The sequence below is a fragment of the Mus musculus genome, chromosome 9 (genome assembly GCF_000001635.26).
Source record: "Mus musculus strain C57BL/6J chromosome 9, GRCm38.p6 C57BL/6J".
In the NCBI taxonomy this organism is placed as follows: domain Eukaryota; kingdom Metazoa; phylum Chordata; class Mammalia; order Rodentia; family Muridae; genus Mus; species Mus musculus.
Genome location: NC_000075.6, coordinates 56,916,207 through 57,174,178, shown reverse-complemented (window position 1 = coordinate 57,174,178; position 257,972 = coordinate 56,916,207). Strand labels below are relative to the sequence as shown.

Here is a 257,972-nt window from a genome sequence, read left to right as displayed (position 1 = left end):
AATTTGAAAAAGAACAAGGCGGGGCATATGGAAGGGTTTGGAGGGAGAAATGGTACAATTATAATATAATCTCAAAAATTAAAAAACCCTCAATTTTAGAAAGCAAAGAAAAAAGACTCCCTAATTTACTTTGTGAAGCTACTATGGCTGCTATACTGAAGACAGTACAGTGAGTTTACAAAATACTGACGGGGCCATTCAGCTGTTCCCTAACCTTTACAGATACTGCGCCCTCCCTACCTCTGGCCTAAGAACAGGGACAGACCTCATTCCTGTGGAGATGCTCCGCCCCTAGTCACACTGTGATTCTTAGGGCTACCTGTGGAACCTCTGCTTCACAGGGAGCTATGTGGACGCTCACTCATGGTGAAGAGACAAAAGAAAGGTCCCTACTGTTCATGCAAGATTGCCCACTGATGCACTGAGAGAAACTGCTCTGTAAAGAAAATATGTGAAGGCCAAAAGCAAGAAAAATTTCAAAAGCAGCTCCTGAAGTGGAAATTTCTGATTTCTTTAGAGACTCGATTGTGTCATGTGGAACTGTCGTAGGAGAGGATGTTTTTGCTGAAGCAGACACATGGGAGGATGCTTTACTGAGAGGAGACTTGTGATGTTTTTCTGGAAGCTGCCTAGAAAAGGGCATGTGATGTTTTGCTAGAGCGGATGCTTGAGAGAGCACGTGATGTTTAGATAGGGTATGAATATAACCCAACAGACAGTGGGTGACACTGTAGCATTGGTTCGCCTTGCCACTCTGCTGGTCATCATTGGGCTTTGCTGACACTGATCTTTGCTGATAACACTTTGTCATTTGTTGTGACTTCATAGAAATGCCACCAAAGAATTTCTGGTGGTAGTCTGTGGACTTGGGCCATTGGCAGAGCCTCATGTTTTTTTTCTGGATTGAACTGCAGTTGCTGATTTGTGAATGGTGTTTGTGAGTGGATCAAGCTGCCACTGCTGATTCGTGTGAACTGAACTGCTGGTATCCTGACAATGCAGATTGGATTTACTCCAGACATCTATTTCTAAACAGGCCACATCTTCCTTTTTTTCTATCAACATTTCATTTCTACCTCTGGTAGATGGTGGGCTAGGAGGGTGGTTAAAGCATTTAAGAACCCTCATTAAAAGTGGGTTTTGAGGGGGCTGGTGAGATGGCTCAGTGGGTAAGAGCACCCGACTGCTCTTCTGAAGGTCCAGAGTTCAAATCCCAGCAACCACATGGTGGTTCACAACCATCTGTAAGGAGTGTCTGAAGACAGCTACAGTGTACTTACATATAATAAATAAATAAATAAATAAATAAATAAATAAATAAATAAATAAATAAATAAATAAAAGTGGGTTTTGAAAAAGCCTACAAGCTCCTCCAAAATGAGTTTTCCTATGTGAGATGCTTTATAACAAAGACATTGTGATGAATTTGCTTGCCTTTCATGGAAAATGTTAACTAAATCTTACAGTTATCCTTTCTGTTTTGGATTATGAATTTCCTTCAGATTTCTACTATATAGTAGTACACAAGCAAAGAAAAGGTAGCAGACTGTCTGGTCATGGTGGCATTGTGAGCAGAGCCCATTCCCCAATCCCTGAACTCGCCTGCTGGTGCATAGCAGGTGTCTCCCTTAATCCAGACTGCAGCATTTAAATAGAGCCCAACTATGTCTTTTGTGGTGGCACAAACCTGTGATCCCAGCACTCAGGATCAAGAATGTATTTGTATACATGTGTCTCTGAGAACGTGTGCACATGGAGGAGACCAGAAGAGGGTGTCACATCTCCTGGGGCAGTTTTTATAGACAGTTGTGAGCAAGCTGAAGTGAGTGGTAGGAGCTGAACTCTGCCCCTGCAAGGGTGGCAAGAGTTCTTAATATCTGAGCCATCTCCCAGTCTGGGAATACTTGCTTTTAACATTTACATATATGAATACAAATAATTGAATGAGTGTGGCTATAGGCTGCAAATTATAAAATAAATATGGGAGATGGAAAGAGTGTGTTGGATAATGGGGGCAGGGATAGTAGAACACATGTGACATGAGAGCAGAAAGGAGGCAATCAAGGTGGCAAGGGACCAGGAGAGGCAAGAGACAGGGGGAAGCAAGGGATGGGGGTCGGGAGGGGGGGGAGGCAAGGGATAGGGAGAGGCAAGGGACGGGGGGAGGCAAGGGACAGGGGGAGGCAAGAAGATGAGGGGAAAGAGGGCAGGGTGAAGTATTGATAACGATAAACTATGTTTGAAAATACCATAAGAAAATTTGCTTGCTATATGAAAACAATAAAAATTTTAAAACACACAAGGAAGCTTGGCATGTTGGTGCACACATTTGATCAGTGTTGGGAGGCAGAGACAGGTGAATCTCTGTGAGTTTGAGGACAGCCTGACCTACATAGTGAGTTCCAGGACAGCCAAGGCTACATAGTGAGACCCTGTCTCAAAAAACTAACCAACCAATCAACCAAACAGATGCTGGGGAAGTAGTCCTGTAGGTAAGAGCCCTTGCTGATTTCAAATCCCCTGGATCAACATAAAAACATACACATCCCTGTATGTTGTGTGACAGTGTTCCCGGGAAGACATGGAGAAACATCTACCAACCCCAGATTGGGAATTGTGAAAGATCAAAGTAGTCACAATGAACTGATTTGGTCTTTGTTCAGTGACATGGGGAGAGAGAGAGAGAGAGAGAGAGAGAGAGAGAGAGAGAGAGAGAGAGAAACAGACAGACAGACAGACTAGGAGACCAGAAGACAAGGGAACAGATAAGATTGGGATCAGAAAGTCTTGCACAAGCTACGTCTCATGCCAAGAAAGGTTACTCAGAAATACTGCATCTTATATACTATTTCCAGAGGAGAAATGGAGACTTCCACAAAGTCAGCAGAAACTAGGCATGCATGCGTGTGTGTGTGTGTGTGTGTGTGTGTGTGTGTGTGTGTGTGTTCATACACATTTTTAAAAAATCTTTCAAAAGATATGATGGAAGCCGGGCGTGGTGGCACATGCCTTCAATCCCAGCACTCGGGAGGCAGAGGCAGGCGGATTTCTGAGTTCGAGGCCAGCCTGGTCTACAAAGTGAGTGCCAGGACACCCAGGGCTATACAGAGAAACCCTGTTTCCAAAAAAAAAAAAAAAAAAACAACAACAACAACAACAAAGATGTGATGGTTTGTATATCCTTAGCCCAGGGAGTGGCACTATTAGGAGGTGTGGCCTTGTTGGATTAGGTGTGTCACCATGGGCATAGGCTTTAATACCCTCATCCTAGCTGTCTGGGATATAATATAGTGGCCTTCATATTAAGATGTAGAACTCTCAGCTCCTCCTGCATCATGATTGCCTGGACGCTGCCATGCTCCAGCTTTGATACTGGACTGAACCTCTGAACCTGTAAGCCAGCCCCAATTGAATGCTGTCCTTATAAGACTTGCCTTGGTCATGGTGTCTCTTCACAGCCGTAAAACCCTAAGACAAAAGAAATAGTTAATATTTCTCTTTCTCTCTCCCTTTCTCTGTCCCCCTCCCTCCTTCCCTCCTTCCTACAGGTCTCTTGCATATATATTATAGCTTCTGGTTTTGTGTTTTTATGGGATTTCTGAGTCACCAAACAAGATTGGTCCCTGGGTCTTTATCTGTTTCTTGTGGCTTTTCTTGGGCTCTTTCTCTATGTTTGTGTGTTTTGTCCTATACTGATGAGTTTGTTTTTTCTTTTCTTTTTTAAAATTCATTTATTTATTCACTTTACAATCGAAAGATATTAAGAGACAAGGTCTTTACTGTGCTTGGTTAGAGTTACCCAAAGATATTTTATATGACTTGAGGCTATTGTGAAAGGTATTGTTTCCCTGATTTCTCAATTCGTTTGTCATTTTTATAAAGGATGGTTACTGATTTCTGTGAGTTAATTTTGTAGTCTGATAATTTGTTGAAAGTTTTTACCAGCTATAGGAGTTTTGTGGTGAAACAGTCACTTATGTATATTCCCATACCATCTGCAAATAAAGATACTTTGACTTCTTCCCTTCCAAAAAGAAAAAAAGGAAAAAAAAAGAAAAAAAAATAGTTATGTCAACAGGATTCCCTTAGGCCAATAATTTCCCTGGCCATAGGATTTGGCCTTGTTTACAATACAGTTATGAATTCTATCCTGTGAAGCAAGCCTTATATCCAATCAAGAGAGTAGCTGGCTATTCTCATAAGCAGTCTTGCCACTATTGTACTCGTAGGTAAAGCCTTGCCTGGTACTTTAGAGTTTTAACATGCAAGGTGTATTGCCTAGTTTATGTCAACTTTACACAGCTGAGTTATCTCAGTTGAGAAAATGCCTCCATAAGTTCTGGCTGTAAGGCTGTGGGGCTGTAGGGCCTGACCCATTATAGGTGGTGCCATCCCTGGGCTGGTGGTCCTGGAATTTATAAGAAAGCAGGCTGAGCCTCTGCATCAGCTCCTGCCTGCAGCTTCCAGCCCTGCTTGATTTCCTTCCTGACTTCCTAATGATGACTACAACGTGGAAGTGTGAGGCAAATGAGCGATTTTCTTCCCAACTTTCTTTTGGGTTGGTTCCTCACAGCAATAGAAACCCTAACTAGGACACTATGGTGGTTCAGTACACTTGGCCCATGGGATGTGCTACTATTAGGAGGTTTGGCCTTGTTGGAGTAGGTGTGGCCTTGTTGGAGTGGGTGTGGCCTTGTTGGAGTAGGTGTGGCCTTGTTGTGTATCACTGTGGGGGTGGGCTTTGAGGTCCTATGCTCAAGCATCACCTAGTGTGGAAGAGGAGACCTTTCTCCTGGCTGCCTGTGGAAGACAATCTTCATTTGGCTGCCTTGAGATCAAGGTGTAGAACTCTTGGCTCCTCCAAGACCATGTCTGCCTGCATGCTGCCATGCTTCCTACCAAGATGATAAGTGGACTAAACCTCTGAAACTGTAAGCCAAACCAATTAAATGTTTTTCTTTCTAAGAGTTGCCTTGGGCATGGTGTTTCATCACAGCAATAGAAACCCTAACTGGGACATGGAGTCCAGCACTATGTAAGACCACTGAAGTTCTTTCTCCCCAGCAGCCTACATGGCACCATTATCATTTCCTGGTCAGACAAGGTTGGTTTCTCTGTGTCCCGTATCCAAAGCAAGTAGTGTCTTCATCAACAATGTCTTACCATCTGGATATGGTATGCAACCAAGAGTAATAGCCATAGCTTGTGTTGTTTGAGGATTCTTTGGGGCCTTCTTGATCAATAACTCATAGGAAGGTATTATCTCATGCCTGCCACTGAAATTTTTATTCAATCACCTGTGTCCTCTGGAAGCAGCATAGTTTACCAGTGTGGGGTATCTCTGTTTACTCTTTCATTGTTATACAATACCCAGTTTAAAATTTAGTGAAGTTTCATAAGGCTTCTTCACAAAGCCTTAGAATGTGAGGGCCAGAAGGCAGGGAGGAGGGCTGTAAGATATCATCTCCTGAGTAAGATCCAACCATTGCAACACAAACTCATAGCAGCTGCTGATGTCTGCACAGGGTCTACAGAAGGTCGCGCCCATCAGCAGCCAAGCATGAATGGAGGGTGGGGTCACTGCTCCACTATTTCATACAGATAGACGCAGGGAGAGAGCGAGTCACTGCCTTCAGTCACATGCTCCCTGATGTGTCACCGGGCTCCAGTGGGTAGTTCAAATTCAATTGTCACACACATGGCCATGGTTAAAATAGTGGTGGTGCACACCTTTAATCCCAGCACTTGGGAGGCAGAGGCAGGTGGATTTCTGAGTTGGAGGCCAGCCTGGTCTACAGAGTGAGTTCCAGGACATCCAGGGAAACACAGAGAAACCCTGTCTCAAAAAAAAGTCCTCACATGTGTACCACTTTTCTAAGAGTGGGAAAACAATGATATGTTTTTATGAAGAGATCCATCTTAGTGTTCAACTGCTGTGAAGACACACCATGACCATAGCAAACTATTATAAGAGAACACATTTAGTTGGGTCTTGGTTACAGTTTCAGAGATTTAGTCTATTACTATTATGGCAGGAAGCATGGCTGCATGCAGGTAGTCGCTGGAGCAGGGGTTGAAAACTACATCCACATCTGTAGGCAGAGAAGAAAAAGATACTAGGCCTGGCTTGGGCTTCTGAAACCTCAATGCCCACCCCCAATGACACACTTTCCCCAACAAATCTCCTAATCCTTTCACATAGTGCCACTCAGCCAAATTGCAGTTTGATATCACAGGGTAAACAGAGGCAGGCATCAAGGGTAGTATTGGTGATCCAGACCAAAAGCTGATGGCTTCTGGCAATTTTCAGGGGTGAAAGAAAGTTAGTTACTTGGGTCCTTTTCTCTTCAACTCAGGCTTCTCACTGGAGGCTTGGAGTTCCTTAATTCTTCATCAGCCAGAGAGAAAAGAGAAGAGAAGAGGAGAGGAGAGGAGAAGAAGGGGAGGGGAGGGGAGGGGAGGGGAATGAGAGAGAGAGAAGAAGGAAGGCAGACATGCACACATAGTCAACATGTATATTGGATGAAGCTGAAGAAGGCTGCACAACCACTTTCTTGTTGTTCTTAATTTTTATACTTTCTCAGGATAGTTGATCACATGGTTTTCTAAGCATTTTTACATTCCAGAAGTTCACAGTAAGTTTAGGGCAATAGTTCATGTCATAGATCAATAAGACTTAAAGAATTACAGCAGAATTGTTTACATATCTTCCCACTAGGACTAATACCCAACTAAATGTTCATTATCTATTACCAGCTCCATAGGTTCATTATAAGTTGAAAGCAATAATTTTTGTCATAAATTAGCATGATTTTGTCAGGAGATAAACCATCTGCCTTGTCTCTTATTATTTTGAAGTCTTGTACAGATAGACTAGTCAGTCTATCATTTATTTTCTGTCCTTGTAGCTAAAATAAATTGTCCATTCTCAGTTTATGACCTTTAGTTACCAGATAGCGGCTTCATTCCTAACCCAAAGGGAATGTTTTCCATGACTGTAAATCTGTTCCAAGCCTGCTTCCTTTTCCTTGTGCAATTCGCCTGTGATTCATGAGGGCTTACAGAACTCTGTTTACAACTTTTATTCTATAGGGGGTTTGGGATTACTAGCATCAATTTAGGAATTCTATAAAATTTGTTATTAGGAATTGTGAAATCATCAATTCATCTATACAGCTTTACTATATGAAAATATATCTTCATTTTGATTCTGCAGAAAATCTGCCCAATAGGGTAGGCTGATGCCCAGGCCATGGAATAGTGGCAGGAAATGCATATCAACAGCAAGAAGCAATTCTGGGACAAAGTCTCTGAGGACCCTGCATCTGAGAGTGCTCCCATCACAGCCATGCAAAGTGATGAGCCACCTCCAGAAAACTCACTTGCTTGCCATAGCCTTTCCTGGATGGCTTCTGACACCATTCCCTGGTGAGCAAGCACTCATGTCTATGAGCCTACTAGGGACATCCTCTTTCAAACCACTACATTCCACTGCCTGGCTCCCTTAGGCCTATAGTCATAGCATAATACAAAATAGATTTAGTCCAATTTTAAAAGTTCTCATGGTCTATAACTGTCTCCACACCGTTTAGAAATCCAAAGTTCAAAGTCTTTTCTGAGACTCAAGGCAGTCTCTTAACTGTAATCCCCTGTAAAAAGCAAAAGCAAAAGCAAAAAGCAAGCCACAGTCTTCCAACCTATAAAGGCACAGAATACACATTACCATTCCAAAAGGGAAGAAGTGGAGTACAGTGAGGAAATACTGGACCAAAGAAAGACTGGAAATCACCTCGGCTAACTCCAAACTCTGCATCTCAATGTCTGATGTCAAAGCACTCTTTAGATTCCAACTTCTTTCAGCCTTGTTGACTGCAACACACTTCACTCTTTTGTGCTGGATCCACACCCTGTTGGCAGCTCTCCCTTGCAATGACTGTGGCATTGCCAACACTTGGGGTCTCCAACATAACCCAAGCTTCACTTTCGCAGCTTCATGCAAAGGCCACTCTGATTCTCCATGCAGGGACACCCCGAGTACCATCTGGCTGCAGTTTTCCTTAACCTTAGAGGGGGACTCCACACTGATCTGATTTTTAGTGCTCTTGACTTTCAAGACCTTGTGGTCAAAGAGGCCAAATTCTTCCGCTTGCTGAGGGTGGGACACAGCCTCCTCATTTCCTTTTTTTTTTTTTTTGGTTTTTCAAGACAGGGTTTCTCTGTTTAGCCCTGGCTGTCCTGGAACTCACTTTGTAGACCAGGCTGGCCTCGAACTCAGAAATCCGCCTGCCTCTGTCTCCCAAGTGCTGGGATTAAAGGCATGCGCCACCACTACCCAGCAACAAATTTACAGATGCTTGGAGATGCTGGGATTGAACCCAGGACCTCACACATGGGAAGAGTGTGCGCTCTACCACTGGGCTAGATCCCCCAGACCAATACATTTTATTAAGCTTTCTCTTTTCTCAGGTTTTCTTCACTGCTTAATTTAATTAACTAAAAGCTTGTCTTTGGCTTCTTTTCACAGGTTGGGTGAGGTCTTGCCCTGAGGTTACCATACCCTTTATTCCATTTAGCATCAGGCTTTCTTTAGGCATTTTTATCTCCTCAAGACTATACTTAGCTTCATTGCACTTTCTGGTGCTCTTATTCTCCTCAAATTCTACAGTTTGTATTTTCCTTCATCAGTTTGATCATTAAAGATCTGACTAGGAACAGCCACTAATAGCTATACAACACAGTCATTCCTGGGCTGTCTTGAAATTTCTGCCAACACAATTAGCAGAACTCTTTCATTTATGGCAAAAAAAAAAAAAAAAAAGGCCACATCTTTGCTAAAATACCACAGTGGTCGATATACATTTAAATAGTAGTCTACTTATCCTCTCAAACCTCCTGAGTTGGGCTCCCGCATTCCCCATGGCCCTCAGCACCCAATGTCTTCCATGCTCCTACTAAAATGGCCCATTAAGCCCCACTTAAAACATTCAGCTGCTGGGGCTGAATGGCAATGGAGAATGCTGAATGCTGTGGAGAACAGATATATGCACTACTGAAAAGGTTTTTATCAAAATTCCTAAGCTGTATTATTAGCTTAACCATTATTTGTTAATAAAACTGGGGCCACCACTTTGACACTCTGCTTGTCCCAATCTGAGGGGAGATTAGCCTTTCCTGCCTGGCCTCTCCCTGTCTTTGTCCTTCCCAGCCCATTCCCCTTTCCTTTCTTCCCATTTATACTGTTTATTTTTGAATTATTTTCCTGGGTGGGGGGAGGTGACTAGGGGGAGATGGTTCTGGTTTGTTTGTTCTTCTGAGGTAGGGTCTCCCTATGTAACAGAGGCTGTTATTAACTGCAACTCTCCTGCCCCAGTCTCCTTATTCCAGGGATCACAGAATGCCACCAAGGCCTTCATCTATTTCCCTTTTTAACACACCCGAGACCCAAGTGTGACCATCCCTCTCTAAGTCACATCTTCCTGTGTAAGACCCCCTTTCGGGGACCCCCACTCTAGTCTCAGGAGTGAGAGAGCACCCAAAAAAACACGAGGACCCATCTTGCTGTAATTACATGAGGTCGTTTAATGATGGAGCTCCGGACCGACATGCATCCCACACAGGAGATAACGGATGTCGGCCACGAGGCTCGAAAGCTAGGGGTTTTTATGGGGTGAGGGGCTTAGGGGTGTGGAATTCAGCATAGCGACATACTAGACACACTATTGGCTTATTCAAACATTAACAGAAAGATTACATGTCAGCAAAAGGGCATCAGGACTTTGTTCCTGTGGGCTGGGGGCTTATCTTGTTCACATAGCAACCAGTTGATGTATGACTTTACCCAGCGTCAAGGGGCAGTAGACAGAGGGGAGGTTCTGGCCAGGTGGTGTTGACCCAGACAAGATAGCCCTGCTTGTCCTTGTATTTTTTCATTTTTACAGTCAAGCTGTTCTTAGGAATGTATTAACAGCAGCCCTGTCTGTTCTGCTTTGTTCTCGGCCCCAGGCGGCGGGCTCATAGACAACTCTTTTACATGAATCACAAGTTACAAAATCTCATTTTCCTTCACCTGCACCATTCCTTTCTGCCCAGCTGGCATGAGCTTTGCCAGGCCTGCAGCCCCTACCGAGCCTATATAGCACCCTACCCAAAGCATCTTCCTCCTCTTGGTTCAAGAAGTACCCTTGGGCCTGACTCAGACCATGGTCCACCCTGGGCAGAGGAATCTGTGTGGCAGATGGGCAGGGGCTCCAGGCCACAGGACAGCACAGGCTTCAGTGTCTCTGAGCACATCAGGCCCATCAACGTGCTCACATCAGCACATTGTGGCTTCAGTGTCCAGCCAGGCTCATGGCATGGCCAGGCAGAGACCCAAGTGCTCACAAATCTGCCTATCCCAGTCTTGGCTGTGGCTTGGCCTGTAGACGCCTGCAGCCACATAAACTGGGTTCCTGAATGGGAGGCTGGAGCTCTAAAAGTGGGAACCGGGAGAGAAGTAAAGAGACCAAGACAAATTTTCTGATCATGGCCCAATGTTTACTAGCAGTCTGTGCTTATAAAGGGGGGAAGCCCATCTCCCGCAGTGCCAGGCTTTTTCTTCTTCTTCTTTTTTTTTTTTCCCCCACACCAGGCTTCTTGATGCTTTGTTGCTAAGTGGTTAGCACTAGTCTGTCAGAGCTGTTAGCATTAGGTCACTAATTCCACAGGTTGTCAGCTATCTCAGGACTATCTCAGGAAGACAGGTTCAGCCTCTCAGCAGTAGCAGGCGTCTTGAAGAGCAGTGGCAGGTGACAGAACAATAGAACCATCTAGGTGGGAAGGCTTCACCCCAGGTGGTCTTATTCTCAGTGGCTGCAAGGTCTGAGCCAGCTTGCTCAAGGCTTGGGGAGGCTACTTTGGCCCATGAAAACTGAATCTAAGGATGAAAGGTAGAAAGGGTGTTGTCCCCAGCCTCCCTGGCTGGAGTCAATGAGGAGGGGGTCCAGGGACCTAGGAGTGGGTGTGGAACTTTTCACAAGATCCTTAGGACTTGCCAGCGTTCCCAGGACTGAACAACAACAGGAACTCTGCACAGGGAAGACATATCAGGGTGAGAAAGACAGTCCCATGCATAGATGTCACTGTGTCCTCTAACAGGTGCTTCCTACAGCCTGTGAAAGCAGTTCCTGAGTTCTTCAATCCTTAGTTTGCAGTCCCCAGGACCAGCCTTCAGACTTGCCTAGCCTCAGAAAAGGAAACTTTTGGTCTTGAGAGGCAGAGCAGGGCCAGCCAGGCAAGGCTGTACCAAATGGGCAACATCTTGACCCTCTGCAAGAAGTGGGTGGTATGACTCAGAGGAGGGCATCTCAGCACCCACAGGGACCCCAGAGCAAGCTGGATAAGAGAGAACGGGAGATATCTAGGGAGAATTTGTCTTCCCACCTATCCTACTTGCAACCACGTGACAGGGAAGAAACAGTGAGGCTGGGCAGTACCTCAGCCTCTTTCTGCCATCTGGTGGCAACAAGGCAGAGAGACATGAGCATGTGACAAATGGGGGAAAGGCAGCCATTGCTATCATCATGGATGAGTCCGGTTTGGCCACCAAGTGACCCTATCCCACACCAGTCTGAGGGAGACATCCATTGTACCCCCAAAGCTCCTGGTCCTGCCTCTGTCACCTCTCCCTGGACAAGGTTTCAACCACCCTCTACAAGCTAGATCCCTAAGTCACCAAGCTGCAGAAACAGAAGGACTGTGTAAGGCCCACAGTAACAAGGGACACCCTCATACTGCAGAGACCCACTCTCCATGATGCAGTAAGCCTGACCCACACAGGGGAGCAGAAGAGGGAAGGGATCTGGGCTTTGGGTAAGTAGGCATGGATAGAAGAATCCAGAGTAAGGGGCAGCTGAGACCCTCATTCCAACCTTTAATCTACAGAGGACCACAAAGAGTTAAAATCTCCCACAAAGAACATGCAGGAGGGAGGTAAAAGCTGGAGCCTGGTGCCAACCAGGAAGCCTTGCTGCCCAGGAAGAGATATCACAGTACTGACAACTTTCCAGATCATCTTGCAGGAGAGACTGGGGCAGAGACAATGATGGGTCAGTGACAGGTGGGACCATACCTTGACCCAGACTGCTCAGCCATGCTACTTCTTATCCTCTGTTTAAACCAAATTTTCTGATAGTATCCTAAAGATAGGCCTGGAGGAGCCACTGAAGCCTTTCAATGTGGCCACGTGGAATAACTCTCTTGTCTCCACTTTTCATTAGTACCTTTAGTTGTACCTAAAGTACCTGTATCTTTAGTTGGTGTTTTGGACACCAATAGCCAAGCCTGTCTTGGTGGGGCTTCCAAAGCCCAGTCAATTACTCTAAAAATTCTGGTAACATCAGACACCTTTTAGAGGTTTGGAACAAGATGCCGTAAAAGCTGACAGAGTGTAAGATGCCTAAAGGAGACAGACCTGAAGTGAAGGCGAGATGCCAGGCTGACATCTCCCCCCTCCCCCGAGTTATCTTGTGGGCTCAGTGAGCCAATGTAGGAGCAGTTTCTCAATGCCTGCTTTATGGTCATGGACAAGAAAGTTCCACTTTTCAGACAGGGCCTTGTGTAGTCCAGAGTGACCTTCAACTCTCAGACATCCTGCACCCCCCCTCCCTGTCCTCCCCCTCCTCCTCCTTCCAGCAGCCAAGAGCTGGGACTACAGGTGTGCACTACCAAAATGCTTGTCTAGGCCAGCTTAAACATTCTCATCTGAGCAAATAGCACAGTAGTGCTTGGGGGTGGGGGTCAGGTGGGCGGGACTCACTCTCATGTGCCTCGGATTGAAGCAAGGGTGGTAATAGAGCCATAGCTGTACTATCATGCCTGACTGGGCCTGGCACTAGTGGGGTTAGAGGAACATGCTCCTCATCTTGATCAGTTCCTTTCTATCCAATGCTTCATCCTTAGGCTCCCAGGCTCCCTTTGAGGGATGCTACGTGGGAGCAAGTGAGCTGTCAAGAGCCCAGGACCCAGCAGTTCGGGTCATTCCCTCCTCCCATTGCGAGCAGCCCTCCCATACCCAAGTAATTCCAGCCTAATGCTGAATGTGCCCCAGCATCTTAAACAAAGGCTTGGGCTGGGAGAATCTTTACCCAGACACCCAGAAAATCTATTAAAAGGCCCTGCCATCCCCAGTAGGATGTAAAGGTAAAACCCTACTGGTCAAACGATCAATTTGTAGTTCCTGAGGATGTTCCAGGGGTTCCAGGCCATGAGGACTGACTCCTTCCTTATGGGCTGGCTGTGGACCCTACCTCCTGTTTCCCTAATAACACCAGAAAGGTAAGCAGCAGCTCTGCTATTCATCGGGACTTAAATTGCTATATAGGAGTTGGAGAGATGGCTCAAGGGTTAAGGTTAAAACACCTTAGTTTTCCAGAGGATCCAAGTTCACTTCTCAGCTACCCCATCAGTTGGCTCACACACACCTCTAATTCCAGTTTGAGACTCTGAGGGCTACTGCATGCACGTGGGACACATAAGCTCACACAGGAAATGCACATATATAAATAAGAGAAATAATTATTATTTTAAGTTTAAAAATAATGTCTGGTGCTAGCAAAACTGAAAGGAATTTTTCCTGGTTACATAAAATATTATGGCCATTTGTGCTAAACACCCAAAAGTCCTATCACAAAAGTGAAGTCAAATGCACAGCCATAGCACAATAGAGCTGGCTGGCCCTGGTGGCAGGGGCATAGGAAAGTTGGCCCTGCCAATCATCTGCTGTAAAGTAGTCTGGGGTGGGGAGTTGGGGGTGGAGGACAAGGGGCCATGCTCCCTCACCCTTGCCACCTGAAGCAGTTGGGAGAGCTGACCCTGAGTTCCTAAGAGTGAGTGAGCTGGCCCTGCCCCTTACTGGCTACAGCACTCAGGGGAGCTGTCTGCACCTTACCTGGGCAGCACAGTGGAGCTGGTTGTAGAACCATGGGGTGGATGAGCTGGCCCCATGAGAGCAGGAGAGCTGACCCTGCCTCCTTCTAATGGAAGAATTGGATGTCCTATCGGGACCAGTGCTGGAGAACTTGCTTTGGTGGTGCTGATGGGGCAGATCTGGTGGGCTGACCAGCTCAGCTATCACCCAGGCCCAGATCCTGGTCTGTGAATTGACCCACCCCAAAATCTGTATCATCTGCGAAGGATTGAGATGTGTGAAGGCCAGTCCTGCTGTTGCAGGGTCTCCATAACACAAAACAACAACGGGGTAACTGGGAGGAGTTCCGATGAGAACCCAATATTGATGGTGTCGCAGAAGCCAGAGATCTTGAACCAGACCAATGACTCATTGCAATGAACATTTGCAAGTGAAGGTGTGTGGACAGAGGGATAGACTGTGGGACACACTGTGACACACTACAGCTTCCAAGTTGAACTTTTTCTTTCTTTCTTTCTTTCTTTCTTTCTTTCTTTCTTTCTTTCTTTCTTTCTTTCTTTTTTTTTGGGGGGGGGGTGTTTGTTTGTTTTTTTTTTCAAGACAGGATTTCTCTGTGTAGCCCTGGCTGTCCTGGAACTCACTTTGTAGATCAGGCTGGCATCGAACTCAGAAATCACCCTGCCTTTGCCTCCCAAGTGCTGGGATTAAAGGTGTGTGTCACCACCGCCTGGCCAAGTTGAACTTTTTCTGTGCTTGGTTGTTGTTGTTGTTGTTGGTAGTGGTGGTGTGTGTGTGCTTGTATGTGTATGTGTGGTTGTGCTTGTGTTTTATTTGGGGAAGAAGGGTGGATATGAGGGAAGTGGAGTGCATGATGTGAAACTCCAAGAATCAATAAGGAGTTTTAAAAAACAGCCAGACTTGAAGGAGATATGAGGAGGGAGGGTACTAGTAACATTCTGGGTTTGTTTGTTTTAATCTGGTTACTGGTTATGTTTACACGGGGGTGAGGGGTACAGTTTATGAAGATTCTTTTAGCTTCACCCTTACATATAATTTCCTGCACGTGCATCATATTTTTAATAGTGTCTTATTTATGTTCATTAATATATTTTTGTTTTAGTGTATAGGTGGGTGATTTGGGGTGTGTGTGTGTGTGTGTGTGTGTGTGTGAATGCCCCTGTGTGCACATGGCAGTCAGAGGTCAACATCATTTGCTAAGTGTCTTCGAGCTCCACTCCCCCACCCCTACCTGTCCAACCCGGGCCTCTTACTGTACTAGGAGCCCACAGATTAGTTTGACTAAGAGGCTGGTGAGCTCTGGGGATCCACCTATCTCTATTTACACCCCCTAGTCCAGAGTTTTACATGGGTGCTAGGCACCTGAAAGGTTTAGTGTGTGTGTGTGTGTGTGTGTGTGTGTGTGTGTGTGTGTGTGTGTGTGCTGCAAGCGTGGCCATACTTGTGTCGAGAACGATTTTTGTGAGTTGGCGCTCTCCTTCCACCTTTATACAAGGTTCCGGGGTTCGAACTTGGGTGGTACTCTAAGCCATCTGGGCAGTTTTAGGTTTGGAGTCTCACTCTGTAGTCCAGGCTGTCTTAAACTTCTGATCCTTTTGCCTCACAGCCTCTCAAGTGTTGTTATTTCAGATGCGTGCCCTCACGCCCTAGGCAGTCAGTAAGATTTTCATTAAAAAATATTTTGTCATAGTCCATAGTTTTTTATAACGGTATTGCTTAAGAAGGAAACCGTGGAACCCACTTCAATACTCGTGGATCATGGGATCCTCCCTCCAAGTAATTAATGGAATTATTTCCACCCATCCCCTTCTGTTTAGATAATCCCGGTGAAACGCTAGAGGCTGCTTGTTCCTGGAGGAATATGCATTCTCAATTGGTTACATTAACGGTCCGCCCTCCCTGTACCAGTAGGTGTCATGTGATCACAGAGTCAGCTGACCTGAGTCAAGCCGGAAGAAGCTCTGGATTGGATCTCCTGACATCATGGTGAGGGATTGGGAAAGATGGGAAGTTGGGTATCGGGCGACAAAGGGGTTCGGTGGTTCTAGGAGCTTAAGGAGACAATCTTCACTGGCGCCTGCCTGGGCGCGGCGGAACGTCGGAGTCTGCAGGCGCAGCCGCGTTTCCTCGCGTCCATCCCTGGGCCGGAGGGTCCCACCTCCCGGATTCTCAGACTCTCCACGGCCCCCAAGGGACCTCCCTGGGTCACCCACTTCCCTGACTGTCGGGTCACAGGACGAAAACATGCTTAGGACTGGTTAGGAAGCCTCTCCTCGCTTTCCTGAGCGAAGGAGTGGTTTTGGGATTGGGTTAAGCTTTCTGATTCATAATCCATTCATTCAGGAGATGCGTGTTGAGTGTCCAGCCCATACAGGCATCGGGATTCGAGCTGCAGAAGGGGAGGGCAAGTCAGAAGCAAGAATTGGCAGCCGTAGGTCTTTCTCCAACTGCAGAGGCTTTCCTGAACCGTGAGCGCAGTGTTAGGACTCTTGAAGATGCAACTCGGTGAAGGGTAATTTGTGTTACCCGGATGAGAAGCGGAGGCAGAGAAAGAATAGCCTCAGACAAGAAACAGCCGTGCAGTCTCTGAATGAGCCAGGCTCCTTGAGAGTGCCACATCCTGTCGCGCTAGAGCTTGGTGAAGATCAAGCGAGACAAGCAAAGATTAAGTCTCACTGGGACTTGGATCACTATTATCAAAATAGCGAGCATTCCCTCTGGCTGCCCAAAGTGCTTTGTTAACTAGGAGATTATGGGAAGTGGAATCTGGTGCTGTAGCTCGGTGGTAGATGTGCCCGAGGCCCTGACTTTGAGCCCCAGCACTGCCAACAAGCCTGGAAAAACCTAGGACCAGGAAGGGCCCAGCAAAGGTGAAGGCAGAAGTGGGGCTGGGGTAACAAGGAGAATCGGGCAAGTTGTTGTGGCTGGAGCATGGTAGACACTTAAGGAAAATTGCCACGGATGCAGAGAGTAAAAGTCAGAACGAGGTCAGGTGGCAGTGTGGGCAGAGTATTCACAACAGTCTGGACATAGGGGACAACAGGTGACCAGACAGTACTCATTCCTGGCCACACCTCAGCCCAACCGCCAGCCTGCCTTCCCACGTTACTCTCTTGCAGAGGTTCCGGTTCTGTGGCGATCTGGACTGTCCCGACTGGGTCCTGGCAGAGATCAGCACACTGGCCAAAATTGTTAAGTGCACTGGTTTACTTAGGGTTGGGAGGAGAGAGGCTCAGGGTGGAAGGAGGAGATTGGGACTGGGAGCTGGAAGCGGGCTGGGGTGGTGAAGGAGTCTCCCTGAGGATGGGGCCTCATGCTCTGTTACCTTGGTCACGTGGCTGGCCCTCCTTCAGCCAGTCCCCTAGCAGTGAGGGGTAAGGTTGGTCAGTCTGGCTGAGACAGGGACATCCTTTTCAGTCCTCTGTGAAGCTGCGACTGCTGTGTAGCCAGGTGCTAAAGGAGCTTCTGGGTCAGGGGATTGATGTGAGTACTGGGGCAGGGGATTGATGTGAGTACAGGAACTGATACCACTGTCCGAGAAACTTAGGGGGCCCAGGGCAGTCTGTTCTTCAGCCTCCCCGCCCCTTGGCTATCCCCTTCCTTCTTTCTAGCCCCAGCCCATTCTTAGCACAGGATCTGGGCCAGGGGCAGGGGGCTGGTGGCAGGACTCTGGTACCCACTTAGGACCGCCTTTTCCCATAGTATGAGAAGATCTTGAAGCTTACTGCTGATGCCAAGTTTGGTGAGTACCCCGAACCGGGCACCACAGCCTTCCTTCCGTGATCCTTCCGCTTCAGATGGGAAGAGTCATATTGACAGCCCTGTCCACACCCTCTGCCACTATTTGCTGGTCCCACAGCAATGCATGCATGGGGTTCAGGAGATTTGGGACCCAAAGCTGGAGATGAGGGCAGGGAGGTGGCTGGGGCCCTGGTGGCATCCCCTGCGTCCCCTGTGGGTCTCTAGAGTCTGGAGACGTGAAGGCCACGGTCGCGGTGCTGAGTTTCATCCTGTCCAGTGCAGCCAAGCATAGTGTCGACAGTGATTCCTTGTCCAGTGAGCTGCAGCAGCTGGGGCTGCCCAAAGGTACAGTGCAAACAGGCAGGAGGGAAACCTATGGGTAGGGGTTCCTGGAAAATACACTGAGACCTTCTTGGCCCTGAGATGGTCCCAGTCCTCTGTGGGCCCTGCAGCCTGAGACCCACCCCTTAAGCCCAGTGCCAGTCTCCACCCGCCACCTCAGCAGAGCCCCCTCAGAGCTCCGTCTGCCTGCAGAGCATGCCACCAGCCTGTGCCGCTGTTACGAAGAGAAGCAGAGCCCCCTGCAGGAGCACCTTCGGGCCTGTAGCCTACGTGGTGAGTGTGCTCTAGACGGAGCATGCACAAGCCAAACGCCATTGCTCCTGGGGAAGCCGGAACCACAATTACACACAGAGCAGCTGAGGGGTTTAGATCTGGCTGAGGATCTCATGACTATGGCCCGAGCTTTCTTTTCTCTGAGATTCATGGTATATAGTCTCATGCCTGCCTTACAACGGGCCTGGCTTGGAGGGCAGGAGCTTTGTAGGTCACACAACCTTGAAGGGTTATGAGCTGAGCCCAATTGTGGACCGAGATGGAGAACTTTGTGACTTTCCTGGTGGCTAACTGCCGAACTTCTTGCCTGCAGTGAACAGGCTGGCCAGCGTGGGCTGGCGGGTAGACTACACCCTGAGCTCCAGCCTGCTTCATTCTGTGGAGGAGCCCATGGTACATCTGCAGCTACAGGTTGTGCCTGCTCCAGGTACCCAGGCCCAACCTGTTTCCATGTCCCTCTCGGCAGACAAGTTCCAGGTTCTCCTGGCAGGTAAGGTTGGACCTGCAGAGGTTGGGGCCCCTCCTGGGTCTGGCTGACTTGGAACTGGCTATAAAAACCAGGCTGGCCTCAGACTTGCCTCTGCTCCTTACCACTCTCCTTCACCCTCCTGTCCCCTGCAGAACTGAAGCAAGCCCAGACCATGATGACTGCTTTGGGCTGAGAAGAGTGTTCCCAGCCTCTGTGAGGCCTCTCTGCCTGCACTGAGTGGCTGCCCTCCACACGCCTCTTACTAGGGTGGCCCTGGCCTCTTAGTCCTGGTTAGGGCTACTGGGGATCGTCCCCAAAATTGCCTTCTTTCTTTTGAAAGAAAGTACTTGCCAACCATTTTTATAGGCAAGAAGAATAAACAAGTGTACAGCAATGTGTATGGGTCTTGCTTGCTTTTGTTGGTGATGTTGTTGTTTGAGACAGGAGTCCAGATGCCAGGTTGGACTTGAACTTGGTATCCAGTTGAAATGTTAACCCTCCCGCCTTTACATCTTGAGTTCTGAGATTACAGGCATGCACCACTGAGTTGGTTAGGGTTTCCATTGCTGTGAAGAGACACCATGACCATGGGAGCTCTTATAAAGGACAACATAATTGGGACTGGCTTACAGTTTCAGAGATTCAGTCCATTATCATCATGGTGGGAAGCATGGCAGTGTGCAAGCAGTCATGGTCCTGGAGAAGCCAAGAGTTCTACCTGTTGATGCACAGGCAGCAGAAAGAGACCATGTGTCACACTAGGCACAATTTGAGCATATCAGATCTTAAAGCCCGCCCTGCAGTGACACACTTCCTCCAGCAAGGCCACACCTCCTAATAGTGCCACTCCATATGGGCCAAGCATTCAAACAAATGAGTCTGAGGGAGGGGGTCATACCTATTCAATCCACTACAAACACCATGCCTCATTTATATGGTGCTGAGAACAAGCCCAGGACTCCATGCATGTCAGGCAAGCTCTTTACCAACTGAGCTACAGCCACAGCCCAGGAGAGAGAGCAGGGAACATTATGACCAGCATGCCATACCTCTTACTTGCTCAACACTAAGACGGAGGACCAGAAGGAACAGTGTCTATAGCTAGGAGAGCTGGGATGCTAGCTCTGTCTTGTGATCCTCTTGGCTCTGCTCTTTCTTGGCAGTCCTTGTCTGTAGGCTTGCAGGAAGCAAGTGACACTGATGCCTGTGCCTCCTAAGGCAGAGAAAAGAAAGCTTTTCCTTGCTATCCTTGCTGGGAAGAGAAGGGTCCAGGCCTGAACTCCTCATTAGCAACAGGTTAGGTGCTGCAAACTGAATATTCACATTCCTCAACCTGCTGTGAACAGACACCATGAACAAGGCAACTCTTCTTTTTTTTTAAGTATTTTTTAAAAATATTTTTTATTACATATTTTCCTCAATTACATTTCCAATGCTATCCCAAAAGTCCCCCATGCCCCCCCCCACTTCCCTACCCACCCATTCCCATTTTTTTTTGGCCCTGGCATTCCCCTGTACTGGGGCATATACAGTTTGCGTGTCCAATGGGCCTCTCTTTCCAGTGATGGCCGACTAGGCCATCTTTTGATACGTATGCAGCTAGAGTCAAGAGCTCTAGGGTACTGGTTAGTTCATAATGTTGTTCCACCTATAGGGTTGCAGATCCCTTTAGCTCCTTGGGTACTTTCTCTAGCTCCTCCATTGGGGGCCCTGTGATCCATCCAATAGCTGACTGTGAGCATCCACTTCTGTGTTTGCTAGGCCCCACAAGGCAACTCTTATAAGGACAACATTTAATTGGGGCTGGCTTACAGGTTCAGAGGTTCAGTCCATTATCATCAAGGTGGGAACATGGCGACATCCAGGCAGACATGGTTAAGGAGGAGCTGAGAGTTCTACATCTTCATCAGAAGGCTGCTAACAGAATACTGGCTTCCAGGCAGTTAGGATGAGGGTCTCAAAGCCCACACCCACAGTGACACACCTACTCCAATAGGGCCACACCTTTTAATAGTGCCATTCCCAGGGCTGAACATATACAAAGCATAACACCAACACATCTGGAAGCTGCCCCTCTGTACATACACCTAGGAGGACCATGTACAGAGAATAGGTGGCTGCTTCCAAGCCAGGAAACCCCCTCCCAGGGAACTGACCCTGCCTGCACCTGCATGTTTGACCCCCTGAACTCCAGAATTGAGAAATGTGTCTATTGAGTCTGGTGTTTTGTTGCAGCAGCCTAAACAAAGACCTGTAGTCTCCCAAGATGGGAGTTAGACTAGCCAGTTGCTCCTTGCAAAAAGGCTCACTGTAGAGTCAGGGCAGGGAAAACCTGGAACATCTCACTGTGTGAGGAAGCTGTCCAAAGAAGCCAACCAATCTCACTACCCAAAGGGAGATCATTTGAGCATCAGAATAAGCTAGGGACTGAGGCAGGCGGTTGTCCCTCACACCTGTAACCCTAACAATATTCAGGAGCCTGACTGGTGTATTACCAGTCAGGCTATAGAGTGAGTCATTGTCTTGAAGGAAAGAGAGAGAGAGAGAGAGAGAGAGAGAACAGGACAGGACGCCCAGGCTGACTTCATTTAATCCTTTGGCTCAGGGTCCAGATTGGAATTATAGGCAGAAATCACCATGCCTAGTGCCACTCTGAATTTCTGTAGGGTAAGAATTGCATTTCTACGTTTCGGAAGCCCTGCTGCTGAATGCTCTTCCAATAGCTGCATGTGGGGTAAGTACTACAGTGATGTTTGCTTTTGTTCCTTTTTTGAGCTAGGGCTCACTGTGTAATTCCAGCACCTGGAACTGGTCATAAAGGCCTCAATTGCTTCTGCTTCTCAGCACTCCCAGCTGCAATGCTTTTAAAGGTGTTGGATGCAGCAGGATGCAGCAGGGTGCAGCAGGGTGCAGCAGCGAGCCCACTTCACTTTAATACTCCAAACTGTGGTCGGGGGTTTCAGGACTTCAAGGTCATCCACGGCAATATTCCGGCCTGACTGTGTGACGTGAGACACCATCTTTAATTAATTAAATTGGTTACTTAATTAAATTAATTAACTAATTAACGAATTAATTAAAAACCTGGGCCTGTAGAGAATGCTGAGCGGTTAGCACCGGCTGCTCTGTGAGAGGACCCACGCTCCATTCCCAGCTCCTCCATGGCAGCTCCCAGCTGTCTGTCACTCCAGTTCCTGGAGATCCCGTGTCTTCCCTAGGCCAGAACTATATGCACATGGTGCACACATATACATGCAAGTTCAACACTCATACACATGAAAGAATTGTTAGGAAGGAAAACTGTTTACAAATTCCTAAGTTCAAAAGGACAAGGAGGAAAAAGCACCCTTAAAGCATACCTATGCAGTTTGTCACTATTGGACACAGTCGCTGCACCAAAATCAGTCTAAAAACTGGTTAAAAGCACCAGGTATGGTGGCGCAGGCCTTTAAACCCAGCACCTGTTTGCTAACACACTTTTTTTTTTTTTTTTTTAAGTAGAGACAGTATCTCTGCAGGCTGATTTTCTAACCACAAAGTAACATAACATACAGCATTTCTATCAAAGATGCTACAAATCAAGAAAGCAGACATGGGGGCCAAAAGGATGGTTAAGAGTACTGACTGAGCTGGGCGTGGTGGCGCACGCCTTTAATCCCAGCACTCAGGAGGCAGAGGCAGGCGGATTTCTGCGTTCAAGGCCAGCCCTGTCTACAAAGTGAGTTCCAGGACAGCCAGGGCTATACAGAGAAACCCTGTCTCAAACCCCCCCTCCCCAAAAAAAAGAAAGATCTTGGGGCTGGTGAGATGGCTCAGCAGTTAAGAGCACTGACTACTCTTCCAGAGGTCCTGAGTTCAAATTCCAGCAACCACATGGTGGCTCACAAGTATCTGTAATGAGATCTGATGCCCTCTTCTGGTGTGTCTGAAGACAGCTACAGTGTACATGTATAAATAAAAATAAATATATAATACTTTAAAAAAAACATAGTCAGCATGGGTGGATTACACCTTTAATCTCAGCTCTCTGGAAGTAGAGGCAGGAAGGTCAACCTGATCTACATAATGAGTTCCAGGACAGCCAGGGCTACATAAAGAGGGAATTGCTATCCACCCCCACCCTCCATCAAAACAAAAACAAAGTCATAGTCAGTAAGGTGAAACTCATTTTTACAGAAATTGCAAATAGTTGCTATATAAGTATTAATAGAATACAGCCTGACACAGTGGTGCACACCTGTAATCCCAGCACCTGGGAAATGAAGGCAGAGGATTAGGGTCCAAGTTCAGCTTTGCTATACAAGCAAGTAAGATACAGGAGACATCAAAAAAAGGAGTAGGAAGAGGGATAGGAGGAGAAGGAGGTCAATATTCCACAATTGCTAAGTAGATCTCAAGTGGGGAGCTAGGCCACTGGTACAAACCTACCATCCCAGCTGCCCCAGAGGCTGAAACAGGATTTTGGGCATGGTCATAGGGTCTTCCTGGGGAGGCTTCTTAGTGAACTCACTAAGCAGCATTTGCCCAAAATGGCTACACCCTCCAGAACAAAGGAGAAAAGGCTAAAGGGCTCTGATTTCTCATTTAACCTCTCTGTAGCCTTGTGGCTCACATCCCTAATCTCAGTACTTGAGAGGCTGAGACAGGAGGATGGCAGTTTTCACAGCTTACTAAAACTGTTGTCTTAAAATAAATCTTTTTTAAAAAGGTTGGTGATAGAGCTCAGAGGTAGAGAGTTTGCCCAGAATTCACAATGCCCTGGGTTCAATCCTCGGCCACAAATAAACAAAAAATGTTGATTGTGGCAAATCATCAAAGGTTAGAAACCTTTGGATGAAGTGTTGATTAGGGGGTCCCGTGAGATGGCTCAGTGGGTCACTGTCCCCAAGCCTGGTGACCTGAGTTTAATCTCTGAGGTCTGCATAGTGAAAGGAAGAATGAACTCCGGAAAATTGTCACCTGACCTTCACAGATACACACTCCAGGGCACATGTGAACCCCACCCCCACATGGTAAAAAGCAACATTAAAATGTTAAGCTGGGAAGCCGGGGAGCAGCGGTGCACACCTGTAGTCTCAGCACTCGGGAGACAGAGGCAGGCAGATCTCTATGAGTTGAGGCCAGCCTGGTCTACAGAGAAAGTTCCAGAACAGCCAGGGCAAGGGCAGAGAAACCCTGTCTGAAAAACCCAAAGAAAAAGGGGGAAAAGCTGAAGCAGAGACAGGTGGATCTCTGTGAGTTCAAAGCCAGCTTGATCTACAGAGCCAGTTCCCAGGAAAGCCAGGGCTACATAGAGAGTCCCTGCATTTTAAAAAAAGATTTTAAATGTTGATGTGAAAGTGGATATTTGCATGGTGGTTGAGAAACAATCACAGGTACATACCCAGATGTCCTCCAGGCGTAAACTGCATAAACAAAGTGGCTTCTGTACAGGAGAGAATATTTGAATTTCACGAAGAATGAGCTACTGAGAATAACTACACGGGCAAATTAGGGAGCAGAAGATAAAATATACTCCCTGATTTGTGACAAGAACAGTTAACACGGGCCAGCAAGATGGCTCAGGGGTAGAGGCGTTTGCTTTCTGAGGTGGGAAACCCATGTTATAGCCAGCATCTAGAACCTCAAAACTCCTCTTAAATGGAGAGGGAGATGGGAGGTGCAGGCGGGAGAGCTGTTCAGAAGCTCTGGGGCCAGCCAGCCTGGAGTGCAGTACAGCAGCATAAACAAGAGAGGCCTGCTTCAACTGGCCAGAGAGACCTGACTCCGACTTCCGCATGTGCACTGTGGTACATGAATACCTCCCACACACACACACACATCATATACACAGCACAACGACAATAAAAAAGAATCCAACAGAGAGTTTGCTGTACAACAGTGTTAGCTACAGACCGCATGCTGCACTTGCTCATCTTAGGCAACTGGAACTTTATTCCTACTATCAACCTCTCCTCCCCTACCCCATCTTCAACAATCTTTCTCCTCACTCTGTGTGTCTGATTAATGTGGACTTCTCACATAAATGGAATCTCAGTGTTTGTCCTTCTGTAACTGACCTACCTACCACCTAGCATAATATCCTCAAAATCACCTATGCTGCTACCTGTGGCAGGCAGTGTATAATATTCCACTCTGCTTATATTCCACACGCTGTGTTTCTTAAGACATTTTTATCATCTCCCTCCCCACCCCATGTGTGTGCGAGCTTGCTAGTTCATGCTTGAACACGTGAGTACAGCCGCCTGATGAGACGGGAAGCCTGTGGAGGCCATTCTCATTCAAACCACGACAGTGGCCCTTTCCTATCATCCCAGTTCTTACTGAGGAGGCTGAAGAGAAGATCAGGGGAAGCTGGGAACCAGTCTGAGGCCCAGGACAATGAGGAATACATAGCAAGACCCTCTCTTTAACCGTCCTCTCCTAAAAAATATAAGAAATGAGTAAATGGGTGACTGGAGGAACAAGAGAAATAAGTGTGTAAAAGGGTGAGTCTCCGCTGTTGGTCAGCACAACGCACCTGCAGAGGCTTTCTTTCTCTTTTATACGTTTTAATAATGCTGCTTCCATCTCCCAGGGACGTTTGAGGCTTAGCCTCACCAATGTTTCTCTCCTCTTGTTCTCCCCTAGCCTACCCATCACCACTCACCCCTGCGGCAGCCACACAGGCCTTCCTCAGCTTCTGTTCCTGAACTTTGAATCGATCCCTTGTGCCTGGCAAAAGGTATCTTGCCGACACTTTTTTTTTTTTTTTTTTTGCCTGAGGTTGTGACAGTCAAACCAAGCTTTTGTGCCTAACTCCTGACTTTACCTAGTGCTGCCCCAGATATAAGCCCCTGTGGTATTGCCGGATGCACTCCCCCCTCTCGGCCCCCTAGCTCCCGCAGGCCGTGATAAAGTTGTTTATATGTTACATCTGACTGCTCATTGACACGGCCATCTTGGGTCCCCAGGGATTGTTTATCTTGCACCTGTGTATGCCTCGCATACAGCTGCTTGTGGCTCTACACAGCGCCGTTTCCGGCTGCTGGCGTCAATCCTGGCCAGGCTAACTGGTGACTTCAACTGCAGACGCAGCTGCGACTCCGGGCACCAGTTCGGAACAAGGCTCTGCTCACAGTTCTTTCGTCACCTCCGGGTTACGCGACTGCTCCAAAGCTTGCCCAACACCCGGGATTCTCATAAATAAGGAACTCCATTCCATACTGCGCCGCCTGCCTGAGAAAACTACATTTCCCAGCAGGTACCAGAGTGTCTCTAGCCTTTCCCAGCGTGCTCTGAAGTTCGGCAGACTGCTGGGATTAACCCCTTACTGGCTGCTGCCTCAGGTTGAGCAGTAACCAGAGCAGGTATTCATTCAACTTTAATGGGGGCGATTCGGGGTCTCAGTAAAGGTGAAGATCTAAAGGATCTGGGAGCCCGGGAAAGACAGAGAAACCAAAATTTTGTTGGGTGTGTGCGCTATCTCACACCTCGCAAAACTAGGACTCTGAAGGTTTTCCGCAAACCGAACCCTTTTTGGTGCCAAGCCCCCAACGCGTCTACTTTAAAACCGCCCGTCTTCCCTACCTACCTTCTCCTCAGATCTTGCTAGTAGCAAAGCGCGAGGTGAGGGATAGAGGAGGGTGGTGAGGACAAAGAACGAGAGCCCTGTCCTTCCTGGCACCCCAGGGATCCATGAGAACAGGGCTGTGCACAGATTGGAGCTTACCCTTCTCCTACTTCTGCCTCCTGTCCTGACAAGAAGGCAGCCGGGAGAAAGCCTCTCTCTTCTGCCTGGGTGACCATGGCAGGCTAGGTCAATCCCATTGGTCCAGCGCACATTTGAGTTTCTACCTCCATGGATGTAGACAGATTCAGGGCCTGATTGAGCTGTAGTGGATGAGTGACCCGAGCTTTGCCTTGGGTGCCGTGAGGTGCTAGAACAGATGCTGAGTAGCTTTGAACTTTGGGAGCTCCTAAGTTAAGATGTGGATTAGGGAGAGAGAAGGCCTCCTTCAAACTTCCTACTGTGTGTGGGATGGGAGGCAGCAGGGGCAAAGGCCAGGAGTTGGGGAGGAACAGGTTTGTAAGTGGGTAGGAGGGATTGGGGGACACAAGGTAATAGGCTCCAGCAAGAATCTGAACTGTATTCTAAAGCGAGGTGTGGAGGCCATGGAAGGAAAGCACCAGTGAGCAAGACAGCCATGTGCCTCCCAGCTTCAGCTTCCTGGTACCCAGTACCTTGGATGGGTGGCCAGGCCACCATTTCTTTGCCTATCCTATATGGCGCTATGCCTCTCTGTGTCTCTGACTTTTCCTCTGTACAAACTTGGTAATAATTCCTACTGAACAAGACATTTCTGGCACGACCTGTTGTCCTCTTCCTACTACAGGGCCCAGCCATTCCTCCTTCAGAATGCCAGAGGGCCCAGAGCTGCACCTGGCCAGCCACTTTGTGAATGAGACATGTAAGGGGCTGGTATTTGGTGGGTGTGTGGAGAAGTCCTCTGTCAGCCGGAACCCGGAGGTGCCCTTTGAGAGCAGTGCCTACCACATCTCAGCTTTAGCCCGAGGCAAGGAGCTGCGCTTGACATTGAGCCCCCTGCCTGGGTCCCAGCCCCCTCAGAAGCCACTGTCCCTTGTCTTCCGCTTTGGGATGTCAGGATCCTTCCAGCTGGTACCCGCAGAGGCACTGCCCCGCCACGCCCATCTACGTTTTTACACAGCCCCACCTGCTCCCCGGCTTGCCCTTTGCTTCGTAGACATCCGTCGCTTTGGCCACTGGGATCCTGGGGGTGAATGGCAACCAGGCCGTGGACCCTGTGTCTTGCTGGAGTATGAACGGTTCAGGTAGGCCTGGGTATGTGGAGCACTAGACCAATAAGAAACAAATCCCAGCCCTCTACTAAGCCTCAGTCCCTCATCTATCGAGATGGTGTCTATGAGAGGGCAGCCCAAAGGAGGGAGACCAGCCGGAGGTCTGAGGATACAGAAACAGCATCAGGCTTTTGTAGTACTTAAGAAACAAGCTTGCACAGTGGGGAGAGGATAGCCTAGTGATTGAGTTTCTGAGTCAAGTTTTGGTTCTCTGTTCTGACTGCTTACCTGTCTATGTCCTGGGGCTTCCTCTGTGACCGTCCCTGTCATCAGAACCTGCCTCTAAAGAGGCAATAAGGGTCTCTGCTGTGAGACAGGCTCTGTAGGGGACAGCAGTGGGCAAAGCAAACTTTCACCACATTGATGACGTGCGGGTAAGATGGGGCCAGGAGACTTTGGCCAAAGGTGGGGATCTCAGGAGGCATGGCCATTCTAGGGAAGTGACCTTCAAGCTGGGGTTTGGCTGATGGAGACTGGGAAGCTGTTTAAATCTTGGAGGAAAGCCTTGCTGGCAAGAACTTGAGGGGTGTAAGCCTGGAGAGGACCTGGCCCGTTCTCATTTTCCTCCCTGGAAATAGATGATGTGCTTCTGCGGAGCCCTACACTTGGTCACATCTCTGGTGTCACAGAATAGCCCTGGGTTATTGTTGCTTGGTCTTTTCTGGGAAGTTGGGGACCAAAGGCTGCTTGGCTGCTGGTCCTGTTAAGTCTCTTGATAGACCTCAAAGCTGTTTGCAGTCCACCGGCTGGGTGCCTTGGGGATGGAGGGCAGAACCACACTGGAGCATCTACTTTTTTTTTTTTTTAATCCTCATCACACTCATCCCGCCACCTTCTGGTCCTTCACACTTTGGGGTCAGGGGGCTGAGACTGGACTTCACTCTATTCCAGGATTTGCTACATCCTCATGGCAGTGGGATTACTGTCTCAGCCTTCCCAGTGTTAGGATTACAGGTGTGCTGCCACGCCTTGGCACATCACACCAGGCCTGTGTGTGTGTGTTTGTGTGTATGTACACATGTGCACACACGCGCGCGCGCGCGCGCGCGCACACACACAGGGCCTTTTTATGTAGCCCTGCCTGGCCCCAAACTCGCCTCTCTTCTTGTCTCAGCCTCCCAAGTGTTAGGATTTACAGGTGAGAATCACCATGCCTGGCTGAAAAATAAACTTAATCCTAGATTTTTTTTTCCCATTTAACAAATAGAAAAACTGAGGCTCCAGCTGCCCAAATAGTACGGAGACCAGAGGGAGCTGGAATGGTTTGTCCTTGCACTCAGGATCAGACTCCCCAGCTCTTCTTCCCAATCCTGGGATGTAGGATGGGTCTCATGCATCCAGCCTGTGTCCCTGCAGAGAGAACGTACTTCGGAACCTATCAGACAAAGCCTTTGACCGGCCCATCTGTGAGGCCTTGTTGGACCAGAGGTTCTTCAATGGCATTGGCAACTATCTGCGGGCAGAGATCCTGTACCGGTCAGCAGACAGGCTCTGGGTACAATGGCTGGGGTGGGACATGGGTGACCACATCCACTACTTAGCATGGGCCCTCCCCACCACTCCAGGCTGAAGATCCCTCCTTTTGAGAAGGCTCGTACAGTTCTAGAGGCCCTGCAACAGTGCCGGCCGGTGAGGACAGTGAGCAAGCATGTGTGTGCTGGCTCTCCTGCTAGAGTGGGTGGCAAGGGTGTGGGTAGAGTCAGTTGTGTCTGCCTTAGCCCACCATGTGTGTGGAGTGGGTGTAAACCACACTAAAGGTCTTGCCAAGCTTATAGAAGTCCATTGTGTGTGAGTACCCTGTGTTGACACCTTGTTTCTGCCCATACCCACCTTTAGAGCCCAGAGCTGACCCTGAGCCAGAAGATCAAGGCCAAACTACAGAACCCAGACCTGCTGGAACTGTGTCACTTGGTGCCCAAGGAAGTGGTTCAGCTGGGTGAGGCCTGGGGAGGTCAAGATGGCCGGCGGCCTCTACCTTAGCCTCTGTAAGGTGCTGGACAGCTGTCCTGGCTCAAGGGATGGGAGTTTGTTCAACAGACCAGGTCTCTTGGCAAGTTTCCACTTTCTACCAGCCTTCTATGCAGCAGGTGGGGTAGAGATTTGGCCTTGCTGATGGAGAGGCCAGGACCCAGAGCGGGGGAACACAGGCCTAGTCACAGTGAGAGGAGGCAGTGTGGCCTGGATCAGGTTGAACCAGGCTCACTGTTCCTCCCACCCCACACGACCCTCTCACCTCTGACCAGTTCCTCTGTCCCTCAGGGGGCAAAGGCTATGGGCCAGAGCGTGGAGAGGAGGATTTTGCTGCCTTTCGAGCCTGGCTTCGGTGCTATGGTGTGCCAGGCATGAGCTCCCTGCGAGACCGGCATGGCCGTACCATCTGGTTCCAGGTTCGAGCCCTATACTCATATTGGCGAATGGAGACCCCAGGGAAGCTGGTGGGATAACAAGGTAGAAGCTAGAGGTCTGAGTCACGGAGAGATAAGTAAGGATATGGCCTTGCCACTCCAAGTAAAACTGCCCCTTCATCAAACCAGGTTGACTCCAGAGTTGTCTCCATTCCATTTCAGGGTGATCCCGGACCCTTGGCACCCAAAGGTAAGTAGCTCATAATGTAAGAAATAAAGAGCCAAAAACCCCCATGGCTTTGGATACCCATCCTCCCACCCCTCTCCAGCCTTGGAATCACACTGCAGTAAGAGTCTAGAGAGGGGCTGAAGCCCTTGAGCTCTCTAGCTCCAATAGAACATTCTACAGGGGGCAGATCCCAAAAAAAGAAGTCACAGGAGACACAGCTGGGGGCTGAGGACAGGAAAGAGGTATGGCTGCCACACCTGCCTCTGCACTTGCACTGGCCAGGCCAATCATGGGAGGGTTGGGGCCCAGTGGGTAATGTCAGCAGTCGGCCCTAGCGAACATGTAAACTGCTAGAAGAAAATTCAGTAAGGACCATTTCTACCCAGGACCTTCCACTTTCAAGCAAGTCCGTTTCCAGGATGCGGAGGGCCAGGAAGCACCCTCCTAAGAGAATAGCTCAACAGTCTGAAGGGGCCGGCCTCCAACAAAACCAGGAAACCCCTACAGCTCCTGAGAAAGGGAAGAGGAGGGGGCAACGGGCGAGCACAGGTGAGCATCCTTCTTGAGCCGGGAAGAGGGACCCCTGGGAGTGGCTCTCGAGGGAGGACGGGAGATAGTGCAGGGTCAACAGGGGGAGGACACACAGTCACTGCCTCCCTTGCTCTCCACACAGGCCACCGCAGACGCCCAAAGACTATACCTGACACCCGACCCAGGGAGGCTGGGGAGAGTTCAGCTTCATAGATGGAGGTCTCCTTCCCTGATGACTTGCTGTGAATCCTGGGGCATGTCTGAATCCCTAAAAGCAGTATTTGTAGGGCTGCATGCCCTAGGCCCCGTGACTTTTCCTGCATAACTGTTTTTTGGGGGCAGGGCTTTGTATGTCCTATCCTTGAACCCATGTGGATCTGAAGATGACATTGAACTCCCGTTTGGTCTTTCTGCTCCATGTCCATGGTTGCCGGGGTTACAGGTGTGAGCCAAGCTGCCACACTCCACTCACTGATTTGCTGTTGTCTACTTTTTCAAAACAAGGGTTTCTCTGTGTAGCCCTGGCTGTCCTGGAACTCACTCTGTAGACCAAGCTGGCCTCAAATTCAGAGATCTGCCTGCTTCTGCCTCCCAAAGTGTTGGAAATGTAAGCCATCTTCAACATTTTTTAAATCCAAAGTGAAAACCATTATTAAACTAATAAATTTGAACTTCTTGGTACTTCTTGGGCAGGCTACCTATATAAGGTATGAGAAAGCCAGGTTGGAAAGGCTGGCTGCATGGCTCCACCTATTTATATATTTAATTCCTTGTCTCCCCTCCCTTCCCCCAACCCCCCACATATACACTCAAGGCCATGACTATCAGAGGACATTCTGCCTCTGCAGACCTGGGCCCAGGCAGTCCCAAGGTGTCATCCATAGCTCTTCCCATCCAGGAGGCATCAGGGCCTATGGTTGGCTGTTCTCCCAGCTTAGCTCCAGGAGGCATCAGGGTCTATGGCTGGCTGTTCTCCCAGTTTAACACTTGCCCACAGCTTCCCTCCCAGTTGAGGGGGGAGGAGTGAGATGATATGGGGGTCAGAGGAGGCAGGCTCCAGGCCTCCTGTCCAGCCATCATCTCCCTGCTGACTTTTTATCTCAAAGTCCCTTGGCTTATGGTCACCCGAGGTCTCCAGTATCTGAGATGGAAGCCAGACCCTGCACACACCGGTAACCTTAGGTCTTGCCCCTGGAAATACTCTCCCTCCTTACAGCCCGTGCAGAGCAGCCTTATGAGAAACAGCAAGGCACCATTATAGTGCTGCTAATCTAAGCTTTTATTGCACAAGATGCTTCGGGCTAGGGAGGTGGAAATGAGGAACTCCCAAAGCTATCCAGTCAAGACTCAGTTTGGTGGAGACTGAAGCACAAGCAATAGGGATCTCACTTGGAAGGGAGAAAAAGTGAGCTTCAGACGGTTGTCCTGGAGGGAAAGGTGACCAGTGGGGTCTCGCTGCTCCAGGAGGTCACAACTAGATGGAGAACAGGAGAGGCCATGAGGACCGACAAGGGCAGGACTCCCACCTCTACCTCTACCGAGTCTCCACTCACAGGGTGGCCTCCTGAACAGGCAACGACGTGTGCAGCCAGCAGTCCACATGGCTGCCATGAGCCTCGTACAGCCTTAGAACCAGTGTGCGGTGCTGATGGCACCTCTCAGCCTGGTGGAGGAAGGCAGGACAGTGGGCAGGGCCAAGAACTTGTGCACCCCAGGAGCCTCCCCAGTCTATTCTCCCCAGTCTATTCTCCCTTGCCTGCTTGATGGTCTCCAGCACTACTGCTGGTGAAGACACAGAAAAGGCACTCCAGGTGGTGTCAGGGGCCGGGCCTGGAGCCGGCAGTGCCAGCAGGGGAAAGTTGAGGTTGTAGGCAGCATGGATGACACCAGCTTCTTGGAAGGAGCCTGGGGTATGACCAGAAAGAAACACATGTGGACAGTGGGAGCTCCCTGCGGTGCCTCTGGAGGGGACTGGGGCTGGGCTGCCTCCATTTACCCCGATGCCTCGGTTTACCCCTTACCTCAGGAAAGGGCACAGAGGTGGTCAAGAGCCACAGAGGGGCCCTGCTACGCTGGTACATACCCTTGTGTGGCATCAAAGCGTAAGTGAATTCATGGCGCCCCATGTCAGCAGTAGCGTCTGGAGCCTTGGGTGCACGCAACCTGGAGTGGGTGGGAGAGATGAGGGGCTGGAGTTCCAGCACAGGAAGCTCCCACAAACCCCAGCCAGTCCTGAACCCAGCGGGCACTGCACTCACAGTGAGAGGCTGAGGACGTTGCCTCGTACTGATGCTCCATACTTGCAGTTGTTGAGCAGGGCCAGCCCAAAGTCACACTCGGACAGATCTATCCAGCGGTGAGCCCACACCTGAAGGGCAGATCCAAGGCCTATGGGTGGCTGCATCCCAGAGCCCCTTTCAGTTGGGCGACAGTAAGTTCTAGAGCCCATGGTTGCATCCTAGCTGCCACTCAAGGAAGCTTGGGGCATGCCATCCCACCTGTCTGCCTGCTTCCTCATCTGTGAAATGGTAACAGTGGCTATATAGTACCAAACCAAAGTAAAGCAGGTAGCAAATGCCTGGCCCATGTTAGAGAGCACAGGTGTCAGTCATTGTTTCCCTCTTGTCCTCAACCCACAGTCTCTCCCCAGACAGGGAGAGTACAAGTCCCACCCAGTCCTCATGTCAGACCTCGTAGCGAGCCCAGTCCCAAGAGGTGTTGTTGTGCGTCGGCCTCTGGAGGTGCCCAAACTGGATCTCATAGGTAGCCTGGGGGCTCCGTATTCTAGCAGGGAACTCCACCTTCAGGAACTTGTGGGCCTCGTGCCAGTGCACCTGAAATGGGGGGCAGAGGGTGGGCATAAGAGAATGACCTCAGGCCTCCTCACCAGCCATACCCGGAAAAGATGGCCACTACCCTGCCATTTCTACCTCAGTGTGGAAGCGGACATAGGGGCAGCCAACATCTAGCACAACCTCCTGGCTGAGCCGGCTGTTGGGGCTGATCTGGAGCAGGAACCAGGCACTGCCCCGGAGGCCACCTTCAGTGCCCACTGCCAGGGTCCCTGCCTGGCCCAGCACAGGCTTCCTGTGGGATGAAGGCGAGTGGCACTAAGCCAGAGAAGCGTGCATACACAGCCACCCTCAGGTCCTGCCCAAGAAGTACCGTGTCTCTAGATGGTAATCCATGACATCCCATGCATCCCAGTACAATGGCACATCATCAAACAACACAAACTGGTTCCCCAGGGCTCCCTCAGCAATGGCTTCCCTGGAAGGACATAGGGATTGGTGGTCTCTCCAGCTATAATTGGTGGGGACAGGTTAAATAGGGCCAAGGGTCAGGGTGCTGCTAGCCCAGCCTACCCTGCTCCATGTGTGGGTTCCAGTCTAGAGGTACTTGTAGACTACTTGGATAGTGTAGTGGCCAGGGAACAGTGGGAAGATGGTATAGTTTGGGATGAACTAGCCAGGCATGGGATTAAGAACAGTGAAGGGTTAGCACCTGCCAGAAGCCACCAGGACCAGGGAGGTAAGACAGCCAGTTGGATCCAGTCTCACCCGGATGATGCCGTTGTCCAAAGTCACAGAACCGTCAGTCTTGGAGGGGAGGGTCCTTGAGCCGAGTGAGTAGTGTTCCCCACCCCCCCCCCCCAGCCCAACCCAACCCTCCTAAAGCTGTGCATTGCCCCAGCCCCTGGCTCCAGACCAAGGAGAACCCCAGTCTAGGCCCCACCCCATTGGGAGCTGCTAGGACTTACCTCCTGCATCACAAACACAGGCTGCTGGGGGAGGAGGGGCTGCAGTGAAGTAGGGGTGGGAGCAGGAGCGTAGCCAATACTTGGCACTGTCACCAGGGCTGGGGACAAGGCCTAGGCATCAGTGTAGCCTCTCTGAAGGTCTAGACACCTTGCTCAGGTTAAGGATAGGCTGGATGGGATAGTACACGGCTACTTCTCTCCAGATTGGGATACCCCAAGGTAAAGATTCCCTGGGGAGTATCCTTGTCATGCTGTCTAGCCTTCGATTTTCCTGCTGCAAGACCAGCTTCCCCCTGTCAGCTCATACCTAGGCTGTGAGCCCCACAAGGCTTGGGCAGTGCCAACACTTCAGTGCGCTTCCAGGGCAGTGTGTTGATAATGAGGAGGCCCTTGGGACCTGGCTCCCCGGCACACAAGGCTGCGGCTGCAGCACTGAGCAGTGGGTTGCCATGAGAACGGATGTCTGAAGAGAGATGGGTTTGGCCATGGGTGAGCATCGGGTCCGTCCCGCTTAGCCCTGAGAGCAGAAGGACTGGTACGAAGGTTGGCCTCACCTTCATAGTAGTTCATGGCATCTTCTGCCACCAGCTGAATGCAGCTTCCAGTCACCACATCATGGAACTGGTTGAGGAGCAGGAGCCTACAGGGACCAAAGGCAGAGAGACAGGGAAGGCTGGGAGAGGCAGGCTATGGCAGGGCTAGAAGTCAGGTGACCAGCAGGAAGGGGTACCTGACTGACCTCCAGAGGTGCTGCAGCTGGGCTGCCGGGTATAGGAACTGGGCACTTCGGGCTAGGGCCAGGCTGCTGAGCACCTCCACGTCATGAAGAATCTGCTCACATTCTCTGTTCCCCTTCTTGAGCTGTGCCCAGGGAGGGAGGGTCACCTTAAATTCTGATGTGACCCAGGACACCGTCCAAAGCTCTCTCTTGCTCAGAACCCTTGACAGCCTCCCAAGGCCTCTCATAGAAAACTTACCTCAAGTGACCTCCCACCCAAACCCTCCTCCTCTGGAAAGGCTCTGTCCCACCCGCTGTCTGTGTTCGGGATTAACCCAGCTCTGGTGCCTCTTTTCCAAGCCTCTACTTGGAGAAACAGCCCACTGAGCTCTAGCCCTGCCCCTCCCCAACCCTTTCCCCACAGCCCGATGCATATCAGGTATTGACTAGGCTGGTAGCCTGGCCCTGACCTGGGCATGCGTAGTGTAGGTGCCATTGTGCAGTTCCAGGAAGAGTTCTCCAACCCATGTGCACAGCTGTCCTGAGTCTCTCTCCAGTGCCGTGAAGAGCTGGCCAGGAGAAGATAGCTGCACCCTGAGGAAGACCACAAGCCTGGGCTCCCAGCTGAGAGTCCTATAGTTTGTCCTTTGACTACAGTGCAGGCCAGAGGCCCCAACAAAGAAACCACTCCCTAGCCAATTCCCTAAATATAGAGCTGCACTCTGTTGGCCTCAAGCCTCTTGCTACCTCAGAATTTCCCTGCACCATATCCTCAAGGTAGAAGTTTGGAAGATGATGGGTCAGGATTGAGAGATACAAGGTCCAGTGGAGGAGTTAAATTTCATATATAAACAAAGGGCAGGCTCAAGGCAAGGGCTCGAGGGCAGAGCTACATGAAAATGGCTGATGATGGCTCAGGCCTGACCTGGGCAGCCCATCAGTGTTGCTCAGCCGCTTCAATCGGTCCAACATGGTCTGTGTGGGGCCACCTCCCCCATCCCCGAAGCCGAAGAGGAAGCCACTGTGGTTGGTCCGCCCCTTGTCCCGGTTGTTGGTCACAGTCTTCAGCACCTAGATGGGTAGGGACATGTCAGCCTAGGACAAGATACCCAGCCCTCTCTGAAAAGCCCAGCATCCCGTGTCCCCTCACCTCCTCCACACTGCCCTGCATTCCATATGAGTCTCCAGGTGGGAAGTGGACCAGCACTCGGGAGCCATCCAGCCCCTCCCAGAAAAAGGTATGGTGCTGCAGGCAGAGAAGGGCAGGGCAGAGGCTAGAGACAGGCCTGAGGCGATGTCGATCCACATCCATGGTAGCTGTGACCCAGGCACAGGCCTACCACACTCTGGAAAGGGTTGAGTGGGCCAAGTGGGATCCAGACCCTGACCCCTGGGGCTTGCTTACTGGAAAGGAGTTGACCAAGTTCCAGCTCAGTTTCTGGGTCAGGAAGCGCTTGATGCCACAGCCTTGCATGATCTGGGGGAGCTGTGCTGAGTAGCCAAACGTGTCTGGCAGCCAGAACTGCGGGGATAAGGCTCTCAGCTCTCAGTGGAGCTGCCTCAGCCAAGTCCCCGTGTCCCCTGGGGATAGTCTGCGGTGCCAGCTCCCAGACTACCTCAGAGCACATCTTCCCAAACTCTTGCAGAAAGAAGTTCTGGCCCTGCAGGAACTGCCTCACCATGGCCTCTCCACTGGGAAGGTTCCCATCCTGTTGGGGTCGGGGGATGGGGGGACAGAACAGCAAGACAGTTGGAGTTAGCACCAGACTAGACACGGGTAGGACCCTGGGCCAACTTCACTTTGTTGTAGAAGTGCAATGGGTGCACTAACACAGGGTTATAACCCCAGGAAGAGGCTGTCTTGCTCATTTCAGGCTCAACTGACTAGCTGCTGGAAGATAGTACCAGGGATGGGCACTTACCATTTCTACCCAGGTGCCCCCCACAGGCACAAACTGTCCTCGGCAGGCAAACTCCTGGAGCCGGGCATGCAGACCAGGGTACTGGCTCTTGACCCATTCAAGTTGTTGTGCCTGTGGGGAACATGGGGTGGGAGTTGGGCCAGGAGTAAAAAGGACACTACTCACAGTCAAGCATCCGGTGGCCCTGCGGGTAGCTAAAGGTAAGGGACACTCTTGGTCTTTTAGGTCCCCGCTTCGGGCCCATCTGCTTCACACAGCTGCCCTCTGACCTGAGAGCAGGCAAAGATGAAGTCTGTGTTCTGCTCCATGAGCGTCACAGCTGTCGACCAGCTCCGGGCACATTTCCTCACAGTCTCCTTGAAGGGCCAAAGCCAGGCTGGGGGTGGGGGACAGAGTGAGGAGATAAAAAGGTTCCTGCTCTTTGGAGATCAGCAGCCCTCCCCTGTACCCAAACCATGACAGACCCAGCCTAAGGCTCCAGTGGGTCAGCCCAGCCCTCTTCCTATCTAGGTCTACCCTGCAGACCTATGTGGTGCCCCTATTGTGCTGTTACTTCATGTCCCTCCTGCAAGATAGGAGGAGCGGGTTGGGCAGGAAGGACTGAGACCAACTGCCAGGACACAGGTACCAGGTCCTGGACGAGCCTTACATTAAGGCTCAGATTCCCCAGAGACAAAGGTACTAGAACGAGGCATAGCGTGGGCTTATCTGGGCAAGTTGTATGACCTCCAGTTGCTCCTGACCTCTAGGCCTCAGGTCCAACTTCATCAGCCCTTGTTCCATGGTCAGAAACCTTAGCTGCATCTGAATCAGTACAGCAAGGAGCTGGCTAAAAAACACACATTTCGAGGTGCAGCGGCTCACACCTGTAATCCAGCATTCAGGAAGCTGAATTGGAGGACTGCTATCAGTGCAAAACCTACCAGTGCTACATAGATAGCAAAGGCCTGGACTCAGGCACAGTAACAATGAGCAAACAAAGAACTGAAAACTCTCAAGGATCCTACAAACTCGGCCTCAAAGCTGAACACCTGACCTGGTCCCTGTGCTTGGGGGTCCCTGTGTCATCATCACGTAAATCAAATGTCACTTTGCTAGGAAATCTCAGACTCCCTAACCTAGCTGGGTGAAATACCTCTTCTGGCTCCAGGTCTCATATACAGCATCACCACACCTGGTCACTCTGCAGTAACCAGTCTCCACAATGCTACGTATCCAGTATCTGCCACAGGGCCTCGTGAGCTATCAGCTTTTGTTGGAAGAATAAGCAAGCCACAGCCAACGGAGCCCATGATCTAATGTCCCTGATTTATTTTACACAAGTGGAAAAATAAGGTCCAGAAGGCCAAAGATTACCAATGATCATATCGCAGGTTTCAGCCACACTCAAGGCTTTAAGGGCACCTGGCACCCTAACGAACAATGGTGCCTTACCTGTATCAATGTGACAGTGTCCCATGGCATGGATGGTATGCTGGCTTTCACCTCCATGTTGGCCAAAGAACTTGGAGGCCAGGGCTTTGGCTGCTGGGTAAGTCTCAGGCTGAGCAGGGTCACATATGTTCACCATCTGGTTGGCTGTGTGCAGGGCCTGGAAGCTGCGCTGGCTGTCCTCCCCGAGGCCCTGCATCAGGGTTCTGTACTTTAAAAGACTCCTCAAGCACTACTATAGCAAGGCTCTAGCTGGTCTCTCAAGGGTTCTCAGCAAAGCTCCCCACTTTTAACCCTTTACTCCTGTTGGTGCCCCAACTCAAACAATGTGCCTGGAGTAGGGATCTGGATGGGGGTGGGGCTCCAGTACCTTGGCCACACCCAGCAACAGCTCCAGGTCCACCAGGAGACTGTGGACATCCCGGTGGAACACAGCCAGTTTAGCCTGGCTCAGCTGGAACATCTTCTCTGGGTCAGGGGCTGCGATCATGCTTCCCTTCCCGGCCCCCAGAAGCCCATTGCAGGCTACTTCCACATAGAGAGTCAAGCTATAAATATAGAGAGGCAGTCTCAGGCCAGTGAACTGGCAGAAGATGCTGGGAGCTTGACAAGAGTGCAAGTAGCAGGCATTCAGTTGCCCCCCCCCCCCCATTTACGCCTAGGACCCACTTCCCAGAGGAACCCATGGGATGTCAGGTTTAGGTGTGGGAGGATCATGGTAGAAATACCAGTTCAAACCTATGTCCTGCAGAGGAGTGTTCTGCTATGGCTAAATTTGGATTCCTATGAGCTATACTGCTATTTAGCTTCATATTTCCAAGGCTGTCTGTACAAAGTACTCTTGGCCTTAAAGCCTTTGCTGCACAGCAAACATGTTTGGCTCTTCCAAGGCTGACTTTCAGTCCCAAGCTCCACTAGCTAACATAGTACACCAGTTCCTGGAGGCAGCACCTGGGCAGCAGGTTCCTCTGCTGGAGCTAAACTCAGCATCACTAAAGGGTAGCCTTTCTGACTCCAGCCCTCCTAGTCTGGCAATGGAGTCCTCAGTCTGTTCTTCCAGAATCTTCAGCAGTTTCATAATTTTATGACTATTTCCGTCTGCCCTTCAAGGCCACCTTACCATATTCACAGTGTTGGAGGAATCTGAAACAATATACAGTTAACACTGGGCAGTGGTGGCAGAGGCCTTTTTAATCCTAACACTTGAGAGGCAGGACAGAGGCAGATGGATCTATGAAGTCTGAGGCTCTGGTCTACAGAGTGAGTTCCAGGACATCCAGGGCTATACAGAGAAACCTTGTCTCAAAAAAACTAAACCAAGCCAAAGAAAACAAACAAACAAACAAACAAAAATGCACAGTTAAATATACACTGCAATAATCATGCATGGTAGCACCCAACTTTAATCCCAGCACTTGGGAGGAAGCAAGTAGATCTATGTGAGTTCAAGGCCAACATGGTCTACATAGTGAGTTCTAGGACAGCCAGGGATATAGAATGGGATCCTGTTTCAAACAAAACAAAACAACAAATAAATAACAACAAACAGCCAAACCCAATATCTTAGCTTTTCATGGTATAGAAAACATGCTCCCTCAATATGAAATAATGGAATGTAAAAGGTAGGGTGTAAAATATCAGAGAAATAACTTTCATCTAGTAAAAGGTGCTTCTGCTCAAAGACATTTTGAGATTATGAAGACGGAGATGATAAGAATGGTCATCCCTGCCGGGCGGTGGTGGCACACACCTTTAATCCCAGCACTTGGGAGGCAGAGGCAGGCGGATTTCTGAGTTCGAGGCCAGCCTGGTCTACAAAGTGAGTTCCAGGACAGCCAGGGCACCAGGGCTACACAGAGAAACCCTGTCTCCAAACACCAAAAAAAAAAAAAAAAAAAAAAAAAAAAAAAAAAAAAAAAGATGGTCATCCCTGGTAGAAGGATAATAGGAGTAATTAATTTCCCCATGTTCTTTTATATTTACCACGAGAAAGGAGATATTAAGATTTCACTTATGTGAACACATCTGTGTAAGCGGATGCTTACCTCCGAGGGTCTGATGCTCGCAGCCTCTCGCTCAGGACATAACTGGTCTTTTCGCCTTCTTTGGTCAAACCCTGGTAGAGAAAAGAGAAGACCGGGCTTGAGGCCATTAGAAAATTCGAAGGTCGAGTAAAGCCAATGAGGGCCAGGCTCTGCCATCCAGCTGCCCTGCCCTGAATCACCGATACCAGGAAAGGCTAGGATAAAGTAATCAGGGAACCTTGGTAGCAAGTGTTCCACCCATCGGTGACCAGCACGCAGTTTATGTTTGCTAGCAGTGGTGAAGGGACTCTGGGGAGCTGGAGCTCGGCAAGCACGGCTATGGCAGGCCTTGCCCTTCTTCCCACTTCCTTCTGCCTTGTAAAACTGCTAGATTACATCCCTAAAGCTAGCCACCAAGGTCTATTCTCTTATTTGGGATTAGACCACCTCATCCCAACATAGGCTTTCTTCTTGTAGCTTTATAGACTGCCATTTTCTTAGACCTTTGTCTTCTGGGACAAACACCTCTTTCCCTTCTCCCTTGTCCTCGGTCTCCTGTCTTTGTCTCTTATTCTCTGCCCTCTGAAACAAATCAATTTCATTTGTGCAAAGAACCTGAATTGGGGTGTCTTGGGTTAACTTCAAGGTCCCTACAGATGGTCTTATGGGAAGGATCTTGGGCAGGGATTAGGAGGCCTGGTTGGTAGCTTTTCTTTCTTAAGATTTATTTATTTAATGTATGTATTGGTACACTGTATGCTGTCTTCAGACACACCAGAATAGAGCATCAGATCCCATTACAGATGGCTGTAAGTCACATGTGGTTGCTGGGAATTTGAACTCAGGACCTCTGGAAGAGCAGTCAGTGCTCTTAGCAGTCAGTCCACTGAGCCATCTCTCCAACCCCCTCTGGTAGCCTTTTTACCCATGAATATATAAAAGAAAACCCCATGGAGTGAGGCAGATATATTAATACAGGTCTATAATTCTAGCTACTTGGGAGGTCCATGGTAGAGAATAACAAGATCAAGGCTACTATCAGGGATCATTCAGCAAGACCCTTTCTCGAATTAAACGGGAGGTGGGAGATGGATTAGCTCAGTGGTGAGAACATTTGTCTAGAATTTGTGGTGGTTCTGGGTTATATTAATTAAAAAAGAAGCCCAAGGAGTTTGAGATAGATTGGTTCATCCTCAGTGTTCAGTTAGGTGGGTGCCATCGAAGAGAAGAAAGTTGGATAGGGCTCTGACTTCTTTTTTTTGTTTTGTTTTGTTTGTTTGTTTTTTTTTTGTTGTTTTTTTGTTTTTTCGAGACAGGGTTTCTCTGTATAGCCCTGGTTGTCCTGGTGCTCACTTTGTAGACCAGGCTGGCCTCGAACTCAGAAATCCACCTGCCTCTGCCTCCCGAGTGCTGGGATTAAAGGCGTGCAGCACCACGCCCGGCTAGGGCTCTGACTTCTTTTAGGACCCAGTTACTGGACTTTGAAACGGAAGCTGCATGGACCAACAAAGAAATGTCTTAGTTTTTTAAAATCTATAATGGATATAAAGTGTCATCACATAGCATTACAAAGATTAAACCTGGTATGACATTTAACATTTAACATCTGGGGAATGTGAAGTGCAGTTAAAAGAAATTCATTATTCATGGGAAGATAACTTAATACCTTACTTTATATCATTTTAGAATGATTTGAAGTTTCCCCCAATACATATGTACTATACACAATAAAACTAGCTTATGAAAACTGGGGATTTATAACACTGGTGTCCAAATTCTGGTGGCTTACAACCATCTGTAATGGGATCTGATAACCTCTTCGGGTGTGTCTAAACACTGGCAATTTCCTCAGTTCCGAAATCATGAAATTACTCTGGAGACCCATTCATTCAGCTGTGGCTTCTCCAAAAACCAGGCTAATCTGTGGCAGTATCTGGCTCTAAGAGAGGACACCTCACCTGGACAGGTTCCCCATCACGCCAGACAAGGCTTTCTCCATCGCTTTCCCAGCAAAGATGAACTTCCTGGCCCACCCAAACTTCAGGGATGACCAGTTCTACCCGAAACCAGCAGGTCCACCATCTGTAAGAGAGCCATTTTGATGGGCCTAGGAGTGGAAACCCTCGGCTTTAAGATGTTCTCCATGCATGTGCAGCATCAGAGAAATGGTCAAAGAATAAAGGGAAAGGGGGAGAGGCAGCAGGGATGAAAATACTCAAGTGAAGACGCCGAAGGATAAAGGAGCTTCTCTCAGCAGAGGGCGCCACTCTGCTATCTAGCAGACTAGGGTTTGGTCGTGGGGCGGAGCTTCGCCAAACTGGGCGTTACCCACGTGGGTCCGAAGCTGTCGCCGACCTGCGCAGGGCTGAAGTTCTGCTGCACCGCCTTCTCATAGGGAAGCCTCTCGGGCGTCAGGAAGCTGGAGAGTGTCACCGAGCAGCTGTCCCCGAAGAGCCTGGGCAGGAGCAGCTGATGGGCGCATGCTCGAAGCCGCCCCTGTCCCACCCGTGAGCCAGCGGATGGCTGGGGAAACGCTCTCCCTTGGCTAAGGCCGTGAGGACTGCCTGGCAGCTCAGCAGCACAGACCAACCTCTACCGTTCGCTCCCCAGCCCCTGGCCTGGCAGTGGCGGGAACTTTGTTCCGCGGCCCGGTTGGCCACGGCCTGGGTTTCCCTCCGGAAGGGAAGGGGAGAGCGCGCGGGTGTGGTAGGCCAAGGACCACACCTGCCGCGAAGGTTACAGTCGGTGAAGTAGATCGGGGACACGAACTTCTCCACCCGCTCGAAAGTGGTGCGCCAGTGCTTCAAGAACGGCGCTGCCGCCATGGCGATGCGCCTTCCCTCCCCGGAAGATCCTTGGTGCTGCCGGCTCGTTGCACCGCTTGGAACCAAAGGTTCCGGCATCCAACCAGCTTACAGACCCGAGCAGCTTTTCTGGGAACACCACGGCTTTTGCAAGAGGCTGGCTCTGGGGAGCCTCCCAGTGAAACCCGGAAGCTGAGCCTTCGCGGTTCTCACCTCAGCCTTGCTGTCAGACAGCTGGGTAAATTATTTTAAAATACAATGGTAAGTTTGAGCTGGTGGTGTGGTTCGGTAGGGAGAGTGCTTGCCTAGGATGCACAAAGTTCACAGACCAGGAAGTGTAAATTGGAGTAATCTGCGACAATGTAGCGCCTTTGAGTACAGCCTGAGCTACTTGGTATTCTGAAGGAAGGGCTAGGGAGGGAACCCCTGGAAGGGCATGGGAAAGGTTTAGTTTTCCATTCTCTTCACTTACTCAAGCATTGGTAACTGCATAATATGAAAAGCGCAAGGCTACTTCGGGTGTTTTCAGAAATACAGAAAAGGGGCTTTGCACACCAGTAATCCTCCATTACATTACATGCATCACCGTTGCCCATTACCCCAATGTCCAGAATTTTGATCTAACGCAGGTCAACAAGTGCAAGGAAGTTTGAATGCTAACCTCCAGCTTTAACGTTTGCAGGAGTCTGGAAGAAAATAATACAGGAGGAATCTAACTAGCCTGCTTTAATGGAAATAACCAGGTTTACATTCCAAATGCAGGTTACCCAGAAAAATGATCAAGTAAGAAATATACAATGCCAATTAAAATAACTTGTCAAAACTTGAGCAAAGTCCCTTGTTTTATTGGTCACAAGGACTTTTTCTCCTAAAAGGGCCCTGAAATCTTACCCTGACCTGCAGGGAGGTGCAGTACATAGTACATAGGTAGCAACTGCCAAGGCTGCTGCTGGTCAGACCCATGCTCCCCATCCTTCTAGGCCAGCAGTCTTAAGGAAATAGAGGGGGAGAGGTGAACCATAGCTGAGGAAGCCAGACCCTTTCTTCCTGGCATGCTGCCTCAGCCACTGCCCTACATTTTCCCATTAGGCTTGATTACTTCCAAGTTTCCTTGTCCTCCTATGAGAAAAACACCCTAAAAGCAGGATATGGTGACACACACCTGTATTCCCAGAATTCAGGAGTCCAAGGCAAAATTCATGAGTTTTTTTTTTTTTTTTTTTTCAAGACATGGTTTCTCTGTATAAGCCCTGGCTGTCCTGGAACTCACTTTGTAGACCAGACTGGCCTTGAACTCTGAAATCCCCCTGCCTCTGCCTCCCAAGTGCTGGGATTAAAGGACTGTGCCACCTTTTGAAAACCTAGAAGTCAAATTATTTTTCTTTATGGTGGTGTTGGGGATTTTAAAAACATTGTTACAATTTATTTGGTTGGGGGTGGGATATGTGGGGCCTGGGGCTCAAAACTCAGGTCTTTAGGCTTAGTGGCAAGAACCATACCCAGCTGAGCCATCTCACTGACCCCAGGACTGAGGATTTTTAAATGGAAGATAAAATACCTGGTTATGACTTGCTAGGTGATGGCTGTCGAATTCTATGACAGCTAGTCTGTTGTTCAGAAAGTCCAGGCCAACCACATTTGAGCCCCCACCCCACCCCAATGTTATGGATCACGTTTAAATGTAACTTTTAAGAAGTGGAGTCTAGTGAGATGGATGGGGATACTAGCACAAATAAATGCGCTTGCAGCCAAGCCTGAAACCTAATTCAAGTCCTAGAACTGACTACAAGTTGTTCTGACTTTGACACTTGCACGTTGATGCATATGTGCACACATACAAATAAATGTAAAAAATTTTCTTAATCTTATTTTTTGAGACAAGGTCTTTTTGTGGCCCTGGCTATCCTGAAGTTATGTAGACCAGGCTAGCTCTGAACTCACAGAGATCTGTTTCTTCCTTCTGAGTGCTGAGATTAAAGGCCCACGCTACAATTTTAAAAGCATTTGTTGGTGTATGTTGCTAAGCAATGTAAAATTCATTCCCTTCGAATTTCTACAAATACACTTGACTCTTTGGCTCGGTATCCTGAATTGTAGCCTTATTCCCAGTAAGGGAAATTAGAACTTTGAGAGGGGAAATAGGAGCCTAGGTGCGGTGTGCCTGTGCGTGAGCACAAGAACAGGCACTCAGGTGCCACAGGGCACAGCACTCCTGGGAGTCAGATCTTGCCTTCCACTATTGGATCCAGAGAGCAAACTTGTCAGGCTTATGTGGCAAACACTTTTATCTATGGAGCCATCCCACTGGCCTCACTGTTGATATGTTAATTTGACAATTACAAGTACTTATTTATTTAAAGCAAAATCCTATTTGTAACCTGGAGAAATTAAAGCCAGTCCCAACTTTACAACAGCTCTTTGGAGAGGACAAGGGACTTATGTTACTTATTTCCTTAAGAATCAAGCTTTATTTACATTTAAAAAAAAAAAAAGGAAAAAGAAAGTAAGTTGTTGGGGGAAAGACAAGTTTTACACAAAAGTACTACAATGGTATCTCCCTTTGGTAAAAAGTGTAATAAATGTCTTGTACATCTGTTTATAGGTACTAAATCTGAAGCCACATGGTACTATGGTACACAAGAAGCTAGAGCAGTTATGCTAGCACATCAAAGCATATTTCTTTAATAAAAAATTGACAGTATGTACATTATTTACAAAAAAGAAAAACCAAGTTAAAATTGTGTGTGTGTGCATGTGTGCGTGTGAGAGAGAAGCTGGTGGATGGCACTAGGGCAGACTAGTAAAGAAGCAGGTACAAAACAGTCCCATGGGAGCTAAAAAGGAGGACTGACTGGAATTTGTTGAGGCCGAGAACCAGAAGAGGGAAGAAGGTGAACTTCAAGGACTCAGAAACCAAATCCATAAGTTATTAATTCCAAAGCCAAACAGGTCTCAGATAAAATCTAACAGAGATCTTAGCTGTGCTCAAGTCAGGGTATCATCAAATCCTGGCTCCCCTCCCCTCTCTTTTTTGGAGGTGGGAAAAGGAGCAGTGACAAGATGCACCTCCATCCATCCATCCATCCAAATGGGGACAGCATCTGGTTGCTCAGGTCATAGGAAGTTGTAGTTGAGCTCTGCTGGTGTGTGCAAGCAAGCTGCCTGTCTCTGTGCTTGCATGGACTTCATTCCCTGTTGGGTCTGGGTAGTACCCGTGGGAAAAGTGCCAGTTCCAGCTTCCTAAGGTATCCATCCATTCGCATTCCTTTCGTGTATCCTGCTGGTGCCTGGTTGCACTGGTGGCTTGAAAGGCATCTTCCTTGATTCTTCAGTGTACATGAGTACACATGCCCCCACACACACACATACACACACATATTCACACACATACACACACACACACCTCTGAGCTACCTGCTCTGGCTCTGCAGTTAAGGGGCTTTGAATACTGTGCCGTATTTGACACGATATTTGTTAATGCTCACAAAGTGCAGAGTCTCTGTATCACAGGTGGTGGTGCAGGGTACCAGGCCCTCGAGCCCCTCACCCATGAGCCATTTGCTGGTCTCTGCTGCCATTTCCCGAGGCACATGCTCCTTGGTCCATTTATCCACCCAGGCCTGGAACCGCTGATGCAGACGCTTGCTTACACGCTCATGGGACTAAAATGAAAGTAAGAGAGAAAGAAGAAACAGATAAAATAGGCAAATAAGCCCTTCAAATACAAAACAATATTTATGTATATATGTATGTATTTAAGACAGAGCCTCACTATGTTGCTCCGGTTGGCCCAAAACTCACTATGTAGACCAGGGCTACATAGACTGGGCTAAAACTTGAGCAGCTTGCCTGCCCTGCTGCATGAGTGCTGGGATTAGACATATGCCACCTGGCCTGATGAGATTCATTACTTTATTTGTACACCAGTCATTCTGCCTGAAACTGTATTTATAGCATGTATGTGCCTAATGTTTGCAGAAGCCTAGCTCAGTCCTATGAAAGAACAGCCAGTGTTCTTAACCACTGAGCAATCTACCCAGTCCTCTAGAATGTTATCTTTAAAAAATGGGGGAAAGGAGAGGTTGGCAAAATAGTTCAGTGAGTAAAGGTGCCTGGCACTAAGTCTAATGACCTGTGTTCCATCCCCTGAGCCCAGAGAGAACAGATTCCTACAGGTTGTCCTCTGACCTATACACTCACACTGTGGCAATGCACACTCACATCAACACAAGTACACATAAACATGAATGAATATATACACAAAGTAAATAAATGGGCCTAGTATATCTAAAGCAAAACCCAAAGCATGGCCCACTGAACTACACTAATGTCTACAGCACTCAGCTTCAGCCACTAGCTTTATTTGACTTTTTACGAGTATGCCAATGCCTTTCCTTCTTCCCAGCCTTGCATTTTACATGTTTTGTTCCATAAAAAACACTTCTCTTGGGCTGGAAAGTGGGCTCAGTGGTTAAGAGCACTGACTGCTCTTCTAGAGTTCAATTCCCAGGAACCACATGGTGGCTTACAATCACCTGTAATGGGATCTAATTCCCTCTTCTGGTGTGTTGGAAGACAATTATAGTATATTCCTATAGATTAAAAAAAGCAAAGTAAAACAAAACAAAACCTAAAACACTTCTCCCTTAACTCTTCACCTTGTTATTTTGGTTTCAGGTATCCTGTCTTTGAGATTTCCACCAATGAAATCTCACATGTCAGTTCCCTAACATTTTCATTTCCTTGGTAATGCACAGAAAGACCTGCCTTAGTTTGTGATTGTATCCCAGAGCCTGCTATAACACAAGCTACATAATTAGTAAGATGGTTCTTGAAAACAGGGTTCACACAAACAAAAAATGAGAAACTGTTTGAAATGTAAACATCGGAAGTTTTTTTTTTTTTTTAAAGTCCCACGAGGTATTCACCAGCTCATGTAGGTTAAACTGTCTCCCACATGCCCACATTGATATTTTCACCCACACACTCATCCTTCAAAGTGTGACACTGGTTTAGACATAAAAGAGAAAGACCATGATTGACCCAGGAACACTTAAAACAGCACAGTACCAATGACCATTCTCCCCTCAGAGGCTTCAAAACACAACAGTTGTTGGTATATAAATCTTGGGGCTCTAGGTCTCAGAACCTCAAGATGATATATAGAGTGTGGGGAGCAGGTATTTGGGAACCATGCCAAGATGACCTTAGGTATGCTGGGAAGTGTTCTACCACTGAACTATAGATCCCAACAATTTCCATTCTTAAAAGCAGGAAGTTGGTGGTACTGTTATAAGGTCCTTAGCAAATGAATACATTTCCTTACACAACAAATACTTGTTCCCAGAAACAGGGATTTACAGAGAGAGAAAAAAAATACCAGTTCTGTAGAACTGGGGGAAATGCAGAGAAATTTCAGTCACCATTTCTCACCTGATGAGCTCTGAGTAGAGCAGTTCTCCGGTACATGTAGTCCTCCGATTTGATCACATATACCATCTTATAGGAGTTCAGCTTGAACCTACACTCCAGCTTATCCAGGCTCTCTACATTTTCCATGGTCTTCTTGCTGTTTCCTTCTTTCCCTTCTTTTTCCTGTTGCTCTCGACCACGTTGACACTTCCGGATACGCCGCAAATTCCTACAAAGCAGAAATCCCTTTAAGTTGATAGACCATCTATATACAGATCCCACGGCTCCTACCAAATGTGCTTTCCTTATGTGCCTCAAGAATACTTACAATTTTAGCTATATGTATATACAAATGTGCAATGGTTTCACTGAATTTACATATATGATAACTTGAAGCTTCAACCTTGATTGTGATGCTATTCTCAACCTTTTTAAGCACTTCAGTTCACAAATTTGTCTTGTTCTCTTTAACAGCTACAGAGCAAAGTATTCCAATTTATTCTTTCACTGCCTCTAAATTGGAGTTCCTCATCTAAACTAGGTTAACAAAAAAATTACTTGGTCTACTTTATGTCTTTCCCAGAGATGTCCTATTTGTATCTTAAGGATGTAAGTTCGTTCACATCGGTCTCTCCAATCTCCACTGGAAATTATCAGATAGCCAATTACATTATATCTTATACTTTGCTACTAAACCCGCCAAGCTTAGTGTAGTGACTCAAGGCCTGAAATTCCAGTACTCAGGAAGCAGAGGCAGGGGGACTGTAAAATAAGAGATTAGCCTAGGCTACATTGAAAGACTCCATCTTCAAACATTAATGATACTGATAATAAAAGCCATTGCCCGAGTAGCTATGTGTACTGGCCCCTGTAGGACAGCAATTCTTAGGTCTGAGGACTTAGGTCTGAAACTTCTAAGATCTTACTAGGAGCAGTATGAGATCAAAACTATTTTCCTCGTAGTAAAATATTGTTTGCCCCTTTCCCAAAACATTTGGATTGGCAGTCCAAGAGTAATGGTGAAACAACGAGGCACAGCACAGCTACCTTGTAATCTCAGCCCTCAGGAAGCTCAGGATTAAGAGCTGGAGGCCAGCCCTGACAGTATAGATAGCCTGTCCTTACGAGGGACGGAGAAGCTTCGCCTCCTGTCCTCATGCCTTCCCCACCAAGACTGTTTTGTTTTGTTTTTTGGAGACAGGGTTTCTCTGTGTAGCCCTGACTGTCCTGGAACTCACGCTCCCCACCAAGACTGACTCTATCCTGTCTTAAACCATGAGCCACAATATGCCCTTCCCAACACTGGGGGTGAGTGGGATAGATGCTACTATTTCTGGGGACTACAGACCATACTTAGAAACTTTTTGTTCTGACCACAGATGGACACCAAACAAAGCTGTTTTTAACTAATGGACATGCTGAAGTAGTTACATTGTTTATAAAATCTTTTAGAAAAAATTTTTGGTTATTTTTATTTTATATTTCTAAGTGGTGTATTTGCTAATGGTATACAAAGGTTGTAGACACTGTATATTACCAATTGTAAAGTCTTGTATTTAAAAATTTAATAGCATGTGTATGTGCATGTATGTGTCGAGTCAGAGGGAATTGGCACTCTGCTTCCACCAGAGACTTTTCTGGGTATGGAACTGAGGGCTATCAGGCACGCACAATTAGCATTTTCTACCATCTGGCCCACCCACTTATGGAATACTTACTGTGTTGAAGAATAGAACCTACAATCTGAAAATACTCTCTACGGCTGTATACCTAAGTGAGGCTACAATTTTTTCATTTATATTAAAAAGAAATGCAAACAAACAAAATTTTAAAAAATAGCTTTTCAGTAAGATATATGAAAACATGCTAGGCTTAGTATCTGGGTGTTTTTTGTTTTGAGACAGAGTCTGGCCTCTTAAGGATAACATTTACTTCCCAACTTCCTGCATGAGTACTGGAATTACTGCCATACACCACCACACCTGCTTTATAGAGCCTAGGGGTCAAACACAGAGCTTTGTACATTCCACTGATAGAGCCACAACTCCATGGTTTTTGGTTTTGAATCTGCAATATGGCAAATGTAACTAGCATGATCACAATGAGTAAAAAGATTATTTTGGGAACTCAAGGCCTACCAATGCATCAAGACCTAAAGGAATGTGAATTGGGGCAGATGAGATGGCTTAGCTGACTAGAGTTGCTGACAGGCCCATCATCAAACAGAGTCTAAGTTGTGGGACTCAAAGAGCAGAAGCAGAGAACCATCTCTACAGGTTAGTTGTCTTCTGACTTCCCCCTTTGCTCTATGGCACATGCATACCTGTACTTCCTTCCTTCCCTGCCTCCCTGCCTCCCTGCCTCCCTCCCTCCCTCCCTCCCTCTCTAGCTGACAGACAAATCACTGAAAACCAAAATCTGGCCTTTAACAAGTCATGCTTTTCTGGATGAGGTGGCACACACCTTTAATCCTGACATCTGAAGGCAGAGGCAGGTAGATCTCGCTGAGTTAGGGACAAGCCTGGTCTACCAATAAGTTCCAGGACGACCAGGGCTATAGTTAAGCGCTGTCTCAAAAAACCAAAAGTCATGCTTACTCTGCCTTTCTTTGTAAAAGTGTATTATTAAACTCATCAATATTTGCTTTGTATTTTTTCTCTTTTTCCTTTTTTTTTGATTTGTATTTTAAATTAGAAAAAAAATAATTTGTTTTTTTTTTTTGTTGTTGTTGTTGTTTTGTAGTTTGGCCTCTACTGTATACTTAGAAAAGTTACCAAGTCCTTTCTAGAAGTTCATAATTAATAGGACATTGTTCTCTAATGATTGCCTAAATCTGAGATTTGTTTGGTGAGCTCTAAACCTCATGAGAAAAATGAACTATCATGTTCAATTCAAATATTTCAGATAGAAATATAAACCAGTAGATACAGTTAAATGAAAAACAAGCATGTTGTGCGCATTTGGGACAAAAAGTCAAGAAGTTACATGAAAGTCAAAGTATGACCCTTTGTTAACTGGTCATATTTGCCATTTTAATTAGTATTAAGTTTAAAAAAAAGATTTATTTTATATATCTAAGTACACTGTCACTGTCTTCAGACACACCAGAAGAGGCCATCGGATCCCATTACAGACGGTTGTGAGCCACCATGTGGTTACTGGGAATTGAATTCAGGACCCCAAGAAGAGCAGTCACTGCTCTTGACCGACCACTGAACCATCCCTTTAGCCTGAGGGTTTTGTTTTGTTTTGTTTGTAAAAGATTTATTTATTGATTATATGTAAGTGCACTGTAGCTTTCTTCAGACACTCCAGAAGAGGGAGTCAGATCTCGTTATGGATGGTTGTGAACTACCATGTGGTTGCTGGGATTTGAACTCCGGACCTTCGGAAGAGCAGTCAGGTGCTCTTACCCACTGAGCCAACTCACCAGCCCCGTAATTTTTTTCTTAATTAAAAAAAAAAAAAAAAAATCCTGAGATAAGGTCTCAAGGCTGCAACTCAGGATCTTTTTGCCTCTGTAATGCCAGGCAGTAGTGGCCCACGCCTTTAATCCCAGCACTTGGGAGGCAGAGGTAGGCGGATTGGCCAGTCTGGTCTACAGAGAGAGTTCCAGAACAGCCAGGGCTACACAGAGAAACCCTGTCTCAGGGAGGGGGTGGGGGGGGGGAGTAACAACAACAACAAAAATAAAATTCTGTTACAGGGCTGGAGCACTTATTGCTGTTGTAAAGGAGCCCAGTTCAGTTCCCAGGCAGGTGGCTCACAGCCTCCTGTAACTCCAGCTCTAGGGGATCCCACAGAGCTGTCCTCTGTGAGCACCCTACTCATGTGCCAATACCCCTATACACATAAATATAATGAGAAGTAAAAAATCTGTGAAATTATTGTTATACATGCCCATTTTCACTTTTCAATTAGATGACTTCAAGTTTGTTGAGTTATTGTTATACAGTCCTATACTTGCAAATGAAAAATAGGTTTTTGCCCTAAACTGTTAGAACTTCAATTAAGTAAAAATTAATTTCTACTGTTGCCATGTACTAACCAGAATAAAGGAAAATGGGCTTTTATAAAAGATTTACTTTCTATGTCTGAGCATTTTGATCCCATGTATGTATGTCTGTATGCAAGCATACATGCACGCACCATGTAAATACTTGGTGCCTGTGGTCAGAAGGGGCCACCACATTCCCTGGAACTAGATGGTTGTGGACTATGCTGTGAGAACTGGTAATTGAACCCCAGATAGTCTGCAAGAAGAAGTGCCTTTTTGAAAAAAATTATCTCCTTTTACTTTTATTTTATGTGCACTGGTATTTTTGCATTCTTGTCTATCTGTGTGAGGTGTCAAAGCCCCTAGAACTGAAGTTAAGGACAGTTGTGAGCTGCCAGGTGGGTGCTGGGAATTGAGCCCAGGTCCTCTGGAAGAGCAATCAGTGCTCTTTAACCACTGAGCTATCTTCCAGCCTCCAAAAGAATTGCTTTCACCCACTGAGCCATCTTTCTAGCTCTGGAAAATAATTTCGATTGTAAAGTGTTTGAAACTGTGGTGCAAAGCTTTAATCCAAATTCTCGAAGGCAAAGGCTCGGAGTTCCAAGCCTGACAGGATTATATAATGAGACCCTGTGTGAAACATCAAAAGCCACCCAACGAAACAAATCTCAAATTGTGGCATGATAAGATAAGAGAGTCCATGGCCATCTTACTTCAAGGGGCGTGGCAACTGCTACAGGTCTGTTAAGTGGATCACTGTGTGTGGAACCTGGGAAGACCTTTTCTTCAGGTGCCTGCTCTTTCCATGCTCTCCTTGGGACTAAACCCAGTAACACTTGAATATAGGTCTTAGGAATCTATGATAGAGATTTTAATCTCAAAGTTTAAAGGAAAAATTCATACCCAATCCTTTTATTAGTGGGTGTGATGTGGTTGTCAACTTGGCAACATCTGGAATTAACTAAACTCCCCCAAAATGGAGGGCACATCTCTGAGGGATTTTTGCTTAATTTAAAGTAGATCTACTTCTCATCCTGATCTTTCAGGCAGGGAGACACATGTTTAATCCAGATCTTTTGAGCTGGGAAGATCCAACAAAGATCTGGGCCACACCTTCTGCTAGACGCCTATAAAAGCTTTTGCCATTTGCCTACTTGCTCTGCCCTGGCTAGCAAATCCATTTCTTCACTAGCATTAGAACCTACTTGTGGACCAAACAAATGCTGGATTCTTGGACCTTCCTATTCATTGGCAGCCACTGTTATATTAGCAGGACCAGAGCCTGTATGACATTATAATAAATACCTTTTCTATATACATAGAGAGCATTTTCTAAGCTCTGTTCCTTTAGAGAACCCTGACTAAAACAGACGAGTTGTATAGTATAGCCTAGGCTTGTCTTGAACTCCTAGCAATCCTTGTGCCACAATCTCTCCAGTACCAGGATCACAGGTATAAACATATACATGGCTCATCTATCCAGTTTCTACTTCAAAAATCAGAATGTTAATATTGTATTTGTCTAGATACTGGTAAATTTTTAAAAATTCTATACAGAAAAGAACTACAAAGCTGCTAGAAGAGATGTGGGGGTCCTTTCTCCCATCCCCCAAACAACAAAAGCGGTTCACTGAAACTAGAATATTTAATCTTCTGTCTGGAATTTTGTACAAGCAAAGAAGGGTCTGTCTGTGAGGTCTCCTCCCTCACTCCACCCCCCCATTGGGATCTCTCCATATACCCCTATCATGTAACTTGCTTTGTAGACCAGTCTGGCATCTAACTCACAGAGATCCACCTGTCTCTGTTTTCCAAGTGCTGGAAGTGCTGCCAAACACAACACTCGTTTAGAGGAGTTAAGAATGGGCTCTTGGATGCTTGTGCCTATCTCCTTCACATTGTTCCCTTGCTGATTTTGCTCTGTATTTTCTTGTGGTAACTGTAGTTCTCTGAGTGTTGCTGTAATGCTTCGTCCTGCAAGTGAATCACTGAGCCATGAGCATACTAACACAGCAAGCTGATGGAGAACTACAGGTTCTCTAATGCTCTCACCTCTTGAATGCTGTAGATTTTACAGGTAAGCCAGCAAACACTCTAACACGACCCTCAGCAGACAGAACAGATGAACAATATAGGAAACCGAGACCCTGAAACTGCACACTCCTGGCTGTGTGCAGCACATATTGCCAATAGAGCTGACTTTGCAGACTCACCTTGGGAGAAATACTGGTTTCTGTGCCAGATGTTCTCGAAGTTCAGGAGAAGTAGTATCAGAACTCATATATCGCTCCACGTAGTCTGACCAACGCTAGGAATATAAACACACGATCATGAAAACAGCTATCTATACCTATATAACACGAGTCTAATCTGTTACCAAAATGTCCAAAGAAAACAGACTTCAAGAATAAATAGTCACTGTGGTAGCATACAAAAACAATTCTCTCACCTGTGAGACTAAGCCTATCCAATAAATAAATAAATAAATAAATAAATAAATAAATAAATAAGGAGGGGAGGTTCTCGGGTCATAGCTCAGTGGTAAAGTGCTTGTCTATTTTAACGCCAACAGTGTAAAACTAAAAAGTAATGCCCCTTACCTGAAAGATATGTATGTTGTTATTGAAATACATATGTTAAAATGTGTTAGCCAGCAAGATAGTACATTTAAGATGGTTATCAAAAATAATCTGAAGAAATGGTAAAATAGTGTCACGGAAAATCTCCCACATTAATATGTAGAATTCTGGCAGCTTTTGAAGCAAAGTTTTTGGAAATGTAAGCCAAACTGTCTTATTCTATCATCTATGTAGCCTGGCTATTACTAAAAAGTAAACATGAGGCTGTATCAAATGATACCACAAAACAAAAGAACCATGTTTACTGCTATTTAGGAAGAAAAACAAAAAGAAAAGGCCAGCAAAGCTGTTACCCACATTATTAAGGATGAAAAGGGGGCATTGACTCTAAATGGCTACTACCACTAGAGCCTCCAAAGGGAGTGATATAGCCTGCGCTCTAAACATCCTGACACTTAAAACCTATGGAGGGGCTGGAGAAATGGCTCAGTAGTTAAGAGCACTGGCTGCTCTTTAGAGGACTTTAGTCCTTTGAACACACCCACAATGCACACACACACACAAATAAACCCTAAAAACAAAATCACAAACATCCTAAGGAGCTACAGCCCATCAGAATTCAGGGTGAGCAGACAAGCTCTGAAACATACTGTCCACACCTCTGCTTCCACGGGGTCATCTGAGTTCTCCTCTTCTGTGTCCAGGAGCTCAACAGTCAGCTGAACTTGACCTTGACTTTGAATGAACATTAGCTGCAAAAAAGAAGCAAAGTGTAAACAAAACAAACAAACAAACAAACAAACCCTAAAATTTCAAGGCTATAAACCTAGATTGTCACAGTGTAAGTAGAAAGGTAAATTATACAATTTGTTCCAAAGGAAGAGATATGAAAGGTACTGAAAAGCTGGTGATGGTAAGGTAGAAATGGGACTGCAGAGATGGCGGAGTGCTGGGTGCTCTACTTGAGGACCTGGATTTGACTCCCAGAACCACATGGTCTAACTCAATTCCAGGACAGGACAGAGGCCTCTGGCCTCTGGGGACATTCCATTCAGGTGATGGACAAACACATGAAGAGAAAGCATAAAAATCATAAAAATCAATCCTAACCAAAAAAAAAAAAAAAAAAAAAAAAAATCAGTAAACATTTGCTAGTACGAGTTTGCTAGTAAATGGTTGCTCAGGTTACATGGCTCACACCCCAGTCCAGCCTGTACCAGTCTAGCCAGCAGCACTGGGGTCCACGGTTCGATGAGCGGCTCTTACCTTGAAGCAGTTCTCATCTGACATAAGCTGCTCTGCCTTCCGCTGGTATGCTGACTCCAGAAGGCTCCTTGAAGTCTGACTGTTGAGCTGGCCTCCCGTGGCTCCGTTATTGTTTTCTGCCAAGTAAAGATCAGTAACCTGCACACAGACCTCGTCGCTGACGATGTGCTGTAGCTGGAACAAAGCACAGGCCGGCCAGTGAGCCAGGGCCGATTCTCCTGTCCGCAGGCAGCTTACAAACATGTTTTGTTTTTTTTTTTTTTTTTTAATTTAAGAAGCTAAGTACTATCACCTCCCAAATACTGGGACTACAGGTATGCACCACCTTACCAGGCTCCATGGTGTGTGTCCCCTCTCCATGTACTTTTAAACTGTTTACAATCTTGTTTCACATGTATTTCTTATCCAATCTACAATTACCCTGTGAACCATGTTGGAATGGAGGGATGTCCCATTGTGAGAAATTTTTTTGTGTTAAGACATTAAAACTTTTGAGACTTGGAGTTAAGACAGGTATCTCAAAGAATTCTGAAAACAAGATTCATCTGATTTTATTTTTAAATAAATATTTGTTATTTTTCTTTATGTGCTTTGTGTGTAAGCTTGTGGTGTGTCAGCTATATTATGCCTGGTGCCCATAGACAGAGGCTGGAAGAAAACACTGGTTTCCCTGGAACTGGAGTTACAGGAGGACATGGACGTCCACGTGGGTGCTGACAAGAACTACAAGTGCTTTTAGCTGCTGAGCTACTTGCTAGGCTCAATCTAGGATTCCTAAACTTAAAAGTTGCAGCAGACACCAGGTATGATGGCCCACACTTTAATCCCAGCATAGGCAGGCAATCACTGAGCTCAATACTGGTCTGGTCTACATAGTGAGTTCCAGGACACCCAGGCCTATGTATAGACCCTGTCTCAAAAACAAAAAAGCAACTGGTGCAGCGTCACCTGCCCCCATGAATTCAACTAAAGAGCAGACCAAGCCTCAAGGTCAAGCTCCTGCACCAAGGTAGCGTCCTCACTAGCAGGCCACTAATTAGTGCATTCACACAGAATAACCCTCAAATTGTACATGTTAACTCTATTTTTTTTCCAAGACTGAGTTATATGAAACCCAGGACTATGTAAAGTTATATCCTTGGCCTAACTGCTCATTTTTCATAGAAGGTAAACGTGTTGGAAACTGTGAACCTGTTTTGTTGTTGAGGGGAGGAGACAAGGCTTAGCAGAGACTCAGTGCCTTATATTAACTCTACAAAGGCTGCTGGGACCAGCTCAGGCCACAACAAATGCCACAGTGGGTAACATCCATTCCCACTCTACTATTCTTATTGTGAAATTAAAAGTCCCCTAAGAAATGGCGCAGAGGGTAAAACTGTCAACTTCAGTTTAGCCCTGAAATTCACGCAGTGGCAGGAGAGCCCACTCTCGTAAGTTATTCTCCGATTTCCACATACACATACAGCAAAACAAGAAAACCTTTAAAGTCAGGAAATGAGGCTTGCCTAGCAAGCACAAAGTCTTACATTCAGTGCCTAACACCAAACCAACTGGTCCCTAAAAAGCAGAGAAGCAAAAATGTAAATTTCAATACTGACTCATCAATTTTACTTAGTTAATCTCATGTTATCATGGTTACTACGCCATTCTATTTTTTAGGAAGATACAGTCTTTGTGAAGTATAAAAGACTTGGACAATACCATTGAAGTAAGGAATGTTATGACTTGATAAAGACAGTGAAAGCGTCACAGAGTTTTAAGTGGGGGAGAAGAGTGAGAAAAGTCAGTCTAGCCAAGACATGAGTTCTCTCCGTGTGACTATGTACCACTGACCCTCTATTCACATCCTCTTTTAGGTATCTGCCTCTCTCAGAATCTTTAGAAATGGAAGCATTACAAATCCAGAGACAACGATGGGGTATGTACAGCCATACATTAAGTATTTCATCAGGTAACCAGAAATGATGTAGGGATGATTTTTCCAAGATTTTTGTTGTTGCTGTTAAAGAGAAGCACCGCATGGGAAAGCTAGGTAATACCAAGCCCAGAGGTGCTCAAGTCTCGAGGGATGGAGAGGCCGGAAGTGTATGCTGATATGCTGAGTGTCCACGTGCAGAGAAGCACTAGAGTGGAGAAGCCTGGGACGAAGGGAAGCGTTCCTAGTCAAGGCTTCACAGGATGACATTGTATCATGGTTCTGTAGCTAAGATGACTGAGCCTGCCTACTTAGAATTCTTGGTTTGGAGAGATCTTATGTATGGGGAACTGCCCTTGAACTCCCTATGTAGCCGCGGATGGCCTTCACATTTTGTTCCTCTGGCTTCTTCCTCCAAACGCTGAGGTGAGTAGTGCCACACCCATTTTATGGGGTACAGAAAATCCAACCCAGGGCTTTGTCATGCTTGGCAATTAACTCTACCAATTGAGCTAAATAAAGCCCCAGCCTGAGAAAATTAAGACGAATATATGGCCTGACCTTGATATTTGTTCAACCAAAGGGACCACCAAATAAAAAGAAAACATAATCAGACAAAACTCACTGAAGAGTTCAAATGAAAAGCTTAAACATGTCTTAAAAACTCATGGTTGTGGGTTCTGGAGGCAACTCCCATTTCCAGTTCTTAAAAATATGTTGACAGCGTTAACATAAATTTATAACCAGATTCTTCTAAATAAATGAATTATCTATTTAAAAATAACATAGGGTTTATGAAACATTTATTTTACTGGCTTTTCCTACTCCTCAGTAGGGAGGCCAACAATGCCGCCACAGAAACCCCGAGACAAGGATGCTCCCTGTCAGAAGGATGACAGTTAGAAAGTATCACATTGGCTGGGCGTTGTAGTTCACACCTATAATCTCAGTACTCAGGAAGTACACAGGATTAGTTCTCAGTCAGACAGTACAACATAGTGAGATCCTGTTACAAACAACTCCACATATTTAAAATTTCCAGGAACAAAACATAAAAGCAACCACAAATCTAACACTGAGTCTCAGATAATGAGGTGGGCAGAGCACTGTACAGGACTTTTAATACTAAATGAGGCAAATAAACAGAATCACTGTCATCTATGGAAAAGGCTAAGCTACACCTATGCTTTCTTCTTGGATAAATAAAGAGGTAGGACTGTGTTCTAGACAAATGGCTGTTAGGACAGGCTCTGAGGAGGGGCACATTGAGAACCTAAGAACCAATTCCAGGGCTGGAAGAGTCCAGTTCTGTGAGCTGGAGAGAGACTTATTGAGCTATCCTCTCTGAGCAGTAACACCAGACTCATAAAGTAAACAAAATGTACAAGGTTCAGGAAATAAAGGAAATAGAAAATTCAGAAATCCCCTGAAATTTAAATTAGAAACCATCTCCACACCCATCCCCACCAAGGATGAACTTGAATTTCTGATCCTCTTCTAAAAGGAGAAACAATTTCTGGGGAAAGTACTCTCTCCCATAGGTCAAGCTGCCCTCTGGCTGTGCAGGAGCTTCAAAGACTCAGGTTTTGTGTACAGTGGGCTTTTCACTGCACTGCCTTTGGGTTGCTCATGTTCCTTAAGTGACCCCAACACACATAATGGCTCACTAAGACTTAACTAGAATCATTTCTTTGGTTTGCTGTCAGTGTATCAAAGGGATGTTTGTTATTGTCTCTGAAGGAGAAGCCACACAAGACTTCATGTTAACTTGGTCCTTTCCACTTCAAAGACATATGTTTATAAACACTGCTATATATATGGTTAAGCTGCTTTTCCTTTTCCCATAGAAATCTTGCTTTTCCTTTGTGACTTTTAGCTGAGAACACCTTCCCTTGGTAGCGCTAACCTCCAACACACCCTCTCACCTGTCTGACGATGCTCTGGATTAATTTGTCCATAGTAAAGGCAATGTAGGCATGAATGGTGAACATCTCTCTCAGTGAATCTTCATACTGTGATGAGTCTATGTTGCCATCAAGCAGGCTCCGCACCATGTCCAGGAAAGCTGGGTAATAATCTTCTACATCAACATCCACTACAGGAAAGATTAGACAGGTAAGACTGTACTCTGCTAAGACAAGCTCGAGGACAGAGAATACAGAATCCCACAGCTGGCCTATATACCATCTGAAAGGACAAAATACCAGATATGCAAAAACATGTCCAACTTAACCCACTACAGAGATGACATCTAGTAGGCAGCTATAATCACCAGAACTGTCCATCGAAGAACCAACAGTGACTCTGCAACTTCTAACAGTCGCTTCCAGCACAGACTGACTGCTAAAAAGACACTTTGAGCACTGCTGAGTTCTGTCACCTGAGAGCAAAATATCCCAAGAGAGTCCTTCAAGTTGCTGGCTCCTTCACTTACACAAAACCATTTCACAAAGGGGACAGTTGCTCATGAGTGTACCTCAATGAAGAATAAAGTATGGACAAGAGAAGACAGGCATAGGTAGATGCTACCACACTTGGAACTCTTGGCTACAGAAGTTATTCAAATTAACCCCTCTATGAAAATGAATAACTCTGATTGTATCACAGTCCCTTTGCTTAAAATAGATTTGCAACACTGAACTCCAGTAATTACATTAGATGAATTGTATTTGTTGCACATGAAACATTTAACCAGTAGCTGGAGTGAATCTTACTAGTAAAAGGACATAGTAACTAAGAAGGGCACCAGGAGCTCATGTATGTATGTATGTACATATGTATGTACGTATGTATGTATGTACATAATCCCAGGGGCAAGGGGATTGCTGGGCCAGCCTAGGCCACAAAACAAGTTCTGGGACAGTGAGCATTTTATAGCAGTAGACCCACTCTCAAATACAAAAAAAACTCATTTCTAAGTCTGAAAACCAAAATAGTAGAACAAAGAAGTTACTGGGGCTTGGCTTTATTTTCTTGACCTCTTTTTTTGACTAAAGTATGCTCATTATAGAAAAATTTAGAGCCATAAAATTCTATTTGTGGGGCAGGAGATACGGTTCAGTGGATAAGAGCCCCTGCCCCAGCACTCATGTGAAAGCCTGGCTGTCACCACCTGTCACCTTAGCACTGTGAAGGTCAGCAGAGAGGAGGATCTCTAGGGGGCTCAGTGAGACGCTGTCTCGAGAAGGAAGGTACATAACACAGTGGCCATAGCCTTTTCTAGCCTCCTTGCACATAAGGCACATGCACCCCACACAAATGCAGATTCTCATTTGTGTTCCTTTTTGCATACAGGTTGCACATCAATAAAAATTTGATCAAAAATGTTAACTACAAAAAGTACACTTACTGATTACTGGCCATCCATTAGTAAGGAGAAATTAGAAAGGGGACAAATGGGGTGGATCTTACAGGCAAAAACGAACAATCACTGCTTAAAACAAGTTACTGGTTTGAGTTGTGTCACACTACATCACTTTGTCTAAGCCCAGGAAGCAGGGAGCTAGCCTTTAAAATATACTAGGATAAGAGTCCAAACCACAGATTTATAGCCACAAACTATGACTGGCATGAAGTTGGCACTATCACTCAAGAATAAGCTGCTTCAGCATAAGTCCAGGATAAGACAGTGATCAAGCCCAGATTTATATTTGTAAATTCTACTTGTTTCTTCCAAGCTAGGACTAAAACAGATAAAGGCTTTTCAAACAGATTCCTGGTGCTATTAGTTCAACAGATAAGAAACTAGGTTTATACACAGGACTCCTACAGCAGTTATTTACTATTTCGTGAAGAGCAAAGAAGGGAAGCCTGTGAGGATGTGTCTGGCTCACAGGTTAAGCACCCAACTTCAGAATGAAAGCATTATGTGGAAGGAGGCGGCAGAACCCAGCATACAGCCAATGATAGCTAGCTTCTTAAATGAGCCTCTGGGCTTCCTTTCCCTTGAATCCTGTCTATCCCTTTGCCTTGTCTCAAACCATCTTGAGTGCCAATTCCTCTTCAGAAATATCAGGAATGAACCAAGAAGCCCATTAAGGAGATGCTAACACACATCTGAAAAGATTCCTTATGTGCCATAAGCATAACAAGGAATTTCTATGTTATGAATAGAAAGAACTGTGACGTTTCTTTCTCATCTGAACCACTGCTCACTAACCTAGCCAATGGATCCCACGTCCCTCATGTGTCCACAGTGCAAACTAAACACCTCACATGACCATGAACCGGATACTGTACAAGGTTCCATGCTTGCATCTTTCTTAAGCCCTCAAGCAACCACAGAAAGTGACAAATACTGCCTCCATTTTTTTTTTTTTGGGGGGGGGGTTTCATTCATGGGTTCAAGGAAGGTTACACAACCAGCTAAGTTGCAGAGGTAGGATACGAACCCTAGTTCCAATCTAAGGACTAAGTGTACTTCAAGGTAAGGTGGCCTTGAAGCCAGCCATCTACCCCATGCATAAAGCTGACAGTCTAAGCACTCACTAGGTTCCTTGAGACGTAGTTGTATGGCAGGACTATCACTCTTGTCTCGCTTTATGCCTAGCACCTCCCGTTCCCATTCTCTCTCTCGGTTTTCTTCTTCAATTTGCCGTTCAGCTTGGGAACAAATCCGTAGCAGCCTCAAGCAGAGAATTTGATGCAGTCGCATAAAGATATACCAATTGTTATTGACATAGAAAAGGTTATATACTTCATCCATCCCTCTTAACTTTTGAGCTGCTGTGTTACTAAATAGCAACTTGGACTTAGGGGGGCTGCCCCCAACACCATTGTGCTTCTTAGGTGCTCCTGTTGCTTCATCCACATCCATTTCTTCCTCCTCCTCTTCTTCCACATCTGAGAGATCGCCTCTCTGAGCAAACAGCAGGTCAGGAATGAAATGGTGCATGATTTGCTTGATTTTGTATTTGTCCTCTTTCTGAATGCCTGTTTGCCTCTTCACATGGTGGATAATCAGAGCAGCAGCATCTTCTAGTATCTGTTTGTCTTCATAGGCAAGAGAGAGGTGCGGGCCAACAGGTACACCAGCGTTCTCTTCTGTAGCCTGCTCTTGCCTCTGATGGAACAGACATAAAAGCATTGTGTGACATGTATACAGCAACAACAAACCTACAATACTATACCAGAAATGCTGAGCAGTGGTGGGAAATGCCTTTAAACTTAGTACCCAGGAGGCAGAGGCCAGCAGATCCATGAGTTCAAGGCCAACCTGGTCTACAGAGCAAGTTCCATGACAGGAAGGGATACATAGAAATACCCTGTCTCAAAACAAACAAAGAGTACATTAGCAGCACATTTTTATTATTAACCAAAATGCACTTTAGGCACTGTGGCACCTATCTGTAGTTACATCCTTTGGGAGAATAAGCCAGGAAGGGTACAAGATTCTAGGCCAGTTTGGGCTTAGACAGAGACATGACAGTGGCTACTTAATCTGAAATACAAGAGTTAACCTTAATAATGTTTGTCTCTCTTCCAAATATTCATAAGTACTATGGACAAATTGGCTTGATATAAAAAGATTAGTGCCTTCTATATATTGAAGACTTAAGAGAATTACCTTTAAAATTCCAGATTTAGCACTTAAAATACTGGGGTAGAATTTCTCATGTAAGCTAGAGAAAGTACCCAAGGAGCTAAAGGGATCTGCAACCCTATAGGCGGAACAACATTATGAACTAACCAGTACCCCGGAGCTCTTGACTATAGCTGCATATGTATCAAAAGATGGCCTAGTCGGCCATCACTGGAAAGAGAGGCCCATTGGACTTGCAAACTTTATATGCCCCAGTACAGGGGAACGCCAGGGCCAAAAAGTGGGAGTGGGAGGGAGGGTATGGGGGACTTTTGGGATAGCATTGGAAATGTAAATGAGGAAAATACCTAATAAAAAGTATTAAAAAAAAAAAAAGAATTTCTCATGTAAAGGTTAACAAATTATCAAAGATAAACAATTAAGTGTTTGTTAAAGTTCACTTACTATTTTTATTCTTTAAAACTCAGGGCCAGCTTTTGAAAGCCTGATAGATGTCACTTATGCTTCCTACCTCCTAAGGCAGGTCACAAAAAGCAAGACCAATTTCACATTTATCTCTGAGTCTTTGCTCCAAGTGCCATCCATACCCCTGCTAAGTGAGCAGAATAACAGGGTTACTACCACTTTTTAAGTGAGGTAGAGGAGATGCCAGGTCTTGTTAGAAGAGTGTACATTGGGCTCCCAATGGAGGAGCTAGAGAAAGTAGCCAAGGAGCTAAAGGGATCTGCAACCCTATAGGTGGATCAACATTATGAACTAACCAGTACCCCGGAGCTCTTGACTCTAGCTGCATATATATCAAAAGATGGCCTAGTCAGCCATCACTGGAAAGAGAGGCCCATTGGACTTGCAAACTTTATATGCCCCAGTACAGGGGAACACCAGGGCCAAAAAGGGGGAGTGGGTGGGCAGGGGAGTGGGGGTGGGTGGATATGGGGGACTTTTGGTATAGCATTGGAAATGTAAATGAGCTAAATACCTAATAAAAAATGGAAAAAAAAAAAAAAAAAAAAAAAGAAGAGTGTACATTAAAGGCAGAATGGTAAACTGGGAAACCAGAGGAAGAACTGAGTGAATCGGTGAGTAGTAGGTTTAAGACGGTAGACCATGATACAAGAACTGGCAGTTCTTAGTTAACTGTAGAAGTCAAAGCAAGGCTGAACACAAAAAAGCAGAGCTGAGGGAGCTGTACGGTCAGCCAGCTCACCTCGTCATAGATGCTCTCGATCTCATTGAGTAAGCTCTTAGACCTCAAGACCTTAGTGTCGTTCTGCTTGAAGTTGATGCCTTGGTGATCCAGAGACTTCAAGTAGTACTTCTCATTTTGCTCTCGCCAGACCTTGTTGAAGCCTCTCTGAGCTTCTCGCCACTCTTCTTCTTTCATCTTCAACCTAGCAGGTGAGAAGGGATACAAGTACAGCATGTGGGAATCGAGAGGGTTAAATGCGGGAGTGTGTCGCGGGCTTACTACACTTGATGAAAACTCAGACCTATGCTGTTGGTGCTTCAAAAAATGTCCTTGGTGTTATCCAAGTGAGGTTTTTTTCTTAAGGGAGCTTATTTTTGTGATACAAGTCTTACTGGAAAATGTATATAGACCACACTAATCTAAAAATCTATGGCAATCTGCCTTCTACTTCCCCAATCCTGACATTATAGGCAAAGAAGTCAAATTTGGCTGCCATGAATATTCACAAAGTGAGTGGTATCACCAATGGGGTTTTTAAGAGGGAGCATGAAACCATTTTTGAGACAAGACCTTATTTGAAAATTTGGATGACTTAAAATTCATGATGTAGACCAAGCTACTATCAAACTTACAGCAATCTTCCTGAGTCTGCCTCCCTAATGTGAGGACTATAGGCATGAACCACATCTGGTTTTGGGGAGTATTCTCAAAAAACTAGTTCTCCCAACTAACTAAAGCAACTTGCTTCTTTGTTATGACTCAGAATCTTTACTGTGCTCATGGAAACGCAAGTTTCCTAGAGAGGGCATGTGGTGAGGGAGGAAGATTGCAGGTTTGAACTCATTCTGAGCCATCACATACACACACCATACACACCCCGACACATACACACATCACAGTCCCTCAAACGCCTGCGGTCTGGGGTAGGGTAAAGTATTTCCCTATCAAGCATAGTATACAAACAGTCCTAAGTTCCCTTCTACCAACAGAAACAAAGCCCAACCCTGAAATGTGAACGCACTACACTCTACCATACACTCATCAGGCTTTCTCTGTGTGAACTCAGGACTCATGCATGATAGGCAAGCACTCGACCACCGAGCTGCACCTCAAGTCTTTCACCCTCACCTGTCAACATCTGTTCCATTTGTTCCACAAAACCCCTAACGTATGTTCTGCCATTCTACTCTATCCCTAGTGTTGAGCTACTGAGGAAAGAACTGAAATTCCAATTAGATACTCAGGTAGAAAACTAGAGCCCTATTTAATGGGACACTGAACCTGTCACACAGCACACAAAAGCCAGAAGATACATACCTTTTAAGGACAATCGGAACAGCAATGGAGGGGTTCTTCCTCAGGCCATCGATGATATCAGCTGCTTTGTCAGCATATATCCTCTGGAGTGCTTTTCGATGGATGACTTCGGACGTGCCTCCAAGGGTGTTATCCAAGCGAAATTTGGCTTGTTCCTCAGCAGACAAGCGAGAAAGTTTTTTCTGTATTGCTTCTAAAACCCGGATTGTTGCAAGATTGGTCTCAAGAACCACATCAAGCTTAAAACAAAAGAACAAAGAGGGTCTCAGGCCTAGCACCAGAACACAGCAGAGCTGGGAGAATAAGGAGGGTGTCAAACTCCTCCCAATTTGAGTTGTGATTTCCATACAAGGTATGTAAGGATCTCTTACCAGTAAAATATGAACAAGGACACCTACAACTATCATAAGGTTATTTTCTGGCAAAAAAAATGCCATGTACATAATTCATAAAGTTTAATACTGATACATAAACTGACTAGCAGTTACCAATGCTAACTGCAACCCATTGCACACTGTTTAGCACTGCTGACCAGAGGCCAGTGGGAGCAGAGAGAGCTATCACAGCACTGCCTTTCCTTGCACCTTAGTTCGTTCTGAGACAAGGGCTTGCTATGTAGACCACACTACCCTTCAATTTGTGGCAAGTTGTTCCCTCTGCCACCTAAAGGCTGGGACTACAAAATGTGTTCATATCTTGCTTATGAACTTTTCTGAAATTGTATAAACCTGTTACAAATAGTAAGGAAACAATCCTAAAAGACAGTTATGAGAGTAAAAGGGTTTGGGGTACTGTATTACTGCTTCACATCCAATGCAGCCATCCAACTGTTTATGCAAATAAGGATGGCCATGAATTCTTAGATCCTTCTGCCTTCTCTCTCAAGGGATTATAGGTACTCTAAACTGCCCTTAGCTAAAAATATGTTCTCCAGCTTGATTGAAAACTTCCCATAGAAGCCAGGTGAAGTGGTGGTGCACATCTTTAATGCCAGCATTTAGGAGGCAGAGGCAGGTGGATCTCTGAGTCCAGGGTTAGTCTGGTCAACGAAGTTCCAGGAAGCCAAAGCTACACAGAGAAACTACACTTTCATAAATCTATCTGTAGTTTTCTATAATTAACTCTACGTATGTGGTGGTTTGGATAAGAAAAGCCCCAGGCACCATGTTTGAATACTTAGTCCCTAGCTGGTGAGACTGTCTGGGAAGGATAAGGAGGTGTGGTTTTGTTGGAGGAGATGCATCACTAGGGTGGTTTTCAAAGACTAGTGATTCTCAATGCCTCACTCTGCCTCCTGATTATGGATCAAAATGTGAACTATCAGCTGTTCCTTCCTTCCACCATCATGGACTCTCACCCTCTGAAACGGTAAGCCAAGTTAAACTCTTGTATAACTTGTCTTAGTCATGGTGTCTTATCAGTGATAAACACGTAACTAGGATGGGGGAAGATGGTAACTGCCAGCCGGTGGGGAACAATATATGATGTTTTCAAGAAGGAATGCTGGCAGTGTTAATCTGGTAAGAGACCTCTCCCATCGATCTGAAGGAACAGAACTAGTCAACTCAGTGTGATCACTATACTAAGTCAGATACATGCAGACTACAATTCTTTCCCTTCTGGTGTGGTCTTAGTAACCATCATCTGGGCAATGCAGACTCTGTGCCTAGTTTCAGTAGTCCCTTTGACCAACAGGAGACTTGTCCCACTGACTCCCATTCTACATCTTCCCATCCCAGCTACGACCTTTACAGTTTAAGTTTTCCTGCAATGCACTACCAGGATCAGCTGTCTCCTCTTACATTATTTTTTTTTAAAGCTAACTCACACACAGTATCTAAATATCCCTTTCTTTCTTTATCTTCCTTGTTCCCAAACATCAAATGACAAAAGATACCTCAAATCGTTCATCTTCACAACGGTAAATATGTTCTTCATACTGAGTCTTCTTGGAACTAACAAAAGTGGAGTCTTCAGACCAAGATGGGAAGGAAACCCAGGTATCATTTAAAACCTTTAGGTTAAAAAAAAGAGGCAGAAAGGCCTGTAAAAACTTATTGGTGATTAAACTTTCTCAATAAAAAAATGAAGAGGGGAAAAATCAACTAGCATTAGCCCAAACTTTAAATTTGGTAAATGTCCTGGCTAGTTTTATATCAACTTGATTACAAGCTAGAGTTATCTAAAAGGAAGGAACCTCAACTGACAATACAGAAGATCCAACTATAGAGCACTTTCTTAATTAGTAAACGATAAGGGGGGGGGGGCTGTCCATGGACTGGTGTCCTGGGTTCTATAAGAGAGGAGGATGAACAAGCCATGAGAAGCAAGTCAGTAAGCAGCACTTCTCCACTGCCTCTGCTTCAGACCCCGCCTCCAGGTTCTTGCCCTATTGGAGTTCCTGCACTGACGTCCTTTAGTGATGAGTAGTGATGAAGTTTAAGGCAAATAGTTTTCTCCCCAAGTTGCTTTGTTCATAGTGTTTTCATCACAGCAACAGAAACACTATGACAGTGAAAGTTCTGAATACAAGTTTTCTTTTGGTAAAAAAAGAGAAAAGGTTCATGATTTCACAATTCATATAAATCCTGGCCTTTCCTGAAAGAGCGTTTACCACATAAATAGGGGCACTTGCCATTGTACCTAGCCAACTGAAATTGACCCTGGGGCCCCATATAGTAGCAGAGGAAAAGGTACCTACCCTGACAAGCAGACTTTGAAGACTCTGATACTGGTACTACCACTACCCTCATTAGAAGAAACTGAAGACCCAAGACCGGCACTTACCTCTTTACACAGAGGAGTCCGTCCCGTGCACTTGGGCTGCTGGTAACTTTTCGGTAGGGCTCGGTAGCTAGAGCCCAGTCGTTTACAAGAGGCATAGTCTATCTCCATGGCAATGCCTTCTGTAGCTCGTTCCTTTGGAAAGCTTTCCAGATGTACAGACTCCTTATAGCCCAAAAAGTTTTTAAACCAATTAAACAATTCAGGGAATTTCCTGAAGAACCAAACCAAAAGCTGGTAAGCAATTCCAGGTGGGACACAGTTATCGTGAGAAACAACATTACAACTTATGGTTGGATCACAACTCCAATACCAAAGACAAATTCCAAAGACAATTATTTCCAACTTGAGAAGCATCGTTAATCAATTAGGTCCATTTTCCTTACAGAATGCTCTCCAACAAGACAGTAAAAAGACATTCTTTGATCAAGAACATTGCTTTACTGTTCACATAATTCTCAGGATGTCAAATGCAATTAAGAGCCCTGATCTATAATCTAGTGCAGGTCAGATGATCAAGAGACCATTAAGTACTGCATCATAGCTGATACTGTGCCAGCACCTTTTTTTTCCTTTTTGGAGCTAGGGTATGTAGTGCAGGCGGTTTGAAACTCACCTGCCTCTGCCTCCCTAGTGCTGGGATTAAAGTGCAGTCACCACACCCAGCTGTCTTCCCATCCTAAAAGTTACAATACAAGGCTTAAAAAGGCCCTTCTGACGCTGAAACTTGTGATAACACCTTTATCAATCACACACTCTTAACGACTGCTACATTGGCATATGGACAGTACTAGGGGGCACGCTCTTCACTTCACTTACCCCAGAAAAGGAGAGACTAGCTGTACAAGCTCGGCCCGAGAGATCACCTCCTGATTAAAGATAACAAGGCAACGAAGGAAGTTTTCATAGGCCTCTGCACTCCGAAGAGCCTTTCGAACCTTGTAGAAACAACCAGAAGAAAAATGGTTATAAAGAGAAGCAGGGTAAATTTGATCAGATATTTACTAAGGAATTGATGTCATTTTGTTTAGATATGATCAAAGAAATCACCTTAAAAGGAGACAATAGGATGCTGTAACCTCTCTCTAAACAATCTAAAACAGACAGAATGCATGGGAAGCAAGTGTGCACATGAGGCACAGTGTCCACACGCACACAGGCTGCGTTACTATTCACTTTAGTTTTGGGGGACCTTGAGGTAATATTTATGCTCAAGCACTGCCAAGTGTCATACAGTAGTCTCCTATTGGCTGCCTTTGGATCAAGATGTAGAATAGAACTCTTGGCTCCTTCAACACCATGTTTGCCTGGATGCTGCCATCCTTCCCACAATGATAACAGACTGAACCTCTGAAACTGTAAGCCAGCCCCAACTACTAAATGTTTGCCTTTCTAAGAGTTGCCTTAGTCACAGTGTCTCTTCATAGCAATAATACCCTAAGACACTAGGCAACCAGTGAGGTCTAGGTTCAGTGAGTTCTTATCTCAAAAAATAAGGTAGAAGAGACAACACCCACCTGACCTTTGGCCTCCACACATACATACACACTGACATACAGGAACAGGTAGGTACAAGTACACCCACACACTAATGCACACACTAATGCACACACCCCAAACAAACAAGGGACTAAAAGATGGTTCAATGAATGAAGCACATGCCAAGCAAGTTTGAGGTCAGAGGAGGGATTTCCAGAAATCACAAAGCCAGAAGCAGCAGGAGGGTTTGATCTGAACTGTCAGCACACCTACAGTAAGATAGGAGGCATAAACATGAGATTTCCTGGAAGCGCCAGGGCCAGCTGTCTGGAGCGGTCAGTGGTGCTCAACGAAGAAACCCTGCCTTTCATGTGCACACACCATTGTTTTCTCTCACACACATGCACATAGGCTATTATTCTACTCACAGCATTGAAAACATTTCTTAAAGACTCAAAGTTGTAGAATGTATAACAGTTTACAGAAAATGTACAACTACATAACGAGGTCTATGAATCTGGAGTTTTAGATCTAAAAGACAATTATTAGCACTGTGCATCTTCTGCCCAGGACTTATCAACACACCTGTTTGTTAGTACAGATTATGTCCTCCTGTGGTGCAGGAGGCACCACACAGAACACACTGGGAATCACAGATGGACAATCCTTGACAGACTACATTTTTTGTACTGTATGCCAGTTATTGGTTTTTAATTTATCAGCTTTTAAGCCTATGAAAAAGTAGAGAGATAGCCAACAATAGCTATAATAGCCTAATAGCCTAATCAAATCACTCAACCAAAATGATAAACACATACAAATTCTGTATCATCCATAACCATTTCTTTTACTGAATTTAAAAAAGACTTTGAGATATTACATACACTCTTTTAGTTATATGTGTATGTAATATTACCATTATCCTTCATCAGGATAGCTCTTAAAGTCACAGAGACAGAAAAGGCTATTAAATAATTTGTTTTCTGCAAATACCCAGAGGTACAAGATAGTGTAACAATGACTACACCAATTCAGACTTGTGTCCTGTGAGAAGCCCACCAGCTGCCTACCTCACTGTGGAACCTGCTTGCTAATCATCAACTTGACGCCAAGGACAAAATCAGATACAGAAGTCAAACTGAAGTAGCATTCATGGTGTCTTATCAAAAATTCACCTCTAGCTACTGCATAAAAACACCTTACCGATCTTTGAAAACATTCCAATAGAATTCTCAAGCTGGGCATACAGTGCATATCTACAGCCTACTGGGAGGAGGAAGGAGTGAAATCTATAGTAGCTAAAAGTCATTCCTGGCTTCAGGGCAAAGTTGAGGCAAATCTGGGCAGTTATAAGACCCTATCTCAAAACCAAATGTCGAATCAAAGCTCCACAGCGGAAACACACCTAGCATGTCTAAAGCACTGGGCTTCACGACTAGCACTACTAGTAAAAGACAGACAGCACAGGGGGACACACCTGAACTCCTGGTACTATGGAGGCAAAAGCAGGCAGATATACACAGGAAGTCCCAGGCCAGTTAAGGCTGTATAGTGAGATTCTAACCTTTAGAGAATAAAAGGAGAAAGAAAACAGAAACAGACAGGGCTTGAGAGATGGCTCAGCAGTTATGAGCATTGACTGCTCTTCTAGAGGTCCTGAGTTCAATTCCCAGCAACCACATGGTGGCTCACAACTATCTGTAATGGGATCTGATGCTCTCTTCTGGTTGTGTCTGGAGATAGCTACAGTGTACCCATACACACAAAACAAATACTTCTTTAAAAAAGAAAAATTAAGAAAAAGACACACACACACACACAATGGGTGGACGGACAACTACACGTAGGCTACATGTAGTGCCACTTAAGAGGCCAAAGGAGGATCAGAAACTATAGACCAGCCTAGGCGAAGTAAAAAATGAGTTCAAAGGCAACCTGGGTTATATAGAGTCTGTCTCCAAATTAAACAAAAGTCAAATAGCCTGCAAAAAGATAATCCCTATCAGTTGACACTTTTAAAAGAAAACAATTGCCATTTGTCCTTAACAACTAATATCAAATGTTATCAATTACTTATGCCATTTGTCTTTAACAAAAATATCAAATGTCACCAATTACTTACCTTATCAAAAAATAATGATTCCGTTCCAACACCATGCTTGCTGGCATCTGCCATTGAAGACTCTTTTAGACTCATCAGTTTGGGTTTTTTCTGGCATTAATAAAGAAAAACCAACACAAACAAGTAAGTTTGCTAAAATGGCTCTACTAATGCTAATGAAAAACTTCATTCTCTCCTGTGAACAATGCTTAAAGTGGATGTCTTTCCTCTTTTTGTGCTGGCTTTAAGCTCATGATTTTCCTGTCTCTGCTCCCTTCAGAAAACCCTCCTGGCATTGGCTACCATAACCATAGCCTGACTTGTGAAATTCAGGGATAAGTTGAAAGACTATCAGAACCATTTTCTATTTTGAATTAAGACTTTGTGGTTCTGGTGAGCTGAGGCTAAAGAGCCAGCCACGATTAAGAGACCACTACTACTGCAACAGTGAAACTTTTACAACTTATGCTGGTCAGCTGGAGCTGAGAAATTAGTGGTGATTAAGAAGAGACCACATTACTGAGGTGACATCTTCTGGGAGGTGTCTCCTCGAGACCACCAAAGGGATGCTGCGAGGATGAAGTAACCCTTTATTTCTGCTACAGGAGCCAGATTGGGCCCCCAGGGAGTACTGGCTTTAAAGGCATGAAATCATCAGAGAGCAGCTGAGGCTTGGCACCTGGAGAAGCCAGGAGAGGGCATTGGTGAAAGTGCAGCCAGAAAAGCAAGTGAAGCCAAGGATTGAAGGAGTAAGAAAAAGAAGAGCCCAGGAGAGGTTATTTGTGAAAGGGCAGCCCAGCTGCATTAGAATAGCCAACTATTTTGAAGAGGATAATACAGCAGGAAGACCATCAAGCAGCAATGGTGGAGTGCAACCTGTCTAAGCCTACGAGACAACCTGTAGCCATTAGAGCCAGAAAACTAGCCGAAGCCTTTTGGAGGAGCAGCCCCAGAAGGTTAATGGTAAGCGGAACTCAGGCATTGGACACAGTTATTTACACACAGTTAAGAGTTTGAGTTTCCCTTATTCAGACTATGACTGTGCCCTGGTTCTTCCCTCTTGAAGAAAGAAAGAATTTAATAAGCTCATTTTTGATTCTACAGGAGACCATAGTAGAAAGACTTTGAGTTCAGAGGTTTTTTAAGAGACTGGATTTCAAACTTTTTAATGCAATTGAATTTAAAAAGACTATAGAACTTTTAAAGTTATTTATGCTTTATTATATTTTGATACTAATATTAATAGGCCATTTTGGAGACAAATATAAAGGGTTCTAATTGAAGTTTTTGTGTGTCAAACCTCATAGAAAGAAAAAGATATATATCTTTAATTTATACTACTTCAAATTATAAATTAAAAAAAAAGCCTAATTACTTCATTGTTCAATAGACAGCATAAGCATCGTTTTAGCATATCCACTAATAACTGTTGTCATGCGGTTTTGAAACACTGTCACACTATGTAGCTCTGGCTGGCCATTACCTCAGAGACTGGGTTACGTCTTTACTGACCTGTCCACCACAGTGCTCACAATGCAGGTGTCACTACAGCACCTGGCCAGACTAATAATTTAACATTGATTTTAAAAGGGAAAACAAGCTGGGTATTGTGGCACACACCTGTATCCCTTCACTCAGTAGTCTGAGGTAAGAGGACTGTAACAAGTTGGCAATTAGCCTGGACTACTTACTGAATATCAGGTCAGAGAAGGCTATTTGATGAGATATTTTCTCCAAAACATACACAAAGAAAAACTTCTAAACCAAACACAAATGAGTAGGCTACAATATAACCCTACTAGCCAAAATTTACTTTTAAAAATTCACCTCTTAACCACTTATGAGGAGCTGCACAAGCACTGTGGGCAGCTGCTATCTCAGAGCACACAGGCCTCACCCACAGCTTCTGCTGCCTTTGAGTCTTTGGAACTAAGCACTAGCATACGGTTTCTACCTGTGGATCATCAGTATGGATGGAAACAGATCAAAAAGCAAGCTCTCAGCTATTTAGCCGGTTCTTGCAATCTTCAGAATACTTACTGAAGTTAAACAAAAAGCCAACAACAAGCCATTACTATATTCAACCTGATTCCAAAACCAAGAAAACCCTGCAAACACCCAAACAATGGGATCTGTCAGAGTATGTGACATGAGTCCTTGCTGCCACATGCTTGACACCTACTACCTTTCGTTGCCTTTTTTCATTTAACCAAATTCTGTAGCCTACTTCCACTCCATATTTCATAATTTAGAATTCCCAAGAAATTCAACATTAAATATATAGTTTCCTTCTTGTCTTAGACACACTAAATCAAAGAGAGCAAGCTGGGCTTCCTAACAAACTTAAGATCTCCTTCTAGTACAGCTCACAGCTTTCAGAGACGGAGGACAGACCTCTAGCCAACTTTGTTTATGGACACTATGCTCACAGGAGTTGAACTGCCCCAGAGACCACTCATTTACTTATGAAGTATCAATTTAAGAATCTTCCTGTAGGGGCTGGTGAGATGGCTCAGTGGGTAAGAGCACCCGACTGCTCTTCCAAAGGTCCCGAGTTCAAATCCCAGCAACCACATGGTGGCTCACAACCATCCGTAACGAGATCTGACGCCACCTTCTGGAGTGTCTGAAGACAGCAACAGTGTACTTACATATAATAAATAAATAAATATTTTTAAAAAATCTTCCTGTAATCCAAGGCAAGTTTAACATATCAAATAATGAGAAACATTAGTTAAATCTTAGTAACAAACAAAAGAGCTAGAGGCTCCAAGCAAAGAAGAGATAAGAAAAAATATAGGAACTGAAAAACACACACTATATATAATCCACAGAGCAAGTGCTTTTCTGACCTGCCTTTTGCAAAGCTGCTAAGAAGCTTTGTGGGCAATTTCTGTGACGTGAACCAACCTGATCTAGACATACAGGGTCCGAGCACCATACCTTCTACCTGCCTACGCTCACCTTCACTGGAGGTGTGGCTCCTGTTCCAGAGTGCCTGCGGATCTGGCAGCCATTCTGACTGGGCCTCTGTGGCTTGTTATTCAGTTGGGGCTTCTTCACAGTGCCTCCATGGTCATTTCTCACAGAATCAACCTTCTCAGCAGTTGTTTTGCTTAAAAGCTAATGAAGACATACGAGACAGATTAAAATTCTGATCAAAATATCATCTAAAAAGGCCCCTCTTGCTATAGCTTTCAAACTTATGGTAACAATTTTAAATAATGTAGTTTGTCTAGATGAGATTTACCACTGAGCTGTTGGCATCTGGCAGGAACTGTCCAAATTCAGACAACAAATCTTCCTGGTTTTTGAAGAGTCGAGCCACCTGGGCATACACCTCTTGCTCAGTCAAAGCTGGAGTGTAGTTTCCTCCAGCTTCCTTGGCATTCCGCTGTTCTTTCTGAAGAAGGATAAAATGGGCGGATGATATTAGGAGGACTACTGTTTTGAATCCGAAACCACAAAACAATTATTTTCGGAAATGTTTGATATGGCTAAAATATGTTATTTCAGTTACATTAAAGTTTTTAATTACTGTTTTGATTGCAGTCTTTTGAGCAAAGAGAAGGTGCTGAATGACACATCTTAACCTACAAACACATGACTTTCCTTTAATTAAGCTGATAAAACAGAAGACATTAGAAAATGTCTTCCATGCTCTCTTGTAAATGTATCATGCTTTACAAATTATCCTCAGAAACTTCCAATATGAAACAAACATTCTCTTCATGGCTAGTGACCTTAAAAATCCTGACAAGATGTTACAGGGTAAGCAAAGAAGGTAAGTAGAAGTGGGCTCCTAAACACACATTCTAGTTCTAACCAGTTACTATACCCAGTAAGAATTACTGGGCATAATAAATATTCTAGTTGTTCTCAGACTAGATTCTCTGAGGGTAACCATCTTGTAAGTAAAGCCCGATTGAACCATGAAAATAAAAAAAAAAAACTTTCTGGGCAGCAACCAGAGTCCCAGCTACTGGGGAGGCTGAGACAAAAGGATCACTAGAGCCCAGTATTATAGGGCCTGCTTAAAAAGGGATAAATGGCCAGGCAGTGGCGGAGCATACCTTTCTTTAATCCCAGCACTTGGGAGGCAGAGGCAGGCGGATTTCTGAGTTTGAGGCCAGCCTGGTCTACAGAGTGAGTTCCAGGACAGCCAGGGCGACACAGAGAAACCCTGTCTTCAAAACAAAACAAAACAAGTGGGGTGGGGGGGGGGGGAGAATAAATACATAACCAACCCTCTTACCTGGTATGTGTGCAAAATCTCCAAGAATGCTTTGTAGATGTCTGGTTGGCCCTGGAATCTGTTCTTGATCTTATTAACATAGTTGATGGCATGATTAAACTCCACAGGCTGATTGTTTTGCAAAGATGGAGCTGTCCCCAAGGAGATTGTCACTGGTGTGTGAGGCTGGACTGGTGGAGAACGTGGGGATGCATATGGTGGGAGTGGGGGAGTCTGCTGACTGGCTGGAGTATGTGCTTGTAGTTGGGAAGGCTAAAAAGAAGAAAGTATTTTCCTCAATAACATAAGTGGTTTGACATTGGGGAAGAAACTTCAAATCAAAAAAGTAACATAAATTTAAAACCCAAGTCACATCTTTTACTCATTTAGGGCCATGAAGTACTAGTTAAGCCAAGCCATTTTAGTTAGTTCAAATCATAAAGACAGGGTAGGAGACAGTTTCACATTCTGACACTAATACCTCAGGCTTAAATTTCTGGAACACAACATTAAATTTTCATACACAATTTTTAAGCTCACTACCTTAACAGGTGGAAATTAAAAAGAAAACCTCATTCTACACAGGCTTTTAATGTCAAAGCTAACAACAACTCAATAGTTCCTATAATCCAATGGAGTGTCTCTAAACCAGCTATGTTCAATAAATAGAATGCTCTGAAATAAAGGGATCCTTTCTTTTGCCATCAGCTACACACTGGTTCTTGAGAACGTGAAATTTAGTTAGTGCAATAACACACTGAACTAAAATTTAACTCTATGTGGCTAGCGACTCTCCTAGCATATCTACATCAAGGATATCGTCTACTTATTGTGATTATCAGGTGATCTGGCAAACGGAGTAACTTGATTGCAATTTTTGAGACAGTATTTAATATAGCTCAGAGTATCTTCAAATTCCTTGTCCTGCTTTTAGCTCCAGTGCTGAGATTTACAGTCATGTCATCATAAGCAGCTCTACTACCACCTTAATATAATGACAACCATTTATGCAAAGTCTAATTTGACCACGATAAAAATAATCATTTCTGAGCTAGGTATGATGGTAGCACCTAGGTTCCCAGTTACTCAGGACCACCAAAGTTCAGGATTGAAAAACTAGCCTGGGCAACACAGAAAACCCCAAGTCAAAAAACAAAGCAAACACACACACACAGATCCTATTCCAGGTGTCAAAGGACTACTACAAAGCCAGCCCTGAGACTAGTGATAAACAGAAGCTGAGGACAAACAAGAGTCCTCGAGTTCGCTGGTGTGATGATTTAAGTGAATATCAAAATAACGAAGTATATCTAAACATGAACATGTGATATGTCAACGTCTTCCCTGAGGACACTGTTGTAACTTGTGTACACCGGGGAAGGTTAGGAGATGCAGAATCTTCTCACAACTCACCTTGCTGACTTTGGCAGCTGTGGGCTGAGGAGCTGGCTGAGCAGGAGTGGGAGCTGACTGGGATGAAGGCTGGGAAGGATGCTGAGGTGGTGGCTGAGGCTGGGGCTGGATGCCATGGGTGGGAATCTGATGAACTTGGCCAGGTGTTGTCACGTTCACCATGTCATTAGTCTGCACCTCAATTTTGTAGCCAGGAGGCAAGAAGGTGTTAAAGCCCATGATCAGATCAGGGTGGCCTTTAAATAGCTGGGACACTCGGCTAATCACTCCTGGAGTATCAATGCTGACAAAATCAAATAGGAAGAAAGGAAAGCTATGAAAAGCAAGCTTGGCAAAAGCCCTAGAGGAATACAATAACTTCAAACTAGGTTTTTTCTAAACAGGAAAACAGAAACACTCAAATTCCAAAGCCATTCATACACTTGGGTCACAATTTTGAGTCACACATTCATTCTCAGCAACAAGTCTATCTAGCAGACATACAGACAGTAGTACATCTAAAACTGTCCCTAAGCCGGACCCAATCCTGGATATACCAGCACAGATCATAATGGTCTTGTGTCTAGACTGCTCAGAAGAGTTACTCTCAGACAGTGAGACATTCCCAAATATCGGGTTATCTTACATTAATTAAAAAAAAACAAAACAAAAAACAAACAAACAAACCAAATAAAAACAACCAAATCGTGAATCCTAAAAAGTTAACAGTGTTAGTTCCCTAACTGAAACAAACACCAAGAAGGATTTTAGTATAGATTTAAAAAAAAAAAACAAAAAAACCTAGTGCTCTAGAATTACCATGAAACCAAAATGTAGTGATATGTAGCTGTACATTTCTTTAAGGCTAACTCTTCAGGCTCAGGCTATAGGATGGCCAAAAGTTCAAGGCCATCTTGAGTTACATACCTAAAACACAGCATTCCCCCAAAGAAATAATAATCTATAAAGAGATTGACTGTGTGTATATATGTATATATATTCCCTTTAAAAACCAACCTTCTGAGCACAAATTTAAATGCAGCCACACATATCCTTTACCTCTGAGATTTAAATTCCTTCATGATGTCAAGGAAATCATTGTAGACCTGAGGCTGACTACCGAACTGCAGTTTCACCTGGTCAAGATAGGACAGGGCGTCTTCCACCTGGGCAGGGATACATTTCAGAGCTATAAGTCAAAACTTTTAACAGAAGATCATCCATGCTCAAAAAAGACAATAAGGGAATTATTTATGAAGTATTAGAAATCTGTACAAACACTAAAAATATGATGCAATTTTAAAACAAAGGTCAACTCATAAAATCTGTAGCCTTACCTCACAAAATTCTGTAGGGAATAATCGGTGACTAATGATTGTATTACCATAGTATCCACTCACCCACCTCCTAAGTACTTGCTAAGAAACAACGCAGCAGAACCAATGCAGGCGTTACATATTCAGTAACAAGTTGAAACCCTAACTCCACAGAAACTTACTCATGTCTAGTGGTAATCCTAAAATAATCACTGAAGGCCGTAACAGCACATGTTCTCCTCCAAAGGGAGGGAACCCAAGAGGTGATTTATAAACTGAAAGCCAAGGGTAAGTACACGTTAGCAAACATGAAGAATGTCAGGAAGCAGCAAGGGTGCAGTCTCATGTAGTTTACTCGCTAAACTGAAACCAGCCAGGCAGGAGTTGCGCACGCCTTTAACAGCTTGATGACAATGCAGGTCAAAAGAACAGAAAGCTCAACAGATTCAAAAGCTTTTAGGGAGAAGTGACAGGACTTGAGGACTAACTGAATGTAAGAGACAAGGGAAAGCAAGCATTCAAAGTGACACAAACAGGAATGAGTTTGAAGGGCCAGAAATAATACAAATATAATTTAGGATGCTAGAACACTTAGGAGATAGCCAAGTATTTATTATACTCTGAGATAGTATTTTAAATTGTACAAAATTTTAAATTTTAGGATTAAGAAATGATATCTGATTTTGGCATAAGCTACAATTTTTTGATATACTATGAAATAAAATGTTTATGCTCAAATAAACCATTAAGTTATGTTATAGTGTGGCAGTCCTCTAACACTTGTGTGTCTAATCTTTCTAAATGTGCTTTTGGTTTCCATTTTGTATAGCCAGGAATTGAATCCATGGGCTCCTGTATGCTCTATGCTAAGTCCTTGTTCATACCCTCTTATGGTGGTGGTGGTGGTGAGTTATCATAAGCACTATGTTGCTTACCTATCTATACTCCTTAGCACCAAACTGAAAATCAGGGGTTTTAATCCCTGCTGTGCTAGCAGTAGAAGACAGGAATTTGAAGATACTAAACCAGACTCTACCACTGAGCTACACCCAGAGTCCATGACAAAAGCTAATTGCTTCTCTTCTCTGATAGTATTCATGTGTATCAAACTAACCTTAGGTCAGTCCTCACATAAGTTCTCTTGAGATAAAATCTCTCACCTGAACTTCCCAAGTGGGCCAGGCTTGTTGGCTAGTTGAGCCTCAAGGATTGGTCTATGTATCTCCCCAGGAATTACAAGCACACACACCACTGCACACAGTTTTTAAAAAGTGAATTCTGGGGATTCAATTGAGTGCACCAGCGGAGCTTTCTCCTCAGCTCCTGCTCTGATAGCATTAAATGGGGCCTATAGAAGCAGACACCACGAATGAGGACAGTGGTAGAAGAGTTGGAGGAAACTGTCATGTTTTGAGCCTTCTACCTTCTGCCATAGGTGAACAATGTTTTGAGGTGGGTATTTTTGTTGTTGTGATTTTTTTTTCTAAAGTCAAGGCTTTACTATATAACCCTGGCTGGCAGGGAACTAGCAATGTAGACTAGGTTGGCTTTTAAGTCACAGGTTTCAATCAGCTTCTGCCTCCAAGTGCTGGAATTAAAGTCATCACAACCACGTCCTGCTTTGAAACACTCTCCATTGTATTTAGTGTGTGCGTCTGTCTCTCTCATTGTTTGAACAAGACTGACTCCCATGGGCTCATACTTGAAGGCTTGGTCTCCAATGAACTGACCGTTTGTGAAGCAGTAGGTGTGGCCTTGTTGGAATAAGTGTGGGCTTAGAAGCCCAATGCAAGGCCCAGACACACCAGCAGAACAGATGTGAGCTCTCAGCTACTGCTCCAGCTCCAGTCCTGCCTGCCGCCATGCTCCCCACCATAGTGATCATGCACTAACTCTCAAGCTAAAGGCAAGCCTCCAATTAAACACCTTTCCTCCATAAACTGCCTGGGTCACTGTGTTTCCTCATAACAATAGAATATTAACTAAGTAAAACACATAAATGCAAATACAAACACTGACTCAAAAATAACAGGCAAGGATTAGAGCTATAGCTCATTGGTAGAGGGCTTGTCAAATGTGTGAGGCCCTGTGGTCATTGTCCAGTATTGCCAGGGAAAAAAGGCAAAACACCAAAAATGCTAAGTAATGTGAGAATGGGTGGGTAAATCATATGGAGACAGACACACAAATTCAAGAGCTGTTGAGATGGTTCAGCAGGTTCAGGTACTTGCCACTAAATCTAACCTAAGTTCAATCCCAGAGACCCACATGGAACTGGCCTCTGAAAGTTGTTCTTAAACCTTCAAGATGGAAATACAGGCTGTTAGTGTGTGTGTTTAGCACACACACACACACACAAAAGTAAATGTAATTTTGAAATTTTTTAAATTAAAAAAAAAAAAAAAAAAGAGGGGCAGGATTGGTGGTGGGTGGCTGGTACACAGCAGTGGCCCCAGCATTTGAGAAGCAGAAGCAGAGAGGAGACAACATGATTCTTACTTGCAATCAGGTCAACCCAGTTAGGAACCTTCCCAACCTACACTTCCCCAAAGAAAACTCAGCAAATTATTATATTTAGAAATCCTATCAATCAAGATCTTTTAACTAAAAAAATCCCAACTCTATACAAAACTTACTCTATAATCCTAACCCCCAGCTTCTTTGCTGGTTTGTGTAAGGCACAGAAACAAGCAAGCATATCCTAGAGCAAGGCAGGTGAAAGAGACAGACAGTGTCCTTTGGGGGGGCTGACTGGAAAAGGCTGTCACAACCAGCCTGGCATTGGGATTTACACCTGTAATCCCAACACTCAGCAAACAGGCAAGAGGACCTCAAGTTCAAGGCACTCTCATCTACACAGCGAGACTTACCAGTCTATAGCTGGGTGTGGTGGCGCACGCCTTTAATCCCAGCACTCGGGAGGCAGTGGCAGGCGGATTTCTGAGTTCAAGGCCAGCCTGGTCTACAAAGTGAGTTCCAGGACAGCCAGGGCTACACAGAGAAATCCTGTCTCAAAAAACCAAAAAAAAAAAAAAAAAAAGAACCAGTCTATAAAGGCTTTAGGCTTTAGAATATTAAGGCATCATCTACAAAATGCAGTACAAATCATATCAAAGTCTTTTCCCCCCAGACTCAGTAAATCATTACACTCATGGTAGTGCTTCCTTTTGCAACACAGCCATAAGTAGAATGTGAAAACTGTTGAGTAGAACACCAAAATTTCCCAAAGAGCACAAATAACGTAAATTTCATAAAACTCCTCCCTCTTGTTCAACTGCCGTGTTCATTATGCTATTTACATAGTACGTAGTGTCCTTCAGTAAATATTAAATTCCCACGAATGGACGTCAATAAGGCCAGGATGGAGGAGAAAGCAGCTAAGTAGCAGACACTTAGAGACCCTCGGAGACCAGAATCCGTTCCAAGCTTTCCCGTGGATGCCTGAAACTTGGCTGAACCTTGAATCCTACCCTACTACACCAGCCTTTTCTTCTACATCATAGTTATGGTAAAGTCTAACTTATGAAGTAAGCACAGTAAAAATTAATAAAGACAACTCACTTTCTACCTTATAAACCTCGGCTTATAATTTTTCCTCCCTTATCAAGTTGAGAACCGTCCCATTTTTACCTTAAAGAAAGCCCTGTATGGCTTCTCTTCATTGAGAATCGCTGTTCTGGAACTGGGCCTGTCTCTGGCCTGACTTTCTAACCGACTAACAGGCAGGCTATGCAAGGTGCACACTGAGTAGAAGGATGGTTTCCGCCCCACTGAGGATGGGCAGCGTGAGAGTTCACTAAAACACTATTTGTGATGGCACAGTATTCAAATTTTACATAGAGCTTACTCTGCAAATTTTTTACTTCAAGTTTATAACCAGTTAACTGTGGGTAACTAAAATAGCAGAAAGCAAGTTTTCAAGGGAGAGGATGACTGCTGTATTAGAGAAACCAAAGTAGACATTTTGACACACATATGTACTTTGGGGTAAACTGTTCACTCCCAGAAAGCAAACCACTACATACAATTAGACAAAATTTGGCTAGTACAACCAAAGGAAGACAAAACATCTTCAGTTTTAGCTCACATTTTCTGCACTTGATTTCAGAAAGATTTACCTAAGGGTCAACCAGAAAAGCGGAGAACTAAGCAACTGCCACCAAAGTTACACATTTCAAAATAATTATGAGACAAAAAAGGTTAGTTGGGAACACAAGCTCCAATCAGGCCTCCGTAGATGCATTTCAAAGCACCACACTGGATTCAAGTGAACACAACAAACACTGACACTTCATTCACTAAAGGGTGCTTTACTAAGCGTGGATTAAAGATGCCCACAAACCCAGCTGTTCAGAGCATTAAGAAAAATTTGGAGCTCTATTATGGCACTAACTTCTTATACGGAAACTGTTCTGTGCCCAGACATGTGTACTCAATAAAACTCTTCCTATACTAAGAACTTGAGTCTAAAAGAAAGGATCACAAACTGATACTTCTTTTTCTAATGCAACAACCCTCTGATTCTGGTATACTTGAGTGTTAGGCATTCATACAGCCAACACTTTTTGAATGTATGTTCCTCTGGATCAGGCACTGGTGATAAAAAAGGGAAATACATGCAAGTTTCAAAACAAAAAACAAAACATTTCTTGTAATTCAAACCCTCTCTCTTAAGTTAAGGCACTATTTCCTGCTGAAGATAATGTGAGTCAAGGAAAAAATAGAATACTACCTTGAGCCTCTGAAACTGCTGCTGTCCCTGTACTGGTGCAACTGGTGGTGCTGGGTGGGCATGGCTCTGGACCACCTGGCCTCCATGAGGCTGGACAGCTGTTGGGTGATGATGGCTGCTATGAACTGCTGCTATGGCGGGCCCATGACTGCCAGAACTTTGTGGCACAGCTGAAACCTGGGGTGAACAAAATACAGACAAACTAAGGCTTGTTGCATTCTCTCCCAAATGCATCTAGAGAAATAACATAAATGCATAAAGCATGCATGTGTTTCTGCATTCAAAAAGATATTAAGAACAAAGGAATTACTGATGTTATATAGCCCATCTATACTTAATGTTTTACAGATATTAAAAATCATTCAATTTAAGTGGCCATAGTGGCACGTCTTTTATCCTAGCACTAAGGAGGCAGAGGCAAGCAGATCTCTGAGTTTTGGGCACGTCTGATCTATGCAGTAAGTTCCAGGACTGTCAGAGCTATTCTCAAAATGTAATAATAACATTAATAATAAATTTTCAGAGCACTTCTGTTCTCCTATTTCAAAACTGTCAATCAAAGCCAGGAGTGGGAAGGTCATGCCTGCATTCCCAGCATTTACAGGGCTAGGGCAGGAGGCACTGGTCCGAGTGTGAGGACTATAGGGACTAGACAGTGATTCTAGGTCAACTACCGAGAGAGAACCTGTTTCTAAAACCAAAACAAGTAAATGGGGGAAGGGGTGGAAGCTGTCTTAAAATCAGTATAGCTAACTGCTTCATCCCCAAATAAGGAAACTGAGCAATGTAAAATGTACTTTCTCTAAGCAGTATAAATACTTCAACTTAGTAAACAAGAAAATTTTTCACCTATCTTCAAAACTTACCGTGAGCAGGGACACAGAGAAATAAAGCAACAATAGGTAAAATCAGATATAAAACTTAAGAGAATGGATAAAAAAACATTTAGGGGCTGGAAATGTGGCTCTGTTGACAGATACTTGTCTACTACTCAGGAAACCTTGACTCCACTTCCAGTACTCAAATTTGATGTGCTGTGCTTGCCTATGATCCCAACAATCGAAGATAGACAGAAGGGGGAGGGCCAGACGTTTAAGTCACCCTCAGCCACATAGCAAATTCAAGGACAATCTGGGCTGTAAGAAACCTTATCTTAAAAACGAGGAAAAAAAATTAAATAAATCCTTCAAATTCAAATACATACATCTTTCATGTAAAGGCTATCAATCACTCTGCTTTTCCTTTCGAAATACCTGTTTTAGCTGTGGGTGTGATGGCACTCGCCTTTAATCCCAGCACATGGGAGTCAGAGGCAGGTCGAGGCCAGCCTGGTCTATAGAGAGTTCCAGGACAGGCAGGGCTACACAGAGAAACCCTGTCTCAAAAATAAAAAAGAAAGGAAGGAAGGGAGGGAGGGAGGGAGAAAGGAAAACATTTTACAGATTTTCGTCCAACTTAATTAATTATATGGACTGAAGATTGGGCCCAATGCTAATCCAGTAAGCCAGGGCTGTGGATTAGGTTTCTGGAACTCGGAGGTGAAACAACACAGCAGTATTAACTATTCTTGCTAAGTATCTGAAATGGCTTGTTTTGTTACAAGAACATACTAGTTTCCAGTAAGGATATGTACACATATATCTAGCAGAGGACATAACTGTAAACCTATCTGGAAAGTAAACATAATCTCACAAGCAGAACACCCTTCTTTAAGACTCATCTGTTCCTGCCACGTAAGGCGGCCTCCAGTGCAAGCACTACTTTTGCTTCAGAGGAGACCCCTGAGGAACTGATCCTCAAGTGCTTGCTGACACACGTGAGGACCTCAGTTCAATCTCTATTACTGCAAAATAAAAATTAAATAAAAAACCAAGCCAGGTGTAGTAGTACCTGCCTTTATTCCTAGCACTCAGGCAGCCTGGTCTATACTTGGCCAGCCATGGCTACATAGTAAAGAGACCCTCCCTCAAGACCAAAAATGTTAAAAAGTAAAAGCTACTATAAACCACATTAAGTTGTTAATAATTAATAATAATAATAATAGTTGAGCAATGGTGGTGCACACCTAATTCCAAAACTCAGGAGGCAGAAGCAGGCAGATCTCTGAGTTCAAGGCCAGCATTCTACAGGGTGAGTTCAAGAACAGCTAGAGCTACACAGAGAAACCCAGTCCCAGAAAACCAAAAACTAAAAATAAAAAATGAAAAAAGTTCTTCTACTTACATAAAATACAAAACTATCTGAACTAAACAATTATGTTAATTTGAGACATAAATAGAAATGGTTGTAACATAGAAGGGTTATAAAGTGTGGGTTAGTGGTAGAATTCTTGCCTGACACAAACAAGACCCTGCAATCAATCTTGACTAACACACAGGTGAGGCAAGGTGGTAGAGCCTAAAATCACACAACTGGGAAGATAAAGCAGGACAGAAAAGTTCAAGGCTAATCTGGGCTATATAATGAAATCCTATCTCATTGAAGAGAGAAAAGGCCATGAGGAGTGAGCAAGAAAAAAGAAAGGGAAAATAGGGGTACCTATGAAGGGGAGGAAAAGAACCTCGGAGGTCATGACATGACTTTGTTGTTACTGTTTTGAACTTATCTAGTGGTTCTTAAGCTTCATGTACATATATTGTAAAACATGTCATACGCTCTTTATGACGTTTTTCTTAGGTAGCTCAATGTTTAACAAAAATCATCTTCAATGAATGAAACCACCCCTACTCCTGTTTTCTGCCACCCCAGCTTACCTGGTAGTTGGGTGCCACTGAGTACTGAATGCCTGTAGCTGACTGCATGGTCTCAGACACTGCTTCATACACAGGAGGGGCCGGGGCAAGGACCCGGTGCTGGTGAGAAAAAGCCTCTGTGCTCCCAGGAATCCTTCGCTGCTGGGCTGCATACACTGGTGATTCCTGGTCATCCAAACGTCGCTTCATTCTGCACTCATGCTCAGGGATGCACTACAAACCTACACAAACCACAAAGTGACAACACAAATAAAATCTCACTCCAGTATGATGCACATAACTTAGAACCAGTCGCCCAAATTTAATAAGTCTGACTTTCATAACTAATCAACTTCTTACGAGTCTCTGAATGAATGACCCACACCTTACAGTGAGCAAATAAGAACTGAAAGACAGAAGGCTATGGAACAGAGTTTTAATCAATTTGGTAACACTAAATTGAAAAAAAATCCTACAATTCAAAATTGCAAAAAAAACCTTTAAACTCTCCTTTTCTAATTATGCTCCTGTGATGGTTTCAATGACAATGGCTCAAATATAAGCCACACATGTGAATGTCTGGTTCCTAGTTGATGGACTGTTTAGGTGTGGCCTTGTTAGAGATATGTCACTGGGGATTTAAAAAACCCACACCATTCCCACTTACCTCCTGAAACCCCCTTCTCTCTAAACCTCTTGGTTGTATCTCAACATTTGAGCTCTCAGCTACTGTTGAGCACTGTCTACCTGCAGCCATACCATGATGTTCATGGACCTGCTGCCATACCATGATGTTCCGTGAACCATAAGCAAGCCCCAGTTCAAAAGATGTCTTTCCTCTCTTAAGTTGCCACGCTCACAGTGTTTCTTCACAGCAATACAACAGTAACTGAAGGAAGGTAGCTCCTGAGATACTAATGGAGTTAATACTAGTTACATACTCACACACTGTCAAAGCACACTGAGAATGAGAGAACAGATGACTTCCAAGTTTCCTTCTGGCCCTTTCTCACACCCTTTGCATACAAGTCTCTTCAGCTTAACAATAGGAGACATTCTTTTGAAAGAATACACAAAGTCTAGAGCCACTTTATCCAGAAACATACTAGAGGGTTTTTTGTAAGCATTTCCAGCATCAGTACCATTAACACAACATAATCCACTATAGTTAAGAAGGAATACTTGGAAGCAAGATAGCTTAGTGAGTAAACGTGCTTGCTGCCAAGACTGACAGTCTGAGTTCAACCCCTGGAATTAACATTATGGGAAAAGAAGGGGCAGCTGTAACTGTCTCTGACATTCACACACATGCCCTGGCACACATACACACCTGTGCTTGGCTTGTATACAGAAGAAATATATAAATAGCAAAGGGGCTGGAGAGATGCTTCAGTGATTAGAAGTGCTTACTGCTCAATCATGAAGTCTAAAGTTCCAATCACAACACCCACACTTCTTAAGGTCACACAACTCCCTGAAACCTCTCTTACAAGAGATGTAGCCTCCAAAGAAACCACACTTATGTGCAAACATCAACACAGCCTCCAACACACACAAACACACCATATACATATATTATCTCTATTTTGAAATGAGAAACCAGTTATTATAAATGAATGGCCTACAAAGTCCTCAAGAACTTTTGGCTGCTACCTCTTTTTTTGTGTGTTTGTTTGTTTGTTTGTTTGTTTTGCAAGACAGGGTTTCTCTGTGTAGCCCTGGCTGTCCTGGAACTCAATCTATAGACCAGGCTGGCCTTGAACTCAGAAATCTGCCTGCCTCTGCCTCCCAAGTGCTGCGATTAAAGGCTTGCGCCACCACCACCAGGCTTTTATTTTATTTCTTAAGATGTCTTTATTTTTATGTATATGAGTACCAGAAGAGAGCATCAGATCCCATTACAGATGGTTGTGAACCACCATGTAATTGCTGGGAATTGAACTCAGGGTCTCTGAAGAATAGCTAGTGCTCTTAACTGCTGAGCCATCTCTCCAGCCCCTTTATCTTTTTAACATTTTCCTATAAACTGGTTCATGGAATAACATTTGAACATCACAAAAATCACATACAATGGGACCAAAGCTATAAAATTTCAAGTGAGATTTTTGGTTAGAATGCAGTGCCTAAAGAATGTTAAAATTTTTTTCATAGTCCTGTGTTGTGTTCTTCATGTATATTTGGTTTATCATTTATAAAAAACTGGTTTCTTATTAGAAAGTAATCTTACAAGATTAACATATGGGTTTCATTGGTTTGTTTTGTGTTTTTGAGACAGGGTTTCTTCTCTGTGTGGCCCTGGCTGTCCTGGAACTCTTCTGTACATCAGGCTGGCCTGCTTCTGCCTCCTGAATTCTGGGATTAAAGACATGGGCTACCACTGCCTAACAACATCTAGGTTTTAAACCAGTAAAATCTAAAGCTAAGAAGTAGCAGCCAAGCCGGGCAGTGGTGGTGCATGCCTTAATCCCAGCACTTGGAAGGCAGTCTTTAAAAAAAAAACAAAAAACACTGAAAAGATGGTATTCAGAGTTACTTTTTAAAATTATATTCCTTTGCTAATTTCCTACCTCCAACTAGTCACTTTCCTTTTAGAAAAACAGCCACTCCTTTCCTTCCAGCCTTTAGCATCCTTCATCCAGACAGCAGATAAATACTTTCCAAGCATCTCTCCTCCATTCTCTATACTGCTTTCAAAATACACCTCAAGAACTGGCGAGATGGCTCAGTGGGTAAGACACTGACTGCTCTTGCTCTTCCAAAGGTCATGAGTTCAAATCTCAGCAACCACATGGTGGTTCACAACCACCCATAATGAAATCTGACACCCTCTTCTGGTTCGTCCGAAGTCAGCTACGTGACCAGAGCAGGCAGAGGTCCTAAACATTGAATTCTCAGCAACCATATGAAGGTTCCCAACCATCTATACAGCTACAGTGCACTCACATACATTAAATCAATCAATCAATCAATCAATCAATCACACCCCTCAAATGTAAACCTCATCTACCACTCGCTTCTCAATAGTTTAAATTCAACCCACGGACCTGGAGAGATGGCTTGGCTTGGTGGGGAAGAGCACTGGCTGCCCTTCTAAAGAACCAGGGCTCAATTCCCAGCATGCACATGGTAGCTCACTACCAGTCTGTCACTCTGCTCCAAGGGCATCATGGCTCAAGGATGAGGGTTACAAGAACTTTGGGACTAAGTTCTTGCCTCCCACCCGGCTAAGACAGGGTTTTGCTCCACCAAAGCTTCCTCTAGGCTAGCTGGTTCATGAGCTCCCAGGAGACTGTCCTGTCTCTACCTCCTGTCTTATGGAATTCTGGGACTACAAATGCACACTACTATACTCTGCTTTTCACTTGGATCCCAGACTGAACTCAGGTTGTCAGGTCTGTGTGAGAAAGAGCTTTACTTGCTGAGCCATCTCATTGGCTTAGAAGCGCTTAAAACATAGAGTTTAAGTCAGTTGGTGAAGGTGCAGGCCTTTAATCCCAACACTTGGGAAGCAGAGCTCTGTAACTTTTGAGGCCAGCCTAAGCTGTACAAAGAAACCCTGTCTCAAAAGAACAAAAACAAAAGTATAGTTTATTTTGTTGTCAGGTATTCTATGAAAATTTAAAATGTGCCCACTTTTTAACTTACCCAACCCACTTCTAGGTCTCTGACCTACACTTCTGCCAAGTTTAACTGCTGCAGCAGACTACGAGATGCTGAGTTAGCTAGGCACTGGCTAACTGAGCTACATCCATATTGTGGGAAACTGAACAACTATTACAAATACCAGTGCTCTTCGTCAAATGAAAACATGCTAAGTGAAAATAGGCCATACAATATGTACACTGTGACCTCATGTATGATACACACACACCATTCTCTTAGTACTAGTACAATCTATGTCAAGTACTTGTGTTGAGTATACTGTAATCTCACTGAGAAATAAATCAAGAAATTAGACTTCAGGGGCTGGCGAAATGGCTTGGTAATTAAAAGTACATACTGTTCTTGCAGAGGGACCCGAGTTCTGTTCCTATCAACCATTCAGGCAACAGATAAGCATCTGTAACTCCGATTCCAGGGAATCCAAACTCTTCAGGCCTCCCTGAGCTCCTGTACTCATGTGAGGGTATACACAAGCACACACACGGACACAGACACACAAAAAAAGCCTCACGAGAGCTGGAGAGAGGAGGGCTCAGCAGGTAAGAGGACTTGCGATTGCAAAGAGGGCTCAGCAGGAGAAAATCTGATTTCCAGATGATGCTACCCCTCCCATCAGTGATACTGCAAGATGCCTAAGGACACTCAGCAGCTTAGACAAAGTCTAAAGTCCAGGACTTTCTAGTCTCTCCTGGAGTGCTGCCTTCCAAATGCAATGTACCTCCCCCACCTCCTACAGATAAAGGTCATTCTTAAGACACTCAACAATGTGTGGTGAAATCATCCGTCTACCTGCCTTTTCTGACAAGAGTGTGAAATTCTTAGGAACAAAGACTGTTGTACATCAGCCCAGAGTTATTTAAGCAGGTGGTCAATTAACGGGTGCTGTCTCAATTCACTCTCAGAATTCAAGTCTGAATCTCTTTTTCTAAGATGTATTTATTTTAGCAGGACAGTGGCACATGCCTTTAATCCCAGCCCTCTGAAAGCAGAGACAGATGGATCTCTGAGTTTGAGGCCAGCCTAATCTAGAGAGATATCCAAGGCTACAAAGAGAAATCCTGTCTCAAAAACAAACAAAACAAAAAAGATGTATTTATTTTTGGGTGCATGTCTACCTATGAACCATTTCTGTGCCTGGATACCAGAACAGGGTTTTGGATCATCTGCAACTGGAATTACAGATGGTTGCGTGCCACCATGAATGCTAAAAATTGAACCTAAGTCTTCTGGAAAAGCAGCCAGTGCTTTTAACCACTGCAACATCTCTCCACCTATCTCTCTATCCCCCAACCTTTTTTTCTCAAAGCCAAAAGCTTTGACACGGATAGCTCCTCAAAATAAAAACGATTACTACATTACCACCTCTGAATAATGATTCAAAAACTAAAAGCAAGGATTTGAACAAATTCATATGCCATGTTCCCAGAGAATTATTCATAAGCACAAAGTAGGGCTGGAGAGATGTCTCAGTGGTTAAGCACCCCTGATCTTTCAGAAGGACCAGGTTTAGTTCTTAGCATATACACGGAGGTTCACAACAGTTTGTAACTCTAGTCCCAGAGAACCTGATGTCTTCTTCTAGCCTTTTTGGGCACATAATACAAACACATACATACAGGTAAAACATACATAGAAAATGAAAATAGACAAATAAATCCACAAGGTAGAAAAAAATGCCAACTAAAAGATAAATAATTGTGGTATATATGTATTTAAGGGAGAGAAATTCTGACATACATTACAGTATCAGTGAACTGGGAGGAAAAAACCTAGGTAAAAGACATCGCAGTTCAGGCTAGCCTGGACCCCAGAGTGAGTTATAGGGCAGCCAGGACAACACCACATCAAGTGGTTTATAACCATCTTCACCACAACTCCAACATGTCTGGTCTCCAAGGGCATCTGCATCCACATGTATAATCAAAATAGAAATTTATCTTTAAAAAGAGAGACTTACTGTTTCATGTGTGCAAAGGTTCAACTGTGAGAGATGAATGAGTTCTGAAGGAGGATGGTGGCGAAGGCTGCACAAGGACGTGAGTGTACTTAATGCCACCGAACTGAACTAAAAAAGATGAGAAACTTTACATCATAATGGTACACTTTATGTCTTGTATTTTTTATTTTAGTTTTTACTATTTATATTGGGGGAACCATGCATATGTGACAGAAGCCTACAATGTGAGTCTTAAGAGATCAAACTCAAGGTTTGGAAACATGTGTTTTTTAACTGCTGAGCCAACTTTCTAGCCCACAATTTGTTTCTTTATAAGTTAGGATTTCTTTCATGTCCCCTAGCCTGGTCTCAAACTCACTATGTAGTTAAAAATGACATTCAACTTACTTCCCAACAGGCTTGTTCCCCATACCTGGTCTTACCAGGTGGTGGAGGCTGAGCCCAGGGATGTAGGCATACCAGGCAAGCACTCGGAAAGCTTTGATTAAACCAGAGATAGCTTTCCATCATAAACCAGAGATAGCTTTACACAGCTGAGGACACTGGAGGCCTTCACCTGGCTGTTTGATCACCTGTGTAGACTAAGCCTCTATGTGCTACTTTTCACAGTCACTCATTCCATGTTCTTGAGGCAGGGTCTTGTGTAGCCCAGGTTGAGTCACACTCCCTAAGTAGCCAAGGACTGCCTGAACATTTCTTTATCTTCCTGTAGCTAGCTCCAAGTGCTGGGACTACAGCTATATTACTCTATGTGTATGATGTATCTATGTGGGCACTCATACAAAAGTTCACCTCTAATCGCCTCCAGGGGTCAAACTCAGCTCTTCAAGCTCTAGGAGCAAGTGCTGTGCCTACCGAGCCACCCTGCTGTCCCCATTTAGTCTATATTTGTGTATATGCAAGCCAGCTCAACCTCAGACATCACTCCAAAAGTCCATTTTCCAAATAAGCTCCTTTAATGCCTGGGGGTTAGTCTAAGTGGGCTAGCATCAGGGATTCCCTCTACAATGTACTGCTCCCAGTGTTAGTTCAGGCCCAGGCTGCACTTAGATTTCCATGGCCAGCTTTTCAAGCATGTCCCAGGAATAGGACGTCTTCTTGCTTCAGCGGCATTTTTACTGACAGGTACTTCCCCAGCCCTCACCTTGTTGTCTTTAAATGTTTAATTTAGTTATTCTTAGAAAGGTTGCACAGATGTGATAGTCAGAGGACGGCGTTCGGGAGTTAGCTGTCTCCTTCCACAGTGGATTCCTGGGATCTAACTTAGTCTTAAGCGATTGCGTGGCGGGTGTCCTTACCCATTGAAGAAGCTACCTCATGAGCCACCTTCACTTGTAAAGCATGCATTTCAAAACAGAGATGTAACCCTAGCTGAGGCCAAGACAAGAGAATCACTGAGTTCTAGGCAGGCTGTGCTCCAGAGCAAGTTCAGATAAACGAGCAGCCCACCAATCCACAACTCAAAGCTGCCACAAAACTTCAAAGCTACATGGGTGTATACCACTAACAGACATCCATCCATACATGCATGCACATACAATCAAACACATTAGCGAATGAGCAGTGCCTGGCAGTACCAGGTGCAGAGTCCAAGTTCAATAAATATAAACCCTTATTACAAAAGGGAAGCTATTATTTGAAAAACCAAGCACTATCTTTTTTTGAGACAGGGTTTCTCTGTATCGCCCTGGCTGTCCTGGAACTCACTCTGTAGACCAGGCTGGCCTCGAACTCAGAAATCTGCCTGCCTTTGCCTCCCGGGTGCTGGGATTAAAGGCGTGCGCCACCACGACCGGCTCAAGCACTAACTTTTTAAAAGAACATTCAAAAGATATAGTTTGACATACTTTTAGTGGGGGGAAAACACTATACTAGATTACTGAAGACCGTGAACACAACCTCTGAATTCTAAGTAAAGTTTCCCGGCTACAGCTGCCCTGGGTAACCTTTCAGGATATTTGCTGCACTGTCAAGATGGCTGTGCTTTACCAGGAATCTTGTCAAATACCAATCTCAAGTCTTAAAAAAAGAAAAAACTTCCTTATGCACACGACTTAAGGCCTGAATTTAAAAGTATTAACAGTTTATTTTTCAAAGCTGTATTTCTGTTATTTTTCACTGTGTGTATGGATGTGGGGGTGTGCACCCGTGTCTGTGTCCTAGAGGCCGGAGGTGTCAGTACTTGGAGCCTGAGATACAGGTTGACATGGTTGCTGAAAACTGAACTCAGGTTTTCTTAGAGTAATACTCACTCTTCACCACTTAGTCTGCTTAGCCTCCTAAATGCTAGTATGCAAAAATAACAAACGTATACTGATGGATAGGAGAAAAAAAACAAGCAAAAACAAGGTTCTTGAAATTTCAAAGCCTAGGACTTGTGACTCCAGTACACAACCTATTATACACATTCTATAAACATAAGAATTATGCTCAGCAGTGGTGGCACATGCCTTTAATCCTAGTGTTTGGGGGGCAGAGGCAAGCAGGTCTCTTAGTCTGAGTCCAGCCTAGACTACAGGGTGAACTCTAGGACACCCAGGGCTAAACTTTGTTTCAAAAACAAGAAAAAAAAAAAAAGGTATGAATTAAGTCATCTGATTTTCCAAACTGTACTTCAATTGGTAAAATTAACTATGGGTTGGTCAAACTTTCCTCAAAGCCAAAGAATTCTCTTCTAGCGTTTTAAGTGTACTCCATCTGTAGTACATCCAAGTCCTTATCTTTTGGGCTCCACCTCCATTCTGTTACCATGGCTGGTGTCACTTCTTTAGCTGAAAAGTGAATATTTAACCTCTTCATTAAGTACAGCACAGGGCACAGTTTTCAGCCTCTACTGAACAAAGAACAAATCCAGAATTTAGCTTCAGAAATTACACATGACTATGAGATTAGAGAGATGGCTCAGTGCAGACTGCTCCTGTAAAAGGACCTAAGTTGGGTTCCATGTCAGGTGGCTCAGAACCACCTGTTATCTCCACCTACAGGAGATCTAACATCCTATTCTGCCCCCCCCCACACACACACACTTTAACATAAATCTTTTTTAAAAGTGGTTTACACATACTCAGATATCAATACATAAATTAAGAATTCGATGTTCACTTTTCATGAAGTTCTCGAGTAAGATCATCTAATATGGTTACATGTGCAGTAAACCAACAATGGCCAAAGTAACTCTCTAACACAGGCCGGTAAGCTATGCTACACATAGGTTTCATACAGTTCAACCTACTTAGTATCTAAAAAGAGCAACATGAAGCTTTAAGGACTAGAAGTTACATAAAACCAAAAGAGAACACAAAATTCTAAGTTACCTTTGTGAAACTAAGCTTATGTAACAAAACCTTCTGTAGGTGAAATCAGTCAAGAAATCAGAGTATTTTACTTAAAGAGAGTTAAATCTTTGACTTAAAAAAAAAAAATTTAGCCTTGGGGTATAGCCTAGCGGTGAAGCAATGCTTATGTGCCCTAAACTCACTCCATCACTTACAATCATAAATTCAATACTTTCTCTAGAAATAAAATCTCAGATTTGTTAGGAGCTCAAATGGTAAACTGAGTTTAAAGTCCTAAGCTACCAAAAATGGTAGCAATTTTTAGGTATCAACCCGTAAAGGCGCAGTAGCTGAACATCAAGGGAACTCCAGGGAAGGTTGGCGCCCTCCACAATTCCAGTCCCTGATCACTCTGCCCCTCCCCCACCGGCCACTGTCGGGGAAGCAAGGGCACAGCACCAGCCGCACCCCACCGCAGACACTCCAGAGAGGACGCTGAGTATCTCGTCCCAATAATTACAACGAAGAGGAGCAGCTGACCACGCTTCTACTCTCCCTAGCTGTTAAGGCGCCATCCATGGTGTGTGAAGCAAAGTAGAAGACTACAGCTACGGGCCACGATGCCCCAAGCAGAATGGATGAAGAAGCCACAGCATAAAGTCCGGACACCTCCACCGTTCCCAGTCTACAAGGGGCCCTCCCACCCACGGGGATGCTGGGAGGAGCAGACACGGAGCCCTGACCCCCTGCCAGACGCCACAGCGGGCTTTCCCCAGCTCCTCTTCACTGCTAAGGAGGCGGAAATCCCGGAGGGGGCGGGGCGGGAGGGGCGTGGCATCACAGCCCCGGACGCGCCTTCCGGCCAACCGGATCCCGCTAAGGCGGGGGAACACAGGCTTCACGCCCCCTCGCCACCGCGCCCTGAAAGCCACACGCCGGGACCCTCTTCCCGTCCCGCACGCCCCGCGGACCCAAAGCAGTTCAGCCAGTGGTCCCGCCCATAAGGGAGAAGGGGCGGGGTCACAGCCGCGGGCCTTTAGCGCGAGCCCGTCCCGCCCCTTTCTCCACCACCGCACGCGCGCCGGCCCCGCCTCTGATCGGCGGGACTAGGACCCGCCCCTCCGTGCGCACCGGGACTACGCTCTCCTCCCCCTCCCGCACTGAGTGCGGCTCCGCTCCGCCCCCCACAGCCACGCACGGGAAGCCGAGGTCAGCCCCCCCGAAAAACACACGCCCTCCAGTCCCGGGTTACCCGCCACCCAGCTGCTGGGCGGACCGCGGTGCGGCGTGCTCTCACCGCAAAAGCTCCAGCCACTCAGCCTGTGCGTCGCTCCCGGCGTGAGCCTCGCACCCAGCACGGAGGCCCCGGAACGGCGCGGGCACAGGCCCGCAAGAGCGGACTGGCAACCTCCTTTGCGCCCACGAAGCGGTCACAGGCCTGGGTGCCCAGACTGGGAAGGAGGGAGGGAGGGAGGGAAACTCTAAGGGGGGAAGGGGAGGGGGGAAGATGGAGAAACCGTCTCTGCCGCCTCTACCGCCGCGGCCGCTTCTCTGTTACCCGGGAAATCCCGCCCACTCTCCCGGCCCGCCCCGCCGAGGGAAGGCTTAACCTCGCTCCGCCACGGGATATATTACCCATCCGTCAATGGTTTAGCCAATCACTATGCCGCAAAGACCTACTCCCGCCCTCTTCCCTCGCTGGGAGGGGAGAGCGAGCCGCTCACCTTCTCCACGCCCCTATTGGCGGGGAGAGTCCCTAACTCAACCCCGCCTATTGGAGACTGATTGCCGAATCCCTCCTCCGGGCTCTAATACTATTGGAGGAAGAGGAGTACCTCTTCACATCTCATTGGAGAGTCTCACATATCCCTCCCCATACCGCCCCAGCCACAGGCCTAACAAATCGGCTCCCGCCTCCGCCGGTCCCTGCATTGGAAGACTACCTTTGCTTCTCTCATAGCCCCAGGAAGGTAAGTAACCAATGTGGGGTAAAAATGTCCTTAAGTGAGGCCGACTCCACCCACTACACGGCTGGGCCAGGCCCCGCCCCCAATGATCTGATTGGACTATCTTGGCGCCGGTAGGAGCCGCCATTGGACACGGCGCCGGTCCAGGAAGGAGACCATTCCGCCCTGCGCGAGGATGCTGAACCTTAGCAGTCCTTTTGTGGAATGTTTACACTGGAGACTGAACCTCAGCGTTCCAAGGCCGGGATCGGAGATGGCGGGGAGCTCAGCGGCCGAAACCCGAGGCTTTGAGATTTGAAAAGGAAAAGGCAGTAGTATTACCCGCCGTGGAGAATTAACCAAAACAATGACAGAAAGCCTTGTCCTTCCTACCCACTTATTTTTACACTTTCACGGTCTTCTAAACACAGCCATCTGGAGCACTCAGCAGCTACTTTCAGCAAGCCGACTCCAAAATTAAGGTCTGGAGCTCTAATCTGATCCAAAAGCCCAGATATTACTAGCTGGTCACTAGGGCTGACTGAATACTGTGACACTGGGACAACCAGAATCTGCAGCCCTCAGGGGGCGGAGATAACCCAGCGGAGGCCTTTAAATGTCACCGCCTGGGCAAGCCTCCGGAAGGCGGAGCATGAAGGGAAAATGTATACTCTATTGGTCGGGTAGATCCAGGGACATTTTAAACTGGAGGAAGAGAGGCTGAAAACCTCACACAGACCACTGCATAAATAAACCTTGAGTGTGCACTTACGTTCACAGAAGGAGTAAAAATTCCAGATTGTGTGAAGGATATGGTCTTAAGAATGACTGTTCAAGGGGAAGGGCTGTAATCGCAACCATTCGCGAAAGGGCAGGAATAGTCTGAATTTAGGAACCCTAAGGCCAGCCCTTCAAAAAAAAGGGGGGTGGGCATTCCTCCTTAGCAGAGTGAGTTAATGGCGGTCTCTAAGCCTTCTGGGTAAGTAACAATGCCTGAACACAAAAAGTGCTTTGAAATACCTAGTTCTTGGGCTGGTGAGATGGCTCAGCGGCTAAGAACGCCGTCTGCTCTTCCAAAGGTCCTGAGTTCAAATCCCAGCAACCACATGGTGGCTCACAACCATCCGTAATGGAATCTGATGCTCTCTTCTGGAGTGTCTGAAGACAACTACAGTGTACTTACATATAATACATTAATTAATTAATAATAATAATAATAATAAAGACCTAGTTCTTTTATTTATTCACTAGTAAGGCGTGGGCCCGATGCCGACCTTGCTTTGGGGAGGCTTTCGCTGTGCCATGAGAGGTTAGGTGGGATTAGTCTTACCGCATTCTAGAGCAAAAGGGGGAGAGGGAACCTCCCTAGAGTCGAGTGTCCCCAGGAGATACGACACCGGGGAACCGTTTCGTAAATCCAATACTGTCCTCCTGTAAATCCTGCGGAGACTGCCATAAACAAGTGTTGGCAACAGGTGGGTCTAACTCCTAGGATGGCTTCACGGCGTGAGGCCATAGTAAAGAGTTGTGAACTCCAAGAGTGGCCGACAGGTGGGAGCAGCCACACCGGTAGCCAAGCCAAGCCCTGTTCCAGGACAGTGCTCTAAAATAAGAAAAACTAGCCAAACCGTTCCAGGCTGAAGTAGCACTCCAAAACTGACAGATGCCTATCCTTAACTGAACTGCCTTACCCACCAGGCTGGGTACCTACCATACAATGTACAGCACTCCCACCACGGTATCAACAAACACCCCCGAATCCTTGCTAGAAATGAGCCTCACGGACTTCCCTTGACTGCAGCGACCGAGGTATCGTAGATCTTGCCAAAGGTTCCATTACTAGGTTGTCATAATCTTAGATTCCGCCGACTAAGGATCAAGATTGCCTTGCACAAGGAATTAAGGATGCGGCCAATGTCCAAGCTTTCTGAAACTTAAATTTAAGGAAGTCAAGGGGCACGGAGAAAAACAGCAAAAGTTGATCGGGCTGGAGGGTAGAACTCATTCCCTCCCCTCCGTGCAGCAGCCCTGGAGCGATGCTTTCTGGAGTAACAGCGCAATTGTCGGGCTTCACCTCGAAGGCTAGCCGATCCCTAGACTCGGAAGAATCTTTGTGTGCCTCCAAGGCTTTCCCCGCCCCCCTAACTAAGGGCGCGGAGCCTGAGACTTCCGGGCGGGAGGGAAGTTGCAGGGAGCTAAAAGGGCCTCAACCATGTGCTGAGCGCGCTCACGAGAAAGGGGGGGCAGGGAGGAGAACGTCTCCTCCTAGCTTACCCCAGAAGGGGAAGGCCTATCCAATTCGCCAATCAGAAACAGGGACGGGGGCTTGTACCTCACGTAAGCCCCAGGAATCCTCCCTCCGCCCTTCGAAGAAAAAAAATTTTAGCAACTTAAACTCCAGTCCAACCTCCCGATAGGCGGAGCTCTAGAGAATATCATCCAATGCATACACGAGAAGGGAAAGAGGGACTCGAATCCAACCAGTGAAAGACAAGAGAAGGCGGAGCCTCTGGAGAACCCAAAGTGGGTGGAAGAGGAAATGTCCCCGCCCCTCTCGGGTCCCCTCCAGGCCGGTTGCACAAGCTCCCTGCAAGAGATAGTAAACAGTCTTGGCCAGGCAATGGAGGCAGAGATGGCCGCGCATTTCGAGAACTGGCCCTGCGCCTGCCCTCCCCGCCTGCACCGCCACTGCACGCAGTTTGCTCCGGTGCCCCGCCTCTCGGCCCGCAGCCGCCATCCGGCTGACAGGCGCGCCCCTCCCCGCCCGCTGATGCATTTCCTTTTCCCTATTCCAAGCGTGGAGTCTGTTTTCCCAGTTTCCGACCTTCACTGCCCCTTTCAGGCCACCCCTTCGTGAGCGCGCGCGCGCACAAGGCTGCCCCCTCCCCGTACGCGGCCCTGTGGCACGCAGCGGCACCTCGCGGAAGAGGGAGCCCCGGCAGCACACACACTACTCAGGGAGGGGGAGCAGCCGCCGCGGCCGTGAGGTGGGCGGGGAAGGAGGCAGCTCCATGTTTGCGAGGGGATCAGCTGGGGCCGCGAATTGAATCCGCCGAGTTCCTAGAGCTTTTCTACACTCAGCAAGCGCTCCACGCCGGACCGCAGTCTAGCCGGTTCTGCAGCCGAGTACTTGCTAAAATGCCGTGTTCGGACACACCGGCAGCTCCCAGGCTAGTGGCTGGAACCTCTCCCGCCCCAAGTCTCCTCCGGCAAATACAGCCATTGCCCCCGCCCCCAGAGTCCTTAACAACCGCGGGCCCACGGTGCCCGCGCCTCCCCAGAGCGCGCCCACGACCCTTCCAAGTTTGCCGGCAGAAGCAAACGCTCAGGGCGGCCACTGCACTCGCCCAGCGTGGTTAGCGGAGAAAGACCGTGGGGCCCGGCTTGCTCTTAAACTCCAGCGGTCGACCAACTCCGGACACCGTGAGCTCGGTGGGCCCGACTGGCCAGGCTGCGGCCGCCGCCCCCTGCCGAGGCCGCTCGCCGCAACCAGGGCCCTCTTCCCTCTTTTTCTTCTTTATAATTATTTTTTAAAATATTTTTAAAGCATTTACAAGAGCAGTTGGTCTTCTGCTGGCCCATTCCCCAATGAGCTTCCTAAACCTATCGAAACCGACTGCTTGGTAAAATAAATTGGGCGGCGCGGCCGGCGCGAGGGCGACCCAGGCCGGGCCAGCCCCCTCCCCACCGTTCCAGCCCTGCTTGGAAACACACTACGAGCGGGCGGCGCCAAGCGCTCTCCTTCCTGGCCTGCCCCTAGCCTACCTCAACCGCGGGACTCCGAGCCTCCCCGTAGCTCTGTCTTGGGGACTGCAGCACCCACACAGACTTTGTGCAGCCAAAGCAAGCGACCAAAGAACTAGACCCCCAAAATACCGAAATTGGGGAGACCAAATTAAAAGCAGCTGTTTAACATACCTCCGGAACCAGGCGAGGAGTCCTGAATGAGAGGGAACGCCCCCCAGTATCTATTGGCTTTCCTGCGTATACGTCAGTCCCAATGGGTCCGCCTCCTCTCTCTCCCCGCCCCTTCCCCTTCATTGATCGCCCCTTGCCTCCACCGAAATAAAAATAAATAATTAAACTATCCACGAGTAAGAGTCGCCTCCAAAGCAGAGGCTCTTACATCTCTCACACCGCCACTTGGAGTTTTTCGAGGACTTCGGACTTAGGCCTTTTGGGATTTGGAGTTCCGCAGGGTGGAAGCTAAAGGAGGTGCATCTTAACTACACGGCCCCGGTTTCCTTCACACACAACCCATTTGGAGCTGGGTCTGGAGAAACCTGTAACAGTCTATGGCCCTACCACTTGGACGCATCATATCTCAGAAGCTAAACAGAGTCCGGCCTGGCTAGCATTTGGTTGGATTAGAGGTAAGTAGCGATTGGCTGCAACGTCTAGACTTTCCTGGCTGTTAAACGTGTGTCCAGTCTACATTGTAAGGTGCCTTTCAGCCATGAATTCCGAAAACCTGGAAAACTGGCACTTGTCTGAGCCGCTATGGGGTGTGAATCAGGTATTTCACTCTGTCTGCTATCTAGTGCAATTTTAAACTGGCTGGAATATTCACGATATCCTCCAAACACTCAGATGCTTGCTGCAGGAAGTAAGGCGAAGTCTTTCCCAACCCTATCTCTCTCTCTCTCTCTCTCTCTCTCTCTCTCTCTCTCTCTCTCTAAGTAGATCCACAGTCATTTCAACATGAGTAATTCTGTTTAGCTAGCAGTCTGAACAAAGAGTGCCACACACACATAGCAGGCACAGAGGCTGTTGGACTGGTGAGTTTACTGGCAACAAAGGTGCATCTTGGATTGGGGAATAGATTGGGAAAAGCAATGGCAAATTTGTCCCCTATTCATCACCTAGTCCAGAAAAGTCTCCTCATTTTGAGCAGCCCTCAGATGAAGCTCTTAACTGCCTCATTTGCTATTTATCAGTAACATATTTGTTCAAAAGAGCTGAGCAGAAAGCACGTGGTTTGAGCAAGAAACTGTTTTGTTGTTGTTGTTCCATCCTTTTGCTTGTTTTGTTTTGGAGACAGGATGTCATGTAGCCCAGACTGATCTCAAACTCATAGCAGATGGCATTTTCTCCTGCTTCAACCTCCCCAAGTACTTGGATTCTAGCTGTGCATGACCATATCAGCTTTATGTGGTTCTGGAAATCAGACCTAGTACTTCATACATGCTAGGCAAGCACTCTTCCCATTTAGTTACAGCCCAGCCCCCAAGAACCACTTATTTTGGAGGTCATTGAAGAAAGGGAGTTAGCTTGGGTATCAGGTAGGATATGAACAGGAAAGGATTCTCTGGCAGCTGGATGACTATGCCAACAACCTAGTTATTTATAAGAACTTTACAATGCTTTATATGGTGATAAATAAATGCCTGTCATCTCATCATTTGGGAGGCAAAGGGAATAAGACCTTGAGTCCAAAGCCAGCCTAGGCTACAGAGTGGATCTCATCTCGTTTAAAGAGAGTCTACTTGAGAATAATCCCAAGGAAGAGGAGGCAGCTGGCTCAGTGTAGATAACAGAAGAGGTAGCCAGTGGCCTTCTGTGGTTACTAGATGAAAGAGGGTTGGCATAGCCAGTGTTGTGTTCAGGTAAATCTCTTCCTAGTTCAGGGCTTCAGTTCCCAGAAAAATGAGGGAGAGCATGGGTCTACAGAGAAGGGGTCCTTAAAGATAGTGTTAGGATCCTTCCCTGACTGGAGTCCATGTGGAAAGCTGTCACTGAGGGAGACAGGACAGGTGAGAAGTACAGACTTAGGAAGGGCAATGGCATTCCACCTGGTATACAGGAGCTAGAATGTCTGTGGTAGCTGGAAAGAACTGTGTAGTGGCAAAGGCCAGGTGATGAGGACAGTGGGTTCAGTGTGAGGCCTGACACAGCCGTGAAAGTCAGTGTTCATCCTCTCTAGAATGAGGATCAACTTTTAGCTGAAGGCATAAATAGATACTGCGTTACTGAGGTGAGGCACAGTGGTACTACAGAGAGAACACTAGTCAGAAATGCTGAGCCCCATTTATGTTGGCTCCCATTTAGTCCACCCTCACCTGTGGCTCAGCCTTCTCTAAGGATAATAACTCTTTCCCTGTTTTGAGGCCAATACAATTATTACCTTATACAGTTTCTGAATCTCAGTGGAGGCCAGAAGCTGAGGCATTTGACTATTATCCTAAACAGCAAGTGGCACATGCTGTAGATAAAGTTACTTATTTTGTGTGTGCACATATGAGCATGAATGCACATGCATGCATATGTGTACCTGTGTGTGCACCCATACAGTATTGTGTGCACCAATGCATAGTTGAAGGATGTTAAGTGTCCTGCTACCAACCCCTGCCTTGTTCCCTTGAGAGAAGGTCTTTCCTGAATCTGGAGCTAGGCTGTTGGTCAGCAAGTTCCATTGATTCTCTTGCCTCCCCATCTGCTACTCCCCAGCTCTTGGGTTACAGGCATGTATGTAAAAAAACCATACTGGTCTTTTTATGTGGGAGCTGGAGAGTTTAACTTGGGTCTTCATGCTTGAGCAACAAGAGTTCTTACCCACTGAGCTATGTCTCCACCCTCATTATGGAGAAAGATATGGCTGATGCTTAGACTTTTCTGAACACTCTTTAGATTGAGATCTTAAGAACATCGACTATACCTAATTTGACTTTGGGGTCTCTGTATTCAAGGGGCACCAGGGGGAACCCAGTAACTGTTTCTGACTCAGTGTTATATGGACACTCAACATTTCTTACTGGCCCACTAGTGAAAGTACAATTGAATGGATCTGGGTGAGCATTCTCCTTGGGAAACCGACATGCCTGTGTGTGAAATACCCTGCGAGTCTGAGGCCACAGACCGTGGAGGGGCTTACCTACATGAAGTAGCCAAGCTACGTTTATCTAAGTCCAAGTCCTGAAATTGTTTCATCTCCCATATGCTGTTTCTGCATACACTCAGGCTACGATCCAAGTCGAAGACTTTGGAGAAAATACTGAGCCTTCCTTCCTGAAGCACACACCTTACCTACCTAATTCTAACAGCAGTTTGTCATCAGGTAGTTCTAGCAAAAGTGTACTCAAAGAAACAGGATTTGTCTACCAGCCACACAGAGACACCAGTCTTTAACTCACAATGTATATACTTGAAACTGTCATCCCAGAACCTTCAGTCTATTTCATGGACATGAGATATGCACACTCTCATTCACAAAAAGGCACTCACTCACAGGACAATGCCTCTTGCCCATCTTCTCTTTCCCACTGCTGGAGGTAAGCATCTGCCACCCATATCGACTTCTATGGGGGCTGGAAGTCAAACTCAGGTCTTCATTTTGTGTGGCAAAAAATGGTTTGGTCTGGTCTGGTCTGGTCTGGTCTGGTCTGATTTGGTTTGGACCAGGTTTCACATGCACCAGGCTGGCCAGGCGTTCATGATGATCTTTCCCAGGCTCCTGAGTCCCCAGTAGTAGTAATGCAAATATGAACATTGTACTTAGCTCTTTTTAACTTTTACAAAATTTTGAAGCAGGATCTTGCTAGTTACCTTGTGGACTTTGAGCCCCCTCTGCTTGTGCTCTTCTTGCCTTAAGATTCAGTTAGGGCTTTTACTCGGTGACTGCTGTCAGAGCTGATTACCACCCCCAGCTCAGCACTACCCAGGAGGAGACTGAGCTCTCACCCTGACTCCTAGGCGGTGAGGGTTTTGAGAATAGCCCTCTCAAGCCCTATGCTGGCCTAGAACTAGGCAAAGATGACCTTGAACTTTTGATCCTTCTGTCTATCCCCTAGATTCAAGCTAGGAGGAGGGGAACCCTGGAAACTATTGATCAGAGTCTGTTTGTTTAACCACTTCCTAGCTAGATTATTTAAGTAAATTGTTTATCTGTTGATTAGTAAGATTCTGTATTACATTGGACTGCTGGAAATTTTAAAATAAATATGTCTAGAATACAGTTAAGAATCCTTCACTTTTTCTTCCTTTCTCAAAGTTACCATACTTCTTTCTTGGCCATTTAAATTCAAAGAAAGTCCCTGGCACTGCAGACATCCTACCCTCAATGGCATGTACTGCATTATTTCTTTTTCCTTTCCTTTTTTTTTTTTTTTTTTTTTTTTTTTGAGACAGAGTTTCTCTGTATAGCCCTGGCTGTCCTGGAACTCACTTTGTAGACCAAGCTGGCCTCAAACTCAGAAATCTGCCTGCCTCTGCCTCTGAGTGCTGGGATTAAAGGTGTGCGCCACCACGCCCAGCTCCTGCATTATTTCTTATTGGAAAGTTGGGATTTTTTTAGTGGGTTTGAAGACTGGGGTTACAGTACCTGGAAATGTCTTCTCCTCACTGAACACCAGTTGACCCCTCAGGGTCACTATTCTAAGTAAGGAAAAAAGATGTAAGAATAGTATATTCCTCCAGTTTCTCTGGTATTGTTTTACAGACCAGTGGTAATTGTAATAACAGGTTCCCCTGTTCAAATAAAATCTGAATGAGAAGCCCACTATGGAAGAGATAGAGGTATAGTTTGGGTTCACTCAAGCCTTTTCCCAGCAGCCCCTGTAGGGTATGTACTTAAGTCAGGAAAGCAATGAAGAGACTCCACAAGATGAAACTGTTGACCTCTGCTCTGCTCTGCATCTGAATGGACCTGAAGGTTTTAAAACAAAACTCTGCAGTGGCTTAGAAAACCACTAGACTTCAGTATGGTTACAGGTACAGAGCAGTCAGTCTAAAGTGGGGGGCCTTTAGTCCCAGAAGCCATCGGGAACATATTAACTACCTTAAATGGTTAGGAAGGCTCCATAGCTCCCACCCTGTACCTATCATTCCTAGTGAGAGTCTATTGAAGTTAGCTAGGACCTCCAAGGCCTTAGCCTAATGCCAAGTTTAACTGAACTAGGAGAAAGGCACTATGAAGGCTGTGGGTAAAAGTAGAGGGAGACTAAACAACATCCCAAGTGCAAAACAGTGGAAAACCCTGTTTGAGGGCTAAGCCTGACCTCCTGGCTGGTGTACCTTCTACTCCTGCCTAACTGTGGCCAGTGGACCCAGGCCCAAGACAAATCTAAGACATAAATTAGGAGTCCCAGGAGGCTTGCTAAGTTCACTCTTTAGTTTTCAGATATCTCTTGTACCATAGAGAAGACAAAAAGACTGATGGGGGTCATTTCTTTCCTTTTCCTCCTCTACTTCCTCTTTTGTTACATTTGGGTTTTTGAGACAGGGTCTCTCTGTCCTAGAACTTGCTATGTAAACTAAAGTGACCTCAAACTCAAAGCAATCCACCTGCCTCTGCCTTCCTGTATTAGGATTAAAGATCTATACTACCATAGTTGGCTCCTAACCTACTTTCTATCCAACTTGGGGGCCAAGTAGCAACTAACTGAGGGAATATTAAGGAAAAGCAACAGTCTGGAGAAAAAAAGGGGGCAGTCTTTGAAAATAGGAAATTGGGGAGCTAAAGTAGGAGTTGATCCAGCCTAAGGAAGGGCCTGATAATTCCAACAAACTAGACCTTTAGGGTCAGTGGACCCATAATATATGATTGCTTAAAAGTAGCCCCTTTGGCTGGGCGGTGGTGGCGCATGCCTTTGATCACAGCACTTGGGAGGCAGAGGCAGGCAAATGTCTGAGTTCGAGGCCAGCCTGGTCTACAAAGTGAGTTCCAGGACAGCCAGGGCTACACAGAGAAACCCTGTCTCGAAAAATCAAAAAAAAAAAAAAAAAGAAAAAAAAAGAAAAAAAAAAGTAGCCCCTTTTACTGAAAGAAGCTAGGACTTGGTTGGGTTGGCTAGGTTAAAACCAACCACTAACGACCTCAGTCATTCTAGAAAAAGCTCTACTTCTAGCCAGTGCCTCCACCTGAGCCTCACAGCTCACCTCCCTCAGAGCACTCTAATAATAAAGTCCAGGTCCTGCCCTTGGGGCTGCCCCAGAGACTCAACCTTTTACGAGCAAGAGCCAGTTCTTCCTGGGATCCTGATACCACATAGTCCACCTGCTACAAGCACCCCAGCACGTTCTATCCCCACTATCTTATTCTTCCATTGACTAGGACATTATAACAGGCACTGGCAATGACAGTTCTCCTAGACTCAAGATGCTGGGGGATCTCTTCACAGGATGTCCTAGCTGTAGGAGGGAACAGAGAACAGAGAGGTTTTCCTTTGTTCGTGTGTGTGTGTGTGTGTGTGTGTGTGTGTGTGTGTGTGTGTAGGGAGGCAATCTGAAGCAGAAGTCTGCATGGTACCACAATGTTCTTCACTCACTGAACACTTTTTCCTTAACTTTATTCGATGTCTCTTGTGTGATGACCCTCACATCTTTGAACACTCTGCGCTTCTCTTCCTTAGACACCTTTAATGCCCATTACCAAGCCAAGTGTGTTGCACACTCCTTTAATCCTAGCACTTGGGAGGCAGGCAAATGGATTTGAGTTCCAGGCCAGCGTGGCCTATACAGAGAAACCCTGTTTCAAACAAACAACTTCAAAATCAAAAACTACAGGTAGGCTTGCACTGGCAAAAAAAAGCTACAAACATCCAGGTATGGTGACAAGTCTCTGTTTCAGTCCCAGCTACATAGGAAGTTCAGACAATGGGAACCCAGAAATTTGAGACCAATGGAGGTAACTTGGTGCAACTCAGTCTAAAAATAACAGGCACAGTTGTACGCATCTGTGATCTCAGCACTCAGAAGGCTGAGCCAGGAGGATTTTCATAATTTCTTAGAAAATAAAATTTTTAAAAAATTAATTAAGCAAGGGAGATGGCTCAATGGGTAAAGACACTAGCCTAGGAAATCTGACCATCTCAGTTTGATCCCTGGAACCTATGTAAAATGCCAACCTGCACCTATAACACCAGCACTCCTATGGGAGATGTGGGAAGTAGAGAAAGGAGAATCACCTAGAAGTCAGCCAGTAAGCTTTGCCTAGAATATGCAGCATGGCACAGCCTTCCTCAACAAGGTGGAAGGCAAGAATGGACTCTCAAAAGTTATCCTCTGACCACCACAAGTGCACCGAGGCAGATGGGTACCCATGTACATGCATGTACTAAATAGGTTTTTAAAAATTAAAAAATTTAGCCAGCCAGGACTACACAGAGAAACCCTGTCTCAAAAAAAAAAAAAAAAAAAAAAAAAAAAAAAGAAAAGAAAAGAAAAGAAAAGAAAAGAAAAGAAAAAATTAAAGAATTTAGCTGGACCGTGGTGGTTGCATGCCTTTAGTTCCAGCTTTTAATTCACTTATGAGGCAGAGGCAGGCAGATTTCTATGAGTTTGAAGCCAGCCTGGTACACAGAGAAAGTTCCAAGACAGCTAGGCCTATGTAGAGAAGCCCTGTAGAAAACCCAATGAATAAATAATAAAAAACTTAAAGCCACCAAAATTTAAAAACATTTTTAAACTAATAAAGATAGCACTGTATAATGGCAGTTGGGGGGAAACTATGGAACCCTTTTTAAAAAACCCAGGGTTTTACTGAATGTCCAGGAGCTATCACTGGCTGTGCCCCGAACTGGAGATATGAGTTAAATAGCCATATGAATGCCTGGATCACCCTGTGTTCACTCAACCACCCAGTGGGTTGGCCTAGGAGTTTGCACCTAAGAACTGGTGCGCAACTTTGAATTGAGCAATCTACAGGGCAAAGGTACAGCATGTTTGAACAAGTAACAGTCCTGAATGACCCCTGCCAGGCTTTTTAAATTGTTAATGCTGTTTCCTATCTATTTCACCAACCCTAAGTATTTCTGTAATCTAATTTCAAATTACAGCATAATCTCTCTGACTCAAATTTCAGAGATTCTGTCTTAATCTGCTACCATGTTTTTTTTCCTTCAGACAGTGTCTCAAGTAGCCCAGGCTGGGCTCCTACTACTGATATAGCCAACATTGGCCTTGAACTCCTGATCCTCCTGCCTCTTCCTTTCTAATACTGAGATTCCAGTACATCCAGCAGTTTAGTCTTTGGGTAAGGTAAGAACATCAAGAATAATGTGCTGGCAAGTGAGGAAACAGATCCTTAGGTTCTCTGGTATATAGAGCCACAGCCACAGCAAGTTTCAAATATTTTCTTCTATCAGTACCTAGTTTTGAGCAGTTGTTGAGAGTGAATGAGTTCATATTTATAAGAGTATCCTGAAAAGGACCTAGAATGTGAATTTCCATTAAATGTTTGCTATTACTATTATTTACAACATACTAATATTTGCATATTGTAGGCCAAGCCACTCCAATGGGGCAGCTTGTCACTGGCTAACAGATAGAAGCCATGTGATGTGAAGAATATCCCTTCAAGGCCAATGCTGATTCCACTCAGATAGAAAAACTAGCAGGACACTATTTGTGGGGTTTCTCTAGAAGCATAAACCCTCTGGAACTATGCAAACCTGAGGCTAGAACATGAGATTTCCTTTTGGGAGAATGTCACCAATCCTGTGGTCTCTCTAGTCTACTACAAGGAACAAGGGCTCAATGTTAGTTTACCTAAGCTGGGAGAAGCAGCCCCTGGGAGACTGAGATAGAATGGCTGTGAGTACAAGGACAGCCTAGGCTATGTAGTAAATCCTGTCTCAAGCAAAGAAACAAACAAAACATAAAAAAAAAAAAAAAAAAAACCAAACCAAACCAAACCAAAACAAAAAAACCATGAACCATCCTAGAATTTCAAAACCAACTGTCCTCTAACAGGAGAACAGCAGCAACAACAAGAAAAGCCCTAAGAGTCTCCAAAGCACCATTCCATTTTCTGATGCTGCTAAGAGTCTGCAGACTTGATAAGCAGATCAACTTGGGTTACAGTAGGACAAATCACTGTTTTTCCCCTGGACCTCACCTTTCTCGTTTATACAGAATTAGGTGAAAGATGCCCAGTATGGGGGCACATGTCTGTAATTTCAGCACTGGAGAATTGGGAGGCAGATGTAATAGAAAGGACAGAGGATATTCATTAGAACTGTGCAGTTTCAATGAAGTGACATAAGAGACAAAGCACCTAGCACTCAGCCTGTCACAGCCTACACAGTACACAAACAGGTGCCGCTCAGAACTTAAGTCTCAGATACTGAAGTTGTGGATCTCCTCCACCCCATACCTCCCCATCTGTCCAGAGCCAACTCCTGGACTCCCTCCTCACCTTCCCGACCCCAGACTGTCAAATTGATGAAACTAAAAGGGTTTAATCATGTTGGTATATTTATAGGTAAATACAAAATTGTACCACTATAAGATATCGCATATGAACATTACAATTATTTACTGAATCTTGACTCAGTCCATTGATGTTAAATACAAAATGAAATGATTGTAAAAAATAAGAATATACACATTCAAAGATCTTATTACAGTATAAAATTATTGAGCTCTGACCAGCTGCCAACCTCATCGTGTGGAGTAAGGGAAGGTTTAGGGGTTCTGTAGGGTTTTGTGGGAACACAGTGTTGGGAACTCTTGATTCCATTCCTGGCGAATCAGACTGGGAAAAGACAGGAACAAGTTGTACGGGCAGTGGACCAGTGATTCCAAGGAACGGACTCATGCAGCCAAAGGGATTATGCTTCATAAAGACATAGACCCACCCAGTTTATGTTTTATAAAGACATAGGCCCACCCAGTTTGCAGTCTAGGATCTGGCAGGCTAGCAGGCAGGGAGAGCTGGGCATTCAGTAGACAAGGAAGAGTTGCATAAAGAAAGGTGTCTTCCAACACAAGAAAAAGAGGCCCCAGTTTGTCCTCCCAAGAAGGGGATTTCATGGTAGGTTCCTCTTGTTCACTCTGGGCTCTCCTTTATTCCTTTTAAAACTTCGTACCGATTACTTTGGACTCTGGCAGCTCTGTAAATTTATTTCTAGCCTTGGTCCCCATCAATGGGGTCATAAGACAGAGTCTGGAATCACAGTGGAGGTCTGTTCCCCAAATCAGCAAAGACAACAGAGAATTTGTTAGATGAAAGACACCCATGCTAAATTGAACCAGTGTTACCATAAGTCAGTATTTTTGGCTCCAACAAGCATAGAGTCCAGAGGGAAAATTTTCATTAAGGAAGAAGACCTGTGGCCCAGGAAAAAAGTATGTGTTTTCTTCTATCACTCTGCTGTCTGACAACATGAGCCATGATCCCTAACCCCAGCCAGTCCAGAATAATCAGCAGGGTCCAAGAAGCAAGGAATGCTGAACTGCAACATAAATCCCCAGAGACTTCTACAAAGAGTATCTGTGTGTATATGTATTTATAGTATACGGCCATAATTATCACAGAGTATATATTATGTACACACATACATATGGATCCATACACGTAAGTGCACATACGTACACACACACACACACAGAATGACAGAAAAGACTGGAATACACGCCCTATGTATAAACGTGCTTGGCACTCGGGACATTCTCTAGAATATGTAACTTGGTCAAGCTTTCTGGGTAGGAAGGTGAATGCTCACCAGACCTCCCTGTCAAATCATAGCAAAGGGAAGGAGGAGATGTCCAGAGGAACTGGGAGATGGGGGTGGGGGGAGGGGTCCTTCCCCACTTACCTCAGGGACCCTGGCAAAAATCAATAGCCACAATTTGGTTTTGATAAGGCACAGTTCGATAGCAGGTGCTAGGAATTAAGAACACATTGCTGCTGGCCCTTTCTAGTGGCAAGTTCACCACATTTATCTAGCCAAAGGGAAAGGCTGCCTTGCGTGCACATGTGCGCTGGGAGACACAGGAAAGAGGTTGATCCATGGCTTCAGCATAACTGATGGCAACCTATAGGCTCAGCAGTGTCCAGGGTAGTTTAAGGAAGGCTGACCAGCAGGTGGAAACTTGTGGAGCAGTTATTGACCGTCCATGGCCAACAGGCTGTGACCAGAGGGAACCATGCCTTCCCTCTCTGCAAACTCCAGAATTGCCTTGTAGCAAAAGTAGTACTGCTCAGGGGTCTGGATACTGAAGGCCCTTTGGGTCCTCATGCGTGACACCGTCTGGAACACATTAAGGGTGCCAAGCTCCTCCAGCTGTGCCAGGCAGATGTCCAGTGAGCAGAAGGTACCTGAAGAAGGAAGGAAATGATCATATGAATGTACCTCACCTATCTTCTTCCTTTTACCAAATCACCACGCAAGGCTGGGTACAAGAATTCAAAGGCACAGGGTCTAATGGCAGGAGGACTTAAACCTAAAGAGACTTCTAAGGAGTATCAAAGGGCATGCTAAAGGCCAGACAAATGAGGGTCTCCTGTCTCTCTGGGCATACACGAGAGTATCAGAAGAATAAGCAGGCAGGTGACACAGGAAGAATATCCTGCTTCTTCAATACCAGACAGTGCAGCTGTACTTCTACACCCAATTTCCATAGCTTATAACTCTCTAGAGGTCTAACACAAATACAGTTCTCCTGATTATTCTCCCAAAGGGACCTCTGAACTAGTAAAGCCAGCAGCTCATACAGCACACATAATGAAGAACACAGAAGCCAAGCAAGATAGCACAAACTGATAATCCCATTATTTGGGAGGCTAAAATAAGATTGCTGAGAATTCCAGGTCAGATTGGACTTCATAGTAAGACCTGGTCTCATAAACACAAACAACGGGTGTCAGGGGACAAGACTAGCACCAGGAGAAGAAACCTCTAAGAGAGGGCCAGCTAATCTCTCTGGGGACCACAATCATGTTGATGACAGAGTTCACAAGGTCAAAAGAAGACCATGATGATTAACAACCCCAAGAACTTGGTTTATAAAGCATACATTTTGGCAAGCAGCATCTCTAGCATAGGAATACAAAAGGACCTTAAAAAGTGATTATCATAGCAGTTTGCCACCAAGGGGATGAGTGAGTTTCTCCTCTAAACACAGACATGCCCTAAGCATTTAGCTCCTCCTCCCTACCCCCACCGCCTCTGGGCACATCACCAGTCTAAGAGGCACAGTACCTGTCCTGCCGATGCCAGCACTGCAGTGGACCACAATGGGTGGCTCAGGGCACTGCCCTTTGGAGCGAGCTCCCAGGTTGCCTACAGCCATACTCTGCTGGTTTCTGACCACTCTCAGGAAGTCAATGAGGGAAGCAGCTGAGGAAGGGACACCATAATCTGGCCAGCTTAGGAACTGGAAGTGGGTAACCTGGCGTTTCTGCCGCTCCTTACGTGAAAAAGAAGCAAGAGTTAATGTCATTCCTGTCTGCTGTCTACCCTTGGCTTTCCAGGTTCTTAAGACTTTAGAAGATCCTGTCTTCTGCTGTCAACTTTCTTCACAATTGATTTTCTACTTCAAACCCAAAGGAATGGCTATATGTTTGGGAAGGCAAATTGCTATATTATAGGATCCATATTTCTTGTTTATTATTGCTATTAATAAGTTATTATTATTGTATTATTTTATTATTAAAAACAAGACAAAAAATGAGCCAGAAGTGGTCCTCCACAGGAAAGGACACACCAACTAATTGTCCAGTCCAAACAGTCAGCTCTAGAACATAATACAAGCATTTATATGGATACAACAGATTATATTTACAACTATATATATGTATATATATGTGTGTGTGTGTGAAAATATGTAAATACATGCAATAACAATTAGTAAAAATAGAGATTATACATTTGAAAGAGCAGATAGGGTTTGGAGAGGAAAAAAAGGAAAGGAAATATGTTATAATAAAGTTATAAGATCAAAAAAAAAAAAACTACTTGGGAGGCAGAGGCAGGTGGATTTCTGAGTTCAAGGCCAGCCTGGTCTACAAAGTGAGTTCCAGGACAGCCAGGGCTAAACAGAGAAACCCTGTCTCAAAAAAGAACCAAAAAACCAACCAAACAAACAAAATCTTCCTTAGAAAAATTTATTGTCAGGCATCATGGAGCACAACTCTATACCACAAAATTCAGGAAGGAGTGGTGGGCAGATGGATCTCTATGCATTTGAGCCCAGGCTAGTCTACCTCTATCATGAGATCCAGGTCAGCCAAGGCTACATACTGAGAGACACTGTCTCGAAATAAAACAGTACCTTATTTATTTACTTATTGACTTAGTTAATTGTAAGTGCCTAGGCATCTATGTTAGGAGTACACAGACAGGCCAGAGAAGGGCATCAGGTGTCCTCTCTAACACATGCTGCCCACTCTTCTGAAGCAGGGTCCCCCTGAACTTGGAGCCAGGGATCCTCAACTAGGCCATAAGCAGAAAGCCTAGTAAGTCTCTTGCCTCTGCCTCCATTAGATCTGATGACAGGCATAAATGGCCCCCCAGCTGGATGCATGGGCGCTACAGTCTGAACACTCGTCCTCATGATTGAGTATAAAGTACTCTAACAGCTGAACCATCATCTCTCCAGTCCCTCAATGTAGTTTTTCTGAGACAAGATTCGTACTGTGCAGTCCAAGCTATTTTCCACCTTGTAATCCTGCCTCAGCCTCCTCTGCAGAAGGATAAGAAGCATGGCTTAGCATACAGAGTCCCAATGTTGAAATTTTTTACTTCTCTTTAATGCCACTCTTTTAAAATAAAAAAAGAGTTATTTATTTATTTTATGTATGTGAGTACACTGTAGCTGTCTTCAGACACACCCAGAAGAGGCCATCAGATCCCATTATAGATGGTTGTGAGCCACCATATGGCTGCTGTGATTTGAACTCAGGATCTACTCAAGAGCAATCAGTGCTCTTAACCACTAACCATCTCTCCAGCCTCTTAATGCCACTCTTATATTGAGGCGATAACTTCATTAGTTCTGAGTTGAGGGTTTTTTTTGTTTGTTTGTTTTTTGAAAGGCGGTTAATGGGAGGTATCTCTATTTGGAGCTTATTATATAGACCAAGCTGACCTTGAATTTATAGATATCAACTTGCCTCTGTCTGGAGTGCTGGGATTAAAGATGGACACTACATAACTGGCTTATCAGTTGATCATCTGTTTATTACCTCCCTAAAGTCCTGCCTATTCCCTCTAGACATTTTCTTTTTTGTGTGTTTGTTTTATTGGAACTCCATACACATACCAGACCGACCTTGACCTCACAGATATCCACCTCTTCTTACTGAGTGCTGAGATTAAAGGTGTGCATCACCACCCTCAATGAGAATCTCTTAAAGGAGCTCCCCTAATTTCAAAAGAGAAAATAGAAACCTGCATTTACCTCTGTGTTGTGAATTTCTAGAGTTGTTTTCTTATAATGGTTCATGTTTTCCACTCCTAGATTAGTCACCGTGAGGAAGCCAAATCGGATCCGGGAGTCTTTTTCTAAAGGCCAGTACTGGCCACATTTTCTCCTGCCGCCTTCCTCAAAGCTGAAGACATACAGAGCAAGTTAAGCCTTCTCTCTTCAACTAGCTGTAAGCCGCTTCCCACCACAACTGCTGAGCTCCTAGGCAGCAATGTGATCTGCACTGCTTCTGAAGTCTGCACTGATTCTTGGCAGAAAAATGACATCTCTTCCTTCTAAACAAGTGTTAAAACAGCTAACATTCTTACATGTATACATTTAGCAGACATGCATTGTACATTCACTGTATCATCTGTCTCCTTCCTGATACTTGGTTGTATTTCCTACATATAGTAGCAAATCCACACTGAGGCCTAGACCTTGGCCACTGCTCAGTTTCTTTCGACGAAGGGCCCTTGGCTGACACAGGAGTGGGGAAGACAATTCTCCCAACTACAGGTGGCTGTTGACAATGCTCTGAGGACGGGAACTGAGGGAGCATCGCTTTTCTTCCCTATCTGAAAAAGGTTATAATTAATGATGAAACTAATAAACTATGAAATTCCTTACATTTGGCAGAATTGCCAAATTTCAAAAACAATCCTTTATTCAGAACTTCCTGCCTTATGTTTCAACCATCTTTCTGTTCCCTTACAGGTAGAGATATTAATGAACAGAAGAGCCATCAAAAGAAGGAGGAAATGGAGAGCAAAGGGAACTGGTAATGCAGTGGCCAGGAAGGCACCTTTCCTCTGTAGACAAGAGGCAGCTTCAAGGTGTGCTGCTGGCATTTCCCAGCACGTCCTTTTGTGAATAAGGCCAGAACCCCAGGATAGGCTTTAGCGCACTAGCCCTGGGTCCCTACAGTTACGGATTAAATATTTCTGCAAGGCTAACACTATCTCCACTGTGTCCTACCATGTTAACTATAGATGTGGCATAGCTTTCTTAATCATTCAAGCTTAGGGTCATGGAATCTATGGTTAAAAGAAGACTAACTCACCGGGTAGTCATGACAATCACCAAAACTTTTTGCTCCCAAACCATAAGCCAGAAGTCACGATAGGTGTTCTCCAAAGGACCTGGAATGAAAGGACAGGAGGGAGAGCGGGCCTTTAGAAGCATGTCTGTCTTCCTCTACTTGTCTTCCAAATAGGATCTCTGAAGTACAGACTGAAACAGGATCTCACTCATATAGACTCAGACTCACTATAGTCCAGCCTGTCCTTGAACTCTGTCTCCACCGCCCAAGTACTAAGATTACAAGTATTCATATGAGCCTTGTCTTAGCTCTCCTTATTCAGCAAGGTCCTCAAACCAACCATATCATCTCTGTATGGGTGAGTATTTTATAACTATGGTTCTAGAGGAGTTAATGCCCTCTTCTGGACTCTCTGAGCACTGCATGTATGTAGTGCATAGACAAAACACCTATTACATAAAATAAAAGGCTGGGGAGATGGCTCAGCAGTTAAGAGCAATGACTGCTCTTCTAGAAATCCTGAGTTCAAGTCTCAGCAACCACATGGTGGTTTACAACCATCTGTAATGGGATCTGAGGCCCTTTTCTGGTATGTCTGAAGACAGCTACAGTGTACTCACATATATAAAATAAATAAAAGCCGGGCAGTGGTGGCGTAGGCCTTTAATCCCAGCACTTGGGAGGCAGAGGCAGGCAGATTTCTGAGTTCGAGGCCAGCCTGGTCTACAGAGTGAGTTCCAGGACAACAGCCAGGGCTACACAGAGAAACCCTGTCTCAAAACAAACTAACTAATAAATGAATAAAAATTTAAAGATAAATTACACTGTACCAAAAATAAAAGAAATTAAGTGTTCAGATTCCAAAGATTCCAGGTGAGCCGTATGTAGGAACATATGTAGCGCCTGAGGCTCTGTGGCTCATCATGTACGGTAGCAAGGGTCAAGTCTATACCTACCTGTCTGTTTCTACCTCAGTAGCCCTCAGCCTCATAATACAGTAACTACTAAACCAGGTTACTTCTGGCCCCCACTGTCTCAAATCCCATAGTCTGAACAGAGACCTAGTCTTCAGAATTCTTTCACTTACTTATGTACTTTCTCTCCCTCGCCCCCTTTTCCTGTTGTGAGATGGGATCTTACTGTGTAACTCAGAGAGGCCTCAAACTTGTGATCCAAATATAGGCATGTGCCATCATGCCAAGTTTTCTTTCTCAACTTTCTTATCTCTAATAATAGGACTTCTAGTATTCTTGGTTAAAATTATTATTGTCACTGTTGTTTTGTTAGTAAGTGCTGGGGTGTGATGAGGTGGCAGGCCTGCCATAGGGCACATGCAGCCTTGAAAGGACCTGATTGCTAAGGACTTGTGTTTTAGGATTGTTTTCTCCTCCACCTTACATGGTGGAGCCATCTTTCCAGCCCTGACTCCCACATTTTACAAGAGTAAATGAGGGGCTAGAAAGATGGCTCAGCGGTTAAGATCAATGACTGCTCTTCTAGAGGTCCTGAGTTCAATTCCCAGCAACCATGTGGTGGTCTGTAATGAGATCTGGTGCCTTCTTCCGGTGTCTGAAGAGAACTACAGTGTACTCACATACATATAATAAATAAATACATCTTTTAAAAAAAAGTTGGAATCCCTTGGGAGGTGGGGAATGACATATGCCTTTAATCCCAGCACAACCTAGGCTACAGAGTGAATTCTAGGACAGTCAGGGCTGACAGAGAAACCCTGTCTGGAGGGGAAGGGAGAAATTCCTGGAATAACAACAGCACACTCACACTAAAGAGGGGAAGAGGGGTAAAAGCCATTGATGGTGACAGATGGTGACACTTGGGAGGCAGAGACAGATGGATCTCTAAGTTCCAGTACAGCCAGGGCTACACAGAGAAACCGTATCTTGAAAAGAAAAAAAAGGGGGGGGTTGGTTTGTGAAGTCAACTTTAACACACCCATCACCCATTTGCATCTTCTCCCAGAAGTTATCAAGCAAAATGTTTTGCCCTTGAAATTAAGTGTCTTTCCTACATCTGCCCTCTCCCCTGTTTTTAATACAATGTTTCAGTACGATGAGAAATTTATCATTTTTAACCTAAGTTACTAATACTATTCTAATGTATTTTTCTGAATATTTCTTCCCCCTTACAGTTTAATACTAAAAAAAAAATACAGTACAGACACAATGTATTTCTCTGACTCTGTTCCATTCATTATATTGTCTCCCTCATCTGTAATACCACTCCATTGTTTAAGACTTGTTTTTTCTTTTCTTTTTTTTTTCCGAGACAGGGTTTCTCTGTCAGCCCTGACTATCCTAGAATTCACTCTGTAGCCTAGGTTGTGCTGGGATTAAGGGCATATGTCATTCCCCACCTCCCAAGGGATTCCAACTTTTTTTTAAAAGATGTATTTATTTATTATATGTATGTGAGTACACTGTAGTTCTCTTCAGACACACTGGAAGAGGGCACCGGATCTCATTACAGATGGTGGTGAGCCACCACGTGGTGCTCCTGGAACTCACTCTGTAGACCAGGTTGACCTCGAACTCAGAAATCCACCTGCCTCTGCCTCCCAGGTGCTGGGATTAAAGGCGTGCACCACCACACCCGGCTAAGACTTATTTTTGTATATGTGTGTTTGGATGTAGGAGTGCTTGGCAGATGTGTGTGGGCACCTGCAGAGGTCAGACTCGCTGGGCCTCGGGTTACAAGCATTACAAGCTCCCCAGTGACCCCTGGAAACTGAACTCTGGTCCTCTGGAAGAGCAGTAAATGCTGAGGCATCTCTCCAGGCCTTCTGTCTATTTTTAAGTGCCCAGTCTTCCTCTAGGCTCTTATTGACCAGGACACTCAAAGGACTTTCTCTCCCATAAGCTCTGGATGGCAAGGCTGGTCCTAAATATTTCAACCATTTAAATTATAGCATATTACATTGGACAGTAAAGAAAATCCCCATTTCAGTAAATAGATGTGAAGGATAAATGCCATTTGCAAAACTGTCCATTATAATTTGAACCTAGGGGCTGGTGAGATGGCTCAGCGGTTAAGAAGAGCATTGACAGCCAGGCGTGGTGGCACACGCCTTTAATCCCAGCACTCGGGAGGCAGAGACAGGCGGATTTCTGAGTTCGAGGCCAGCCTGGTCTACAAAGTGAGTGCCAGGACAGCCAGGGCTACACAGAGAAATCCTGTCTCGAAAAACCAAAAAAAAAAAAAAAAAAGAGCATTTGACTGCTCTTCCGGAGGTCCTGAGTTCAATTCCCAGCAACCACATGGTGGCTCACAACCATCCGTAATGAGATCTGACAACCTTTTCTGGTGTGTCTGAAGACAGCTACAGTGTACTTACATATAATAAACAAACAAATAAATATTTTAAAAAATAATAATAATTTGAACCTGCACGATGAGCACTCTCCAAAAAATGTCTTTGTGATAACTCCTCGGGATAATTCTTTGTTTTCCCAGTGTTTTCCCCTCTCTATATTCAGAGAAGCAGGGTAATATCAAGGGTTAATTGAGACCTGAAAGACCAATGGTCCCATTATTTTTGTTAAAGTCTTTAGTAACCACTAACATTGTGTGTGTGCATATGTAGGAACAGCCTCTCTACTATACATGCGGAAGCCGTGGTCAAGGCCACCTGCCTTGGTTTGCATTTAATGGTATTTTTGTTTTGTTTTGAGATGGGGTCTCTCACTGGAACCTGGTATCTGCCTAGTAGTTACACTGGATAGACCTGAACTGGAGGGATCCTCCTATCTCTGCCTCCCTGACACTAGCACCCCATGACAGCTCACCATCATCCTGTTCCATGGGGTTTGACACTGTCTTCTAGCCCCCATGGTCACTGCATACATGCATGCAGTGAAAACAATTATACATACAAAACAAAAGGTAAATTTTAGAAACAAAAATAAAGACAAGAAGTAGGAGGAGTGACATCCTAGTCTGCAAAGCTAGGTTCCATCACATCACATCAAAGACAGGCAGACAGACAGACATGGAAAGACAGAATAAAGGATCTTATTTCAGAGTGAGAGAAATGGCTGAGTGGTTAAGAGCAGTAGCTGTTCTTTCAGAGGACCCAGGTTCAGTTCCTGGTAACCACATAAGAGCCCACAACCACTCTAATCCAGAGGATCTGATGCCCTCTTCTGACTTCTGTAGGCAATGCATGTATGTGGTACAGAGACTTCAATGTAGGCAAAATACCTATATACATAAAGTAAAAACAAGGAGAAAATGTAAATGGTCTTATCTCAGGACTGGGAAGAGGCAGTATAGCTTAGTGGTAAAGCTCATGCTTAGCATGCCCAAAGCTCTGGGTTCAATTCCCAAATTCCAAACTGTGAGGGGAGATCCTAATTTGGGAAACATATATGTTTCTTCTAAATCTTTCTCTTGTACCACTTAGGAAGTTAAATCCCTCTCTCCACCTCTTTTGTATCTGGTTTATCAGATATTCAGATATTCTGACTGCTTAGCTGTCCCAAATCTAACAATAGTTTTGAGGAGGGGGGAGGTCTTTTGAAACAGGGTCTCAATGTGTAGCAGAGGCTGGTCTTGAATATATGATCCTACAGTTTCTGTCGTCAGCAAGTATTATTCACACTTAGCCATTGCTAATGGTTTGAATATGGAAAGTAAAATGGGGTGTGGGTCAGTGGTCAAACACGCGTTTGCTGTGCAAGGCCCTGGGTTTGAGCAGCAGATCTAGGATCTAGTAATAAAGTGTGAGAAGCACAAAGTGGAGTCTGGATGAGGACGGAGCTTAAAGATGCAGACAAGTGCTTGTATTGCCTTCTCGATGTTCATATATGGGTAATGCTTAACTGTTGCGATTTATTTAGAAAATGAAGATAAAATGGTGGCATACCCCTTTAATCCCAGCACTTGGGAGGCAGAGGCAGCTAGATCTCTGGGTAAGACACCAACCTGACCTACAAAAAGAGTTCCGGGACAGCCAGGATTACACAGAGAAACCCTGTCTCAAAAAATAAAAGCAAAAAAGGAAAATGAAGATAAAAATCATTCACTAACTCCAAGATCCTGAAACAGTGTAAACGTTTTCCAGCATATTTGTTATGTAGCTGTCCATGGCAAAAACTACAACTCTTGAGACTGCAGAGATACCTCAGCAGTTATGAGTACTGGCTGCTCTTCCATCGAGCCGGGGTTGATTCCCATCAACCATATGAGGCTCACAACTACCTGTAACCACAGCTTCAGGAGATCCAACACTCACTCATCTAGCCTCTACTGGCACCAGACATACACATGTCACATCGACATATATATAAGCAAAACACCCATTTGCATAAAATAAAATTGTTTTAAAGTGTAGCTCTTACAACTACATTTGTTGGATGTGTGAATTTTGAATATAGTTTAATACATATAATGTTCTTAGGTATTTCAATTCATTCTAAAACCTTGAATATCTTCATCAGTATCTGCTTCCACAAAGAAGATATTCTAATATCATACGATGTGAGTGCAAGCTGGTCATGCCTATAATCCCAGTACTTGGGAGGAGAAGGCAGCAACAACATCAGGAATTCAAATTCATCCTCAACTGTAAAGAGAGTTCTGGGCCAGCCTGAGTTACATGAAACCTCTTTTCAAAACACAAGATCAAAATAAAAGATGTTGGTGAAGCTGAGTATGATGGTTCATCCCTATATTCTCTACACTTGAGAGGCTTGTGAAGAAGGACCATTGTGAGTTTCAAGCCAGCCCAGACTATAGTCTGAGGCACTATCTCAAAACAAACAACAGCAAATACACCAGAGGCTGTGGGGCTTCATGGTTGGCAATGTGCGTACTTCGTGAGGACCTGCATGTGATCCCTAGTACCCAACAACTTCCTAGCCCCATGCCTCTGCTAGCATCACAGATGTGTAACACCATACTCAGCAAGCTCCAAACCAACATGGGCTGTCTGAAAATAAAAACAAGGAAAGAAGCTGGGAGAAATGGCTCATTGGGTAAAAATTCTTGCTACACAACCATGAAAACCTCAATGAAATCCCAGGGACACACATAGAAAGGTAGGCATACTTATAACTCTAGCACTCGGGGAAAGGATGGCTCTCTAGGGCTTGATTACCACCAGCCTAGCTCCAGGTTCAGTGAGAGACCCTGTCTCAAAAGAACAAAGCGGGGAGTGACAGAACAGGACGCCTGACGCTCTCCTCTAGATCTGCCCACACACAAATTAACACACACACATATGTATGTCTGTGTGTGTATGCATGTGTACATGTGTGTGCACATGTCTGTGTGAGCATATACCATACCACATACATATAACTGGACATCTATAGATGTAAAGTGACTGCTTACTTTGACACAGAAGAACCAATCCACTGAGTTGACTTGAGAGAACTTCTGTAGCAGAAATGGATTCAAATTCTAGTTCTGTTCCTAGCTATGTGTTCAAGGTCACCTAACCAATTGGGTTTCAGTTTTCTTGCTGGCCTCAAACTCAGAAATCTACCTGCCTCTGCCTCCCAAGTGCTGCGATCAAAGGCGTGCGCCACCACGCCCAGCTGGTTTCAGTTTTCTTAACTAAACTAAACACACACACACACACACACAAATAAAATTTAAAAACCTACTTTCAGCCGGGCAGTGACGACACACGCCTTTAATCCCAGCACTTGGGAGGCAGAGGCAGGTGAATTTCTGAGTTTGGGGCCAGCCTGGTCGACAGAGTGAGTTCCAGGACAGCCAGGGCAACACAGAGAAACCTTGTCTCAAAAAAACCTACTTTCGTATTTAATAATCAGAAATTATGCTCTTGAAATATAATACATACTCTTACAGATGACATTAAACATTAAAAACATTAATACTATATATGTAGATCTATGTAAACATCAGACACTAGAGTAGTGTATGGTAGCTCCTACATGTAATCCCAGCAATTGGAAGGGAGAGGCAGAAGGACCAGGAGTTCATAGACATCCTTCACTACACAACCAGTATCAAAGAGCCTAAAGTAGATGAGACCCCTGCCATGTGTGTGTACACATATATGTGCACATGCATACTATTCATTCCTTGAATATATCACTATATATTATTGCAGTAGCACCCAATGGAACACCAGTATAACCTTACAGATAGAATGTCTACAACTGTCCCAGTAATTTGTCCTTAATACCACTTTCTCCCTATGGAGGATACATCATAAGGTCCACTTACCTTTAGTTATTTCTTTAGTTATCTATAACAGTTCTCTTCCTTTTTCTTTTGTCATGACAATAACATTAAAGAGTTTAAGTTACTTACTTTTTTTTTTCTTTTCAAGATAGAGTTTTGCTGTGTAACCCCAGGCTTGCCTCCAATTAACTACTCAGAATAGGCAAGCTTTGAACTTGGGCTCCTCTGGGTCATGGGATTACAAGCATGTATGTACCCATATGCCTAGCCTGAGCTAGTTTTCTCGTCCTGTCTAAACAATCTGGATTTGACTGATTTGTTACTCAATAACTAGATTCAGATTTCTTTTGATTGTTATTACTGTTTTCTTGAGATGGTAGAGATCTAACGCAAACTTTTCGGCATGTGCTGTATCACTAAATTACATTCCCAGCCTGAGTCAGTTCTGATTCGCTATACTCTTGGATTACTAGACTAAATCACAGTCCAAAACCCTCGCTGGCAATCAGTAACTTTATAGGTTTACATTGCTTTTTTTTCTCTGTGTATTGAGTTTCTATGCACTTCTGGAATTGAAACTTGAAACTTATCTGTCCTCTTCAGCTACCAAACTTTATAAAAACCAGGATTTTAGTGGTCAGAACAAATTTCCTTTAAGCCGGGAGGTGGTGGCACACGCCTTTAATCCCAGCACTTGAGATGCAGAGACAGGCGGATTTCTGAGTTCCAGGCCAGCCTGGTCTACAAAGTGAGTTCCAGGACAGCCAAGGCTATACAGAGAAACCCTGTCCTGAAAAAAAATTTTTTTTCCTTTAAAAATGATGACATCTGATTGATATAGTTGCACCATTAATACTAACACTGGGGAGGCAGAGGCAGATGTGGATCTCTGAGTTCAAGGACAGCCTGGTCTACAAAGCAAATTCCAGGACAGTCAGGGCTACACAGTGAAACACACACACACACACACACACACACACACACACACACACACACGCACGTTATCTAGATCCTGGAAAGTTGCCTCAACAGTTAAGAATGCTTACTGCTCAATCTGAGGACTAGATATTTTGGATTTTAGCACTTACACAAAACCTGAAGATAGGGGCTGGAGAGATAGCTCAGTGGTAAAGAGCACTTGCTGCCTTTATCAAGGACACAGGTTTGACTCCCAGTACCCACATGGCAGCTTACAACCATCCATAACTCCAGAAGATCTGACACCCTCTTCTGGTTTCTACATACACCAGGTTTATGGTATACAGACTTACATGCAGACCAAACACTCGTACACATATAATTAATTAAAATTAAGAAATCACCTGAAATGAGGAACCACACACAGGAGCCACAAAATCAACAGGTAAGGCTAAAACAGCTTACCTTGTGTACCAATATAAGCATTCTTCTGCTTGTAACCATCCATGAAACTGGCATTGATGTAATCTGTCTAATAATAAAAGGAAGACATTATTACAAGAACATGCATATGCCATTTGACTCACAAAATGATGTATGTGATGGGTAAATTCAATTCAAGGTATGGATATTCTCTTCCTATCAAACAGAAAATGAAAAGTTACAGGCCCAATTTAGCATGGAGGTGGATCTTGAGATATTTTTATTGGTAATGAAACGGAGTAAAGAGGAGGCAGGGACATAGCCGGGTAGAAGAGTGTTTCTGTGGGTCACTTGCTTCACTTTGGCAAATGTACTAGGACAACTGGATGGATGGATGGATGGATGGATGGATGGATGGATGGATGGATGGATGAGTGGATGGATGGATGGATAGATGGATAGATTTCACAACGGCCCTTTTACCGTACCATGCATTTAAATCCTGTAATCCTAGCACTCAAGGGGCAGAGGCTAGAGGATCACTTCAAGTTCAAGGCCAACCTTGTCTACAATAGTAAATTCTAAACCAATATATTGAGATCTTCTTCTTAAAAATGAAAACTTAGCCGGGCATGGTGGCGCATGCCTTTAATCCCAGCACTTGGGAGGCAGAGGCAGGCGGATTTCTGAATCCTGGTCTACAAAATGAGTTCCAGGACAGCCAGGGCTATAGAGAAACCCTGTCTCGAAAAACCAAAAGAAAGAAAGAAAGAAAGAAAGAAAGAAAGAAAGAAAGAAAGAAAGAAAGAAAGAAAGAAAGAAAGAAAGAAAGAGAAAAGAAAACTTATAAAGGAAAACAAAATACCTCAAAATAAAATAAAGACCCAAAGAAAAACGTTAAGATAAACTCTCAGACAAAAGAAACTGGGCAAGCCAGGTAGTGGTGGCTCACACCTTTAATCCCAGCACTTGGGAGGCAGAGGCAGGAGGATTTCTGAGTTCGAGGCCAGCCTGGTCTACAGAGTGAATTCCAGTACAGCCAGGGCTACACAGAGAAACCCTGTCTTGAAAAAAAAAACAAAAAAACAAAAAAAACAAAACAAAACAAAAAAAGAAGAAGAAGAAGAAGAAAGAGAGAGAGAAAGAGAAAGAAAAAACTGGGCAAGCCACAGTGGAACAGGTCAGTAAGCAGCACTCCTGCATGGTCTGCTTCAGTTCTGAACCTGCATCCCCACCTTGGCTTCCTGTGATGATGGACTGTAGCATGTACATGTAAGCAATATAAACTCTCTCCTCCTCAAACTGCTTTCAGTCAGTGTTTATCATAGCAACAGAAGATAAGAACAAACAAACACATCACTAAAACTAAAAAGGAGACATAATTTTCAAAAATGTAAATCTAGGCTGCATCTATGACTCAGTGATTCAAGAGTTTGCCTAGCAAGCATGGAGCCCTGGGCTCAAACCTCAGCATCTCAAAACAAACAAACACAAAACTGGGCATGGTGCTGTACTCATATGATCCTAGCACTTGTAGAGAAAGGCAGGAGGGTCAGAGGTCAAGGTCATCCTGGAGTGCATAGTATGTTTGAGGCCAGTTTGGCCTACATGAGACCCTGTCAGTAAACAAATAATAAACAAAGCTCATATTGTGGTAAATGCCTCTGAACCAAAAATTCTAGAAAGTAAGACAGGTGGCCAGACTGGTTGTATAACAACATCCAACTTCAAAAAAAAAAAAAAAATTCAAGGGCAGGGACCTAAATGTCCATTTACTGTGAAAACAGTCTCTGGCATTGTTTGTAGCAATGGAATTAAAAGTCAGGTAATGAACTTAAGATTAACTACAGAATGATTAGAATCATCTCCTGTTATAATTGGCTCTACTCATTTACAACTATTTGTGAATATACTCATCCACAAATATATTCCCATTACCTGCAAATAAACCAGATGCTAATCGTCAGATTATTATTGGATGACTAGAAAAATCGGCTACACTGGGATTCACTCAAACATATTTCTTTGTTTGTTTTTGTTGTTGTTGTTGTTTTTGTTTTTTCAAGACAGGGTTTCTCTGTATAGCTCTGGCTGTCCTGGAGCTCACTTTGTAGACCAGGCTGGCCTCGAACTCAGAAATCCGCCTGCCTCTGCCTCCCGAGTGCTGGGATTAAAGGCGTGCACCACCATGCCCGGCTTCAAACATATTTCTTAAAACCTGCTGAATGCTGGGCTTGGTGGTGCATGCCTTTAATCCCAGCACTTTAATCCCAGGCAGAGGCAGGTGAATTTCTGAGTTCGGGGCCAGCCTGGTCTACAGAGTGAGTTCCACGACAGCTAAGGCTACACAGAGAAACCCTGTCTCGAAAAACCAAAAACCAAAAACCAAAAACAACAACAACAACAAAAACCCTGCTGAACACTGCTATATACACTGGTGACAGAGTGCGTGCGCGCGTACACACACACACAACCACCAGGTATTTTTGACTCAATCACCATCCTTTCCTCCTGAAGAGACTGTACTCAGACAATTTCAGCAGTACTGAGCGTAACAGCTTGGCTAAAAGAATTCTGGGCAGGACTATGAATGCCTGAAATAGAAGGGTCAAGAAACTGTAAAAGCAGAATCCATGATTTTTCTCAAAATTATCCTTAAGCAAACTAAGGGCTAATATATCAAATTTTTATAATACAAGTCATGTTAAATAGATGTTCTTAATTTTCTTTACTTTGAAAAAAGGAACTATAATCAATAGTAAGTTTTGGAGAGGGAAGGGTTCTTTGCTTGATTAGGATTCCCCCCCCCATTTGTTTATTATTTCTGTGGTGTGTGTGTTGGAGGGTGAGTACTTGGGCACACATGCACACATCTGCGTGCCATACCACTTATATGAAGGTTAGACAACAACTCGAGGGAAGTCATGATTTTTCTTTTGTACCCTGTGATTCTGGGCATTGATTGAGGTTGTGAAGCTGGGCAGCAAATGCCTTAAGGTGCTGAGCCATCTAACCAGCCCAGGGCTTGCTTGATTTACTCTATTCTTCATTTTCTTTAAGAGGTTATGTAGCCCTCTCACATAAAGGTAACAGCACTTGCTACACAACCTGAGGAGGGATTCAGCCCCAGGAACCATATGATGGGAAAATAAACAAACAACTTCCAAATGTTGTCTTCTAACCTCTCATAAGCACTGTGGCACATGTACACATACACTAACTATAAATAACAGCCAGACATATGCCCCACTTTTTTTTTTTTTTAGACAGGGTCTCTCTACATAGCCTTGGCTGTCCTGGGACTCACTCTGTAGACCAGGCTATCATACATCTTTAATGGAAGCACTTGGGAGGCAAAGACAGGCTTATCTTTTTGAGTTAAAAGTCAACGTGGGCCAGGCCGTGGGGGCGCACGCCTTTAATCCTAGCACTCGGGAGGCAGAAGCAGGTGGATTTCTGAGTTCGAGGCCAGCCTGATCTACAAAGTGAGTTCCAGGACAGCCAGGGCTACACAGAGAAACCCTGTCTCGAAAAACCAAAAAAAAAAAAAGGTCAGAGTGGTCTATACTGCAAGTTCCAGGCCATGCAAGACTATATATAGTGAGACACTGAGTTAAAATTAAAAAAAAAAGAAAACAAACAAACAAACAACAACAAAAACCCTCATAATATACCAGACTGTCAGCATTTACAACAAAATTGATTGATTCTCTTTAGTGTGGCAACATGAGTATTTAAGGACTGTCTCAAGCCATAGAATACACATCAAAATCAGAACTCAAATGTCATCTCTCTGGTGTTGGGTCCATTTCACGGCATTTATCTATCTACCTGAGTGTGGCCACTCCGTTTTGTCAGCTTCACTCGGGTTTGGTCTAGGCAGGGTACATCTCCATATCTGTTTTTTTCTAGGTTTCCTGGAGACCTGAAGAAAATTAAGAGGCAAGTTAAACCAAGGGGAAGTGTGAGGATCTTAGCTACATGCAGAGCTTCAGGACAGCCAGGACTATACAAGATCCCTTCTCTAAGGGGGCTGAACCAGTGGAAGAGTACTTGCAGAGCCTCAACGCTCACTGCTTTTGCTTTAAGCTGTTTGACTCTGAAAAATTTTTTGTTTAGATATATTATTGATTAAAAACTAAAAACTTAACCATCAACAAATAATAATATCTTATATTGTTGGAGAGCTGGGGTGCAGCTCAGTTGGAATAGCACTTGCTTAACATGCACAAAACACTGGGTTGGCTCTTCAGTTGCTGCATAAGCTGGTGTTGTAGTAAACACCTGTAAGGCAAGCCCTCAGGTTGTAGAGCCAGGAAGACCAGAGGTTCAACATCAAACTTACTACATATAGAGTTTGAGACCCTGTCTCAAAGGTATTCTATACTATAGAATATGTATACATAATGGTATGAGCAAACTGGCTGGAAATACACTGTCTTCATTCTAGGACCTATATATGTATCTGCTTATTTGTGTATCTGTGTATCTAAGACCTATTGTGTATCAGAGAGAACTAAGGGTGAGGGCTGGGAGCCATTTCAGCTTCATAATGAATTCTTTTACATAATAAAGAAAAAAACAAACACCACAAAACAGAAACAAGTATCCCTCTAATCACAGGATTCCTGGAGATTTTTATACTTTGGACTTTTCTACATACATTTTTTATTTAATCTTTTTAATTAAAATGTCATTTATCTACTTGGTGTCGGAGGTACATGTAGAAATCAGGAATCACAGAAGTTAGTTCTCTCTACTAAATGAGTTCCAAGGACCAAACTCAGGTCCTTGGCTTAGCAGCAAAGTGTTTATGCACAAAGCCCTTCATTGGTGAATGGTTTGTTGTTCTGGGCCAGGCTCTCACACCACAGCTCAGGTCAGCCTCACACTCTTGAGCTACTATACCTGGCTCATTTCTACTTTTTTTTTTTTTTTTTAAAGATTTACTTATTTTATATTTGTGAGTACACTGTCGCTGTCTTCAGACACACCAGAAGAGGGCATCAGATCCCATTACAGATGGTTGTGAGACAACAATGTAGTTCCTGGGAATTGAACTCAGGACCTCTGGAAGAGCAGGCAGTGCTCTTAGTCACTGAGCTATCTCTACAGCTCCCTCTTTTCTACATCTTAAAAACTCTTTGAGGCTAGAACGATAGCTTGGTAGTTAAGAACACTTAGAACTGCCTGTAATGCCAACTCTAGGGGGATCTAATACCTCTGTGAAATCTGTACCCATAACTTATACACACAGAGACACACATATACTCATAAATTTAAAAAAATGCTTTTTCATCTTTTTTTTTTCTTTTCTGTTTTTCAAGACAGGGTTTCTCTATGTAGCCCTGGCTGTCCTGGAACTCACTATTAGATCAGGCTGTCCTCAAGCTCAGAGATCTACCTGCCTCAGCTGCCCACGTGTTGGGATTAAAGGCTTGCAACACCAGTGCCCGGCATCTTTTCATCTTTTCAACAAAGCTTCTTGTGAAGCAAAGGTTTTATTATTTATAAAGTACCACTTATAAATATTTGTAAAAATCATTTTCCAGGTGTGAATTTTGACTTTGTGTTTTTCTTTTTAACTAAAAAAAAAAAAAAAAATGTAGACAGGCAATGGTGGCACATACCTTTAATCCCAGTACTCAGGAGGCAGAGACAGACAGATCTCTATGAATTCAAGGCCAGCCTGGTCTACAGACAAGTTCCAGGACAGCAGTCAGGGCTACACACACAGAGAAACCCTGTCTTAAACAAACAAAACCTGGAGAGAGAGGGGGGAGAGAGAGAGAGAGAGAGAGAGAGAGAGAGAGAGAGAGAGAGAGAGAGAGAGAGAGAGAGAGAGAGAGGGAGAGGGAGAGAGAGAGGGAGGGGTAGAGAGAGATGGAGAGGGGTTAAAGCCAGGTATACTATAATTAAAGGACAGTAGGACAGTTAGGGATGATGAGATGGCTCAGTAATCAAGAACACACAGAGACTGCTTTTCAAGAGGACCCAGGCTGGATTTCTGACTCCCATTTGACTGCTGACAACAAGCTGTAACTCTAGTCCTTGAGGCTCCATAGCCCTCTTTTGGTGTCCAAGGGCACTACACACATGGTAGTCAAACATACACAAAAATAACCATACACATACAATAAAAATAAAATCTCAAAAAATGTAATATTACATATATTTATAATTGTGGTGGTTTGTATATGCTCAACCCAGGGAATGGCACAATTTTGAAGGTGTGGCCTTGTTGGAGTAGGTGTGTCATTGTGGGTGTGGGTTATAAGACTCTCCTCCTAGCTGCCTGGAAGTCAGTATATTGCTAGCAGCCTTCAGATGAAGGAAGATGTAGAACTCCTAGTACTTCCTATACCATGCCTGTCTGGATTCTGCTATGTTCCTGCCTTGATGATAATGGACTGAACCTCTGAACCTATAAGCCAGCCCCAATTAAATGTTGTCCTTATAAGAGTTGCCTTGGTTATGGTGTTTGTTCACAGCAGTAAAAGCCTAACTAAGATAATAATATATAATATTGTATTATATAATATGTAACCAAACACACACACACACACACACACACACACACACACACACACACACAAACACAAATAAAAGGAGAAAATTGCCTCTTCTCATTTACTAACACATTATTTTCCCTCTTCCAAAGTTCTATCAAAAGCTGGGCATGATAACAAGCACCTTTAACCCCAGCACTCGGGAGGCAGAGGCAGGCAGATTTTTTTTTTTTTTTTTTTTTTTGCAGTGATAAAATACCATGACCAAGACAACTCATAAAAGAAAGAATTTAATTAATTGGGCTTATGTTTTCAGAGGAATAGAGTCAATGATGGTGGAACAAAGGTACAGTGGTAAACTGACTGAGCACTCACAGCTCAAAGTGCAAGGCAAAGAGACACACTAGAATGTCACAGTCTTCTGAACTTCAAAGCTAATCCCGAGTGACACCTCCACAAATAAGGCCATACCTCTTAATCCTTCCCAGTGGTCCCACAAACTGGGCACCGAGTCTTCGAGTACTAGCCCAGGAAGTCGTCTGCAATCAGACAGCTACACTGTGCATTGTTTGTTTATTGCTTGGTTGAGTCTTCGAATACTAGCCCAGGGAGTCGTCTGCAATCAGACAGCTACACTGTGCATTGTTTGTTTATTGCTTGGTTGGGTTGGGTTTTTGTTTGTTTGTTTTTTCTTTCTCCTTTTTTTGGGGAGGGTGGGGTGGGAGTGGAGGTGTGTTTCAAGACAGTTTCTATGTGTAGCAGCCCTGGCTGTCCTGGAATTCACTTTGTAGATCAGGATAGCCTCAAACTCACAGAGATCTGCTTGCCTCTGCCTCCTGGGTACTAGGATTAAAGCAGTGAACCACACCACACTTCACTTAACTACACTGTCTTTAAAAATAAAAAATAAAAAAAATTGAGGGGAGCGTTGAACAATTGAAACTCTGATATTTACTTCACAATCCAGAATTCCAAGAGAGATACAGTTTGCTCTCTGTAGGCAGTCTTACTAGACCCTGGTTGAAGAAGGGAAGACCAGGAGCTAGTAAGGCTTATGGTTCTAGATCATCAAGCAAGAGCTCCACAGTTCAATCAAAGGCACAACCATGAAGTCCTCTCAATTCTAAAATAGCAGCAGATTGAAATGGTACAAGCAGACAACCTCGCTCTTTCAAGATGATTGCTTGAGGCAACGAGTAACTACAGGAGTACCCATATCAAAATCTTAAAGCTCCCAAAAGTGTATTCTTTCTTGCTCCCAAGTTATTTCCTTAATTCCTACTGAGGAAACTGAAGATAGTGGTGCATACCTGTAATTCCATCATACAAGAGGGAGAGACAGAAATATCATTAGTTCAAAGTCATCCTTGGCTACACAGCAAGTTTTAGGGGGCACCCTGGGCTAGATGAGACCCTATGGAGTAGGAAGAAAAGGTGTAGGGTGGGTGACAGTGGCTATGGGGAAAGTTGTGCATGGTAGTTTTGAAGAGTGGTTCGGCACTTAAGAGACTGAGACAGGAGGATCATCATTTTAGGCTAGCCAGATACAAAGTCTGTTCAAGGATAGTTAGGGAACAACTGTTCTGCCTTGGAAGCAGATTTAATATATAAATCTAGAGATCTTCAGCACATAAAAAGAAAAAGAAGTTAGAGAAAATAGTATTTCTTTCTCTTTTTTGTTTTGTTTGTTTTTCAAGACAAGGATTCTCTATGTAACAGCTCTGGCTATCCTGGAACTAGCTTTGTAGGTCAGGCTGGCCTCTAACTCTCAGAGATCCTCCTACTTCTGCCACCCTAGTACTAGGATTAAAGGCATGTGCCACAACTGCCCAGCTTTCCCCTCTTAATATATGCCCTGCTTTCCCTTTCGTTTCTCTACAAACCCAGGACCTCATCAATTCCAGACAGCGCTCGACCATGAGACTACAGCCCTAGCTTCTTTTTCCTTCTTTTACACTTTTTAAAAGATTTATTTATTTATTTACTTATTATTATTATTAAATCTGACTGTAGCTGTCTTCAGACACCCCAGAAGAGGGCGTCAGATTCCATTACAGATGGTCATGAGCCACCATGTGGTTGCTGGGATTTGAATTCAGGACCTCTGGTAGAGCAGTCAGTGCTCTTACCACTGAGCCATCTCTCCAGCCCCAAAACCTTACACTTATTTTTATTTATTACTGATATTACCATAGGGTTGTGGGAGAAAGAGAGGATGCACACATGCTACAGTGCATTGTGTAGAAGTCAGAGGACAACTTCCATGAGTCAGTTTTCTCCTCCCACGTGGGCCCCAGGAACCCCACTCATGACTCAGGTCATGAGGCTTGGCGGCAGCACCTCCACCTGCTCAGCCAAGTCACTAGTCTTACATTCTCGCTCTACTTACTGGCTTCTTTCTCAATGGCCTTGCCTCAGTTTACTAACTCATCATTGTCCTTCTTTGGCATTTTCTTCAGACCATGACTAACCTGAACAAGAATTCTGAGATGAAAAAGGTACTCAGAGAACCATGGATTCCTAAAACATTTAAAAGAAGACAAACATTCAATAGCCACGTATTACACATATTCCAACCACATATTTCAGAAAAACTAAGGTATAGAGTGAAGGAAAAAAAACAAACAGAAGGGACCTCTAGCTAACTTAGAATTTAAACTAATAGCCCACTGCGAGCAAGCTTAATTTATAACAGACAAAGTTCACTAATAGGAGAAAAACAGCCAATGTCAATGTTGTAAGAGGGCTGGAGAGATAGCTAAGAACACTAGTTGCTTTTTCAGAGAACCCAAAGTCAAACAGAACCCACCTGGCAGCTCACACTCTTCTGTAACTCTGGTCTCAGGGGATCCAATGCCCTCTACTGCCACTCTGAGCACTGCATGCATGTGGTGCACAGACACACATTCAGGCAACACTCATACATAAAATATAATAAAATATATTTAAAAAAATTAAACACAGTTAAGTTATAGATAAGTGTGGTAGTGTACACCTTTAAGAGCAGCACTAGAGATGCAGAGATAGAGGGATCTCTGTGAGGGCACCCTGTTTTGGTGAATTACGGGTTAGCCAAGACTACATAGTAGGATATTGTCTCAAATAAAAACAAAGTAAAACTTTGATTATTTTAAAAAGACAGATAGGCAGGCAGGCAGACAGGCAGGCAAACAGACAAACAGGGTGAAGAACAATTAGAGAGAACAGTCAACATCAAATTTTGGCCTCTACAGATATACAGATACAAATATACACAAACACACCCTATAACAAAAGGGGCAGAAATACTCTATGCTGCAACCATAGGCATTAAGTCTCTATGCATCAATAATGAACAAACCAGATGATTCTATGCTAGGACTTGGGTAGAGGCAAAGTTCTAAAAGTTTAAATTCCTAAGAAACAACTCTTCTCTGTTCCTGCTATAGAATTCTTTTAAATTCACAGTACACTTCCTGACACAATCTAGCATTTTATTACACTTTGGGTCTTTTTCTTTTTTTTTTTTTTTTTTCTTTTTTTTTTTAAAGATTTATTTATTAATATATGTAAGTACACTGTAGCTGTCTTCAGACACACCAGAAGAGGGAGTCAGATCTTGTTACGGATGGTTGTGAGCCACCATGTGGTTGCTGGGATTTGAACTCTGGACCTTCAGAAGAGCAGTCGGGTGCTCTTACCCACTGAGCCATCTCACCAGCCCCGGGTCTTTTTCAAACAGCATTTGCATCTCAATAAAATACCTAAGAATACCATATTGGTACATGCCTATGCAGCACTTTGGAGGCAAAGACAGGAGGATCAATGTAAGGTCCAGGTCAGTCTGGTCTACAAAGTGAGTTCCAGGCCAGCCTAGGCCAGCCATACCGTTTCAAAAAACAAAAGCCAAAAAAAAAAAAAAAAAAAAAAAGAAGAAGGAAGGAGGAAATATAGGTATATATAATTACAAAGTTTCCCTATTCATAACCAAAGATGACCAAAAATTTCAAAGCATAAGATATCAGTAATAAGGCCAGGAGTGTTGGTGCACACCTTTAATCCCAGCACTTGGGAGGCAGAGGCAGGCAGATTTCTAAGTTCGAGGCCAGCCTGGTCTACAGAGTGAGTTCCAGGACAGCCAAGGCTACACAGAGAAATCCTGTCTCGAAAAACAAACAAACAAAAAAAAATCAGTAATAAGCCCAAGTCCAAAGCAGGAGATAACTCAGATAAAAAACAGGAGATAACTCTATTAAAGTGACTGAGGGCTGGTGAGATGGCTCAGTGGGTAAGAGCACTGACTGCTCTTCTGACGGTCCCAAGTTCAAATCCCAGTAACCACATGGTAGCTCACAACCATCTGTGAGATCTGACACCCTCTTCTGGAGTGTCTGAAGACAGCTACAGTGTACTTACATATAATAAATAAATAAACATTTTTAAAAAAATAAAGTGACTGTGAAGATTTTAGGGTATGTTAGTAGTACATACTGTGCACACCTGAGTGTGGCAATACACACACCTATGTATGTGATGCAGAAGCACGGCAGGACATCAAGCGCCTCATTGTTGTTCATCACCTTATTCCCTGGACCAGTGAGCTCTCAGGACCCATCTGTGCCTGGCCCACAATGGTGGGGTTATATACAAGTGCAGCCATGCTGGTCTTTTGTATGGGTGCTGGAGATTTGGACTGAGATCCCCATGTTGCAGAGCAAGTGCCCTTACCCACTTCCCAGCAAGCCTTTTTATTTATGTATTGTTTTTAAATGTTGCCCCAACTGGCCCGAAGCTCATTACGTAGACTCACAGAGATTCACTTTCATCTGCCTTCCAAGTCCTGGGATTAAAGGCATGCACTGCCATGCTCAGCCTTCCGGAGAAGCTTCCTGACACCAGGGAAACCTTCTATAAAGGAACTGAGGTATTGAAGCAGCTGCAGTCATCATTTGCCAGAAAATTCTGGGTAACTGATTGTGACCCAAACCTCTCCTACTTACATGGAACAGTGGAAAGTGCCAACAGGGTTCTCACGACGAATGTCTTCATACTCCTCATAGATGCCCCGCTTTTGCCTGGTGTTAACATAGTCTACCAACTCTTGGATGGTCATGGCATGAGGACCTGGAACATGTACTGAGTCCCAGTCTAAGGCAGGAGGTAGGGAAGACAGGATGATCTCATCGAAGGGATCTGGGTGGCCGTTTACTTGGGGCAGGAACTGGAAATTCCAAGTAGCCAGGTCAATTTTGACGTACCCACCCAGATTTTCTGGAAGGCACTCCCTAGGCAGGTGCTGGGTAACTTCAGATGTCTTTAATATCTGAATCTGCAAGGAAAGAAAGAACAACATTGAGTACTTGGGCTGTCGGTGTGCAAGGATACAAAGAAGATAAAAACAAATGTGCTTCTACTAGGTTCGAAAATCAGATAAGATTTGCTTAAAACACTGTTTGAAAAGAAGCACACTCAATTTTATCAGCTTCAGTTTAAAATCCTATGAATTTCTCAGATAGCTAAGTTAGAATGCCCAGAATGTTGGTCAAATGAGCTGCTGGAATTAGGGTCCAAGTTATTTCTCTTCTGAAACAAAGGGATAGTGAGCAAAGGCTCCACACTGTTCACAAACCTTCAGCACTAACTCTTCTTGTTGGAAGCTAAGAATGCATAGGTAGTGACTACTTTAGTCAACCTCATACTAACTCTGTCTATTCTACTGTCTTAGGTTAGATTTTACTCACAGCTTTGTATGGATGTCCTTAAAGACAGAACTCTATGAAAGAAAGACAAAGTCACCTAGAAATGATAATCTAGGAAAAACATTAAATAAGTAATCAAATTTGATTCTGTTACATACTTAAATATAGACATGCTAGGCCAAAATGGCCTAGTTACTTCTCCTTAAAATCTTTATGGGACAGGAATGCTATTCCTAAAAGATTATTCCCCCTTGCTGGTGCCTCTTTTTTGTTTATTTTTAAATTTGTGTGTGTGTGTGTGTGTGTGTGTGTGTGTGTGTGTGTGTGTGTGTGTGTGAGTGTGTGTGTGTGTGTGTGTGAGAGAGAGAGAGAGAGAGAGAGAGAGAGAGAGAGAATGTATACCACATTTAGATGATGAGAGGCAGAAGAACTGGAGCTATGCTTAGAAGCTAACCAACTTGGGTGCTGAGGACCCAATGTGAGTGCATGACCTTAACCACTGAGGCACCTCTCTAGCACAGCAACTTCAACCTCTTAAAAAGTTATTCCCTTTCCTCTTCTAGCTCTTAAAGAACCAGCTCATAGGTGTTGGAAAGATGTTAAGTAGTTCAGACCCAGTTCAATTCCCAGCATCCACATGTTGTAACTCTAGTTCTAAAGGATCCAATGCCCTTTTCTGGCTTCTTACAACACTAGGCACACACATAGTACACAGAAACACATGTGAAAATTGAAAACAGAACTCTTTTTTTTTTTTTTTTTTGGTTTTTGGTTTTTGGTTTTTGGTTTTTGGTTATTTGAGACAGGGTTTCTCTGTGTAGCCCTGTCTGTCCTGGAACTCACTCTGTAGACCAGACTGGCCTCGAACTCAGAAATCCGCCTGCCTCTGCCTCCCGAGTGCTGGGATTAAAGGTGTGCGCCACCACTGCCCGGCTGAAAACACAACAGAAGGTTGTAGCTTATAGCACACCTCTCTTATGAAGCTTCTTCTAGAATGCCCAAGGTCATACTTCCTCTCTGCTCCCAAATAGCCTAAGTCCTCTGCTCTAGAACTCTGGATTCTCTAACAAAACAATGGAGTTCTCAAGGGTAAGTAAGTAAGTCATTCAGTGTTTAATTAATTCCCAGGGCACAGGGTCTGGACTTTATGAAGTGTTAAACACATTTTTGAGTTTATACACGCATATATAATTCCCACAATTCACACTCAAGACCATGCTTAAACAATCCTCACAAGGCAGGAATCTTTGCAAATAAATACCAGTAATCCTAGTAGACCAGTAATCCTTCTGAGGTCAGAACAAAGCACAACAAAACCACCATATAAAAGAAAAGCTACCTTAGAAGCAGCTGTCCTGCTCTGTTTGAGTCATTACCAAGCAGTGGCCTCTTTAACATCAAATGTCTTTATTTTCTCTGCTCTGGCCTCAGTTACAAAGCTGCACTAGCACAACTTGCACAGTAACACATTGCACTAGTAATTTTACTTTATAATTTCATTACCATAAAACTCTGACAATGCAGCCAGGGGTGGTGGTGCAGGACTTTGATCTCAGTACTAGGGAGGCAGAGGCAGGCAGATTTCTTTTGAGTTAGAAGTGAGCCTGGTCTACGATGCCTGGTCTTTAAGGACAGCCAGGGCTATTACACAGAAACACCCTGTCTTGAAATACAAAACAAACAAACAAATAAAATGACAATGTAAAACTAATCTTTATTATCTTTGTCATTTTATCTTCTTTTTTGAGACAAGATCTCATGTGTCCAGACTGGCTTCAAATTCATTGTGTAGCCAAGAATGACCTTGAGTCTCCAGCTTCTCCCGCCAGCGCCTCTCAAGTGCTGAGGCAGTAAGGACGCATGTACCGTCATGCTACACACCACTGTTTTGTATGTCACTCCTTTCAAAAGCTACAATCACTGACTGAGACAATGATCTTTCAGATATGGAAAAACTCAAGAGATTACTTAGAGAAATAGAGTAAATGGGGTCATCTTTAAATTAGAAGCAATGAGAAACTGTTTTAAGAAAAAACAATGCCCACGGATATGCATGGTGGTTCCCTCCAGTCCCGCCCAGCCTTGAAAGGCTAAGGCTAAAGACTGCCATGAACATGTCTAGTGGGCTACAACACAGTGACAGTGAGCTGGCTGCAGGACAGCCTCAGCTGTAGAGCAAATCCCTGTCTCCAAGAATAAAACTAAAAAAAGACTTTCCTCACCACCCTGAGGTCTCTTGAAGGGACTTAACTGTACTTCCCAGTAAATAAACCAGTCTGACTTTCTTGTGAAGGTTCTCTCTCTCTCTTCCTTTTTTCTTTTTTAAATTATGCTGGAATTCATCCATCTCCAGGGGCCTTTCAGAAGCTAGGCAAGTACTCTACTACTGAGCTACTTACTCAGCCCCAGAAAAAAATCTAATACCAGTTGAGCTACTATAATTACATTAAGTGCTGATTCTGGTTTTAGTTTTGGGGCAGGGTGTTGAGGACTATACCTAGTCCCTTGGGCATGCTGAGCAAGCACTTTGACACTGAGTTACAGCAAATACTATTAGATATTAATAGTGTCTTATGTAGCACTAAGTTAAACTTTGGAACTCATACAATCCTTAAAATACTTATGAGGCACATGGTTCAGTACTATTGTACTCAAGGTGTAGTAAAGAAAGTGTCAGATAAATTGTGGCCTTTTCCTACCCACAGGTTTGTGGACAGTGAAGGCATCGTGTCACAGACTGGTGAGTAGAGAGGGACTGGGTATAGTAAAGGAGGAGACACCACGCGAGATCAGCCCGGAGGATTCTTTGAAGGCAGAAAACTAACTGGCAAAAGCTTGCCAGCAGAGGCCGGAATGTATTATCTAGCTCCAATAAGAAACGACGAGATTGCCTTACCCTTTCCCGGACTTTATCCTTCAAGAGCAGGCTGATGATTGAATAGGGCACTCGGAACCATATGGGTGCTCCTACAATCAGCACTTTCTTCAGTCGAGCTGGAAATGCTCCCTGTGGAGTCAATGTATGAGGAGTTAAAGCCCAGCCATACCTGAAACTGTTCAGGCCCAAAGTATGAGTTCTTGCCACTCTCCCCCATGCATAGGCAACAGAGAAGCCTGACAGCTTAATTCAAAAATAGGGAGGTTGAAAGTGATTAAAAGAAATAAAGAAATTAGAAGCTGACTTACCTTTACAAGTAATGATGTTAAGTTCATGTTAATCATATACTTTATAGGTCAAAAATTATTCTTTTATTTTTTTGTTATTGGTGAGTGGTGACATCTGTGCCACAGTGTGCACACAAGGATCAGTTTCCTGCTTTTGCCTTTATATGGATGGATTCTGGGTATTGAATCACTAGGCTCTTATAGCAAATATACTCACTGAGTCATCTTGTGGCCCTGATGTTTCTGTTTATACTGCACATATCATACAACAGCACACATATTTGCAGCCTACAAAAATTCAGCTTACTAAAACTTAGATTTTTATTTATTTATTATTATATAGCTATCTTCAGATACACCAGAAGAGGGCGTCAGATCTCATTATGGATGGTTGTGAGCCACCATGTGGTTGCTGGGATTTGAACTCGGGACCTTCAGAAGCACAGTCCATGCTCTTAACCACTGAGCCATCTCTCCAGCCCAAAACTTAGATTTTTAATAAGTTGAGGATAAACATTTTACTTTATAATCTTCATCTAGCTCAAAATGTATGTGTGTATATATATACATATAACATTGTCTACCTTTAATCTTTTTTCCATTTGTTCATTTATTAAACCAATACATACAATCTAGGCCAGAGGTGTAACTATGTGTTTAGCATGTACAAAACTTAAATTTGATAACCAACACAATAAAATGCACAAATGGATGTATGCATGCATGCATACATACATACACCCACACACGATCTAGTGTGTACAAGTACAAATGAGGTCTTAGAAAAGTAAATAAACTACTCTTAGAGAGAAAAAAAGAGGTTTATATAAGACATAAAGACAAAAGTATGTAAGACATATAGTGCAGCATATCACTGTTAAGCCACAGTACTTGGCTTCATTCCACTTGTTAACATCCCAGCCTTTCTCAGGGAGGCTTACCATGTAATAAGGAATCAGGGGGCTGGAGGGATGACTCAATCGGTGCATGACTCAAATGACTCAAAAAGTGCATCCCACACAAGTACAGAGAACCTGAGCTCAATCTCCAGTAGGCACATGAAGTCAGCAGCACAAGTGAGACAAAGAGATGGATCCTAAGGCTCAGTGGCCAGAGGCCTAGTCCAGTCAGGTAGCCCTGAGTCCTTGAAAAGACCCTATCTCAATGAACAAGGTTGACAGATCCTAAGGACGCACCTACAGTTGATCCCTGGCCTTACACATACATACATGTACACATGCACACTCATGAATGCATACATCCAAAAATAAATAAATAAGTAGTCCCCAGTAACTGACTAAGCCACACTGTAGCTTTCATTTTTTTGCATTTTGAATAAACTAATCTCAGTTTCATTTTCTAGCCTTTGTTCTTCCCACTCAGTCTTGGCTCTGCTAAATTTGAGGAGTTTACAAACACTCCCTACACAGAATATACAAATCCACAGCCAAGTTCTCCAAAGGCTTCTTCATTCAGACTTAAAAACTACTTTTTTCCCTTCCTTCAAAGATGCAAAACTGTATTTCAGTATAAATACCCAAAGCCCCTTTTAACTGCTTGATCAATTTGGAGAAATCGCTTTTTCTCAGTAAGGCAGAGGACAGCAGGCGTCAAGCCTGGTCTACACAGCAAGCACTGGGCAAGCCTATACTATTTAGGGATCCTGTCTCCTAATAAGACCAAACAGAGATAAGAAGTTATCTCATACAGCCTTGGAACACCTGCCCATTGATAGTGTCCATAGGAAGGCATCTTCCATTATATATTCTTATTTTATTTTATTCTATTCTACTTTATGTTCATTGATGTGAGGGTATTGTATCCCCTGGAACTGGAGTTACAGGCAGCTGTAAGCAGCCAAAGAGCAGCCAGTGCTCATGACCACTAAGACTTTTCTCTACCCCCAATTACATATTCTTTGAAATGTACATATACCCTTTAAGCAATTCAACTTCTAAAAAGCTATCCTAGCAATACAAATGACGTTTTTTTTTTCTTTTTCGAGACAGGGTTTCTCTGTGTAGCCCTGGATGTCCTGGAACTCACTCTGTAGACCAGGTTGGCCTCGAACTCAGAAATCTGCCTGCCTCTGCCTCCCAAGTGCTAGGATTAAAGGCCTGCGCCACCACAGCCCGGTGACTTTTTTTTTTTTTTAGAAAGGATCTCTCTCACTATCTTGCCCCGATTGGCCTGGAATGGGCTATATAGACTAGGCTGGCCTTGAACTCACAGAGATCCACCTGGCTCTGCTGCCTACCCCCAACCCCACTCCCACTCTTCACTTCTCACCCCATGCTAGGACACCTGCCTAAATGCATTTTTTGTTTTGATGTTTTACCTTAGTTAAAGGCAGCGTCTTGCCTATAGTCATCCTGGACTGGTCTGTTCTTAAAATATTGGCAGTCCTACCTTACCTTCTCAAGTATTACAATCCCATCACAACAAACCTCACAAATTCCAAATGTACACTCTCCCACTGAGCTACACTCCAAGTTCCTGAACATTTACATTCATTCATACAGTATATTTGTATTTCTGTTTTCAGAGACAAAGGATCTGATTATGTAGTCCAAGGTGGCCTTGAACACAATTAGAGACATGTGCCACCGTAACTGGCTTGCACAATCTATTTTATTCCATTCAGTCTTCCCTAGTCAGAGTAAATAGTTATACATTAAAAAGCATGTTTTGAGCCAGGCAGTGATGGCGCACGCCTTTAATCCCAGCACTTGGGAGGCAGAGGCAAGTGGATATATGAGTTTGATGCCAGTTCAGAAGTGAGTTCCAGGACAGCCGAGACTACACAGAGAAACCTTGTCTCGAAAAACCAAATAAATAAATAAATAAAGCAAGCAAGCAAGCAAGCAAGCAAGCAAGCATGGTTTGGGGGCTGGAGAGATGGCCCAACAGTTAAGAGTACCAGATTGTGAGCAGTTGTGGCAGCAGTCCCAAGATGGCGCCCGGGAGTGCAGCTAAGTCTTATGACTTGCACCTGACTTCCTCATACACCTGAAAATAAGCCACTGCCATGTGAGAGCTGCACAGGTGCACCATGATGCTGGCAGTATAAACAAGTCCATATTTGGTGGAGACATGCCCCTGCCGACCTGATTGGCTGAAGCTACATGCCTGGTGAGGTGACATGGCCTGCTGTGAGTGGATGGGGGATGAGAGTATATAAGAGTGAGAGACCTGGGGTTCGGGAGAAAAAAAGATGAAGCGAGAGAGATGAAGATTGAAACTTGCTGAATAAACTGCTGTTAGAAGAACTGGTGGTCGTGTCGTTCTTGCTGGTCGAGAGCAGATGCGACACCAGATGCTCTTTCAAAGGTCCTGAGTTCAATTCCCAGGAACTATATGGTGGCTTGCAACCATCTATAATGAGTTCTGATGCCCTCTTCTGGCATACAGATGTTTATGCAGACAGAGCACTCATATACATTAAATAAATACATCTTTTTTTTTTTTTAAAGCACATTTTTCAGGGTTTGAGAGGAGTTTTGTTGTTTGAGATATGGTCTCAGATAGCCCATTCTAGTTTGAATAAAATGGATCCACAAGCTCATATATTTGAATATTTAGCCCCAACTAAGTGGAACTGTTTGGGAAGGAAAGTGTGGCATTGTTAGAGAAGGGGTGTCACTGCGGGCAAGCACGGAGACTACAAAAGCCTGGTACCATTCAGATGCTCTTCCTTCCAGCTTGTAGATCAAGATGTGAGCTCTCAGCTGTTATTGCCACCATGCTTTTAGTCCACCGTCATGGACTCTAACCCTTGGAAACCATAAACTCAATTAAATGCTTCCTCTCATGCACTGTCCTGGTCATGGTGTTTTGTCATAGCAACAGAAAAGTAACCTATGCTGTCATAGAACTTGCTATGTAAGCCAAGGAGGCCTTGAGTTTCTAATCCTCCGGCCTCCACCTCCTGATGATAGGCACTTGGAATCAAATGCAGGGCCCTCTGAATGCTACAAAGCATTGAACCAGCTGAACTACATTCTTAGCCTACCTGATTATCTTTTAAAATTCAAAAAAAAAAATTAACTTTATGGCTGGGGAAGATGGCTAAGTTGGTAATATGCTTGCCTTATAAGCACAAGGACTTGAATTTAATACCTAGAACTAATATAAAATTGCTACATGTGGTGGCATATATTTGTAATCCCAGGGGTGGGGCAGAAACAAAAGGATCCCTGGGGCAGATTAGCCATCCAGTCTACCCTAATTGGCGAACTACAGACCAATGGCAGTCTTTGTTTCAAAGAAGTGGATGGTGTTGCCTGAGAATGACATCTAAGGCTGTCTGCTGGCCTCCATACATACAAGAATACAAGCACATGCATGCACACATTAATTTACAAAACAAGTCACTAGGCCTAAGATATAGAGATATAAGGAACTATGACGTTATATGTATGGAACTTTTACACATCTATATATGTGCATAACTCTACATGAATATAAATAGACCAAATGAATTTACATGCACTAAAGTGAAATGAAAACTAAATTTCATCTATAATTCAGCTACATGTCTAGAAAGTCACTGGCTAGACGGCATTTTTCATAGTTGTCATAGATAGGCCTTTAATAATCACAAAACTCAAAAAAGGGACTTTTTTTAAAAAGTCTTCACCCTTATGAGAAGGGACAAATTTTTTTTTTAAAGATTTATTTATTTATTTATTTATTTATTTATTTATTATATGTAAGAACACTGTAGCCATCTTCAGATATTCCAGGAGTCAGATTTGTTATGACGGATGGTTGTGAGCCACCTGTTGTTGCTGGGATTTGAACTCAAGACCTTTGGAAGAGAAGTCAGTGCTCTTAACCGCTGAGCCATCTCTCCAGCCCCAAAAAGGGACATCTTATGTCTAAGAATTTGCCTGTGGCTTTTCACTTTCATTATTTCCTTTTTAGTTTTATAGTCATTGCTTTGTAAAAGGACCTCACCCCTTACATAGCTCAGGCTGGTCTGAATCTTACTTGGTAGCCAAGGAGGAAGTAGAATTTACTGTGTAGTTCTGCCTAACTCAAACCCATGACATTTCTCTTGCCCTGGCCTCCCAAGTGCTTGCATTACTGGCATGAGTCACTAAACTCATATCTTTTTTTGTTGTTGTTGCTGTTGTTTGGTTGGTTGGTTTTTTGTTCTTTTGAGACAGGGTTTCTCTGTATAGCCCTGGCTGTCCTGGAACTCACTTCCTTGAACTCAGAAATCCGCCTGCCTCTGCCTCCCAAGTGCGCCACCACTGCCCAGCTTCACTAAGCCATCTCAAATCTTTCAACTTGACTTTTAAGATAACTTTTTGTTATAAGGAAGCAGATATTAGTTATTGTATATAGGTGACCTTTAAAATTGAACATAATATCTGAAGTTTACATTTTTCTAAATAATATTTTCCCAAAAAAGAAAAAGAAAAAAGAACACGTAAAAGGATTCTCTCTTTACAACCTTACCTTCAGCAGGTTTAGGACTTTCTTGCCAAGATCTAGCTCAAAGTTGGCATAATTAGACCCGCACATGTCATAGATGAACACCAGTCCATTTCTTTGAGTTTCAAAGCTGCAAACCAATCATTAAACAAAGCATTTAATTTAATACAAATGTTTCATTCAAAGCCAAGCCAGATCCTTACACACCCAAAGGTTATTAAAATTAATACTATCATCATCTGTATAGTGTTGGTATGTGTGTGCTCATGTATTTGGGCCATAGCAAGTATGAAAATCAGAAAATAATTCTCAGAAGTTAGCTCTGTCCTTTCCTTCCACCATGAAATTCAGGGATCAAGCTCAGGCTCTCAGGTTAGTATAGCTTGTGCTTTGAGCTACTGAGCCATCTCACCTGTCAGATATGAAGTCTTTGTTTGCACTATTTCTAGACAGGAAGGTTTTACACGTATTTGTCTTAGTTGTTTTCCAGAGGGTTTTATGCATCCTGTGTGCTCACTTTGCATTACACTCAGGCTGGCTTCAAACTCAGGGTAATCCTCCTGACACACTCCACACCTGTTAGTGCTACAATTATAAGTATGAGCCACATCAAGGTTCTTATGCCGTGTCCTCATCTTTGCATCCCCTCCCGAGAGCCCCCATACCACCACACTTCTACAAAATCTAAGAGGGAAGCACTGAAAAGGAGTTAACATGAAAATTAACAAATTCTTGTCAATTATGTGTGTATGAAAATACTTCAAAATCCAGTTCAAGTATATAAATTAAGGTTTGTGTATCTAATATACGTCAAGTTCAGTGAATTAACTTTCAAAAAGAGAAAAAAAAACTTTAATTCTTAAATGCACAGAGGTTTTTCTGGCAGAATTTATTTCTACTAGCCCCTAATGCATTAATATTATTCTTAACTCCTTCTTTTTATAACTATACAGAAATTATTGTTCCTCAAGACTAAAGATACTGTCAAAGAGGCACAACTGCCAGGCAGTGGTGGCACACGCCTTTAATCCCAGCACTCAGGAGACAGAGGCAGGTGGATTTCTGAGTTCGAGGCCAGCCTGGTCTACAGAATGAGTTCCAGGACAGCCAGGGCAATACAGAGAAACCCTGTCTAGAAAGGAAATCAAAACAAAACAAAACAAAACAAAACACTAAAAAAAAGAAAAAGAAAAAAAGAGGCACAATTACCAAGTAGATTATCTAGGTCTAGAGAATTTCCATTTTCTCAACAAGCTAAACTTAGGGCCAATTTGAAAAATTACAGGATTTTTCCTAAAAGATTGGGGCCTAAAGCAAGTCAGTGACACAGGGAAAGAAGTATAATGAAAACAAACTACAGGGCATAAAGACCCAGGTTCCATGATCCTATTGAAGTTGCTCATCCTCTGAATACACATGGAATGATATAAAATAGATGCTGCTCTCTGGATATATAGCATGAGGTATCACAATGAGTCAACTGCTTCCTACTGAGTTTGAATCTTGAGCTACATGCAGCAGGAGACACCAAAAAGCTTAAAACACAGTCTCTGCTTCACATTTGCTTCAAAGGAAGGAAGTAGATAAAGTGTAATCAAAGCAGCAAGTAGATCCTGGATCACTTGGAAGATAAGTGAACATCCATCTTAGCATTCCCTCGCTACTGGACTTTCTGAAAAAGGTAGCTTTCCTTCACTCTCCTAAACTAAGCGAGCATTTCAAAAGTATCCACAGTCTTGAAAGTAGCCCTGAAGACTGAAGGGCTGAGAAATTCCAAACTGCTACTTAGGGAGTACAATACTACTGAAATGACTGGTCCCCACTCCTCAGCAACTTCTCATTTGCAAAATAACAGTATGTGTAGGATTCACATGTATCTCCCATTAAGCATCAACAGCAGAAGCTACAAAAGTTAACTGTCCGTAGTTAACTAATCAGAGAGGCTCACTTTAGACAGTCTCTTGGCTACTCTCAATTATAAGTCCATAACCTAGGCCAGGTAAAGCTATATGACACCCTATTTCAGAACAAACAAAACAAGCCAGGAAGTGATGGTTTATGCCTTTAATCCCATACTGGAGAGGCAGATGCAGGGAGATCTGTTAAGTTCAAGGCCAGCATGGTCTTCAGAGCAAGTTCCAAGACAGCCAAGTCTATACACAGGAACCCTGTCTTGAAAAACCAAACCAAACCAAACCAAACCAAACCAAACCAAACCAAACCAAACCAAACCAAACCAAACCAACAACAAAAACCAAGTCCATTCTGAAATTCTCTATGCAGCTCAAGCGAGCCTCAAATTCATGATCCTACAACCTTAATTGTCTAAGGTACTATTTTGTCTGACCACGATAAGTTGTGATCAGGTTTTTTGTTGTGGTTTTGTTTGTTTTTGTGTTCTTTTTTTGAGACAGAGTCTCCCCTCACAGCTTAAGAAGGCTTTAAAATCATAGCATCTTCCCCACTTCCTAAGTACTAAGATTACAACAAGCCAACTGTTATTTTATTTTTTCTTATACAAGTGAGAATTTAGCCTGCATGTATGTATATGCACCACATGTCTGGTAACCAGAGGTTAGAGAGGGTATTGGATACCCTGGAACTGGAGCTGCCAATGGTTGTGAGCCACCATGTGGGTACTGGGAATAAAAAGTCTAGTTCTCTCAAAGAGTAGCCAGTACTCTTTAATTGTTGAGCCATCTCCCTGGTACTACAACACACCACCTCCCTTTTGAGGCAGGAAATCACCATATAGCTTCAGATAGCCTGGATCTCACTATGTAGACTAAGCTAGCATCAAACTCACACAGACTCACCTGCCTCTGCCTCCAGAGTGCTGGCATTAAAAGAGTGTACCAACCCACTGGGCCACCTATCTACCCATCCATCCATCCATCCATCCATCCATCCATCCATCTATGCATGCATGCATGCATCCATCATCTATCTATCTATCTATCTATCTATCTATCTATCTATCTATCTATCTATCTATCTATCTATCTTCTAGCATTGGGTATTAAACAGGGCAATAGACAAGCTTTCCACCACTGAGCCATATAACTGCAGCTCCCAGACTAGTTTGTTTAGTTTGCTTTAGTTTTTATCAAGATAGATCCTCTCTATGTAGCCTTGGCTAGCCTGAAAGTTATTATGTAGCCAGGCAAACCTCAAATTTGTGGTGATACTCCTGCCTCTATCTCCTGAGTGCTAGGACTGCAGGTACTACTGGGCATGGCTTGTTTATTTTTGTTTTCCATACTAGAAAAAGAACCTGGGGTCTTACACATGCTAGGCAAGTACCTAGCCCAGTATACTCCCAGGTTAGCCCATAGAGTTTTTTTTTTCTTATTGTGTTTATTTTATTTTATTTTATTTTATTTTATGTCTATAAGTGTTTTGCCTACATGTATATATGTGCACGGAGGACTTGCCTGATGCCCATGGAATCTAGAAGAGGGCCTGAATCTCCTAAGACTGGAGTTACAGATGGCTATGAGCTACCACGGGGGGGCTGGGAATTGAACCTGGGTCCTCTCAAAGAGCATCCAGTGCTCTTAATTTCTGAGCCATTTCTCCAACTCCCAAATGGCTAGGTTTGTTTTGTTGTTGTTGGTTTTTTTGGTTTTTTGGTTTTTTTTTTTTTTTTTTTTTTGAGACAGAGTTTCTCTGTAGCCCTGGCTGTTACTTTGTAGACCAGGCTGGCCTGGAACTCAGAGATCTGCCTGCCTCTGCCTCCCAAGTGCTGGGATTAAAGGCATGTGCCACCACGGCCGGCTGGCTAGGTTTTTTGTTGTTGCTGCTGCTGTTGTTGTTTTCAAGACAGGGTTTTTCTATGTAGCCCTGGCTCACTCAGAGATTCACTGACCTCTGCCTCCCAAGTGGTGGGATTAAAGGCATGATTCATCACACCCAGCCCCCAGAGAATTTTAACATGAACAAAACTAACAAACAGATGACCTAAGCCTAGTGACATGGGCCTGGAATCTCTACTGTCTGAAATGCTGAGGCAGGAGAACACTAAGTTCATATGGGTAACTAAGTCAGACTGCATCTCAAAGTTAAAGGGAAAAAAAGAAATACATAGGACATAAGCTAATGATAGAGCATATGCCTTAGCATGTGGAAGCCCTACACACCCACACACCCATCCACACCCACTCAACAGGGTTCCTTTCCTCCATCAAATAAACCATCCTCAGTGTATTAGCAATTGTTATGAATTATCTCTCTCAGCTTTTATTAATCCTAAAATAAGCAAGGTGACGCAAAGGAGCACGGCATCCTAGGAGTTGCTTTCTACTTAGACTGTCCAGGCTGTGTCCTAGGGACAATGGTGACAGCACTTCTGAGTTTAATCAATTCACACACTGTCACTTTCCTAAATGAGGTGGACACCCACAAAATCGTCTTACTGCTTACCTGTCCACAGCTCTGTCCAGCAGATAAAACAGAGCTTGGAGCACCACGTGCTGGGCAGACTTGTGGGGGTGGTGTAACCTGGCAGTGAAGAGGGCAATGGAGGCTCCAGTTGGGTCTCGAACATTCTAAAACAGATAAATCCGGGAATATTGAGAAGTGAAAAGACAATCACAGGAATCTTTTAGACTTATTATCCTGCATAATGACACATGAAGAAAAGAGCTACTAACAAAACTTCCTTAGTTTGTGTCTATTCTTCCATAAAGGGAGCAGTGTTATCATCACCCCAGGCCTGGTTCTCTCAGCATTCTCTTGAACCATATTCTTGTGGCTTTAAAAAAATGTCACATTTTCTTCAGCTGCAGAGGAATCAAAGGATGATTCTCCACTGGCTTTATAACTAATTTCCCAGGCAGGATGGAGAAGAACAGATCAATGACTTCTATGCTACCTTAAACATATTATCACATATGTGTCCGAGAGGCCAAGAGATCACTAATTAGTGGAGAGTTACCATTAAGTAAGGATGTGCTTTGATACATTATCAACCTTTCCCAACATGCTGACCAACAACTTTTTTAATGGATCAATGAAGAAAAAACTTTGTCTTCTGCTCCATAACTCAATAATTCAACTATTATTAATACTTTTAATTAGTAATAACTCAATTATTATTAGAACAATTTTAGCAAAATGTATTGATAAGGAACCTAGGCACAAAAATCCAAATAAGGCAACAGCCACAAAAGGATGTAACAAAGCACAAGATGGGTTCCACAGACTTACCAAGATAGTAAACTTCCCACTGAGGATCTCAGAACGGAGAGGCTCCTCATGAGGTTTCAGCTTCACAATGCCTTCCTTTCTTCTTGTTTCCTAAAAAGGAAACAATGAAGACATGAATTAATATGAAAATATGACATATCCAGAACAATTTTATGTAGCCATCAAATCTCAGGGATGGGACATTAGAAATCAACTAACTGAACTGTGAATTCCTTTGTAGCATGCCTTAGCATTCCAGGGCAGCTAACCGTTACCATAATTCCTGTCTACAGCCACCTTCTCAGGACCAACCATCTGTTCTGATGCCTCCAAGAGTCAGCTCGAGTTTGGCTATTCAGAAATACCGATTCCCAGTGCAGATTTCTTTTCTGTACCAGCACTCAGGTTCCAGTTGCTTACAGGAACTGTCTATTTGGGTATCCCAAAGACATGGACAAATTAAACCCATGACCTTCTTTCTACATGAACCCACCCCACTTCAATGTCTCCTAAATTAATTAATGTTACCAGCACTGATCTTGACATACAAGTCCCAACTCAGATGCCTCACTCATTTTCCTCACACACCAGCTTAAGCAGCTCCTACTCATTTGAACTCTAAATTTGTCTACTTTTCTCCATCTCCCCTGACATTACATGTTTAATAATACTGCCATTCTCTCTCCTTGTTAAGTACAACAGTCTTTAAACTGATCTTTTTGGCTCCAAGGTAATCAGTGAGATACACTATCCAAAAATATATTGTCAAAATCTTTCTGGAATGCAAATATGGAAAAATTTATCACATTGCTTATATCATTAATGGATTTCTCAGGCCTTAATGATCTGGCCTCATTTATCTGTGCTCTCCATCTCTTGCCATGCCTTGACTCCCACTCAACATTCTGGCTTAGCTAAATTTTACTTTCTACCATTGAGGATCTGAACTATTGTTTTCTTCTATCTTTTGGTTATAAACCTAGCCTTTAATAGCTGAGCCATCTCTCCAGCCCACATATTATCTTCTTTAGCCATACTTCACCAGTGCTTGATCCCTACTCATCCTTCAGATTTAAGGCTAGTATCCTTTTTTTTTTTTATTGTTTACTCTCTCTCCTAAGTAACAACTGCGGCATGGTTAACATAGTATGTATTCCATTAATATCTATGGAATAAATAAGTGAGTACTGGATGAGCCGTACGATAAGTGTGAGCTAATCCCAGTGCTTGTTTGTTTTCCTAGGATTTCTTTTTCTTTTTAAGGATAGATGGTATCTCTTCAGAAGAAATTTCTAACCACAAAGTAACATAACATACAGCATTTCAATCAAAGATGCTACAATCCCAGAAAGCAGACATAACACAGAATCAGTCTTAAACTTCCTTAAAAAAAAAATCTTAGCCAGCTATGGTAGATTATGCCCTTAATTTTAGCACTTGTGAGGCAGAGGCAGCGTGGTCTACAGAGCAAGTTCTGGGACAGTCAGTCAAGGCTACATGGAGAACCCTGTCTCAAAAAAACAAAACAAGGGCTGGAGAGGTGGCTCTGTGGTTAAGAGCAATGACCGTTCTTCTAGAGGTCCTGAGTTCAATTCCCAGCAACCACATGGTGGCTCACAACCATCTGTAATGGGATCTGACACCCTCTTCTGGTGTGAAGACAGCAAGTATACTCACATAAAATAAATATTCTTAAAAAAAATTTTTTTTAATTAAAAAAAAAATTGTAGCTGGGCAATGGTGGCTCACATCTTTAATCCCAGCACTCACAAGGCAGAGGCTAGCTACACAAAGACACCTGTCTCAACAAAACAAAACAAAACAAAACAAAACAAAACAAATACCAAAAAGACACTGCCAAGAATGGGACCTAGCTGACACTAGCACCAATCTTTTCTTGAATAGCTCTTTAGCTCAAAGTTCATCAGAATGGCAGCTTTCTACAACTTCATGAGGCCTTAAAGTACAGCTATAAAATATACCAAACAGGTTATCCAGGAGGCAGGGAAGAGAGCAAGGAGGAAAACCCCAGGAGTGGCCACAGGATGACATTAAGGAACATTCTTCGCCTCAGTTCTCACAGGTAGCAGGCTGGTCTGCAAGCAAGCTTTGTGCACATTAAGCAAGTGTCTCCAGGAGCCCAACCTCAGCTCTCATAGGATTGGTGGACATTGACCCACTTTAACAGAATAAGAGAGAAGTAGAAAATCACCATGTACAACGTAAAGCAGGAAAAAAATAGAAATACTTAGCTGGCCCTGAGCCACTCACTCTGTAGCAGTGGAACAACTCTACAGCACGGAGCACATCAAACTTTCTGGCCATGAGGAACTTGACAGCCACATTCCAGGAGAGTGGAGAAACATTATACTGTACTGTCCACTTGTTGATCTCTTCAAGAAACTGCTTGGTAGCCTGTTTAAATAAAAAAAAATGAGGACAGTTAGTAAAAAGAGAATATATTTTAGAAACATAACAGGAACAAGCAGGCAAAAATTATTATTTTTTTCCCCAAATGAGACTCTTTTACATATCAAGTTTTAGGCCAGTCTGGTCTATATGAAATTCCATCTAAAAAAAAGTAGGAGGAAGAAGGGGAGCTAGAAAGACGACTCAACAGGAAAAGGCACTTGCCTCTAGCTCAATTGCCAGGTCCCATATGGCGGACCCTGCAAACTGTCCTCTGAACCCCACGTGCCATGGAATTGTATGTATGCACACCGACAAATAAATAAATAAAAGTAATTTTAAATTTTAATTTAAAAACATTGTCTTAGGTTTTACTGCTGTGAATAGACACCATGACCAAGGCAACTCTTACAGGGAGAACATTTATTTGGGGCTAGTTTACAGGTTAAGAGATTCAGTCCATGATCATCAAGGTGGAAGCATGGCAGCGTCCAGACAGGAAGAGTACAGGTAGAGCTGAGAGTTCTGCGTCTTCATCTGAAAACTGCTAGAAGAAGACCAGCTTCCAGGCAGCTAGGACAAGAGTCTTAAAGCCCACGCCTACAGTGACACCCCTACTCCAACAAGGCTGCACCTCCTAATAGTGCCACTTATATAAACTATCATAAAGGTTACATTTATATAGTCTTAGTCTTTACTGCTTAGGATAAAAAGTACAGCCAGTTCAGAGAGAGGACACAGCATTGGCATGCATGAAGGAGTAATGAGAAACCCCTCCTAGGAGGTGGGATTAGAGAACTCTGCTAGGACCCGACTTCAGCCAAAATATCTATTTTTTTTCATTTTAGAATTATTTAAATTGAGATATTATGCATGTATATTCTGAGTACCTAAAAGATCTCTGCATTGCTATTCTGTTCTAACTATTTTGAAACTTTTCTTGATTATTAATCCAGAAAATGATGACATTTCTGAATTTTAACTATACCCATATTATCAATCAACTCAGTTATGAAGTATCTACTCAGGTGGGCATAGTAGCACTCAGGAGGCAAAGAGAGGCAGGAGGATCTCTTGTGAACTTGAAGCCAGCATGGTGTATATAGTGAGTCCCACGACAGCAATGGTTACATAATGAGTGTCTGTCTCAAAAAATAAAACAACAAAAAGATGGATTTACTCATAGAAAGGCATATTTTTTTCTTAACCTATGCCAAGGAAAAATATATAACTGAAGCTGCGCTGGGCAGTGGTGGCGCACGCCTTTAATCCCAGCACTCGGGAGGCAGAGGCAGGCGGATTTCTGAGTTCAAGGCCAGCCTGTTCTACAGAGTGAGTTCCAGGACAGCCAGGGCTACACAGAGAAACCCTGTCTCGAAAAATCCAAAACCAAACCAAAGCAAAACAAAACAAAACAAAAACCTGAAGCTGCTTCAGAGGTGTAAGGCCCAAACTACTATGTGACTATGGACTGGGGAAATCTCTCTTCACTAATTTTTCAGTTGAAAAATAGGGACTATGCATTGTACACACCACAGTCCCAGCATAGAGGCAGGTAGATCTCTAGGAGTTTGGGGTCGTTCTGTTCTACATATCAAGTGTGATAGACAGGATAATGTAATTCAGACCCAGCCTCAAGGGGGAAAAAAAGAAAGAAAAGTAAGTGTTATACATGCCTGTAATTTCATCATTCACAAAGCAAAGAACGGCAAAAGAATTAATTGGCCCCAAGTTCTAAGACACCCTGGTCTACACAGCCAGGCTAAGAACTACATAGAGAAATCCCATTTCAAAGTTGGAGAAAAGAAAGAGGAAAGGAGGGGAAGAAACGGAGTTGGGTGTAGTGGGATATACTTGTTTCCCCAGCATTTGGGGAGGGGAAGCAGGAGGGTCAGGGGTTTGAAGCTCTCCTAGGCTCTAAAGGACTGAGTCATAGGAGACACTGTCAAACAAACAAAAAGAAAACAAGGGGGAAAGGCTAAGGGCTATGACCTACTTCAGAGACTTGGCAACAATTCTCCCTTGCAAATCTAATTCAAATTGCTACATACTGTTTAAACAACTATCAAACTAGAATCCCAGGAGGGTCAGGTTACCTTACAACACAGCACCTGATTCATACTCAATTTTCTAGGAAAACACAAAGGACATTTATAAACCAGGGGAAAGTCCAAGGCCTGGAGTGCAGTTGAGTTTTTGAGCCTTGCAACTGAGGAAATGTAACTTATACCACTTCAGAAAGAGAAGTAGAAAAACTTAACCAAGCACAGAGCCGAAAAGAGTCAAGAAACAGACCATGATGAAAAGCTTTCAAAGATCACACTGTCCCACAACCAGCTGATGCCAGACCACAGAACTGAGTCTCAGAGAAGACAACAGAACAAACTTAGAATGCTCCCCAAGAACATTTGTGTTCTATCTGTAGAGTGGCCAGCATCAGAATGAGGAAAGAAAGAAAAGAATAAAAGCAGGCACGGATGCCTAAACAAAGCCCCAGTCAGTCAGGAAGGTCCTCAAGAACTTCTCAAATGGGGTATGCTTTTTGGTGAATACATCACCTTTGACTCTTTCTTGAAAGGGTCTCACTGTGTAGCTCTGGCAGCTGGAAACTCACTATGTAGACCAGGCTGTTATGGAACTCAGAGATCTTCCTATCTCTGCACCCCAAATGCTGGGATTAAATGCATTTGCAGCCACATCCAGTTTAACACATTACCTTTTGAATCTAGTATTTATTTATTTATTTATTTATTTATTTATTTATTGTATATGAATACACTGTAGCTGTCTTCAGACACACCAGAAGAGGGCCTCAGATCCCATTACAGAAAGTTGTGAGCCATCATGTGGTGCTGGGAATTGAACTCAGGACCTCTGGAAGAGCAGTCAGTGCTCTTACCACTGAGCCATCTCTCTAGCCCCTAAATCTAGTTTTGCAATGTACTTCTAATATTGTTTGCAAATAAAACACTAGAGTAAAAAGAACATACCTTTCTCACTGCTTAGCTGTATGAACATGCATGGAACATTGTACAGGTAGAAAGAAGAAATCTGAATGACCAGAAGGAGATATGATCAATAAATACTCAACTGGTAAGATGACCCTTCATTGTGATAAATCATGCTGTAGAAGCCTGTTAGGTGAGACTTACTATGGAGATGACAACCAAATGTCTATTTATTCCAGAAAAGTAACCAACTACATATGAAAGTGACTACACAAAGTTCAATTTGGTAAGCAAATTAGTTTATTGGGATTAGTTACAGGAGCAGAGACAAATTAATTTAAAGGCAGCTGTACTACCCTCAACCTGGATTATAACACTGAAAAGCTGCATCCCTACAGCTCTATGTACTACTTTCATGCAGCACAACAGGTTAGAAAGCTTCATCCTGGCAGCTCAGCCTCCTGTCTTACCTCTAGCAACTGCCTGTTCCTACTTCTATAAGGTAGAAAAAGGGAAAACATTTCTGTGTATCTTGTTAGTTTCAGGAACTTTTTGAGACTTGTGAGTTGTTTACTTCCCTAGTCTCATGAATCTCTTCTCATTCCTGGAAGGAATGTTTCAACTTAGATCTTTAAACTTCTTGAGCCTTAAGAAACCTCCCTTTAGAACAGCAGTTCTCATCCTTCCTAATGCAGTTCCTTCTTTTAATACAGTTCCTCATGTTGTGGTGACCCTCCCACACCATAGAATTATTTCAGTGCTACTTCAATAGCTGTAATTTTGCTACTGTTATGAATTATAGTGTAAATATATGATGCCCGATATCTGAAATGCAGCTCAAAGGGGTTATAAACTACAGGTTGAGAACTGCCACTCTATAATGAAATATTTGATCTTCCAGGCAACTGCTACAAAAGAAAGCCAGATACAATGTTTCACATCTGTAATGCTAGTGTTCAAGAGGCAGAGAAAGATGTACCTTCACAAGCTCCAGGCAAGCCTGGTCCACATAGCAAATAAAAGGCCAGCCAGAGAGGTAGTTTCACACAGCTTTCATATACTTCCTTCAAAGTACATCTTGCCCTTTTCTTTTCTTATTTTTTTGAGACATAGTCTCACTAGGACAGCCTGGCTGGCTTGGAATTCTTTGTAGACAAAGTTGGCATTGAATTCATATAGATCTACCTCCCTCAGCTCGAGTGGTGGGATTAAAGGCATAAGCCAGTATACCCAGGGTGCAATTTTTTTTAAGTCACTACATAGACAATCTTTCATGTTTTTAATTTGTATTGTTTTCATATGGACTGAAAAATGAATGATATATTTATGGGGAATAGTATGATTTTTTTGTGGGTTTTTTTGTTGTTGTTGTTTAAAGATTTATTTATATGAGTACATTTTAGCTGTCTTCAGATACACCAGAAAAGGGTATCAGATTCTATTACAGATGGTTGTGAGCCACCATGTGGTTACTAGGAATTGAACTCAGGACCTTTGGAAGACTAGTCAGTGCTCTTAACCACTGAGCCATCTCTCCAGCCCTAGTATGATGTTTTTATTCCTACACATACACACACATACATACTCATACAGTGTAGAATGATTAAATCAAGCAAATTACCTATTAACTGAAATAATTATTTTTTCTGATGTAAAGACTTGCAATGTGTTCTTTGCAATTTTGAAGTATACACCACCTTCTTATTAACTATAATTACAACCCTATAAAGGAGACCTAACTGTAACTTCCTATTTGACACCATCTCTCCATTCTCCTCATTCTCCACTTCTGGTGGCCACCATCCTAATCTCTGCTTATATGACTGTGGATTTTTGAAATTCCAAAAATACTTGAGAACATGCAGTGTTGACCCTTCTCTAACAGCCTCTCAGCCATTTGGCTGAGATCAAGTGTTCTTTTCCACATTTTGTCTTCTTTTACCAAACTCAGTTCCTCCAAAGTTCTTAATGTCCTGCAGTTCCCTTAAGCTGACCTCTGTCCCCCTGCTGGTCAGGATGTTGTTCTTGGCTTTAAGTACAGGAACAATTCCTCCTGATTTGGTTGTACAAGGCCCTGCATGAAGAGAGACCAATGTACTGTAAACAGTGATGCGATATTTACAGATACAAACACAGACACACCACCTGTTCTGTTCAGCCTCAGCCTCCTGCATCTCCATCCCTCTGATAAAATAGATTAACCCCTGAAAGAAGTCAAATAGGTGGTCTCATATTCACAGTCTTTCTAGACAGATTTATATTTTTTCCATTTTTTATTAGGTATTTAGCTCATTTACATTTCCAATGCTATACCAAAAGTCCCCCATACCCACCCACCCCCACTACCCTACCCACCCACTCCCCCTTTTTGGCCCTGGCGTTCCCCTGTACTGGGGCATATAAAGTTTGCGTGTCCAATGGGCCTCTCTTTCCAGTGATGGCCGACTAGGCCATCTTTTGATACATATGCAGCTAGAGTCAAGAGCTCCGGGGTACTGGTTAGTTCATAATGTTGTTCCACCTATAGGGTTGCAGATCCCTTTAGCTCCTTGGGTACTTTCTCTAGCTCCTCCATTGGGAGCCCTGTGATCCATCCATTAGCTGACTGTGAGCATCCACTTCTGTGTTTGCTAGGCCCCGGCATAGTCTCACAAGAGACAGCTACATCTGGGTCCTTTCGAATTTATATATTTTCTTACACATGGATTTTGCACAACTAGTCAGTTGTATATACACACACACACACACACACACACACACACACACACACACACATATATATATATATATATATATATATATATACATACACACAAATAATCACTGGTTGCCCTATTGACTGCCAGAAAAATATGTCCTAGTAACTCTGACAAGCAACATATTCTTCATGATGGATAACTGAAATTCTTCAAATTAATATTTAATGTATTTCCTGGTGAAAAAAGGAGTGGGCCAAAAGATGAGTCACAGCTTAGAAACTATTTCAGCTGAAGGTCAATTTTAGAATAAATCTTGGCTTCTAAGTAGTTGCAAGGGGTCACAGTTCAAACAGCACTGCTCTTCCTTTGGGAAAAGATCTAACCTACCAAAAAACTAATACTATCACTTACATGCATTTCCTGCCTGTTTCCCCATCTTTCGTTCACTGTAAATTATTGCCCTTTTGGTGTCTATTAATCCCTCTTAGTTCACATCAATCTCCCAGGTAACTGAAGAAACAGGATCTAAACAAACACACAAACTTGCAACACTGCTGCAAGTTCACTAATTTCTAAACTAAACCGACATTTTTCTATTACATCTGTTGCAGGCTGGGTATGGCGGTTCTCTAGAATAGAGAACTTTAGAATCCATGTTTTCTAGAGTATCAGCCAGAGCTCTTAACCACTGAGCCATATCTACAGCCCATTTTCTTTAGATTTTTAAAGAAATGACACCATAGCATGGCAGTGGTGGCGCACACCTTTAGTCCCAGAATTCGGGAGGCAGAGACAGGCAGATTTCTGAGTTTGAGGCCAGCCTAGTATATAGAGTGAGTTTCAGTACAGCCAGGACTATATAGAGAAACCCTGTCTTGGGGAAAAAAAAAAAAGGGAAATGACACCATAGCCCAGGCTATCCTGGAACTCACAGATACTCCACACTGTACAAGAACCTAAGCTAAGTACAATTAAAAGATTTACATCATGCCGGGCATGCCTTTAATCCCAGCACTTGGGAGGCAGAAGCAGGTGGATTTCTGAGTTCGAGGCCAGCTTGGTCTACACAGTGAATTCCAGGACATCTAGAGCTACACAGAGAAACCCTGTCTTGAAGAACCAAAAAAAAAAAATAGAAGATTTACATCACACTGAGAACTGAACAATGGGACATCAAGGCTGAACAAAGCTTCCCTAAGCTTCATGCAATAAGGAAAGGCCATAGTTAATTAGGCTATTAAACACGAAAAGCTCTTTAGTATTAATGACTTCCTTCCAGTGGAAGGGAGTAAGGCTTATCAACACTCCAACATCCAAGTGTTAAAGTCCCAATGTCTCTACCACCTGACGAATAGAAAATACCTATTCACTTAGAAATACTAAATTTGGCTAGGGGTGTAGATGAATGGTAGAGTGCCTGTGGCATGCATATAGTCCTAAAATGAATTCCAAATACCCACCTCCACACAACTTCCCTACCTCTAACACATACTAAAATGTGTTCTGTCCTTATGGAAGACAGACTCCCTGGTAGGTAAACACGGATAGAGGGGCTGTAGTTAGATGAATGTGGTCAGTTTCCAAGACTGCCACCATTTTCCTCATCCTCCTGACTGGAAACAAAGGCCTGGTAGCTATTTCTCCAGCAGTAGGTCCCCTGCTGGTAGACTGGCTCAACAAGTCAAGGACTGCTCAGGACCAGTCACACCAGTTGGAGATTAATCACCCATCCTGTCTTTAAGTGACCAACCCTAAAGTAGGGAGGAAATCTCTCCAGAGACTTTAAAAGCCCAGACCAGGAGAAGAGACAAGATTTCTTGGCTTCCCAAGTCCCCCTCTGAGGTCTCTCAATGTGTGATTCCTCACCTACACAACAACAAACACCTTCCTTCAATTGCTGGTTCTGTTTGCGGTGCCTGAAGTTTCTTGCTGCCACCTCTTGTTTTTGGGGGAAGTTTTTTTGTTTTGTTTTTCAAGACAGGTTTGCTCTGTAAGCCCTGGCTGTCCTGGAACTCATTCTGTAGACCAGGCTGGCCTTGAACTCAGAAATCTGCCTGCCTCTGCCTCCCAAGTGCTAGGATTAAAGGCGTGCGCCACCTCCTGCAGTTCAAATCTTTCCTGGCTTTTAATTCTTTAACTGGCAAAGAAAACAAAACTGATCCTGCCATGCAGTACATGCTTTTAATCCCAACACTTAGCAGAGGCAAGATCTCTGAGCTCGAGGTCACTCTGGTCTACAAAGATAGTTCCAGGACAGCCAGGACTATACAGAGAAACCCTGCTTGGGGGTGAGGGACAGGAGTGGGGTTGGGGGGAGAAGAGATCTGTAAACACTATTAATACATTATTAACCTAGGGCTTCACTCTAGCCAGGGTAAACCAAACCTGATCCAGGTGGTCTGACAAAGAGACATTTTTAGGGAAATTTTTAAAATTACTCTTTACCCAGAGAGAGTCAGAGCTTTGGATTTTTCAAAGTGCTTATACCTCCTATTCTGTCTCTGCTAAGAGTGAGACGGACCAACTATTACTTCAAACTAAAACTGGATGATGGCTAAGTTTCTTCTCTTCTTCTCTCTAAAAGCTGAGAGACTTCAAACTGACTGTGGTTACTCTGAGGAGAGACTATGCGATTTGGTCCTATGATTTCTTTATTTTGCTAACTGGGGCCTACCTGCTGAGGCCCTAGAAACTACTTCCTTCTTTATCCAGGCTAACTAAAGTGTCTGTGTAGAGAAAAGAGAACATATGTCCACATATGACTTGGGTGGATCCTACTGGAACTTGTGCCTGACAGGGGCTGGACTCACCTTGAGAAAAAAAAAAAAAAAAAAAAAACAACCATGTGGCTTACCACCATCTTTGCTAGTGACTTCATCAAGATGGAAGCAGCCACTTTATTTGGCCACCATCTTGGAACCTCATGACATAAACCAAGGATGGCAGCACCCATAAAAGTTCTTAGTCCTTCTGATCACCACTGCATCCTTTTAAATTAAACTAAGGAGGCAATATAAGGCCTCCAAGATGATTTCTTTTCCTTAATGTTCTGCTTTGTTTTAATTTTGAGCCTTTCAGTTAGAGTAATAAGGGCTAACAAAATAAATACCCTAATATAAACACCTTCTGAGATCTTTTAAATGCCATTTTGTTTTATTTTGTTTTCTGTCCTAGAGTCCAGGAACTTAAACCCAATTTACATATTGTAAACTGTAAAGACTCTTAATTTAGGTAGTATTCTTTAAATTAAAAGAAATATGAGTGTTTAATATGCTTGCTTCTTATCTGAAATATATATATTTACAGCTTAAAATGTTTTTTTTAATGAACCTGAGACGGGGCGGGGAGGTGGGGGAGGCTCTAAGGCAGAACAACTGATTCTCTTTTTGTTCGGGCTACTACCTGAGATACACTTGAGGTTCTACTCTCGTCTGTAGGAGTCAGAGCCTGTTTTAAGTTTATATTTTCTTGCCTTTTAATTATTTAACTGTCAGGAAAAAACTAACTCGGGCTGGCGAGATGGCTCAACGGGTAAGAGCACTGACTGCTCTTCTGAACATCCCGAGTTCAAATCCCAGCAACCACATGGTGGCTCACAACCATCCGTAATGAGATCTGATGCCCTCTTCTGGTGCGTCTGAAGACAGCTACAGGGTACTTACATATAATAAATAAATAAATCTTTTTTTTTTTAAACGTCCTTCCTGTTGGCTTAAAAACAAAACAAAACAAAAACCCCAAAAAACAAAAAAAACTAACTCAATCCAGACCTCTACACTGTATCACTTAGTTCAAGGCTGGTTTCCAGTCACATAGACTCTTGACTGAAGAAGACATAGAAGGGCTGGTTTTAGTAACCATTTGTGAAGCATTTAAGATACAACAAACATGAAACTGTATGTTCAGCATACTCAACACAATGGTAAACTGAAGTATTATTAACTATGAAGGCTCAGTGACAACACTTCTTGCCTAGCTTGTACCAGGGCCCAGGTTTAACCCTTAAATAGAACAATGAAAAAAGGACATGAGGAAATGAGAGAGGAAGAAAAAAAGACTCACAGAACAGGGGCAAAGTGTCCAAGGTCATTTAACTAATGTTTAGTTGGGTGTGGTAGCCCAGGTACTTAAGAGCAGTGGGTAAGCATGAATCCAAATGTTTTCAAACTTTATAGTAGCCTTTCCACTCCACAAAGCAGCTTTGAGAACTAAAAGATATACAGTATACATCTCATAAGGAAGAATATATTAGGGTCTATATTGGTACACAGTTACTCCGGAAGGATATAACAACAACAACAAAAATGGTAACACTTGCTATGTCAGAAGAAAAGTTGCCGCTGGGAGAGGTAGGAAAGGGAGAGCACTTTCTTCTTTCCCTCCTGCACCTTTATTACTCTCTGGCTTCCAAATCCCTGATTCAAGTGACCCTCTAGTGTAGTGGGGTTGAAGAGATAGCTCAATGGATAGGAGATTGCTACACAAACATGAGGACTCAGGATTGTGTCCAAGTACACAGATAAAAAGCCAAGCACAGTCCAGGAGGTGGTAGTGCATGCCTTTAAGCCTAGCACTTGGGAGGCAGAGACAGGCAGATCTCTGTGAGTTTGAGGCCTGAAGTTCTGGGACATCTAAGGCTACACAAAGAAGCCCTGTCTTGAAAAACAAGACCCTCTCCCCTAAACAAAAAACAAAAAAAGCTAAGCATAGTAGCACGCATTTATAATCCCAGCACTGGAAGGTAGAGAGACTAGAAGGTCTGGGGGCTTACCAAGCAAATTTAGCTCAACCAGGTTCAGAAATAAAGCTTTGACTCAAAAATTAATGCGGGGGCTGGAGAGATGGCTCAGCGGCACCGACTGCTCTTTCACAGGTCCTGAGTTCAATTCCCAGCAACCACATGGTGGCTCACAACCATCTGTAATGTGGGATCTGATGCCCATTTCTGGTCTGTCTGAAGATGGTGACAGTGTACTCATATATATTAAATAAATAAATCTTTAAAAAAAATTAATGTGGAAAACAATAGAAGCCACCCAACATATAACCTCTCCCCCTACATGTACTTATAACTGCCCCTTTCCCCGCTACATACATAGCTAATTTTAAATTAAGTCAGGCAAAGTGGGTGGCATAAGCCTATAATCCCGAAATTTGGAGTCAATAAAGGAGGATAAGGGGTTCAAGTTTATCTAAGCCACTTAGAAAATTTAAGGCCAATCTGGGTCACCTGAGGGAAAAATTTTTTTTTTCTTTTAAAACTATTCTACCAATTGATTCTGTCTTTTGGCAGTCTTCATTGCAAGGCCAAAGGCCTTGAACCTCTAGTCTTAGACAGGACTCTCCCATGGGTGCCATGCTCACTTTCCTGCTAGAGGCATTTGCTGATGTTGACTAAACAGAAGTGGCGCCCCTTCTTTCCAGACTTAAAAACTCCTCTCTAATTCAGCCATGGTGGTATAGGTTTGTAATTACAGCTACTCAAAAGGCTAAGGCATGAGGGTCATATTTTGTAGGCCAACCCGAGCAACTTAAAGAGAAAGCCTTGCTGCAAAAAAATGTTTAAGTAAAATAATCAGGAGGTGCAGTAAGGGGTGGAGCTGTAGCCCATAGGTAGAGTGCTTGCCTACAACACACAAGGCCCACACAAACAAAAACCTCTCCAGCAAAGAGTAAAAGTATAAAGAACTCCCAAAATAATAATAATAATAATAATAATAATAATAATAATAATAATTTGACAACAAAAACTTTAAATTGTCATAAAAGAAAATTCATATCAGATATTATAAGACTAAAGACTATAACATAAAAGCAGCAGCATTTGAACAACAGGAAGCTCCCTAACATTCAGAAAGAGTAAAGTCCACTGCTCACTGGGCACAGGACAGAACCTGCAGGCAGCTTCCAGCACTACCCATTGCTGTTGGCTGAGTGAGTGAGTGAGTGAGTGAGCGAGCCACACAGCTGAAGGGACACCTGGGAAGCCATCACATACAAGAAAGATCTCAAGCTAAGCTGTGGGGTAAGAGCTGCAGCAACACAGATTTTGGGTTGTTTGTTTTGAGACAAGGTTTTGCTATCTAGCCTTGGATGTCCTAGAATTAGTTCTGTAGACCAAGCAGGCCTCAAATTCATAGAGATCCGCTTGCCTCTGCCTCATGAGTGCTGGGATTAAAGGTGTGTGCCGCCACCACCACCTAGCCAATAGCCAATTTCAGGTATATCTGAGTACACTATTCTAGTTAGTGAATGCATAAATGACAATGGTCCCTTGGCCTAGGATCCCATTTGGTTTAAGTTACCTCCATATGCATGGAAATGTGTGTGTACACACACATATACACACAACAGTATAGATTTCTTCATGCCTAGAAACAATCAGATAGTTTTCTTGATTATAAAAGGGATTTTACTTTTATAAGTGTATATGCGTGTGTGTGTGTGTGTGTGTGTGTGTGTGTGTGTACATGTGAGTGCAGGTACCTGTGGAGTCCAGAAGAGGGCACTGGATCCCCCTGTTACTGGAGTTACAGGCAGTTTTGAGCCTCCTGCTGAGGATGTTCTGCACTGAACTCAGGTCCTGAACTCTGTAAGAGCAGTATATGCTTTTTATCACTGAGCCATTTTTCCAACCGAAATTTAGGTAGCCTCCATTCAAGTACATTTCTAATATAACAAGTATGAAAAACAGAAGGTCTGATACAGCTCTAAGTGGGTCATGGAGTACATAAACACTAAAGCGGGGGCTGGAGAGATGGCTCAGCGGTTAAAGGCACTAACTCTTCTTCCAAAGGTCCTGAGTTCAAATCCCAGCAACCACATGATGGCTCACAACCATCTGTAGTGACATCTGACACCCTCTACTGGTGTGTCTGAAGACAGCTACAGTGTACTTACATATAAACAATAAATAAACACTAAAGCGAGCTGTATGTATACTCCAAGTGAACTTTCAGGGAGAGTTTACCATCTGATGCCTGTTCATATTAAAATAGGTGCATCGTGGGAAGGGATTTGCAGTAGAAAAATTAAACACATGACATAATCCAGCAAATAAGCCACCCTCGTTATACCCCTAATACCCACATTCTTCCATCTCTTTTTTTTTTTTCAAAGATTTATTTATTTATTTTACATAAGTACACTGTAGTTGTCTTCAGACACCCCAGAAGAGGGCATTAGATCTCATTACGGCGGATCATGTGGTTGCTGGGATTTGAACTCAGGACCTTCAGAAGAGCAGTCAGTGTTCTTAATTACTGAGCCATCTCTCCAGCCCTTTTCCATCTCTTAACTCCATAAAAGAAAGTCACAACAATAATCAGAGCTAGCCAGGCAATGGTGGCACAGACCTTTAATCCCAGCACTTAGGAAACAGAGGCAAACAAATCTCTGTGAATTCAAGGCCAGCCTGGTCTATAGATGAGTTCCAGAACAGCCAAAGATACACTTAGAAACTTTCTATGAAAACAAAAAACAAAAAACAAAAAGAAAAAAATAAAACAAAAATCAATAATGGGTACCATAGTACCATAGTGACTTGATAAAACATGTTCCCCATAGGTTCATTTATTTGAATGTCTACTCACCAGAGAGTGGAATTGTTTGAAAGGACCAGGGGATTAGGTGTGGCCTTGCTGGAGGACGTGTATAACTGGTGGTGGGCTCTGAGTTTTCTATGTCTGATCCAGCACATCAGGACGTAGCTCTGGCTCTGGTACTAGGCTCTCCTACATGATAATGGACCAAGCCCCTGACATGAAGCAAGCTGCCAATTAAATACTTTCTTTTATAAAAGTTGCCTTGAAGCCGAGCAGTGGTAGCCCATGCCTTTAGTCCCAGGACTTGGGAGGCAGAGCCAGGTGGATTTCTGAGTTCGAGGCCAGCTTGGTCTACAGAGTGAGTTCCAGGACAGCCAGGACTACACAGAGAAACTCTGTCTAAAAAAACAAAACAACAAAAACAAAACAAAAATGTTGCCTTGGTCTCTTACAGCAATAAAGCAAACAGCGACTAAGACAACTACTTTCACTCAAGGGTCCTGCTTCTCTCTTGCATTGCACTCTTATCTTTTCTATTATTTTGCTCTGAATAGTTTCCTTACCAGTATGTTCAAGTATTTAGGTCAGAGATCAAGAACCTGGAAGCACCCAATCCTAACCATGTGGTGGAAGGAGAGAACAGGAATGAACACTCACACACACACTCTACCACCACCACCACCATAAAGAAGTGCAATGCTTTAAAAGTTTAAGAAAATAAACCAGAGTATGAGGCCATTTTCTGTTATACAATAAATTCTAGTTTGAGGACAGCCTAGACTACTTGAACCCTCTCTCAAAAGGAAAAAGACAATGAAAAGGTAAAGGGGAGAGAGTACACAGAGAGAAGGGCTCAGGAGTTAAAAGGCTCTTGCAGAGAACCCAAATTTATTCCCAGGCATTCCATGTCAGGCAACTCTCTACTGCCTGTTAACTCAAGCTCCAGAGGGACCTGACCTTTGACCTCTTGTACATCTGCACTTACATGAACATACCCACATACAAACATACACACATAATTTAAAATATTTTTTTAAATAGGGCTGGAGGGGCTGGAGAGATGGCACAGTAGTTAAGAGCACTGGCTGCTCTTCTCCCCAGCCTGGGATATTTTTTTTTAAGCCGAGGCAGGGTCTCATTTTGTCAGACTAGTTTTGAACATGAGATATACCTTAGGACGGCCTTGAATTCCTCTGATCCTCCTGTGTCGACTTTGAGTGCTATAATTACAAACATGCACCACCAGAAGGCCAATTTTTAAAGATCGTAGTAAGTAACACAGGAGTAATGGATCATGTTAGGGCCAGAGCCAACCCTTAGGGAACTTACTTGAATAAATGCTAAACCTGTTAAGTAAAGACTTACACCTGGCCTAAATGGAAACAGAAACTAAGAAAAGTCATCTCTAGGGCTGGAGTTAAGATCACTGGCTGCTCTTACAGAGGACCAGGGTTAAGTTCCCAGCACCCACATGGTGGCTCCATCCATTAACTCCAGTTTCAGGGAATCTGAGCCTTCTTCTGAACTCTATGAGAACCAGGCATGCAAGTGACACACATACATAAATGCATCCAAAAACACTCATACACATAAAATAAATTTAAAAAATAATCTCTCATCTACTATTTGGGTCACAGTCTCTCATAGTCCAGACCAAAATATCACATCCCAGAATAAACAAATAATGTGCCCCATAGGTCATGGAACTCCTCAGCTTCTGCATCCTATTCCTGTCCCCAATCTTAAGAACCTAATGCTCAGCTGGGGCTGGTGATGCACACACCTTTACTCCCAGCACTTGAGGAGCAGAGGCAGGCAGATCTCTTAGTTCAAGGCCAGCTTGGTCTACAAGATAAACTCCAGGCTAGCCTGGTATGCAAAGCAAGTTCCAGAGCAGACAGGACTACATAGAGAAACACTGTTTCAAATGAATGAACAAACAAACAAACAAAATAAAACAACAAAAAAGATGCTATCTCAATTAGGGGGAGGGGAAAGTGTCTAGTGCTCAGCAGAGCTTAGGGCCTGAAGTATGGGAGTCCAGAACTCTACAACATTTGGGTGTAGCAGCTTTCCCCAGTCATCCCAACACTCCTGGGGCAAGGTGAGGCAAGAGGAGTGTCAGGATCCTTGGGCTACAGTGCAAAACCCAATCCCTAGAGACAAGAAAAAGAAGAAAAAACAAAAACAGAAAAAAGAATTGTAGGCAAGTCTTTTTCTTTTTTCTTTTTTTTTTTTTTTAAGATTTTATATATGTGAGTACACTGTCACTGTCTTTAGGACACACCAGAATTGGATATCAGAACCTATTACAGATGGTTGTGAGCCACCATGTGGTTGCTAGGAATTGAACTCAGGACCTCTAGAAGAGCAGGGGTGCTCTTAACCACTGAGCCATCTCTCTGGCCTTAAATAGAATAAACCCAACATTAACCTTTAGTTTCTAACTTGGTGCTGGGGATAGATAGCATATGACAGGATTCACTCCAGCACTCTAGCCACATCTCCAACCCCCTGAGTTGGCTTATAAGAATTCTTTCTAAAGCAGGAAGCAGACACAGCTGATTCCAGGTCCCCAGCCCAGAAAAGTGCAGGCCTAGTAAAGTGTGACAGGAGCTTCTTCCCAAACTCCAAAGAAGCAGAACAAAAACTAGCAATTACTCCAGTAGTTAGGAAATAACTGAAAGAGTTGGTTTTATTTTGTTTTTTAAGAGTCTCACTATGTAGCCCAGGTTATCCTCAAACCCAGCCCTTTCTCATACAAAACAAATGCCCTGCTACTCTGAAGTTCCTCCCAGTCTTTCTGATGAGCTGTTATATGAAGGTATGCAGAGAGAAAATGTTCTAGTAATTAATCAAGAAAAATAAAATATGCTATCATCTAAAGTTTTAAAGCAGGATGAAAATAGGAAATGTAAAATAACTGATAAAAGACCAGAGTTAGGGCTCAGTTCCAGAGTATTGAGACTGTAATGAGACAGTCTCTCTGATATACAATGAGGCAGGCCTATATATTTTCCAAGAAGATAAAGCCATAGTTAGAAAAGTTTATTCCAATATACTAATCCTGTCAGGTGTGGAAGCTCACACCTGGAACTGAAGCTCTAAGGTCTGTAAATAATAGGTCACATTCTAGGAAAAAAACCTGTGGGTGCTTAATAATTACAAAACTCTTAATTCCAAAACTCAGGCTCCAAAATTTTAAGAGTAAAATTCATATTTCACTCTTATTTCCAAATATACTTAAACCCAAATAACATCTCACCTAATTGCTGATTACATACTTAGTAATGCAGTAATAGGCTGAGAATTCTTCACCTTTCCTTCCATTTCTTTCCTGTGTTCTACATAGGCGATGTCTCGGAAAAGCCTCAATTTAACATCATGAATCATTTGGTCCTTGACGTCTGGTTCCTTCCAGGGGGACAGATGACATTTAGCACAGGACATGGAAGTCTGTGGGAAAGGAAAGTTCTTAGCTACAAGAAAGGACAAACCTCTGACCTTGGGAAAAGGGCCAAAAATCTTTGAAGTCCTCATTACAGCAGTTAAATATTTAACTTTAGCCAGGCGGTGCTAATACATGCCTTTAATCCCAGCTCTAGGGAGGCAGAGGCAAGTGGATCTCTGTGAGTTCAAGGCCAACCTGGTCTACAAAACAAGTTCCAGGACAGCTGCTAGGGCTACACAGAGAAACCCTGAGTCAAAATAACAACAACAACAACAGATATTTAAAAGAATCTATTATGAAAAAAAAACCCAAAGTATAAAATTAGAATTGATTTTTGAAAGCTATACTATGTTGAGGGAACAAGGACAGCAGAGGGGTAAGATGTAGCTGCTAGAGTTTTCCAGTATCATGGAGGATCCACAAGGATTAGCCACCAGAGGAACTGGATTTTAATAAGGCTTACAAGATCAGATTTTAGTTGTTGCACCCAGAGATTGAGTTACCGTTGTTTCTGAACTAAGTTTGTGTTGTGTTTTCCTTCACATGCTCGTCTGGGAGGGTTCAAGAGAGAAAGGTACGGCAGCAAAGTGTGGGTTTGCCAGATGTGCACCACAAAGGCTGTGGGGGATTTGAAGCACGGGGCTGGCTTGGCAATGACCGGCCAGTGGGAACCTAGAGAACTGGGTGGAGCTGTTTCAGGAGCTCCAGGCCAAAGAGTCTCCACAAGGTAAAACAGGTCAGCCGTTGCCCACCATAGTGTGGCCAGCTAGGCCACCAAGGCTGAGAGTTGCCAGCGTGGGAAGTGCCAGGTTTTTTTTTTTGTTTTTGTTTTTGTTTTTTTTTAAATAGTTCCCACAACAATACTATAAAGAAGCCAGGCGTGGTGGCGCACGCCTTTAATCCCAGCACTTGGGAGGCAGAGGCAGGTGGATTTCTGAGTTCGAGGCCAGCCTGGTCTACAAAGCGAGTTCCAGGACAGCCAGGGCTACACAGAGAAACCCTGTCTCAGAAAAAAACCAAAGAAACAAACAAACGGGGCTGGTGAGATGGCTCAGCAGTTAAGAGTGCCGACTGCTCTTCCAAAGGTCCTGAGTTCAAATCCCAGAAACCACATGGTGGTTCACAACCACCCATTATGAAATCTGATGCTCTCTTCTGGAGTGTCTGAAGACAGCTACAGTGTACTTACATTAAATAAATAAATAAATAAATAAATAAATAAATATTTTTTAAAAGAAACAAACAAAAACAAAAAAACCCAATACTATAAAGATTCAAAGTACTCATTTTCTCACAGTCATAAAAGCCAACACAGTAGAGAAACTGCCCAGAATACACAAATCCAAGTTTGATCCACAGCAACACACACACCAGAACACTAGAGAGATGCCTCAACAGTTAAAAGTGGGTGCTGGTCTTCCAGAGGACCAGTTCACAACTGCCTGTAACTCCAGCTCCAGGGGATACAACGTCCTCTTCTGGATATTTCGGACACTCCACTCATATGCACAAACCTACCCTCAAACACACATATATGCATATAAATAAAATACACAGACACACAGACACACAGACACACACACATATATTATCAACCAGGAGTGATCTTTCTACTGGTCTACAAAGCAAGTTCCAGGCTAGCCAAGGTCAAAAGGTCTCCCTGTCTCAAAAAAGTAAACTAAATATTAATAATATTAAAAAAACCACTAAGTATATAGATCCCAGGGTGAATTGAAACAGTTGTTCCTCCTTAGGATTGTTTTCAGTAACTAAATCCCCAAAAGTTCAATATGCAAAGGAATGTAGTAGTGGCTAGCTCGATTGACTGTTTACAGTCACACTAAGTGCTCCAGTGAGTCCTTTTTAGTATTTACAATGCTATGAGAGCTGAAATAAGGATTTTCTTTACAAGCTTTGCAAATAAACATTAATAGATAACTCATGGCAGTGATTTTCCAAGGCCAATCTGAGCCAGATAATGAAATCATGTCTTAAAAAACCAAGCAAGGAATGGTAGCACAAACTTTTGGTATCAGCACTCAGGAAGCACAGATAGAAGAATAGGAGTTTAAGGCCAGCCCGACCTATTTAGCAAGTTCTAGGCTAACCTGGTCTATAGTGAGAACACTGGCTCGATTTTTTTTTAATTTGTAATTCATTAAAAATTTTTTTAAAAAAACTAGTACTGAGTAGTGTAGATCATTATTAGATCATATGTTTAGCATTCATTGGATCTTAAGTTCAATCCTTAGCACTAATATAATATAATATAATGCTTGTTATCAGCATACTGGAGATTAATTTCTTTTTATGTAGAAGAATATAAATTATTGAAACCATTGTTAGTTGGCAATGAATAGAATTATAAGTACTTAAGAGAATTACCATGCTGAGCATGGTGGCGCACGTCTTTAATCCCAGCACTTGGGAGGCAGAGGCAGGCAGATTTCTGAGTTCGAGGCCTGCCTGGTCTATAAACTGAGTTCCAGGACAGCCAGGGCTATATAGAGAAACCCTGTCTCAAAAAACAAAAAAACAAACAAACAAAAAAAGGAGAATTACTATATTGTCCTACACCATCAATTGCTACTGGAATAACCATATAACCATGTAAGACTTTACAAGGCTATAGTTACTTAATTTAAGTATCATTATCCAGTTCTAGTTGAGTCACTATTTATGGTTTATTCATTTTTCAGTGTGTGTGTATCTGTGTCTTGTGGGTCCCGTACTCAGCAATTAGGCCAGGATGTCTGGCCAGGGAGCCCAGGATCCTCCTGTCTCCACCTCCCCAGCTCCTTGGTTACAAGTGTTCACCACCAACACCCAGAACTTCTTTGTGAATTCTGGGAATCAAATCAAGTCTTCACGTTTACAAGGTAAGCAATTTACTAAAAAAAGCTATCTCCCCAACCCCTGTCCCCTCTCTGTGAAACAGGATCTCACTCTTTAGTCCAGATTGGCCTGAAACTCATGGCAATCCTCCAACTTCAACTTCCTAGGTTGAGATTACAATGTGAGCCACCATGACTTTCTGTAGGCATACTTTCTCTTTAGCTTTTTATTGAGTTCTTACAGCTACCACCCTTCCAACATTTATTCCACCCTAATCCATTCCAATCCCCCAACACTTGATAGGAGAGAGGAAGTTTGAGGGAAAGGGGGGCATAGACCTCTTTAGACTACTTCCTGCTGATTAAGGGCTTTGGGTTCCTTGGGGCAAGTCCAGTCTCCACAGTCAGGATATCTCCAACAAAAAAATATTCCTAGCAGCGCTGATTTGGAAGGTGGACAGGCTGAAGGGAAGATGAAACCAGATTTGCAATCTGAGTTTAGCTTCTCAACTATGCTATAGGATCAGACAGGAGGCCAGAGCCTCCACTCAGCAGGTAAACATGCTTGCCGCTAAGCTTGACCACCTCAGTACAATCTTTGGATCACACCTGGTGGAAGGAGAAAACCAGTTCCTGAAAGCTGTCCTCTCTGACCTCTACATTCCTGCCATGGCACTTGTAATATCTGTGGCATATACACAAATATTAAAAAAATTTTAAAGTAAACTCTTATTGGGATAAAACACTAATCTAGACAAGAGTGATTGTGATCATAGTCAGGGTGACAGCCTGAAGCTCACAAATTAAAGAGATACTTAAGAAAGCCTGATAATACATTTTATACAAATGATACATTTTATACAAGGAATAAGGGCAATAAAATGTCCAAAATTAGCCTGGTGGTGGTGGCACACGCCTTTAATCCCAGCACTTGGGAGGCAGAGGCAAGCGGATTTCTGAGTTCGAGGTCAGTCTGGTCTACAGAGTGAGTTCCAGGACAGCCAGGGCAATACAGAGAAACCCTGTCTTGAAAAAGCCAAAAACAAAAACAAAAACAAAAAAACAAAAAAAAGTGTCCAAAATTTTGATTGGCATGACTACAGAAAGACATATTTAATCTTCAGGAGAGAGTAGTCCACAGTAGCTATAAAGCAGTGGGAACATTCCAAAAAGACTAACTCCACCCTTTATATGCTAGTCAGTATAATCTCCTAATTGATTACCGAATAGGGTTCCATGACAGAGAATAAGAATAGCTCAACAGTACAGTGCCTTCCTCAAACATAAAAGGCTCTGGGGTCTACCCCCTTTCCACAAAGAGCTAAGTAAACAAGTAGACATACAAAATAAGACCCAACTAACCTAACGATTTTCTTTTTCTTTCTTTTTTTTTTTTCAAACTCTTTTTCTTTTTTGGAACATAGTTTCACTATTTAGCCCTGACTGGCCTGAAAATCACTCAGAGATCTTCCAACTCTGCCTCCCCAGTGCCACCAAGACTGACCTTAAGCATACCTTTTATAGCCAATGTGGTGGCGCACACCTTTAATCACTACACTCTGGAGGCAGAAGCTGGGGATCTTCAAGGCCAGCCTAATGTACAGAGCAAGTTCCAGGACAGCCAGGAAACTCTGTCTCAAACAAACAAACAAACAAACAAACAAACAAACAAAAAGAAAAGAAGAGGAGGAAGAGGAAGAGGAAGAGGAAGAGGAAGAGGAAGAGGAAGAGGAGGAAGACCTTTTATGCCCAGTATAGTGGAGCAAGCCTATAATCCCAACACTCAGGAAAACTCTGATAGTCAGGCATGGTGTTACATGACTTTAATCCCAGCACATGGAAGGAACAGACAGGTGGATCTCTGTGAAATTAAGGCCAGCCTGCTCTACAAGCTGTTCCACACCAGGCAAGGCTACATAGGGAAACTTCGACTTTTAATTAATTAATTAGCTAATTAATTAATTAGAAAACTAAAAAAATGTTTTATTGAACTAAAATAAGAAACTATTATATTTGTCTTTCAACATTTTGGAGTAACTACAAAGTCTGGCATTGGAAACCAGACATGGTTTGAGTGTGTGTTTTTGTTTGGCTGAGGTTTTTTCCTAGGTCATAGTTATTTAATTTCTATTTGTTCTTTTATAAGGTAGAGAAAGAAACCTCCAGTTACAATACTAATTCTGTGGATTACAGGTTCCTTTTCTTTCTTCTTTCTTTCTTTCTTTCTTTCTTTCTTTCTTTCTTTCCTTCTTTTTTCCTTTTTTCAAGATAGGGTTTCTCTGTTCTCCCCTAACTATCCTGGAACCTGCTGTGTAGGACAGGCTGGCCTCAAACTCAGATCCCTCTGCCTCCTGAGTGCGGGAATCAAAGGTGTGTATCACTACAGCTGGCCACATCAGAGTATTCTTTTTTTTTTTTTTTTAATTTAATTTTTTTTTTTTTTTTTTTTTTTTTTTTTTGGTTTTTCGAGACAGGGTTTCTCTGTGTAGCCCTGGCTGCCCTGGAACTCACTCTATAGACCAGGCTGACCTGGAACTCAGAAATTCACCTGCCTCTGCCTCCCAAGTGCTGGGATTAAAGGCATGCCCCACCACTGCCCCGCTGACACATACACATCTTAATATAAAGTGGTATATATAGTGTACAACAGAAACATACACATCTTAAGAACATTTAAGGAATGAAAGAAAAATAATGAATGTGTTAAAAAAAAAAAGTCACCCAGTGTATAATAAATAAATAAAAATAAATCAACCTGTGGTGCAGTAGTGACCCACACCTTTAGTCCCAGCACTCAGGAAGCAGAGGCAGGTGGATCTCTGTGAGTTCCAGGCCAGCATGTTGAGATGCTGCAGGTTGAGAGCTTCAGGACAGACAAGGCTAGTTACACCAAGAAACTCTGTCTCAAAAAAAAAAAAAAAAAAAAAAAAAAAAAAAAAAAATCAAGGTAACACATTAGTAGGGAGGCCTTTCCCAGTCCTGGCAGAGTGGCTCCTTGGCCCTTGGCCACCTGCTTGCACTGTCTCACTAGCATTTTGAAAACACTGTTGCAGTTACCAAGCTGTTACCACTATTTGCAAATTTGTTTTTAAAAAGGTATTCTTAAATTTTTTTTTTTTTACTGGAGAGATGGCTCAGAGGTTAAGAGCACTGACTGCTCTTCCAGAGGTCCTGAGTTCAATTCCCAGCAACCACACCGTGGCTCACAACCATCTGTAATGGGATCCAATGCCCTCTTCTGGTATGTCTACCCTCTTCTGAATGTCTGCCCTCTTCTGGTGTGTCTGAAGACAGCTACAGTATACTCATATACATAAAATAAGTAAATTTAAAAAAAAATTTTTTTTTACTCATGCTGAGTTTATTTAAAGTCAATAAGAGTATAGGTCTGGGGGAAATTAAAAAAACAAAACAAAACAAAAACATCATTTCCACAGAAAGCATGACTTTTCCAAAAGAAAATTCAAGGGCTTTTTAAAAATCAGGTCTTGGGGCTGGAGAGAGCACTGGCTACTCTTTCAGAGGACCTAGGTTCAATTCCCAACACTCACATGGCAGTCACAGGTATCCATAATCCATCTCCAAGTGAGTTGACACCCCCACACAGACATATATGCAAGCAAAACACCAATGCAAATAAAATAAAAATAAATAAACCATAAAAAGGTCTTTAAAAAAAAACCATTAAACCAATGTTAGTTTGTCAAAATAGACATCTCCCCACTCCAGATTGTGTTAGCAAATGTGGGCCTGTGAACTAGGGCGTGAGAGTGTGAAACGGATCATTACCAGCATGTCTCACCTTTTCCTCTTTCATTTATTTTGTAAGGTACAAGCAGATTATGGCCATATTTGAGCACAGCTTCTGTTTGGATATGAGCAGTGCCAAGGAGAGAAGAGCAAGAGCCCAATCCGTGGGGTTCTGAATCTCATCTAGTCCGTGTTTCCACAGCTGGAATATGGGGGGGGGGGTGTAAAGTTATAAGAGCGCTCGCTAGGCTTCTCGCTTACAGAAACCCCTCAAATGATAACGCAAGCTACTACTTTCTGGGAATTTAAGATCTCAAGCTTTAAAAAGGGACAATGGAACTCCAGTGTGGGCTTCAGAAAGATGGAGACTGTCAGATGAGGTGGGGGCAGGGAAATGGGGACGAGGGTAAGAGCCTAGCCTGGGAAAGCAGAATAGGGAGGTCAAGGCCAGGGACTTGGGGAGCTAGAAAAGGAACAGATCTTTCAGGATCTGTCCAAGTAGGCCCGTCACAGCAGTCTGAAAGCCTGAAGGGCTCCTTTGAGAATCTGGGCCACCTCTTTACCAGCGCTACCTCCCCCCATCTTGGGAACGGAGACAACCACCTAGGAATCCTCCCCCCAAATGGCTTTCCTTGCCCTTGAAAACAACGGACCCTCGAGAAAAAAAAAAAAAAATGCAAACGCTTCCAGAGAGTAGAAGGGCCTGGGACAAGGTGTCCTGCAGTCATCCAGTGGGGAGCCCGCCCCAGTTCGAGGAACTTTAATATTCATTGAAATGGAGCAGCACGGACCCCCCCCCCCCCGGAAGTCTCGAAGCATAAGAATCTCAGAGCCAGGGGTCCCACGGCTCCGGGGCTGGGCTGGGCGATGGCCTGGGGCGCGGTCTCCGGCCCGGGGAGGCCAGCCCGCAGGCCTGAAATGCGAGCAGGAGCCGCTGAGGGCCCGGGGCGAGGAGCGCAGCCCGGCGAACAGAGGCCGGCCTAGGCCTCGGAGGCTCGGACACACCCACCGCTGCAGCGGCGCTTACCTGCTCCTCCTCGGGGGTCAGCTCCGGCGCCATGTCCGGCCGGGGCGCGGTCGCCGGCTCCATCCCGCCGCCGCCGGGGCAGGTCTGGTGGGCGAGCGCCAGAACCCGCTGCACTCGCGCTCCGCTTCTGTGGCCCGGCGCCTCAGCAGCTCTCGGTCGGCTCGCGCATGGTGCGAGCGCCCGGCGCCCGCGGCGGCTGCCAACGCCGCTCCTGCTGGCCGGGGAGAGCCCGCTGTCGCTCCCCGCGGAGAGGAAATGCCTCCTGTTTGCTTCACTCCTTTCCTCACGCCACCCCTCCTGTCCTGAGGAGGAGAAAGTGCGGGCGAGGAACTAACAGCAGTTCGAGGTCTGCTTGGCTTTCTTTCTTTTTTAGGAGTCCACAACTTTTACAGCCACCGCGAAGGCGCCTGGCGGGAGTTGGAGGCCGTCGGCCTTCCGAGCCGCTTAACCCCCGGGGCAGAGCTCGCCGGCGCCTCGAGACCGCCCAGCCCGGGCGTCCACGGGGATGCGGGCCCTGCGAACTGCTCCGTGGCCTCGCGGCCCAGTTCCTCAAAAGCCGCCGCGGAGACAGGGAGGGCGGGCGCGAGCGAGCGAGGAAAAGGCGTCCCCCTCCCGGCTCAGGGCCAGCGCTGCGGCCTGCGCCGCGTCCGCCCGAGCCCCCCACGGCTCCATTGAGAAACTGAGCATCTCATTCACAAACAGGAGCCGGGGAGGGCCGGGCCGGACGGGGACGTTGTCCGAGAGGGGGAGACAGAGAGGAGCTGGGAGGAGGGGAGGCTGAGCGGAACGGAGCGGCGCGGCGGGGGAGGGGCTGCGGGGACGAGAGGCGACTCCCCTACGGGAGCGGGAGGGAGACGCGACTGGGAGTTAAAAGAATCCAAAACTGCGCGAGGACCGGTGCCCTTCCCGGTATTCACGGGCGGCTTCTACCTATTCGTGGTAGGGTCTGAAAGGTTGCCTGTGAGGTCCAAGATGCCTCGGATCTGACAGATAAGCAAGGGCCGCATTTCTTTGCTCAATGAATGTATCCTGTAGTCCAGCATCATTGTAGCTAATTGTAATCGGGTACAAAGAGAGAGTGAGGAAGAGACAGAGAGAGACATCCTGTTTCAGAATTCATTCAGGAAGCCCACAGCCTTTGCAAATGCATGATTTTACTCTAGGGTAAACAGCAGAGTCTGGGTCTCTCAGGATAGGAGCATTGAGAAGGCAGGGCTGGGCCTACTGTGATTTTTTTTATCATGTTAGACCAAAGATAAGTATTCTAGAAGGATTTCAAGAAATCGGAGTGCCACAACTAGTCCCCCCAGGACTGAAGTCCAGAAAGAACCAGGGGATGGGTCTTCGGAAAAGAAAATGCTATAGGTTTTGATGCCCATCTTGGAGAACTTTTTAAAAAATAAATTATATATATTCTTAACTCCATTTTGGCACCAGTGCAATAGCAGCTTCAGGGTTACCTCTGCTAAGTTTTTTCCTTTGTGTGTGTGGAGGGTCAGGGGGCCAGGAAAGACAGAGTTTTGAGAAAGGATCTCTATGTACCCCTGGCTGTCCCAAAATTGGCTGTGTAGACCAAGCTGGCCTTGAACTCACAGAGATCTGCCTCTTGAGTGAAGGAATTAAAGGCATGTCCATGCCTCCTTGCCCCTCAACTATGTTAGTTTGTCTTTTGCCACCAGTAAAATGAACTCTACGCTGAACTCAGGAACCTACTCAGGAGTTGGTTTCAGTATTGAAACTGGAAGACAGTCTATAACAAGTCTATCTGCACACCAGACACTGCACTATGCACTGGAGTTAAAATAAGACAGTATAAGATAATGGAAGATGTATCAGGAAGTAAAATAATGAAGACACTCAGGGACTCGCGTGATGGGTCAGTGGTTAAGAATACTGGCTGACCTTGGAGTGGATCTGGGTTCAATTCTAGTACCCACGTGGTAGTATAGAACTTTTAAGGAGCATGTGATGTATAAACATACATCAGGAAAAAAAAAACACCCATACATGTTGTACTGGCTAGTTTTGTGTCAACTTGACACAGCTGGAGTTATCACAGAGAAAGGACCTTCAGTTGAGGAAATGCCTCCATGAGATCCAACTGTAAGGCATTTTCTCAATTAGTGATCAAGGGGGAAAGGCCCCTTGTGGGTAGGACCATCTCTGGGCTGGTAGTCTTGGGTTTTATAAGAGAGCAGGCTGAGCAAGCCAGGGGAGGCAAGCCAGTAAAGAACATCCCTCCATGGCCTCTGCATCAGCTCCTGCTTTCTGACCTGCTTGAGTTCCAGTCCTGCATCCTTTGGTGACCAACAGCAGTATGGAAATGTAAGCCGAATAAACCCTTTCCTCCCCAACTTGCTTCTTGGTCATGATGTTTGTGCAGGAATAGAAACCCTGACTAAGACAAATTGGTACCAGCAGAGTGGGGTATTCCTGTGACAATCTGACCATGTTTTGGGGAGGACTGTGGAAGGACTTTAGAACGTTGTGCTTGAAGATCCATCCGTTGTTAAGAGCTCTGTCAGATGTTGTGTAGGAGCTTGGAAGATAATGTTGAGAACACCGCAGAAGATGGAGCTCTGGTTTGTGAAATTTCAGAGGGAAAATTAAAGACTCTTTTCAGGGCCATTGCTGTTTTGATTGTGAAGATTCTGTAGTTCTGGTTAGCTGGGGCTGAAGAATCAGCTGTGATTAACAAGATACCAGAACTACCAAAGCAAAAACTTTGCATTACTGGGACTATTGATGCTGGTTAGCTGGAGCTAAGAAATTAGCGGTGATTAAGAAGAGACCAGCATCATTGAGGTGACATCTTCTGGGAAGTGTTTTCTGAAAGCACAAAGAGGCTGTGTTCCAGAGATGGCCAAGGTTGTACTCCTGCTGCAGCAGGACTTGGTAATATGTAAGGTTCACCCAGGTGGTACTGGTTTTGAAGGCATGAAGGGGTCACGCAAAGCAGCTGAGGCTCGGTACTGTGAGAGGCCATGGAAGGCCATTGGTGAAGGTGCAGCCTCAGTTGCAATTGAAGGCCCAGGACTGAAGGGGTCATGCAGTGTTTTGGAGATGCCAGTACCATGAGATGACCACCAAGAGCAGCAGCAGCAGTGGGGTACAGGCATCTGGAGCCTAGAGGATGATGTGTGTGCTACAAAGGGCCTGGCTGGAGAAGTGACCCAAGCCCTTGGAGGAGCCCAGAAGATCGTGAGTTGGATCCCAGACATTGGACAGTTGGAGATTGACTTTTGCTTTTGATTGTGACTGTGCCCTGATATTTTCCCTCTTGAAGGAAGAAACTGTTTTAGTGGAGCCCACAGTTAAGAGACTTTTAATTGTAAAAAGACTTTGGATTTTAAAAAAGATGGATATTTTAAAGAGATTGAAATTTTAAGAATATGTAAAGGCTGTGGGACTTTTAAAGTTATTTAGACCTTGGGGATGAATAAGAATGTAAGGGTTGAGGCTTACTAGTGATGTTTTTGTGTGTCAAGTTGACAAGGGGTCAATTGTACTGGCTAGTTTTGTGTCAACTTGACACAGCTGGAGTTATCACAGAGAAAGGACCTTCAGTTGAGGAAATGCCTCCATGAGATCCAACTGTAAGGCATTTTCTCAATTAGTGATCAAGGGGGAAAGGCCCCTTGTGGGTGGGACCATCTCTGGGCTGGTAGTCTTGGGTTTTATAAGAGAGCAGGCTGAGCAAGCCAGGGGAGGCAAGCCAGTAAAGAACATCCCTCCATGGCCTCTGCATCAGCTCCTGCTTTCTGACCTGCTTGAGTTCCAGTCCTGCATCCTTTGGTGACCAACAGCAGTATGGAAATGTAAGCCGAATAAACCCTTTCCTCCCCAACTTGCTTCTTGGTCATGATTTTTGTGCAGGAATAGAAACCCTGACTAAGACACATGTTAAACTTTTTAAAAATGCAAGACTCAAATAATATGCATATGTAGCCATACTTTTCAGTCCCCTTTATTGGGTTCTTATATCTACCACCCTTCTCCTTGCTAGACCCTTCCAACCCCTCAACACTAGGTAGGAGAGGAAGAAGGTTAGAGGGGAAAAAGGGGTATAGAACTCTTTAGACTACTTCCTGTTGATTAGGAGCATCCAGTTCCTAGGGGCAAGTGCCAGTCTCCATTGACAAGAGTATCCCAACCAGCAATCTAGCAATAGCAGCAAAAGGCACCAGCAGCAGCCGCCGACACAGGCCCTCTCAGGGCTCTCAAATTTATACATTCTCAAGTCCCCATAATTCCAAGCATAACTGTCTGCAGCTGCCAAAAATCATGCCCCTCCTAGAGCATAAGACAAATCATAGTTATCAGCTATGAACAATCTGAAGCAGCCCCCCCCCATAGACTCATGTGTAGCCCATAGGGAGCAATAATATTAGATATGGCATTGCCAGAGTAGGTGTGGCCTTGTTGGAGGAAGTGTTTCACTGTGAGGGGAAGGGGAGGGGCTTTGGAGTCTCATGTATGTTCACACTATGCCTGGTGTAGCGGTCTCCTTCTGATGCCTTCGGATCAAGATGTAGAATCTCAGCTCTGTCTCCACCTTTCTAAGAGTTGCCTTAGTCATGTTGTCTCTTCACAGCAATATACACCTAAGACATTAACAAAGTCCTATTTTGTTCCCTTCCAGTCATTTCTGCTTTGAAGGGCAACCACTGTTTTGGCTCAGTATAGCTTTACTAGTGTATTTAAATAGTCATTTAGATGGACATTGGTGGTACATACCTTTGATCCCAGCAGTCAGAAGGCAAAGTGAGGAAGGTGGATCTCTAAATCCAACTTGGTCTATAGAACCCAGGGCAGCCAGGGTTACATGGTGAAACATTGTCTCCAAAATATAACTAAATAAAACAAACAGTCATTTAAACAAATGTAGAAGCTCTAGAACTAACTTGAGGAGTTGGGAGGAGACAGCAGAATAAAACAGTATCAGAAATTACAGGACACACAGGCCACCAAGCCCACGAATTGATAGAAGCTTCTTCCAGTGTGAGATGAAGAGATAATCCTCCCTTCTGCCAGAGTGTGTGGCTGGAACTTTGGCTCACTGTGAGAGTGACAGCAACAAGCAGACCCCAGTGCTGAGAACAGATTAAACACGGAATTTAGAATCCAGTGATTTGTTCTTGTGGCTCTTCAGCCATATGTTCTGCAGGTGTAATTGGAGATGACATGTTTCATTGGCAAGCCACTATGGGATCTAAGGGCAGTCCCTATTAAGGTGGTGCTTTAAAAAAAATCATTATACTACAGATTCCTCTTTATACAACCAATTAACTTATAATCTAAACATTAGCAGTAATGGTAAAATTTGTATCAATATCATGAGATCACAATGGTTTCCTGCTTTAAGTTCTCTCTCTCTCTCTCTCTCTCTCTCTCTCTCTCTCTCTCTCTCTCTCTGTTTTTGGTTTGAGACAGGGCTTCTCTGTGTAGTCCTGGTTGTCATGGAACTCTATAGATGAAGCTGGCCAAGAACTCAGAGATCCACCTGCCTCTGCCTCCTGAGTGCTGGGATTAAAGGTGCAAACAGCCATACCCAGTTGAAAGGTCTTTGTTGTTTGTTTTCATTTTTGACAGTTCCCCTCGGTAACCCTGGCTGACCTGGAGCTCCCTAGGAAGACTAGGGTGGTACCAACAAACCTGCCGTCATCTTTCTGCATCTCTCTCAGTGCTGGGATTAGAAGTATCCACCAACATGTCCAGTTTGCATTGGTTTTGACTTTTTTTTTTTTTTTTTTGAGATAGGGTCTCATATAGTCCAGACTGTTCTCAAACTTACTTTTTAGCCACAGATGCAAAACTATCTTTAAATCCCGGTTGCCCAAATGCTGGATGACAGACACGCTCCCTCTCATCCAGCATTCTAAGGGTCTTCTACCCATCTGTCCACTGTGATGTAAATCAAATTCAGACAACTCTTTAGTGCCAGAGAGTGCACAGATCTATAAAACAGTCTGCCTGATATTTAACGTAGCAGCGAAAAAAAAGATGCAAGTTGTCAGTGGATGAATGATCAACTAGTTGCCCCACTAGTAAATTTTTTCAATAACATTGAATAAACCAAATAAGAAAGAAATGGCAATAGCTGTATGCTAAAAAACCACTGGACACAGACAAACAGACAGACAGACAGTTCCTACCTACTTCTACTCCTTTGGCACTTCTGCCCAGTGATTTGAGGGCACCTGCAGCCCGAGATGCAGCCACCCACGACATTCCCATTGAGATGAAACATGAGCCCAGGCTTTTTAACCCAGTCTACCAGTGTGGTGAGGAGAGAGAATAAAGGATGCAGTTTAACTGAGTACAGGAAGCTTGGGGAGATTTCAAGGTGCAAATGTATGAGGACCTGCAGATGAATAAAGGAAGTTTGCTAGAACTGTTGCTGATCAGAAGCTCAACACAATGTTTGGAAATGAATGAGACACAAAAAACTAAGTACAAAGCACCTAGCTGGGGCTGGTGAGATGGCTCAGTGGGTAAGAGCACCCGACTGCTCTTCCGAAGGTCCAGAGTTCAAATCCCAGCAACCACATGGTGGCTCACAACCATCCGTAACAAGAACTGACTCCCTCTTCTGGTGTGTCTGAAGACAGCTACAGTGTACTTACATATAATAATAAATAAAAAATCTTAAATAAAAAAAAAAAAAAAAAAAAAAGCACCTAGCTGGCTAGCTCTGCTCTCAGAGAAAAACTGTAGAAGAGCCAGAATCCAAATGCCCATCTAGCTTGAGTTCGTTTTCTTTTGAGGGGCCTCACTCTTCAGCCCAGGCTGGATGGAATTCAGGGCAGCTCTTCTGCCTTGGCTACCTAAGTGCTAGGATTGCAGGCATAGGTTGCCATGTTCTACTAGGTTTGTCTTGAACCTGTTCTTTTTCTGCTTAGCCTGTTTTTGGTTTTGTTGTTGTTGTTGTCCTTGTGAGATGGGTCTCCTGTAGTTCAGAACTCTATTTAGCTGAGGATGACCTTGAACTCCTGATCTGTCCTGTTTCCTGTGCTGGGATTATACGTGTTTATATGTATTTGACCACATGCAGTTAACTACCATCTGTTTTTGTCTGGCTGATTTTAGGTTTTTTTAAATTGCATTTATTTATTTACCATGTGTGTGGCACACATGCCTGTGCATACCATGCGTGTAAAACGACAATTTCAAGGGCCAGTTCTTTCAGTTGACATGGGGGTCTTAGGGATGGAACGCAAGTTGTCAGACTTGATGACAGCCACGTATCTCACTGGCCCCAAACTACCATTTTTTTTTTTGAAACAGGGTCTCACTATGTAGGCCTCCAACTGATCTAGAACTCTCTATATAGACCAGGCTGGGCTTTGAACTCACAAAGATCCACCTCCCTGTGACTCCAAGGTGCCGGGATTAAAGGTGTATATCACCAAACCTGACCCAACTACAGCCTTGAGCTAACAAAGTCAAGCATGGTATGGGTGTCCTGCTCAGACAGATCTCACATTACAGAGTGGATTGAAGAGGAAAAGACTGGGAGCAACATAATGACCATTAGGAACTTAGTGATAAATCATACTGTACATACACTGGAATAAACTGACATTGTATTCTTACCATATTTCCCAAAGACACTGTCCTAAATTATTTTTAATTAATTTATTTAATTATATTTAATTTTACTATCACTGGTCGTAATAGTATAGGTTTTTGATCCCAGCATTCAGGAGGCAGGCAGATCTTTGTGAACTCAAGGCTACTCTGGTCTACATAGTGAGTATTAGGCCAGCCAGGGCTTAAAAAAATATTTAAAAAGTTAAATAATTTTTATTTATCTAATCTCACCATAATACTATAAGAAGGGTAAAATCATAAATTTCATTTTACAAAAGATATTTGTTTCTGTGTGTATATATACATATATATGGCAACACACATATACATACATATATAGAAGACCTATATTACCAATACATACACATCCATTTAAAACATAAGGTGGAGACCGATTAAGGAAGAGATCCACCATTGACCTCTGATCTCCATGCACACTTGCACACACAGACACAAAGGACACCAGTGCCAAACATGCAGGCACACATCTGTAGACAATACAGGATGAACCCAAGTTTGACTTTCAAACTCCCACCAAAAAAGAAGGGTAGGGAGGGGAGGCCATGCATGTCCCACAGTTGGCAGAGTGCTTGTGTAGCATGCAGTGGCCCAGAGTTAGAGCTTGATTGCCAGCACTGCATGAAACCTGTAGCAGAGTTCAGAAGTGGACATAGGAGTAACAAAAAATTCAAAGTTAAGCCTAGCATAGTAGTATATGCCTTCAATCCCAGCAGAGGCAAGCATGAAGTCCAGGCTGTGAGTTCCTTATTTTCCTGTCTCTTCTTTCCAAATGTTAGGATGACAGGTATGCATTCCACCATAGGTTCACTTGATTACTCGCGCTCTCATCTTTTTATTGGTTTAGGAATTTCACACCATGAACCCCGAGCACTCTTACTTCCTAGTCCTCCCAACTCTGCTCCCCACCGTTGGGACCCCCACCCCACACACATACACAAAAAGTCCAATTTGTGTTGCCCATATACTCACTGGAGCATGGTCCATCTCCCAGTGGCCCACTCCTTAAAGAAAACTGAGTCCTTCCCCACCTGCAACACCCTCCAGGAGTAGAGAGCTACATACACTTCAGCATCCTTATCACAATTTTTAAAAGTTCTCTTGATAACTTTCTGGCTAGGCTGTAACTTTTGGGGAGGGGGTAGGGGTTGTCACAGAAGCCTTCCACCATTTCCTTCTTTCTCGACTCTGAGTCTATAGTCATCAACACATGGCAGAAGTAGCTTCCTGACCCTTTACAGTCATCAGGAGCATGGACCATGGCCATCCACGTGGTCTCAGTGTCAGCAGGTGCCACTGACCTCAGCTTGGTCTCCTGTGGCAGTACAGATCATAGACATCAGCCCGTCCTCTGCCCCTGCACAGACCATGGATACTATCACAGCCCTTGGCAGCAGCACAGGCCAAGGACATTAACGAGACCTCAGGTGGCAGCACAGACTGTATGGCTTCAGATGTTAACATGGGCCAGTCATCAGCATAGACCATGGCTGCAGCAGGACCATGGACAGGATCCTTGATCTTCGAACCTCGGTAGCAGCACAGACTCAGACTTTACCATGGCATCAGGTCACAGTGCAGGCCAATCACTCACATCAATATCACAAGGCTCTCTCCTTTTAATCAAACTCATAAGACTAAATTTATAGTACTTGTTCTTAAAGTCTATGGCAAATTCAACCACTTACAAAACCATAAGTAAGTGGCAAGTGGTTCCATCATTCCCAAAGAAATATGACTGGGAGGCATACTATCATGTATGGCCAATAAAACCAGTGCCTCAGTTAAAGATACTAGGAAATATTTATTTCAACAATATCAAATTTTGCTTATTGTTGAATTTAGTTGATACATGATTTGACTTTATACATGAATCTGTCTCCAGAGTGGGTGATTTAAGGAAGTCATCCTTACAGGTTTATTTTGAGTTTTACTTTTTTTTTTTTGAAACAGTGTCTTACATTATAGCCCAGGTTAGCCTCAAAATCATGGCAATCCTCCGGTCTCAGCTTCCTAAGTACTGGGATTATAAACCTAAGACACCATACCCAAAACCTGGGTTTATTTTGAAACCAGGCTTTGCCAAGTTTATTTCTAAACTAGGGGCTTATTACTAAACCAGGTCTTGCATGACACTGACATGCACAGTCCCCAGATTGGTAAAGCTGGCTGCTAAAAGAAGACTGAAGAATTCTGAAGACTATTAAACAAGTCAGGGCTTGGTGGCCAAGACATGCAATGGCAGCTCCTTGGGAGGCCGAGAGTGGATTGAAAATTCAAGGCTTTGCTTGGGCTGAAAAGCAAGTTTAAGGCCAGCATGAAGAAACTAAGTGTCTAATGTTTCTACATATTCCTTGACGTAAGGAACATTACTATATTCATATTGCAATCTGATCTTAATTCTAGAAAGACCTTGTGTAGGCAAATGCTAGTAGGCTCTCTCACTGGGAGAGTAAAAGGAGGTCCTCCCTGTCTGATCAAAGCAGCTTATGCCCAAGAGAGCAGATGCTCGAGGGAGTCCCAGTGCATGAACTGCTCTGTGGAACCAGATTTCTCTTCAGAGCTCAGTAACTCCAAGGACCATTGCATGTCATAAGACCTGCCCTGGATCCCTTTAAAAGTCTTTTCACAGGACACTAATTCTGTTGAAGGGAATGATGATGATGTCAGTTTGTCCAATAAGAGCAGTCCTAGTGTTTGGTCACAAGTCAAAGAAACTTATTCCAAGTACTGCCATTGCATTTTCAGACTCCGGTTAATCATAGGGAGAAACCAAATTCAAGGTCCCTGACCCTAGGGGAGCTGGGGACTTTCCTATAGCTGAACAGCTTCTGTTGTAAACAGTTTTCTGAGCCCAGCCTTCTCTGGGACAGCTTGTAAGGAGACAGGTGTCCAGATGCAGCCATCTCAAGGACAGGCTCATGTTCCTAGACCTAGGAAGGAACATATCTCACTTCTCCAAATGTTTTCTCTCTCTCTCTTCTCTTCTCTTTTCTTTTGAGACAGGGTTTCTCTGTGTAGTCCTGACTGTCCTGGAACTCACTCTATAGACCAGGCTGGCCTCGAACTCAGAGATCTGCCTGCCCCTGCCTCCCAAGTGCTAGGATTAAAGGTGTGTACCACCCCTGCCCGGCTTTCCTTTTTCTTTTTAAAAAGATTAAAGATTTATTTATTTAATGAGTGCTCTATCTGCATATACATCTGCACACCAGAAGAGGGCATCAGATCCCATTATACATGGTTGTGAGCCACCATGTGGTTGCTGGGAATTGAACTCAAGACCTCTGAAAGAGTAGCCAGTGCTCTTTAACTGTTCAGCCATCTCTCCAGCCCTCCAAGTGTTTTCTTTTTCTTTTTTTTCTTTTTTTTTTTTTTTTTTTTTTTTTTTGGTTTTTTGAGACAGGGTTTCTCTGTGTAGCCCTGGCTGTCCTGGAACTCACTTTGTAGACCAGGCTGGCCTTGAACTTAGAAATCCACCTGCCTCTGCCTCCTGAGTGCTGGGATCAAAGGCGTGTGCCACCACGCCCGGCCCCAAGTGTTTTCTTAATTGTCTGTTAACCAGTAAAGAATATAGAAATTGGTGTTACCTAAACCAAGGTGCAAAAAATATATAATCAGTTACCTGTTATGCCCTACTTATGTGCAGCTGACCCACTCCTTTGTTTTCTTATCACTCTGAGCTCTCGACATAATGTTTGGGAGAATGAATTAAGGGTCTTGAAGCCAGGTGCCCTGGATGCCACCCAGTCTCCTGCAAGTATTCCCTTGTTTAGCCCATAATGCCCAAATACAATTGGATAACACAGCAGCTGCCCCCAGGCTTTGTGTTCCCATCCTTTAAAATTGTTCACTCTCCCTTCAGGGGACGGGATTCAGATCCTGAACCGGGTTGCCTCCCAGAGTGCTCAGAAAATAAAGCTTTCATTTTTAAGCTTCCCAATCTGAAGTGAGTTTTCTCAGCTTCCACACTGAACCCAACACTAGGAATGTGGAAATCAGAGTGGGTTGCAGACTGAGGCCACCTCAGGGTCTGAAATATCCTTTCTGAACAGAGTGAAAACTAACTGGTTAATTTTAAACACTATCTCCCATTTTCATAGCTGATGAAGAGCTTTGGTTCATAGATCTCACCCCAGGGCTTCTCCTTAATTTCCTTTCACTAAGACAAAATCTCCCTCTGCCTTCCAGCATCCTCCCCGTAACTCTCCACCCCTATTTTTATACCAGAGCCATGTTGAACCTACTTGATTCCAGAAAGTCCCACCCTGTTCTCAGGGAATGCTGCTATAGTGCAACTCTTTGAGGACCTGCTTTCTGGTTTGCACAGTACACTAGGCCCCTCCCCAGGGCCTCAGCCCAGCTTTATCCTTCTCTGTGAAATCTGCTTTTCCTTTGTCCCTAAACTCTGGGCACTTTTCTGCATTAAAGCATGCTCTTGGGGTTTATTTTCTTGCTGGATGGTACACCCCTCAAGGACTTGTCTGCCTCTATAACCTACACCTCAGAGGCCTAGCACAAAGTTTATCTCCTGATAGTGGCTCTAACATTTCGTAAAGTAAATGAACCCCATTAGCATTTTATCTCTGGAAAGGTCTAAACAGTAGAAAAATCACACTTGTTTTCTCAGAAGAAGGAACATATTCAAATACCAAGAACTGCAGTTCCTGGTAAGACCTTTCAGAAAATGGCCTTACCAATAGCAGCAACTGGAAACCCAGCAGAATGTCTGAGTGCTAAAGGGGGTGAAGTGGGCCAGGATCTCAATAGTCATGCTATAGGCAGCCTAGGGACTTGGGGAAGGTGGAAGAAATGTCTAAACCCGAATAACCACAAGCAACCTTTGTCTAAAGAATCACATATATTTACACTGTGGACCTAAGATATACCTAACACAGCAAGAGATATTCATATATACCTGGATTCCAACTCCATCCAAAAGAGACCTACCCACAACAGTCTGAGCCAACATTCCAGACAGGGGGCAACCTGGGTTTGGAAAGAATGCTCTGAAATAAGGTCACTAATGGCTATCATCACTGTCCTCTGCCCCAGTCTTTCCTGGGCTGTCCAGTTTAGTTGTCCATGAGGCTCTCAGAGCTGTGGGGAGGATTTCTTAACTTGGGAGTAGACAGGTGCTCCAGCTCATAGTGGCCATTCTCAGAAGCCTTGTGTGTGAGTTTCTCCTTTGTGTCTTCCTGGCTCCTCTTGTGCTCAATAATCTGTTGGAGCTGGTGCCCAGCGTATTCTGGCTTGGTGGTCAGTGGGCCAGCTGGAACAGCTACACCCAGAATATCTGACACCATGTAGGGGCGCAGCCAACCCACCAGAGGAGTACTCCCAGGGCTATAGTGGGTCTGTTTATGGTAGAAGAGCAGCCCATCTACCTGTAGAAGAGAAATCAAGAATCATAATGACTTTGGGCCACATAGTTCTAAGACAGTTGTACAGAAGCAACTCTTGTGGATATCTATCTATCTATCTATCTATCTATCTATCTATCTATCTATCTATTTGATGGGAAGCAAGGTCTCTTTATTATGTAGCTTGTCTGTCCTGCTACATAGACCAAACTGGCCTTAAAATCAGAGATCCACCAGCCTCCACCTTCTGAGTGCTGAGATTAAAGGAGGTGCAACCATGCCCAGCTCGTTTTCCCTTTTTTATTCTGAGCCACTGCCAGTGGAAAAAAAAAGACTTCTTGTATCTTACATGCAGTTTCTTCAAACAAAGAAAGCACCAGGGCTTGAAATGGTAGTGTCCATCAGTAACCCCAGGACTCTGCAGGTTGGAGCAAGGAAGATCTCAAAATCAAGCAGCCTGAGCTGTAGAGTGACGCCTTGTCCAACAGAAGAAAGGGTTGTGGAGAGGAGATCTAGTAACACCCTCGCCCCCGGCGCTCTGTGACAGGATGCTTTCCTACTCCTTCATTTCCTTTCTGACCCATGCAGAGGGGACTCCAGAGATGGTGTTTCTCACCATACAAAGTTGTAAGCACACCAGAAAGACAAAAGCATGAAGCAGGAATTCAGCCTGAGTCCACGCCCTCTGCCCCCACGTTCTGGACACTTTCTACCTAAAGTCTCAGTAGCAAAGCTGAGTCCCTCATATGGGATGAAACCAAGAGATACAGGCATCCGCACCAGGGCACAGACTGAGCACAGGACAGTCCTTTTCAGAGGCCCTGCTTCCCAAGCTACTGCTGCTGCCTAACAAACCACTCCCCCCACCCACCCCCACCCCACCCCACACCCAGATTGTTTGGAGCTGTATTCTGGGAAACTCAGTTTTTCTAAACGGGAAAACCTCCTACAGCCCCATACTTTCTCTTGTGATTCAATGACTCACCCCTAAAAAGCATTTCTTGCCACTGGGATGTAAGGGTTATAAATAAAGACAGTGTTCTTACCACCTTCTTAATTGACTCCCAGAAATGAAGCAACTTAGTCTTTGCTATTTCCTTATCCAGGAAGCTGTTATCCTTTACAAAATTAAATATACTTCAAGCAAAAACTTGACTGTGACTAGGCAGAATTTTAAAAGGGATGATGGGCAAAGAAACCTTTGCTTATTGAGAGAGAGGTTCTGAGGATGATAGACTATCTCAGACCAGGGAGTTCCTGGGAACAGGAGATTTTCATACAAGACAAGCATGGGCAATGAGTCGGCCCTACCACTGTGCCACAGAGTAGCGGACACTGTTATCCCTGGGACCATCTGTGCTTCCACCGAAAGAGAACCAAAGGTTCAGACAGCTACATGTGCCTATGTGCCTGGCGTTGTTACACCCAGCCATGGCAGCCAAACAAGGAGCCTGATTCTTGTGCTTATGGCAAACAAGTCACACAATGATGATCTAGGATAAAGGAAGTCTTTGCTCGTCTCTGGGCCTCAGTTTTTCAGGGGATGCTGAGAAGCTATGCAATTCTGGTGTTCTGACTCTTTTAGTAGAAACAAAGTTGAGGCTCTGGAGTGCAGCAGTTACATCATTTCTGTAAAATTAATCTTTAGCCCTGTTTTCATGCTAAGATGCAGAAAAATCAGAGGTTCTTTTAAGACTGCATGTACACAAGTCTCCTTGTATCCTACAATCATTCAGAGCAACAGATAATGGTTTCGTTACCTCAAAAGGAAAATCCATAGACAGCACCTCACACAGGCTCTCAGGGGTACACGGGAAATTCTTTAGCCCCACAAACTTAAACTGAAATATAAATTAGAACAAAGAGTTAGTACGTTTCAAATGAGACTGGCTCTAATGATTGAAAAGCTTAATCAAGTAAGTTGTCCTTCCCAGCACTCAGGAAACTGAGGCAGGGGGATAACTAAGTTTCACTTTTCAAAGTCAACCTAAGCTAGCAACCTTATCTTTAAAAAAAGAGGTTGGGAATAGGAAAAAACTCTTGGACCCTACTTCCAGGCCTCTGAAAAGCCAAGACAGATATGTTTCCCCAAGTCCCAGTTCCCACTCGCAGAGATCTAGGCTAGACTGATTTACTAGCGAGCCTCAGACCAGCCTGCACCACATAGTGAGACCCTGTCTCCAATAGGTTGTTATGTAACAGTTTCCTCAAGATTCAAACATTCCATTCACCCTGCTGAGAAATTCCTTATGCAGGAAGATAGACAACTCAAAATAGCTTCAGGAAGTCCCTGAGGTTGACTAGATTCACTGAAGCCCCGCCCTGCGAAAGAAACACTAAAGCTGAACATCCCACCGAGAACAGAGCTGCAAAGGCAGCTTCGAGACCAGTCAGCTGCCTGGAAGAAACAGAAACCACCCCAGATGCCTGGAACCTGTTTGGACCAGGGTCACTTGGAAAGGACATTCTCCAGCCTGCTGAGCTACTTGTGGGTGCTCAGATTTCCCAGCTCTTGTGAGTTGTTTCCCATGCTAGGGTGGGCTTTGATGATGCAGCTGTCTTCCAGTCATTTCTGCCGTGCAACCCCTCACCTATATTCTTCTAAGTAACCTCAACAGGACCACTGCTTCACCGTGTTGGATGTTGGTGATATCTTACTTTGATTTGCCATGGGCTCCCTACCTGCGGCGATTAGATGGGTATAGTGTCTCCCCAAGAAAAGTTTTGTCACACGACATAGATACAGCTCAGTGCTAAGTAAGCATGACACTCAGGGCTCAATTACTGCTGCTACACACACACACACACACACACACACACACACACACACACACACACAGCATTTTATAGCAGGCATAATTTACTAAGTGGCTTACCATAAAGCTAGAGCTATGAGGAGCTGCATGCATATTTATGTTTCTTACAGTAACTCTTGATATTATCCTTTACTTTTAGAGATGGGATCTCACGCTATTACTATGTTGTCCAGGCTAATGCCAATCTTGATCTCCTGCTTCCTCAGCCTCCTGTGTGCTATGTTACAAGTATATATTACCTCTCCTAGCTTATTAGTGCCATTTGCAAATAAAAAAAAATAGCAAGAGAGGCTATTATCCTAATAATTACATTATTATTTTTAATGGTGCTAGGGACTGAACTTAGGACTTTATTTGTTGTTTTTGTTTTTTTTGTTTTGTTTTTCGAGACAGGGTTTCTTTCTCTGTATAGCCCTGGCTGTCCTGGAACTCGCTCTGTAGACCAGGCTGGCCTCGAACTCAGAAATCCGCCTGCCTCTGCCTCCCAAGTGCTGGGCTTAAAGGTGTGCGCCACCACTGCCCGGCTGAACTTAGGACTTTACATATACTAAACAAGTTCTGTACACTTGAGTCACACCTCTAGTCCTTATACTAGCAATTATTACACCCACAAACAAAATTCAAACATGGATAACTATTAAACTCATTGTCTTACCATTATACCATTAAAATATGCTGCCTCAAAAGATAAACTAATCAATCAAGAGTAGTGGCTCTGGGGTTAGAAGATGGTTCAGTGGCTAAGAGCACTGGCTACTCTTCCAGAGGACCTGGCTTGGATTCCACATGGTGGTTCCCAACCAATTTAAGAGATCTGACGCCTTTTTCTGGTCTCTGTGGGCATCATGCACTCAAGTGGTAAAGACATAAAGGCAGGCAAATCACCTTTACACATACAATTATAAAATAACTTGGGGCTAGGCCATGGTGGTCCACACCTTAAACCCCAGCACTTAGGAGTCAGAGGCAGGCAGATCTCAGTGAGTTTGAGACTGACCTGGTCTACAGAGTGAGTTCCAAGACAGCTAGGAATATATACAGAAACCCTGTTTCAAAAAAAAAGGAAGGAAGGAAGAGAGAAGAGAAGAGAAGAGAAGAGAAGAGAAGAGAAGAGAAGAGAAGAGAAGAGAAGAGAAGGGGGCTGATGAAATGGCTCTGTGGTTAAGAACACTGATTGCACTGGGCGTGGTGGCACACGCCTTTAATCCCAGCACTCAGGAGGCAGAGGCAGGTGTAATTTCTGAGTTCAAGCCCAGCCTGATCTACAAAAGTGAGTTCCAGGACAGCCAAGGCTACACAGAGAAACCCTGTCTCAAAAAACCAAAAAAAAAAAAATATATATATATATATTTAACTGCTCTTCAATTCCCAGCAACCACATGGTGGCTCACAACCATCTGTAATGGGACCTGATGCCCTCTTCTGGTGTGTCTGAAGATAGCTACACTGTACACACATACATTAAATAAATAAATCTTTAAAAAGAGAGAGAGAAAGAAAAGAAGGAAAGAGAGAGGGAGGGAAGAAGGAAGGAAGGAAGGAAGGAAGGAAGGAAGGGAGGGAGGGAGGGAGGGAGGGAGAAATGAGAGGGAGGGAGGGAATTGTGGCTCATGCCTGAAATCCCAACACTTGGGAAGTTGAGGCAGGAAGATCAGGAATCTAGGGCCATAGCCACATAGCCAGGTTCAAATCAGTATGGAACATATGAAACCTCATCTCAAAAATAATCTATCACAACACAAAAGAACTCTGTAACTGTACCAACAGCCTTACAGGATTAATCTTGGTTTTCTCTCCAAGCCCTTCTTCTTCTGGTAACTTTGAATGCATCCAGTAGAATCGGAAATCAGTCTGTCACAGAAAAGATAAAATATTCATTTCAAACTTTTATTCTCATTCTAATACCATTGAGTTATAAAGACCTAAGCCCTGCTGTTGCTATTTCCATTTCCATTTATAACTATAGTTTGTCAAGTCTTTCAAGATTTTAAAGATGCATGCATGTTTCAGATGGTAAGATGGATCAATGGCTAAAAATGCTTACCATACAAACCTGATAACCTACATTAGATTTTTAGATTCCACACCTGGAAGACAAGAACCCTCACCTAAAAGATATCCTTTGGCCTCAATTCAAACACATCACACACACGGTAAGGATAAATAAATTTCCAAAATATATTTTCATTGTTTATATCATACACAGCATTATATTATAACATAAAAACATTTTCATACAAGTATATGTTATAAAGATCTTTTTCTTTTAAAATTTAGCAAAGCTGCCAGGCATAGTAGCTGAAACCTAAGCCCCAGCATTTAGGAGGCAGAGTCGGGTCATCCTTGACCTAGTAGTGAAATCAGCCTCCACCACGGGGTTTCCCTGTGTAACCCTGGCTGTTCTGGAACGCATTTGGGACTGGTCTTGAACTCAGTGCTCTGCCTATCTCTGCCTCCCATGTTGTTGGGATTAAAGTCATGTGCTGCCACTGTTTTTAAACAAACAGACAAACAAATAGGTAGATGGTGGTACCGCAGGACTTTAGTCCCAACACTCAGAGAGGCAGAGACAGGTGAATATCCATCAGTTTCAGGCCAGCCTGGTCTATAGAATGAGTTCTAGGACAGTCAGGGCTACACTGAAAAACTCTGTCTCAAAAAAAACAACAACAACAAGTAAACAAACAAATAGATGAATAAATAACTTCAACCACCCTATAGGAACTATATTATCATTATTGCTATTTTACATGTTAAGGATGCTTAGAATCAGAAAAGTGAAGTCACTTGCCTGGGTGAACAAAGTAAATACCGTGAGACCTAGAACTCCTCCACTCCAAAGCACATTATACCAACTCTCCCTTGCTGCATTTAATATGGCTATTAAAAATCACTACACAGCTGAATCTTTTCCTAAGAACTGACTCTCTAAATTATTGATGTGTACCCTTCTATAGCTATGAGACACTCCTTGTTCTTTTACTTTGCTTCTGGAAATTTGAAACAATAAAAGTTGTCTGTTTGTTTGTTTTCTTTCCTTTTCTTCCTTGTTTCTGTTGAGAGAGGGTTTCATATAGCTCAGGCTGGCCTCAGACTTGCTATATATCAGAGGATGACCTTGAATTTCTGATGCTCCGTAGAGCCTATAGAGACGGATCAGTTTATGAGTGCCTAGGACTGAGCCTCAAGCTTTGTGTGCAGTAGGCAAGCACTTTCCCAACTGATCTGCATCCTCAGCCCCTTGCTTCCTTTTGCTGAGACAAGGAAGGCCTTGCCATGTAGCTCAGGCTGGGCCTGAGATTCAGGACATAAGCCTGAAACAAAGGGGCTGCCATGGGCATAAGCTACCGCTGAACTGGTCTTTTCCTTAGAGTATAGCTGTGCATGCAATTTTAATTGCCCAATCTGTAAGTTGTGAATAGATGTGATGACTTATCCTTTAACAAAACTAAAGGAAATGTACCAGGAAAAAAATGACAAAATTCTGTAATCCCAACCTCTGGGGAGACTGAGACATGAGGAGGGTGGTAGGTTTGAGGCTAGCCTGAAATACAGAGCGACTCCTTGTCTCAAAAGCAACAGATGGACAGACAGACTCACCACTAGCTGGCATTTCCTGAAATCTACCATAGGGTAATAGCTATAAAAAGAAGCAGTCTAGCAGTCTGTCCAGGTGTGGTGGTGCATACTTTTGATCCCAGCACAAAGGAGACAGGCAGGTGCATCTCTGAGTTTCAGGTCAGCCTAGACTACATAGTGAGAGCTTGTCTCAAAAAAGGAGAGGAGAGGAGGGGAAGGCAAGGGAGGGGAGGGCAAAGGAGGGGAGGGGAGGGGAGGGGAGGGGAGGGGAGGGGAGGGGAGGGGAGGGGAGGAAATGAGACAATCTGAGCTAGAAATAGTGGTCTATGCCTGTTCTCTCTTCCTAGAGCAAGCTTTGAGATTGGAGACTTTGTTTCATACCAAGAATGACCTGGCATTTTCAGGATCAGGATGTGGTGAGTGAAGAAGAGTATATGAGGTTTTTTTAATGGTGCTGTCTGCATAACATGGCACACTTCTTACCCTTTAATCATCCCTGCAACAATCCTCCCATCTCTGGAAAGAAGTGGGGGGGGGGGAGCCACAGCAGCTAACACCCCAGCCTGCACCTCTGCTCTTTCTTCTTCCTTAAGAACTGTCATATCAGCTGGGAAATGGTGGCATATGCCTTTAATTCCAGCATCTGGGAGGTAGAGGCTGTCAGATCTTTGAGTTCAAGGTCAGTCTGATCTATAAACTGAGTTCCAGGACAGCCAGGGCTACACAGAACACAGAGAAACCCTGTCTCAAAAAACCAAAATAAAATAAAATAACTCTTATATTTCCCTAGTTCCTCATATTTGTTTTTAAAATGAAGCTAATTCAAACGCCCTCAAAGGTACAGGGAGCATTAGATAATGTTCTTGATTACCACATCCTGTACATAACAAGAAGTTGGTCACGTACCAAACCCACATGCTGAACCACCTTCCCAGGAGGAAAGAAGACAGGAAAGACATGAGGACATTATTAATCCTTACCTGACAGTCATAAAAAGGATGTCCCCGCCAGCACATCACATCCAAAACATAGTATGTCTGATTCACCTCACTGTAAATGCAATCCAGAATGGTGTAGTCTACAGATACAAGGAAGAAAGTCAACATAGAACTCAGCTTCCAGCCAGAGTTCCACCCTAATAGGCTCAAGGTGACAATCCTCGGGGCGCACGGCAACTGTCAGTACTAAGCATGAGGGAAGACAAGTACCTTTGTAGCTACCTGGCATCGTAAAGGATGCCAGAGGTAAGAGAGTATGAGAGATCAAGACAGCACTGTAGACAAATGGATTCTAAACAAGTTGGGACTTTCTTTTATTTACTTGTTTTTTTTTTAAAGATTTATTTATTTATTTCATGTATATGAGTACACTGTAGCTGCCTTCAGACACACCAGAAGAGGGCATTGGATCCCATTACGGATGGTTGCGAGCCACCACGTGGTTGCTGGGATTTGAACTCAGTACCTTAGGAAGAGCAGTCAGTGCTCTTAACTGCTGAGCCATCTCACCGGCCCCTTTTACTTATTTTTAAAGAAGCTCTGATTTTAGTTTTGCTTGTTTTGTTTTTAAGACAATCTGGTCTGGAACTCACTATGTACTTGAAGATGAAGATGACTTAGAACTCCTGATCTTGCTTCTCTCTCCCAAGTGCTAAGATTATAGACAGGTGCCATCAAACCTGCTGATTTGTTGCTTTGACTTGAGGCAAGACCTCACTTTGTAGTCCAGACTAAGGCAATCAAGCCTCAAACTTAAGGCAATCCTACTGTGCCCGACTTTCAGCATGCTGGGATCACAAGCACCTGCTACCACTCTAGGCTTTTTTTTTTTTTTTTTTTTTTTTTTTGGTTTTTCGAGACAGGGTTTCTCTGTGTAGCCCTGGCTGTCCTGGAACTCATGTTGTAGACCAGGCTGGCCTCGAACTCAGAAATCTGCCTGCCTCTGCCTCCCGAGCTGGGATTAAAGGTGTGCACCACCACGCCCGGCCACTCTAGGCTATTTTTATTTTAGGTATGTGTGAAAGTTTTTTGCTCTGCTGCCCAAGCTGGCATTACCCTTCTGAGTGGCTGGCCTCCAAGTGCTTGTTACCTTCTTATTTTAAGTGCTGTGCAATGTAGAGATATCAAGTGTAAGCTGTCACTCTCTTTAAGGAAACAGAGATAAGATGATCACAGACATAGTCGAGAGCTAAGTTATACAACAGACACTACGAGCAGTTGTAGAAAGAGAAACCCAGTGTAAAGGAGGCAAGCTACAGTGCTACTTACCTTGGTAAACTGAGGCAAGAAGGTAAGGAATGCAAAGTCATCCTTAGCTACATGACCAACCTGACCCCTACATGAACCTCTGACTCCAACAAGAACAACAAAAAAGTTAGCCTTACTACTTAAGGAACACAGGAAATAAGTCTTCAACGAGCCTGAGCAGGTAGAGAATAGAATAGGGTTTGGGGATCAGCCTTACCAGTTCCACTCAAACCAACCAAGAACACATGACTTAATCCTTATAACTCTGGTCTGTCTATTGAGGCCAAGGTAGCTAAGGAAAGCAATGGAGGAAGGAAATCAGCCTGGGAATCCCCAGAAACAGCTCAGCATGCCATTACACTTGACATTATCTCTGGGACCTTTATGGAAAAGACTGCTTGTCATTGTGTAAGGCATGATTCAAAGATGTACAGCCCAGTGGGACTCACAGGGCTGCGTGTACCATGTAACCGAGGAGACTTGACTTTGAAGAGAGATTGCCTCCAAAGTGGATCATTAAAATGACTAGCCAAAGGCTGCTGTGCTCATGCACACAGCAAAGTTCTGGCATTGATCTGATAGTGACACCTCAGGAGAGTGACTCCCTGTCTCCTAAAGCACACGGCCTTTCCCTATGGCTTTCCAGCACTGACCAGGGGGCAAGACTGGAATGTGGATGTGGCCTCCTCCTTGGACAAAAACAGGGTAAACAAGAACACCAAGACCCTGAGACTATCAAAATCAATGATGGCTCAGATTGTATAGAAAACTACCTGGAATTTTACAAATGCAAACTCTGCCTGATTCTACAAAACAAAGGGGAGGGGGGAGCTACCTTACCTGCATCTAAGGCCAGAAGCAACAGACAACTTGACCAGGGAGCACCCATGAAAGCTAAAGAGGTCCCGCCTAGCTAGCATGCCAGAGAAGGGTCAACGTGGAAAGAAGTTTGTGACAATCAGCACCCTGGGATGCAAAGCAGCAGAAGGGCATATAGCCTCCTGTTCTAGACAGACATTCTTGAGATCACCAGGGCCAAAGGGTTGAGGCCCTAGACCAGTGCAGTACAACTGCTCATGAACTAAGCCCTTCCAGACCATTGTCTTCAAGGTGCCAAGCAGGGCCAGAGACAAAGGGTACACCCACCAATTAGGGAATCCACCCAAACGTGTCAGAGGTCCACCCCAACTTCCTTGACTTCACTCAGTTCTCATGGCCCCACACTGAGGTGCCAGAAACATCCCACTCTCCCTGCCATCACTGAAATGCCTGCTGTGTTTCTGCTTTTTCCCATGGAGAATATTTGGAGGGTTTTGAACTTTGTTCTATCCTCAGACAGACTAGCTGTTAAAAACACACAACAGGAAACATCTCTTTGGAGCTAGAGACCAAAGGATCAGAAGTTTAAGATCATCCTTAGCCACCTACAACTTGAAGGCCAGGCTGTGAAACAAGAGGTTGTCTCATAAATGATTTAGGGATGCAGTCCCACTGTTAAAGCACTTGTCTGGTAAGCACAAGCCTTACGGGTTCAGCACTCAGCCCATAAAGCAAGGGACAGTGACCGGCACCTATGATCTCTTTGGAGCTAGAGACCAAAGGATCAGAAGTTTAAGATCATCCTTGGCCACCTACAACTTGAAGGCCAGGCTGTGAAACAAGAGGTTGTCTCATAAATGAAACCATGGTGCTGAAGCAGTAGCTCAGCAGTTCAGAGCAGTGGCTGTTCCTTCAGAAAACCCGAGCTCAATTCCCAGCATCCACATGGCCACACATAGTAGTTTATAACTGTAGTGCTGGGGGTCGACAAATTCTTCTGGCCTCCACGGGCACTGCATGCAAATAGTGCAGGTATATATGCAGACAAAAAAAATATCCATACTCACAAAATAATAAAATATATTTTAAAAAATTTAAAAAACACATAAATAGACAAAGAAAAATACCCAGCCAAGCAAAACACCATCTTGTATTAGTTTTTTTTGTTTGTTTGTTTGGTTGGTTGGTTTTTTTTTTTCGAGACAGGGTTTCTCTGTGTAGCCTTGGCTGTCCTGGAACTCACTTTGTAGACTAGGCTGGCCTCGAACTCAGAAATCCGCCTGCCTCTGCCTCCCGAGTGCTGGGATTAAAGGCATGTGCCACCACGCCCAGTTTGTATTAGTTTTTTAAAAAATGCAAATAAACCAAAGATAATGGCACATGCCTATAATTCTACTACTTGAGAAGCAGATCAAATAAGATAAAGATTTGAAGTCTTGACTACATGACAAGCTTGAAGATAGCCTGGGCAATACAAGACACTTTTTCTTAAATGATAAAAACTTAGTAAATAACTAGGTATAATGATTTTAATCTCAGTTTATAATCCTAGCACAGGAAGGCTAAGGCAGGAAGATCAGGAGGTTTGGGCCAGCTTGGGTTACATGGTGTGCTGGATAGTTTTATGTCAACTTGACATAAGCTAAAGTCATCAGAAAAGAGGGAACCTTGATATGCCTCCAATAAGATCTGGCTGTAGGCAAGCCAGTAGAGCATTTTCTTACTTAGTGACTGATGGGGGAGGGCTGGCCCACTCTGGGTGATGTCACCCCTGGGCTGGTGGTCCTGGGTTCTATAAAAAAGCAAGCTGAGCAAGACAGTAAGCAGCACCCCTCCATAGCCTCTGCATCAGCTCCTCCCTCCAGGTTCTTGCCCTGATTGAGTTCCTGTCCTCACTTCCTTAAATGATGAACTACAATGCAGAAGAGCAAGGCAAATAAGCCCTTTTCTCTCTCTTTTTTTTTGTTTTTTGTTTTTTTTTTTTTGGTTTTTCAAAACAGGGTTTCTCTGTGTAGTCCTGGCTGTCCTGGAACTCACTTTGTAAACCAGGCTGGCCTCGAACTCAGAAATCCACCTGCCTCTGCCTCCCAAGTGCTGGGATTAAAGGCGTGCGCCACCACGCCCGGCAAGCCCTTTCCTCTTGAACTTGCTCTTGGACATAGTGTTTCATCAGAACAACAGTAACCCTAACTAAGACACATGGTTCACATTATCTCAAGAACAAAACAAAACAAACAAACAAAACTGGGACTATGGATGTAGTTTAGTGATAGAGTAATTTAAAGTTTTATATTATGTATGTTACATGTGCATGGGCATGTGTTATGGCACATATGTCCTGTGTGGAGACCCCAGGACAACTCAGGAATTAACTCTAACTTTCACTGGAGGTTTTAGGGGTCAAACTCAGGTCATGAGGACTTCTCAGAAAGCACTTTCACCTACTGAATTGGCTGGCCAGCCCCTGAAGCCTCAGCATCAAAAAGATAGTCAGGAGGAAACCCAAAACACATATTAAATAGATATCATATACAGGTACCTTTGGCTGTTGTTGAGTTTCTCCTGTTGCCTCCGGGCAGAAGGGAAGAAAACCTATTGACACAGTAGCCACTCTTAGTGTAGGCACTTGTTGAACCCTGTAGGGAGAAAGCTACCACTCTCATTAGGTATTCACAGATACCCTTGACTCTTCTTCATTCTATAGGGTTGTCATGAGCCCAAAGATGGCTGGCAACAGACTTTTCTGGAAGGAAAGTACTGGGAGGCCAACTCCAGGCCAGCTGCTGTGGCAGATGAAAAGGAGGAAGACAATCCCTTTTATCACATACTAGGCTTGCAGGCAAAAGAGGCAGGAAGCAGCTACTCACCCTGGAGGCCACGATAAGGGCTCTTTTCCCAACAGGACACACAACCACAATCCATTCTTGCCCCAAATCTGAAGGGACGTCAATTAACCACTCAGAAAGCATCAACTGGGAAGACAAAAATGGTGTTAAAAGATCAGCAGGAGTGTGCCATTCAAACATTACAAAAAAAAATTCATATCCTATATACATAATGCAAGTACAGATAAAAGCTGAAGACAGAGGTACTTCTACCCCAAGTGCGCTCAAAAAGCAAGCTGGTCTGCAGTATAACTGACAGATGGAAGACATTCACTGGTGGCTTGGCATCTGCCCTTATTATCACCATCTGCATCCTACTTATTTCCTTACCTCCAGGCCTACAGTAAGGGACTTTTCCCTTTCCTTATTTGCCTGCTGACTACCAGCATAACTATTACATTCTGGTCTTACGCCTCAGGAATGAATATTCATCTTGAGTCATGCTCAGACTTGACTATCATTTCCCAAACTGACATGCCATGCATTACAATAAAAGATACTAGGAGGTAGTATGGTGGTATAGGTGTATAATCTCAGCTACTTGGGAAGCTCAGGTGGGAAGACGGTAAATTTACACAGCTTGCCTGGGCAACTTAGTCAGATGTTATCTCAAATTGTTAAGGCTGGCCTTAAACTCACTCCATAGGTGAAAATGACTCTGAACTTATGATCCTCTTGGCTACACCTCCAGAATGTTAAGAATGCAGGCCTGAACTGGCAGTAGTGGCTCACACCTTTGATCCTAGCACTGGGAAGGCAGAGGTGGGTGGATCTCTGAGTTCGACACCAGCCTGGTCTATAGAGTGAGTTTTAGGACAGTCAGAGGTACACAGAGAAACCCTGTCAGGGGAAGAACGGAGAATTTCAGCATATTACATGCATGAGGTGCTCAGAAACTCATGCAGGCATAGATATAGTCACATTTTAAAAAAAAGAAAAGAATTCTTGCAGGATTGTCAGTGTTTGCTGTAAGGGCTATTTATCCACATTAAACATTTTAAAGGCTCTTTTAGGTTTACTTATTTCATTTTACATGTGAGTGTTTTGTCTTTATGTATGAATCATACCACTGGTGCCCTGAGAGATCAATAAAGGGACATTGGGTTCTCTGGTACTAAAGTTATAGATGGTTCTGAGCCACAACACGGACACTGGAAACTGGACTCCCGATTATCTGAAAGAAGTGCTCTTCACCACTGAGACGTTTCTTCAGCCCCAAGACGATGCTAAAAAAATATTTCCCTCCCTTTGGTAGCCCACATTATAATGCCAGCACTTAAGAGGCGGCAGCAGGCCGGGCAGTGGTGGTGTGTGCCTTTAATCCCAGCACTTGGGAGGCAGAGGCAGGTGGATTTCTGAGTTCAAGGCCAGCCTGGTCTACAGAGTGAGTTCCAGGACAACCAGGAATACACAGAGAAACCCTGTTTCGAAAAACCAAAAAAAAAGAAAAGAGGCAGAGGCAGGAGGATCTCTGGGAATTCCAGGCCAACCTGGTCTACATAGTGAGTTCCAGAAGAGCAGAGCAATAAGAAGAGCAGAGCAAATAATACTGAGATGCTGTCTCAACTACCCTCCTCTCCAAAATGTCCTTAGGTCTGGCATAACGGTGCTATCTTTATATCTTTAATGTCAGCAGAAGCACCAGCAGATATATCGCTGTGAGTTTCAGGCCAACCAGGGCTACACAGTGAGATCCAGCCTTTAAAAAAACAAACAAAACAACAACAACAACAAAAAAAAACAACAACAAAAATTCCTTTGTCAGGGTGTGGTGGCAAGGTAGATCTCTGAGACTAAGGCCAGTCTGTGGTCTACACAGTGAATTCCAGGCCAATAGGAACAGTGAGACCCTGGTCCACCACCACCACCCACCACCAAAAAAGAAAGAGAAATTCCTTTGATATAAAGATATGTTCACATATATCTTAGTCAGGGTTTCTATTCCTGCACAAACATCATGACCAAGAAGCAAATTGGGGAGGAAAGGGTTTATTCGGCTTACATTTCCATACTGCTGTTCATCACCAAGGAAGTCAGGACCGGAACTCAAGCAGATAAGAAAGCAGGAGCTGATGCAGAAGCCATGGAGGGATGTTCCTTACTGGCTTACTTCCCCTGGCTTGCTCAGCCTGCTCTCTTATAGAACCAAGACTGCCAGTCCAGAGATGGCACCACCCACAAGGGGACCTTCCCCCTTGATCACTAATTGAGAAAATGCCTTGCAGCTGGATCTCATGGTGGCACTTCCCCAACTGAAGCTCCTTTCCCTGTGATAACTCCAGCCTGTGTCAAGTTGACACAAAACTAGCCAGTACAACATACAAAGAGTAGAGCAGAGACTGAAGGAAAGGCCATCCAGAGACTGCCCCACCTGGGATCCATCCCACATCAAGACACCAAACCCAAACACTATTGAGGATGCCAAGAAGTGTTTGCTGATGGGAGCCTGATACAGCTGTCTCCTGATAGGCTCTGCCAGATCCTGACCAATACAGATGCAGATGCTTGCAGCCAACCATCAGATGAGCACAGGGACCCCAGTGGAGGAGTTAGGGGAAGGACTGAAGAAGCTGAAGGGGCCTTATCTGGCATCAATGGGAGGGGAAGCCCTTGGTCCTGTGAACACTTGATGCCCCAGTGTAGAGGAATGCTAGGGCAGTGAGGCAGGAGTGGGTATGTGGGTGGAGGAGCACCCTCAAAGAAGCATTAAGGGGGGTTGGGATAGGTCATAAACAACAAGAGTATTCACTTTTATTTACAGTTACAATATCCTAACTCCCTGTACCCCCGTGATCTATAGTTCTGATTACAAAGTGTAATCCTGCTCCATAAGGCTCAGGAATTACCCTGTGATCTCATTTAAATCTCCTAGCAATCTTTAAACTCTATCTAATATATATGGGTAATTGCTTGCATGTAGGTCTGTGCATCTTACGCATGCCTGGTGCTCAAGGAGCCGGAAGAGAACATCAGTTCCCTCAGACTGGAGTTACAAATTGCTGTGAATGATCATGTGGGTGCTAGGAATTAGATTAGGTCCCCTGGAAAAGCAGCTAATGCTCTTACCTGCTGAGCTCCTCCTAGCAACTCCTTAAAGACAATAACATCAAAACTCCTCAGCATCCTATGTATGGCTGTCATAAAGGAAATGAAGGGTAACTCCATCAGCTCCTCTCTGTTAACTCCCACAAGGAGGTCTATGTTAAACATTCCTTTTATGAAGACTGCAGAGATGGCTCAACAATTAAAAGTACCCATTGTTTCTTGCAGAGGACCCAAGTTCAGTTTCCATACCCACATAATAGCTCATAACCAACCATAATCGCCTTTTTAGGGAATCTGACAACCTCTTTTGACCTCCACAAGCACCAGACATACACGTGGTATACATGTAAGCAAAATACTTGTGCACACAAAATAAAATAAATAATAAAATATTTTACAAATTAGAAATCTTGGGGCTGGAGAGATGGTTCAGTGGTTAAGAGCTCAGGCTGCTCTTCCAGAGGACCCAGGTTCAATTCCCAGCACCCATGTGGCAGCTCAGAACTGTCTGTAACTCCAGTTCCAGGGGATCTGACAACCTCACACCAATGCACATACAATAAAAATTAAATAATTTTTTTAATTGGGAAACTTCATTAAACAAACAAACATTCTGGTTAGCAAGATAACTCAGTGGGTAAAGACAATTGCCACCAGGCTGATAACCCGAATTCAGTATCTGGGAATCACATGGTGGAAGAGAAGAACAGACTCCCATAGGTTTTTCTTTGACCTTCACACACATGCCACGGCAGATGCATCCTCACACATTCCTATTGCTAGTGCTGTGATAAAACACCAGGACCAAAAGCAACCTAGAAGGAAGGGTTTATTTCACTGATAATTCCACTGAGTAAGTCAGGGCAGGAACTCAAAGTAGGGCAGGAACCTGGAGGCAGACACTGATGCAGAGGTAATGGAAGATGCTGCTTCCTCACTTGCTTTTCATAGCTTTCCCAGCCTGCTTCCTTAAAGCACCCTGGACCACCTGCCCAGGAGTTGCATTGCCCATATCAGTCATCCATCAAAAAGGTACCCTACAGCCATGCCTACAAGCCAAGCCTATGGAGGCATTTTCTCAACTAAGGGCCCTTCCTCCCAGATGAGCTAGCTTCTGTCAAATTGATATAAAAACTAGTCAACATATACATGGACACATTCAAATAAATAAATATAATGTTAAAAAATAAAATAAAATACAGCATTGCTTCATACTGGCTTATCCTGAAATTCCTTTCTGAGATAAAGTCAACAATCTGGCTTTACTAGAGTGGAGTTCTGAAAAGGACTCCTCAGGCGGCTGGGGCAGCAGGGAGCTACATCCCTAGCTTGCTGAATCACCACTGTCAGGGTCCAAATCCCCCCAAATCAAGTGGGGCTGGGATACAGCCCAGTGGGGAATGCTTGCCTGTCAAAGTCCATAGAGTTGGGTTCAATTCCCAACACTGCTAAAGGTGAAAGGGAAGGAGAAGGGAGGACAGAAGGGTAGGAAATCAGGGCTAACGTGCTTGCTGTGCAAGCCAGTGAGGAAAAAGCCACTGCAAGTTGTCTCACCACATGGGCACACTTGTGCACACATAATACTAATAATAAATGAAATATTCTTGAACATAAAGAAAATAAATGGTAAAGGATAGAACAGACATTTTTCTAAAGAGTATATATAAATAGTTAGCATATTAAAATGTAAGCATATTAAAAGCCACCCTACACACACACACACACACAAAACCATGGTAGCATCATTCATAATCGTCAAAAAGCAGAAGCAACACAAAAAGCCATTAATTGAAGGATGAGTAAATATGTCCTGTTAATGGAATATTGACAATAAACACACAGAAAGATAAATACTGTAACATAAATGAGCCATGAAAATCTTATGCTCACTGAAAGAAGACAGTCACAAAAGGCCACAGTTATCCAGAATAGGCTCGTTGATAAATGTAGACAGATTTTGTAAAAGGAAAATGAAAAATAGTGGAGAATGACTGGCAAAGGATAGAACAGACATTTTTCTAAAGAGTATATATAAATGTTTTATTATATATATATATATACATATTTATATATAATATAAATTATATTATTTTATATTATATATAAATTATATTATATATACACATATAATATATAAATGTATTTGTTTTACTACATAATATATATACTTTATTATATATTTTATATAATATTTATTATATATGATGTATTGTTTGTATATATATATAAAATGGCTACTGGAATAACATTTTTGTATACTGTGTGAAGGTGTCTCTGTCCTTCCCCCACCTAAGAAATTCCCTGACTAGTTTTAATAAAGAGCTGATGGCCAGTAGCTGGGAAGGAAACAGTAGGCGGGACTTCCAGACAGAGAGAGGGACTGCGGGAAGAATCAGGCTCAGAGAGACTAACTACAAAGCTGTGGAAGAAGCCAGACATATGAAACTGAGGAGAGGTAATCAGCCATGTAGCAGAACGTAGATTAGTATAAACGGGATAACTGAGTTATGAGCTAGTTGGGAACAAATGACTATGGAGTATCTGTAAGTATGTGTGTGTTGGTGATAAAACTATTCTAGAATTAGCTGCGGTAAAGCGCACTTAGAATTCTACACTTGGAAGTAAAAATTTAAAGGATCTGGAATTCAAGATCATCCTTGGCTATATAGCAACTTAAAGGCCAGCCTGGGCTACTGTCTCAAATAAAAAGTGAGCCACCAGAACAAGACAATAGGAACTGATTGCTGTTGCTAGAGGGACGGCTCAGTGGTTAAGAGTGCTTGTTGCGGGCTGGAGAGATGGCTCAGTGGTTAAGAGTGCTTGTTGCTCTACCTGAGGAAGAAAATCCAGTTTCCAACACCCATGTAGTTTGTCATAGAAGGCATTATCTGTACTATATTTGGAAGAGGAAAACAGGTAAACAGATATTTCTAAATTCTGAAAGCAACAAGATTTGACAAAGTAGTACATTACATCGGGAAAGACTGCTGCTTAATTAAACGCAGACCCAGACCTTTTCTTCTTTGGGGACAGTCTCTTTCCTGTTTCCCTGGAGCACCACCAGCCACAATAGAGCATTTATTTGAGTGTGGCATAGTGATTGGCTGTTTCACAGTTCACCATTACCTTAGTCAACTGGTTGTTCTGCACAGGATCTCTTTATTTAAGGTAATTAAGTCATTAAGATGTTCTTCCTGCCTGCTAATGCCTCAGTATGCAGTGTCAAGACTGGCCTCCTAATACTCTAGGTAGGAAAGACTACTAACCAAGGGACGAGGACACTAGGGTAGTGGATAGGCCTCACCCAAGCCAACTACGAAATGACTAGTTACACACATTTTAATCCCAGCACGGGAGGCAGAGGCAGGTTGATCTCTGAGTTCAAAACTAACCTGTCGACATGTGAGTTCTAATTCCAGGATAGCCAAGACCCTGTCTTACAAAAAATACATGGAAGACCAGATATGACGGTGGGTGCCTGTAATTACAACAAAAGAAGGGACTGCTATAAGTTCAAGGCCAGCCAGGACTACACTGAAAGACCCTATCTCAAAAAAAATGACAAAAGACAAAGAAAAGAGTCTGGGACTCTAGTTCAATAGTGACAGAACATTTGCCTAGCACATGCGAAGCCCTGGATTGTATGTGTTCCCTGCCCAAAAGAATGAAGGATGATGATGAGAACTGGGATCTGTTACTAGTGTAGGAGGAGCTCAGGAGCTTTCTGTAGCAAGCTGACAGCCTCTGGTAACAGCATGGGCTCGCTGGGCTAGTAACTCCAAACACCTAGCCACAGACTTAAGCAGTGGGTGTTCTTTGGTTTTGTTTGGTTTGGTTTGGTTTGGTTTGGTTTGGTTTGGTTTGGTTTGTTCTGTTTTAGATAATGTCCTGGCTGTCCTAGAATTCATTATGTAGATTAGGCTGGCCTCAAACTCATAGAAATCCACTTGCCTCTGCCTCCCAAATGCTGAGATTAAAAGCATAATACACTGCTAGGTCCAGCTTCATCAGTGCTTCCAAGTCACCACCATTCTCCCTTCAAATACCCCAGAGTCCTAACTCACTAGGCTTGCCAGCCCTCTTCTTATAGCAGCATGTATTTTGGTGGTTTGACTGCATGTGGAAGGAAGGTGCACGCTCTGGACCACTCACTTGATTAGCATAGCGTTTTGGTAACTTCTTGCTAGGGTCTATGTCCATTTCCTCTTCATCTTTCTTGTTTTCCTCTTCCCCACTCTCCATACCTGTCCAGTCATCTTCAGCCAGTCTTCTGGCATGGTTCACATAATCCAACCGCTTGCTGGAAGAGAAAAAGATAGGATCAGGTCTATACATACCATAAAAAGATACCCCACAGTGTGACTCACTCAATTCAAAGATGACAAATTTAGATACTGGTGTGGGTAAGAAAAAAACAGAATTTCCTTTGCCAAGGTAAACTAGTAACTGTCTCCTCATCATTCCTAATCAGGAAACTCCCTCTGAACACACGCAGCCTTCCTCAGTTTCTTAAGAATGTTCAAAGTAAAATATTTACTCTTAAAGGAATTTCCACGAGTCGCTAGCTGGATGTGCTGAACCCACATTAGCCCACTGCACTCCAGATGAGAAGTAGCGTTTCCTGCCTGGCACACCCGTCAAAGGCTCCAGAGATAGGAAGGAGGAAACACCAAGTGCAGGGAGAAGTCCAAAAGAAGAACATCTTCTGGGACTTTCCACACCAGACAGCATGCTGACAAAACCAGTAAACAAGCAAACAAACCCCTCAGAACTCAGCCTTTCCTTGTTTGACCTTCAAGAGAGGTCTCTTGGCTTAAGACTTGACATCTACCATGGTATAGTAGCACTCAACCTTGATCCCAGCACCGGGAAGGAAGAGGCAGGTGTATCTCTGAGAGTTCGAGGCCAACCTGGTCTACAGAGTGGGTTCTAGGAGAGTTACATAGTGAGACCCCAGTCTTTAAGGAAAAAAAGAAAGAAAAACGTCACCAACTTTAACTCATTTCCTTTTCTTTTCTCTTTTTCCTTCTACTTCCACTTCACCCCCACAGTGGAATTTAAACTTAGGGCCTTGTGCTAAGGCCTTTGAGGCTGGCTCTGTACCAAGAAGAAGCTGTGTATCCCCCATCCTCTCTCAGCTTTTATTTAGTTATTTATTAGGTCCGGTTTCACTCACTTGCTCAGAGTGACCTGTAGCCAAGGCAGGTTCTGAACTCCTCTGCTCTCCAGCTACTGCTTTTTGTTTTTTTGTTTTTTTGTTTTTTTGAGACAAGGTCTCACTATGTATTCCTGGCTGTCCCAGAACTTATAATGTAGACCAGGCTGGCGTGGAACTCACAGAGATCCTCCCACCTCTGACTGCTGACTGCTGGGATGACAGGCATGCATCACAATACCCAAGCTTTTGTTTTGCTCAGACAGGCTATCCTAAGTAACTTAGCATAGCCTCAGATTCCCTATTAGCCCAGGATGACACTTTCTCTGTGCGTGTGTATGTGCATGTGAGTGCAGTTGCCTATGGAGGCCAGAAGAGGGCAACAGATGCGATAGATCAGTAGTTCTCAACCTGTGTGTGGTCATGATCCCTATGAGAGGTTGAATGACCCTTTCACAGGAGTCACCAAAGACCATCAGAAAACACAGATATTTACTCTATGATCAATAATAATAGCAAAATTACAGTTATGAAGTAGCAACAAAAATAATTTTATGTATTAAAGAGTCATAACATTAGGAAGGTTGAGAACCGCTGTTTTAGATGTGGGAGTTACAGGTGACTGTGACCCATCTGACATTGGTGCTAGAAACTGGACTTGGGTCCTCTGTAAAAACAACAAGCACTCTAAACAATCTCTCCATTCCTGACACTTAACTTCACCTCTACCTTTCCTTTCATGCTGGGTTGTAGATATACATCAACATGCCCAGTTCTATATAATAAAAACAGCATATTCAGGCCGGAGAGATGGCTCAGTGGTTAAGAGCACTGACTGCTCTTCCATAGGTCCTGAGTTCAATTCCCAGAAACTACACGGGGCTCACAACCATCTATAATGGGATCTGATGCCCTCTTCTGGTGTGTCTAAAGACAGCAACAGAGTATTCAAATACATAAAATAAATTTAAAAATAAAACAAAACAGCATATTCCAGCAAATTGGGGAAACTGAAGAAAAAGAAAAATTTCAAAACTAATTGTTACAGATTAATTTGGAATATAATGTATTTTACAATTTCCACAAAGCTAAGGCAAAAAAATCAGACATTAGGGGCTAGAGAGATGGCTCAGTGGTTTAGAGCACTGGCAGCTATTTCAGAGGTCCTGAGTTCAATTCCCAGCAACTACATGGTGGCTCACAACCATCTTTCTTGGGATCTGATGCCCTCTTTTGGTATGCAGGTATACATGCAGATAGAGCACACAGATACATAAAATAAAATTAAAATCTAAAAAAATAAAAAAAAAAAAACAACCCAGCAGACACTAAAACCAACATGGCTTCTTTTTGTGTGTGTGTGAGTACATGTATATATATGTGTGTGTGTGTGTGTGTGTGTGTGTGTGTGTGCGCACGCGCACACACACACACACAGAGATACAGCATAGCTCGTGTATGAAAGTCAGAGGGCAACTTTAAGAAGTTGGTTCTCTCCTTCCTTCATATGGGTACCAGAGATTGAAATCAGGTATTCAGGTTTGCAGTAAGCACCTTTACCCATGGTGGTAGCTCAGTTGGTTTTCTTTCTTTTTCTTTATTATTTGTTTTTTTAATTAGAACAAGTCTCAATATAAACTGGCCTGGCGCTTACTGCATGGACCAATTTGACCCTGAACTCACAGAGATTTGCCTGCCTTGGTCTCTTGAGTACAGGTATCAAAGGTATGTACTACCATGCTCGGCTCTAAGCCTTTTCTCTTTTCTTTTCTTTTCTTTTCTTTTCTTTTCTTTTCTTTTCTTTTCCTTTCCTTTCCTTTCCTTTCCTTTCCTTTCCTTTCCTTTCCTTCCTTTCCTTTCTTCTCTTCTCTTCTCTTCTCTTCTCCTCTCCTCTTCTTCTCTTTCCTCTTTCTTCCTCTCTCTCTCTCTCTCTCTCTCTCTCTCTCTCTCTCTCTTTCTTTTTTTCTTTCTTTGGATTTATTTATAGCCGGACAGTAGTGGCACACACCTTTAATCCCAGCACTTGGGAGGCAGAGGCAGAGGCAGGTGGATTTCTGAGTTCAAGGCCAGCCTGATCTACAGAGTGAGTTCCAGGACAGCCAGGGCTACACAGAGAAACCCTGTCTCAAAAAACCAAAAACCAAAAAACCAAAAAAATTATTAAAAAAAAAAAAACAAAACCAAAACCAAAAACCAAAAAAAATATATATTTATTCTATTTATATGAGTACACTGTAGCTGTCTTCAGAAACACACCAAAACCAAAAACCAAAAAAAAATATTATTTATTCTATTTATATGAGTACACTGTAGCTGTCTTCAGAAACACACCAGAAGAGTGCTTTAGATCCCATTACAGATGGTTGTGAGCCACCATATGGTTCTTGGGAATTGAACTCAGGACCTGTGGAAAAGTGTGCTCTTAACTGCTGAGCCATCTCTCCAGCCCCGGCTTTTTTTCCCTTAATGCACATGTTCACATACATTCCCACAAAGTTGCTTGTTAGTAAGGACATATGAAAAAGCACAATGACCTTTATTTAAAAATGAAAAAAACTACCGGGCAGTGGTGGCACATCTTTAATCCCAGCACTTGGGAGGCAGGTAGATTTCTGAGTTCAAGGCCAGCAGGACAGCCAGGGCTACACAGAGAAGTCCTGTCTTGGGGAAGAAAAAAAAAATAATGGAATATTTGTATGTATACAGAAGGACTGTAGTTACCTTCAATCCATCTTTGTAACCACATAGGAAAATAACTTCCCAGGTGCCAGCACCAGGGGACTGGGCGGCTACATTATGAACCATTTATTTAATGGAATAGCTGGTACCATTAAAAGAAATGATGTGTCTAGGGACATAGTTCAGTTAGTAGAGGGCTTGCCTAAAATACAAGATCACTGTGTTTGATCTCCAACACTGCAAAAACTAGACATCATAGATCATACTTGTAATCCCAACATACAAGGTAGATAATAATTTTAATGTTAGCCTAGGTTTACATAAGATCCCATCTGTCTTTGTGTGTGTACACACACGTGTGTGTAGATGAATGTGTATGTGTGCAGATGTGTGGGGGTTTGTGTGTGAATGAGTAAATGTGTAGGCTGAAGGCTGATGTCTGGAGTCTCTCTCCTTCCTTTTTTTGAAACAGTGTCTTGTTGAGGTTAGAGGTTACTGTTTCAGCTAGACTGGTTGGCCAGGAAGCTTCAGGGAGCACCAATCTCTGCTCTACACAGTACTCAATCTGTAGATGCTCACTGCCATAATCATGTTTGGTTTTGGTTTTGGTTTTGTTTTCCGAGACAGGGTTTCTCTATAGCCCTGGCTGTCCTGGAACTCACTTTGTAGACCAGGCTGGCCTCGAACTCAGAAATCTGCCTGCCTCTGCCTCCCAAGTGCTGGGATTAAACATAATCATGTTTTACTTGGAACCTGGGAATGTAAACTGAGGTCCTTATATAAGAACTTTATATACTGAGTCTACTCTCAAGCCCTGAGACTTATTTCAAATAAATAAGAGAAAAACAAGAGACTATTAATCAAACTTGCAGATATAGTAGGTGTAGTATACTGCTAACTGAATTTATTAAATGACTACATTTTATCTATTTATTTTGTGTGCAAGACTTAGTGTGGATGTGTGTAGGCACATACATGTGCCATGGGCACATAAGGAGATCAGAGGATAACTTGTAAGGAATCAAGTTTTCTCCTTCAACCATGTGGGTCCTTGGGATGGAACTCAGACCAACAGACTGGGCAGCAGGCATCTTTACCTATTCAGATAAGTCATTGGCCTGAATTGTTTAATTGATAAAATAAAAGTTGTATATAAATAGACACTTCTATCTGTACAAGACAGCTTTGCAAGGGTACATGAGGAACTAGTAATTCAAAGGAGGAACTAGACCAGGAAGGAGAGTTTTTCCCATATACTTTTCCATGTATTTTGAGCCATATGAATGTGTTACCTATTTGAAAATAATAAATTACAATTGAAAACAAGGAATAAGCTGGTCAGTGGTGGCACATGACTTTAATTCCAGCACTCGGGAGGCAGAGGCAGGTAGATTTCTAAGTTCGAGGCCAGCCTGGTCTACAGAGTAAGTTCTAGGACAGCCAGGGCTATACAGAGAAACCCTGTCTCGAAAAATGAAAAAAAAAAAAAAAAAAAAAAAAGGAAAAAGGAAAGGAGAGGAGAGGTGAGGTGAGGTGAGGTGAGTGGACAGAAGGAAGGAAGAAGAAAGGAGTGAACTGGGATGAGATGGGATTATGATCAGCAGACAACTCAGAACTCGTAGGAACTATCTCTTAAACTCATCTACTGACATAGCACCTCACAAAGTCCAGACGAGATGCAAGTGGCACAGCTGTGGCTAGTTTCTTCTCATTTCTGACCCCCCAAAAGGATAAGATACATTAAGAACAAAGGACAGGTCTTCAGAGAGGGCAACCTAAAACATGCCTATCCTGATTTATTCCTATTTGTTCATTTTGGCATTTAGAGTTAAGTATATGGGAACCATTTCTGCTGATTATCTATGGAATGAACTTGAATTCCCAAGGGTACTACAGAAACATCTGAGCTGAAGGCAGATGGGAAGAGCATACCAACCATCATCACAATGAGTGAGCCTCCACACATGAGCAACCCAGGGGATGGGGGAGGGGAAGTCTAGGCTTGGCCTTCATAAGTCCCTAAACTGCAAAGTTGAGTTCTGTTGCCAGAAACAGAAAATGTTAACCATATGACTGAGTTGTGCTTCAAAAGCTCAGTTTTTCTCTCCTTATTTTCCTAAAATGTAGGGACAAAAGATAATTTATTACCTGTGACAGAATTTACCCACCCGACCTTGTGGACAGGAAATGACCTTCTTCTGTGAAGGGGGTTCTAAGGAGACAAGTCTAGCTGCCTGCGACTGATTCCCAGCCCCCAGCATATGGCCAGCCAAGAGTACCCTTACGATTTCTGCAGCTCCAGTAGCTGGCGCCGCCGCTCACTCTGCTCCAAGGAACTGTACTTGGACTTGTATTGACACAGGCGTGGGTGGGGGGCAGCTGTGCTGTTCAGTTCTTGAGACACAGAAAAGCTACTAGCCAGGGCTTGGCTCAGTTCTTCCATCTTCCCTATAAAGTAAACATAAAGAAAATGGCTTATTAATTCACTTCATCCCATGATGACAGGCAGTTATGATGTAATTAAAAAACAAAACAAAGCACTAAAAAAAAAAAAAAAAAAATGTAGCTGGGTGTTGTGGCGCACGCCTTTAATCCCAGCACTTGGGAGGCAGAGGCAGGCGGATTTCTCAGTTCGAGGCCAGCCTGGTCTACAGAGTGAGTTCCAAGACAGCCAGGGATACACAGAGAAACCCTGTCTCAAAAAACCAAAAAAAAAAAAAAAAAAAAAACCAAAACAACAACGACAACAAACCTCTACCTAGCTGCCTAGAAATCATATTCTGCTGGCAGCCTGTAGATGAATTTGTAGAACTCTCAGCTCCTGTACCATGCCTGCCTTGATGATAATGGACTGAACCTCTGAACCTGTAAACCAGCCCCAATTTAATGTTGTCCTTATAAGAGTTGCCTTGGGGGAGCTGGTGAGATGGCTCAGTGGGTAAGAGCACCCGACTGCTCTTCCGAAGGTCCGAAGTTCAAATCCCAGCAACCACATGGTGGCTCACAACCACCCATAATGAGATCTGACTCCCTGAAGACAGCTACAGTGTACTTACATATAAATAAATAAATAAATAAATAAATAAATAAATCTTAAAAAAAAAAAAAAAAAAGAGTTGCCTTGGCCATGGTGTCTGTTCACAGCAGTAAAACCCTAACTAAGACACCACCTACCCAAAATGAACAAATCTCCTCCAATGAATCCATGACCTAATGAAATGGATAGTACTCAAAAGAAGAAACACAAATAGCCAATTAATACTTTTTCAAATATTCAGCAGGGGCCAGTGTGATGGTCCAGAGGGTAAAGGCATTTGCTGCCAAGTCTGAGGAACTAAGTCTGATCCCTAGGATCCACATGGTGAGAGAGGAATCAGTTACCAAGAGTTGTCCGCTGGCTCCACATACAACTATAGATGCACACCAACCCACAAGTAAGTACGTGTAAATTCTAATGATGGTCAACATCCTAAGTCATCAGGAAAATATAAATTAAAACCACACTGAGGGGCTGGAGATACGGCTCAGGGAGTCAGAGCACTTGCCCTTGCAGAGGTCCCAGGGTCAGTTCACAGCGCCCACGTGGTCATTCTTAATCTTTTGTAACTCCAGGTCTGGCCTCTTCTGATCTCCATGGATATAAGGCAACACATACATGCAGGCAAGTGCTCATACAAATAAAAAAATACAATTTTAATTAAAAAACACTTTGATGGGTCTGGAGAGATGGCTCAGCAGTTACAGTTAAGAGCCCTGACTGCTCTTCCAGAGGTCCTGAGTTCAATTCCCAGCAATCACATAGTGGCTCACGACCATCTGTAATGAGATCTGGTGCCCTCTTCTGGTGTGTCTGAAGACAGATACAGTGTACTCATGTACATAAAACAAATAAATATATCTTTAAAAAAAACAACACTTTGATATTTCATCTCAGTACAATCAGAATAGCTATCACAAACAAAACAAATAACAAATACTGGAGAGGATTGCGGAAATATGAATTTATAATTATGATGGTGGCAGTATAGGACTGCTTAGCTATTATGGAAATCAGTATAGATATTTCTAAAAAAAATTTTTAAATAGAGCTATATAAATGACACAGCAATACCATTTGTGCTGGCTAATTTTATGACAACTATGACAAAAACCAGAGTCATCTTGGAACAAAGAACATCAATTTTTAAAAAAATGTCCCATGAGCAGGAGAGTCAGCTCAGCAGTTAAGAGCACTTACTGCTCTTGTAGGAGACCTGGATTTAACTGAAAGCTCACCACAGCCTGTAACTCCCAGTTCCAGGGCTCAATGGCTTCTTCTGAATTCCAAGGTCTCCTACACTCGCTTGCTGCACAAACATACACTTAGACAAACATATACACATACAGATATAAATGAATAAATAAATAATTTAAAAAGGAAAGAAGGGCTGGAGAGATGGCTCAGTGGTTAAGAGCACTGACTGCTCTTCCAGAGGTCCTGGGTTCAATTCCCAGGAACCACATGGTGGTTCACAACCATCTGTAATGGGGTCTGAGGAGAGCAATGGTGTACTCATATATATAAAATAAACAAATAAATCTTTAAAAATTGTTTAAAAAATAATTTTTAGAAAGAAAGAACCAAGGCCAGGCATGGTGACACACGTGGCCTTAATTCCAGCACTTAGGAGACAGAGGCAAATCCAGTTTACATAGAGTTCCAGGACAGCTGGGGCAACATTTCAAAAAAAACAAAGAAAAGGAAAGTGTCCCCACCAGGCTGGCCTGTAAGCAAGCTTGTGGTACATTTTCCCCAATTAATTAATGTATTTATTCATTTTACATCCTGATCACAACACCCTCCCAGCCTCCCAGTCCTCCCTCTCCTTCACCCCTGAGAATGGAAAGTCTCCCTAGGTACCGGGTTAATTTACTCTATTGGTCTTATGGAGTCCCCATCCCCTCTGGGTTCTTCAATCCTTCTCCCCAACTCTTCCACAAGACTTCTCGAGCTCTGTCTAATGTTTGGTTGTGGTACTTTTCTTGACCCAGTCCACTATGGGCAGTGCCCTCGGGCAGGTAGGTGATCCTTCGTGCTACAAGAAATGAGGCTGAGTAAGCCTTGAAAAGCAAGCCAATAAGGAAAATTCCTCCATAGCCTCTGCATCAGTTTCTGCCTCCAAGTTACTGCCCTCACTCCCTCAGTGACAGACTGTTAGCTGGAATTGTAAACCCTTTTCTCTTTAAGTTGATTTTGGTTATAGTGTTTTATTACAGAAATAAAAAGCTAACTAAGGGTGGGTGTGGTGGCACACGCTTTTAATCCCAGCACTTGGGAGGCAGACATAGGCGGATTTCTGAGTTCGAGGTCAGCTTGGTCTACAAAGTGAGTTCCAGGACAGCCAGGGCTATACAGAGAAACCCTGTTTTGAAGAAAAACAAAACAAAACAAAAACAAAAAGCTAACGAAGACACTGCTTCTGGATGTATACCCAAAGGAGGCTATGTCTTCCCAGCCTTCTTTCTGCTTTCCTGTTATGTGTGGGGTTTTTTGGTGGTGGTGGCTTTTTTTATTTTTAATTTTTTTATTTTTATTTTTTGGTCCTCTCCCTCTTTAAAAAGACTTACTTTTATTTTCCATTTTCTATGTATGAGTGTTTTGCCTGTGTGTATATACATGCAACATGAACAAGCCTGATGCAATCAGAGGCCAGAAGAGGGCATCAGGTCCCTGGAACTGGAGTTACAGACATGTGCAGATCCATGTTTATTGCTGCATTATTCACAATACCAAAGAAATGGGACCAGCTTAGAAATGGAACAGAAGAGGTGATAAAAATATGGCACACAACAGCCAGGTTAGCACACCTTTAATCCCAGCACTTGGGAGGCAGATCTTTGTGAGTTCCAGGCCACGCAGGGCTGACTAACATGAGACCCTGGATCTATAAAGCATTGTTTTAAGTGAGGTAATGATAATAATTGATAGCAGGGTGTGGTGGTGCACACCTTTAAGCCCAGCACTTGGGAGGCAGAGGCAGGTGGAGTTCTGAGTTCGAGGCTAGCCTGGTCTACAGAGTGAGTTCCAGGACAGCCAGGGCTACACAGAGAAGCCCTGTCTTGAAAAACCAAAAAAAAAAGTAAATGAAAAAAATATCTAATAAAAAAATGTGGGGGTAAAAAAGATGTTTAAAAAAAAAAAAAACAGGGGTTTGGGGGAGAACATATGTGACAGGAGAGCAGAAAGAAGGCTGGGAGAAAGGTACAACAGGGAGAACACGTGACTAAAAAGGTGGTAGCCAGGTACAGAAGCACAGTCACATAACCACAGCACCCAGAAGGATCACTGCAAACTGAAGGCCAGGCTGGTTTATATAATGAGCTCCAAGACAGTCAGGAATACACTAGAGAGACCGTGTTCTCAAACAACAAAAATGTGGTGATTCACACCTATAATATCATGACCTCACTTCACAGGGTGAGGAATGAGGATGACAAGTTAAAGGCCTGGATGGGCTACAGAGTAAGCGCACAACCAGCCTGCTAACCTGGCAAGACCTTAATTATCTCAGAAAGAAAAAGAAAACAGGTTGGAACCAGGCTCACCAATACCTAAAATCCCAGCACTGGGGGGGATCATGGAGGATGGCAGGAAGGGCGGACCAGCAATTCAAAGTCAGTCTCAGATTCTTAGGGAATTCTAGATATGTGTGGGTCTATTGAGACCCTGTCTCAAAAAAAAAAAAAAAAAAAAAAAAACAGGCTGGAGAAATGGCTCAGGAGCTAGGAGCACTTGTCACTCTTACGGAGGAATTAGATTCAATCCCCAGCACCAACACAGTGGCTCACAACAAATCTGATACTCTCTTCTGGCCTCTGTGAGCACTAGACAAGCACATGGCACACATACATATAGTGAGGCACGTAATAAACTAAATCGTTTTTTAAAGGGGGTAGCTGGAATTATAACTCAATAGAGGAGTGTTTCCATTGCATGTGTGATGTCCCTAGGTCCAATTCCCAGTTCTGCAATCTGGTCCGTCAATGTAGCTAAGCAGCTGGCTTTGTAGCCCAGTGACAGTGCTTGGTTTTGATTGATTTGGGGATGGAGTGAGGTTAGTGAGCATCTTAACCATTCAAATATACAGTTCTGCAGTGGGAAGTACCTTTACACTGTTATCAACTGTTTCCATCTTGCAAGAATGCACAGGACAGGATAGGACAGGGTGGAAGGGTACTGGAGAGATGGTTCAGCCATTAGGTTAAAAGTACTGGTTGCGGGGCTGGAGAGATGGCTTGGCGGTTCAGAGCACTGACTGCTCTGCCAGAGGTCCTGAGTTCAATTCCCAGCAACCACATGGTGGCTCACAACCATCTGTAATGAGATCTGATGCACTCTTCTAGTGTGTGTCTGAAGACAGTTGCAGTGTACTCATATAAATAAAAATAAATAAATCTTAAAAACACACACAGCACTAGTTAAAAAAAAAAAAAAAAAAGAGAGTACTGGTTGCTCTTCCAGAGGACCTGGGTTTCATGTGGTAATTCATGACCACCTGTAAACCAATTCCAGGGAACTAACTGGAACTCTCTTCTGACTTTCTTCCCAGCATGGCACCCATGTGGTGTGCAGACATGTAGGCAAAACACACATACACATATGCATATAGGAAAATAAACAAATAAAAGAACAAAGGATGGTGCCATACCTCCACTTGGTAAAGTACTTGCCAAAGTGCGCACCATATTTGCACCAAGCCTTGGGTCTGAAACCCAGGAGAAAAAGAAGAAAGCTGCATTCCTATATCCTAAGACATTAAAAATACTTTTTTTTTTTTCTGTTTTGTTTTGTTTTGGGGACAGGTTTTCTGTCCTGGAACTCTCCTTGTAGTCCAGGCTGGCCTCGAACTCATAGAGACCTGCCTGCCTTCTGAGTGCTGAGATTAAAGGTATGCAACCACCACACCCGGCTAAGAATACTTTCTAAGAAAATTTGTTAAAAGTGACTATTATCAGTGTGGATTTAAGGTGTGCATCAGAGTGTTTGTAAAATAACCGGGAGTATTCAGTAGATAATTACTGAGCTTCCCCGTCAAGGTATCCTGAAGTATGCCATAGAAATGATCCCTAACAGGACCTTACGTGTCATACACCTGCAATGGCAGCAAGGCAGGAGGCCGAGGAAAAGAAGCGAACTAATTCCTAAGTGTCAGGCTCACCCAAGCCTCTTCTCCAGCCCAATAGATGCTCCCACCACACGTCCGTGAACTCTGCCGCCCTCCCCGCTACTGTCTCTCTAGCAATGGAGTCGTTTGTCTTTCGGTTACAGAATTCTCCCTGCCACACATAAATGTTCCTCATGAGTTTGAGCCAGACTGCCTGGAATACAACGACAAAAATATGGCCAAGTCCAAGTCCCCAAGACTGGCCAGCCTCCCCAGGTAACGGCTGCGAAGCCAGCCCTGGGTCATCAGAAGAAGTTTGAGCTTGCGGCTGAGAGAACGCCAAACTAGACAGGGCCAGACTTACCGCACGTCCGTACCACTCGCGCACGCCGCCAGTGCCTGTGCCGACTGACCAATTAGGTGCCTTAGCGGAGCTAGACACGCCCCGCTCAAGCTTGCACTCGAACTTCCGGCTCCGCCTACCGTGGTGCATCGCGGGAGTTGAGTCGGGCAGGACATTACTTCCGCCCTGAACTGAGCGACTCTTCTCCCTAGGGAGGGGCTTCCAGATTTGGTTTAGGCTTTTTCGGGATTCTAGCGAGATTGTCCGCGATACGGAGCCTTCAGTACTGATCGCAAACTTGCCCCGGATCCTTTCACTGACAAAACCGTGACTTCGTGGCCGCCACCTCTCCGGGTGTGCCCAAACTCGAGAGTTGCACTGACAGCCCTTTTGTCTTGCTTGTGCGATTTTCTGAATGGCTTTCAGGTTTCGAACTAATAAACGTTTCTTCCCTTCCTTTTTCCTTTCCCTTTCTTTCTTTCTTTCTTTCTTTCTTTCTTTCTTTCTTTCTTTCTTTCTTTCTCTTTCTTTCTTTCTTTCTCTCTCTCTTTCTCTCTCTCCTTTCTCTCTCTTCTCTCTTTCTTTCTTTTTCTTTCTTTCTTTCTTTCTTTCTTTCTCTCTCTTTCTCTTTCTCTCTCTCTTTCTCTCTCTTTCTCTCTCTCTTCCTCTCTCTCTCTCTCTCTCTCTCTCTCTCTCTCTCTCTCTCTCTTTCTTTGTATAGCCCTGGCTGTCCTGGAACTCACTTTGTAGACCAGGCTGGCCTCGAACTCTGAAATCCGCCTGCTTCTGCCTCCCGAGTGCTGGGATTAAAGGCGTGCAGGCGTGCGCCACCACTGCTATCCCTATTCTCCTTTCTAACATGACGCGGAAAGGGACCTGGCTCGATTCCTGATAGGTAACGTTCAGCATTTGAGTGCAGCACTTAGTCCGGTTTGAAAGTAGTTACATGAGTGACCGAGATTTAGGAGACCCTAAGCAAACCCATACATCGTGTCTGCAGGGTAAGACTTCTAGCATGTAAAATGAAAACAGGACTTGCTACTTAATGCTTATAATGTGAGCCAGATGCGTTGCTTCTAACACCTCAATGAACTGGGGTGTGGCTAGGGATGTTGCTCAGCAATCAATGTGTTTGTATAGCCTGCGCTAAACTTGCAGTGGCACCACCCTGTAATCGAACAACAGGGGGTGAAAGCAGGACTGGCTGGTAGTGCTAGCACATGCCTTTAATGCCAGCTTTCAAGAGGCAGAGAAAGGCAGATCTCTAAGTTAAAGGACAGCCTGGTCTGCAGAGTTCCTGGAAAGTCAGGAGCCCTGTGGGTGGTGGTGGGGGAGTAATTTGGCCAGGGTTGTCAGGAACCATAATGGGACAAGCTAATAACTAGCAGTTGATCATCCTGAAGTGGCCTGCTTCGGATTATTATTATTTTTTCTTTTCTTTTTTTTTTTTTTTTTTTTTGGTTTTTCGAGACAGGGTTTCTCTGTATAGCCCTGGCTGTCCTGGAACTCACTTTGTAGACCAGGCTGGCCTCGAACTCAGAAATCCGCCTGCCTCTGCCTCCCAAGTGCTGGAATTAAAGGCGTGCGCCACCACCACCCGGCTCGGATTATTATATAATTTGTGACAGGTGAGCCCTTATTAAGCGAGGCTGTAAGGGACTCATTTTAGGAGAGATTCCTGCTATTAATATGCTTCTCCTGTTATTATTAAATATATATAACAATCACTAAGTAGTAGCACACCCCTTTGGAGTAGATCTCTGTAAATCAACGAAGTTGTACTATCTTCTAGTGATGCTATATAGACAAATAGATGACTTAAGTCTTAATAATGATCCTATAAGAATTCCTAAAATTATATCCATGACTATTAAGCTCTTTTATAATAGGACTGCTATTAGGTCCTTTTCTGATAGTCAAAACTGCAATGAGAACTCTGCCAGTCTCCCTAGTGTCACCAGTTAATTGCTCTTAGATGGTAACCAGACTTTCTCCTACATTCCAAGAGGTTGTAAAACAATTACCCAAAGATTATAAAAGGGGAACTAACGATTTATTACAGGTGCTAGGACAGAAGATAAGATATTGACTGGGTTTATCTATACAAAACTTGACTTATAACTTAGTTGTGGGTTTTTTTTTTTTTTTTTTTTTTTGAGACAGGGTTTCTCTGTATAGCCCTGGCTGTCCTGGAGCTCACTTTGTAGACCAGGCTGGCCTCGAACTCAGAAATCCGCCTGCCTTTGCCTCTCCAGTGCTGGGATCAAAGGCGTGCGCCACCACGCCCGGCTTTTAGTTGTGGTTTTAAACCTTCGGTGAACCTGTGGAGCTGAGACAAGTGATGGATGTTTAGCTAGATAACTACTCCTAATGGATATGCATGGAAACAATCTGTTGTAAACTTCTATTTCAATTTATATTTGATTTTCTATGTGAACTTTTGATGTACTTTTTAACATATGATCATGTAATCTTAAAGATGTTTAAGGTCTGAGGACAAAGAGTCAGATTTGAGGGACTGAGGTGAGAGGAACGGAGGTGAGAACTGAGCTGAGAGAGGAACTGGGCTGAGGAGAGGTTTTTTTTTTTTTAAGATTTATTTATTTATTATATGTAAGTACACTGTAGCTGTCTTCAGACACACCAGAAGAGGGAGTCAGATCTCATTACGGATGGTTGTGAGCCACCATGTGGTTGCTGAGATTTGAACTCCTGACCTTCGGAAGAGCAGTCGGGTGCTCTTACTCATTGAGCCATCTCACCAGCCCCCGAGGAGAAGTTTTTAGACAACACTTTTTATATTAGAAGGAGAATGCAGAGTGGAATAACTTGGAAATTATAGGTAACATAAAATACTAAGAGAGCAATGTGCAGAATGCAGAGGGAAAGAGGAAAAAAGAAGATGTCACAGAGAGCAGAAGGAGCAGGCAGGCTTCTCCTTACCATGGGACAGAACAGGTCCCATGGTGAGGACAAGGCAGGTTTAGTTTTATTAAACGGAACAAAGCTCTTTTTCTTAAAAACACGGGTTTAATTCACTTAGCATTAAAAGGGTAGAAGCCTTTTCTTTCTCTATGCAATAAAGATTGGAGCGCATTTTTCATCCAGAATGTGTGAGTTCTTTCTGCACCGGTGCTTGGTCTTTTGCTCCATATGCATATGTCAATATGGATGTGTGTGTCAGTATATAATTGTGAGAATGTATGCAAACTTACCACACCAAGGTGCCACTCACACATACTGCCAGTACCTATGGGAACTGACCCATTTTCTGAATGACTCTGAGTTCTCAACCATCTATAACGGGATCTGGTGCCCTCTTCTGGCATGCAAGTGTACATGCAGATAGAGCATCTGCATATATACCCTTTTTTTTTTCTTTTTTTAAAAAAATTAGGTATTTTCCTCATTTACATTTCCAATGCTATCCCAAAAGTCCCCCATACCCTCCCCCCCACTCCCACTTTTTGGCCCTGGCGTTTCCCTGTACTGGGGCTTATAAAGTTTGCGTGTCCAATGGGCCTTTCTTTCCAGTGATGGCCATCTTTTGATACATATGCAGCTAGAGTCAAGAGCTCCGGGGTACTGGTTAGTTCATAATGTTGTTCCACCTATAGGGTTGCAGATCCCTTTAGCTCCTTGGGTATTTTCTCTAGCTCCTACATTGGGGGCCCTGTGATCCATTCAATAGCTGACTGTGAGCATCCAGTTATGTGTTTGCTAGGCCCTGGCGTAGTCTCTCTAGAGACAGCTATATCAGGGTCCCATCAGCAAAATCTTGCTAGTATATGCAATGGTGTCAGCGTTTGGAGGCTGATTATGGGATGGATCCCTGGATATGGCAGTCTCTAGATGGTCCATCCTTTTGTCTCAGCTCCAAACTTTGTCTCTGTAACTCCTTCCATGGGTGTTTTGTTCCCAATTCTAAGGGGCAAAGTGTCCATACTTTGGTCTTCGTTCTTCTTGAGTTTCATGTGTTTTACAAATTGTAACTTATATATTGGGTATTCTAAGTTTCTGGGCTAATATCCACTTATCAGTGAGTACATATTATTTGAGTTCTTTTGTGATTGGGTTACCTCACTCAGGATAATGCCCTCCAGGTTCAACCATTTGCCTAGGAATTTCATAAATTCATCCTTTTTAATAGCTGAGTAGTACTCCATTGTGTAAATGTACCACATTTTTTGTATCCATTCCTCTGTTGAGGGGCATCTGGGTTCTTTCCAGTTTCTGGCTATTATAAATAAGGCTGCTATGAACATAGTGGAGCATGTTTCTTTCTTACTAGTTGGAACATCTTCTGGATATATGCCCAGGAGAGGTATTGCAGGATCCTCCGGTAGTACCATGTCCAATTTTCTGAGAAACCGCCAGACTGATTTCCAGAGTGGTTGTACAAGCTTGCAATCCCTCCAACAGTGGAGGAGTGTTCCCCTTTCTCCACATCCTCGCCAGCATCTGCTGTCACCTGAATTTTTTTATCTTAGCCATTCTGACTTAACATTTTTTCAGGTGTTTCTCAGCCATTCGGTATTCCTCAGGTGAGAATTCTTTGTTTAGCTCTGAGCCCCATTTTTTAATGGGGTTATTTGACTTTCTGGAGTCCACCTTCTTGAGTTATTTATATATATTGGCATACATACCCTTTTAAAAAAACTTAACAAAGAAAAATTCTAACTAACTGAAAGTGCTTGGACCCACCCAGCTTTAGTCTTTTTATTTTGAGACAGGGTCTGGCTCTGTAGCCTATGCTGACCTCAAACTCTGAGCAGCCTTCCTGCCTCCACATCCCAATAGCTGGGATTACAGGTGTATGCTACCACACCTGGCTTCAGCTTTGACATTTATAAAATCGGGGAAATCTATAATATGTAGCCTAGAGCCTATCACAAGAGTGACATCCCTTTCCTATTCCATACTTTGCATTTCAAGTGAGCCTGACCAATCCTGCCTTGTACTGGGGGATAAGGGAGAAGGTTAGACTGACGGTTAAAATCATCTGCCAGCCTAAGATGACCCAAGTGGCCAACTCTAAACTAAGTCAATGATTCCCATCTGGCATGTTATTAAGGTCATGTGGACAGAATCACATCTGTATTTGAATCTACTGTTGAAGACTGAAACCCATGTTGAAGCCTGCTCCCTAGTTTAAAATCATCCCTGGCTTTGCTGTAACCCTTTTGTTTCATGCCTGCAAGCATTTCATGATGCTAAGGAAGTCAGCAGCTTGACTATAGACACAGAAAAATAGTCTGGCTCAGAGCAAGGCCAACCATATATCCTGAGGTTTATTATTATTATTGTTCTTGGAAATTCCCCAACTGTAGCCTTCACTAGAGCCAAGCAAGATAGAGGACAGCTTGAACTGTTCTCTAAACTATTAAAAACACTTGGAAAAAAGGCAGACCACCCTACAACCTTCCCCACACACGTATATGTGTTCATTATAGTTTTTTTTTCCCTATATAAACTGACCCTGGAAAATATTCATGGTCATAGCTTTCAGAACCTGAGTCTGAGCCATGTCCCTGATCCAGCAGTCCTGGGTGGTGTGGTCAGTAAACCAGCCCCATTTAACTGGGATGGTGTCTGAATGGTTTGTGTGGCGATTCCCAGACTTTAATATCCTCTACCTTGATCTCTGGGGTAGACCCATAATTCCTGCTTTGAAAAATCTCCACTCAGGAACCTAAACCTTAGGATTTAGAATTGGAACAGTGGTTCATAATCAAAGGGGAGGTGCCAGCTGAGCATCTTGGCACATGTCTTTAATCCCAGCACTTGGGAGGCAAAGGCAAGCAATTTCTATGAGTTTAAAGGAAGCCTGGTAAGTTCCAGGACAATTAGAGCTACAGAGTGGGACTATGGCTCTTTTTTTTTTTTTTTTTTTTTTTGGTTTTTCGAGACAGGGTTTCTCTGTGTAGCCCTGACTGTCCTGGAACTCAGTCTGTAGACCAGGCTGGCCTCGAACTCAGAAATCTGCCTGCCTCTGCCTCCCGAGTGCTGGGATTAAAGGTGTGCACCACCATGCCCGGCTGGGACCATGTCTCAAAAAGCAAAAAAGAAAAGAAAATACCACCAGGCCAGAATGAATGAATGCTGAAATAGGGCATTCACAACCCAACTGCCAGAACTCAAGATGGGACAGACATCTGAGTTCTCAAGGCAGAGCCACAACCAAGCCTAGCAGAGAGGGGCAGATACAACTCCTGGAAGGTGAAGGGACAGATCTCTCTTTGGCCATTGAGAATCGGAATTTCTCTAGGAATACACGCTGGGAGAAGAAAAATGCTGAAGCCTCCTGCCAGCCGCAGGAAGAAACTGTCTCCTGGATAACTGTTCCAACAACTTATTAGAGGCCACCTTACCCAAGAGTCCTTTGGCTTAATTTTCACCTTTTATTTAAGCTTGAACCTCTTGTCAAGACCTTAAAGATGGATAGGAAGGCAGTTTACTGGACACTTCTGCCTCGGTCTCCTGAGTAACTGGAATATGAGTCTATAAATCTTTTATTGGTGTGTTCAGTGGAATTCACCATGCCTGAGCTTCATCTTCCTGTTTTTAGGAAGGATAAAGGGTAGGGATCGAGTTTCGAAAGTCTCTTGCAGTGTAGGCTGGCCAGGAACACCTCAAGCAGTGGATGACCTTTGATCCTTCATTTCTGGAGCTCTGAGATTGGTGAATACAGCACATCCCATTTTTCTTCCTCCTTTTCAATAGTCAGCTGACTCCAGGTTAAATATATTCAGTCATCAAGAGAGGCCAGTTAATATTGAATTTATAATTCTATTTTCATTCTATTCATTTTTTGTTTCAGGGATACTGGGGACTAAACCCTAAGACTCTCACATTCTAACCAAGTGCTTTTCGCTGGCTAACTGAGCCATTCTATTCTTAATCTAAGGGAAGCCTTAGCCCTTTATAGCCAGTCCTTTGGGGTCTCATGCAGTCGCCCAGGCTAGCACAGATTTACACTTAGCTCTAGGAAGGTTTAAGCTTCTAATTCCCAGCTTTTTCCAAGCTAATTAGCCCAAGCTAATTTCCCATGTAGCTTGGATTACAGATCTACATCACAAGGTCTAATTTCTAGTTATTGTTGTTTATAAAGATTTATTTTTAGTTTGTGTGCATGTTTTGCCTAAATATATGTATATTGCACCACAAGCATGCCTGCTATTCAAGGAAGCCAGAGAAGAACATTGAATCTTAGGACTGAGGTTACATGGTGCTGTGAGCTGCCTGATGTATGTTCTGGGAATCAAATCAAGGGCCTCTGCAAGAGCAGCAAGTGCTCTTAACCTCTAAGCCATCTCCACAGTGTAGCTAGACTTTGGCTATTTGTAGGTTCTTTCTTCCACCCTTCTCTACCCTGTCCCCACCTTTTCAAACTCCTAACACTAGATAGAAAAAAGGTAGAGAGGAAAGGGGTCAACGTTATCGTTTGACTACTTCCTGCAGATTGGAGGCCTCGGATTCCTTCAGGTAAGTTTGATCTTCACCGTCAAGATATATTTATTTTTCTTTGCAAATGACTACTTAAAAACCAACAACCCACTAACCTATCGGGGTTCTAGCATTTATATACCTTCTGAAAAGCACCCAGAATTCCAAGTATCACGGAATCGAAGAAACTATCGGCAGCTGGCAGAATCACACCCCGACCAGAGCATGAGGCAAACCATATTCAGCTGCTGTGGGCAGTAAGGAGCAGCCTCATATCCCACACCTGGGATTAAAATGAAAACATATTCTTATATTTCTGTGTGTGTGTGTTTAAAGAAACCAAACTGCCAACATTGTCACTACACCCCAGCCCCCTTCAAGTTCCCTTTTAACATTTTATTTTGAGATACAGTCTCACTAAGTTACTCAGGCTAACTAACCATGAATAAACCTGAGAGCCTCCTGCCTCTACTACCAAGCTCATCGAAATAAAAAGCTTTTGAGCTGAAAAGATGGTTTAGTGATTGTCTTAGTTAGGATTACTATTGTTGTAATGAAATACCATGAAGAAAGAAAGTTGGAGAAAAAAGGGTTTTATTTGACTTACACTTGGACATCACTGCTCATCATGGAAGGAAGTCAGGACAGGAACTCAAGCAGAACATGAACCTGAAGGCAGGAGCTGATGCAGAGCTCATGGAGGAGTGCTCCCTGCAGCTTGTTCCTCATGGCTTGCTCAGCTTGCTATTACTATACAAATCCAGGACCACCAGCACAGGGGTGGCCCCATGCACAGAGTGCTGGCCCTCCCCCATCAATCATTAGTTAAGGGTCCTATCCAGGCTTGCCTGCAGCCCGATCTCATGGAAGCATTTTCTTAATTGAGGCTCCCTCCTCTCCAAGGACTCTAGCATGTGTCAAGTTGACATAAAACTAGCCTGCACAGCAGGTAAGAGCGTATCTAGTCTTTCGGAGGACCTGAGTTCAATTCCCAGCACCCATATTAGGAAATTCAAAACTCCCTCTAACTCCAGCAAGCTCCAGGACATCCAATACCTCTGGCCCCTGCGGGCACTTGTATTCATAATAAGCACATAATTCACATGTATACACAATTAACAATAATAAATCAATTTTTTGGAAACAGGGGTTTTCTGTGTAGCCCTGCCGTCGTGGAACTTGTTCTGTAGATCACACTGGCCTTGAATTTAAGAGGTTAGCTTCCTTTTGCCACCCAAATGCTGGGATTAAAGGTGTGTTCTACCATCAGCCAGCAGTAAATCTAAATAAAACAAAATAGAAAACCTTTTGAGTTGAATGTGGTAATATACACTTGAGGTCCCTGCTACTCAGGAAGCTGGAGGCAGAAGGGTCACTGCTTGGGTTCAAGAACTGTAAACCAGCCTGGACAACATAAAGACCCTGCTTCCAATATTAAGCTGGGTGTGGTGGCACCTGCCTTTAATCTCAGCATTTGGGAGACAGAGGCTGGTGGATCTCTTGAGTTCAAGACCAGGATGGTCTACAGAGTGAGCTCCAGGATAGCCAGTGCTACATTGAGACCATGTCTCATCTCCTACCTTTCAACCCCACCCCTCCTCCCACAACAAAACAAAACCCAAAAAACACAAACGATGAGCTAGGCATGGTGATGCACACTTTAATCCCAGTACCCAAAAGACCTGCAGGAATTCTCTGAATCCAAGACCTGTTTAGTCTACACAGTGAGGTCCAGGTCAGCTACAGCTAAATGGTAAGACGCTACAAATAATTTAAAAAGTAAAAGGAGCCAGGCAGTGATGGTACATGCCTTTATCCCGGCATTCTGGGGCAGAGGCAGGCAGATAGATCTCTGAGTTTGAGGCCAGCATAATCTACAATGTGAGCTCCAGGACTGCCAAAACTACACAGAGAAACTCCATCTCGAAAAACCAAAAGAGTCAAAGAACTAGGCTATAGCTTAGTGATGTGTGTAGCCTGCATGGAGAAAAGAAAGGATTGGCTTTTGCTGCCAGGAGATGCAATAAACACTCTGAGGCAAGTTGCCATAGCTACTTTTGGAAAAGATTTATTTATTCTCATTTTGTGTATATGAGTGCTTGCCTGAATGTATGTATGTATATCACCTGCATGACTGGTGCTCAGAGGTCAAAAGCAGGCACTGAATCCTGGGAACTGGAGTTATACATAGTACATATACAAAGTACCATATGGGCAATGGACATCAAACCTAGGTTCTCTGCAAGAAAAGCAAGTACCCTGAACTGCGAAGGTCTCTCAAGCCCTATGCCATAGTTATGTAACAGGGCCCCAGACCTTAGTAGGCCTGCAGACCTCACACAACCGACTCCATGATGGCAGTGCCATTCAGGCTGTAAAACAATGAAAACAAATACCTAATCCATCAAAGTCCATAGCTCTGGAAACGTCTCTCAAAGTACTACTTTTGGGCTTTTGTAATTCCACTTCTGGCAAACTGTTCTTGTTAAGTGTGTCAACCCAAAACGTGATTTTTATGCTTTAAAGCTCACCCTGGAAAAGGCTCAGTGTAGTGGACTGAGGGCCAAAAGATTTGGTAGTGACTTAAACCTATGTCCAAACAGTACTCTCTGGTGAATACCCCCAAGTTATTTATAACAAACATACACAAACATACAGCTGGGCTGTGCCACCTCTCCAGATCATTCTTTTTTGTTTTGTTGTTTTTCGGAGACAGGGTTTCTCTGTGTAGCCCTGGCTGTCCTGGAACTCACTTTGTAGACCAGACTGGCCTCGAACTCAGAAATCCGCCTGCCTCTGCCTCCCAAGTTCTGGGATTAAAGGCGTGCGCCACCATGCCTGACATTCTCCGGATTACTCTTGTTCTTCTCCTTTTGTTTTAGACAGGATTTCTCTGTGTAGTCCTGGCTATCCTGGAACTCACTGTAAACCAGGTTGACCTCAAATGCAGAGATCCACCTGCCTATACCTCCAGGGTGCTGAGTTTGAAGGCATGTGCCATACAGCCCAGCCTCTATAACTCCTTAAAAGTATTAGTTTTGTTTATGTGTGTGGATATACATATGTAAGTGCAGGAGCCTGAGGAGGCTAAGGTATTTCATGCCCCTGGAGCTGGAGTTATAGGTAATTTTAAGTCTGATACACTGGGATCCTCTTCAAGAGCTGTGCAAGCTCCTAACATCAGAGCTTTTTTTGTCTTCACTTTCAGCGGCTGTTTTGCTTTTTAATTTGGGGGTTGGGGATGAGGTACTGAAACTGGGTTTCTTTGTAGCTCTGGAATTTACTCTCTAGACCAGAGATCCAACTGCCTCTGCCTCCTGGGTGCTGGGATTGGATGAGTCCAAAGAAATATTATTAAAGGCATATGCCACCATGCCCAATTTTTCTCCCTCTCTTGGTAGATGGGTATTTTGCTTGCATGTCTATATACATATGCATGGCTGGAGGAGGATATTGGATCCCTTGGAAGTAGAGTTTTTGGAAGAACAGCTAGTGCTCTTTACTGCTTAGTCATTTCTTCAGTCTTTTATTTCTTGAGACACTGGCTTTGCAGCCTTGGCTGACCCCACACTTGCAGTGTTTCTGCTTAGTGCATAATACACCAGCTCTGACTAACTTCTTCTATAGCATCCTGCTGAAACCAATCACTGCCTAGTGTTGCTACTGACCTGGAGGCTGACACTCCAACATATCTTTTAAGGACTGGCTGTGCATTAGCACTCTTAAAACTCTTAATTCATTTATCAAGCAATCAAATACTGACTTATCTTCCTTTCTCACCTGAAAAGTGCAGAGTAACTGATCTACTCATTTAAATGGGTTTGTTGGGAGGGTATATATTACCCATGTAAACCTGTGTCTAATATTTGGAATCATTTCATGTTACCTTCCCTAGTTTTACTTTTTTTTTTTTTAAGATTTATTTATTATATCTAAGTACACTGTAGCTGTCTTCAGATGTACCAGAAGAGGACATCAGATCTCATTACAAATGGTTGTGAGCCACCATGTGGTTGCTGGGATTTGAACTCAGGACCTTTGGAAGAACAATCGGTGCTTTTAACCACTGAGCCATCTCTCCAACCCTAGTTTTACTTTTTAAAAAATTTTGTTTGTATGAATGTAAATGACGTACCATGCATGTGGAAGGGTCGGCTCTCTCCTTCCACCATGTGGGTTCCAAAACTAAATTCACACTGTCAGCCTGAGCAGCAAGTGCCTCTCTCCCCATTGAGCTATCTTGCCTGGCTCACTAGCAAGGAAGAGGAAGCACATAAAATCTGAGCCTCATCAGTGCACACTGTAATATTAGCACTGGAGAGGCTGAGACAGGAGGATCACTTCTAGTTCCAGACCAGCTTGAGCTTCAAATCAAAACCGGTCTCAAAAGAGAGAGAGAGAGAGAGAGAGAGAGAGAGAGAGAGAGAGAGAGAAGAAAAATAACCCCTACACAAATACCTTAATCTGCCAGACTCTGAATTCTATTTTGTATTTGGTCTGGGATAAAACTTGGTGCTCTATTTACCAGTTCTATTGCTTTATGGTTTTCCTTTTGCTTCTGCTGCGTTTTTTTTTTTTTTTTTTTTAAAGTCCTAAATTTCTCTGCATAGCCCTGGTTGTCCTCATGTCGACCAGGCTGGCCTGGAACTCAAAGATCTGCCTGCCTTAACCTCCTAACTGCTGGGATTAAAGGCTGTGCCAGCACTACCTCGCCCTTTTGCTTGTTTTTTTTTTTTGGGGGGGGGGGTGTCCTTAACTCTGAAGCCAGGACCTTGAAGAACATCTGTTTTCAGGAACCTCCTGGGTCCCTTCTAACCACTAGCTGGCCAAACTACAGGGCGATCATTTCCTTAGGCAAGCAAACACTCCAGGACTTTAATATGGTATTTCCTGGGGCTGGAATATCAACAGGAAGTCTTGTGGATAAAAGCTCTGCCAAAACATTCATTCCGAGAAAAGGACTGGTTAAGTGACAAATCTGCCCAGCTTGTACAACATCCTGCAACCTCCACGTGAGGCTCCAAAGCCTCACGCCTTCAACCCTTTTCCTGCCCTTAGGCTCTTCAGCTAGCAAGATAATAGATATGGCTATGTAGGACCCTAGGTAAGAAGAACGACCAGACAAAAATGTGCACTTAAACAACGTCGGTGGGACATTTATTGGCATTAGGAAAGGGTTTCTTTAAACGATATAAATATACTGAACTCAAACTCTCCATCCAGACGGTCCTATTTCAAGATGAAAGCAAAGGGGAAGAGGTAACATTCCTGCTTCTACACCACAAAGTTTAAGGCACAAGAAGCTAGCAATCCCCAGTGCGGTACAAAACTGCTTCCCACTGTCTCTCAAGACACAGTCACTTAATTGTCAGTCCAAATTCTAGGAAAAATTCCCAGTACACCGGGGCAATCCTCCCCATCCCCGGTTCAGTGACCTGTAGCTGAGAAGCCAGGACAAGAAGACTCGCTAGGCATCTAGATCAAAGTCATCGCGCTCCTCATTGTACTCCAACACGTGCCGCTTGATCTTGGATGAGTCCACCCAGGTGACAAAGTCCTCCATGCTGCGAGTGACGAGAAAGGCGGGATCAGTGACCACGTCTGGGCCCACGCGGACATGACCCTGCTCCACAAAAGCCACAGCAGCTTGGAGATGCTGCGCCATGCGTAGCTTGAGGAGCAAAGTAGGCAAGCGGCGGCGGCAGAAGGACGAGGCCGAGACGGAGTCGCAGAGTTCCAGTGAGCCGCGCGTGGGCACCAGGCCCATAGCGTACAGCTTGTCCAACAGCGCCGCCGAGGCGCGCACGCGGAATGGGTCGCGTTCCGGCAGGTCGCGCAGGCGCCGCGCCAGCTCGCGCACCGCTCGGCTCAGCTGGTTGTAGCGCGTGTACTCCTCGCGCCGCTGCAGCCGGTACCGCCGCAGCACACGCAGTTCGTGGAGGTTGTGGTCGGTGACTTCCCAGTTTAGGAAGTCCACCTGTTTCAGCAGCTTCTGCTCGTGGAACTTAAGCTTCCGCACCATGATGGAGAATGCGGGAGAAAGGGAATACGTTGAAAATCTAGCGTAATTTCCGCCTCGACGTAGAAAGACCCCGCCTCTAGATCACTGGACCAATCAAAAGATTGGTTAAAGACACGCCCCCGGTTTTTCATTCGTCCAACTCTGGAACTTCCTGTTTTGAAAGGGGAGCGGGGGAGAAAGAATTGCGGAAGGAGAGCCGTGTCCTGCGAATACACTTTTCCTTGCATGCAGTGCGTATGCAACTAGTCTAGTCCAGTGTTGTGTTTTGTTTTTAAATATTTATTCATTTACGTATTTTGTGTATATGATTGCTCTGTCTTCATACCGGAAGAGAGCTTCAGATCCCCTGTTTGTGGTTTTCCTGGGAATTGAACTCTGGACCTTTGGAAGAGCAGTCAAGTGCTCTTAACCGCTGAGCCATCTTGGCAGCACCTAGTTTACTCTCAGAGTTCTGTCTTTGGTGACTGAAGAGAGTCTGCTCCGTCAATAGCTGTAGATGTCAGTTTCCAGAGAGAGAGGTTACTGCCTTTAAAAGAGTTGTCTCATAGTTTTGGTTGTGAGCCTATTATTTAATGGCTGAGCTATCTCTCCAACTCTGGAAAGATGGCTTAGCAGTTAACAGCACGGCTGCTCTTCCGGAGGTCATGAGTTCAAGTCCCATCGCCCACATAGTGGTTCACAACCATCTATAATGTGATCTGATGCTCTTTTCTGACATGCACATGTACATGCAGCTAAGAGCACTGATACACATAAAACAAATCTTTTTTTTTTAAAGCATACACAACTTTAGAAGAGTGGAATGCTAATAAATAAATAAGAGGATTATCTCTGTCAAAAAACGTGATTAGAACTCTGCAAATGTCTCAGTTCCAGTGGTCCCCAGAGTTGACAAATAGTCCCATCCTGGCCAGCATGAGATCTGTCACTGGACTGGCAGTAGTACCAAACAATCAGGATTGGAAGCATTCCTGCCTCTTATTTTTTTGACACAGTTTCCTTAGGTAGCCCAGGTCAGCCATGAATTCACCACAATATAACCAGATTCAATCCAAAAGGATGAGATTATGAGTGAGCATGTGCCACCATGGCTGTCTTACTTTATTTTATTTTTTGAGACAGAATGTCTCTAGTACTATCTGTCCTGGTAATTTTTATATAGACCAGGCTGTCCTTAAACTCAAAGAGATCCATTTACCTCTGCCTCCAAGTGCTGGAGTTAAAGTGTTACTCAGGTATGTCTGGAGATTGTTTCTGCAATCCTCAGTGACTGATGGTACCCATCAATGATGAGAAATTCAGAGTGTAAGTAGGAGTCCTAACCTTCATCTGTAAGAGGTGAACAGTCTGGTAAACAATTCCTGTCTGAAATCACAGAAGCAGAACGAAGGCCAGAAGAATTTCTACTGAGCCCCTACCTGTTGGGGTAACCTCCTGACACACAAACCATATCAGTTATGAAGGTGTGTCTCTCTACTCTCTATTGCTGTAAGTGAGGCTGGCAGGATATATTGTATTGTCACTTCTACAGCCCACAATGCATGCTTTCTATGTGTCGCTTCCTCATCTACCCCAAAAGATGATTTGCTGAGATTATCACGTTGAAAAGCAAGCTATGAACTTCAGGAGCATGTGAAGGGGTTGGTCCTGCAGATCCAAAGCTGCAGTATCTCCATGGCACCTGGTGTGGTGGTTTGAATATGCTTGGCCCAGGAAGTGGCACTATTAGGAGGTGTGGCTTTGTTGGAGGAAGTGTGTCTCTGTGGGGGGTGGGCTTTGAGAGATCCTCCTCCTAGCTGCCTGGAAGCCAGTCCTCTTTTATTTGCTTTCTGAACAAGATGTAGAACTCTCAGCTCCTCTGTCGCCATGCCTGCCTGGATGCTGTTATGTTTCTGTGATGATGATGGACCGAACTTCAGAACCAGTAAACCAGCTCATATTAAATGTGGTCCTTTATAAAGGGTACCTTGGTCATAGTGACTGACCACAGTAAAGGCCTAACTAAGACAGATGGCAACAACAGTATGTCTGAGAGGAGTCAGTTCTCAGGTGTAGCTGAAGCCAGAGGCCTCCTACCAGACCAATGAAGAATTACAATGAACATTAGCAAGTAAAAAAAATGTGTGGAAAACAGGTAGCACCATGACACACTGAAGCTTCCTTGGTGAGATTTGTTTGTTTGGTTTGGTTTTTTGTTTCCTTTTGGGGGAGGTTGCAAGGGCAAAGGGTAAAGACAAAAGGACAAGGAGATGAGTGGTGCATGATGTGAAATTCACAAAGAACCAGTAAAATTAGCTTTCTAAAAACCAGAAGAGTTCTGCTTTATGTTTCTGTTATCTTCTAAGCAACACCTCTGCCTAAAGGTTACAGGTATTATCTATAACCTGTGTGACTGAAACTGAGAGGCGATTAGGCCAACTGGACTGACCTGCTCACTCCCCCCTCCCTATGCCTCATGCTGGTCTCTGTCATCTTAACTCCTGTTTGTTTCTTTTGAGACAGGGTCTCACTACATAGTCCTGTGTGGCCTTGAATTCAATCTGTAGTCCAGGCTGGCCTCAAACTTACAGAGAACTACCTGCTTCTACCTCCAGAGTGCTGGGTTTAAAGACACATTGCAATAAGCCTGATTGTTTTTGTTTGTTTGTTTGTTTGTTTGTTTTTTGTTATTTTGTTTTTGTTTTTCGAGACAGGGTTTCTCTATATAGTCCTGGCTGTCCTGGAACTCACTTTGTAGACCAGGCTGGCCTCGAACTCAGAAATCCACCTGCCTCTGCCTCCCAAGTGCTGGGATTAAAGGCGTGCACCACCACGCCCGGCTAAGCCCAATCGTTTTATTTCTACTGATGAGATGTTGCCTCAGCCTCCCAAATTCTGGGATTACAGGCATACACCATCATGCCCAGCTTCTGAGAAAATATTTTCAGATATGTGATCATCATTCTAGTCTAGTCTGCTCCACAAAAATATTTCCCAGGTTTACTTAGCCCAGCCTATTACCTATGTCCTACCACAGGCCCTCATTATTGCTTTCTGTGTTACTAAAGTCATAGCAATAGTATGTCCTTGTACTGCTACTTAGTGTGGCTTCTTTGCTCATTCCTAAACAACGTAACTCCATCTCCTGCTTGGGTAAGAGATGGATGTTGTCTCTTATGTATGAATCAGGGTCTTCATAGGAAAGTGAACATGTTCCAATTAAAGGGAAGAAACGATCCAACATAGTAGTATATGCCCTTAACACTGCCACTTGGGAGGTCGAGGCAGGAGGGTCTCTGAGTTTGAGGCCAGCCTTGTCTATGTAGCAAGTTCCAAAACAGCCAACTGCTGCATAGTGAGACCTATGTCAAAAAATAAAAGTAAGAAAAAAAAAAAAAAACAGCTAGAAAGCTTGTTTGACAAGTCAAGTGCTTTGTGGCTCAATCTTCAGGACCAGAGTTCAGATTCCATTGCACCCATGTAAATGCTGGGGAGTGCGGTGGTCCACCTGTAATCTCAGGATGTAAGGAGGATGTTGAGTGCTGTGTGATCCATGGAAGGGACAGAGTGATGTATATATATGTATATATATATACATATATATGTGTGTGTATGTGTATATATACACACACATATATCTTCATGTTTCTCCTTCTGGAAATATTCTTCCTGACTAGGTTATTGGGGAAGATCCTTTCTGCCAAGGTTAATGACTCTGAAACAATCAGAGTCCAGGAGGCAAGGGTATGCCTATCTCCTTAGCAAAAAGTGTAAACACTGTGACCTTTGGGACAGCCCTTAAGCCTAAGGGAAAGAACTCTGAAAACATGAGTTCAAAAATACATAATTTCTCAATTATGCAAAATATAAGGATGCACTATGAATTGAACAAGAGGTTTCAAGAACCTAAAAGAACAGAGGCAGTGAACTTGAGCCAGCTTGTCAGAAAGACACTAAGGAAGGTGATAAAGAGATAGATTGTGATTGTGGGCAAGATCCCATCCAGATAAGTTTATTGTTGTTCATGCTTACAAAGGCAGGTAGATTCTTGAGTTCAAAACTAGCCTAGAACAGAGCAAGTTTAGGTCCAGGCCCAGGCATGGTGACAAGGGAATCTCAGAACAGGATCCCATCCAGGTATCTTATTGTCTGTGCTTTTAAAGGCATTCGGATCTCTGAATTAATTTGCAATGTTTTAAAAAAAAAAAATAGAGTGCTTTTGTCTTCTCCCAAGCCTGCCTGAAAATGTCATACCAGGAGACTTACAACAAGAACCAATCTGAGGAAGAATTGGATAAAGAAAGTGTGGTTTTAACGCTGGTCCCATTTACTGAGGAGTCAACCACAGAATATCCTACAGAATCAAATGTTTCTTCAACCACAGACCTCAAACCACCAGTCCGTTGTCTGGTGAGGTATGAGGGAATCGAACACTCAACAGGAACCATACCAAGCACCTCTCCTCCAGCCACCCTGCCTCCTATTAATGATGTTATCAAAGGAATGGCAAGAAAGTTGAGGGTTATTTGAGATGTTGGTGACATTCATATTTTAAACAAGAATGTTATATTCCCAACACATCTCATGAGGTCAGAATGAAGTTGGTTCCCAAGAAACCCAAGATAGTCTTCAGAGGAATAGGGCCTCCAAGCAGCTGCTAAAGTAGGAGAGTGGTCTACTGGAAATTCTAACTTCACCTCAGGGGTCCACATTTGGGACCTGGGGAAGAATTGCTATAAAAACTGCTCAGCCAGTGTCTGTGAATCGCTGTCCTCCTTCCTCTTCTGTAGGGGCCTTTCTGCCACAAATCATTGGATTCAGATGGTGTGTGGTCCATGATGTCCGTGGCAGGCAGTGCCCTGTAGACAGGAAAGACTGGGTTCGCCTGCAATTTCATGCTGGGCAGACCTGGTTTCCAGACACTCCCCAAAGAATAAATTTTCTCTTCCTGTTACCAGCCTGTGTTATCTCAGAACCAGGAGTGGAAGATAATTTGCTATGTCCCGAATGTGTTCACAGCAACAAGAAGATCAGGAGAAACTTTAAAATTAGGAGCTGTACAAAGAAAAATGACCTATTCTCAAATATGCTGCCTTAGACAATATCAAGGTTTTTACTCTGATATGAAAGGAATGGGAGAAGCAAAGAAAAACATTCTGTGTTTCCTATAATGGCTAAAAAATACTGGACATCAGTCTTTAGAAGCCCCTCCTCGGGCTGGAGAGATGGCTCAGTGGTTAAGAGCACTGACTGCTCTTCCAAAGGTCCTGAGTTCAAATCTCAGCAACCACATGGTGGCTCCCAATCATCCGTAATGAGATCTGACGCCCTCTTCTGGTGCATCTGAAGACAGCTACAGTGTACTTAGATATAATAATAATAATAATAATAATAATAATAATAATAATAATAATAATAATGTCTTTTAAAAAAAGAAGCCCCTCCTCCTGTCTCTTCAAGCAGAGTGGAGAATCTGCCGACAAATCAGCATCCATTTTTCTAATAGCATTCTGCCTCTCCTCATGGTCTTGGGTCAGATTTGCTCTATGCTTAGCTATCTGAGGAAAAAAAAGGTTTGTTGTCTCTTTCTAAGAATCAAGGGGTGTGGGTCATAGAATGCTGATTTGTGGGGTAATCAAAAGGGAACCTGGAGTAAATGATATGTAAATAAAAGACTGGGCTTTGGTCTCTGAGAGCAGAGCTATCTGGATGAGCTCTAGGAGAAATCTGTCTGGAGCCGAACCCCGGCTGTCAGTGTGTACTCTATGACTAACTTCATGCCGTTCTTTTAGATGCTCTGGAACGCCTCTTCCTCAGAATCCCTCTCCAAGACCAGGCTGATCCTTGGCAGAAGGAAGAGACTAGGCTAGCTGAATCTGTTGGCATCAGGACCTCCCAAACCTATGACATCATATAGGTGACAGTGGAACCTGCAGACCTGTTGCCTTGGCAACACATTCCCAGAATCCACTTGGATCACCTCCTACCTTTACCTGAGTTACATCATTTTCCATATAAATAAGGAGAATGCCTCTCTGTCTCTGTCTCTGTCTCTGTCTCTGTCTCTGTCTCTGTCTCTGTTCTTCCCCTCTTCTCTTTCTGCCACCACCTTGTCTCTCCCTCCCAATAAAACCTCTTCCACATGGAACTGCCTTGGCCTAGTGTGCTATTGAGATGTGACCCGCCATTCTAACACATCAAAATCTGTAAGCTTTGGCTCAGGTGAGAAACCCTAATTCAGTGTATTCCAGAGCAATCCAAGAAAGACATTCAATATCAGTTTCTGGACTCCACACACATGGATAGAAACACACATGACATACAAATGCAAGAACAGAAAGGATAAAGGAAAGTGAATGTAAGAAAGGGATCATTTGCAAAGACATGAGCAGGGTACAGGGAAATCATGAAAGTCAGTCTGGTTTCCTAGTAACTTTAGACCTGATGAGGACCCCTGGAATTTACTGAGTGGAAGGAGGTTCTGGAGATCTCTATAAGCTGAAATATTTGTTCTTCCTAAGAACTTGGAAATGAGGGTAACCCTAAGAATTAGGAAAACCTACCTAGAGCATATACATAAATCTAAGATGCTGCTGTTTAAATGTGTGTTGGAAGTAAAGACAATACAGGAAGCAAGCCTGTTATACAAATACTGAGAAGACTGAGGCCAGAAGGACTACAAAAAGGTATGCCTGAATGACAGAGCCAGTTCAAGGCTAGTCTGGGCAGCGATGTAGTGAGACCCTAATCCAAAAGATAACAAAAGTGCTGAGTTCAGCAATACAGTGTTTGGCCAACATGCCCAGTCCCTAGATTCAAATCCACTTCCTTCCCTGGTACCATACATACACAAAAGGCAACCAAGGTAGTGGGGCTGTGTCCATGCTTTTAAAAGCCTATCAGCTGTACTAAGTACACTAAGCTCATAGTGGGAGGGAGTGTCTACAGCTGTGCCAAGTACTCAGCAAGAACTAAGGGAATCGTGCTATTGTTAGCCTCAGCTAGGAGAAAGGTCCCTGAACAAGAAGAGACTCACACAGGTAGGAAAATGCCTCCAGCAAGGGTGAGAAGATGTTTGCAAGTTTGAGACCAGCATGGTTCATAGCCAGTTCTAGGTCAGCTAGGACTACATAGCAGGACCCTGCCCAAACAAAAGACAGTGGCTGGGAGAAACAATCTACCGAGTCTTTAGGGTCCTTATATAGCAAGGGACAAGGTTTCTTGGGGGGGGGGAGATGCATCAGCCTCATGGGCTAGCCTGGCCCATGTGCATCCCAAGGAGCAGACCCAACTCTTGATCTAGTAAAGCAAAAGTTTTGCTTCACAACTGTTTCTCAGATTCTAGGGTTTGAGCTTTTTGTTTTTTTAAGTCAGGGTCTCACTTGTAGCTTTAGCTGTCCTAAATTTACTACATAGACAAAGCTGAGCTAAAATTTGCCTTTGTTTCCAAGGGCTTGGGTTACAGGGATGTACCATAACACCCAACTTTGTGACAACCCCCTCCCCCACCTTACATAGGCTCGAGGATAGCCTCAGATGTGTGATCTCTGCCTTCCAAGTGCTAAGACTGTTTGGCATGCTCAAGATCTTTCAATTTTTAATTTGAGACAGTCTTGCTATGTATCTTTGGCTGGCCCAGAACTCAGAGAGATTCACCTGCCTCTGTCTCCCAAATTCTGGGACTAAATGTGTCCACCACCACTCGTTTGTCTGTTTGTTTAAGAAAGGGACTGGAGTCCAGCCTCCAATTCATGACAGTGCTGTTTCAGCTCCCGGTTTGTTTGGTTAACTTTTGGTAAGATCTTGCTAGATGTGGCACAGGCTGGCCTGGCACTCACTCAGTCTCCCGTGTGTGTCATCACGACCAGCTGTTATCCTTCATAGGGAGTCAAAGTTTATGAGTTTTGGAGTCAGAGGTCTAGGAGTCATGACCCTCAAAACAGCCAAATGTCCCAACCTTCAGCAGCACTACTTTATACCAGTTAATCAGCAATAAGTAAGAACAATAGTAACCTGGAGGTAGGAAGCCCTAGCAAGATTGGGTAAATAAGGCTCTAGGGCTCCAAGAGGAAGAGGAGGTGTGTGTGTGTGCGTGCGTGTGTGTGTGTGTGTGTGTGTGTGTGTGTGTGTGTGTGTGTGTGACAGAGAGAGAAAAACAAAGAGAGACAGACAGAGACAAGACAGAGAGGCAGGGGTTTTCTATGTATCCCTAGCTTTCTGGAACTCATTTTGTAGACCAGGCTGGCCTCAAACTCATGAGATCTGCCTGTCTCTGTTAGTGCTGGGACTGAAGGAATGGGTGACCACGGCTTGGAAGGTTCTTGATATGTGTTCCACTTAGGCTGGGATCAGTGCCTTCCCAAGCATTTTGCACGACACTGGCCACACTAGGCTGGAACATCTTGCTTCTCTGTGAAGATACTTATGACCTTCCAGACGATAATCTTAGTTTCGGTTAATTTGTTGTTTGGAATATAAACTTAATGATGGGACAGACAGTGTGAATTAAAAACCACAGCAGCAATCCAGCTGTTATATTCGCTCCAGAGTTCAGCACAACTCCTGTCTTTAGTACACCTAGTTTTGCCTAATGTGGAGGGTCGAATCCTGGAAGCCTAAAGGCTATTTACCAGACCACTCCTCTCTCCTTGCTATTTGCTGCTGGCCTGGAAGGAAGATCTGGCTCCCGCGAAAGGACAAAGCAACCCAGAACCCGCCTGTGCCTAAACTTGCAACTTGTCACTGAAGAAGTTACATGGTCTTTGGCACCCCACCCCCACACTCTGGGAGCTGCGGAAGGCAGGAGGGCTCCTCTCCCTATCTTGCTTACAGCATCGGTTATCACCTGCGGGATACCAGGGTCACAATTTGCTGCCTACACCATCTGAGAACAACCCGGGAGCTGTGTTAGCCCCTAGACAGATCGAAGTACGCGTGGCGGGAAAGGAGGTTGGGAAAAGGGAGTCCGCAGCTCTGCTCCCCTGCAGCCGAGGCGGTTCTCCTAGCCTTTATAGCTCCCTCCTTGCCACTGCGCTCCGCAAACTTTCGGAGTTTTCCTGCACTTGCGTCACGGAAAAGGCAGATGGATGACCAAGTCCAGGAGGCGAAGCTCGAAGGCGGCTGGCGAGCTCCCCCACGCGGCGATCCAATCCGAGCGAGAAGCGGCTCTGGGCGCCGGCAACTGGGCTGCTGAAAGCTCGCAGCTCCCCGACTCCCGGGTCCATTTCCTGGATCCCGGCCACCGGGACTGAACCGGAGAGAGGGAGGGCGCCCGCCAGAAGGAAAGTGAGCGGAAGGCCGGCGGTGGCACCCTGGCCGCGGGAGGGCGGAGCTGTGCGGTCCCTGACCGGCCAGGACGCACGGAAGTGCGGTAGAGTTTGTTGAATTCCGTAGCCTGCTTTCCCTCCCTCATACCTCCCTCCCTCTCTCTCCACCCCTCACCTCCCCTACTGCTTTAGCCTCCTTCCTCGGAACGCCATCTCCTGGACTCCTCCCCCCTTCTCTTTTCTTTCTTTCTTTTTCTTTTTTCTTTTTCTTTTTAGTTTTTTGAAGGGAGGGTGAATGTTTGTTTTGGACTTGGCTTCCTGCTGGCAGCGCTGAAGGGCTGCGAGTGAGGGGCAAAGAGGCAAGAAGCTGGGGCTCAGCTAGTCCCTCTCGGGTCGGATCCAGAGGGCATCGCGGAGAACGAACCTACGGACGGACTGACAAACACCCGACTACGCCATCTGTTCGACAGAGCTCTATCTACTGACTGCTGTTGAGTGTTCCGGGGCACATCAGGGGCGGGGGGTGGTGATGGTGGAGGTTTCTCCTAGCGTTACTTCTGGACAGGGGTTCTGAGACTCTGATCCGGGTCAGCTTCATACTCTGAAACTGCCGAGGAATTAGGCAAACAAAAGAGGCACTGAGTGAAAGAGGCCAGAAGTTCTTTGCGCTGCTTGTCGCGCCCCCCCTTGTTATCTGGGGGCGGGGGCTGGCCATTTGCAGGGCGGGAAGAGGGCACCAGAGCTAGCGAGACGGGGTCGCACCCCCTGGGTCGAGTAGTTTTCAGCCGGTTGTGCAAGCTTTGGCCCTTGTTTTCCTGGCCTGGCTCTTTTGGAGGCCGGACACATCCACCCTTGGAATTGGTTCAGGACTCTGCTGTTATTCTCTTTGCCCCTCTTGAATTTTCTGGATTCTTGAAGACGCGGTGGCCCGGGAGGAGAGAGGAAGGAGGAAGGAGCAGATCTCCAGAAGAATGTGAGAGCCTCCCAAAGCCGGAGCCAGTAAGAACGGAGAGCCAGAGGAGGCAGAACCTTGCCTGCGTTCCTGGGACCGTGGTCTGAGGGTAAATCTCTTCTGTTGTACAACACTGTTTTAGTGGAAAGTGTGTGTCTCGTTCTGGTTCTAGCAGAGCTGCTTTCTTCAAGTCATTTGACTTTTCTGCTTGGTGTGTGAGGAGGGAGAGACCCGCTCCTTTCCAGGGGCTGCCAAGGGAGAGGAGAAAGACTGTGGCCATGACCAACCCCTCCCTGCTTACAGGCAGATACCCCAAGGCAGTTTCTGGACCATGGACACTTCTTTGACCAAAAGGCAGCTAGACAGCATCTGTGCATGCTGAGGCCCTGCCCAAAGGACTTGGTAGGGCTTACTAGACTTTGAGCTGCAAGTACATTTTTTTTTTTTTTTTTGGACACCCTGTTGAACATCCTGAATCTGGGCAAGGCATTTTCCTTCCAGTCTTGACCTAACAGATAGCTGAGCCATGGCACTGAAAGGCCGAGCCCTCTATGATTTCCACAGTGAGAACAAGGAGGAAATCAGTATCCAGCAGGACGAAGAGCTGGTTATCTTCAGTGAGACCTCACTGGACGGCTGGCTGCAGGGACAGAACAGCCGTGGGGAGACAGGGCTCTTCCCTGCTTCTTACGTCGAGATTGTCCGTCCTGGCATCAGCACCAACCATGTGGACTATTCCAACAGCCCTGCAGGCTCCCTGGGCACCCAGGGGAGTTTGTATAGCAGCCCGAGTATGGCCAGTCCAGCCAGGAGTGGTGGGGGCAGCGGCTTCCTCTCAAACCCAGGAAGCTTCGAGGATGATGATGATGATGATTGGGATGACTGGGATGATGGGTGCACAGTGGTAGAAGAGCCACTAGCTGGCGGCCTAGGTACCAATGGGCACCCTCCACTCAACCTCTCCTACCCGGGTGCCTACCCCAACCAGCATATGGCTTTCCGACCCAAGGCACCCCTGGAAAGGCAGGACAGCCTGGCGTCTGCCAAGCGGGGCAGTGTGGTAGGACGGAACCTCAATCGTTTCTCGTGCTTCGTACGCTCTGGAGTGGAGGCCTTCATCCTTGGTGATGTGCCCATGATGGCCAAGATTGCTGAGACTTACTCCATTGAGATGGGCCCACGTGGCCCTCAGTGGAAGGCCAACCCCCACCCATTTGCCTGCTCCATAGAGGACCCCACCAAACAGACCAAGTTCAAAGGCATTAAAAGTTACATCTCTTACAAGCTTACACCCACCCACGCAGGCTCGCCTGTTTACCGGCGCTACAAACACTTTGATTGGCTGTACAACCGCCTTCTACACAAGTTCACAGTGATCTCAGTGCCCCACCTGCCTGAGAAGCAGGCCACAGGCCGCTTCGAAGAGGACTTCATCGAGAAGCGCAAGCGAAGGCTCATCCTCTGGATGGACCACATGACCAGCCACCCTGTGCTCTCCCAGTATGAGGGCTTCCAGCACTTCCTCAGCTGCCTGGATGACAAGCAGTGGAAGATGGGTAAGCGCCGGGCAGAGAAGGATGAGATGGTGGGCGCCAGTTTTCTGCTCACTTTCCAGATCCCCACAGAGCACCAGGATCTGCAGGATGTAGAGGACCGCGTGGATACATTCAAGGCTTTCAGTAAGAAGATGGATGACAGCGTCCTACAGCTTAGCAACGTGGCGGCGGAGCTGGTGCGGAAGCATGTGGGGGGCTTCCGCAAGGAATTCCAGAAGCTAGGAAGTGCCTTCCAGGCCATTAGCCATGCCTTCCAGATGGACCCTCCCTTTAGGTCTGATGCTCTCAACAATGCCATTTCTCACACTGGCCGGACCTATGAAACCGTTGGCGAAATGTTTGCGGAACAGCCCAAGCACGACCTCTTCCAAATGCTTGACACACTGTCTCTCTACCAGGGCCTACTCTCCAACTTCCCTGACATTATCCACCTGCAGAAAGGTAAGCCTGCATGAGTGTCCTGGTCCCTGGGAATATGGGAGAGCCTGGACTATGAACAGCTCATCACACTTTCCTGTCTCCATCTCCTTCGCTGCTCAACAAGTGTGTTAAGACAGTTCTCTGCAGAGTGCTGTTGTAGGCAGAGAGATAGCATGGACAGCTTTGGTCTTTGTTCTCACTGAGCTCTGTGTGTATGCCTCTTATCCATTCCAGATTTTGATTTGTTTTGTTTCTTTTCCGTGTCTCACTTACCCCATCATGCATGGAACCCCAAGGTATTACTGAGTTCTGGGAACGCAGACTCCCTCTGTCCTGTGTGCTAGCCACTATCACTATCTGTTAGCCACTATCTGCCCTCATTTTGGCAGACGAAGACGTCTATTCACAGGAGAGGGGTTGCACACAAGTCTGTGGCTCAGCCGGCACTATCCCTTCCTCCCTCCAACTCCCCAAGGACACAGTCATATTGGCAGCTTCCCAGGCCCGTCACGTTTTCAGTTCTCATGGTCCCCGGTATGGGGGAGGGACAGGATGAGCCCCTGCCTGTTGCTGCTAGAACTGTTAAGGAACTGCCAGTGAAGTGACTCATCCTGGGTCACATGGGGCACTCAGCTGGGCAGGGGGTGGGGAATACAGCCAGGGGTCCAGGGCTCTGTTCACATGGGCCAATCTATCTCCTGCTTCCCAAGCTGGGGTTCTCTTGCGTAAGGATCTAGCCAAGGATTGAGTCCTGGGATTTAGGGAAGGCAGATGTCAAGACAGAGGTGTGGTCCTCCCTGGGGCTAGTAACTCAGGAAGAATATATGCAGGGCATGAGGTCAGGGAGTTTTGCTCTGGGCAGCCCTCTGACTCTAGTATAGGGAACGGCAAATAAGTTACCCCACACCTAGGCCCCTGACCTAGTTAGGAAGGTGGCTGTCAGAGCTTCTCCAGCTTCCAGGCCACTTTCCCCTTCACCTCTTCTGTTTACTCAACTCTCTCATCTCCGCCTACCTTTCTTCTTTCAGCCTCAGGATTTCAAAACCTGAGTTCTAGCCCAGCTTTGCCTCCCGTTTGCCTTGTGTCCCTGGTTGGGAAGAGCCTTTGCCTTCCTAGACTTTCATTTCTTATGCCTTTGAGATAGAGGCTTCTGGGGAAGGCCTGCCCTGTGCCTCAGGCTGGTCCCATAGATCTGGCTTTGCACTCGAGGCACAGGAGATAACTGGTAGCGGAGGCACAGCCTGGCAGAGCTGGTGCCTCCCTGTGCGGAAGTAGAGCCACACACTGTGCTGGGCCTGGGAGAGCTGGTTCAACCAGCTCCTCAGATAGCATGTTATTGTGTGGGCAGCAAGAGGCTGGGCACACTGATTAAACAGCTGCCCAAACTCAGGGGCTAGAAACTCTCACTTAGGGCAGAGTTGGGGCAAGAGGGCAACCACTCGTCCACACACTCAGTGCTCCCAGGCTGTAATCAAAGGAGAAGGGAGTAAAGCCATATTGTCCTTTTTACCTCAGATAGGTAGGAAGGCAGGAGAGACCATGTCTCTGTCTCTACTTGAGATGTTTCTTAGAGTCAGGGGCAGATGCTGCCTGCCTTCACTTCCCTGGATCAGCCTCCTGCAGTGCTAGCCCTGCTTACTCTAGCTTCTGGGCTCTGTCCTGAGTCTGGTGTGAGTGCCAGAGAGGAGCTTGGAGGAGAACTGGGCAAGCTTTGGAAACTGCAGCTTGAGAGCATCCCGAGCTAACCTTGTGGATAGAGGCTTTTCTCAGAGAAAGGAACAGGACGTTTGGCAGCAGGCCCCGGAATTCTGTCTATCCCATCTAGACATTTGAACAAATGGTGAACAGGAGAGGGAACAGTTAGAGGAGGCCCAGGCTGGGGAGTCTGGAAACCAGCCTGAAGGGACCTTCTTGAAGGGACCTCTCAGATGAGGTGACCTTGGTGAGTTTCTCCCTAAGACACCATGTTGATGTAAGACATGGAATCTGACTGGAGCTGAGCTCAGCTCACCAGCCTGTTCTGCCCACGTGGGCATTTGTGGGAAAGAAAAGCTTTGTAATAGCTTTTCTTGTCACAATCTTGTCACAAAAGGGGGTGTAGTGACTACCCAGAGCTAATCAGGACTCAGAGTCCTCTCTGAGAGCCAGCAAGGTCAGAGATCAATCCCAAACCCCTACTACTAAGTCACTGGTATGGTCCCCTTAGTTTCACAGATAAGCAGCATTGAGGTGATTTGATAGCAGAGAAGATACAAAGGCCCAGTATGTTGGAATCTACTGCACCAGGAAGATGGAGGACGGAACCTCCCAAGAGCTGGACAATTGGAGTTGATACGGAGGGGAAAGGAGGGAGGAAGGAGGCTTGGGCTGAATACTCCAGCATCACCTCAGTTTCTGTGCTTTGTGTGCCCAAGAAAGGCCAGGGAGTACACAGTATCCTCAAGGGATCACGGAGCTCATAGCCTATCTAAAGGAGGGTAGTCCTGACTAGGGGACAGATAGGTTTTTCCTTACGTAATCCTTTCTTCACCTAAACAGCAGCTGCTGCTTTTTCCCTCCTCTTCCTCCTCCTCTTCTTCTTCCTCCTCCTCTTCCTCCTCTTCCTTCTCCTCCTCTTCCTCTTCCTTCTCCTCCTCTTCCTTCTCCTTTCTCCTCTATTAGCTTTGTTCTTAATTATATGTAATGGTATGACACCATGGCACATACATTCCTACACCTACCTGAACATGACTGCACACATATATGCATACATCCATATATACATACACACATACATGGAGGCATTTTGCATACCAAAGCATAAAGCATTCTGAGTCCTAGTCTATGGCAGGTGCAAGGATTGGCACTTTGTGCATATTCAATTAAACCACAGTTCCTATAGAGCTGGTGCCGTTATTGTCCCATTTTACAGATGTAGAAACTCTTAAGGCGCTTTGTTGTTATGAGCACTTTACAGCAGCATCACATCTAATACTGTTTGGGGACAACCCAGCCAGAGTAATAGTTTTCTGGAGGTGTAAGATCTGGTACTAGGACTCAAATTTCCTGCCCCCAAATTTAGAGTAGGTAGTTTTAAGTTTTAAGTTGGGGGGGGGGGCTAGCAAAAATGCCTGGGACCCTGGGGCTCTGCAGCTAAGAGTCTCCAAGCCCTAACTCCTTATCCCTGAGATCTAGTGTGCCAAGCCAGGAGGCAACCCTCGGAGGACCTCACATTGAGTCCTAAGTGGACCGTAGAAGTGTTCTTGACACACGTGACACCAGCCTGCTCAAGTGGGACTTCTTAGCTTTTATTGGTCTTGACCCAGAATTAAGTCACCAGGTGATGACTTAATTAAATGATGGTATCTTAGTTACTTTTCTATATTTATTGGGGCTCACAATTTCAAAGGGTAAGAGTTCATGATCACTATGGTGAGGAGCATGGCAGCAGGCAGGGCTGCTGCTGGAGCAGTAGCTGAGAGCTTACAGCTCATCTATAAGGTACGGGTCGGGGGGAGGGAGAATTGGGAATGGCATGGACTTTGGAAACTTCAAAGCCCACCCACATGTCACACTTCCTGCAATGAGGACACACCTCCTAATCCTTCCCAAACAGTTCCACCAACTGGAGATGAGGCCTAGGAGCCTGCAAGTACCATTCTCATTCAAACCACCACAGATGGAGAGCAGGCTGGGGGCCTCTGCCTCTGCCTCTCCTTGCCCCTTCTGAAGCCTTTACCCCAAGTCCTGCCTGTCTCCGGATACCTAGTGATTTCGGTAGGCTCTTTTTTGCCACTTGAGTCACTATCTTATCTCATCAACAAAAGTGGCTTTAATCATCCTTCAAGGTCATGGGCATGAAAATATTTCTTTTAAAAAAATTTTAACTTATTTTATGTGTATGAGTGTTTTGCCTGCATATATATGTCTCAGTACCATATAGATACTTGATACCTGTGGAGGTCAGAAGAGAGCATTTAATCCTTTGAGGCTGGAATTACATGGAGTTGGGAGCTGCCATGTGGATGCTGGGAATGAATCCCAGGTCCTCTGGAAGAACAGTCAGCCTCTTAACCACTGAGCCATCTCTCCAGCCCCAAGAAAATCTTTCTTTGAGTGTTGATCTACCAGCACTGCTCCCAGACTCAACCAGTGGGATCCAGGCTTCTTCTGGGTCTCTGCTTCAGGTAGACTCTGTTGTTTGCTGACGCTTAACTTTCTTTTTTTTTTTTTAAAGATTTACTTATTTATTATATGTAAGTACACTGTAGCTGTCTTCAGACACACCAGAAGAGGGCGTCAGATTTCATTACGGATGGTTGTGAGCCACCATGTGGTTTGCTGGGATTTGAACTCTGGACCTTCGGAAGAGCAGTCAGGTGCTCTTACCCACTGAGCCGTCTCACCAGCCCGATCTTTTATTTCTTATGGTCCCTCCTACCCATGACCTTCTTGGAGCCTTGTGTCCACTGTCTAAAGGCCTTACATAGGGTTTTTGTAGCGATTCTGTCCATCCCCCAGATCTTAGTTTCTTCTTCTTCCCCTCCCTCCTCCTCCTCTTCCTCCTCTCCCTCCTCCTCCTCTCCTAAAGATTTATTTATCTATTTATTGCATATGAGTACACTGTCACTATCTTCAGACACACCAGAAGAGGGCATCAGATCCGATTACAGATGGTGGTGAGCCACCATGTGGTTGCTGGGAATTGAACTCAGGACCTCTGGAAGAACAGTCAGTGCTCTTAACCACTGTGCGGTCTCTCCAGCCACCCCCCCCCCCTTAGTTTCTTCTTAAAATAGTCATCGTGATGGGACTGAACAGCTGCCCCTGAGGATCTCTCCAGGTCTCCAGTCTCTTCCTGTGTTCCCTCCTGTGCCCAGGATTGGACCATCAGCATGGAGCAGGAGGCAGGTGGTAACTGTCAGAAGGTGTCTGAGGCCTGAGTGATGTGAAAGCTGGGGGTTACAGATTTAGGGTACTATGGAAGTATCTCTCTCCAAACTTAAGGTATTAGCCCTGCTCTTGCTGACTAGTAAAGATGGCGTCTCTGATAAAGGCATCTGGAGTTATTTCTAGCATGCAGAGCACTAGCAGATAGGAAATGCCTTGTAAGTACATTTGAACATTTCTGGCAACTTGAGTAAGTATTAAGAGAGTACTGCATAGAAGAAGTAGCGTGGGTCAGGGTATACTTGGTATATCATGTAGAAGAAGTAGCATGGGCCGGAGATGTATCTTATTTGGTGAAGTACTTGCAGAACATGCGTAAGACCCTGGGTTCAATCTTTAGTGTCACATAAAAAAAAGGAACACGTGTTTGAGATCAGCTTGGTCTACATGAAATCCTGTCTCAAAAAGAAACCAAAAAACAAATCAAAACCAAAGAAAGACTAGGGGGAGATGACTCAACAGTTAAGAGCATTGGCCGCTCTACCAGAGGACCTGGATACAGCTCCCAGCACCCATATCAGGTGGCTCACAACTGCCTGTGACTCCTGGGGTCTAGAGGGATCCAATGTCTCTGGCCTGCACTGGCACTCTCATGCACATATCCTCCTGTGTAACATACAAAAATGAAGTAAATCTTAAAACAACTAACAAAAGGAGGATGGGGGCTCCCTTTTGTCCTTTGAAGAGTGTGTGCCAGGCATGGACACACTGCCTTGTCTTCTTAAGACTGGCTTAAAGGCAGTTCAAAGCCGAAATCATTAACTGTTTGTAGATTCGTTCCAATTCTCCCGGATTAAGCCCCTTGCCCAGGTTTATCCTTTCCATTACCATCTGTCACTTATTTATCTCTACAGTCTCTGCTTCTGTTGGGGCAGGAGTAAGGAGTGGGGAGCTATTGTATGTAAGGGAGACATACCAGGTGGCCTTTTGAAGTGTTCTTTTAGAACCAGCAGTATGACAACAGGCCGGAGACAGGTGTGTTGGGAGTCAGTCTGCCTGGGGCACTGAGGAGAATTCGTCGTGGAAGTGGAACCTGATCCAGGCCTTGAATTATGGATAGGGATCCAGCAGGCATGGGTAAGATAGGAAAGAACTGGGCAGGTTGGATGGACATGGTGTCATTGTGGAAGTGACATGTGCAAGAGCCAACTCCCAGAGGCCTCTTAGGCAGAGTACCGGGTGTGAACTGTCATGTGCAGTCAGTGAAGAGCCAGGCACAGCATCTAGCTTAGGAAATATCTTTGGATACTGTGAAATAGACACTCAAGTCAGGGAGATGTCACTGTCATAGCAACTCAGGGATGAGATGAGTCATTTCAGCAGACGTGTCTACATCTGCCTGGGCCAGACCTTATAAGAACTGGGGAATACAGAGGAACATGCAAGTCCTTGAACTCACCCAGCTCACAACTCAGGGACCACCAGCCAGTGTGTGAGAACTAAGAAAATGTCGGGAAGCCTCAGAGGTTCTAGGGAACAGGGAAGGCTTTTTTGGAAGATTGCTACCAAGGCTAAATAAAATATGAGACCGTGAGACCTGTGATGTTCTGACAGAGCCAGCCAGGTGGCTTCATGGGTGAAGTCCTTCTTAATGGAGGCAATACGCCTGTCATTCACCCTGTGGGACTAGAGGGATATACAGAGAGTGAACAAGGGAGATACAAGCCCTGACCTGCCTGTCCTGTGCTCTGTCCTGCCAGGTGCCTTTGCCAAGGTGAAGGAAAGCCAGCGCATGAGTGATGAGGGCCGAATGGCTCAGGAAGAGGCAGATGGCATTCGCAGGCGCTGCCGTGTGGTAGGCTTCGCCCTGCAGGCCGAGATGAACCATTTCCACCAGCGCCGTGAGCTCGATTTTAAGCATATGATGCAAAGCTACCTGCGCCAGCAGATTCTTTTCTACCAGCGGGTAGGCCAGCAGCTGGAGAAGACTCTCCACATGTATGACCACCTCTGACAGACTCTGACCAGCTCTGCAGGGCCTCTTCCCACCTGTCTATTCCACTCCTGTCATTAGCAGTGGCTCTGGTGCCCGGGGCGGGTGAGGTGAGTGGCCTGTTCTTTCTAGGAGAAGACAAGGGACTTTTGAGAAGTCCTGGTATCCCTGGAATACTTTCCCCTGACTTTAGAGATAGATGAATGGCAGTAGCCCTCTGAGCCAAAGCCTGGGCTGCTGGTCAGTCCCTAAAGATGAAGCTTCTCTTGAGCCTATAGTGCACACTCATCTGGCCACCACACCCTGTTCATTCCGTGGACTCCATAGACTGCTGTGGCCTTGGCTGAGACATGGGTGATCAAGGCTAGAACTTGTCTGTCCTGGAAGAGCCACTTTTCAAGACAATAGACTTAGCAAACAATGCAGAATGAGAGGCGACACTTAAAGATTCCTGGAAACTCCTCAGAGGACCACAGAACTCTGCTGGTTAGGGGGACACTTCACGGAGTAGGTGACATTCCGGCAGTATCTTGAAGAGTAACAAGGACCTGCAAAAGACAGTAAATGGAGTGAAGGACATTTTGGGCAGAAGAGCGATGTGGTCCCTCCTCTTACCATTCCCAAAGCAAGTTTGGTGTCCTCTCTGTGGGTTTTGCTCTGTATGACAGAGGGGAGGGACCATCCGTGCTCTGTGCTCTCTGTCTTTCCCTGTCCTACCCATGCCTCTGCAGGAGGGACTGCAGGCCAACTCCCTCCTATAGGCCTTGGATTCCTCAATATGTTGGTTGAGGGACACCTCCCTCCCCCACTTTTCCTTGATTAGGGGACCATGCAAATACTTTCCCTTCTGTAGGCTCAAGGTGCTCAATCCAGGGAGCACTGGGCCCTGGTGGTGCCTTTCTGGAGGGGAACTTTCAAAAGTTACCAGCGTAACTCCCCATTCTCCTAGCAGGTCCAGGCACCTTTGTTTCTGTGGCTTGGTCTTCTCAAATTACTCTTGTTGCACAGTGGGAAGGAAATCTGACCGAAATCCCAGAAGCTGGGATCTCTCGACCCCCATGTGTGGCCAGACTCACTGGTCAGTTTGTGCAGTCACCCACCTATGTTTACATCCTCCAGGCATTGCTGCCCTGTAACCCTCAGGCCTGTGTGTGGCCCAGTAGCTGGTTGTTGGGAAGTGACCCTGCCCCCCCTTGCCTCCCTGGGAAGCCATGTTCTGCTCCTGGGTCCTGCTGCTTAACTCTTTTCTTGATAAACCTTTTCCAGTTAACTAGTGTAATAGAAGCACAGCTTCTTCTTTCTGAATCCTGGAAGCAGTGAGATTGGTGGGGGGTGGGGGGTGGGGTGGGGGAGGGTTGCTGACAGAACCCAGACTACCCCACCGGACTAGATTCAGTGATCTTAGTGGGTCTAAAACTTAATTCGTAACTTAAAAACAGGAACAGGGCTATGCTGGTGAGAGGCAGTAGAGGACCCCACCCCCACAGCTGATGACATGGCTTCTTCCAACCAGGGCCCCGTCCTCCTCCTCATTTGCCTGTGCCTCAGTGTGTGTGTTTATGTGTGTGTGTTCATGTATGTGTGTGTATGAACTTGGGGGAGGTGCTCATGGAGGCCAGAAGTCAAAGTTGGGTGTTTTCAGTTGCTTTCTGCCTAATATTTTGAGTTCTCGTTTGTCTGGAACTTACTAATTGGGCTAGGCTGGCTGACCAGTGAACTCTAGGGATCCTGTTGTCTCTGCCTCCCCAGTGCTGGGATTACAGCAGGCGAGCAGTATATAATGTAGTCTTGGCTAGCCTGAAAGTCAGAGATCCGCCTGCCTCTGCCTTCTAGTTCTGTGATTAAAGACATGTGCAGTCATGCCTAAGATCTGACTTTTTACTTTTGTAGATGGCAGGGATTTGAACTCAGATCCTCAGGCTAGTGCTGCAAGCACTTTATTGACTGAGCCATAATGGCGGCCCTTCCCCATCTCCAAGTGGGTAAAGTCATGTGCAGGGGTGCTGAGGGCTGAAGAAGAGGATGTGCCCAGCATAGTCTCGGGTGATGCCTGTCCTAGGGAGCTGACCCTGGAAAGTTCCAGCCTAGCATGGGGGAGGCAGAGACTTGGTCAGTCTTGGGAGCCCAGCCCTACAGTGGCTCCCATTTTAGAACTTAAAAGAAGACTCACCTCTGTGCCCACAGGAGTGCCCTGATGACTGGGCATAATCCTTTCACAAATGGAAAAAACACAAAACCAAACCAGTCCTCTTTCGGAGGCAGTGG

At 44.4% G+C, this 257,972-nt stretch overlaps 8 protein-coding genes, 3 long non-coding RNA genes and 1 pseudogene across 74 annotated transcripts; 7 read left to right on the top strand and 5 right to left on the bottom strand.

Annotated features, from left to right (window-relative positions):
* Positions 1–15,829: 15,829 nt before the first annotated feature.
* Commd4 (COMM domain containing 4) lies at positions 15,830–19,144 on the top strand. Of its 7 annotated transcripts, none has more exons than XR_379435.2 (8): positions 15,830–15,907; positions 17,041–17,112; positions 17,339–17,404; positions 17,624–17,663; positions 17,888–18,007; positions 18,168–18,277; positions 18,591–18,767; positions 18,899–19,144. XR_379435.2 is itself a non-coding variant. In NM_025417.2 (8 exons), the coding sequence occupies exons 1-8, from the start codon at positions 15,905–15,907 to the stop codon at positions 18,937–18,939; spliced, it is 600 nt and encodes a 199-aa protein (NP_079693.1). In that variant the 5' UTR covers positions 15,880–15,904; the 3' UTR covers positions 18,940–19,138. The 7 variants fall into 7 exon arrangements, 2 of the variants coding, with proteins under 2 accessions (XP_006511406.1, NP_079693.1); XR_003947970.1 differs by having other exon boundaries at positions 18,165–18,277; XR_003947969.1 differs by having other exon boundaries at positions 18,135–18,277.
* A 6,346-nt stretch (positions 19,145–25,490) lies between these two features.
* Neil1 (nei endonuclease VIII-like 1 (E. coli)) lies at positions 25,491–31,391 on the top strand. Of its 9 annotated transcripts, NM_001357409.1 has the most exons (11): positions 25,874–26,095; positions 27,122–27,301; positions 27,491–27,578; positions 28,962–29,081; positions 29,171–29,234; positions 29,442–29,541; positions 29,865–29,992; positions 30,173–30,200; positions 30,360–30,421; positions 30,566–30,728; positions 30,853–31,391. In NM_001357409.1, exons 2-11 carry the CDS (start codon positions 27,145–27,147, stop codon positions 30,921–30,923), a joined length of 981 nt encoding a protein of 326 aa, NP_001344338.1. In that variant the 5' UTR covers positions 25,874–26,095; positions 27,122–27,144; the 3' UTR covers positions 30,924–31,391. The 9 variants fall into 9 exon arrangements, 5 of the variants coding, with proteins under 5 accessions (XP_006511548.1, XP_006511550.1, NP_001344338.1 ...); XM_006511485.4 differs by having other exon boundaries at positions 25,491–25,989; positions 27,122–27,578; NM_028347.3 differs by having other exon boundaries at positions 27,122–27,578.
* A 574-nt stretch (positions 31,392–31,965) lies between these two features.
* Positions 31,966–43,504, bottom strand: Man2c1 (mannosidase, alpha, class 2C, member 1). Of its 33 annotated transcripts, none has more exons than XM_006511494.4 (27): positions 43,290–43,492; positions 42,898–43,020; positions 42,524–42,647; positions 40,587–40,657; positions 38,912–39,089; positions 38,545–38,734; positions 37,854–37,976; positions 37,380–37,486; positions 37,111–37,221; positions 36,805–36,897; positions 36,594–36,710; positions 36,339–36,434; positions 36,114–36,259; positions 35,659–35,782; positions 35,210–35,331; positions 35,025–35,110; positions 34,778–34,933; positions 34,471–34,568; positions 34,215–34,309; positions 33,876–33,980; positions 33,641–33,797; positions 33,401–33,544; positions 32,969–33,078; positions 32,794–32,873; positions 32,467–32,615; positions 32,264–32,373; positions 31,966–32,184 (listed from the first exon to the last, which is right to left on the bottom strand). In XM_006511494.4, exons 1-27 carry the CDS (start codon positions 43,466–43,468, stop codon positions 32,058–32,060), a joined length of 3,321 nt encoding a protein of 1,106 aa, XP_006511557.1. In that variant the 5' UTR covers positions 43,469–43,492; the 3' UTR covers positions 31,966–32,057. The 33 variants fall into 33 exon arrangements, 12 of the variants coding, with proteins under 12 accessions (XP_006511557.1, XP_030100515.1, XP_017169108.1 ...); XM_030244655.1 differs by lacking the exon at positions 37,854–37,976 and adding an exon at positions 39,943–40,046 and having other exon boundaries at positions 43,290–43,431; XR_003948025.1 differs by having other exon boundaries at positions 31,972–32,184; positions 34,215–34,325; positions 34,471–34,581; positions 43,290–43,491.
* On the top strand, positions 42,889–44,197 carry Man2c1os (mannosidase, alpha, class 2C, member 1, opposite strand). Its single transcript, NR_102289.1, has 2 exons — positions 42,889–43,630; positions 44,052–44,197. It is a non-coding gene; the product is annotated as a mannosidase, alpha, class 2C, member 1, opposite strand (long non-coding RNA).
* A 1,613-nt stretch (positions 44,198–45,810) lies between these two features.
* Positions 45,811–102,188, bottom strand: Sin3a (transcriptional regulator, SIN3A (yeast)). Of its 13 annotated transcripts, none has more exons than XM_011242683.2 (22): positions 102,116–102,162; positions 92,977–93,084; positions 87,378–87,598; positions 84,625–84,801; positions 79,636–79,742; positions 78,598–78,880; positions 77,206–77,457; positions 76,201–76,353; positions 75,915–76,073; positions 72,972–73,061; positions 70,190–70,308; positions 69,374–69,584; positions 68,484–68,600; positions 66,587–66,825; positions 65,288–65,471; positions 63,027–63,600; positions 60,464–60,633; positions 56,624–56,797; positions 56,008–56,109; positions 54,992–55,086; positions 48,803–49,010; positions 45,811–47,031 (listed from the first exon to the last, which is right to left on the bottom strand). In XM_011242683.2, the coding sequence occupies exons 3-22, from the start codon at positions 87,564–87,566 to the stop codon at positions 46,801–46,803; spliced, it is 3,834 nt and encodes a 1,277-aa protein (XP_011240985.1). In that variant the 5' UTR covers positions 87,567–87,598; positions 92,977–93,084; positions 102,116–102,162; the 3' UTR covers positions 45,811–46,800. The 13 variants fall into 13 exon arrangements, with proteins under 13 accessions (XP_011240985.1, NP_001103821.1, XP_011240987.1 ...); NM_001110351.1 differs by having other exon boundaries at positions 56,017–56,109; positions 102,116–102,139; XM_011242685.3 differs by lacking the exon at positions 102,116–102,162 and adding an exon at positions 101,963–102,048.
* On the top strand, positions 98,130–98,976 carry 2700012I20Rik (RIKEN cDNA 2700012I20 gene). The gene is made up of 2 exons (NR_152107.1): positions 98,130–98,221; positions 98,336–98,976. It is a non-coding gene; the product is annotated as an RIKEN cDNA 2700012I20 gene (long non-coding RNA).
* A 24-nt stretch (positions 102,189–102,212) lies between the features above and the next one.
* Positions 102,213–117,282, top strand: Gm10658 (predicted gene 10658). Its single transcript, NR_045886.1, has 3 exons — positions 102,213–102,570; positions 116,378–116,910; positions 117,041–117,282. It is a non-coding gene; the product is annotated as a predicted gene 10658 (long non-coding RNA).
* On the bottom strand, positions 111,371–179,211 carry Ptpn9 (protein tyrosine phosphatase, non-receptor type 9). Its single transcript, NM_019651.2, has 13 exons — positions 178,523–179,211; positions 154,132–154,275; positions 151,882–151,971; positions 151,096–151,220; positions 146,698–146,803; positions 140,963–141,073; positions 137,368–137,696; positions 129,711–129,804; positions 125,922–125,988; positions 117,387–117,465; positions 116,318–116,468; positions 114,118–114,325; positions 111,371–113,234 (listed from the first exon to the last, which is right to left on the bottom strand). The coding sequence occupies exons 1-13, from the start codon at positions 178,583–178,585 to the stop codon at positions 113,020–113,022; spliced, it is 1,782 nt and encodes a 593-aa protein (NP_062625.2). The 5' UTR covers positions 178,586–179,211; the 3' UTR covers positions 111,371–113,019.
* An 8,706-nt stretch (positions 179,212–187,917) lies between these two features.
* Positions 187,918–224,760, bottom strand: Snupn (snurportin 1). 5 transcript variants are annotated; one of them, XM_006511336.2, is made up of 9 exons: positions 223,226–223,266; positions 216,997–217,165; positions 211,036–211,183; positions 203,821–203,925; positions 203,493–203,589; positions 198,869–198,966; positions 196,083–196,160; positions 193,254–193,334; positions 187,918–191,517 (listed from the first exon to the last, which is right to left on the bottom strand). In XM_006511336.2, exons 3-9 carry the CDS (start codon positions 211,123–211,125, stop codon positions 191,206–191,208), a joined length of 861 nt encoding a protein of 286 aa, XP_006511399.1. In that variant the 5' UTR covers positions 211,126–211,183; positions 216,997–217,165; positions 223,226–223,266; the 3' UTR covers positions 187,918–191,205. The 5 variants fall into 5 exon arrangements, 4 of the variants coding, with proteins under 4 accessions (XP_006511399.1, XP_011241086.1, XP_030100348.1 ...); XM_011242784.3 differs by lacking the exon at positions 223,226–223,266 and adding an exon at positions 218,263–218,360 and having other exon boundaries at positions 217,003–217,165; NM_178374.4 differs by having other exon boundaries at positions 190,980–191,517; positions 217,003–217,165; positions 223,226–223,271.
* An 11,020-nt stretch (positions 224,761–235,780) lies between these two features.
* On the bottom strand, positions 235,781–236,679 carry Imp3 (IMP3, U3 small nucleolar ribonucleoprotein). The gene has a single exon (NM_133976.2). The coding sequence runs from the start codon at positions 236,670–236,672 to the stop codon at positions 236,118–236,120; it is 555 nt and encodes a 184-aa protein (NP_598737.1). The 5' UTR covers positions 236,673–236,679; the 3' UTR covers positions 235,781–236,117.
* A 3,567-nt stretch (positions 236,680–240,246) lies between these two features.
* Gm19936 lies at positions 240,247–242,852 on the top strand (annotated as a pseudogene).
* Positions 242,853–245,736: 2,884 nt separating this feature from the next.
* Positions 245,737–256,991, top strand: Snx33 (sorting nexin 33). 2 transcript variants are annotated; one of them, XM_006511091.3, is made up of 3 exons: positions 245,737–246,978; positions 247,173–248,866; positions 255,475–256,991. In XM_006511091.3, the coding sequence occupies exons 2-3, from the start codon at positions 247,396–247,398 to the stop codon at positions 255,726–255,728; spliced, it is 1,725 nt and encodes a 574-aa protein (XP_006511154.1). In that variant the 5' UTR covers positions 245,737–246,978; positions 247,173–247,395; the 3' UTR covers positions 255,729–256,991. The 2 variants fall into 2 exon arrangements, with proteins under 2 accessions (XP_006511154.1, NP_780692.2); NM_175483.5 differs by having other exon boundaries at positions 245,808–248,866; positions 255,475–256,979.
* Positions 256,992–257,972: the final 981 nt, after the last annotated feature.

Coding starts and splice junctions, on each gene's coding strand:
- Sin3a (XM_006510891.3), bottom strand. CDS start 87,566: ATGAAGCGACGTTTGGATGACCAGGAATCACCAGTGTATGCAGCCCAG. Junction 78,881..79,635: donor AAGGAATTTAAATCTCAGAG/GTAAAGGATATG, acceptor TGATTTTGTCAG/CATTGATACTCCAGGAGTGA. Junction 76,074..76,200: donor CAGATGCCAACAGCTCAGTG/GTAAATCTCATC, acceptor TGTCTTCATTAG/CTTTTAAGCAAAACAACTGC.
- Ptpn9 (NM_019651.2), bottom strand. CDS start 178,585: ATGGAGCCGGCGACCGCGCCCCGGCCGGACATGGCGCCGGAGCTGACC. Junction 117,466..125,921: donor TGCTTATATTGGTACACAAG/GTAAGCTGTTTT, acceptor CTTTCATTCCAG/GTCCTTTGGAGAACACCTAT. Junction 114,326..116,317: donor TAGAAATTCACAACACAGAG/GTAAATGCAGGT, acceptor TTTTCACGTAAG/GAGCGGCAGAAACGCCAGGT.
- Neil1 (XM_006511485.4), top strand. CDS start 27,145: ATGCCAGAGGGCCCAGAGCTGCACCTGGCCAGCCACTTTGTGAATGAG. Junction 29,082..29,170: donor CGGGCAGAGATCCTGTACCG/GTCAGCAGACAG, acceptor CCACCACTCCAG/GCTGAAGATCCCTCCTTTTG. Junction 29,542..29,864: donor CAAGGAAGTGGTTCAGCTGG/GTGAGGCCTGGG, acceptor TCTGTCCCTCAG/GGGGCAAAGGCTATGGGCCA.
- Commd4 (NM_025417.2), top strand. Junction 17,113..17,338: donor TCAGCACACTGGCCAAAATT/GTTAAGTGCACT, acceptor CATCCTTTTCAG/TCCTCTGTGAAGCTGCGACT. Junction 17,664..17,887: donor TACTGCTGATGCCAAGTTTG/GTGAGTACCCCG, acceptor GTGGGTCTCTAG/AGTCTGGAGACGTGAAGGCC.
- Snupn (NM_178374.4), bottom strand. CDS start 217,160: ATGGAAGAACTGAGCCAAGCCCTGGCTAGTAGCTTTTCTGTGTCTCAA. Junction 203,590..203,820: donor CCCTTATCGTGGCCTCCAGG/GTGAGTAGCTGC, acceptor TTCTCCCTACAG/GGTTCAACAAGTGCCTACAC. Junction 198,967..203,492: donor AAACTCAACAACAGCCAAAG/GTACCTGTATAT, acceptor TTGTATCTGTAG/ACTACACCATTCTGGATTGC.
- Imp3 (NM_133976.2), bottom strand. CDS start 236,672: ATGGTGCGGAAGCTTAAGTTCCACGAGCAGAAGCTGCTGAAACAGGTG.
- Man2c1 (XM_006511494.4), bottom strand. CDS start 43,468: ATGCCGGAACCTTTGGTTCCAAGCGGTGCAACGAGCCGGCAGCACCAA. Junction 35,111..35,209: donor CAGCTGCAGCACCTCTGGAG/GTCAGTCAGGTA, acceptor TGGTCCCTGTAG/GCTCCTGCTCCTCAACCAGT. Junction 32,185..32,263: donor CCTGTTCAGGAGGCCACCCT/GTGAGTGGAGAC, acceptor TTCTCCATCTAG/TTGTGACCTCCTGGAGCAGC.
- Snx33 (XM_006511091.3), top strand. CDS start 247,396: ATGGCACTGAAAGGCCGAGCCCTCTATGATTTCCACAGTGAGAACAAG. Junction 248,867..255,474: donor CATTATCCACCTGCAGAAAG/GTAAGCCTGCAT, acceptor CTGTCCTGCCAG/GTGCCTTTGCCAAGGTGAAG.